Raw genomic sequence first — 275,838 nt, 5'->3', positions numbered from 1 at the left:
TGACATGGGAGATGCCCCTGGGTTACTTGTGGATCCCAAAGCAATCTCAGGGGTCCTTTTAAGAGGGAGGCGGGAAGGGAGAACAAGGGACCATGGTTCCCGAGGGACCATGCGGTGCCTCCGAAGCTGGAAAAGGCACAAAAACACATTCTCCCCTGGGGCTTCCAGAAGGATCGCAGCCTTCTGGAAGCCCCACGGGAGCTTCAAGGTTAACATCAGGTTAACTTCAATGTTAACCTGGCAAGATCCTTTTCAGACTTCTGACCCTCAAAACTCTTAAGAGAATAAATCTGTATTGTTTTAAGTCACAAAATTCAGCAGCCACAGGAAACCAATATAAGCATCCTAGATAGGTTTTGCCTGGAGTTGAACTTGACATAAATGGGATTGCACAGGCCTGCTTCTCTTCTTTTGGCTCCTTTCTTAAGGGTATTCAGCTCTTGGGGGCTCTGCCTCCACAATGTCCTCGGGAATGTCCGCCCACTTACCGCACCTGGACAGCCCACAGCGCCCCCTGCAGGCCTCCCCCATACTTCCTGCACGGCACCCCGTAACCCATGGCTTGCTGTCTCGTCCAAAATATAAGAGCCACAGAACCCCAGGCTCCACAGGCAGAAGTGTAAAATGGTGCGTCCCCCCAGAAAACAGTTTGACAGTCGCTCATAAAGTTAAGCACGAGACTGTCCCGCGACCCAGCAGTCCCATTCCTGGGACTGGCCCAGGAGGCCTGCAAGCTCCTAGTCACACAAGACCAGGATATGAGTGTTCAGAGCAGCTTTGCTCATGATTACCCCAAACGGGAACCATCTCAAATGCCCCCCAAGAAGTGAATAATAACCGATTGTGTTATATGCCTGTGGTACCTGCAGTTCCCTATTTAAAAGGAAAGCTGCTATAGTAGATGTGACAACATGGATGAGCCTCAAAAACATGGTGCAGAGGGAAAACAGCCAGACACAGACATGGAGAGTCTGTGGTTCCATTTATGTGAAATTCTGGAACAGGTAAAAGAGCTTCCTCGCAGGCCCTCTTCTCCATCTGACAGGCACTCCCACCCCAGTGCAGATGGGAAAAACAAATTGGCACATCCCTGGCCTGTGTGGCTCAGTGGGGTGGGTGTCATTCTGCAAACCCAAAAGTCGCCGGTTTGATTCCCGGTCAGGGCACATGCCTGGGTTGTGGGCCAGGTCCCTGACTGGGGGCACATGAGAGGCAACCGAAATTTCTCTTGCACATCAATATTTCTCTCCCTCTTTCATCCTCCCCCTCTCTCTCAAAGTGAATAAATAAAATAATTTTTAAAAAATTGGCACAGGGTGTCTTCTGGATGGCCGAGTGGGCAATCAGCTGGGAAAAGGTGTGGGAGAACTTGGTGGGAAAACAAGAATGTTTGTGGTGGGAGGTTGGGTTACACAGGTACGTGCATTTGCCAAAACTGAGCAACTGTACACTCAAGATCAATGCATTTTGCTCTAGTAAAATTTACCTTGAAAGAAAAAAAAAAAAAAAACCAGCCATGAGCAAATATTGAACCCTAGTTATGACTTGCATGCTGAAATACTCAGGGGTAATATGGCTTTGCTGCTGCTTTTGAAATGCACCCAGAAAAATCAGATTGGCGGCTGGGTTGAGGGATGGGTGGAAGCACAGGCAGGTGTGTGATGGAGCATTTGGGGCAAAGTGTCAGTGGCAGAACGAGCAGGACGTTCCCTGTGAACTCAGCTTTCCCGTTGGGACCATCCCCTACTTCGTGCCCACAGGCCCTGCCCAGCGCCCTCCCCGCCCCCCCCCCGCCCCCTCGCCTGCTCTGCTTCCGCCACACAGGCTTTCCTCCGGATCCCCAGCACGTCGAGCGGAGTCCTGCCCCAGGGCCTTTGCCCAGGCTGCTTAGGTCTCTGGGAAGCCCCTCTGTACCGCCGCCGCCCTCCCCCACGTAAAGTCAGGCCTCCGCACCCCTAGGTCTCCGCTCAGATGGTCTCCTCAGAGAGGCCTTCCTTATGCCCCTTTTAAAGTCAATGCCACCCTGATTTTTTCCCACTAGACCACATCACACTGTGTTATTTCATTTATTACAAATCTATTTATTTGCATATCGGTTGCCCCTCCTGCTCAGCTGGGAGCTCTGTGGAGGCAGGGATGTGTCTGCTTTGTTCCTGGCTGTGTCCTCAGCACCCAGCCCAGGCTGGCATGTAGAAGTCACTCAGAGAACATCTTATGGAGGGAAGTGGGGGGTGGAGGGGCAGATGAGCAAAGGAGTGAACAGACTTCCCAAGCGGGGGCTGGTGTGAGGATTGGGTGCTTGTCTTAAGACCCTGAGGAAGGGAGGGTCTGCGTGGGCTGCCGGGGCAGCTGGGCTCGCGACAGGCTGGTCCCCCGCAGCTCTTGGTGGAAAGCTCAGCGTCCCTTAGTTACTGCGCCATTGTCCCGAGAGCTCCGTCTTGCCATTGGTTCTCCTGCGCAGCTGCTGCCCGTGGTCTGGGGTAGCAAAGGAGACAGCGGACACTCACACCTCCTGGGGAGCCCCCCTGGGGAAGGGTGGCTGGGGAGGGAAAAGCAGATTTCCTTAGATTCTCCATCTTGGGGCTGCGTCCAAGGCACCTTCCCACAATGGCAGGAAATCTTCCTGGACATTGGAGAACTCAAGGCTGTGACCCTGCCCAGCCACCCCGTTCACTCTGGGCCATCATTTTCTTGTCTGTAAAGTGCAGAGTAGTAACTACTGCCGTGGGCGGTGTTGGCAGGAGTCAGCGGGCCTCAGGCTAGGCACTTTGTGAGCCTGGCCAGGCTTGAGCTGAGAGGTAGACACATCCTGCCCTGGGCGTGTAGGTGAACTTCAGGTTCAGAGAGGTCAAGTCATTTGCCTGAAGACACCCAGGCCAAGTTTATCCTTAACCCCTGCTGTAATGAACTCCAGGTTGCCAGGCATCGGGGGAGCGAGGGCCAGGTGATGGGCCCCCCAGTGTCACCCAGCCTGCAGGCTGGGCCCTCCCTTAACGGGGCCATCTGTCCGCAGGATGTGGTCCAGTCTGAACGAGTGGCTGTGGCAGGACAGGTTCTGGCTACCACCCAACAGCTCGTGGGCTGACCTGGAGGACCGGGACGGCCTGGTCTATGCCCACCCCCGGGACTTGCTGGCGGCCCTGCCCCTGGCGCTGGCCTTGGTGGCCGTGCGCTTCACCTTCGAGAGGTGAGTGTCCCTCGTGGCTGGTGTTGCAGTGTCGGCCTGTGCTGCGGCCTTCGCGTGGTTTTGTCCTAATGTGTCCCTGGCTTTGAACCAAATTCCTCCTCCTCCATCCCGCCCCCAGCTCCACCACTCAAACTGCTCTGGCCTCTGAGCGCGGCTTCTGGGAACACTGGCCATACACCGAGGGGTGCGGCCTGGAGGGCATGCGCCCCCTCGATGGCCAAGGACAGGCCTGCGAGGCAGGTCAGGCAGCAAGCAGAGAACCTCCTGCCCACTCGTTTCCTGCCTTCCTCAGCCGGCAAGGCAGCCCCTCACCCTTACCGCCCCTTCATGCCCCGCTCTGCCCAGCCCCCATTGTTCCTGTCTCCCTCCCTCCTCCTCGGGGCCCTCTCCGCTCAGCCCCAGCCTCCTGCAGCCTGGCACCAGCGGAGTCTATGCCCCCTGCCCTCCCAGCAACCTCTGGTTGCCAAACCCGGTGGATTCCCAGTCCTTTCTCCAGTGACCCAGATGCTGATCCATCGGAACGGGTTTTCTCCCTCTTCCCCTGGGCATCCTTCTCCAGGGCGTAGGCATCCCTCTCGGGGTCCCTCCCCTCTGTCCCAGGTAGTCCCACCCTTTCCCCTGTGCCCAGGGCTGTGATCACAGCTCCTCACTGTCCGCCCCCTCCCAAGGTTCCTTTGAGGCTGAGGGCCCTCCCCTTTCTCCACGCACACTTCCTCCTCCGCTCCTCACACCTGGTCCTGGTTCGCCATCTTGGCTGCCACCTGGCCTTTGCACAGGCTCCCTGCAGCTCCTTGGAGGCTGAGCTCCCGGGAGGCCTGCCCTGCCCCCTCCCCCCACGGAGCCCTTAACCCCTCCCACCACGGGGGTCTCCCCCTGACCACGGGGGCAGGGAAGCAGTCCACTTACTGCTTTGTGTCACCCACTCGGAAGGAGCTCCGGCGGCGGGGTGGGGGGGTTCCCCGGACACGGGGACTCGGGGACGCCCACTGACGAGTTTACTTACCAGGCGCCCTTCGAGCACCTCCCTGTTCCAGCCACTGCTCTGAGCAGCTGGTGTGTCCTAATCCACTCTGCGCTGCTGTTACCGTCTCCACCTCACAGAAGAAATGGAGGCACAGAGAGGTCGCATGACCTGCTTGATGTCACACGGGGGATAGGCCAGAGGGGACTGAGGCTTTGCCCGAGGGATCCTGGGAGGCCCGGCGGGCCAGGCCTTGAGGGGTGTGGGGTGGGGAGTGGCGGGGGGCCCGCCCCGGTTCGCTGCTGGAGCCCAGAGCAGGGTTTGCAAGTCTAACTGGTGGCCCCAGCAGAGGTGGGGCGTCATTCCAAGGGCATCGGGTGGAGTGATGGGGATGAAATGCAGTCTTGACCCCTGGTCTGGGAACCCCCCTGGTGGGCAATGTGGTGATTGACCAGAGTCCAGCTCCTCCAAGTGTCGTCCCCACCCCCCCCCGAGTGGATGAGGCTGGGAGACCGGAGACATGAGCAGGAGCCGTAGCCCAGGCGGGGCCAGACCAGGACCTAGGCCCGCAGGACACAGGCAGTGAGGGGACTCTGACCCCTAGTCTGGGATTAGCTTGAATGACGGTGATGGGGCCAGCCCAGCTCCGTTTCCTACACTCCGTCGACGCAGCAGCCAGGCCGTCCCCCAGGGTCCCAGGACACGGCCTGGCCCTGCCCAGTCTGGTTCACCGCCCGTAGCGTGCGTGTCCCTCCCCCCGCCCCCCCCCCCCCGGCCTGATGAGCCCTGTGTCCTGCCCTCAGACTTGTCGGCCTGCCCCTGAGCCGGTGGCTGGGTGTGCGGGACAAGGCCCGGAGGCCGGCGCAGCCCAACGCCACCCTGGAGAAGCACTTCCTCGCGGGAGGACACAGGCTGCCTGAGGTGAGGCCCCGCCGCCCGCCGCCCTCCTCGTCCCCGCCTGCCTGCGTGGCCCCTGTGTGGATGGGGCCTGGGGGTGGCAGGCGGCCCACTTGATGGGGACAGAGAGAGACCGGGGCAGCCTACCCCCCGCCCACCAGACCCCAGTCAGTGAGCCCCCCCGGCAACGCGCAGCCCCTGGGAATGGAGAGGGTCAGGGGGACGGGCGCCCCTCCTGTCCCGGGGGAGAGCGGAAGGCCTGCGCGTTCCGGGGGCTCTGCAGTCTTGTGACCCCCTCAGTTCCGTGTGCGGGTAGCTGCCTGCTGGGCAGGTCCAGGCTGGTCCTTGGGGAAGAGGGAAGGCAGAGGTCTTTCAACCCTGGGCGCGGGGCTGCAGCTCCTGCAGGACGGAGAGCCTTATGATCCCTGTCCCTCATCAGTGCCCCTGCAGGCAGGGGTGGGGGACAAGGTCTCGGCTGCCTGCCCGGAGCAGGGGTGAGACCACACTGTTCTGGGGGGTGCAGGAAAACCTCTGTGGGGAGCTGCTCCTGGCCCCCATCGGGCCTGTGAGCAGGGCTGGGTTCTCATTCAGGCCCGACTCTTCCGGGGGCTCCACCCCGTACTCCCCTACTTCCCGGTCTTCACAGGTAGGCAGCTCCACAGGTCGGGACGGGGCAGCAGAGCTGGGCCCCACCTGTCCCCGGACGGGAGTGGGAAGCCACCTCTGTGACCCTGGCCCTTATCCCCCCTCCCCAGCCTCAGATGGCTGTCCTGGCCACCCAGTGTGGCCTCACACTGAGGCAGACCCAATGCTGGTTCCGAAGACGCCGCAACCAAGACCGGCCTTGCCTGACCAAGAAGTTCTGTGAGGCCAGGTCAGGCAAGGCCGGTTCTGTGAGGGTGGGGCTGTGGGGGGGAGGGTCTGCTCTGTCAGCAGCTGCCTCATGGGCTCCCTCCCTGTCTGCAGCTGGAGATTTGTCTTCTATCTGTGCTCCTTCTTTGGTGGCCTCTCGGTCCTCTGGCACGTGAGTGTTCCTGACGGCTCCCCGGCTTTCCGCCTGCCCCCAAGCACCCTCTGTGGGCCGGGCGGCGTGGGGCCAGGGGCGTGCAGGCGAGTGGGCAGAAGGAAAGGAAGCGTGTGCACAGAGGAGAGAATTCAGGGAAGCCAGGCAGATGTTCCCTTTGCAGGAGCCTGTGGGGCCCTCCCATGGGTGGGGCTGGGGTCAGGCAGCGAGTGAGCGCCTGGTCTGGAGTGAGAACAGAGATGTAACCGGGAGGGACACAGCAGAACCAAGGGCCAGGGGAGCCCCAAGGAGGCCCTGGGCCCTGGGGGAGGGGCTGGGGCCTGACCTTCGGGCAGCCTCACATGCCTGTGTCCTCACAGGAGTCATGGCTGTGGAGGCCAGTGACGTGCTGGGACAGTTACCCGAATCAGGTGAGTGACAGGGGTTGCCTGGAGCTGGAGGGAGGATCGGGGTGGTCAGAGTTCGTGCGGCCAAGGGTAGCAGAGCCGGACCCGGACGAGACACTATAGTCCCCTCCACGTCCTGCTGTCTGTTCCGGCCTCCCCCACATGACGGAGAGGGGCTGGGCATCAGGAAACTTGGAGGAGGAGTGGACACGAAACCCCTGCCCTTGATTACCTCCAAGGATAGGGAGCTCACACCTTCTCTCACTGGGATTCCAGTGTCCTGGTTTGGGGCACACTCGGGAAGGCCCTGAGGGAGTTCCCACCCCCTCAGCTAACCCTGCCCCACCGCCCTGTACAGCCCCTGAAGCCGGCCCTTTACTACTGGTACCTCCTGGAGCTGAGTTTCTACATCTCCCTGCTGATCACTCTGCCCTTCGACATCAGGCGCAAGGTGAGGCCCTGCCAAGGGTCCCACGGGGGAAGGGATGCCCTGCAGAGTGAGGGTCCGGTTTCAGTTGGGGAAGGAAGGCCTCACCAACCCCTGGAGATCCCCAGGCAGGAAGTGTGGTGCCAACCAAGCCCCTAAGAGGGCCCCGCCCACCCTGGCTACCAGCCTCGGCCTGGCAGTGACCCGCCGTCTCTTGCAGGATTTCAGGGAGCAGGTGGTGCACCACGCCGTGACCATCACCCTCGTCACCTTCTCCTACAGCTCGAACCTGCTGCGCATCGGCTCTCTGGTGCTGCTGCTGCATGACGCCGCGGACTACCTGCTGGAGGTGGGCCCAGCCCCCCTCTCAGAGGCCCTGTGCGGCCTCCCCGGCCAGTAGATAAGGCGCCACCCCTCTCAGCTGTCCAGTGAGGTGAGGCCCGCCCACTCAGCTTCCAGGGAGAGGAGACTTCACCCCAGGCAGCCTTGCTGGTGGATGAGTCCCAGCCCCTCTGTCTCGCTGAGAGGTGAGGCCCCGCCCTCTCAGGGAAATGAAGCTTCTCCGAGACCACTTAGCCCCTTTCTTGGCAGTTCCTGGAGCTAAGCCTCACCCCATGGTGCCTTTTCCCCTTTTCCCGGGAAATGCCCCTTCCCACCTGGTTCCCCGCCACCCCCACCCACCACCTGAGTCCTTCCCTTTCTGCTGTCTTCCCCAGGCCTGTAAGATGTTAAACTATGCGCATCACTGGCGCTTGTGCAACTGGCTCTTCATGGTCTTCTCCTTGGTCTTCTTCTACACCCGTCTGGTGCTTTTCCCCACCCAGTGAGTCAGCCCTTTGGGGGGCGCGGGGCAGGTGGGGGGCGCAGCCGGACCCAGGCCTACCTCGCCCTCAGTTCCGGCCCCGGGAGCAGGGGGTGTTAGTTGTGAGGCTTCCAGGAGTCGGCACAGGAGGGCTCCGTGTCCCCAGCCCGCAGCACAGCGAGGGCCCGGAGGTGAAAGGGACAGAAGCTGGCTCAGCCCTTGTCCCCTGGGTGCCTGGGACATGGGATGGGTGGCAGGGCCGGCCGCCAGCTCCCTGAAGTCTTTGCCCAGGGTATTTATTCACTGAGCCGCTCCCAGCAGGAGGAGCGATGTGAAGATCTCTGCTCACTTGGAGCTGACACGGGGAGGATTAAATAAATAAAGCAAATAAGTGGAACATAGAGCGCACAGGGAGTGGTGATCGTGTTAACGAGAAGGTACAGACAGGCACACGAAGTGCGTGGGTAAACTGGAATTGCAGGGATGGCCGGGAACGGCGTCTCTGGCAGTGTTCATGCAGAAAGGCCGCGGTGAGGCGAGGGAGCCATGCTGAAGAGAGCGGAAGAGGCTTCCGGGCAGTGGGAACAGCACAAGCAAAAGCCTCGAGGCTGGGCTGTTCTGGTTTGTGGGGGAACAGCAAGCCCATATGGCAGGAGCAGAGCAAGCTAGGGGAAGGGAAGGGACAAGACTGGCTGTGCAAGGCCTCATGGGCCGCGGGAAGGACTTGGGTTTTCATCCCAAGCTAAGTGGAGGAGGATCCTGAGTACAGGAGGGAGGAGACCTGACTTGGGTGCTCACGTGCGCCCTCTGGTGGCCACAGAGAGACAAGCTGGTGCGAGTGCCTCCCCCCAGCCAAGAGCTGGGGGGGCCCAGACAGACGCTGCTGTGCTGAGCGATGATGGGACTGAGCCAGTGCAGGTGAGAGAAGTGGGGGGACCTGGGGAACCACTCAAGGGTCATGATGTGGTTTTGAGCTCAGAGTTGTTCCTTGAGGATCAGGGGCTCAGCTCTGTTCAGAAAAGTCGGAGAGGAAACAGTGGGCACACCAGCTTGGAGAGATGTGAATGTCCGGTGTTTGCGGCCATGAGACTGGAGGGGTCATGCAGGGACCAGGTGTGGACAGAGATGTTTACCGGTCATGGGAGCCTGCAGAGGAAGCAGCCGTGACCCGGGCAGGCGGGAGCGCGGGCCCCGAAGGCACCCCAGGGAAGGGCCTCAGGGAGCAGGGAGGGCCAGCGGGGAGCCAGGCCGGTCCCTGGTGGCCTTGCAGCTGACCTTGGTGAGGGTGGCTAGCGGGGAAAGCCTGCTGAGTCGGGGAGGAAAAGAGCCTGAGAAGAGAAGGAAAGGAGCGAAAGGACCACCGAGGAGAGCAGCTGGAATACTGAGTGCCCCCTTGGGGCTCATGGCTGTGCCCAGTTGTAGGTATCTGCTGTAAGCTTGTGCGATCTCATTTAACGTGTAACCAAGCGAGGGGGGCACTTAAATGCCCAGCTGAAGAGCATAGGTATTATTCTGGGGGCAGTAGGGAGCCGTCGGGAGTTCTGGAGCAGGGGAGGCCCCAGAAGTTCGAGCTCCCTAGGACCAGGGGCTGGAGCTGCTGGTGAAGCCCACAGCCCCCTCCTGTCTGCCCGCCCGCCTCAGGATCCTCTACACCACGTACTATGAGTCCATCGCCAACTCGGGCCCCTTCTTCGCCTATTACTTCTTCAACTTACTCCTGGTGATGCTGCAACTGCTGCAAGTGTTCTGGTTTTGCCTCATCCTTCGTATGATCCACAGCTTCATGAAGAAAGGCCAGGTAGGGCCAGGTGCAGGTGGGCTCCCGCGTGCTGTCCTGGAGCCCAGCCGAGCCCCGCCCCAGCCTCATGCCCCTTGTCTGTTTCCCAGATGGAGAAGGACATTCGCAGTGATGAGGAGGAGTTGGACTCGAGCGATGGGGAGAAAGCCCAGGAGCATCCGCAGCTCAAGAACGGGGCAGCTCAGGGGCCCAGGACGGCCCCTACTGATGGCCCTCGGAGCCGGGCAGCGGGGCGGCTGGCCAATGGGCACACTTTGGCCACGTAGCTGGCCAAGGACTGACTGTGGGGTGGCTGCATTGGTGGCTCTTGGGCCAGCTCTGTGGAGACAGGAGGGCCCCGGCCCCAGGGCTGGGGACGCGCCGATGATCTGTCTGCAGCCCCTTCCTTGGGCATACGCGGCGGTGGGCGGCGGCAGGGTGCTGCGGCCGCCGGAGCTGCCACTGGGCTGCAGTCCAGGGACTATGAAGAGCTCCGGGGTGAAAGGAGTCCAATAAAACTTGAACAGAGCCAAATCCTCTGCCTGAGTTTGTGTCCCTGTCACAGCTCCTCAGACGCCCCAAGGGAGCCAGGACTCCGTTTACATACTCCCTGACAGGGAGCACTCACTGCCACCCAAGACACATGCTTGGTCCCAGGGGACCCAGACAGCAAACAGCCCTTGGAGACTCCCCCAGGCAAGTTCCTGAGTTCCAGCCAAAGCCTTAGCCAAACCACCCCCTTCCACCCCAGGGCAGCCTTCAGCCAGCTTGTCACAGACCCAGCTCACAGATGACTCTGCCTGAGGTCACAGAGGTCAGAGGCCAAGCAGGAGGGCAAAGGGGAGGTCCATGCCTAGCCTTGCAGCCCTTGCTCCGTGCTCTCTGGGCCTCCCTGGGGGGAGAGAGAGGGCCCATGAGTAGGGACTCCCGTGGGCTTCCCAAGGGTCAGCCTGGGTGAGGTCACTCTCGTCCAGAGCCCTGCAGGAAGGCATTCCCCTCTTCCCCAGCTGAGACAGGCTGAGGCACGGTGTCCCATACACCAGAAATCCCAGCCACAAGGCCCCATGCAGGGCCGGAATATCCTGTCTTCAGGGGGACAGCAGAAAGGTGAGTTACAGAAAAGAAGTAGTAGGAGTTAGCAGAGGAAGGACACTGTGGGGACAAGGGGGAGGGCAAATGTGTTACAGACAAAGGGCAGGCTGCAGAGAGAACAGGATCAAAGAGGAGCAGATCTGAGAAGAAATGGCGAAGAGAGGTGGCGGTGGAAGAGGGAAAGGAGGTCAGAGGGACAGGAGAGGCGAACAAAGACTGCCCTGGACAGACTCGGCTGCGGGGCCTGAGAGGGAAGGTGGAAGGCGAGAGAAAGGGTGCGGGTCTGGTCCTCTGCAAACGGGAGAATGGACATGGAGTCACATGGCAGAGGGGAGAAAGGCCTCTGCTTCGGAGAGAGAGAGAGAGAGAGAGAAAAGAGAGGTGGTCAAGCCCTGATCCGTGGGGCTGTTGGTTGGGCATCATCGTGCAAAGCGAAAGGTCACTAGTTTGATTCCCAGTCGGGGCACATGCCTGGGTTGCAGGTTCGGTGTGACTGATCAGTGTTTCTCTCTCTCTCTTCCTCCCTACCCCTCTCTCTAAGATAAATAAAAGCTCTTAAAGAGAAAGGTGTTGGAAAGAGGAACTACAGAGGGGAGAGGGAACAGATAGCAGAGTGTCAGACTCCACTGGAACAAGAAGCAAACAGGACAAGAGGAAGAAGGGAGGGAAAGAACCCCTGGGGAGAAAACAGCAAAGAGCAGACTTGGAGCTTGGAGAGAAAATGGGTGAGAGAGAAGGACTTGTGAGAAGGTGGACAGACCTGGAGGAAGAAAGTGTGAGAAGATTGAGAAATGGCAAAAGAGACAGAAGAGAAAAAAGGTATAACAGGGTTGTCAAATAGAAATGTGAGAGTAAATAGTGAGAGAGAAAAGTAGATCCTGAGAGGAGGGAGACATGGGATGAACAGGTTGCTCAGAGGGGAAAGATGCAATTGGCCTTGAAGCAAACCAGAAAGACGCTCCACAGCTCCCTGGGCAGTGTGGCTCAGCTGGTTGGAGCATCCCTCCATAACAGAACGGTTGCTGGCTCGATCCCCCGTCTGGGTGCAGGTGCAGGTGCAGACAACCCTCCTCTGCCCTTCCCAGCCCATCTCCACCCCCACCCCCACCCCCATCCAGACCTTGTAGTTGTCTGGGCAGGTATGGGAAGCAACAAATAGATGCTTCTCTCTCCCATCCATCAACGTTTCCCTCTGGTCCTTCCTTGCTATCTAGAAGCAACTGAAAAGTGTCCTCTGGTGGGGATTTAAAAAAAAAACCAAAAACAGTTTAAAGATGCTTAACATTAAAAAAGTGCAAATTAAAATGTTGCGTTTCGCCCTGGCTGGTGTGGCTCAGTGGATTGAAAGCCGACCTGCCTGCCAGCCAAGAGGTCGCCTGTTCCATTCCCAGTCAGGGCACATGCCTGGGTTGCAGGCCAGGTCCCCAGTAGGGGGCGTGCAAGAGGCAACCACACATTGATATTTCCCTCCTCCCTCCCTTCCCCTCTAAAAATAAATGAATAAAATCTTAAATTTTTTTTTTAAAAAATGTTCCTTTCTCGCCAGCTATCTCGCAAAAGCGACGGTGACAGCGCCCTCTGGTGGTGAGACGTGCAGGGCCCGTGGAGCCGCTCGGGGGCGCCCCAGGGAGGAGTGCTGGGCGGCGCGTGGGGAGGACGAACGCCTTTCCTCTTTATCCCTGAAGGCGCATCTAGATCTCCCTGGTAGGCCTACAAATCGGTAGGAAAAGGGTAACCAACCTAAAAAGAAAATGAGAAAAAAGACACAACGCACATTTTTAGAAGAGAAGTCGCAGCCAATAAACACACAAAGACATGATCACTCAATTTCATAATCAGGAAAATGCCAAGCAAGACTGACATACCATTTTAGACCCCATTCAGTTCGCAAAAATAAAGACATTGGACAAAGTCAGTGTTGGAGAATAAGAATCCCCGGTGTTATTGGGGAGAGTGTAAACTAAAACAATCACTTGGAAAGCCATTCAGCATCATGTAAAATTGTTGGCCATTTTATACAGTTCAAGGGCAACAAACAAAATGATGTATTGTTTAGGCATAAATATCGGGTAGACTATTAGTAGTCCTTCCTTATCCAAAATCCTCAGCGAATGCCTAAAACCACAGATCGTAGCAAATCATATATACGTACTATTTTTTATAAAGATTTTATTTATTTTTAGAGAGGAGAGAAGGAGGGGGAAAGAAAGGGAGAGAAACATCGGTCAGCTGCCTCTCTCACGCCCCCAACCAGGGTCCTAGCCCACAACGCAGGCCTGTGCCTTGACCGGGAATTGAACCGGTGACCTTTCATTCTGCAGGGTGATGCCCAACCTACTGAACCACACCGGGGCTGTACTACATTGTGTTTACTTTCGGAATTTTCCACTTAATATTTTTGTGCTACAGTTGACCACAGGTAACTGAGACCACAGAGAGCAAAACTTCAGGTAAGGGGTACTGCTGTCCTTCTTTAATAAAATATAAACAAAATTCAAAAGACGGTTACATCACCTCTGATCTGGGGAAGCAGGGGAGTGGGATTCGGGCAGGTATAAATTACTGTCACTGTTCTGGCTTTTGAAGTCATGAGGTGTGGTGGCAGATGCATTATTAAATACAATTTAAAAGGGATATGCAGTCAAGAACCATATGACTTCACTCATGGGGTATAAAACAGCTCCATTAGCTGGAGCATCGTCCTGTGAACTGAGAGGTCACGGATTCAGTTCACAGTTAGGGCACAGGCCTGGGTTGCAAGTTCAGTCCCTGGTTGGGGTGCATCTGAGACTCAGCCAATCAATGTTTTTCTCTCACATAGATGTTTCTCTCCCTCTCCCTCCCTCCCTCCCTTCCCCTCAAAGTTCAGTGAGCATGTTCTCAGATGAGGAACACACACACACACACACACCTGTATATATATACAAATATATAGATATAAAACTGAAAGCAACAAATGACCAAAGAAGACAAACAAAACTCCCAGACACAACAGTATGGTGGTTACCAGAGGGAAAGGAGGTGGGGAATAGTGAAGGGCAGAGGGGGTCGCGTGTCTGGTGACAGGAGACTCGACTTTGGGTGCTGGGCACACGATGCCACATACAGATGATGTATCATAGAATTGTACACTTGACACCTATATAATTTTACTAACCAATGTTGCCCCAATAAATATGATTTTAAAAAAGTTAGGGAATATGTGAAAAAACAAAGTATTTGCAAGTCATATATCTGAAAAGGGCCTAAAATCTAGAATATATAAAGAACTCTTACAAATCAACAACCAAAAAACAAAACAAAACCCAATTAAAGGATGGGCAAAGAACTTGAATTGTGTCTCCAAAGAAGATGTACAAATAGCTAACCACATTAAAAGATATTCAACAAGTCAAATGATGTTCCATTAAATCAAAACCACAAGAAACCTCTTCACATCCATAAGGATAGATATAGCAAAAAATAAAATAACTAGTGTCGGTGAAGATGTGGAAAAATTGGCACAACCATCATACATTGTTGGGAATATAAACTGGTTAATCATTGTGGAACACAATTTGGCAGCTCCTCAAAAAGTTGAGCAGAATTACCATATGACCCAGTTGAAAACAGGGACTCAGACAAAGTCTTGTATGTGACTGTTCACAGCGGCGCTACTCACAGTAGCCGAAAGCTGGAAACCACGCAAACGTCTATCAGCAGGTGAATGGGTAAATTGTGGTCCAGCCATACAATGGAATGTTACTCAGCCCTAAGAAAGAAATAGACATGCTGCAACACGATGAACCACAAAAACACTATTCTAAGTGAAAGAAGCCAGACAAAAAAGGCCGCACCCTTTATGATTCTTTTTAAGTGGAATATCCAGAATAGCCACACCTATAAAAATAGAATGCAGAGTGATAGCTGCCAGGGGCAGGGCGGAGGGGTGGGGAGAAGCGGAGTGACTGAATGACGGGTAGGCCTTCTTTGGCGTGGGCCTTAATGAAGAAGCCCCGTGCCCCCTTCGGCAGCACACACACCAAAATTGGGATACAGAGAAGATTAGCATGGTCCCTGCACAGAGATGACACGCAAATTTGTAAAGCATTCCATTAAAAAAAATTTTCCAAATATCTGTAAGGAAAAGAGCCACCCAAAAGTAAAGGGGCACACAGAGTACGAACAGGCAAGTCGCAGGCGAGTATGGCCCTAAGGAAGAAGATGCCTATTAAAAAGGGCTCAAACTAAAAACAAACAAAAAACCCAGAGCCTAGCAGCCATTTCTGCTTATCCACAGGGGCCTCTCACGCAAACCGCCCTCAGGGAGAAGCCCGCACGGCACTGCCCGCCCGCCCCGTGTTTCCGCCACCTGAGCCAGCCCTTATAACAGAGCTGCGGGAACCCTCTTTCAGCCACTGGAACTGAGGCTTTCCCCATCCGACCCGGGCTGTGCAGCTATGTGCCCTCATCAGCTTCTTCACCAGCCAATCAGGGTCGCTCTGCTTTGACCAATCAAGGCAGTGCCTTTTGACTAAACTTCAGTGATTTGAAGTCTTCATTTGGAGTCTCCAGTCAGGGACCGCGGGCAAGGACTTCCTCTGGCTTGGGGAGAGCAGTTTCCCTTTTTACCGAAGACTGAGTATCTCTGGCTGAGCCGAAACACTGAAAATGTCTCACCAGAGCAGACTGGTGCCGGCCAGAGCAGACTGGCACAGAACGGAGTGGGCATTAGAAGAGCTGTTTAGTAAGAGCTGTCTAATAAAATTAAAAGAGCTGTTTAGCTGGCGAGGGGCCAGGCCACCGGGCTACCTGACTCCAGGGCTGCCTCCCAGCTGTGCTGTCTCATAATTGAGCTGTTTTACACGAAATAAAGTTTCCTTCTTCACTGGACCCCAAATTGGGGATTCCTGTTGGCATTGAATTGGCCAACAGGTTGACAATGGAATTTTTAAAACATGGTCAAATGCAATGGAATTATTCAGTCTTAAAAAGGAAGGAAATTCTGACGCATGCTATGACGTAGATAAATTTTGAGGACATTATGCTAAATGAAATAAACCGGACACAAAAAGACAAACACTGTGTGATTCCACTTATGTGAGGTCCCTGGAGGAGTCAACTTTGTAGAGAAGGAAACTAGAATGGGGGGTGCCAGGGGCTAGAGGAAGGAGAAACGGAGAGTTATTTAATGGGCGCAGAGCTTCAGTTTTGCAAGATGAAAAGAGTTCTGGAGATTGATCACCCAACAACGTGAACACATTTCATGCTCTTGAAATGTTCACTTAAAAATAGTTAGGATGGTAATTTTTATGTTTGTGTATTTTTACTGCCATTTTTAAATATACAGGAAAAGTCAGTAAACTAGGAATAGAGGAACATTTACTCAACTTGATAAAGAACATCTACCCAAAACACTCTACAACTAGCACCCTACTCAACGGAGAGAAACTGAAAGCTCCCCTGCTAAGGCCAGGGCCAAGCAAGGAGCCCCTCCCACTGCTCCTCTTGAATTCCCACTGCGAGGTCTAGCCAGCGCAGTGAGGCAAGAAAAGCGGAGGGCTACAGGTTGAGAAGGAAGAGAGAAAGCTTTGTTCTTTATGACATGATCTCCCGTGTGATATCTCCATTTTGAAAATTGAAAAAAATCTCTTAAAAAATCCTCCTGGAACTAAGCCATCATAGCGTTGTTGAAGACACAAGGTTAATATACAAAAGTCAATCGCTGTCCTACATACCAGCCATGAAAAAGCGGAATTTGAAATGAAAAACACAATACTATTTACATTAGCCGCCGCCCCCCGCAAATTAAATACTTTGGTATAAATCTAACAAAACATGCATAAGTTCTATATGAGGAAAGCTACAAACTCTGACAAAAGAAATCTAAGAAGTAAAATGGAGACATATTCTATGTTCATGGAAAGGAAGACTCAATACTGACAAGATGTTAGTTCTTCCCAACTTGATCTAGAGATTTAATGCAATTCCAATCAAAATCCCAGAAACTGGGATTTTGTGGATATTAACAAACTGGGATTTTGTGGATATTTTGTGGATATTAACAAACTGGTCCTCAAGTTTATAAGGAGAGGCAAAGCCCCAAAATATATAACACAGTATTACAGGACAAGAACAAAGTTGGACTAACACTACACAATCTCAAGACTCACTGTAAAGCTATAGTAATCAAGACAGTGTGGTACTGGCACAAGTACAGACAAGGAGGTCAGCGGAGCAGAGCACCAAGAAAGAGGCCCACGTAACCACAGTCAACTCATCTTTGACAAAGGATCAAAGGCAACACAAGTAAATCAATCAATCAATCAATCAGTTAATCTAGATACAGGCCTTAAACCCTTCACAAATTAACTCAAAATGGACCACAGACCTAAACGTAAAATGCAGCCCTTTAAACTTCAAGAAGTTAACAGAGGAAGAATCTAGATGGACTTGGGTGTGGCAATGACTTTTTAGATATAACTTTAAAGGCATGATCCAAGAAAGAAAGAATTGATAAGTTGGACTTAATTAAAATTAAAAATTTCTCCTCTGTGAAAGACATGATACAAAGAGAGAGGAAGAAGACAGGTTCAGACTGGGAGAAAAATTTGGAAAAGACACCTGGTAAAGGACTGTTATCTAAGATACACAAATAACTCTTAAAACTCAACAATAAGAAAGTAAACAACCCAGAGAGAAAAAATGGGCCAGCCCTGGCTGGTGCGGCTCAGTGGGCTGAGCACCGGCCTGCAAACCAAGAGGTCACTGTTTGATTACCAGTCAGGGCCCGTGCCTGGGTTGCGGGCCAGGTCCTTGGTTGGGGGCATGCTAGAGGCAACTGATTGAACACGGATCAATGTATCCCTTGCACAACAATGTTTCTCTCCTTCTCTTTCTCCCTCCCTTCCTCTCTAAAAATAAATAAATAAAACCTTTAAAAAAAGAAAGAAAGAAAATGGGCCAAAGATCATTAAAGAACGTGTACAGACTTCAAATAAGCATGTGAAAACACATGTCATCACACATTATATGCCATCAAGGAAATAAATATAAATTGAAACTGCAATGATTCCTGGCCAGGTAGCTTGGTTGGTTGGAGTATCCCCACAATGTGCCAAGGTTACAGGTTCAACCCCTGGTCCGGGCACATGTAGAAGGCAGCCTGTGAATGCATGGATGGGTAGAGCAGCAAACGAATGTTTCTCTCTCTCCCTCTCTCAAATGAATAAATAAAATGTTTAAAAACTCAGTGAGATACCACTGCACAGCTGTCAGAATGACTCAAAATCTAGAATACTGACAACACCAAATGCCGGCAAGGATTGTGGAGCAGCAGGAACTGTCACTCAAAACACAAAAGGCACAGCCACTTTGGGAGATAGTTTGGTGATTTCTTACAAAACTAAACATTCTCATACCATACGATCCAGCAATTGTGCTCCTTAGTATTCACCCAATGGAGTAGAGAACTTATGTCTACAAAAAAACCGGCATGAGCCCTGGCTGGTGTGGCTCAGTGGGATGAGCGCTGGCCTGTGAACCAAAGAGTTGCTGGTTCGATTCCCAGTCAGGGCACATGCCTGGGTTGTGGGCCACGTCCCTGGTTAGTGGCATGCGAGAGGCAACCACACATTGCTGTTTCTCTTCTTCTCTTTCTCCCTCCTTTCTCCTCTCTCTAAAAAAAATAAATAAATAAAATCTAAGAAGAAAACCTGCATGAGAACATTTATGACAATTTTACTCATAGTTTTCAAAACTTGGAGACCACCAAGATGGCCAGTGGATGAACGGGTATCTAAGAGGTCAATCAGGTAAGAGTTGCAGTCCTGTTGTGATTTTCCTAGTACATCTTTATCTGTCAATCAACAAGTCTTATCTGCACCCCCCTCCGGGAACACAACGGCCCACATTCCGTCTCCACCCCTGGCAGACCCGCAGGGCGCGAAGGCTGGGTTGCTGCGGACATCCCGGGGTCGCATGGTTGTGCATTCCAGTCCCTGGAGTACATTTTCCACACACATTAATCACTTAGGCCTACTAACTATAGTTAAGGCTAACATGTCTTAATTCCTGATTTCCCTATCAATGTTATATTTGCAAACCCACAGATGCATAACACCAAGAGTGAGCCCAATGTAATCTATGGACTTTGGGTGCCTATGATGTGTCTGTGTAGGTTCATCCGTTGCTGGGGGGCTGTGCATGTTGTTGGGGCTGGAGAAACACCAGAACTCTCTATACCTTCTACTAAATTTGCTGTAACCAAAAACTGCTCTAGAAAATAAAATCTATTTAACATTTTTAAAAAGAGAGCTTCCCTAGTAATCAAGAAAATGCCCACTGAAATAGTCACAAGATTTATATTCTAACCATGAGGTTGGGAAAAAAAAAATTAAGTTTGATAATATCAAATGTTAATAAGATTGTGGGGAAATTGGTATTCTCCTGGGGCCGTTGATACAAGTTATTTTGGAAGACAGTAGGCACTAACAAAAAAAAAAAAAAAAGGGAAAACACACTGATGCTGACCTTGCACACCAGCACAGGCTGAGGATGCAGAGGCATGGCTTAGTGGCAAAAAAGGGTAAAGTACCTGAAAAGCTAATAATATGGAAATGTAGTAATAAAATGCACGTTCCAATATTACATATCACTATGCATGACAATCATATTGTCAACATGAATAGATAACAAAAACATTGTTGAGTAAAAGACATTTTAATAAGATGGAATGAACGGGGGAGTATACCATTCCTTAAAGGACAAAACTTAGAGGATTTAACAATCAAGTTTTATCAGCATCTCAAGTAGCAGATAATTCCCATCTTATCCAGGCTGACTCCAAAGATAGGAAAAAAGAGAACGAGATGGGGAGAATACCCAAGTTCTTTGAAGAGGATAGTACGTAACCTACAAACCAAAACCAGACAGGGCTACAACATGGATGAGCCTGGAAGGAAGCCAGACACAGAAGTCCACACAGCACAGGATTCTGTTTATAGGGAAAGTCCGGAACAGGCAACTCCACAGGCAGGAAGCAGGTGAAGGGTGAACAGAGCTGGCGGAGGTGGAGGGGGCCGGTAACGGGAACAATGCTCGAGGGGCTGGGGGTTTCCTTCAGGGAAGAGGAACCGCTTTGGAATGAGAGGGGGGTGGAGGTTGCCCAGCGCTGTGGATGTACTAAATGGCACCGAATTGTTCACTTTCAAATGGTTCACTTCGGTATGTCAATTTCACCTCAATAAAAACAGAACCAGTTAATGAACATGGAGCTAAATAGGAAAATTCAGGCCAATTTGCAAAAATGTCCATAGAAGCAAGAGTCCTAAATAAAGTGCTGCTACCCACGTCTTCCAGCACGGGGGATTCCGTCACGACCAAGTGTGACTTGGCCAGGGAAGCACAGGTGAGTCAACCTCCGAAAATCAGGGCGGTTCACATCTGTGTGCTGATGGCTTGCTCCTGACACAGGCACTTGTCTGCACTGCGACAGCACGTGTGTGTTTGACACAGTCAGACCTGGGAAGGGCTCATGCAGACACGGCCGTGCAGCCACTCAAGAGCCCTGTCGGCCTGCGAGCAGAGCGCTGACCAAGCAGGAAGGAGCTTTGGAACATAACAGCCCCTTTCTCACACGTGTAAAGGAAGAAAGACAGGAATAGGAATTCACCTTTACTGAGATTCAGCCCACAACAATACACATACCAAAGTCACCCACTTAAAATGTCCAAGTCAATGGCTTTCAGTCCGTTCACAGAGAAGCACAGCCATCACTGTGATCAGCTTTGGAGCGTTTTCATCATTGCAAAGAGAAGCCCACCCGTACCCTTTAGCTACTACCGCGTATCCTGCTATTTCCCCCAGGACCTAAGCAACCACTACTCTTTCTTTCTCTCTGTGACTGTACCTATTCCAGACATTTCAGACACAGGAAATCATGTAGTATCTGGCCTCTGCTTCTTTCATTTTGCATAATGTTTTCCAGTCTCACCCGCGTCGTCACGAGTGTCAGACCATCTCTTCTTTTTTGCAGCTGAATTATAGTGCATGGACGGACCATATTTTGTGTATCCATTCATCCATTGAGGGACCTTCGGGTTGGTTCTACCTTTTGGCCATTACAATTGTGCTGCCCTCAACATTCGTGCGCAACAAATATATATTTTTAAGACTTTATTTTTAGAGAGAGGGGAAGGGAAGGAGAAAGAGAAGGAGGAAGGGAAGGGAGAGAAACATCGATGTGCAAGAGAAGCCTCAATCAGTTGCCTCTCGCACACCTTTAACTGAGAACCTAGCCTGCAACCCAGGCCTGTGCCCTGGCTGGCAGTCAAAGCAGGGACCTTTCAATTTGCAGGACGACGCTCAACCCACTGAGGCATACCGCTCAGGGCACAACAAATGTATTTTGAAGAAATAAAGAATCTTTCATAACCCAAGGAACTGCATGAAAGTGGAAATTCCCGACTGTGACAAGACAGTAGGATAAAGTATCAGAAAGTCCCTTTTTTCCAAGTTTTTAAAAATGTATATGCTGCTTTATTTCTGTAGATACCCTGAAACATTAGATGATACTAATAATGACAAAATGTAGAGATGAGGCATCAGCTTCTCTAACTACGGCCACGAGACTGTTTATATGGATTGTCATTACACGTTTACTTTTAAGATGGTCTCATTCTACCATGTAAATAACAAAGGGGCTAGAACGCAGTGAGCAGGTGACCCTGCCTCTCAGGTAAGCACTACCTGGACATCGGCCCGTGAGCTGGCCTCCCCACTCCCCCAGGTGCAGCTAAGCTCTTGAGGACCAGACCGAGCAACTCCAAGAGAAGGGGCCCTGGTGGGCCAGCCTCTTTAACAGGGACAAAGGGCAGACAACTATGATAGGGTGTCCAACCCACGGCCCGCAGGCCACATGTGGCCCAAGACAGCTTTGAATGCAGTCCAATGCAAATCATAAATTTACTTAAAACACTATGAGATTTTTAAAGAATATGTTGCAGTGTCACATAAAATAAACATACATATGCTCCTGCTATTTGTATGTATGCGTGGCTTCAATTCTACGGCGGTGTGCGGCTTCCAGTGTGTTATCTTCCAGGTTCAGACAGTAGAATTGACACCATCAGATGTTACATGTGCTCATGGTGACTTAGCAAGGCAGAGATTATCAATAGTATTTTCACCTATCATTGCAATGTTAGGCATTTAATTTCATTAGTCAGATAAGCATTCTTATTTGATTATGAAAGGTACTTCCACACCTTGGCAGTGCCTCACACATCACCTGCCACGCTTTACAATCGGCCGTCCGCCTTGCCCTGCCTCGGCAGCCGAGAGTGCTGCGGAAGGGCCCAAACCTTGCTTTCTCATTTCCTGTCAATTAATTTTCATAATAAAAGTAAATAAAGTCCCTTACCTATTATTATTTTTTAAAATCCCAGCATGGTTTCTAGAATGTCTCAAAAGAAAGAAGAACCCCCCAAAAAAATTATGGATGAAGGGACATTGTTCAATGAAAAGTAGACAGATGACTACTTTTTTTGTTGAGGCAAATAGTAAGGCACTCTGTTTTATTTGTAGGGAATTTGTGCAAGTTTTCAAAGACTATAATTTGAAAAGGCATTATATGCAAACCATCCCACCAAATTCAATGTGTATGAAGGATTGTGTCATAAGAACCAAATAGCAGAACTGAAAAAAAGTCTGTCTTCTCAACAAAAATTTTTTCAGAAAATTACAACTTGGGCAGAGTCCATTGTAAAAGCTAGTTCTGTGGTAGCGTATCTAATAGCAAAAAGAAAAATCAAAACCACTTACTGATGGTGAGTTTATTAAGCAACGTATAGAAAGCATGGCAGATATAATTTGCCATGAAAACAAGGGGGCCATTTCTAAAATCAGTGTGTCTCACCAGACTACAGCCAGGAGAAGTGAAGAAACGGGAAAATCTATCAAAAGAGGCTTGGGGAGTAAAGCTGCTGATTTTGAATTTTATGCTTTGGCGATGGATGGAGGCACTGATGCTACAGATACGGCTCAACTTGCCGTTTTTATCAGAGGTATTGATGACGAATATGTCACTGAAGAAATGCCTTCTTTAGTGCCATTAAAAGACAACTAAATCAAGAGATTTATACAAAGCAGTAAAAAAAATATGTTAAAGTGATTTTCTTTGTGCATTGCCAACACATTTGGTTTAGTGACTGACTGCCCTGGCGATGTAGGTAAAAGAGGGGACTTGCAAAAATAATAGAAGATGATGGAGTTGCCGCCCAAAACTCAAGTCTGATGAAGTGTCAGGGCATCGTACATCAAGGAAATTTATGCACAACGGCTTTAAAAATGGGTAACGTCATGCAAATCATCACCAAGACTGAGAATTTCACAAGAGCCATGGGACTGAGTCATCGCCCATCCCAGGAAACCCTTAGAGACCAGGGCAACAGCGTTTACTTTTTGAAAGTAAGGCGGCCAAGTCGGGTCCAAATGTTGAAAAGATTTTATGATTTGCGACATGTTATCAAGTCATTTATGGTATCAGAAAACAAATTTGTGCCAGAACTTGATGAAAATTGGCTTACAGATTTAGCATTTTTAGTGGATTTAACCACTCATGTCTAAATGAGTTAAACATGGGTCTTCAAGGTGAAAACCAACTTATCAATACCACGTTTCAAACCATAACAGCATTTCAAATGAAACTGAAATTATGGCAAGCTTAAATTAAGGCAAACAATTTTATGCATTTTGACACACTGGCTAAACACAGTCCCAATGAACAGCGAAAAATACGCAGCCTTGCTTTTTGATTGATATAAGAATTTGAAAATGGATTTCAAGATTTCTGGGGAGATAATATTTTGCTGTATTTGTGACTCCATTTTCAGTCAACATAAATACGTTACCTGCCAATTTTCAAATGGAATGCATAGAGCTGCAACCTGACATTCAACTTTAAAGAAAAATTGGATTGTGTCTCTTCACTAGACTCCTATAGGTCCTACCTTCTCAGAGACAAACACCCTTCACTTCACAATCACATCTTATTCATGTCATCGCTATTTGGCAGCATCTACTTTTGTGAGCAACTATTTTCAAGAATGAAACACATTAAGAGTAAAATGAGAACCAAAATATCTGTTGAGCACTTTGAGAACTCACTGAGAATTGCAACTACTTCTATCAAACCAGATACTGATGCACTAGTTTCTCAAATACAATGCCAAACATCCCACTCGTTTTATGTTGCCTTCTTTTCTTTTACTTTTATAATAAAAAAAATTTTTAAATCAATTTAAAAATCAGTTTTATTACTTACATAGGTACATTTTCTATATTCATGATCACAAATGGGAGCTGCTCAACAATTTTAAAAGATTATCGAAAGGGCCACTGCATAAATAGGGTTATTATGTGAGGACTTTTTTGTTTATCTGTGGTGGCAGACATGACAAAAATTATGCGCGGACCTTTTTTTGGCTCATCGGTTTTCATTACTGTTTAGGTATTCAACATGTGGCCCAAGACAACTGTTCTTCTTCCAGTGTGGCCCAGAGACGCCAAAAGGTTGGACACCTCTGAACTACAATGTTTGTTACAGGGATTCAACTGGCCACATCCGCGCCGGTGACAGCCCTGGCACCTGCTCAGGGACCCCTCCAGAGTTTTATGGTTACTTCTGTGGGATGAAGTCAGAACCCGAGGAACCTGTGAGGGGGCTAAAAAATTTCCATGCAAGTCTCCACCCATAAACTATGTTGCTATTCATTAAAACAAAATATTATTAATTAAAGAAAGAAACAACAGCTGGGTTAGTTTTGTTAAACTTCCAGAAGTATTCATGGTGACGATGTTCATCTGAAACAAGCTCATTCTCTCAGATCTGCCCGCACTTTCCAAGCCACTGGCGTGTTCTGTGCATGAAAGTAGGAAGGTTCAGAAAACTTAGGGCACACGGGGGCTCAGACATCAGTGTGGGGAAAAGGCCAGTTCAGAACCACAGCGAAGTTCAAATGTTAATTTCTGGACATTTGTATTAGTTGATCGAGAGCACAGAGGAACAGAAGGCAGGTTTTGATGAGGGAAGTTAGCCCGTGCATTCTGATAAGTTCCCTTTCTGCCCACAGAGGGGGGGGGGGTGCCTGTGGGGGGGGGCCCGAGGGAAAGGGGACTTTGTCTCTCAGGCTTCTTGCTTACATCGCTTTGGTTAGCGCTTTTCTGCTCTATGATAAACATGCAAAGGGGTCAATCGATCCAGAGGTTCATCTTTTAACTGCGGCCATCACAAAATTTACTTTGCTGTGGAGTTGCTTTTTGCTAAATCCTAGTATGATCACTGTGTGCCCTTATTTGAGTGACACTGTAAAATGGCAGGAAAGACAGGAGGGCTGTGGCTGCATAGCTCAGTTGGTTAGAGCATTGTCCTGATATGCCAAGGTTGGGGGTTCGGTTCCTGGTTGGGGCGCACACAGGAGGCAACTGATCGATGTTTCTCTCTCACATTAATGTCTCTCTCTCTTTCTCGTCCGTGCTCTCTAAAATCAATAAACAAATCCTCAGGTGAGGATAAAAAAAAAAAAGAAAGAAGGACAGAAAGAACAACTTTGAAAAGGTGAAAGGCTGCTCCTTCCCTAAGGATGGTGCCGGGCGGAGGGTGGGACACACACAACAAGACTCAGTTCCATCTTCCAGCACTAGAGCCCCGTTGACCTTACAGCTTTCCGGGCAGTCAGGGCAATGGCTTTGCCCCTGATGGAAGACAAAGGCTTGCTGGCAGATGCGCAGAGCACTTTTTGCAGCGGAAGCAGGAGTCGTGCCAGGATTGTCCTTCACGGGCCACCACCCTGGAGCCTTCACCAGTCAGTGACGGGGGCTCTTGCACCCAGCACACTGCGTGGCCACAAAGCCTCGTAGCCATCCATACAGTCACACTGGTCCTCCACAGCGGCGACCCCTGCCCGGCAGCTTCTTAGAGCAGGTGACACACGCAAAGCACTCGGCGTGCCAGGGCTGACCGTGGGACATGATTCCTCCAGATGTGATGGCCTTGTCACCTTTCACCCAATGCTCGGCAAATCTGGCCTCGTGGCAAGTCACACGGAGGAAGTCCTCCCCTTTAGGGAAGAAGCTTCCAGTCCGGGTGACTTGCCTGAGGTCGCTGCAGGTGAAGCGGTCTTCATGCCAGACGGTCCCCCTGTACTGCACGTCTGATCTGCCACAATGGGCTTGAAGCAGCCCTTGCACGCTGGGGAGTCCTCCCGCGTGGCACGCTTGTTGCACAGGATCTCGTTGTCCTGGGACACAAAGGTCCCATTGGGCAAGAGGTGCAGGCACTTGGCGCAGCGGAAGCAGGTGTCGTGCCAGTACAGTTCCTGTAACGCACCTCCTGGGAGTCCGCACTGGTGGGCTTGCGCATCCACACAGGTGTGGGCGCAGAACTTGTCAAAGCACTTGAGGCAGCTGTGGTGGCCATACTTCTCCACGTACATCCTGCCCTGCAGGGTGTCCCTGCAGTGGTGGGAGTCACACTTCTCAGCCACGTGCCCGCCTTACACCCGGAGGGACCTCACATTGGACGTGTGCACAATGGGTTGCGTTGGCAGTGGCTGGATAGAGCTGCCAGCAATTTCAACAAGCCGCCCAGGGATGCGGGCCACGCAGCGGCTCAGGCAGCAGCCGGCACCAGCGCGCACACCAAGGTGCGGCGGCGGCGGCGGCGGCGGCAGCAGCAGCGACGGTGGCAGAGGCGGCAGACTGCCCAAGTGTATTTTTTTTCCACAGAAGAAGAACGAACCCACTCTGTAAGAATACAAATTAGCATACTGTTTCAGAACAAACTGCACCTACACGCTGCTGCTGTTAAACCAAGTTAGCATCAAATAAAGTCTTATTTAAGCCAGAAGTTTTCAGTTCAATAAATCACATCTTTTTTTTTTTCCTCCCCAGGCATGTCTGCGACCTGACCGGAATCCGACTGGCGACCTTTAGGTTTGCTGGAGGGTGCCCACCCAACTGAGCCACACCAGCCAGGGCTCAATGAACTGCTTCTTTAAACAGGGATCTTCTTTAAAAAAAAAAAAAAAAAAAAAAGCAGGAGGATTTTCTTATTGCAGAAAGACATGTCCAACCTAAGACAGAGCATGCCGTCTCTGCTCAAAAGCTGAAGGTGCAGCTTCCGACGTACCCTGTGTCCACCGTGTCCTCGCAGCCACCCCCACCCCAGGCCCTCCAGACTTCCTGTTTCTGGATCACATGTCTACCTTGGGCCCTTCGTACTTGCTGTTCCTTCTTCACCTGCATACCTGTACAGCTCACCCACCTGCTTTCCTTCAGGTCTCTACCCAAATGTCTCCCTCCGGCGAGGCCTCACTTGCCTACCTGATAGAGAAAGAGCGACCCGTCTTTGCCCCAACCCAGCATGCTCTACCCGCCTACCCTGCGTTTAGGCCCCAGAATCTAGTGCCTGCTGACTGGCTGTTAGCTGGGGGTTAAGGGGCGGAGGGTGGGGGCCGGGCGGGGAGGAAGCCTTTGTTCTCTTCAAGGTGCCGTCCACGCGCACACAGCTTAATGTGTGTGCGCCTCCGCAGATGAACCTACAGACGCACTGCCATCCCCGTCCAAGTCCCAACCTGATCTTTTGTGAAATGCAACAAACTCACGGAAAGATTCCTGTACTCCTAGAGGTGGGGATTGCACAACATTTTGAATATGCTAAATACCACCAAACTGTCATTTTAAAATAGTTGATTTTCTGTTATGTGAATTTCATTTAAAAAAGAATACAGTGTAATACTATTGCATACTTATTAGAAAAACTCTAATTACCGAGGCTGCCCTGACCAGTGTGGCGGGGTGGCTGGGCTCTGCCCCACAAACTGAGAGGTCGCCGGTTTGACCCCTGGTCAGGGCACCTGCGTGGGCTGCAGGTTCAGTCCTTAGTCAGGGCACACATGGGAGGCCACATCGATGTTTCTCTCCCTTTCTCCCTCCCTTCCCCCCTCTCTAAAAATAAATTAATAATCTTAAAATAAAAACAGAGTTACAAGGTCAGACCCCAGGTGTGAGAGAATGAGAACACACACAACGCTGGGACAGGGCAAGAGTGCGGCCGCTTCAGAAAGCATTTTGAAAGTTCTTTAAAATTAAACATAATCCTCCCACGTGAGGCCACCATCCCACTGCTGGGAATTTACTCAAAAGAAATAAAAGCATATGAACAGACTTACATATCAATGTTCATAGCAGCTCTATCTGTGATAATCAAAAACTGGGAACAACCCAAATATCTATCAACAAATTAATAGGGCAAATGAATTGTGGGCTAGCTGTACAATGGATTACAGCTCAGAAATAAAAGCGAGTTAAGTTTTAAGGCAGGCAACAATATGGATACGTCTTAAAATAATAGTGCTGGGTAAAAATCGCCAGACAAAAAAGGCATATGATTCTAGAAATGCAACTAGTCCAGAGTGTCAGATACCAGTCAGTGGTTACCTGGGGACGGCGGGGGGCAGGGGCTATTAAATGGGGAACGAGGGAACTCTGGGGGAACCTTGGAAACACGAGCTCAGTGACAGAAGCCAGACATGAGGCCCCGTAGTATGCGATTCCACTTCCGTGAACTGCCCGGAATGGGCAACTGCACAGAGACGGGGCGTGGATTCGCGGTTGTCGGGCGGGCGAGGGAGAAGGGGAGAGGCTGCTGACGGCGACAGGGTTTCCTTTAGGGGAGATGAAGATGTCTTGGAGTTCGATGGGGGTTGTAAAACACTGCACATGTACGAAGTGTCAGTGAATGGCAGTTTAAAATGGTTAATTTTATGTTATGTGGATTTTCCTTGATAAAGGGTGAACGCACAGTGAGAGTTGGGCAGGACCCACACATACGCACCCCCCATCTTTAACACTGCAGCCCCGGCCTAACCCCACCCCAGCCCCTCCGGGCCAGCCTCTCTGACCGCCAGCATTTCACCAGGTACTGGGACCTGCGCCGCCCTGTCTGCCTACATCCTCCTCCTAGCAGGTCCCCAAACATGTCTCCCTTTTACACCTGGACCCTCCCTGGAGGGTCCTGGAGGGGACTCACTGGGCTCGCTGCACAGGACAGACAGGTCGCCGGCAGAACGGGCTCTGCTTGAGGGAACAGAGAGCTGACACCCAGCGCCCACACCGGGACGGGGACTCTGTGGCTGCCCTGGTATGCCGATGCCAAAGCTGTAACTGAGAGAGCAAGGCTGCCTGCCAAGGGCTCAGCAGCTGGCTCAGTGGCCAGGGAGTCCCCACCCCGGGTCAGCCCGTTTGTGGCGGCTGGTCTGCAAGGATGGCCCCACGCACTGGGCCCCTGCCGTGTTCTCTCCCCTCCTCCCCTGCACACGTGTCCAGGCTAACCTGGGACTGCACCGAACCCCCAGAACACAGCAGAAAGATGCCGGCCCGGCTCCTGGAGAGCCGGGCCTTCAGAAGGGCTGGCGGCTGCAGCTCTGCCCTCACGGGAGCCCTGAGTCGCAGCGGAGGGAGGTGGCCGTCCTGTTCAGGCGGCCACATAGGAAGGCCCTCCGGAGAGGCCACATGGAGAGGGGGAAGGCCCATCACCCCAGCTGTCCCCTGAAGGCACCAGACGTGACAGAGACAGTCTGGATGGTGATGTCCAGCTAGCCTGGCCCCCAGAGGGCAGCAGCCACAATCAGGCAGAACAAAAGAGCCGGTAGCCATGCTGGCATAAGGGCCGACACAGACCAATGGAACGGAGTAGCGAGCCCAGCAATAAACCCACGCCTCTGTGGCCAACTGACTGAGGATACCAATAAATGGTGTTGGAAAAGCGACAGGTTAACATGCAAAAAAATGTAAACTAGACCACTCTCTTACACCATATACAAGAATAAACTCAAAATAAATTAAAGACTTAAATGTAAGACCTGAAATCATAAAACTCCTAAAAGATAGTGCACTCTCTGGCCCCACCCTTAGTAATATCTTTTTCTGGATATGTCTCCTCGGGCAAAGAAAACACAAGAAAAAAAGAAACAAATGGGACGACACCAAACTAACACACTTTGCATAGCAAGGAAACCATCAACAAAATGAAAGGCAATGCACTGAATGGGAAAAGTGTTCACCAATGAGACATCCAGAAGAGGGTTACTGTCCAAAAATGTATAAAAAACTCGTACAACTTAACACCAAAAAATCAAGCAGTCTGATTTAAAAATGGGCAGAGGACCCGAACAGTATTTCTCCAGGGAAGACAGATGGCCAATAGACATACGAAAAGATGCTTAAGATCACTAATCATCAGAGAGATGCAAGTTAGACCGGCAAAGAGATATCACCTCACACCTGTCAGAATGGCTGTTATCCATAAATCAACAAACAGCAGGTGTTGTGAGGCTGTGGAGAAAAGGGAACCCCTGGGCACTGTGGGTGGGAATGCAGATGGTGCGGCCCCTGTGGAAAGCAGTGTGGAGGGTCCTCAAAATGTAAAAAATAGAATTACCATATGATCCAGTGATTCCACTTCTGGATATTTATCTGAAGAAAACAAAAACACTGATTTAAAAAGATATATGCACTACGGTCGCTGCAGCATTGTATACAATCGCCAAGATACGGAAGCAGCCTAGGTGCCCATCGATGGATGAGCGGATGAAAAAATGGTGGTGCGTTCACAGGATGGAGGATTACCTGACCGTAAAAAGGAATGAAGCTTTGCCATTTGTGAGAACATGGCAAATGCTCAGTGAAATAAGTGAGGCAGAAAAAGTCAAATACCATCGGATTTCACTTATATGTGGAATCTCAAAAAAAAAAAAAAGAAAGAAACCAAAACAAAATAAACAAACAAAAGCAAACTCATAGAACAAACTGAAGGCTGCCAGATGGGACGGGGTGAAAAAGGGGCAAGAGATTAAGAAGTAAAAATTGCAGTTACAAAAGGTCTCAGGGATGTAAGCACAGCACAGGGAATACAAAGCAGGGAATAGCATTGTAGTGACTGTGTGTGGGGTCAGATGGGTACCAGACGCGTAGGGGGAGCACTTCGTCAGTTGCATGCACGTCTGACCGCTATTCTGCACACCTGAAACTAATATGACACTGAATACCAACTGTAACTGAGAAAAAATATTTGATTGAAAAAATAAAATATGATAATAACATTTTTAAAAAAGCAGGGAGCCACCAGCCAGCCCGGTGAACTATGACAGTATATTGATGACTGCTGGGAGCTTTCGGGCGGGCAGTGATGGGCGCCCCTGATAGATGAGGGCCCAAGTGACACCCCAGAAAGACCCAAACTCTAGGCCTCTGATGAGGGGCGTGTGACACCTGTGGGGCCTCCTGGCCCCCGGCCCCCTGCAGCTGAGCATGCCTGAGCAAAGGAGAAAACCCAAAACACCTAAAAACAAGACATCCCTGCTGAGATAACTCCTTCCTGTCAGCTGTTAGAAGCCCACCACGGTTCTGTCTCTTTGGCAGGACATCTCGGCCAGCTCAGGGTGCACCCAGAGGGTGCAGAGGGGAGGCCTTGTACCCAGAAGGTGGGCAGCCCCTGTTCCACTGTCAGCAAGCCCCCACCCTGGCTGCAGCCCGCCGTCCAAGCCTCATCCCCTCTGCCCCACAGATCGCTCAGCCCCCAGCACGCGGCCCCAGGCCCAGACCCCGAAGCCCGCCTTAGCCACCTTCCCCAATGGGGAGCGGAGTCCCGAAATCAAACTTTCCCACCTCTAGGAAGCCCTCCCGGTGCGCCCACCTGCTGGATCCCCTCCCAGCATCGTGTGTCAGGGGCCGGCCCCCTGCCAGCCAGACCTAGGAGCCCCAAGACCCTGCGTGGGACCCTGGGTGTCCCCCTGCACGGGGCTGCGTGGGGCCAGCTGACGGATATCCAGTCCACCTCCGAGGAGGTCAGGGAGGTCACTGCCCCGCGGGGCGGCTCCCTGGGCCCTGGCCACCCCCTTCAGGGAGGACGGGACAGGGAGGGCTGGAGCAGAGCCTCGCCTTCCTGCCCAGCGGGCAGGGTATTTACAAGTGTATTAATTGTGTTTTCTGTATTCTTGGTGCTCCGGCAGTGGACATCCCCCTAACCAGGGAGGGACAGGGCATAGGGGTTAGATTGTTCTTAAAGATACCAAACAAACCACCTTTCCTGTGCAAACCAACCAATCCAGAGCCACTATCCTCCTGCCCTGACAACGAGGGACAGTCAGTGTAAGCGCCTGACAATAAGCTTTTTGCTTGCTGAGGCATCCATTTCAAAAGACATCTCTCTTGAATAAACACTTTGCTGTCCAATGGCATAGCTACTGGCAGGACGACCAGATAAGGAATTGGGCTGCTCCCACACCTGAAAGACCCTCTTTCAGAAAGCACTGGGAGACCCACAACTTGCGTGGCCTTGCTTCTCCCTTCCTGCACCCTGATTCCTGCTCTTATGTTTCAAGTTCACCAACAGATATCGCAGGCAACCCTAGGTGACTCACCCTCAGCCCCTAATAAAGAGAGAGTCCCAGGCCTGTGCGCCCCACAAATCTAACCCCCCGTGTGGCCCAGAGCCTGCATGTCAGCTCCGGGCCCCTGAGTCATAAGAAAGTCTTGTTCCTCCAAGTCCCCGATGGTTGCTGCTGAGGCGCATCCTGGGATCACACTGAGAACCACCAGGGCCGGCGCAGCCCTAACCCTGGCTCTGGTTGGGGAACGTTGTGGGGCAGCAGGAGCAGTAAGGACCCAGGCGAGTGTCTCTGGCCTCCTGAGGGCGTCCCTGTCAACAGGCTGACACAAAACAATGCCCACACCGAGCCCACTGAAGCCACTCACACTAGCGACCCAGGCCTGCTCACCCTGCCCTGTCCCCTCCTTCTGGTGGAAGCCACAGTCAACACTCAGCCCATGTTGTCCCCCGCCTCTGCCTCCTGACTGCCCACGAGCTTCCTTGTGTGGCCTGCCCACAGCGGCTCGCATCCGCTCCTTGTGAGGTGCAATGTGCTTTTTAATTTTTTAAATATTTTATTTATTTTTAGACAGAGGGGAAGGAGAGGAGAAAGAGAGAAACGTCAGTGTATGGTTGCTTCTTACATGCTCACTACTGGGGACCTGGCCCACAACCCAGGCATGTGCCCAGACTGGGAGTCGAACCGGCGACCCTTTGGGTCACAGGCCTGAGCTCAATCCAGTGAGCCACACCAGCCAGGGCTGCCTTTTCGATGGCAGTCCTCCCTGATCTGTCGGCCTCATCATACGCCTGACGGCCACGCTGGACAGGGAGCCCCCCGGACTCCAGGAGGCAGCGCCCAAGTTCTGCTCTCCTTGAAGAAGCCCGTGGGTAACGCGACTGCCCCGCGCCCCTGCTCTGGTCCCAGGAAGCAGGATGGCCAATGGGGCGCCTCGGGCTGGGTGCTGCGCGCAGAGGGGGGCTGCCGCCCAGAGCCCAGGCTGCTCCGGCAGAGACAGAGGCCCAGAGGCAGGCAGAGTTCTGTGAAATCACTTTAATCACCACCCTCACATAGGGTGGGGCAGTGGCAGTGTCCAAGCAAGGGCCACCCCCACCCCAGAGCGGCCTGGGAACAACCCCTTGGTTCCGGCTGGGGCCTGTTCTCCATCCAGGCTCCCCACGTTCAGGGGGAGGGCTAGGCGCCTCCACTCTCCTGGGTCACCTCTGCAGGAGCTCACGCCTGCAGTGCTGTGTGGCCAGAAGAATGCACGTCTGAGGGCCGGTGCGCCACCAGCCTCATGCGTGTTCCCTGAGCTGCCATGCTCAGGGCCTCAGCAACATGATGGCAAGAGCTCCTCCTCAGAACGGCGAGGCCTTCCTCTCTGACAGCAGCTTCAGCGGGCCGAGGAGCCCCTTCGCACAGAGCCGGGACAGCACAAACAGGGCGGCGGCGACCAGGCCTGCACTGAGCACCCCTGCGGGGAACAGGCGGGCGGGAGCGGGTGACGGAGTGGAAGGAGCCCCACGGGGCTGCAGCCTGTCCCCTCCCCAAGCCCCGCTCCTCGGAGCAGCTGCCCCAGGCCCGGAGGCCCGGGGAGCGGGAGTGGGAGTGCGGGGGCACGTTCCTCATACCGGCAGCTGCGAGAGCTCCGTAGGCACTTCGACTTCCGGACTGGACTGAGTCCTGGTCTGTGCCAAAGGTGGCTGTGGTATTCCTGAGATGGGGGATGCTCTCTGGAGTCACAGGGGTCCCCACAGACGTGCCTTCCTGGAAGGTCTCAGTTCCTGCAGGAAGTCCAGGCATTCATTAGCTGCGGAGGGGGCACCCAGGGCACGGGGCGGGGGATGAACAGGGCTTCCAGGTGCCTGAGGGGGGGCCTTGAGGCTCATCTTCCACCCCACACGGGGTGAGGTTGGTGAGCACAGATGCCGGGAGTGACTCTCACTGCCCCCACGGGGATGCAGACAAGAGCAGACACACGTCCACGGTTCCCAGCCACATCACGTACCAGAAGGTGTCCGACGTCCTTATCTAAAGACCAGCCCTCCCCACCACGACTGCCATGATGAGGCCCCATGGCACACACCACAGCCAAGCTCGTCGCTGGAGTGAAGACAGTCTGAGTGGCCGTCACAGAACCACGTGTGTGGGATGCAGGTGCTCTCCTGCGGGCAGTGGCGCTCCCCCGCCGGGCAGGGCTGGCGGCTGCAGTTGGGAAGGTTCTTGCAGCCATCGACGCTGTCACAAGAGCAGGGGCTGTCCACGGGCGGCGGGCACTGCCCGTCTTGGGTGCACGGCTCCCTGTCTGGAGTACAGGGTCAGTCGGGTCCCAAAAGCCCCCACAACAGCTGCTCCCCACACCTCGCTCCCTGGCAAGCCTCCCTGTTCAAGACCACACTAACTCCACCTCCCTGTTAACCCACCTCTGGTGAATCCCGGGACCCAGACTTCCCGCCTTAAAAGCCCCACCCACTCAGTCCCCGCCTCCCATGGTCCCACCCCTGAAAGTCCCGCCCCAGGGAGTGGCCACTCACTGCACTCCTCCTCATCGCTGCTGTCGCCGTCGGGGCAGTCCGGGTCACCGTCGCAAAGCCAGGTCTGAGGCACGCAGAAGCCGCTGACGCGGCACTGGAATTGGGTGGGAGGGCACGAGCCGGGGCTGGGACCTGTGAGAGACACACACAAGTGATTCCTGGGAGGCCAGAGCCTGGTCCCTCTCCAGAGGTCCGGCGGTCACAGGCCAGGTCCCAGTGCGCTGGAACTACACTGGTGGCCACCCTTTGCTGAGAACCTGCTTTGTGTGGGGCTTGGAGTCAGAGTTCACAGCCTCACCCTGCAGCCTTCTGGGCAGGTTCTGTGGCCTCCCCCAGTCTACGCAAAACACGGCAGGGCAGTAAGGCCAGAGGCAGCGGACCGCTGGGAGCGTCAGGGCGGACCCACGCCTCCCCGACCCTGGAGTCACTACCAGCTCCAGGTGGCCAGACAGCTTCTCCAGGAGTCTCTCCTGGCTTCACGGTTAAACAGACTTGGGGAGGGGCCTTCTCTGGACCGAGGTGGGCCGGGTCAGCAGGCCCCATTACATGCCACCTACTTAACAAAGGGGAAACCGAGGCCCTGGGTAAAGGACCTGCTTTGTCACTAAGCTTTGTCGACTGAGCTCCTAAATTCCTCCCAGACCTGACCACTTACCCTGAATGTGCCATCTCCTCACCAGGCCCACCCCCCATCTCCACGCGAACACCGGGACCTCTCGGAGTCGCATCATTGATCACCCACCCTCACCTGCCCTCTGCTCGAAGCCATCCCCTGGTCCCCTCTAACAACCAAATCCTACCTCCTCCATGAGACCCGCGCGGCCTAGCCCAGCCCTGAACCCTTCCTGGAACCCCGTCTCCTCCCACAGCCTCTCTGCCAAGCCTCCTCCGTCCTGGCCTCCTAGCGATCGCTCCACGCCAGGGCCTGTGTCTGTGCCCTCCCCCGGCCCAGGGCACTCTTCCCCTCTCAGTACCTGGTCATTTCCTGCTCAGCCTTCAGATCTCAATCTCTTTCCTGGGAGGGGCCTCACGCCCTTCTCAGAGACCCCTGAGGCTCTGCTTTCCACTTATATATAACAATGGTCCCACTTATGTATAACAATGGTCCTTAAACTGACCGGAATAGACTGGATACTCAGTGTGTGAGGACCATGACCTTGTGACTGAAAGCCCAGGGTGGTGCCTGACAACAAATGGACACAGGTCACACTTGGATGAGGTCTGAGCCTTCCTGGACGCCCCACGGTGAGGCTCCGGCTGCACGTTCATCTGGAGCAGCACAGGAGCTGGAACCTGAGCCAGCAGGCAGGCGTTTGAGGGACAGAGCAAGGGAGTGATTTTTAGGCTTCCTCTTGGGTGCAGCGAGACAGGTGGCAAACACCTGGCGTGGCCCCTGCCTAGTCTACTCCATGTGGTGCCGGCCCGCTTGCCCCTCCACTTTAACTCACGGGGGCCTGAGCCTCCAAACACCCCGCTCTCCGTAGCTGGCCCCTCTGCAGACCCCCAGGCCCAACTGCAGCTGCAGGCCACACAGTCCCCGAGCTCAGTGGGGCCCAGAGGAGCTGGAGACAACCTGGAGACGGCTTCCTTCCCTGCCCGTGAGGGCCCGGTGGCCTTGAGGCTTGGCTTACTTCCCAGGCCTAGCCAGTCTTGGCCTGGATGAGCGGTGACCTCTCTCTATGGCCTGCTGCAGTGCGTGTCCCAGTGTAAAGCGGGCAACCGAGCGGAGCTGACCCAGCCGAAGTCTGGGGGGCGCCAGACTGCTGAAGCGCCTCCTGATTTCCCCTTCCAGCCCGTTTTCTTACCTGTAAACAGGGCAGTTAGGAGTCCCTACCTCAGCGTCCTGAGGAGACTGCTTTTGTGTAAAGAGTTTGGTACTTAGTTAACGTGAGCCCTGCCACTCTCCCTGGCAGGAGTACACCTGCTCCTTTCCCTTCCACCTCTTCTTCCCACAGGCCCCTTACCTTTGCCTTTCTTTCTCTCAAGTTCCCAGGGCCCCTCCTGTGTTTCTGTAATGTGTTTGCTGAGCCTACACAGCCCAGCTGGCTCCCTTGCACTACCTCTTTAATTTTCTAAATAAGCTTTCTCTTATAATTAAGAAGAAAGAAAGAGAAAGAAAAAGAAAGAAAAAAAGAGATAAAGAGAAGAAAAAAAGAAGAAAGGAAAGGAAGGGACTTTGGGGTGAGGTGGAGGACCAGATAAGGGGGAGCCCATGGAGGAGTGAGTTAAGCGTGTGAACCTGAGCTCACAGCTGAAAGTCAGGGGCACTTGAGCACACGCGGGGCCCACTCTAACCCTCCTAGCTGCCTCTGGGAACCTCCGAGACAGCCACCGACATCACATAGGCCAGGGGCCACAGGGAGACCTTTCTAAGGGCCAGGAAGGAGTGGGTAGGGGGATGGTGGCACAAGAAACAGCCACATGACCTCATCTCAGGCGCGAGGGTTTGGAAGGCACAGCTGCTGCGGGAGGTACCAGGTACCAGGTGACCGGTCCTGCCGTGTTAGAGGTCGCCTGCAGCGATCCTTCCAGCCCACGCGGGGCTGAAGGGCGGCGTGGAGGAGACAATGGTTCACAGCAAAGCAACAAAGCAGAGCTGGTGCGGAATGCCAACAGGGCCAAGCAGGGTAATTAAAAGCCTTCACCTCCATTGGTGAAGGCTGGCAGAGCCACCGAACTGTGTCAACAGCCACAGGCAGGAGTGTCCGGGACGGATTAGCAGCGCGGTGAATGGGGAGGCGGTGCCGACGCCCGGGCAGCGTGGAGCTCACTCACCTAGGATCTGGGCCGGGGACCGGGTCGGGGCGGCCTCCAGGTCCAGCCACAAGCTGAGCAGCAGCCGCAGCAACAGGCCCAGAACAGCGGTCTGCCGCGCTTCTCGCGGCGCCATCCAGCCTCCCCGGGAGCGGGCCGAACGCCGTCTGGCCGCTCGGTAATCCCAGCGCGCGCGCGCGCGCACGGGCCGGGGGCGGGGCCCGGTGGGCTGCGGCTAAGCCTGCCGTAAATGTCCGAGTACGAGGGAACCACGATTTGAGGCTCTTCCTCACTTTTCCCAGGGGCACGGTCAACGAAAGATAAGGGGGAGGGGAGATGGAAACGAACTTGCCGGTGTCTGTTTACATTTAACGTTCTGTGTGCATCCTGCAGCAAATACACTGCCTAATTATTTAATACGGTAGCCACTCCCCTCAGGCACGCCCCATCCCGGTCTTCCCACTGCTTCTTTCCTGCACCCTACCCAGTATATATTTTATTTACTTGTTTTGATTTAGTGTCTGATTCTCCACTGGAATGAGAAGCCCAGGAGGGCAAGAAAGCTGTTTTTGTGTCCGCAGTGCCTAGGACAGTAGTAGGCTCTTAACGTAGACGTCCAGTTGTTGGCTTTCATCCTCCGTCGTGTCCCTGGCACCTGGATGCGCTCACCCAACGTCGCTGCTTCATTTAGGCCGCATGTGCCCCTCCAGTAGGGCACTATCAGTCTTCACTTTAGGAACGAGCTTTGTGAAGACAACCCTTGGGTTTTCACTTCTCACACTCACTCAGGAGGTACAGAAAATAACAAACCTGCAGGCTTTCTAGCCAATTTGGCTGCTGAGTTTTCTTGAAAATATTTTTATCTACAGTTCTGCCTTCAGAAGCAGCACGTGCAACTGCTGGCAAGACCCACGGAGACAAGTCTCTGTCCCTCGGCGTTAGGACAGATGTGGAAGTATTCATCCTCCCCCACCCCGCCCCCATTTCCTGGGAAGTGACGCTACCCTGTAAGGGTTTTCACAGAAAGGGCTCTATTTGCAGGTTGATGGCACACCTCAGTACCTGAAAATGTTGGAGGTTATAGCTGCTTTTGGAGGACACTGTCTTAAAATTAATCTCCCAGTTCCCCAAGGGGAGTGGAGTAAGAAGGAAAGGTGCAGAGGCAGGTGGGAAGGGTACAAATAGGACTGTGGCGTGGGTCAGGGTAGGGGACACTCGGCCTTAGAGGCTCAGCATCTTGGTCAGGGAGACAGCTGGGATCCAGAGAGAAAAGCTGAAACCGTCCTTGGACACTCCACGCCTCAGTTCTACTGTGGAGGCCTAACAGCACTGACCTCATAGGATTGAAGGAGCTGAAGTCACAGATAGGTGAGCACAGCACCTGTCACACAGAAGGAGCTCAGGTGTCAGACCTCGTTCCTCTTCCACTCCCTGGCCAAACTTCAAGCCTGGGCCATAAAACTATTCTGAAACCTTCCAGTGTACGTCTCGCCTGTGGTCTTCTGAAGCCCTCCAGGGTTGTCCTCCTGGTGGCTTCCACACACTCTGCTCAACCTTCCTCACCCTCCAGCTCTTCCTCAGTTTGATTCATCATTTGCCTGTCATAACCCCATCTCCTCCAGGAAGTCTCCCAGGCGTGTGAGCCTATCCCTAGCCCTCTGATGAGCTGTGAGCAGCTGGCATTTGCAATGCCTACTCCGGGGCACTTGCCCCTCTGGCCGTGCTCTCCACTTCTGTCACCGGGCACACAGCTGAGCTCAACCTACTGCAGGCTGCGGGGTTCCTTCACGGCAGCCACAACACAGACACACAACCCCTCTGGAGGTCACTGTGTGGCCCCCCATCACACCTGCAGCCAGACCGGGGCCACTTCCTTTTGGCTTTCGCTCTCCAGCTCATTCCCCCAAAGGCACAGGCCCTTCCCTTTCCTTGGCTGACACTGCCTCACCGCCCCTACGCCCCAGCCCCCCCAGGTCCCCCAGGCCTGAGCATAAACGTTTCTGACTCGGGGAGGCCTTTCCTCCCCTGCCGTAGGGGAGCCTTACTGGTGAGCTGCCTTGCTGTCCTCTGCCTTTGCTGCTGAGCTGCAGGGAGGTCACAGTCAGGCAGGAGCCACAGTGGGAGGGTGCTGGCCAACGTCCACCTAAGCAATGGCTCGAAAAGCTCCTGAGAGAGCTAAGTGAGCAGTGCATTCGGCTCTGCTGCCCTTCAGTCCAAGCCTCCCAACCCCCAGGCCATCACTCTTGGGACAGACCCAGGCCCTTGGGCACGGGACGGAGACATCTCTGGGCCCCCTGCACATGCCGTGCATCTCTGACTCCTGTCACCCAGGAGCCCGAGAACCACTATCCCTCCCTGACCCTGGAGCGCTTAGCACGAACTTCATCTCAAAATGCAAGTAAACTCAGTGTTGCTTTAGAAGTAAAAATACCAGTGATACTGGAGAGCACGATATATTTGTCATAAGTTAGGTCACATTCTTCCGGGAGGGAAGACAAGGAGGGGAAGCACTCAGGTGGCCCTGAGGGCACAGCCAGGTGGCCCAGAGCAGGGTCACAGGTAAGGCTGGTCTTGGGACAGCTCCCACCTCTGCATGGGAGGAGCTGGTGTCACTGCCTTCTTCTCAGTGGTCGCCACAGCTGAGCTGAAAAAGGAACAAAATCTTACCATTTGCAACAACATGGATGGACCCAGAGGGTATCATGTCCAGCGCGGTTAAGTCAGACAAAGACAAACACTGTATGATCTCGCTTATATGTGGAATCTAAAACAAGCACACACAAAACCCAACAAGTTTACAGATACAGAGAAGAGACTAGTGGTTACCCAGGGTGGAGGGTGGTAGGTGGACATAGGGGGTTAAAAGGTACCAACTTATATTTGTAAAGTCAGTCCTGAGGGTGGAATGTGCAGCACGGTGACCATAGTTAATAACACTGAATCATATATTTGAAAGTTGCTAAGAGAGTAGATATTAAAAGTTCTCATCACAAAAAAGTATTTTAACTATGTGAAGTAATAAGCAGTAAATAGACTTCTTGTGGTGATCACTTTGCAACAGAGATATTGAATCATTATGTTGTGCGCCTGAAACTAATGTAGTATGTCAGTTATACCTCAATTTTTTAAAGAAAGACTACAAAATTACAAAACAGCAATGCCTGGGATTCTCCCACAGCTCTTGAAGGGACCTTGGAGCTTCCCAGGACTTGCAGGAAGCCCGCCCTGGGCGGAGGTCCTAACCTTCCTCTGAGCTCGGTGGGGATTAAACGAGTCTGCAGGTGAAAGCCTCCAGCTGCACAGTTCCCAGCGCAGCTGATGCTCAATAAATGGGACCCTGAAAAGCAGGAGCGAGAGAGGGCTGGCAGCAGGAGGCGCATGCGGCGTCCTCACCTCTCTGCTGGCTTGCCTGACGCCAGCGCCTTCGATGAGGACATGACAACCGAGGGTGGCGCGGATTCCCGCCGGCCGTCACGAGTGCAGTAGTAATTGCTGGAGAGCTTGTGGCTGGGGCCCACAGGGAGTGTGGGAGGAGGCTGAGTCCTGAGGAAAAGGACATGGGCATTAAAGCAAAAGCCGTAAGCGTTCTCACTGCCTGGCTGAGCAGGGCCGCTCACCTCAGTCATCAGGACAGGCCGCAGGCCAGGAGTATCCCTTGGTACGTGCCCTGTCATGGAGGGACATGCACAGAGAGGGGCCAGAGCCTAGGAGCAGGTGGCAGCCCAGGCTTCGGACGTGAAGGTACTAAAAGGTGGGGTCTGGCCCTGCCCCACTGCAGGTCCCTACCTGCCGCAAATGTGGTGGGTAGGGAAGGACAACTTTTTTGACACCCACAGAGGGGGCAGGCCCAGATTGAACCCCTGGGCCTCTTCCCGCCCCACCATGACCCAGAGCTTGGCGGACGGCCTCACTTCCACCTGCAGGTGCTCGGGAAATGAAGAGGACATAGCTACGGTGAGGGACTCCTCCCCAAAGGCCAGGCTACAGAACTCCCGGGTTTCTTGCTATCTCAGCAGCTCTCTGGAGAACCCCACTGGGCTCAAGGCTTGTTACTCAAAGAGCACCACCTCGTACCCCAAGCCTCGCAGGCCCCTGTACTCCCTGCCACGTCATGGTGGCTGCAGCCAAAAGAAGGGGGTGAACAGAGCTCTGTCCTGACTTAGGCTAAACCCTGGGTGAATACAGGAAGAAACTGGAAGCCTGTAAAGAAACCCTAACATCAAGACAAGATGAGCTTTCCTGGAAAACACAATAGAGAGGGAGGGCTGAAAGGAAGAAAAATCTTACAAAGATTGGGTTTTTGCTCAACCATGTTTTTAAATCAACTTTCTGTCTGATAATAATTTTGTCAGAATTTAAGTTTTTCTTACACAAGTGAAAATCACTGTATACTTTTTAAAAAGAACCCTGGCTAGTGTGGCTCAGTGGATTGAGTGCCAGCCTGTGAACCAGAGGGTTGCCAGTTCATTTCCCAGTCAGGGCACATGCCTGGGTTGCCATCCAAGTGCCCAGTAGGGGGCGCTCAAGAGGCAGCTACACATTGATCTTTCCCTGTTTCTCCCTTCCTTCCCCTCTGTAAAACTGAATAAATAAAATCTTTAAAAAAAATAAAGCAAAATCAAAAACAAACAGATAAAAATAAACTTAAAAAATTTTACAACTGGCCCTGGCTGGTGTGGCTCAGTGGACTGAGTGCCAGTCTGCGAACCAAAGGGTCACCAGTTCGATTCCCAGTGCAGGGCACATGCCTGGATTGCAGGCCAGGTCCCTGGTGGGGGACACGTGAGGTGCAACCACACATTTATGTTTCTCTCCCTCTCTTCCCTCCCTTCCTCTCTCTAAAAATAAATAAAATCTTAAAAAAAAAAAATTCTACAACTTGCTTAACCCCTGAAGTGCAGAGATGATGACTCTAGGAACAGCCACAGCCTTTGGCAAGAAGCACAAAAAAGGTACAAAGAACCAGGGCTGAGCTTCGTACAGTCCGGTATGGTAACCAATGAGGTTTGTCAGAGGAGAATTTGTTCCTAATTTGGAAAACAACAACAACAAAGAAACAAAACCCAGAGGCCAACAGAAAGGCCCAAATAATCACTAGGGGGCGCCATTATCCTAAAGAAGCTGAAAATTCTACAATACTGTTTCCTCAATGGGCTCAAAACCTGGATAGAAAAGCAATTCATAACTTTTGATACTGGGAATTAGTTACATCACGTAGGCATTCACATAAATTTGGTTACTTTAATGCTATTTTTCTTCCTTTCCTGTCAACCCTCCAAGGGGCCTTACCTTTGCCTGCCACTGACTTCACATGTACTATCCCCGTTTCCTCCAAGCATGGGCCTCCTTCCTACTTCTGGCTGTGCCTGGCCTCACAGCTTTGTGTCTCCTGCTTCCTCTGCCCAGAATGCCTTTTCAATAATTATCCTTTGGCTCCTTTTCATCATCCAGGTGAATCAAAATGTCGATCCCTTAAGAGACTTTTTCTGACCACAAGACCCGAGGTAACCACCCTCCACATTACTGTCATTCACTTTGTCTTTGGAGCATTCCAGAACAATGTCTTTTGCCTGTTGCGTTTAATTCCTTACTATGTTTCTCTCTCCAAAGATATGAAGGAATGCGGTCAAGAACTTTTCTTGCCTGCACTGGTATTCCCAAGGCTGAGGACTGACAAGGGCTTGTAAATATCAAGCACTTTGGGACATAAATGAGTTTGAAATCAAGACACTCCAGGATTCAAGTCCCAGCTGTCACTTTCTAGCTTGAGTGGCTTTAAGCAAATAATTTAGTCTCCACGCCTCAATTTTTTTTTCCATCTATAGCTTGGAAATGATACACTAACTGGCAAAGCCGCACTGAGGACTGTAAATCACAATGAGGTTTCCCAAACAGAACTCACACCCAGTCTGTCTGTTTCCAAGAGCCGTCTACATCAGAGTCCAAAAAGATTAAAGGCAAACCTGCCTGCACAGCCTGCCAGGAAGCTGGAGGCAGGATTTTGGCCCAGGTTTCAGGGGTCTAAAGGAACACGGGTTTTGTTTTTGGTGGAGGTAGGGCAGGACGGGGCGAGGGTTTGAGCAGCGAGCGGGGCCTGCTCACCGCTTGGCGATCTCCTGGTAACGCAGCTGCAGCTTCGCCTGCAAGTCTCGCTGTGGGAGGAGGAGGAGAGGAAGGTCAGCCAGCAGGGAACCCCAGGAGAGGAGAGGGACGGCCCAGGTACAGATGAACGAAGGGAAGGAGACGGACGGGCAGTTAAAGACATGGATATGTTCCCTGGCCAGGCTAAGACCCCAGGCTATTAAGGTCCGGAACTAGGGAGATGCCAGCTCTAATGCCAGGTTTCCGGCCAAGGGCTGGGGATGGAGGTGGGTGGGACCCTCGCTGAAGAGGTCAAGAGTTGGGGGTTCCAGGCTGAGCGAGGGGGACTGGCCAAGAGGGATCTCGGTGTTAAGGCCCTCAGACCCCGGGTGCAGGAGGTAGTAAAGGAGCGGGCCCCTGGTGCACGGAGTTCCCAGCCCCACAACGCGGCCCTTCCCGCCCCGCGCACCCCAGAGGCCCAGTTCCGCAGTCCCTGGATGAACCGAGTAGCGGACGCCATCTTCCGCCTGTGCTGAAGGGCGCCGATAACGTCACTACCGCGAGGGCTTGCTGGGAAGTGCCTGCACGGTCTCGCGAGAACAGGAAGGGCGGGGCTAGGGCGTCGTATAAAGGGGCTCCTCAAAACACGTGACTCCTCTCCGCCGAACCGCCGCCGCCATCATGGACACGAGTCGTGTGCAACCTATCAAGCTAGCTAGGGTGAGGCGGGATCTCGGTTTTGAGGGCCAGAGTGACGGGGCAGGGGGAACCGGGCAGGCCAGGTCTGACTCCAGCTTCTTTCCTCCAGGTCACCAAGGTGCTGGGCAGGACCGGCTCCCAGGGACAGTGCACGCAGGTGAGCTGGTGGGGGGCCCCGGGTCTGAACCCGGCCAGTTGGAATCTTAGAACGGATGTCCCGTTTATCCCAGGGTTCCTGGGGATTCCGAACCCTCACCCAAGGCCCTGCCAGCCGGGTCTGAGTTTGGATGACCCTCCTTTTCTTGGTTCACACGGTTCCAACGACCACTGTGTACCTCCATGCCTGGCCGAGTCTGCTCCCGTCCCCACCGGGCCCAGAGCTGCAGTTTTTCCCCCTGATGACTGTCTCCGGCGCTCGAGAGCTTTGTCTGCCGTGTCTCCGCCGTTTTCATCTTTTTTTTCTCGGCCCAGTCCTACCTGCCAGCCAGCCTCAGGCTCCTTTTTAAGTATCCCTGGGCAGGCCCCTGTACGCCCTCTAAATCCACATCTCCTGCCCACCCCGTGGTTGTTCGTGGCCGCCTCACACTGCCTTCCGCCCCCCCTTAATGGGCCTCGCAGGTGCGCGTGGAATTCATGGACGACACGAGCCGCTCCATCATCCGCAACGTGAAAGGCCCCGTGCGCGAGGGCGACGTGCTCACCCTGTTGGAGTCCGAGCGAGAGGCTCGGAGACTGCGCTGAGTTGGTGTCCGGTGAGTCAGTACTGGAATGTGGGAACCGAGAGCCGGCCTCTTACCTGGCGGTAGGGAGGCTTTGCCAAGCCCACGGTTAAGGGGGCTCTTGGGAGTGGGGTCGGGAGGTAGAAGCCGGCTGCTGAAATTGGCAAAGCGGGAGAGGGAGTTTGCCTGTTGCTGGGAGGCCTGTCAGCATGTCCTGCTTGGGTCTGTTTACAGGGTCCTGGATGTCTAGGTGGACCACATGGCCCCTGGGGATGACGTTCGACTGTTAATAAAGCGTTTGTATTGTATGTAAAGCAGGGTTTTGTCTGGGTTGTGTCTAAACCTATGAAACTCTCCAGTGCAGCACCCAGGGGTCACTGGTCCTTTTGCATTCTGGAAAACTTGGCGGGGGGGGGGGGGGGGGGCTTGCCCAACAAGGCATTTTCTTTATGAGGAGAGGGAACCGTGTGTGTATGTGTTCCTAAAACAAGATACAGGTTTAGTTAACATTTTATTAGGGAAGAAGGGTGGGCCAGGTCTGCATGGGTGGGCAGCAGACCCTGGCCCCTTCTTCACCCCTCCCTATCCAGGTCCACTGTGCCGGGCCACTCACTGAGTCGGGGGGTCTTCTCCACCGTCCGTGCTTCCTCTTACACCAGGCATGGCCGTGGGGGAGTCGGGGGGTGACTGGTGAGAAGAGGTGGGAGAGTCTCGTCACAGCCCTTGTGGGCAGAATGTTGTGGGTTTCTGCTCCCTCAGACTCAAGGATGCTTGATGTAGTGGAGGACTTGTTTCTCTCTCCGCTGTGGTCGTTTCTAAAGAACTCTACCCTTCGCACTGGAGCCAGGCTGCCTGGGTTTAATTATGTGGATGTGAAGAACAGCCTGGCACTTGCCTTTTGAGTGCAAGTCTCTATCTCTTGGGGACAAACGTGAGTGTTCCCTTCCCTGCCTGCTGCCAGCAGACTCATTCAGTCTTCAGTTCTGGAGCTACCTGTGCAGGAGGCCCGCGTCCCCTCCCAACAACAGGCCTAGCGCCCAAGAGTTGCTAATTCCTTGGCTATGAGTCTCCTTGGGGGCAGTAACAGGAGTTCACTGACGGAGAAGCTCCGACATCTCTCCTCTGATCATGGGACTTTCCCTCTGCAGGCCTTAGGCTCATGGTCTATAAAGTGGAGGAGTGTCCCAGCCATGTAGAGGAGATTCAGACCTGGTTCCCACCCCATTGCTGCCCTGGGGGTGCAGAGAGGGAGACCTCCCTAGAGCACACGTGGTGGCCCCCTCCGACGTGCAGCTGTCGTTCCATGGCTTGGAGCAGGAACTGCACTTACCGGGGGACCAGGCTGGCCCGGGCTCAGATGAGCGTGCAGCAGAGCAGCCACCTCATCCTGTTCAGCCTCCAGAGCCATGGCCAGGGCACTGGTGCCCTCCTGAAGGATCATAGGGACAGTTAGGTCCCTGAACTGAGGCGTGGGTATCCTGCCGCCCCCACCGGCCCTACAGTGGCTCACGTTATCCAGGAGAGCGGGGTCGCAGCCTGGCTGTGCCAGCAGCAACCGGACGGTTTCCAGGTGTCCGTACTCACTGGCACACATCAGCGCCGTGGCCCCGTCCACATCTTGCATGTTGACGTCTGCCCCACATGCCAGCAGGGCTGCCACCATGTCCTGTTGGCCGTGGCTGATGGCCAGCATGAGGGCTGTCTGCCCTGTCTGAGGGGTGAAGAAAAGGACAGGGCTGGGTGGGCTCTAGGGGGAGGGAGGTCAAAGATGGTTGGCTCCTGAAGTGGAAGTGACCTCTGGGCTTGGAGCCAGGGAGAGTGTCCACGCACCTGGCTGGCCTTGGCATTGACATCGCCCATGCGGAAGAGTCTCTGGACCACAGCCATCTCCTCTTGCCCCACGGAGGTGAGTGCGGCCAACATGAGGGCCGAGTAGCCTGCTCGATTCTGGCAGTCAACCTTGCAGACCCCTGGGAGAAAGGGGGATCAGTCAACTGAGAAGAGCCCACACTCCTTGCCCAACCTGGTCCACTCACCTCTCCCCCAGTGTCAGGCTCATGTAATGGGTGGTCACCAAGGGTCATGAATTGACTGTCCCCTTTGTCTACGCCGTGCTCCTACGAAGAGCACCGTAGCTCCTCCCTTCCCTCACCTACAGGGTTCTGCCCAAATTTCACCTTAGTGGAGCCGTCTCTCCACTCCCTACTTCAAACTGGTTTGGGAACTTTGTTGTGTTTGTTGTATCCCCCAGTAACTAGAACAATACCTGGCACATAGTAGTTGCCCAGTAAGGAATATTTTCATGGCAACTACCTACCAAGGCACCACCATCGTCCTCCCAGAGAGCTGTGCCAACTGATCCACCTTGGTTTAAAACCCTTCTGTGATCCTGTTGCTCCTGGGTTCCTGGCCATTGACCCCCCCCCGCCCCATGACCTCTGGGCCTGTTACTTAACTGTCCCTCAGCGACCCTCCCCTGCCTCCAGCCTGTTACAGATTAAATGTTCCCCAAAATATGTTGCAGTCCTACCCCCCACCCATATGGTAGATGCAACCTTATTTGGGAGTAGTGTGCAGTTAAAATGAGACTGTTACCGTAGACCCTAACCCCCTGTGGTGTCCAAGGAGCTAGGAGGGTCTTGTAAAGTCAGAGGGGGGTGGGGGATGGGAGACAGCAAGTTGATACCTTGCAGAGGTAGGAGTTCAGAAGTGGGGTTCTGGGAAGAGGTTAGGGAAGCGGCATAGTTACTGGTGGCATCAAGAGTTTTTAGGTGACCCTCAGGTATAAGGCTGATGTAGATGTCAAGGGAGAGGAGCCAGGAGGTTGGAGGGGTGAGAGAAAACAGCCCCTATGTGAGCGGTGCATTGAGGGTTTGGGTCCTCGGGAGGGAGGACCAGGTTGACAACAAGCGAGTAGGGGCATAGGGGATACTGGTGGTGACTCAACCAAAAGGCCCAGAGCAGGGTCTGGGGAGGTGGCCGAATGGGGTTCAGTATAGGAAGTAAGAGTCCAATGAGCCCTGGGCCTCTCTGAATGACTGACTGCCATGCCTGCCTTGCCATCTGCCATGGCCACCATCCACTTAAGGCAAGGGATGCCCAGGAAAGACCTCAAATTCAGGCATCGTCTCCTCCCAAGCCTCAGCTCCCTCATGAGTCAAGACTTGCGGGGACGGGAAGAATCTGTGTTTAGGGATGGGGGAGAGAACAGGGGAGTTGTCTCAGCTGCAGTGAGACGGCCTCCCAAGGGTGGGCCCAGAGTTTACTGGACCTGAGAGAGGGCACTCAGAAGGGCTCTTGGTGGGCAGTCGGCTTGTCCTCTGTCCATTGTCCCCTCTGCTGAGTCCCATTGGGAAAGCAGCTGTATGTGGATGGCCCACTCCAGTACTGTAGCTGGTACCCAGCAGGCGGTCAGTACTTGCCTGTGGGCTCAGCAACACCTGGAGCCGTCTAGCTCTACTCCAGAGGCTGAGGACAGGAATGTGTGAGCTGGAACGGGTGGAGGGCGAGGCACAGTGCCAGCCCAGGAAGCCAGCCCAGGCCAGGGAGTACTTCCCTCAAGGCCAGGGAGGTAGGTGGGTGGGCGGGTATTGGGGCTGAGGTTGAGGGACAGGAGTGACCACTGCGTGGCCACCTGCATGCCTGACACTGCTCTACCCGTGTTGCGCAGCTCCCGGGGGAGGAAGGTGCTGCTCCCCATTTCACAGCTGAGGAAGCCGAAGACTGGTGAGATTAAATAATTACCCTAAGTATCAGTCCACATAATTGGAAAGCCTGGAATTCCCTCCCCCAGGAAAGTGTGAAGGGTCAAGAGCCCAGAGCTTGGAGAAGAGACTCCATGCTGGATCCTGAAGCCTCCAGTGAAGGGCCGATGCCGCCATCTGCTTGGCCAGCCCCGCTCTGCAGGCTTCTCCAGGTTTTCCCGGCTGACCTGGCCCGGCCCTCCTTTCCGTGCCCCCCCCCCCCGCCATCGCCTGGTACCCTGCCCACCCCTCCTGCCTGCTGACCAGTATCCAGCAGCAAGCTGGAAATGGCCAGGTTCCCATGGGAAACGCTGTAGTGCAGGGCTGTGTTCCCGTTCCCGTCAGCCAGGTTCACCACGTGCGCCAGCAGCTCTGGTCCCAGGCGCGCCAGGGCGCCCAGCACCTGGGCTACGGACTCCGCCTGCGAACGTCGCTGGCTGGACACTCGAAACCACTCCATGGCCACCAGGCGTGCCGCGCCCTGCCGGGACAGGGAGAGGCATCAGCGATGGTCCCCGCGGGGGGCGGGGGGGTCACTGCTTGTCATGGGGCCGCACCCCTTTGGAGGAGGGAGGACAGTGTGGGTCCCAGGCCCACAGGAACAGGACTCTGGGAAGTGCATGTGGGAAAACCTGGAGGAAGGCGGGGAGGCGCTTGTCTTTGAGGAGTCTGGGAGCGAGCTTGGGACTTCAATCAGTGCTTGGGGGCGACCCTTTTAGGGAACCAGGATCAGAGCTGCCCTTTTCTCACCATCCCAAACAACAATTTATCTAATATGTAATAAAGTTTCTGCTTCTCTTACCCACCCCCCACCCCCCAAAAAATGAGCGCTCCCCTGGGGGGAGATCCCGCTGGAGAGCCTGGGATTGGTGGAGGTCCCTGGCGGCAGGGGACGGAACTCGGGACCCTTCCCCAACTCGAGGCAACGGAGGCGCTTCCCTGAGGACGTCAGGGGAAGTCCCTGGCGGGCCCACGACTTCGTCTGTGAAGGGCTGTCCTCGCACTCACGCCATCGCGGGCGACTCCACGGGCCTGGCTCAGCTGTCGCTGCAGCGCAAGGCATGCCTCCTTCAACCGCGGGCTCAGTTCACACCTACCCAGGAAGTGGGGAGAGACTCAGGAGTGGTGGGGGCGGGGGCTCGCGGAAATTGGAAAGAGAACAACCGCTCCTACTCTGGTGTCCCTGGTGCTGCTCACCTCCCCTGCGCACCCGGCTGAGACTCTGCCTCCGAGTCCAGCTCAGGGTCCCGAGCGACCGCACTGCTGGGAGGGCCGGGGATGCCGGAGTCGGATCCCTGGCTGCTGTCATCCCCGGAGCCAAAGGAGTTTCTCTTCGGGGGCTCATCAGCGCCATCCTCGCTGTCACTGTCTTCCTCGCTGGATGAGCTCTCATACCTGGGGGCGGGGCAGGTTGGGAGGGGTCTGCTGAGCCTCCCCTATGGGCTCGTTCTGGAGCCCTGTGAGGCGGAGTGGCTGTCCCTATTTCCCAGATGAGGAAACTGAGGCTTGCCGAGACCGTGCTGCGAGCGAGGGCCAGAGCTGGGATTCAAACCCCAGTCCATGTTCCCTCGGATGCTGCCATGGGAGGGGGAAATGCTCACTCTCCGTTGGGGACCCCAACAAACTGCAGGCTTTTGGGTCCAGGGCTGGGTTGGGCGCCAGGGGTACCGTCTCTCTTCTTCATGATGGATTTGAGGGTGCCTGCCAGGGATCAGATTAAGACGCTGAGTTCGAGTCCGATGGCCAGAAAGCCAGGCCTCCGAGAGCGGTCTGTACTCACCGGTGGGCGCCATGGTCCTGTCCCCGTCCGTGAGTACGGGCGGGTTCTGCATCAGAGAAGGAGCCTCTATGGGAGGCTCGGTCTGCGTGGCCGTCTCAACACAACCCCATGGGGTCTGGGTGGCAGCTTCCCGCGGCTGAGACCCGGCCGCTGCTGCCTCCTCCGCAGCCTCGCGGGCCTCCTGCAGCTCTCGCAGCCGGCTCCGCAGAAGCTCGCTCACCCCGCACTGGTGCTCCAGGCTGGTGCGCAGCAGCTCCAGCTCGCGCTCGGCGGCCTCGGGCAGCCCCAGCAACGCCTCGGTCACCCACGAGTCCGCCTCAAGGGTCTCAGGGGCTGCCTCCACGCTGGCCTCCCGGGTCTCCGGCACTGCCTGGGCTCCCGCGTCTTGGGTCCCCAGCACGGCCTGGGTTCCAGGATCTTGCGTCTGGGGCGCCCTATCGGGGCTCCCCGCCGCCCCGTCGAGGGCCTGGAGTGCGTCCTCGCTGCACCTCGGAGCTTTCCCGTCGGGGCCGTCCACCCGGGGGCTCGCCCTGGCGCGAAAGCCGCGCTCGGAGGTGGCCAGGCGTTCGGTGAGGCGGCGCAGCTGTGCGAGCTTGTCCGGGCGCGCCTCGACCTCTACATCGGGCTCCTGCTGCCGGCGCAAAGCCAGCAGCCGCGCCTTCTCCGCTCGCAGCACACGCACCTGCTCCTGCAGCTCGGGCAGCGCGCGTGCCTGGTCCTCGAGCTCGCGCAGACGCCGCAGCGCCACGGCCATCTGCTCACGCACGAGCTGCAGTTGCGCGGGGCCCGGTGAGGCAGGGGCGGGATGGGGGGCGGAGCCCGGGACCGGGCTGCTGCGGCCCGAGCTGCTCGGGCTGCGCTCGCGCGCCTGCGCCTGAGCCTGCGCCAGCTCCAGCCGCCGCCTAGTCTCCAGGAGTGTGTCCTGGACGTGCGGGTTGCGCACAGGTGCGCGAGGCGACAGCGGAGGCGGCAGGAGCCACGAGGGCGCAGCTGGGGAAAGTGAGCCCGACGCTCCCCCGTCATCACTGACCAGGGACTCGGTAGATGTCCAGGCGCCAGGGCTACGCGCGCCCGCAAGGCCGACACGGGGCGCGCGGGGATAGCGTGCCGGCTGGGCTCCCTGCGCGCGACGGGCGACGGGGCCTCGCTCCAGCTCCTCCACGTATTTAAGGAAGTCCAGGTCCAAGTGGAAGCCATAGGGCGTCTCCACCGTGTAGGGTGAGCTCGGGCTGCGGGCGCCCCCAATCGGGCCGGGGCACAGGCGAGGGCCACCCGGGTCTGCGGGTATGACAGGGGCGTGAAGGATGTCAGGCCGGGGGCCCCGGAAGGACTGGACAAACGGAGCGCGTCCCCCACCCCATCACGACACTCCAGCAGGGCTGCACTGCACCAAACTCTGCACACCTGCCATTGTATACCTGAAGCTCAAATGCCTGTGTGCACCCAAATAGTCATGCAAACACGCACTTATTGAGCTCCTACTATATGCTAAGCACTTTTGTAGGCACTGAGGACACAGCAGCGGACAAGACAAACACCCCTGCCCTCTTGTAGGAGACAGATACAATCATTACAAATGGTGCTTAGGGCAGTAATGAGGCAGAGAATAACTGGAGGGCAGGTTTCCTGCAGAAGGGACTTACAAGTTGATCCCTAAGTGATGAGAGGGAATCACTTGGGGACAGAAGGTTCCTAAAAGAAAACAGCCCATGCAAAGACCCTGGGGTGGAGTGAGCAGAGTGGGCTGGGGTCACGGGTGGAGGGGAGAGTGTCTGGAGCAGAGTGATGGAAGACAGGGAAGAAGAATAGGAGAGGTGAGCTGGGGCCAGACAGAGGGGGCTCCTGGGCCTCCTGAAGAGCGGGGCTATATTCCACATGTGATAGGGCAGCACAGGAGGGTTTTAAACAGGGCCCAGGCGTTACCCAAAGGACAGTTGGAAAGGACTCTCTGGCCACTACGCAAAGGAGGGAACTGCGGGGCAGTGTCCACAGCCCAGCACCAAGTGAGGATCTGTGCACACACACATATTCCATTTTGTACACTCACCAGACATGTTCTGATTCAGGGCAAACTTGGCCATGTTTCCTGGAGTAGTCACCAGACACACCCTGAAAAAGGCCCCAGAGGAGGTGAGGGTGCAGTCAGGCCCTGACCCTCTCACTGTGCCCCTGGGGTCAGCCTGGATTCTGAGTGAACAGACTCAAGAGCTCCCCTCCAACCATCCACCACCGCACAGCACCCTGTCCTCCCTCCTCCCTCTAAAGACCGTGAAACTTCGGAATGGATGGATATGGGGACACCCAGGTGCCAGGTCTCAGCCTGTTGGGCAGGAGGAGACAGGAAGGACATCAAAAGAAGAGAGAAAAGTGACCAAGAAGACAAGAGGAGCTGGGGGTGGGGTGGGGATGGGTGTCACTCCAGACCTGCTGAGATTTCTGTCAATCCCTGGAGAAAATCAGAAATTAATGGTCAAAGGAGTAGATTTTGAACCTTCAGAGGAGGAAGGCGAGAATTAGAAACCCTTCAGGGGCTCATTAAGGACACATCCAGTTAGATTCTTCAGATTAAAGATCAAACAGCCGTGGCTGGGTAGCTCAGTTGTTAGAACATCATCCTGATAACCCAAGGCTGAGGGTTCGATCCCCTACATACAGGGGCACATACAAGAATCAACCAATGAATGTGTAAATAAGTGGAACAACAAATCTATGTTTCTCTCTCTCAAATCAATAAATTAAAAAAAAAACAACAAAAAATACAGAATCACTTGAATTTTTTCCTTAGACAAATGCAAACAAGATGCATATGAATTTTTACCAAGGTCATTTGTGAGAACCTTGTAGGGAAGATGGAGAGTTGTGGGCCAGAGACACTAAGGATGCAAATCAGTGGATACCTGATTTGCGGAATATCTAGTGGAGTGGCACAAAGCTCTGCCCTTGGCCTGTAAGAAGAGCTCACAGTGGACCTACGGCACCCAAGTTATCAGAGATGAAAGCTATACCTGGGGCTGGAGAGAGAGTAACTTTCTGGGTGATGTGATGGAGGCTCTAAGAAACTGAGGGAGATTGGGACACATCTAATAATGTGATATTTAACAAGGACAAGTATTGAGTCCAGAACTTTGACTCAGCACAGGATGAGAAAGATGGGGCTTTGAAGCACCCACAGTAAAAACCTTCAGGGAAGGGCAGGCTGCCTGTATCAAGTGCCTACTGTATGCCCTGCTTGATTAAATGTAACCCCATGCAATCCTGCAAGGTAGATATTATTCACATTTTCCAGATGGGGATACTGAGGCACAGAGCAATTAAGTCAACTGCCTGCGGGAAACACCCTCAGATTGGGCTCAGCTCATCTTCCAGGGGCCCTTGCCTACCAGACCCAGTGTGTACGCTCCCTAACCCACTGCTCCTCTGGGCTAAACTAACCAGCTAGCAGCCTTCCCGGTCACCCCTTCTGGCCTCTTGTCCTCCCGATGACCACCTGTGTGCCCGATACCCACCCGCCCGTCTGCCCACCTGATTCACCACTGTTGGGGGGATGCTTCCACTTCCCACTTTTGTCCAGCCTGGATCCCTGACCTCCCCCACCCACTCCAGGCCAAGCAGAGCCCCTTCCAGGCCCGAGGCAGCTGTTTCCTGTCCCTTTACACCGGCTGCCAGGGGCGGGCCAGCAGGGCAGCTGGTCATCGCAGAGAACACCCAGTGCCTCTCAGGACTTGTTTTTAGGAAACTGACAGAGAAGAGCTGGGCCGTGGGAAAGGCCTGCGTGGAGGGTTGGAAGGTCTGGGCCTGCCTCAGTTGGGGTCAGTCCCCCTGCCCCCCGGTGTGCTGGGGACACCAAAATCCAAGGTGTGCAGGAACTCAAAGAACAGCTGTGGGCCATTCTTAGGACCCAAACCAGCTGCAGCAAATGGACTCACTGGCTGGGCTGAGAAATGAATGGGTGCTCCAAGAACAGTGAATAATAATAAAAACACTTTTTCTATTTTCTTTGGAGCAGCATTAATTCTAGGCAATCTGTGGGTATTATTATTATCATATTATTTTTAATCCCAGTTGAATCCTCCACCCAGGTGTTCTTACTGTCATTCTCTTTTCCTCCATTATACAGATGGAGAAAGAGATGAAGACAGATTAAATAATCTGCCCAAGGTCCTATGCAGGCAAAGGCAGGATTTGAACCCAGGCAGCTTTGCCACTGTTTCTGCATTGGCCAAGCCACTTTACAGCCTTCTGGAAGGAGCCCTCCTCCTCCCGGACCTGTCCTCCGGCCTGCACTCCGGCCTGTCCCCGCGTGTGTCCCCGGTGGCGAGGAGCGGGCTCACGCCCCGGTGGCTCCAGGGCTGCGGTCTCACCCGAGGTGGGGCGTGGGGGCGCGCAGTTGCCCTCGTCTCTCCTCCGCTCCCTGCCTGAGCTATCACAGCTGGATCCGGATCTTCTGCCTGAGGCCCCCTCATTAGGCCGTCAGAGCCGACGCCAGACGCCCGCACTCCAGCCCCAGGAACTATTTCGGGATTTGGAGCTGTGATCACGAAATACGAGGAGCGCGGGCTCCAGGTCCCGAGGGCGGGGAGGGAGTAGGGGAGGGGACGGGGGCGGGACGTGTTCCCTGCGCGGTGGCACCCCCTGACATTGGGGCAGAACTCTCACACCCCTGAGGTGGGGGTGGAGGCTGAAGATGGTGTGCGGGGCAGGATTCAGGCCAGCACCCACCACCCCTCACCGTCCCCCCAGGACGGCCTGGCAGAGACAGAGCCGTTTCCTACAGGAAACGCCGCCGGGCGGTTCCATCCGCTGTCCATTGTCTGCCGGCCGGGTGGCCGTCCGTCCCTCCCCCAACACCGTTTCCGTATCACCCCACACACCCAGGTCCAGCGCAAGGGGCACGACCCGGGTCCCCAAGCTATCCGGGAGGGACACGCAGGGAGAGGGTCTCGGAGTCGGCTGGGGAACTAGGGGACGAAATAGCCCCCATTTGGCTCCTGAAGGGCAGGAGGGGGGCAATCTCACGAATCCAGAGGCCCCCACTCTGCTCGCTGCCCACCTGGGGCTCTCTGCGTGGGAGGGGTCCCAGCCAGAGGACGTGGCGCCCGCCCCGTCGCAGCGCGCTGAGCCCGCAGAGGGGCTGAAGGCCCAGCGCCCCTCCCGGGGCGTCCCCTGAGCCCCCCATGATCCGTATCGGTGCCCCGCAAGCAGGGGATTTACCTGATACCGGAGCCCCAGCCGCGCCCGCACCCGAGCCCGCCCCTTCGAAGCTCGAGAACGGGTTATCAATGCCTTGACTCTAACTGACGGTCAGTCCAGCCAACCAACGCCCGACGCTCTCTGAACTGTCCAATAATGAGGCGGGATGGGCTGGGCCCGCGTGTGTAAGGCGTGGTTGGGGGCGGGGCCTGGAGTGACGGTTCCTAAGGGCGGATGCGGCCGAGAGCCGCTGCCAAGCGCGGCTCTGCTTAGGGCTCTAAGGACCCTAGATTTTATCCATTGGCGGTTAGAGGGCCATGGGAAGGCTCTGAGCAGCAGAGTCACTGGGGGGGGGGGGGGGATTTGTGTGTTTGGAAGATCGTTTGGGTAGACGCGGGAAGGACTGATGTTCAGGTCCCAGTGTCTGGGTGAGGTCCCAGGACCCTGGGTCTTTCCCACCGCAGGGTCTTTGCATATGCTGTTCCACCTTCCTGAACTGTCTTCCCTGCACATGCTCTCCCACTGGGTCAGTGCCATAAGGACAGGAAACTGATTTATTTTGGTCACTCCTTTATCCAGTACCCCGGCACACATTAGGAGCTCAATACATGTTTCTTGAACTTATTTACAGTTACATTTAACACTGTAACCCATTTGGGATATATTATGATCTAAAATGACTGTACAGGTTGTTTTCTCCCGATTTTTAAAGCATTATTGAGCACCTGGCACTGTGTAGGTCCCTAAGTGGTCACAATCCCTGCCACGCTGGATTTCAAAGCTAAGAAGCAGAGGCAGATTTTCAAGTTAAAGTTTATGGTAATGGGATGACAGATGGAAGCTAGAGTCCATGGTAAGAGAAAAGAGCGATAAATTCCTGCCCTGGAGGATCTGGAGAGTCAGCTGCAGGGGTACTGCTTAAGGAAGGGTGCTCCAAATAGGAGAAAGGGAATGTTCAAAGGAAGAGAAGAAGGAAGCTCCCTATATGGCGGACTTTGACTTGGTCAGCGTGTTGGTGGGAGGGGAGCTGAAGGGACAGGCAGAAAGGCACATCTGAAGTTCTTAGAGTTTGTCTGATCAAATGCAGTCTGTCCAGAGGCAAGTGATTTATTCCAGATTCCTCTATGTTTGTCCCAGTGCTAGTCCACTTTAACTACTGTAGCTTTAGAATGTATTTCAATATATGATACTCCTCTTTTTGTAAAATTTGTCAGCTATTTCTATTGTCTTTTCTTCTTGCAGACAAACTGTATGTAGAAATCTGTCAAGCTTCCCCATGAAAACTCCACTGGAATTTTTTAAATATTCATTCATTCATTCATTTTTAGAGGGAGAGGGAGAAAGAGAGAGAGAGAGAGAAACAGTGATGTGTGAGAGGAATGTGAACAGGTTGCTCTCATTCACACCCCATCCGGGGACCGACCCCAGGCATGTGCCGTGATCAGGAATCGAACTGGCGACCTTTTGCTTTGCAGTATGTTGCCCAACAAACTGAGCCACACCGGTCAGGGTTAAATATTTTTATTGAATAATAGAATGCACACGCAAAGCCAAACTCAAGAAACCACACAAAATAAATGTATAGTTTAAGGAGTACTGAAAGGAGATTCTCAACCAGGGTGATTTTGTCCTTTGGAGGACACATGGCTAAATCTGGAGACGTTTTTGATGGTCCTGATGGAGAAGGGAAAGGGATCTAGCAGGTGAAGGCTAGGGATGCCGCACAGAGCAGCCTCGCATAACAAAGGATTTTCTGGCCTGAATGTCAGTAGTACTGAGTTTGAGAAACCCAGCTAGGAAGTGAACATAATTGCAATATAACACCTGCCCAGGTTAACATGTCACCAGCTACCTTAGAAGGCCCTCCATGAGCCACGTCTGCATCACAGCTGCCTTCTTACTTCACAAAGTAACCACCGTTGTGACTTCTGCAGTAATCATTCCCTTGCATTCCTGAATAGTTTGCCACTTGAATATGAATCTCTAGACCCCGTAGTTTAGTCTTGCCCATTCCAAAAAAAGAATGACATGTCTCTTCTGTCTCTGTTAATTCATAGCCCCTCTATTGCCTTCCTCCGCTTACAATCAATCACTTAAATCACTTGCACAGCTCAGGCTTTTTGTCCTGAAGTGTTTCCCACGGTCGAGGTGTCGCTGATCGCACACCCATGACGCAGTCCAGTACGTTGCTCTGTCTTCTCTGCGTCCTGAACATTGGCATTTTGTGGTAGAGCTGGGGTCAGACTTGGGTGTGGTTCCTTTGGTACAATCATGGGCATCATTGTGTCTTTTCACCAGGAGGCTTATGCTCTGTCCCTCCTTGCATGAGGCCAGCAGCCACTGAGGGCTGCAAAATAGTGACCTTCCCCCAGCATTTGTTCCCTGTTTATTAGCTAGAATTCCTAATTTTCCAGATGCTTCCTCCCTCTTACTTCCTATGTGGTTACCCAGGGAATGTTCCTGTAGGAAAGGCAAGATAAGGGCTGGCTTCTTCCACTTCATATACCACTGTTCAAAATAATGCATGATTCCCCACAATGCTCTAAGGTGATGCCTAGGCTTTGTTGCTGTTAAGTCGTTAGGAGCTCATGAAGCCCTGGCTGGGTAGCTCAGTAGGTTAGAGCATCGTCCTGATAACCCAAGGTTGCGGCTTCTATCCCCTGCAGGGCACGTCAAAGAATCAACCAGTGAATGAATAAGTAAGTGGAACAATAAAACGACGTCCCTCTCCTCCTCTCTCTCTAAAATCAATTTTTTTAAAGTAATTATGAGCTTATGGATTGAAACAATTATCCTCACAGCAGGGTCCACCTGGCAGAGGGAGCCTTTGTAGGATGAAACTTTTAGAAGTGACTCTGGTAGTTTTCGATAATGTTCTTGCTCTCTTGTAAGACCAGATGTTCCAGGTTCATCTTGGACATATTGTCCCAGACCTGGCATCAGACAGAAACTCTGGATTTTGTTAGTGAGGAATACAGTAGTTTGTGTGCTAGGAAAGCTCATTTGTTATTGTGTCTAGATTTTCTTAGTGAGCAGAGCTAAGTAGGGCAATATATATGTATATTGATATACATATATAGATAGACACACACACATATACACATATGTGTGTATGTATTGGCTTGGTCAAAAAGTTCATGTGATTTTTTTTCTTTAAAATAAAAGACATTTTTTCATTTTCACCAATAACTTTAATTATTTGGATATTTTGAGTATGTCGGCTATTTCCTGTGTGGGAACATCGATTGTGCTCAATTAGTGTCTCGATTTGATTGTTATCAACTTCAACTAGTCTATCCAACCGTGGAGCATCGTCCAGCAAGAAGTCTCTGGCACGAAACTTCACAAACCACTTTTGATACACTTGGTCGGTCACAGCACCTTCCTCATATACTGCACAAACCTTTTTCGTGTGTGTGTTTCAGCTGCATTCTTATCTTTCTTGAAATAATAAAACATAATATGCCAAAAATGTTGCTTATTTTCTTCTATCTTCATTATTAAAATGACTACACAAAAATTCACCAGTTTTGATAAGCTTTTTAAAAATGCACAATGATATAACAGCTGTCACAGTACACTCTAACAAAACTGTTTCAAATGCAGTTAAAGACAACTAAGCACTTCTAGAACTAACATGGAAAAAAACCAAATGAACTTTTTGGCCAAACCAATATATATATTATGTATTTTTTTTAAATTCCTCATTCGTTTACTGATTTGAGAGAGAGAGAGCAATGTGAGAGAGAAACATCAACAAGTTGCTTCCCATATGCACCCTGACTGGGGATCAAACCTACATCTTAGGTATGTGTCCTGACCAGGAGTCAAACTTGGAAACTTTTGGTGTGTCAGATGACGCTCCAACCAATTAAGCCACCAGCCACGGCAGTTATATTACATCATTTATGGTTATGAGATATATGATGATGGCATAATATAATGAATAATAGTATTATAATAAATATAATACATAGTATATATGATATAATGCATTTATATATTTATTATTAATAATTATATACATATATGTATTTTATGTTATATAAATGCTTTATGAGTTCGTTTTTATATTTCCAATTCAAGTTCAGGACTACATGATTTTTATTCAACTTCTTGGTGGTAGGTAGAATAACATGCATGGTCATCTCTGCATGATCATCTCTGGAATCTAGGAACATGTTACCTCACATGGCAAAAGGGACTTGCAGATGTGATTATATTAGGGATCTTGCGATGGGGAGGTGATCCTGGATTATCTGGGCGGGCCCAGTGTCATCGTAAATAAAGGTCCCTCTAAGAGCTGGCAGGAGGGACAGGGTCAGGGAAGGCGCTGTGATGGACGACTGAGACAGGTGCGAGAGCAGGGATTGCTGGGAGGGTGCCACCAGCCCAGGGGCGCCTTTGCCTCCAGAAGCCCGAAAAGGCGAGAAAATGGATCCTTTCCCTGGAGCATCGGGAGGAATTGCAGCCCTGAAGACATCTTGGTTTCAGTCCAGTGAGACCCACGTTGTACTTCTGACCTCAGAACTGGAGGAAAATAAATTTGTCGTTTTAAGCCACTAAGATTGTGGTAATTTGTTACAGCAGCCATGGGAAACCAATATCAGTGCTTCTGCTACCTGTTGCTCCTTTCTCCCATAAAAATCCTCATTCTCAAGGACATGGAGGGAGACAAAATTAGAATAGTGCATAATTACTTACTTGCTTTAATCAAAATTGCTCACGTAACAGTCTCAAAATAATATGCTAGTATTACCACCAATATTTGACAAAAAATACTTTAAAAGTATGTTTTGCATATGTTCTCCCAATTCTCCACCCTTTCTCTGATTGTTGTACTGCATCCACTGTGAGCACATTTTGCCATTCGGTACAAGAATCTTTCCTTTTATCCCCATTCGGTCTTAGTTTTATAAAAAACTGTATGTTTCATACTCTCTACCAGTCCTATATTCACATATTTCTAATCATCTGTTTGTCTAAGGTAGAATCTTCATGATCTCATGGAAACTATATTCCCTTAGTTATTACATGTTGATAACATTCTGTATTCTTCTTATTTAAAAATCAGTTTTCCTGGATATGAAATCCTTGGCTTACATTTTCTTTCCTAGAATATCTCTAAACATGTTTCTCCATTTTCTTCTTGCATAAAGCACTCTCTCAAAAGTCTGAGAATCTAATTTTCTTTTCATTATAAGCCATTTTCTCTTTTTTTCTAGATGTCCAAAGAATTACTCTTTTTTTTTTTTACAGTTCAGTACTTTTATTAAAATATCTCTTGGTGAAGATGGTTTTGAGTCAAAGCTTTCAGGTTCCATTGAAATTTTTATTGTGGTAAGTATATATAACATAAAGTTGATCATTTTGACCACTTTTATTATATTTAACTTTATAATTTTATTATAAATAAAATGCCAACCTGGTTCCCAGGGTGGCCGTGTCATTTTGCACTCCCAACAGCAGCGCACAGGATTCTGGTGTGACTGTATCTTTGTCAACACCTACTTTCCACTTGTAAAAATTTTTAGAGTTTATTTAAACCAAACTGACCATTTAAGAAAAATAATAGCTCTCCTAGTGGATGTGAAATGATATCTTATTGTGGTTTTGATTTGCATTTCCCTGATGACTAGTGATGTTGAGTATCTTTTCATGTGCTTGTTGGTCATTTGTATATCTTCTTTGGAGAGATGTCTGTTCAAGTCCTTTGCCCATTTTTTATTTAGATTGGATTTTTGGTTGAGTTGTAGTTCTTCATATTCTGAATATTAATCTCTTTTCAGATATACGATTTGTGAAAAATTTCTCCCATTTTGTGTTTGTCTTTTTTGTAATGGGGTACAGGGCAAGGGGTGTGCCAGCATATAGAGAAAACCCCCACAAACTTTGGTTGTGGGGTGGGGGAGAGGATGATATGGCTTAAGACACTTTTCATAACAAAAGCAAGATAATAGCTATGCTACCCTCTAGGGACAAAGTGGGTATGACTTGAAGGGCATATCCCGACTCATGATGTACCCAGGGGAGACGGTCCCCCCGGATCGCTGAGCCATCTTGCCCTGATCGGGGATGGCAGACGAATGAATGTAAACTATACAGGAGAACTGGCAAATGTCACTCATTGTGGGAGGAGCTGGAGATGAGGTCACACAGGAGGCTCTGGGTCAGGATTTGAAGGAAGGGTGGGCAGCCATGAGGGGCTGGGCCATGTGGCTTGGAAGGGAGTAGAAGCCATGAGGGAGGAACGCTGTAGCAGCCATGGGAGAGGGAGAAGCAAGCACGCGGCTATGCAGTTTGTAGTCAGGATGCGACCCTGCGGCCTGGTGTAGTGAGGATGGAGACGGGTTGCTGCTCTGATTGTGCCCACTCTAGCTGACTCTGGAGCCACCGCGGACTTCCTTGCAAGACGCTGAACTGCTGCCTTGCAAACCCAGACTCTATTTGGACTCTCAGGACTTATGTCTTTCCTGAACTTCACTACAATCCAGTGCATCACGGCACATGTTTTCCTGGATTATTCCATGGAGACTGATGACAACGTACCCCAGATCTTGAAGGAGAGAGCACTGTGTGACGATGGTGATTTTGGTGCCTTCCAGAGAGACTGGAGGACAGTTTGCGCAGGCAGCTTAAGATCAGACTTGGGGGGTTTTGGCTAATAGTTTGGCGGGGAGCAAGGGAAGTGCTGCATCTCATGGGAAACGAGGGCTCTGAACATAAGTGCTCTCAGCTCCCCCAAGGTTGGAATGTTGTAAATAAAAACAAGTTCTTTCCAGCATTCACTGCTGGGTCATTCACCGAGTCACCGCATGGACAGGCCTCAGTTTGCTCGGTTACATTTTCACTGTTGATAGCGTTCTGTGATACATGAAAGATTTTACTCTTGATGAAGTCCAATTTATCCATTTTTTCTGTTGTAGTCTGTTTTGGTGTCAAATCCAAGAAATCATTGCCAAATGCAATGTCACAAAGGTTTCTCTTATGTTTCTTCTAAGATTTTTATAGTCCTGGCTCTTAAGTTTAGTTCTTTGATCTATTTTGAGTCCATTGAACTTTTAAAATAGAAATTGCAATAAATATACATTAATTTGACAAGAATTGGCATTAAAAAATAATGTCATTTCATCCATAAACGTGACATATCTGTTAATTAATCCGTCTTATGTTAACCTCTTAATAGTTTTCTTCAAACGGGTCACGTCCTTCTTCTTACAAGTTATTCTGTTCTCGGGGAGAGATGGCTGCTTTGGTAGACAGAGCTCTACTTCCTGTCTTTTCCTAACGGACCGTTTTGCCATATTGGAATGCTATTGGTATTATTGTGACTTCATGTTCATCTGCTGTGTACTATCTGTGACCCTGAGGGAAGAAGACGTCTACAAAGAAGGGCTCCGGGTGGCTAACTGCACTCAAATTAGAAAAAAAGTGTAGAGCCTAGCAGCCATTTCTGCCCAGGGGCCTTTCACACAAACTGCGCTGCGTGGAGAAGCCAGCGCTGCACTGCCTGCCTGCACTGTGTTCCCGCCCTCTGAGCCAGCTCTTACAAAGTTGTTCCTGGAATCCTACTTCACCCAGTAAGACTTTCCCCATCCAATCGGCGTGCAGCTCTGACCAATCAGAGCAGCTCCATTGTGATCAGTCAGGACAGTGCCTTTCGTACCAGTCGAACTGCCAGGATTTGGAGTCCTCATTTGCATGAGGACAGACTAATCAGGGGCCATAGAAGCCAGCGCCCTGCTGGCGCTGAGAGTGCACTTTGCCTCTCCTCTGAAGGCTGTCTCCGTCTTAGCCGAAACACTGAAGGCCTCTCGCCAGGTGGAGCAGACCAGACCAGAGCATGCTGTCCAACCAGAAAGGGCCCTGGCTCCAGGGATTCCTCACAGATACGCTGTTTTCACAGCCAGTCCGGTGTCACAACTGAGCTGTTTTGCACTGACTAAAGCTTTCCTCTTCATCGCACCCCACATTGGGGGTGCCTGTTGGTATTGAATGGGCACCAGCAACCATAGGCTGACATATTTTTTTCTAGAAAACTGAATGGGGTGAAAATAGGAATGAGAGAGAGAGAGAGATGGAGGTGGAAGAGGAACAAAATGAAGGTGAGAAAGACAGGGCTTCAGCCTGGGTAGGGGTGTAACCAGTCTGAGAAATGAAGGAGGGACCGGTTTTGGGGCAAAGTCATCATCCTTTCTCAGTTCAAAGCCATTCATGTGTTCCACCTGATTAGTGTAAGAACCAAAATATGTTCTTGCAAGACCCTTCATGACATTCACCTCCTCTCCTCACCCGTTCTGTTCCACCAGGTAGTCCTGCCTCAGGGCCTTTGCACCTGCCGCTTCAGCTGCCTGAATATTCTTCCCGAACTTCCTCTTCACCTGTTCTCATCTTTGCTCAGTTGTCATGAAGAGACTGCCCTGGCCCCCTTTCTCCACTCAAAGGCCCTTTAACCTGCACAATCTTCCTCAGTGAAACAGGGTACAGGGTGGGAGTTCCCCAAGGTCGCTGTAGCCCCTGGGGGATGACACATTGCGTATCTATGGCAAGCTATTAGCTACATAATAGCTGGTTCATAGCTGTGCTACCACCTCGGGGCAAAACGTGTGTACGTGACTTACAGAATGCGTGGTGGCTCTTGACAAAGCTGGGGTTCCACAGTGCCTGCCGAGAGGCAGGGAGGCGGTTCCCCCTGCATCGCTGACTCACTCTCGCCCCAAGGACCGCAGCTGAGAAGGTAGAAACGTCGCTCATTGGGGGAGGATTTGGAGATGAGGTCCTGTAGGAAGCCCTGGGTCAGCATTTAACATTAGGGCCCGGGTTAATGAGAGACACCTGGAATGCTGAGCGGATACTGGGAGCACTGAGCTGCGGGCTTCCGTTCTTGTCAAAGAGGGTACCTCTGACTGACGTATTCTAAGGCTGCCCGGTTTGGGCAAAGGGAGGCAGGACTGTGTGTGTGGGGGTGGTTTAAAGGAAGTGGGACGTAAGGGCAGAATCCTGCTATTATTCTAAATCGGTATAACTTTTAAATAAAGAATCCCTTTCCCTTTCACCACTCGCATTGGGAGGCACGCGTCTCAGCGGCGGGCAGGCGGACTCCACGCTGTCCCAGAGCAGCGCAGGCAGGGGTGCCGCAGCATTAGCACTTACAATCGTCGTACACACGTCTGTCTTTTCCTCCCTAGAACGTCGGCCTTACGTGGGCGAAACTTTTGTCTTTCTTCTTCACTGCTTGGTCCCCGGAGCCTTGAACAGTGTTTAGAGCCTGAGAGTACTCAGTAAACATTTGCTCACTGAATTAAAGGAAGGAAAGATGAATTGGAGCTCCACGCAGACCAAGCATCTCCAAGGGGCCCGGTAAGAGCGGCCCAGCTTAGCCAGCCAGCGTGGCCCGGGACATGCGGGCCGGGAGCAGGACCTGCACTGGGTGGGCAAGGGCACGAGATGCAACTCAGACCACTTAAATAGCTTTGTATTCTCCCCATTCTTACACTATTCGTGAGAGGAAATGTTGCCCTTTTCTGTCTCACTCTCTCCCAGGCTGAGGCCTGAGCCTGAGGAGAAGAGACACAGGCCCCTGGCCCCTCCGCAGCTCCATCCCAGGCCCTTCCAGGCCCTTCGCCAGTTCGAGGGCCTCCTGGGAGCTCTGGAGCTGCCCCGCCCTGTCTGAAATGCCCCGCGGCCCCCCAGGGGTTGTGCCTACCCCTCAACGCTCACACCCTGGACCCTGCCACACCCTGGACCCTGCCGGCTCACTGCCGGGGGGGGGGGGGGCTTTGAAGGGCAGCCTCTCTTTCCGTCCCAGTCCCCAGCCACACCCTCCACCCTCCTCCCCAGGCTCCCAGTCTGGCAGATCTACATCCCCTCAGTTTCAGCACCTGAAGTAGCTCTGGCATTCAGCCCTGTCCCCACATTTGGTTAGTCCACAACCCCGTCATCCCAGGCTCTCGGCGGCCCTCCTGCCACCCGCTTGCCCCAGGTCTGAGCAATGTGTATCTATCTCCAAGCAGGAGGCTGGCTGACCTTTGCACATCCTCAGGTGACTCCTTCCCAGCCTGGCTGAAATGTACACGCATGTGTGTTTTATTGTTACACCTCACGCTTATATTTAAAGCAGTCTATTGTCTTAACAAGAGAAAAATTCTGAGATGTCCTAAATTACAGCAGCCAGAGAGAGAGAGAGAGAGACAAGAACAGTCAACCAGTTAATAGCTGGTGATAAAAAGAGTTCACATTCCTGAATGTGTATGTTGGAGCTCTGACTCAACCACGAGGCATCTCTTAGCCAAAAGCCGCCACCGCATCCTCCTGTGTGTGAATTTTCAGAAGTAGTAAAATTTCACCATGGACAGTGTGTCTCAGTGGATTGAGCGCCGGCCTGCAAACCAAAGCATCTTTGGTTTGATTCCCAGCCAGGGTACATGCCTGGGTTATAGGCCAGGTCCCCAGTAGAGGGCGCGAGAGGCAACCACACATTGCTGTTTCTCTCCCTCTCCCCCTTCCTTCTCTCTAAAAATAAATAAAATCTTTTTTTAAAAAGTAGTAAAATTTCAAAAGAGGTACATTTCTTCTCCTTAGAAATCCCTGTGGTCCCCTCAGAACTGCCCCCATTTCACCTTCTCCTGCGCCTCATCTGTAAGCAATATACATTCTTTCAGAACAACTTACATCTTTCTTCCTCAAACATGTGTAGAAGTGCCCCAGGATGCCAGGATGGTGGGCCAGCTTGTCTTCCCCACCCAGCCCTGCAGCTGGTGGTCCAAACCGAACGCCCCGAGTCCTTTTTCTGGCTAACCTGTGGTTACAGATACAGCTCCCCTCCCCCACAGGGTCTTTTGTTCCATGGTTCGTCTTTGCCTGCCGCTGATATGAACGGTGGCTCTCAATGCCAGAGTTTGGTAAAAAGGAAAGGAATTATTTATTCAAAAGTTATACAGGTTTAGAGTAATGGCAGAATGTTGCCGTTAAATCTAAGATTCCCCCTTTAAAACACCCACAAACACACACAGAGACCTGCCTTCCCTTGCCAAACCAGGTTGCCAAGGTACCATGTATCAGGAAAAGAAATAAAAGTCTGTAGTTCGTCTAGGCTCCCATTCTTAATCCAAAACTGCATCTCCCTGGTGAGTCGCTGCATCCTTTCAAAGCGCTAAGAGAGAGCTCCGCGTGGCTGCTACATCCTGCTTTCCTGCTTCCTAAGCTAATGGTCAAGGGAACCCTCTCCTCTGCTCCCAAACCGCGTGGTTAAGCTCTGCAGGGCTGCCGCGCCTGAATTTAAATCCCAGCGTGGATCTTCCTCTGTAACCTTATTTCCGACTCCTCCCACATCGGCTACACCTGCCAGCCCTCCCGTACTCCCTGCCTTTCTGGGCTGCCATAGTTGGGCAAGCCTGGCCCCAGGGCGTGGAGCGAACCAGCGCCAGGCTCTCGCGCAGGCGCTGTAAAGGGGACCTGCCTCCCAGCTACACCAAGGGCCAAAGTGCCGCGTAGCTCCTTGGCTCCATGCAGGCTATGAAGCTAGGCTGCTGTTATTGATACACAAATAACTCTCAATCCCTGTGCTTCTGCTTTTCCCAGCCCCCAAACTAGGCTTGTGGGGGTTCCTGGGGCCTCTCAGCTTACACCCCATTAAGCTTATACCCTGTTATACTGTGGTTCAATAAACCCTTTCTTTTAGAAAAGCTTTTGGCTGTGAGTCCTTATCCAGTTTTTATTTAAAACAACTACTAACAACAACCAATCAGGACAATTGATTGAGGCAAGACTCCGTCAATGGATGCTGAAACTAGTGGGTGGAAGTTTCATGAGAAACAGGATATCTGGGAAGCTTCAATATATCTGCCACATGTTAATCACAAAGGGGAAAAAAAATAACTTCCTAGAGGGGAAACAGACAGGGCTTTAACCAAGTGGCCATGGTGAGAGTTACCAGGAGTGGTGCAAAGGACTGTCGCGCCCCCGCTGACAAAAGGCACAGAGGAAAACACCGTCACAGTGTGGTGTCCTCCCGAAGACGCACAACCTGAAGCTAACCGTGAGGATACGCCAGACAAAGCCAGACAAAGGCCATCCTACAGAAGGACTAGCCTGTAACCTTCAAAAATGTCAGTGTCATGAAAGACAAAAAAAAGAGAAAGACTGTTCCAGGGGAAAGCAAGCCTGATGTCTAAGTGGGATGTGTGATCCTGGATTGGACCAGGGATCAGAAAATAAAAATCGCTCTAAAAGACATCATTGCACGACTGATAACACTTCAGTGAGATGTGTTGTGTAGATAGCAATGTTCCATCAGTATCAGATTTTCTGGCTGTAACCCTTGCACTGTGGTTATATAAGCAATGGTCTTCAACTGGGGACAGTTCTGTCATCCCGGGGACATTTGGCAACGTGTGAAGACATTTTTGATTGTCACTTCCGGGTGTGTGTGTGCTGCTGACATCTAGTGAGTACACACCGGAGATCCACAACCCAGGCACGTTCCTCAACTGGGAATCCAAGGGGCGACCTTTCTCTTTGCAGAATGTTGCCCAGCGAACTGAGCCACACCAGCCAGGACAAACTCCCTCTTCTTAACAACCCTGCTTCTAAACCACTCTACTTAAAGTTGCAAGCATCCCCCCTTCCGTATCTGCCTTCTTGGATTTGTTTTGCTCCCTAGTACTTATCACCACATAACATGCTATCCTTACTTGCTTATTTTGTCTCCCTCACACAATAATTGTATCAGTTCCATTGGGGCAAGGACTTCCGCCCTCAGTGCTTGGAACAGGGCCTGGCACACAGTAGGTGCTCAATAAATGTTTGATGGAGGAATGAATGAATTGCTATGAAATGAGATGGACTTAAAAAAAGGAGGGAGGTGAGGGGTAGGAGGGAAGGACAGGGAAGAGAAGGAACGTTGCTACTCATCATCTCTGCATTTCCCCTTTCGTTTCTCCTCGGAGTCTCTCCTCTTCTAGGACAAGGCCTCCAGGCCGCTCCGGGTGCCCCTCTGTGCTCAGGAGGCGCGCAAGAGGGCGCACAGCCAACAGGATCACCTTTCTTCCCTTCCAGGAGCCCAGGACTGCGGGGCGGGCGCGGGGGTCGGGGAGCGGGGGTCGGGGGCGGGGGGGCGGGGAGGGAAGCGCTCCAGGGCGGTTCTCAGGCAGGCCGCGAGAGGGCGCTTCTCCCCTGGCCAAATCCAGGAGCTGCGCTTGCCGCGGGATACCTGTGGAGCCGTCCTGAAAAACAGTGACATCTTTAACTTTTTCTTGTTATCTTAAAAATCTCTAAACATAGCATATTAATCATAGAAATTTAAGAAACGAAAAAGAGAAATAAAAATCACGGCATTAGCCATCCTGGGAACTCAGTATTAATTTACCTATATATTTTATTTTGATCACCATTTGCTTATTCACAATTTTTAAACTTAAAAAAAGTTATTGATTTATTTGAGAGAGGGGGCGGGGGGGGGGAAGAGGGAGAGATGGAAACATCCGCTCGTTGTTCCACACATTTATGCATTTACTGGTTGGTTCTTGCATGTACCCTGACAGGGGATCCAACCTGCAACCTGGTCTTTCTGGGAAGATGCTCTAAACAACTGAGCCACTCAGCCAGAGCACTATTTTTATTTCAACCTTTTATTTTCGAGGATTTTAAGCAACAAAAGATACAGAAATGTACTTAATGCCACTTGAAAATTGTTTAAAAAAAAGAAAATGGTTGAAACAGTAAATTTTATATGCTGTGTGTTTTTCCACAATGAAAAAAAGTAGATTGTAAAACATGAACAATTGTCAACTCAGTCCTGCGTCATCTCCTCCTTTGTTCCCACTTCCTAGCCAACTGGATTGCTTTAAAGCCTTTACTTCAAAGCAGCCTGTTCATCATTTGCAAATACTTGAATATGTATGAATTATAGGAGATAAGGATTATTTAACTTTAAAATACCCATGATAGCATTACTAGCCTTTAAAAACTTAAAATCACCAAATGTCCAGGAAGTGTTCAAATCTGTAACTGTCTCATAAATGTTATAATTTGTTTTGTTGTATTATTTAAGCGACGTGTTGAATCAGAATCTCAAAATGTCCACACATTTCCTTTAGTTGCAATGTTTTTAAAATCTCTCTTGATCTAAATATTTTCTAACTATTTTTTTCAATTTACTTATTAAAGAAGACAGGTTTGTCCTGCTCCGTCTCCCATAGTTTGGATTTTGCTGCCCCCCCGCCCCCCCGCCCCCGTGGTGTCATTTGTAATGGTCCCGGGGTATTTCCTAAAGATTGACAGATAGCTCTAGGCCCGTGCTGAAACTAAGAACATCGTGCGCCAGAAATACGGGCCCTCGTGCAAGCTTGTTTTCTAGTAAGCACTTTAAAAAGATATTTTTTAAAAAAGACGAACTTGGCCCTGGCTGGTATGGCTCGGTGGCTTGAGCACCGGCCTGCAAACCAAGGGGTCGCGGTTTGATTCCCGGTCAGGGCACACGCCTGGGTGGAGGGCCAGGTCCCCAGCAGGGGGCGTGCCAGAGGCAACCACGCACGGATGTTTCCCTCTCTCCTTCCCTTCCCCTCTGTCAAAAAATAAATGAATGAATAACACCCTTTAAAAAAGATGAAATTGATTTTAGTAATTTAATTTTAACCCAACACATCCAAAATTTGATTATTTCAACATGTAATCAATATTTTAAAAAGTAGGTAGTTTGCATTTTTTTTCAAGTCTTCCAAATGTGGTGTATGGTTTACATTTAGAGTACATCTGAATTTGGACTGGACCCATTTCAAGTGTTCAACAGTTACGTATGACTCATAGCTACTATTTTGCACATTTTTTGGAAATTGGACCTTCCAGACATTTAATCTGATTCAGGTTGGATTTTTTTTCAGCAAGGGCAACTTCATCAGTGGTGACGTGCACTTCCATTCAGAGATGCATAGCTGCCACTCTTTTGTGAGAGAAGCATCAAAAAATATCTTAATGAACGAACAAATGTGCTCACAGAAACTCTGCCTGAGCTTATTCACCCATCTGTGGTCTTCTCACCAGCCTCTTTTCTCATAAACACATTTAGAAAGAAAAATTGGAATGCCACTGGATACATAGCTTGAATTTCTGTACTTCCCAGTTAACGCACCCTAAATACTTTCCCGGGTCACTAAGTACTTTCTTAAAATAACTTGCAGTTTGAAAGTGTGTTGCACTCTATGGCTATTCCCTAAAGTTGAACCACTTGGGCTATTTCTAGAACGTCACTATTAGAAGTCATTGGTTTGGAAGGTGGCATACCTGGTTCATTAAGGCATTGTGATTGGAATCAAATAATTGAACGTGCAAATAAAACCATAAATGGCCCCAGCGGGTATGGCTCAGTGGATTGAGTTTTGGCCTGCGAACCAAAGGGTCATCAGTTCTATTCCCAGTATGGGGCACATGCATGGGTTGCAGGCCAGGTCCCCAGCAGGGGGTGTGCAAAATGCAACCACACATCAATGTTTCTCTCCCTCTCTTTCTCCCTCCCTTTCCCTCTCTAAAAATAAAGAAATAAAATATTTTTAAAAACCCATAAATGGTCTGCAAGAAAAAAATGGGAGAATTCCTTTATCAGCTTGCAATAAAGAATGACTTTTTGTGACTTAAAACCCAGAAGCCATTTTAAAAAAAAGGATACATTTGCTCTTTCTCACACACATAAAATTTCTGTTTGGCAAAAACATTAACAGCAAAGTCAGGGACAAATGACAAATTGGAAAAAAAAAAGATTGTGATTCATATCACAGGAATTTAATTTGCCTATAGAAAAGAAAGCTTCTGAGGTAGTGAGGGGATTGAGCAAAAATAAAACAGGAGAGAGAAAAAAATTCATGCATGTGGACGAACTGCGGTGACGGGGGGGGAGGCAAGGGAAGGTGGAAAGGGAGTCGGGGGATGAATGGCGATGGGTGGAGACTTGACTCATGGTGAACACACAACACAGCACACAGGTGATGTGTGGTGGAATTGTGCGCCTGAGACCTGTGTGATTTTGTTAGCCAGTGTCGCCCCAATAAATAAAAGAAAAAAAAGAGCTTCTTGAAGACAGAAAAAGAACTATATACTGATTTTTAAATTTTCATTAATTGATTCATTTTAGAGAGAGGGGGGTGGAGGGCAGAGAGAGAGAAACATCGATTTGTTGTTCCACTTATTTATGCATTCTGTGGTTGCTTCCTGTACATGCCCTGACTGGGGATTGAACCTGCAACCAGGGCCATACCAATTTTTTTAATTGTGTTTCAAAGGAAAAACAAATGGCTATTCAACGTTTGAAAAAAACTCTTGTATTAAGATGAAAATTATAACTGTGAAATGCCATTTTTCACCTATCAGATTGACAAAAAATCCAGAAGTTTGTTGCTGTTTTTTATTTTTAACTTGAACAGAATTTATTGGTTTTCCTTGATCGCCTCTGCTTCAGGTTTAGAAGTGCTCTCTGGGTTCCTCTGGCCTTGCTTCCGGGCTGCTGTGGGGCTTTTAAGGCCCTGTTTTGCTTCTTCAGCTTTTGAGCCTCCTGGACTGTCCAAGTGCAGAGCCTCCTTGGTCACGTGGCGGCAGCGGGCCTCCCGGAGGCACAGGAGGGGAAGGGTGTACTCAATCCCTAGCTCCTTGTGCATCTTCTCAATGACGTTACAGCTGGTCTTAGAGAGGATTCTGAGCATCCATTGCTCTGGTTAGTGCTCATTGGCAGAAGCCTGTGGGCTTTGTCCTCTCAATCATTCTGCATGTTCTTCCTCATCACAAAACTGTCAGTCAAGGCACCAGTTTGAGCCTGGAAGGAGCTGGTGTCCCCAGAGACACCTTGTTCACCAGCAGCTGTTGCTTGATTTTTAGCTTCTCCTTCTTGTTGGCCACTTCCAAAGACAAGAGTCTTTCACAGCATCATCAGCCTTCTCAGTTCCAGGGATGTTCTGGTAACCTTTGAGCGGCATGGGACAGGGTGGGACATCGTGGCTGGGCCCGCTGGTGTTTGGATGCCATATCCGTGCACAGTGGAGGGTGAGACAGCACGGAGGTTGTAACAGTGGAAAATTGCAATGGTGGGAAATTGTAACCACACCCTTGTTGGGAAACACCCTGCCTGGTTTCAGAAGCTGTAGCCCTGCTGACAGGCTGGAGGGCCCCAAGGCTGGAAATAATCAGGAGGCCTTGGAGAAACAGGCTCCTGAGGAGCCTTGACCTGTCCGCGGCCCCCCCAGCCCCCCCCACCCCTGCAAGGGCCTAGCCCCTGCCTTTCTGCTTTGCCATGGAGGACTGGTGATCAATGACGGGTAAGTTACCTCAAGCTGAGGTAAACAACCTAAGACATATCCCAGTCGCAGTAATAGCAGCAGACCAGAAACATGGAGAAGGGACAAAGAGGTCCCCACACCCCTCGGCTTGGCTTGGACGCAGCCCGAGTCCTCATTATAGCCAAGAAGCAGTCTCCTTTTCCCTTGGTGGCTTCCTCCCCCCGCCTGGCTCAGGCTTGAAACAATGCGAGAAAAACAGACCTAAATCAGATCTGGCAGGTCCTGGGGAAATCAGGCCTAAAAGTAAATTTTTTAGAGTGTGCTTTGTTCTTCCCTCAAATCTCTGGTCAGCTCATGCTGCGAAGGACCTTTACTTTATTTACACCTCTTACCCTATATCGTTAGGAGATTTGCTGACTTTCAACTGTGGAACCAGGATCACGTGGCGCCAGGATGATGTAAAACTAAGACGACGCATCCTGACCACCATGGCCCCGCTGGCTGAGCGCTGTCCTGCAAAGCCAAAGGTCACTGGCTCAATTTCTAGTCAAGGCACATGCCTAGGTCGCCATTCAGTCCCCAGTTGGGGTGCACGCAAGAGGCAGCCAATCAACGTTCCTCTCCCCCTTTCTCCCTCCATACCCCTGTGTCTGAAAATAAATAAATAAATAATATTTTTTTTTTTTTTAAACAGTATGATGTGAATCCAGGATGACCAAACTGGGATGAGGCACATCAAACCGACACCTGCCTTATCGGAATGGATGGTGCTCGTCTGCACGTGGAGAACTTTTTAACCCCCTCCCTTGATCTTTTTGTTCTGTTCCCCTCTCCCTCCTTATAAAAACCCTCTGCCTCCACTGAGAGGTGGGGATGGGCTTTGAGATGTGAGTCCCCATCTTCCAGGTTGCAGGCACCTGAAAATAAACCACTTTCCTTTACATCAGCACCTGCCTCTCAAGTAATGGCTTTCCTAGTGGCAGGAAGCCAGGTCTGATTTTGGTTACAGTTTTTGGCATCTCCAGAGGGGGCCATGTGGACCCACGAAGGCCCAGAGAGCTCAGGCTGTGGGGTCCCTGCTGCTCGTGGCAGGCTGACCCCATGGCAAGGATTTCCCAGCTCTTTATCTCGCGGCCTCTGCCTGCTCTCCCTCTGAAGCCATCGGCTGCCTTTAAATGCTTTTCTGGTGAAAAGAAAGAGATCTTTTCGGAGTCAACGGGCTTCAATCTGAGAAGCTGAGGATTCCAGACTGATTAATTCCCTGGTGTGCACAACCAAGACCCCCTACCCCACCACTTGGGTTCTTGGAACCATTTGGGATTCTGCAGGAATCAATAGGCACTGCTCCTCAGCAGGCACAGCTCACTGACAAAAACAAACAAACAAATAAATAAAATTCCCAGTTCCCCAGGGAAGATTTGGTTTTGGTTTGGGTATTGTTTTTCTTGTTGCAAGCTTTCTCTGTTAGTTTTGTTTCTTTGTTCCTCCCTTGGAGGAAGTCTGTTTCCCTTATCTGTCTGAAATGAAACTTTGGTTACAGGTTTGGTTCCCCCCCCCCCCTTGCCTTCTTATCTTTTGAGGACTTGGTTTGATCTTTGTGGTTTAGTACACATCAGGGAACCCTCTGTGTCTGCCATTTGGGCTTTGTGCCAATTGAACCTCATCAGGGTCATCTGTGGTACCAGTTGGTGTGATGTAAGATTCTAAGGCTAGTGCCCCAGTCTCTCCTTTGAGAGGATTTAGTTTAAGAATACTCATTTGTTTGAACTATGTCTTTGAGATTTTGTTTTTGTTTCTGTTTTGAAAAGGAGCAGGTTGGCCTCAGTTCCATCAGAGAGTCCATTAGGTTGCTTTTTAGACTAATTAGAATTGGTTTTGCCAAAGGTCTGGTAAGTAGGACAAGATCTCTTACAAGCAACCTTCCACGGTGTTAAAGCATGCGGAGTCTACTGAGAGTATTTAGATTGGTGCTTCAAAGAGGGGGAAAAGGTCTCACTCCCCTCTTAGACAGTAAAATTCAGAAAGGAAAGGAAAAGGAAAAAAATCGGGCATTTTTACTATCTTGCTCTTTACTGTGCCCCTCATTAAGAGAGGGGAAAAATTAAAAAGAAAAGAAAAAATGGAAAGGGCAGGCAGAGTAACCTACCTTGGCATCAGCGTGACGTTCTGAAAGTGAGTCAGCTTCCCTCTAACTGTCCTCAAACAAAGCTGCTTGCTATACAACTCAGAGTTCAAAGGATAAAAAATATTATTGACAATAATGTAAAACACACGTACAAAACTGTCCAAAACCATAAGGGATGGTTTAAATACAAATAGTATATCCAGCCCTAGCTGGTGTAGCTCAGTGGATTGAGTGCCAGGCTGCGAACCAAAGGGTCACCAGTTCAATTTCCAGTCAAGGCACAGGCCTGGGCTGTGGGCCAGGTTCCCAGTTGGGGGTGTGTGAGAGGCAACCACACATGGATATGTCTCTCCCTCTCTTTCTCTCTCCCTTGCCTCTGTCCAAAAATATACAATAAATAACAATACTATATCCACATATGAAATACTGGTCAGATATTCAAAAGGATTTTCAGAAGGCTATTAAATGACATGGAGCCCTGGCTGGTGTGGCTCAGTGGGTTGGGTATCATCCTGCAAACCAAAGGGTTGCCAGTTCAATTCCCAGGTCAGGGCACAGGCCTGGGTTGCAAGCTGAGTCCCCTGTTGGGGGTGTGTGTGAGAGGCAGCCAATCGATGTTTTTTGCTCTCTCTTTCTCCCTCTCTTCCCCTTTCTCTAAAGAAATAAATAAACAAATAAATACTTTTAAAAAATTGACATGGAAAGGTATTTACAGTCTATTCATTTTAAAAGGAGAAAAAAATGTACAACATCACATACAGTTTGCCTCTTTGGTTAAAATTACATAGGCAAAAAATAAAAACTCTCTCTCTCTCTACACACACACACACACACACACACACACACACATACACACATAATATGCACAGGAAAAGACTAGAAAAATACAACTGATAAGTGATGTTTATTTAAAATTGTGTATATTTTTGACTTACTCATATTGAACATACATTACTTTTGTAATAAGAATAAGCAATAAGAGGTAAAAATTTTCTAAAATATGATTTTAAGAGAGATAAACAAAGGTACATAGATGGTAAAACAGGATGATAATTTTAATGACAAATGAAAAAGTCAAAGACTCTCTTTAGTTATTCAAAACTAATTGTTATTTCCCAAGAGAAACCCAAGGTAAAATTAACAATGGGGAACAAATTAATTGATTTCTTAGTCTGATGTCCTTTTATTTGTAATTTTGAGTGTTATCTTAAAATGTTATTACAAAAAAGCAAATTTCTTTGTCAATTGCATTGTAATCAGATTTACAACTATGTCATTTTAAGGTGTATGTGGTTTTTTTGTCATTTATAGACAGTCATTGTTTTATTCTGATACATTTGCAAAAATGTTACATCTTAGGCCCCAGCTCATGTGCCTCAGTGGACTGGGCACTGGGCTGCTAACTGAAAGGTCGCTGGTTTAATTCCTGGTCGGGGCACATGCTTGGGGTGCGGGCCAGGTCCTAAGCTGGGGCCTGTAAGAGGCAACTGATGGATGTTTCTCTCCCTCCCTTCCCCTCTCTGTGAAAATAAATACATAAAATCTTTTTAAAATGTTACACCTTCAAAAAGATGCAGGGAAAGAACTTGGACTTATTCTAAAATATAAATTTCTGAGAATAAAATTTCAGATCATACCTTTGAAATGAATGGGGATTTGTGGGACTCTGGGGAATGACTGAGTTTGTAAAGATACTGGTGGATAATCAGAGTAAAGAATAGTTGATTGTGGGGCTGAATGAACTAAGGATAATTATTGTTCCTATGACTTGTTAAAAATATTGCTGATTAAAAAAACTGTATTTGTTTTCACAGAGCAATTTGGTGAATTGTAGCAATATTGAAGCATTTATATTTTTCTCCCTATCTGATGCCTCCAGAACTTGAAAACTCTTAATGAATATTATTATTTTTATGGCAATATGGGGGTTTTTTTGTGTGTGAATCCAATAGAAATCTGATTTCTTCCAGTTTCCAATTGTAGATTTATTAGCCAAGACTTTGGCTGGAATGTCATGTCTGAAAGAAACATGCCTAGACTTTGGATGTCAACAAAAAACTTCAAGGAATAAAGATTGACTTTGAAAACAGCATATATATGAGTTGGGGTTTTTTTTATCCATATATATGCTGTCTTCAGAATGAAATATACACACAGACTAAATGTAAAGGGATGGAAAAAGATATTTCATGCAAATGGGAAGAGAAAAAAGCTTGGATAGCAATACATATATCTGACCAAATTGACTTTAAAAACAAAGCTATAGTAACAGACAAAGAAGGATACCACATAATGATAAAGGGAAAAATCCAACAAGAAGATATAACCCTACTAGGTACTTATGCACCCAATATAGGAGCACCTAAATTTAAAAAAAAAGATTGACTTTGAGCCCTGGCTGGTGTGGCTTAGCGGATTGAGTGCCAACCTGTGAACCAAGCAGTTGCCAGTTTGATTCCCAGTCGAGGCACATGCCTGGGTTGCAGGCCAGGTTTCCAGTAGAGGGTACGTGAGAGGCAACCACACATTGATGTTTCTCTCCTTCTCTTTTTCCCTCCTTTCCTTTCTCCAAAAAATAAATAAATAAAATAAAATAAAAATTAACTTTGAAGCCAATAAAAGCCCCTTGGAGAAATGGCCTGGTATCTTGTTTATTCATATGGTTTATGGCAGTCTTTCCATGTAAGGAGAAAAGGTTGCCATACTGGGAGATGACAAGGAAGAACTTCAAGACATTTTAGGGACCTCGAGAACTTGAAGAATTTACCCAAGCCTATAGGTATTGCAGGCAAAGCATAACAGCAACCATGCAGTTTGGCTTCTTTGCCCTGAGAGGAAAAGTAGCTCAATCTAGAAATTCCTAGTAACATTCGAGCAAAGTAGATTTAAGTGAGCCTATATGATCAATTGCTATTCCTATTGTGTTCATTGAAATAATCAGGATGAGTTGAAATTGGACTTAATAGAGTAAGTGATTTGGTCTTGATCTGGCTCTTTGATAAAAATGAGGATGGTTTGGGGGGGGAATTGTGTTTCAATAGACTCTATTATACACAGTTATAGAAATGAGACTGTAATTTAGTTAATTATCTGTAAAATTTTGTTTTCCACTTAGGAACTAGACTGGATCCTGAATTTTTCTAGTTTTCTGAAATGTTTTCATTACAACCATCTAAATCCCATAGAAATGGTAGAAAAATTGACAGTGGGAATTTGCAACAGGAAAATTGTAATGGTGGGAAATCTTTTGACATTGTTTCTGTAAGGTCAGACTCTGACTAATACGTAGCTTGTAGATAAACAGCATGTTTGTATAGGAATCCTAGGAACTAACTCCAGAAGATACATACTCCAATCTTCAGATATTCCATTTCTGGGAGATTTACTGACCTTCAACTGTGGAACCAGGATGATGTAAAATCAGGATAATATGAATTCAGGATGACTAAACAGGGTGACGCACACGGGACCATCATTTGCCTTATCAGAATGGACTGTGCTCATCTGCACGTAAAGAACTTTTCAATCCCCCTCCCCTGATCTCTTTGTTTTGTTTCCCTCTCCTTCCTTTTATAAAAACCTCTGCCTCCACTAAGAGGTGGAGAAGGGCTTTGAGATGTGAGTCCCCATCTTCTAAGTTGCTGGCACCTGAAAATAAACACTTTCCTTTCAGCGGTGCCTAACCTGGGGCCTGCGGGCTACATGCAGCCCAGGATGGCTGTAAATGTGACCCAACACAAAATCGTAAATTTACTTAAAACATTATAAGATTCTTTTTTTGTGTGATTATGTGTCACAATGTATTTAATGTGTAGCCCAAGACAACTCTTCTTCTTCCAGTGTGGTGCAGAGACACCAAAAGTTTGGACACCTCTGCACATCATCGCCTGCCTCTTAAGTACTGGCTTTTGTAGTGTTAGACAACTGGACCTGCTTTCAGTTACAAGGTGAGGAAAGCCCCAGTGGTCAGAGGGAAGCCAAGAACACTATCCACTGATGGAGGGTTACCGCATCCCGCGCAGAGTCCCCCTGCATCACCACGGCTGGAGGAAAATAAGATAAGTCGTTCCAGACACTTCTCGGTCTGCCAGGAAAAGGGGCTGGTGATTCCGTCTAGTGGAGAACGCCCTGAGCTCTTCCCTTGAAGTGGCTTTTATTGAGAACAACACGTGCAGGGGTAGACAGCATGCATGTAAAGCTCATCAATCAATGTCAAAAGACTATGATTGAAGAAACACAGAGATTTGCCTCAGGTCAGGGTCTGGTAGACAGAGTGGCACCCATTTGGCCCTGAAACCTGGGAAACTGATCATATTCTATGCTCAACCCCAAACATCAGTACTAATTAACTTGAGGGTCTTCTTAGCAAAGTAAGTTTCATAGGATTTAATGCATTTCTTTTCCATGCCTTACTGTCCCAGGGAATCACCTGATCCAGTTTAGGGCTGTACCTGCCTTCAATATTGTTTCACTGATCTGGTCAGGAGGGTGGAGCAGAGCAGCCAAGAGATGAGGAGACTTCTTCCAGATAAAATGAGGGCTCCAGCCATGATAAAGCCGAGGGGTGAGGGTCTTTTGCCCCTTCTCCGTGTCCCCCCAAGTCCTTCCCTGATGGCCCCTATGTGACTGTGCCTGTCTTAGGTTGCCCCTGCCATCGAGGAGTCTTACCCATCATTGACTAACCAGCCATCCTCCAGGGTCAAGCAGGGTGATGTGAGGGAAGAAGGGGCGCCCCTGCCAGGGGGACAGGTTTTGTCTCCTCAGTGGCCTGTTTTCCCAAGGCCTCCTTGCTCAGCTCCAGTTTTGGGGCCCTCTCACCTGTCTGCAAGACTACAGTCCCTGAAACCAGGAGAGGCAGTTCCCAACACTCCACCATTGGCCCAAGGACTGGGGCCTGGGTCACTGTCTGGGTCTGACTGGAACTCACCCTCCACATCACCTTCAGCATGGTGATGTCTGACTCCAGCAGGCAGTGCTACCACGCTGGCTCCAAAAATCCAGAAGTTTAATAAGATAATTGATTGGCAATGTTGAGGGGAAATAAACACTGTCATACGTTGCTGGTACCAGTGCTTATTGCCTCACTCCACGGGGGCAATTTGGTAACATTTATCAAAATTAACAAATATACATCGCTTTTGATATAATTCTACTTTGGGAAATTCTTCCTACAGGTATAATTGCACAGGTATAAAATGACAACCTGAAAGATTATTCATCACTGTATGGTTTATAGTAGCAAAAGCTCAGGACCAATGCAGGTCCCTAATAGGTACCTGGTTAAGTAAATTATAGTACAAATATAAAATGGAATACTTTACAGCTATAAAAATGAGGGAGCGTCCTGTCTGGTGTGGCTCAGTTGGTTGGAGCATTGTCCCACAGACCAATAGGTTGCAAGTTTGATTCCTGGTTAGAGCACTTACCCAGGTTGAAAGTTCGATCCCCAGTTGGGGAGTGCACTAGAAGGCAACCAATCAATGCTTCTCTCTCATGTATCTTTTTCTCTCTCTTTTCCTCCCTTCCTCCCTCTCTAAAGCAATGGAAAAAAATGTCCTCAAATGAGAATGAAAAAAATGAGGGAGCTTCTACCGCTTGGGAGGGGTTCCTAATATAAGATTGTTAGAGAGAACTCATCTGTTTCTCTCTACATAATAAGGCTGAAAATTTGAATATGTAGTTCCAGCCCTTCTGTACAGGGGAAGTCTCCTGCTCTCCCTTTTCTATAAGTTAGGGTGAGGGTCAGGGCTTCTATTTCCTTGACCCCAGATCCATTTTCTCCCTCTTCACATTCAGCCAGCCCAGTCCTCATTTGACTAAGCCAGAGGTGCAGAGTAGGGCAATGACTTTGGGGGTCTCCTCAGTGATCCCTTTACCTCGTGAACTTCTGGGTAGATTAATTCTGCTTTCCTTTCAGGAAAACTTGTGCTGGAGTTGCTGATGGAACCAATCAAATATTTGCTATAACTTTTTTTTTTTTTAATGAGGGAGCTTCTATGGGCTGATAATAGCTCTGAAATTTATATCAAGTGAAGAAAGCTGCAAAACACTTCATGTAATATGGTATCTTCTGTGTAAAAAAATAGATATATTGCTTATATCTGTATAAATAAAGAGCAGAAGCACAGAGAAGGAACAATTGGCAATGATTGTTGGGGTGCGGGAAGGCAGGGCTGGGCAGTTGGGGAACAGGAGTGCAAAGGGTATTGAAATTAAATTTAAAGAAAATCATCCCCAAGAGAAATGAAAGCATTATTCAATCAAAAATTTTTACATGATTGTTCATAACTTTATTGTTAATAACCAAATACTGGAAGCAACCCAAACTTCCTTCAATAGGTGAATAAATAAAGAAACTGCACCATGGGAGAGGGGGGTGGGCTGGGTGGAGGAGGGCAAAGGGGGGAAAATTGGGACAACTGTAATAGAATAACAATAAAAATGAAAAGAACAAAATGTAAAAAAAAAAAAGGGAACTGTGGTTTATCCATATCAGTATTAAGAATAAACACAGAGGCCTGGCGCCTTGCCTCTGGTGTGGCTCAGTGGATTGACTGCTAACAAGCGAACCGAACGATCACCAATCTGATTCCCAGTCAGGACATAGGCCTGGGTTTCGGGCCAGGCCCCCAGTAGGGGGCGTGCGAGAGGCAACCACACATTGATGTTTCCCTCTCTTCCTCCCTTCCCCTCTCTAAAAATAAATAAATAAAATGTTAATATAATAAAAATAAATATAGAAAATCCAACAGGGATTATCTCAATTGTGCTGAGTGAAAGAAGCTAGAAAGAAAGAGTACCTTTTATGTGATTCCATTTACATAAAATTCTAGAAAACACAACCTAATCTGTAGTAAGAGAAAGCGGGTGATGATTAATTACATGGGCAAGGGGGGTGCAGTGGAAGGGGTTCCTGAGAGGCACAAAAAAGCTCTTGGCTGTGATACATACGTTCATCAGCTGTCTGTGGCAAGAGATTCACAGGCATATACATATGTCAGTTTATTAAATTGTGCACTTGAGATATGTGCAGATTACGGTATGTCATTTAGACTTTAACGTGCTGCTAAAACGTTGTCCTGGCCATTTTTATGTTAGTCAGCTGGGGCTGCTGTAACAGAATATCACAGGCTGGGCGGTTTACACAAAAGACATTTATTTCTCACCGTCCTGGAGGCTGAGTCCAAGGTCAAGGTGCCGGCAGTTTCTGTTGAGAGCTCTCTTCCTGGCTTGTATACAGCCACCTTTTCTCTGTGTCTTCACGTGGTGGAGAAAGAGGGAGAGAGTCTCTTTCCATAAGGGCGCCAGTGGCCTCACGGGGGCCCCACGCTCACAACCCGATCACTCCCAAAGGCCCCGCCTCCACACGCCGTCGCACTGCAGGGTTAGGGCGCCAGCCTCGGAGCGGGATACAAACGTTCAGTCCCACCATGTTTTGTTGATTCTGCAACACTTTTTTAAAAACCCCCATATTATTCCTCCACAGGCCTCTAGTCTTTTTGAAGTACCCGTTATGTCTCCCAATGCAAGAGTCTTAATGCTTTTGGCTCCTTTCTCTCCTGAGTTGCGCTTCCTTCTCTGCTTTTCCATGTCCCAACAACATTGTACTGGTACCTATTCTTTTATACTAAACCCCTGGTCTTTACGTAGTGAGTTTTATTTGCACATTGAGGTCCACATCTTTTCTCTTATGAGAGGCACCTCTATTGGGATTGTGGGCAGGAGTATGAAACTTAATGAGAAAGAAACAGGGTTCGGTTTGGTTTTGTTTTTAAAGTCATTTGTAAGGATAACATGTCCCTCACCATTCTAAAACAAAATTTGCCATTTTAAGATACACAATTTACCTGATAGAAAAGTTCTCAGTGGCTGCTTTCTCCCTTCTCCCAAATTTCCCAGCACATCATGAACTGATCAGTAAACTGAAAAGTAAGACTGTATCCTAATTTTATTTTATTTTTTTTATTTTTAGAGAGAGGGGAAGGGAGGGAGAAGGAGAGGGAGAGAAACATCAATATGTGGTTGCCTCTTGCTTACCCCCTACTGGGGACCTGGCCCGCAACCCAGGCCTGTGTCCTGACTGGGAATCAAACCAGCGACCTTTTGATTCATAGGCCGCTCAATGTATTGAGCCACACCAGCCAGGGCTCAGTCCATAACCATTTTTAAAATGACAATGTTTAAACATACAAAAAACCTCAAGAGCGATTATGAATAAACCTGGATAAACATTTTTGAACAAAGTTTGTGTGGACATGTGGCCAGTGAAGGGAGACTTCTCCAGCTATGCTATTTGGGCTTTTTGGGTTTGGGGCGATGGAAAAGCACTATTCATTCAACACTAGAGATTCAGCGGTTTGAAACTAGAGGGAACTAGGTTCAAATCTTGGCCCTCGAAAGCTGTGTGACTTTGGCCAAGTGTCTGAACGTCTTGGAACGTTAGTTTCCTCATTTCAAAGGGAAAGGAGTGTTCTCCTGCCCAAGGCCAGTTTGGGGATGGTGTGAGATGGAGCCTGTGCGCGCCTGATGGTATAAAGGTGAGCGCTAACTAAACGTGCACACGGCCTCATTATTCTTTCCCCAGTGAGTGCACGCGCACACAGGCTCCCAGGCTGGGAGGGCAGGAGGACTGTGTGCAGGTGGGAAGGGCATCTCAGCAGCACTGGCTGCTCCGTTCCCTTCTGAATCCTCAGCCCATTGTCTGAGTCATTGCTGCCCTTACCCTCTGAGGCTGCTGCCCTAGGGCTGACCTGTTCCGGCGACTTCCATGTGACCAGAGATCAGCAGAAAAGGTCATGATGTGTTAGCTGCTGGGGTCATGGGGCCATGCCCTGGAGAGGACAAGCAGCCTCTGCTGGGGTGTCCACACACATAGCCCCAGTGACCCTCTGGGCTCATACAGGAGGAATGAGGCACATGTCCCAGGCTATAGTGCATTTTTCAGGCCCCTCCCCCAAGCGGGTCACTCATTCCTTGCCCTCTTTGGATAATTTTGGCCTCAGCCTCAGGGCTCCTGCCCCCAGAAGCCTTTCCTGATGGCTTTGGTCCCTTGTCTGGGCTCTTCCAGCTCCTGTGCTTCCCTGTGATAGCACTCATCACCCAGTATTCATGCCGAGTGGATAAAAGAATCACAATTAGGTCAAAAGGTGGCAATTTCCAGTTACAAAATAAATAAGTCATGAGGATGTAACGTAAAGGTGATTATATACATATGTTTATATAATTATACTTCAATGCTTATTTGAAGTATTTACTAAAAGAATAGATCTTAAAAGTTCTCATCACAAGAAAAAACATTGTGATTATGTGAGGTGATGGATGTTAACTCAACTTATTGTGGTGACCGTTTTATAATATATACAAGCATTGCCCCAGCTGGTGTGGCTCAGTAGGTTGGGGTATCGTTCTGTAAACCGAAAGGTCTCAGGTTTGATTCCTGGTCAGAGCACATGCCTAGGTTGGGGGTCTGGTCCCGGTCAGGGCACACAGGGCAGGCAACCGATGGCTGTCTCTCTCTCACATTGATGTTTCTCCTCCTTGCTTTCTCCCTCCCTTCTCCTCTCTCTAAAACCAATGAGCATGTCTTCGAAGATAAAAAATACGCACATACACACACACACACACACACACACAAGTATTGAGCATTATGTTGTACATCTGCCACTAATATAATGTTATATATCAGTTATACTACAATAAAAAATAAAATTTAAACATCACAGTTAATGGTGTTAGTGAGGGGCAGGCTGATGTCACGTGCCTCCTGATGTCATGGCCGGAGAAGGACTCAGCAGCACTGCCAAACATGCACAATTGGAAGAAAACATCAGGCAATGCCAAGGGAGACGCGTTCTACAGATATCTGGTGTGTACCCTTCAAAGATGCTGAGGCTGTGAAGAACAGAGGAGGAGCATGGAACAGTTCCAGGTTATGGGAGATACAACAGTGCAAGGCAACACGAGGCGCAGGTGGGAAGGGCCTGAGGGGCACAGCTGAAGGAACTGGAATATGGACTGCAGATTAGAGAACTGTGTGACGTCAGGGTTGAGTTTCCTGTTGCCCAGCCCTGTGCTGTGGTTATGTAAGGGAATGTCCTTGTTCTTAGGAAAAGGCAAAGTCATACATCATGCCTGCAGCATATGGTTCATAAAAAATAATACGTGTGTATTACCTTTCTCTCTCTCTTATATATGTGTGTATCACACATAGGTGCAGAAGTATTATATATGTGCATATATATTATGTATGTGTGCAAGAGAAGGGATGCCAGAGGGGGTGTAGTTTCTCTGCAAATTTGACCGGGTGACAGGATTGTGACTCACGGGAGCAGCATTAGCTGCATTCATTGTGAGCCCCTGGCAGAACTCAAAGTGGACCATGACTGGGGCAGGCCAACAGGAGTCCTGGTCTTCCCGGGGAGCTAATGCCCTCACACCTCCGCTCTGAAACCATGGGATCTCTCTAGGCCTCAGTTTCCTCTCTTCTTTAAAATGGAGCTTAAAACAACACTCTCCCAACATTATAGGGTATGGTAAGTGAATGCATGTAAATAAAAATACTCAAAATAGTGCCAGGTACACGGTGAGACTACTGAAGTGTTGGCTATTATATTAGCTATCTATTGTGTTAGCTGCATTGCAAGTGGCTTAGAATAACAACACACATTTATTGTTTCATAGTTTTAATGGTTCCAGACTTTGGGAGTGGCTTAGCTGGGTGGTTGTGGCATGGGGTCTCACAAGGCTAATAACACGCCAGCTGAGGCTGTGCACCTGAAAGCTGGGAGTGGAGGACGTGCTTTCAAGAGAGCTCTCTTGCACGGCTGACATGCTGATGCTGGCTGTTGAGTGTGGACCTCAGTTCCTCACCATGCGGATCTCTGCAAAGGGCTGCTTGAGTGTCCTCACAGCATGGCAGCTGGCTTCTCCGGGACCATGTGAGCCAATCAGGAACGAGGCAAGAGCCACAAGTGTTTTATGACCTAACCTCAGAAGTCACACACTCTATCATTTTAACAGTATGCTCTTGATTATATGATAGAGGGGAAATACACAAGGGCATGAATATCAGAAAGCAAGACTTACTAGGCTACTTTGAATAAAAGTAGCATATTATGGCTGCTAAGAACAGAACTCTGAGTTAGCCAGCCTGGTTTCAAATCCTAGCTCTGTCCAGGTAACTGTGAGAACTTGGATAAGTATGTATAACCTCTCTTATGCTGTGTTGTCATCTATAAAAAGGAATAATTACCTTCTTAATCTGGAATTCTTATTAGAATTAAGTGAATACAGAATCACTTTAGAACAATACCTGGGATATATTTAGTACACAATTGGTGTTTGCTGCTACTTTTTAAAATTTATTTATTTTTTAGAGAGAGGGGAAAGGAGGAAGAAAGAGAGAGAGGTAGAAACATCGATGTGAGAGAGAAACACTGATTGGTTGCCTCTTGTATACGCACCCCGACTGAAGGGGCGAAACCAGCAACCCAGTCATGTGCCCTGACCTGGAATTGAGCTGGTGAGCTTTTGCTTTGCGGGACACCCTGTCAGGGCACCACTATTTTTATTATAAGCAGTCCCTCCACTTACAGATCAGCTCTTCCTGTACCATCCACCAGAAGCCCCAAGGATTAGAGATTAGTAAAGAGGGACTGAGGGGTCCCCAGTAACCTAAGTCTGGGAGATACAGATGGAAAGACACTGCTCATGAGTCCGTGTCCTGCGCCAGACGGAACATTCCCAAAGGCAGGGACTTCATTCTGCTGCCCACAGACAAGCAAAAAAAAAAAAAAAAAAAAAAAGTCAATTTCACTACTTCCCTTTCTGATGAGAAATTCCAGCCCACATGTCATTTTTCTATGACATTTACCTTGACCAGAGAAGCCTATGCAGGGGCTGAGGGGTCTCATCCACCATTATGGCCCCAGGACAGTAACTAGTGTGCTAAAAAAACAATTGATCAGGGCAACCAGTGGTGGGGCATAGGACACATCCCACAGAGCACATTTTAGGATGCAATCAAGAGCCAGGCCCCTGGGGAATTTTTTTGTAAGATCTTATTTATTTTTAGAGAGAGGGGAAGGGAGGGAGAGCGTGAGATATATCGATGTGTGGCTGCTCCTCACGCGCCCCCTACTGGAGACCTGGTGCAACCCAGGCATGTGCCAGGACTGGGAATCCAGCAACCTGTTGGTCCGCAGGCAGGCGCCCAATCCACTGAGCCACACCAGACAGAGCAAAGAGAAATTCTTGTGTAGTTTGTCCGTGGCCCATGCCTCTAAGAGAGAGCCTTTCATATTTTGTGACCTCTGAAACATGGTACCAAGGAAGAAGCCCCTGAGAAATGGGTCATAAGGAGGTCGTCCGGTTTGGAAAGCAAATGATCAATTATCTCAGCGCAGGAAGCCAGGGAGGGAAGAAGACACTCTGGGATAGCAATGTTGCCCGCTAGATGGAGGCCATGGGCTTCGGGGTGGACAGGCTGGCTCTCGGACGGATGGCTACGGTCCGGGTCTCCTCCTCACGGGGGTTTCCTGCCTGTCCTTCCCATCTGCCTGTCACTGCTGCCAGGATCTGCAGTCCTGGCAGCTGGCCCGGCCACATGTATGAGTGGTGACCTGCATGCCGACCCGGGGCACTTAGTTTCATTCCAGACGCTGAGCTGGCTCTGAGCCCTGCTGAGTCAACTCTGTTCTTTTTGCCAGAGCTTGGAACCAACCTGCTCCGAGTTCTTCCTGGCAGGCAGATTTTTCTGTGCCAGCCTTTCTCTCCTGAGAGGGCATAGGGGGAGGACTTCGGTGAAAGTTTGTTGAATAAATGCCTACCTTTGTGGAATAGACCTGGTCCAGCCCCGCAGCTGCACTCAGTTCTTTCTTTGTCTCAACTTTGCCCATACCCCAGCCTCAGCATGTTGGGGTTTCTCCACCAACCTGGGAACTCCATATAGGAGAGCAGACGACTGCCCAATGGATGGATGGATGGATGGATGGATGGGTTGGCCTTCCTTCCGGGTATCCCGTTTCTGTTAGGAGGTTCCTGCTTTGATACAGGCAAGACTCAGGCACTGCAGACCTTGAGGTAGAGCGTGTCAGTGGGAAGTGAGGCCCTGAGCTGGAGACTTAACAGGGCAGACACAGACCCTGCCACCAGAGCACTAGGTTGTGAGGAAGAGGGATGAGGGACATTGAAGAATCCACAGACATTGCCCTGGCTTGGTAGCTCAGTTGGTTAGAGCGTCGTCCCAATGTGCCAAGGTTGCTGGCTCTATCCCTGGTCAGGGCACATACAAAAAGCAACCAATGAATGCATAAATAAGTAGAACAACAAGTTGATGCCGCCCCCCCCGTCCCCCGAAATAAAATAATAAAATAAAATAAATCCACAGACACATGTGCCATGACGAATTTTTGAGGAAGATGCGAGGGAACCCGGAGAGGTCTCCCGGTGGAGTAGGGGCGGTGGGGGGCAGCCTGGTCTTGCGAGGCTGTCCCGGAAACATCCTGGGCTCCCCGCCCGGCCCTGTGGGACTCAGCGCACCAGGCCCCTGCTTCCCACGCCTCTTTCTCGACCTCTCCCCAGCCTTGGACCTGAGGAGGGCACGCGGAATGCCGCTGCCCGCTCAGCCTTCGCGGAAGCCAGTGCCCTTTCCCCATTTGTGTGCGGCGGGGTGGGCGGCTCGGAATTACGACGCTGGAAAGAGGATCACGGAATGCGGACAGTCACGTCGGCTGTGGTCAGCAGAGAAGCCACGTCAGGGCCAGGTGGGGAGGAGTCAGAGTTCTGCATTTCTAGGGCGCCCCGCACCCATCAGATTAACTGCAAGGCAGTGGAGCACAGAACCCCACCCCATGCCCCGCCCCCGGCACGCCCCGCGGTCCGCCCTCGAAGTTGCCCCGCTCCTTCTGGCAACTGCCTTATAAAAAGGGCGTCGCAGGGACACGCCAAACAGAGAACTAGAGGCGTGTATCCGACCCTTGTTCCCTGTGGCTTCTGCACCGGCGAGAGCCCCTGCCAGGGTCCCCGCGTCTCTAGATCCCGCGCCTGCCTTGCGCCCCCCTGCCGCTGCGTCTGAGTCCTCGCGTCGCCGCGCCTAGCCCACCGGAAGGATGCGCTGTGCGCCGACGGCCGGAGCAGCCCTGGTGCTGTGCGCTGCCACCGCCGGGCTGCTGAGCGCGCAGGGCAGCCCGGAGCCAGCGGAGCCGCCGCCGCGCTTCGCGTCCTGGGACGAGGTGAACGTGCTGGCGCACGGGCTCCTCCAGCTCGGCAACGGGCTGCGCGAACACGTGGAGCGCACCCGGGGGCAGTTGGGCGCACTGGAGCGGCGTCTGGGGGCGTGCGGGGCCGCCTGTGAAGAGCGGGCGGCATCCGCCGCGCCCCCACACGGCCCCTTGAGTCCAGTCTCCCGTGGCGAGGCCGCCCCCGAGACCCTCCGCAACCTGCAGGTACGTGCGATCCGGAGTGGCTGTCCGCGCCCCTACTGCTCTCTCACGAGCCTGGGAGGGTGTGGGCGGAAGCGGGGGCGCATCCAGGGCCCCAGGAGCTCTCTCGCCCAGGCGTCAAAGGACGGAAAGTTGGAAGGACAGCCCGACGGGTGAACGGAGAAGCTGGCAGCAGAAGGCCAGGTCCTTATCAGGGTTTTCACATTCTCTCCAGTCTCAGCTCAAGGCTCAGAACAGCAGGATCGAGCTCCTCTTCCAGAAGGTGGCCCAGCAGCAGCGGCACCTGGAGAAGCAGCATCTGAGGATCCAGAATCTGCAGAGCCAGGTGCCAGATGCTTGCCCCAGGTGGGGAGGGAGGTGAAAGCTGGGCCTGTGGGCCTGGATGTGAGGCAGTCCTATCTGACACTCCCCGCCCCCTCCTTTCCCAGGTGGGTCTCCTGGCCCCCATGCAGGTGGGCCACAGGATGGCCAAGCCTGCCAGGAGGAAGAGGCTACCCAAGATGTCCCAGCTTGTTGGCCCTGTTCACAATACAAGCCACCTGAAGAGTGAGTACCCAGCCTTTTGCTGTCCTCTGACAGCTCTGCCCTACACACACACACACACACACACACACCCCACACGCCATTCCTGTTCCCCTCCTTGTCATGTCCACCTGCTGAGAAGGAAAGAGGCCCTGGCCCTGGGTCCCTGTGCACTTTGGTGAAGGGCTAATGGGGCCACCACCCTCAGCTCTACCACGGCGACCCTGCCCTTCTTCCCTGACGGGCTGGTGGGTTTTGGCCAGCGGGTTTTCCCCAAAACCTTGCTGGCCACTAATAGAGCCGGGGTTGGGAAAGAGGGTCCACGAGGGACTTGAGCTTCAGGAGTGTGGGGAGGGGGTGGCACAGCTCAGAGACACCTCCATGTAGGTGGGAACTTTCCAGGAGGGCATGATGGTGGACGAGGGTGCCAGCTAGGGGGTCTGGAGTCCTTACTGGGTGAACAGCAAACGCCTGTCTGGGAGGGGGGTTCTGAGGCTTGGAGAGTGAGCCTAGGAGGTGGAACAAGTGCAGGGGACCCCTGTGTCCCTGGTCACTCTTGCATCTCTGACAAAGCTAGGGCTGCTCACCCAAACACCTGGTTCCTCTCCTGGCCCCCAGGTGCCTGATTGCCCCTTTCCCGCCCCCCACTTCCACAGAGTACTAATGTTGCCGTGAGTTCTGGGTCTCTTTTGGGTATATGCCTGAAACTGCCCGAAATTTTCAACCACATGTCTGTGTATGGCTCCCAGCTTCCCATGTCTCTGCCCCATCCTAAGTTCATGGCCCCAGACCCAGCTGACTTCCTCCTGGTCTTCCTGCTCTGTCACCTGGCCTGGCAAGTGTGGCTGTCTGCAGCCAACTGGGTGAAAGTTCAGGCTCCCCACCCTTCTCACCCTTGGGCAGATTGCTGGCTTCCAGCCCTCTAGTTTTGAGGGCTCCCCCACCCCACCCTTCCCCTGCCATTCCTACCAGGAAAGGTCCAGGACACCCTCCCAAACTGCTGTCCTGAGAAGAGGGCTTCTGGGATGGGCCAGCAGGTATAGATCCAGGCTAAGGGATGTGGAGGGGATTGGAGAAGGAAACTCAAGGGTTTGGGGACTCCCAGACCAGACTCCAGCTCAGTCCTGCCAACTAGGGGAAAGTTCAAGCTGGAGAGAGAAACAGCTGGTGCTAATGGAAGCCACATTTGTGGCTTGGCTCGGTGCCTGTCCTGATTGGAAGAGGAAAGTAGGGGAAAGGGGAGCCGCCCCAGGGGCCGGAAAGTGTCTCCAGCCTCTTTGGGCTGGCCCCCACCCCTGCAGTGGTTAGGACACACTCACCCCTTGTCCTGGACCTCCCCTCCAACCCCCAACAGGCGACCTTTTCCCTACTTTCTTTGCTGGGCTGGGGGTGGGACTTCCCACTAGCTGTAGCCATCCCTCCTTCTTCACCTTCTCCCTCCCTCCTCCTTTTCTCTCTCCCTCTCTCCTTTACTCCTCAATCATTCGACTCCCCCTCTGATACCTGGGACGCCAGGCAGGACCTCTGTTCTCTCAAGTCCCATCCAGGCCTGATCCAAATCCCCCACTAGACAAAGGAGAGCCTGTCCAGCTCTTGCCTCCTCTCTCCCTCCCCCTCCCCCAATCCAGCTCCTGCAATCATTCATTCATTGTGTCTTTATTAAACACCTGCTGTGGACGAGGATCAGCCCGGGCCAAGAACACTCGCTGTCCCTGGCCTCACAGAGACCTCATTCAGTGGAGGGAGTGGGGGCGAGATTACCAGATGGCCCCAGTGTTGGGAGCGGGAAGTGCTCGATTGCCCTTTCAGGGGTCTGGCCTGGCCTGGGGGTCAGGGGTTCCTTCCATAACCTGGGACCTTTAGAATGAAGCAGAAAAAGGCATGAGGGAAGAGTGTCCTAGGCAGAGGGACCAGCATGTCCAAAGACCCCGTGGCAGCAGGGTGTGGGGGACAAGGAAGGCGGTGTGGCCGGCGGGGACATGCAGTGGAGGAGGAGAGCGGATGGGTGCAGGGGCCTGTTCTGGAGCACCTCGTGGGCGGTGTTGAGGGAGGTCAGAGGGAGCCATGGAAGACTTTAGGTAAGTGTCCGGGAGGCGTCATGAATTGCCTCCTGGACACCCCCGTTGCCCACTGCCAAGACTCTGGATGCACGCGCTGCCTGGGCCCCCCCAGGAATGCTCTCTGCTTCAGTCTCCCCTCCCTTCTGTTTACCCTGTAGGGCTGCCCAGGGACTGCCAAGAGCTGTTTGAAGAGGGAGAACGGCAAAGTGGACTCTTCCAGATCCAGCCTCAGGGGTCCCTGCCTTTCCTGGTTAACTGCAAGATGACCCCAGGTAGGATGTGCTGGCCGACCCGCGCTGTTCCCTTTCTGTCACATGCAGCCCTCCTCCCTCGCTCCCACTCCCTCCTTCCCGGTTGGGTCCTAGGCTGCATGAGACAGAGATCTGGGGTCAGACAGAGATGTAGGCTGAGCCTCTGGCTTACTGGCCAGCGCACAGCACCCCTTCCTTGACAGCCTTCCTCCGGTGCTGCTGGGATGGGCGAGGGAAGCATTGCCCCTCCGTGGGTTTGGAGATGGCTTGGGGTTTGGGAGCCAGATCGAGGAGTTGGAGGCCCCTGTGAGAAGGGTCCTCCTGGTGACCTTGTACCTGTCTGGGCAGATGGAGGATGGACCATAATTCAGAGGCGCCAGGATGGCTCCGTGGACTTCAATCAGCCCTGGGAAGCCTACAAGGATGGCTTCGGAGATCCCCAAGGTGGGTGTTTCCAGTGGCTGCAAGCACAGGAGGTGGAGGGGGCTGTGGAGGTGGGTCCCCACCTCACCGATGGCTTTTCTCACCGTAGGAGAGTTCTGGCTGGGACTGGAGAAGGTGCACCTGATCTTGGGGGACCGTGACAGCCACTTGGCTGTGCAGCTACAGGACTGGGAGGGCAATGCCGAGTCACTGCAGTTCCCTGTCCGCCTTGGTGGCGAGGACACTGCCTACAGCCTGCAGCTAACAGCACCCGTGGCCAACAAGCTGGGTGCCACCACTGTGACACCCAGTGGGCTCTCCCTGCCCTTCTCTACTTGGGACCAGGACCATGACCTCCGCAGGGACAAGAACTGCGCCAAGAGCCTCTCTGGTAAGTAAGCTCTGTCCCTCCTTCTCTTGCCTGTGGAGCCTCCCCTCCTGCCTTGCTGCGTCTCTGCCCTGCCTTCCACCCCAGTTCCGTCCAGTTCCCTCTTTCCCTTACTTGCTGTGTGCCCTTGGGTGGCTCACCTAACCTCTCCCACCTTCAGTTGCCCCATCTTGAAAATCGGTGTAACCACAGTGCCCACTCCATATGATTATTGTGAAAATTCAATGACACCTGTGGGAGGGTGGCTGGTGTGTGGCAAAGTCACGAAGACAAACTCTGTCGTGTTCTAATGAAAACTAAGGCAAAGCCCAGGCCCTGTGAAGCGAAACATACCAAACTGCCTTTTGGTGGGTCAAAAAATGATGGAATAATGGTTAATTTCATTCAGTTCAATCTACTATAAATTGATGAGACAGATAACAATCACAGAAAATCTTTAATGAATGTTCGCCATGTGTCAGGCACAGAGAAATGACTTGCCACTGTCACAGAAGTGAAAGCTGTGGTTATTGAGTTGGGGAGCCCAGAGTCCCCGAGGCTTCTGCCTCACAACCTGGGGCTCTTCGGAACACAGTTTCACAACCACTGCCAGGGTCTTCCCATCTAAAGCATATGAAGTCCAGCGCCTAGCCTCAGCTCCATCCCGGCCCCAGGGGAGGCCCGAGGACCCCGCCTAAACGTGCTCCCTTTTTTCTGACCCCCGCAGGTGGCTGGTGGTTTGGGTCCTGCAGCCACTCCAACCTTAACGGCCAGTACTTCCGCTCCATCCCTCGGCAGCGGCAGCAGCGTAAGAAGGGCATCTTCTGGAAGACGTGGCGGGGCCGCTACTACCCGCTGCAGGCCACCACCATGCTGATCCAGCCCACAGTGGCGGAAGCAGCCTCCTAGCCTCCTTGCTGGGGCCTGGTCCCAGGCTCCGAGAGGACAGTGACTCTGACGCTGGTCCAGCGTGTGGCCATGCCCTGCCTGGGCAGGGGCTCTGGGCGGGGCCATCTGGAGCCTTGTGGACAGAGGAGAAGCCTACACCCGGAGAGGCCCCCTTTCCCAGTGCGGGGCCGCGGGCGATACCCTCTGAGGAAGGCGGAAGTGGAGGGCTGCAGGGCGCAGGCCACGGAAGCGTGGGACCAATGGGTACAGAGGCCTGCTGCTTGCCTACCCGAGGAGTAGCGGACGCAGAAGGACCACTTAGGGGCAACCAGAACAGCCCTGAAATGCGGATTCAGTCATGTTGACTGGCCAGGGGACCAGGGCGCCCTCACCGTGCTGCGGTGTGCAGGTGCTGGGGGACGAGCCCGTGCCAGCGGCGTCTGGGCGGGGCTCGCCGAATTCTTGGAATAAAAGCAACCTCAGAACATTTTGTTCTTTGTCCTTAGGTTTGTTTTAAAAATGGACAGTTTCAAAATCCACATAAACATGTTCTCAGGGTGGAGGTGAACACTCCCTGGTCTGTCAACAATGCCGATCGTTCCTACCACCTCTGACAACTGATTTCAGTTTCCTTCACATACTATTTCATGATGTGTACATCATTCTTATTTTCAAAATTATAAAACAAAGCCCTCATTCATTGCTCTTGGAAGCAGGGAAGAGAGAAAATTGGAGTGCCCTCCGGACTGCACTCATGCACAGGAGTCCCCAGCAACCTGCCGGTGTCCCACCACCTGATAAACGTATGTGAGTTGCGTGTTTAAGTTCATTTTTCCTAGCAGTCTCATTTTTTAAAAAGTAGAAAGAGAGAGAAAACAAAATATTTTTAAAGGAAACAAAAAAGTACCAAGAAAAACAAACAGGTAAAGTGAATTTTTAAAAAATATTTTATTAAGTCCAATATATCAAAAGTATTACCATTTCAACATGTGATCAACATAAAAGTTATTATTTTTTTAGAGAGAGGGGAAGGGAGGGAAAAAACACCGATGTGAGAGACCAGCATCTATCCGTTGCCTCCCACAGGCACCCCAACGGGGGATGAAACCTGCAACCCTTCAGGGTACAGGGCAATGCCCAATCCACTGAGCTACGTAAGGGTCAGGACAACATAGAAGTCACTGATGAGCTATTTGACTTTTTCTTTACTGAATCTTTGGCATCCAGTGTGTATTTTATACTTACGACACCTCTAAGTTGGGATCAACCAAATGTCAAGGACTCAACAGTCACAGAGGCCAAGGGCCACCCTATAACGTGCACATTAATGCAGTGTTTGGGGAAAATTCACATTCTATGCCACATCTGCTTGTTTCCTTTAAATTGGCTTTTAAAAATATGAATATATGTTCAACGAATATTTATCAAACAGCGGCTACATGCTAAGCCCTGTGATACAGGAGTGAAAAGAAGAGTCCCCCTGGCACGGAGCCTTCCCATGATGGGGGGGCGGGGGCAACCTATGTTGACAGGCCACGCTGAGCTGCTTTTTAAGAGTGAAAATGGGTTGTGATGTTAATAATTAAGCCAGATTCTCAGGCGTATTGGGACTGACTCAGTTTTTAAAAATGTAGACACATATCTCCACCACATGCGGAAAAACCAGATTCACCTGCCATAAATCAGTGAAGATTAAACAATGCCTGTGCTTTAAAGTTCTAGCTAGAAAACTGATGTGTGATGGAAAACACCCACACAAACACACAGAGTGGTCGCCCTTGTAAGGGTGGAATGAGGCCCGCCGGGAAAGGGCGTGAGGGCGGCGTCCTGAGCCTTGAGGGGGGGGGGGGGCTACTGCAGTGCGTGCCTTTGTTTCAGCGAATGCATGCTCAAGACTTACGCATTTAGTGGTATGTGTCCTTTTCCTCAAAAGAAACTACTAAAAGAGCCATAAACAAATATTCAAGTGTAGTTAATGCTATTCAGGCTGACGTATTTAGGGGTAAAGAAAACTAAAGTCTTCATTTTCTGTTTTAATTTTTTCCAGCTGTACTGAAATATGATTGATGTATAACATTGTATAACTGTTAAGTAGTACAATGTGTTGATTTGATACTTTTATATTGCCAACGCAGCATTACCTAACTCCCCATCACATCCCATAACTACCGTTTCTTTTCTGTGGTGAGAACATTTAAGATCTACTCTCTTAGCAACGTTCAAGTATGTGGTATGCTATTGATAACTATAATCACCACACTATACACTAGATTCCCCCAAATCTTCAACTTTCTTTGCGATACATCAAAAAATAAGATAATGGGTGGGTGGATAGAGAGATGGATATGTGATAAAAACAAAATGCTGTATTAATAGTGGAATTCAGGTGGTGGGGGATATGAGTACAGAGATATTCTCTGCACAATTCTTTCCATTTTTTAAATTTAAAAAAATTTCACAGTAAAGTGTGAAGAAAATCCTAGCCAAATCCTGTTGCCTTCTGAAAACTCAGTTTGCATCCCAGCTCTCTTTAAAATAAGAGAGCTGAGTCCTCGCCGTGTTGCTCAGTTGTTTGAAGCGGTGTGCCATACACCAAAAGGTTGCAAGTTTGATTCCTGGTCAGAGCACATACCTAGGTTGCGGGTTCAGTCCCTAGTTGGGGCACGTAAAGGAGGCAACCAATCGATACTTCTCTCTCACATCCATGTTCCTCTCTCCTCTTTCTCTCTCTCCGTCTTCCCCTCTCTCTAAAATCAATAAGCATGTCCTTGGGTGAGTATTTTTTAAAAAAGACAAAGAAATGATGGTTAGAAAATTGTTCAAGAGAGATGAGCCAGAGAGAGTAAGCTCTCTCCTTGATAGGTTAAAAGGGTTTTAAGAATTGAAAAAAGGTAGGACTTTCAGTATGTGGTTCAATGTTATTTAATGCAATGTCTAAAATTATCACACAGGTCACATGGCCTAAAATAATGTGATCTCTTGTCTCCAGGACACCTACTTGAGAAAAACACCTTCTGCCTGTGCCCTGAGTCCCAGCTGCCTCTTCCTGGAACATGCTGGGGGACACAGCAGCTTCCCTGGGGCCCTGGTTGAGTATGGGCCATGAGGTCCTCAGCTCTGGAGGCCAGACCCTTCTCCGGGCTCCTTGTTTGGGGGTGCGCTGTACCAGGCAGGCCTGGAGGGTCTCCCTTGAGACCACTGTGGCTGGAACTAGTAGGAAGTCCCACCTGTGGAGGTGGAGGGAGGGTCTGCCCAGCTCCGTCCTCTTAATTCCCAAGCTCTTCCAAGAGGGCTCACTTCCCCAACCCCATCCCTTCTTCTGCAATCACGACCTCCTCCAACACAGCATTTTCTGGCCCTTTGCCCCCAGGAAAAACACAAAGAATAATCACCATGGTTGGGATGCAAACAAGGGCCAGGATGTCAGTCCAGATCTGTTCAATTCCAGAGCTGGAGTGCTTAACCACATCCATTTCCCGGGTGACTGGGGACACGCCCTAAAGCCTTGTAGCCTCAGTTCCAACATCTGGAAAATGGGATGGTTCTGGTGCCATACCCTCTCACCTCTCCCACCCCTCCCACCCCTTGCTCTTCTCCTGATGCTGTGAGGATTTCAGGATTCCATGTAGCATTACATGAAAAGCACTGGGAAAATTGAGCGTCTGGCTCACAGTGAGGACCCAATATGAATATTAGCCTTCCTTACTAATACTATTATTACTGAGTCATGCTGGGTGGGGTAGGAAGGGGAGCATGAACCGGACAGGAGAAAAGCCTTCATGAGGTGAACATGGCTTTTGAATCATCTTTTAAGGGATAAAAATTGTACAGAGATGGTGGGGGATGGCACTCCAGCGAGAAGGCACAGTGACAGCCAAGGCCTAGTGGCCTGGGTGGGAAGTGTGCAGCCCCACCTGGCTGCAGCATCGAGCGGGAAGCTGGTGGTGAACTGGGGGAGGGTAGGAGATACATGGGTTTGGCCTGGATGTGCAGGGTTTCAAGCCAGCCACCCAGGAGCTAGCTGACAAAGCCAGGAGAGTCCACGCTGGTCTGGCCTCCAGCCTCACCTTTCCACCTAATCTCATCTCTGGCCCCTGGAACCCACTTGCCAGCCACCATGGCCTCCTGGCTGTTCAGACTCACCAGGCTCTCTCTCACTTGCTGTTGCATCTGCCTGAAACATCGTTCCCACCATCTCCTCTGCGACCTGAGGACCCAGTGCAAATGCCACCTTCCTCATAATGCCTTCTCTGCCTCCCTAGCTAAGGAGCTCCACCCTCTCAAAACTCAGGCTATTCCCCTCATTGTATGCCTCCCTTTCTAAAACTACCTTGTGCATGTTGTTTACTTGCTTCTTGTCTGTCGGCCCCCACTAAACTGTCAGCTTCATGAGGACTGGGACTTTGGCTTATTCAGTGGCGCACCCGCCAGCAGCTACAGCGCTGCATGGCACTTAGTAGGTGCTTGTTAACAGAAGGACTAAAATATTTTTAAACAGAGGAGTGAGAAGATCTGATTCATGTTTTAAAAGACTCCCTCTGACTGCTTTGGGAAGAACCGCATGTGCATGTGTGGGCAGAACAGGGAGATCAGGGAGGTCCAGGGAGTGATGATGGGGCAGGAGTCAGGGTGCTGGCAGTGGAGAAGTGGAAAAGTGGTCAGCATTTAGGAGGAGGGAAGGACATAAAACGGCAAGTGAGTGGAAGGGAGGCTGGGGCAGGGGGGGTAAAGGATGAGAAGGAGAGAAGAGTACATGACCTATGCCTTTGATGATGAGGTGGGGGTGGGAGGAAGGAAGATGCAGGAAGAGGGGGAAAGTGTCAAAACAGTGTCTAAGATGCCTGATGAACATCGCAGGGATGAGACCCAGGAAGCAATAATAATTATTATAGTTATATAAAAATAATTATAGCTATACTAGCACATGAGCTCTGTGTTTACACTATCCATCACATATCAATATTTATCTAGCACTGGGAATGCAACAGTGATTGCCACAGACTCAGTCTCTGCCTTCATGGGACTGATAATTCTGTTGACTTGGGACAGAAACTAAACAGATTAACGGATCACGAAAGAAATACATACTTTAAAGTTAGGTCGTGATAAATCCTGGAGTCGGGGGTTGGGGGATGTGGAATAAAACAGGGCAAGGGAAAGAGAGGAGAGATTGTGTTGGAGTCTGTCGCCCAGAAAGAATTTATAAGTATTTGTTAAAGACTTAATGACAGGAAGTAGACAGTTGATTTAGTACGTGTTTAGGGAAATGATCTAGATACCTCCAAACGTTTCTATGAGGTGGGTTTCTTTTCTGTTATACAGAGAAGGAAACTGAGGCAGAGGGTTAATGTGATGAGTCGCCAATGTAAGAATGAAAACTGCAATCAAGGGAAAAGGGACCTCTAGGTGTAAAAGGCCTCGCGCAAAGGTCCGGGAAAACAGTCATTAATTGGGACAGAACAGGTGAGCCCAACAGGCACGCATTGACCTATGACGTCATCGGGACGTTACATAGCGTAACATCACCTGGACGTAGCTCCATTTTCCTTCCCGGACAGATCCTCTGTTAGTCAGGCAAGGTCTGAATGTAGCCTCTCATTGGCTACTCGCTCCGTCAATCCGTCTAATTCTTCCAGTCTTCCGCCCCGCCTTCCTGCGCTGATCTCTGATAGGCTAACGTGGCCGTCACTTCAGAGAGGTCCGCATTCCTTCCGCCTTTCTCTAGGAGTCCGAGGGCGAGGAAGGTGGATTCCAGACGGCGCCCACCCCAGGGGGTCTTCTTCCGTCTCTTACTGGCTGCTCTGGGTGTCAGTCTCTACGCTACTCGGCGCTGATTGGCTATCCGGCCGCCGCTCTGCGCGGCGCCGGCCCCGCCCCCGTCGGGTGTTTGTGGTGGGGCTGCGGAGTCGCGGATCCCGCCGGAAGCGCCAGGACAATGGGGACCCGGGACGACGAATACGACTACCTATTCAAAGGTACGGCCAGTGGGGCACAAATGGGCGAGGAGATAACGGCGAGACGGCGGACAGGCGGGCCGAAGTTGCGTCCAGGCCCCTGGGCCCAGGCCGGAGCCCGGGGCTAGCGGCCCTACTGGGCAGGCAGTCAAGAAGGCCTAGGCAGGCTGGTTTCTGTCAGCTTTGGGCCTGAGTGTGCGACCGTGCGGACCTGGCGGGCCAGAGGGACCTGAGGTTCCCTGGATGCGCCCAGGCAGGGCCGGAATCTAGAGGGGGTGGGGCCCGGAGTGGCAGAAGAGGCCGTTGGGGCGGGGCCTCCGGAGGGGGCGGGACCGCCCCAGCTTTTGCCTGGCCGGTTGGAAAGCTCCCTTGGGGATGGGGACTGTCGTTCGGAAGCGAGGATGGTCCTTTGGGGGCGTGGCTAGGGCGCGGCGGGCGTGTCCAAGAAGAGGCCTGGGCGGGTGGGGGCGGTGTTCCTCACGGGGTGGGCGTGGCCATGTTTGGTCGGAGGTAACACGTTTGGGGGCGGGGCCCGGGAAAGGAGGGGTGAACAATGTGGGTTGAGGTGTGTGTTGGACGACACCGGATTTCTTGGAGGGGCGCCTGGGGTGGGTGGGTTAGGGAGGCGGGGGCGGGGGTGGGGGCGGGAGGGGTGGGGGAGGTGTGTGTGTTGGACCTAGGCCTGGTGGGTAATAGCAACAGTTACCGCTCTTAACTCTTAGAATTCTCTTTATTTCAAGAAGATATTACTGGTAAATCGTTTATTGATTACACATGATAATGGATGAGACACAAGCTTCAGTCTCGTCTATAATTTTATCTGGTACCATAAAAATATGGAACGCTTCACGAATTTGCACAGGGGTCTTGCTAATCTTATTGTCGTTCCAATTTTAGTATAGGTACTGCCAAAGCGAGCACACACTTAGAACTCTTAAGAACACTGCCCAAGTATTTGCACTTTTCCAAGCTCATTACACACGTGAATTCATTGAAATCGTCACCACAGCCCTGTGAGGTCGATATTCAGCCTCTCCTTTTATGGCCCTGGAAACTGGGGTAGAGGGAAACCAGGGCAGAGTGATAAGTGTTAGAGCAGGATTTTGAACCCAGGTCAGCTGTGGGCTTTACCACTTAGGGATTGTGTCTGGAGGAATTTGTAGCCAGGATCTGGGATTGAGATGTCAGACTGCCTCCTTCAACACATGAGCTCTGATGGCTCAGGTCTGGGCCAATTTTCCCAGCCAGGGGGACAGAGGGCTTTATGAGCCTCAAGTGTGGCCTAGGCAGGTCAGCCAGCCATGGCTGGTCTGGAGCCAGTTGGGGAGCTCCTTCACGTAGGCCCAAGCTGGGGAGACTCGCCACATGTCACTAGAGTCCTTTGTCTCTCAGCTTAGCTTGTTTAGGGGCCACAGGCTTCACAGCACCTTCTGTGTGCCAAGCTGGACTCTGGCCAGGTTCTCTGCTGTCCGTGCTGGGATCCCTGGCTAATAGTGGCTGCCCTTGAGACCTAACTCCTGGGCCCACGCGGGGCGCGTTTGCTCTGCTGCCTGCTGTGTGAGAGTCTGCCTCCCATGCCAGCTTTTGGAATCTTCCCCTTGTTGGGGGGAGTCTGGCCATCCCTGGGAGTGTAGTCTGTGTCTGGAGGTAGCCTTGGATGACCATCCAGCATCTTGGGCCTGGGGCCTGGGGACTCTGGGGATGTGGAGAGCGGGTGGAGCACTCCGTACCTGGGTTTTCCATGTGGTGAAAGGCTACTGGGCAGAGAGAGTACCCAGATAGAGGCCCAGAGTCCATCCTCACAGCACCATGGGCTCTGGGAGCTGCCTGCAGGCTGATGTGTTACTGGCAAGTGAAGCTGTTTGGTCAGCAGGCATGAGGCCATGGCCCTGGTGCTGACTAAGCCTTGTGGTTGGTCTCACCTTAGAGGCGGGGGAAGCTCTCTCAGGCCTTTGGGGACTGGTGACAGGTGGTCTGGACTCCAGTTCTGCTAGAACTGGTGCTTGTCTCTGCTCAGCATGCCTTTAGGCAGCTGCTCCTGGATCAGGGCTGGGCACCCGGCTGGATGTGGCAGTGCAGGAGCAGGGGGCGTTCCCCCAATCACCCCCTCCAGGTTTCTGTGATCATTTGCTTGTTATTTTCAAATATGTGCTGCTAAAAGTAACGCAGGTCCCAGCAGGTCCCAGTGTTTGCACGAGTCATCTTTTGCCCTTTGGGCTATTTCTTTGAAGTATCTTCCCAGAAGCATGGTTACTGGGTCAGGGGCAGTGGAACGGCTGTGCACTCTAGTCCACTTCCTGGAAACGCACCGATCTGGCTTCTGCAGCAGCTGGCATGGGGGAGAGGGTTGCCCGCCTGCCCTGCTGCCCTCCTCCACTGGCCTCCTTTTCTGAGTCCGGCAGGTGCTCCGATGGCCTTCTCAGGCTGGGTTGGAAGTGAAAATCTAACCCACAAGGTCAGGGTTCCCCAAACTGTGGTTACCTGAGACCTCTCCTTTACACTTACACCTTGTCGGAGGACCTTCTTCCCTGTTATCCTTTAATGTTTATTTTTAAATTCACTCAGGTTTTCATTCCCTTAAATGGGAAAAGGAAACTCTATTTGGCTCTGGTAAATAAAGAAGGAGGCCACAACCCCCACGTAAGTTACCAGAAATGGGGCTGGTAGACAGAAAGATAAATATGCTGCACCAGCACCCTCCTCAGTCCCTCCTGAGACTCCGTGGCCTGCAGAGAGTTAGGCATGGGCATGAGAGAGGAGTCCAAGACACTACTGCCCCAGAAGGGCTGACCAGGGTCAGCTTTCTTCCTAGCCCTGCCTCCTGGTGCAGGACACTGTTTTATCAGGAAAAGGGGCAGCCATCTCCTCACGCCCGACTGTGTACCCAACCTCCCCCAGGCTTTGGTCATCTTCCCCTGGCCCTGTCCTGGGCATGGAGGGGCCACACAAAATGAGAGCACTTTGGGATGTTGGCTGCCGCCTGTCCAGCCCTCTTTCCAGTCCTGTTTGTTTTGGCAGCCATATCACAAGTTGGCTCCCCTGACCTCTACCACCAAGGCCAACAGATCCTCCTGGGTGTTTTTCCCACGTGGTATTTATTTTCTTCTCTGCACATTCACCCTTCCCCAGAAGTGAGGTTGTTTATTTGTACCCAATTATAGATTCTCACATTTATCCTGCTAACATTTTATCCTGTCAGCTGTGGGCCGTTTGCCCAGCATGCCGATCCATCCCTGGGGGCTGCCTGGCCTCTCCTCTGATAGGCCAGGCTGTGGGGTCTACAGTGGGAGTGGTGGCATCCCTACGGTCCACCAAAGTCTTTCCAGAGCCCCTGGCTATTCACCTGGTCCATAAGGTTGTGGTTTGCATGGGAAGCTTCCACAGTGGCCCAGGGCCCTCTCTGCTGGGCTGTGACTACCCCACCCCATCTATGAGTCCTTCTGGGAAAGAGGGCGAGGAGAGAGTGGCAGCCAGCCCGAGTGCTCGCCTCTGTCTGCCAAGTGCTCCGGAGGCAGCCTCCCGGCCGTGCAGCCTGGGCAGGACCCCGCCAGGCGCACGGGTCCGGCATCCGAGCACAGCGTCCTTTCCCATTGCGAATGGTGGCCCTGCCTGTACTCCAGCTTTGGACACCTCGTCTCTGCACCCTGATTTCCCAGGGAATAACTCTAACGAGATTGCCCCCAGGTGCCAGTCCCTGGAGCCTGAGATGATCCGAGTCTGCTTCCTGGAGGAGAGGGGGGGCCCGGCTCTGCCTGAAGTAGGGGAGCGTATCCCCCCTACCTGAATGGCCACTCAGTCTGCCTGAACATGTGAATGTGCGCCCAGTGTAGTGCCCACCACCCACCTGTGATGGGTGCCACACTGTCACGGGGCAGGCCAGGGGACCCATGCCTTCAAGAGGTACCAGCTCTTTGTCTTTGCCACCTAGGCTTACCTGCCCTGCCAGCCAAGTGGCGTGTCTAGAGAGGCCATTTCCTGGCCAGCATTGCCATCAGCTTCTGTGGAAATGCTGGGGGTCATGTCCTCAAGGGCCCTTTATTTCCCCAAAACAATAGCTTGCTTGTGCCTTTGACAGTGCCATTCTCATTCCCACATTGTACCCCGAGCCAGCCCGGTCACTGCCCTGCTGGCCGTCTCTGCATTGGGCACATGTGCCAGGGAGTGCCTGGGCATTCTGGCTTCTCCGCCGTTTATCTGGGCAGTGGCTGGCGGCCCTTGGACTGCCACTTGGTCACTGTGTTGAGTGTCCCCAACTGTACAAGAGGAATGATAATGACATTTGCCTCTGGGGTGGCCCCAAGAACTTGATAATAAAGCCTTTCAGGCTGGGCCAGGGCAGAATTGATTGGGCTAAGAGAACCCTAACATGGGGAGAAGGTTGGCTAGGGAGTGGGGCGGGGCGGGGGGGACTCTGCGCCGGGCTCAAAAGGGATGACTCTTCATTTTTCCTTCCATCCCTGATGATGTGAGCACAGTGAGCAAACCTGCCCTGCCTTGGCCAGGTTCCTTTGGTTGCCATGGGAAGGAGGTGAGGGTTGGGGTTTTGGACAGAAATCAAAAGTCAGCCCAGCCTGGCCTGCACGGCCTCGGAGCCCATTCGGGACCCCACCAGCGTGGCTGGGAGCCCTCGGCCCTGGGCTGCAGGCCCATGTCTATCTCCACCTGCTTTCAACCTTTCTCTGAAGCCAACGTGGCAGTCTCGTGTTGGGTACCCACGGTGTCAGGACAGGACACTGGCTCTGTCATCCCAGGTCTTGTGGGCCAGGCCATGTAGTGGTTTGGCGGGGGAGGTGGGGGTGGACAGGAAGACGCCTGACGAGGCGTTTTGAGTGACGAGCAGGAGTTTGCTGGCTCCTCCACTGGATCAGGATGCCCCAGGTGGTGCGAGAGGAGGAGGCTGAATCAGATCCCTGCGCTCAACCCTAGACACAGAAAACCTGGGTTCAAATCCTGCCAGATCACTTTCCAGTGGGTGGTCCAGGTGAGCATGGTTGGGAAGTGGGCGTGGGCCTGCTCAGACCTTTGCCCTGTGTCCTTTTGTTCGGCTCATCGTGTACCGTGGGCCGTCATTCTCCTGTCCGCGCCTGTTTCCTCATTGGTAACATGGGTTACAGGAGGCTTCTGTGAGGCTTTCTCAGCACAGATTCATTAGGTTTTCTCTTTTTGCCCTGGCTGTGTAGCTTGCTTGTAGTGTTGTCCCCATCAGCCAAATTGAGGGTTCAATCCCCAGTCAGGCAGATACAAGAATTAACCAGTGAGGGTGGGAGTGAGGTGGGTGGAGGTGGAAGAGGGCATAGAGGGGATAAATGGTAATGGGAAAAAAAAATTAAAAAATAATGTAAAAACATTAAATTAAATTACAAAAAAAGAGTCAACCAGTGAATACATAAATAAGTGAAACAACAAATTGAAATTTCTCTCTTCCTTCTTTCTCTAAAATCAAATTTAAAATTATTTTATGTTTAAACTTAAAAAGATTTTATTTATTTATTTTTAGATGTAAGGGAAGGGAGAGGGAGAGAAACATCAATGTGCGGTTGCTGTCACGTGTTCCCCACTGGGGGACCTGGCCCACAACCCGGGCATGTGCCCTGACTGGGAACTGAACTGGCGACCCTTTGGTTCGCAGGCCGGCACTCAGTCCACTGAGCTGCACCGGCTAGGGCTAAATTTTATTTATTGATTTTTATTTTATTCATTGGTTGAGTCTTGTACACGCCCTGACCAGAGACTGAACCTGAAGCCTTGGTGTATCAGGAGGACAGTCTAACCAACTGAGCCAGGGCTAAATTGTCTTCTGGTTCTTATTATTCTTGGCTCTGAAGCAGCCAACGCAGAGAGGACGTTAGGTCCTAAAGGCTGGGTTATCGGCCCCCTTCTTCCCTATTGCCTGAGGATGGTGAGTTGGAGGCTCTGCAGCCACTTTATTGTTTTTTTTTTTGTTCACTCTGTCCTGTGTGAGGGGCCCTGTGCCAGGTCCTGGGGAGACAGCAGGGAAACGATACTGTCTGAGATCCTGCCCTTGAGGAAGGCTGGCAAAAAAAACAAATTAGTGAAACCAGGCGAGTGTTGGAGGGTGGTGAGAGCTATGGAGGAAAGGCAGGGGAGGGGAGTGGGGAGTGTCGGTGGGGGGGGGGGAGCGAGGTTTTACGAGGAGTGCTGGGGGGGCCTCCTCCTTGATCAGGTGCCATCCGAGGCATCACCTAGAGGAGAGGAGTGTGGGAACCAGGCCAGTACCTGGAGAAGAACATTCCAGGCAAAAGACAGTGTGCACTTGCACATCTGTGAGTCCCCGCGAGAAGGCCCGCGTGGCAGGAGCGGAGTAAGCAAGCAGGGGAGAGAGAGGAGATGAGGGCAGGGAAGGAGCAAGGGCAGGTCCTGGCAGGGCCTCCTTTGGTGTCCTGAAGAGGACTTGGGCTCTCACAGCAAGGGAGGCAGGGTCCCTGGAGGGCTGTGGAAAAAGGGGCAAGACCGACTCGGGAGCTCACAGATACCGCCTGGTGGCTGTGGCTGGGAGAACAGCCTGTTGGGTGCGGGTGAGAGAAGACTGAGGGACACCGGGGAGGGGGGCTGGTACAGCAACCCAGGAAGAGGAGGAAGCTGCCTGGACTAGCCAGGGTCAGGGCCGTGATGGTGGTAGGAAGTGGGGGGAATCCTGACAGGCACACGTAACATTTTTCATCGAGGAGAAACTTCACTGGGGCTGAGGGTGATCAAGCCTATGGCTCCCACAGTTCTCCACTGGGCAGATCCACCCTCAGGTGCCAGAACCCAAGGCTCACACTTGGGGATCCTTCGGTTTCCCGCTGGGGCGCCTGGTCAGACTGCTGTGGGTCGTTCCTTTTGTGCTGCACATAAACCCACGCATGTGCGCGCATGCACAGACACAGTCCCCCTCCAGTGTGCCCTGGGACTGAGGACAGCCCTCCTGAGCCCAGGAGCTTCCTAGACTGTCTCGAGTGGCCCCACTCCTAATGGGAGAGACCCACTGGGGCTGCTCTGCCCGGCTTTGTCCTGCTCAGAAGGGCTCTTGTCCTGGATGTCCCTGCAGAGCAGTCCCACTCTGGGGGCTGTTCCCTCTCAGCTACACCCTCAGCTACGTTCCTGTTGTAAATGGGCGAGTTGGCTATGTTGAGCAGAATGTTGGTTTGCTTGCAGCTGCCTTCCATGAGGACGTAGCAGGGTGGGCATGGGGCAGGAGGCTTCTCATTTCCTGTTACCTAGAACTCCAGAGCCAGGTCTCTGTTGGTAGGAACCTGGTGGAACAGTAGTAACAATTGCTTCCCCACCTGTCTTAGCAGGTGGTGTGCTGCCTGAATTCTGATCCTGCAAGCTCTTGTGTTTCCTTTCCTGAAGTGGCTCTCATTCCTGTCTTTCTTTTCATACCTTTGGAAAAAGCAGCCTAGAGAGGTTAAATGACATGCCTGCGGTCGCCCAGCCACAGAGCTTAATTGGGCCTCAGGGCTGCAGGGGGAGTTTGGGGTTGATAGATCCCAAGCCTCCTGCCTGCAGAGGTACCTGGGTCCCTGAGCCTTAGCTGGGCCAGGACTGCTCTGAAGAACCAGACGGAGGCAGGGGTGTAGTGCTGTTTACAGTGGCTGTGTTTCCAGAAGCCTGGAGCCACTGTTCGCTTCTGTACCAAGAAATCTGGTGCATCAGGTGAGGGGCTCTAGGACAGCTCTGGTTCCACCCCGTGGTGGCTGTTATGTTTCCGAAGAGCCCAGGGCACCTCTGCGACGGCTCTGCGGGTGGCCATGGGCAACGCGTGGGCCTTGGTTTGGTGGGCCGCCCTGCTCTGACCCATGGAGCCTCGCCTGTGTTTCCCCCTGCCTGTCCAGTGGTGCTCATCGGGGACTCGGGTGTGGGGAAGAGCAACCTGCTGTCCCGCTTCACCCGCAACGAGTTCAACCTAGAGAGCAAGAGCACCATTGGCGTGGAGTTTGCCACCCGCAGCATCCAGGTGGATGGCAAGACCATCAAGGCCCAGATCTGGGACACCGCTGGCCAGGAGCGCTACCGCGCCATCACCTCCGCGTGAGTGGCAGGGATGGGGAGGGTCAGGAGGCCGTGGACACAGGGCCAGTAGGTGCCGAAGGAAGGGTAGGAGTTGGGCAGGAGGAGAGAGGAAAGCATAGCCCTGATGTTGGCCCAGCGTGGAGGGATGAGGCCCCCAGGAGCTCTGGGACCCTTGGGAAGACCAGTGCCCACCCTTGACCACTGTGACCTCATGTGGGCATGTCCCGTGGCCCTGTGGGCCACTGCCGTTTTGCTGGGTGCTGGCTGCTCAGGGAGGGCTATTATCTGGGCCTGGATAGGGCCATTCCACTCTGCCCACCCCTAGCCCTGCCTGCTTGGCCTGCCCTGCCTGGCTGTGTTGCCCGTCTTCCTCTTCCCTCAGCTCCCCGTGGCCACCCAGCCATCAGGATCTACTCACACTGCCTCCTCCCAGACTTCTCCAACCCCCCTGGCCGTTTCCTCATTAGTCACTCACTGTTCCCTGAGTGCCCCCCACTGAAGCCTGGTCACCTCCCCATCTCCCAGTCCTTCAGGGTGGTTGCGTGTCCATAGTCTCCTTGGTAGGTGGGCCACGGCAGACGTCGGAGCTTTTGCCCAGCAGCAACCCTTTCCCTGCACAGGTGCTCTTTCTTTCTCCCTTTTTGGTGGGTGTCTTCTGAGCTCAGGCCCTAAACCCCCTCCTCAGGCCCCCACAGTCCTGAGCTGAATTGGGACTGCAGAGCCCTCCCTCGAGGCCATGGTGGCCGCTCCTCAGCTGGGAGCTGCTGCCCACAGAGCCCTGGGAGCCCCCGGGAGGTGCCGGTGGGCAGCTCATCGCTGCGCCCTGCTGTCTGTCCTCACAGGTACTACCGCGGTGCCGTGGGTGCGCTGCTGGTATATGACATTGCCAAGCACCTGACATACGAGAACGTGGAGCGCTGGCTGAAGGAGCTGCGGGACCACGCTGACAGCAACATTGTCATCATGCTGGTGGGCAACAAGAGCGACCTGCGCCACCTGCGGGCCGTACCCACTGACGAGGCCCGTGCCTTCGCAGGTGAGTGCCTACGGGTCGGAGCAGTTTCACTTAGGGTCAGGGCCTCCTGCAGGGGCGAGCTCCTGACAGCAAGGCAGTGGCTAAGGCCTCAGAAAAGTTTCTGAAAAGCAGGCAGCCCCCTAGGTCCTTCTCATTTTCCCTGGCTGTGGGTAAGGCCACAGTGCCATCATCCCCTCCCCGAGGAGTGGGCATTGCAGTCCTACCCGCTGGACCCCAGCCTTTCATTTCCCCGGCCAGGTGAGCGGGCAGCATGTAGAGGCTCCTAGAAGGGGCAGGGGAGGACCCCCCGCTCACCTGCACAATATTCTGTCTGTTCCAGAGAAGAACAACTTGTCCTTCATCGAGACCTCAGCCTTGGACTCCACCAACGTAGAGGAAGCTTTCAAGAACATTCTCACAGGTGGTCCCAGGCCTGGTGGGGGCCGCAGGAACCCCAGCAGGCCCACCAAGGGTGGCATGGGAAGGGCACCAGCCACGCTGGTTGCACGCTCCATAATGTAGCCCCTGAACCTTCATTTCTTAAACCTGCCACTCAGTCCAGGCAGGAGGATGGACAATGCACGCTCTCTGAGGTCTGGCCAGATCCCGTCACACTGGCACTCGGGACCCAGAGAGCCCCTGGACCCAGCATCCTGGGGTGCGCCCAGTCATGGCTCCACCAGAGAACAGCTAGGTGGGGGGCAGTCAACCTTGGGCCCAGAGCTCCTGGTCTTCGCAGAGTTTATTCTGAGGAAGAGGGGTTCTCTGATCTTTAATAACAACCCTGAGCTTGGGAGGGTATCTTTGGGACCAGATGTGGGTTCCACTCTCGCTGAGTGCACTGGGGGAACCCTTATGTCAGGGGGTGTGAGTAAACTGCAGTGGGGGCCTTTGGGAGGGGCACAGTCTTGGGGCTGCTCCCTGGAGGAGATGACATCCAGGCGAGTCCTGCAGGGGACAGTCACTGCAGGCAGGGGCACACAGGGCACTCACCTCGCATCCCCCCATTGCAGAGATCTACCGCATCGTGTCACAGAAGCAGATTGCAGACCGCGCGGCCCATGACGAGTCCCCTGGCAACAACGTGGTGGACATCAGCGTGCCGCCCACTACCGACGGACAGAAGCCAAGCAAGCTGCAGTGCTGCCAGAACCTGTGACCGCCCCGTGCCTCGTCCAAGCGTGCGTGCACATCCTCGCCCTTCCCCTGCCCCTCGCCGTGACGTTTTCCCTGACCTGACACTCTCTGTCCCTCTGTGACTGACCCCCACACTCCCACTGAGCTCCGCACGTCAGCTGGGGCTTCGGGAGAACGGGAGTCAAGCAGCAGCTCTGTCCCTCCCCCACCCCCAGGAAAACTTGAAGCCCGGCTGCTGCATCTGTTTTTCTTGGGCCCCAGTGGGTCTCTGGGCGGGGCGGGGCGGGAAGGGTGATAGGGTGGACAGGGCCGGAGGCAAGAGATGGGTGCACCGAGCAGGCTTCTTCAGCATCCCACAGCAGGATCCAAGGAGTGATCACCTCCCTCCCTCTCCTGCCAGTTGTCCTAGCTGGCCCTGGTCCCCTCCTAGAACCCCGCTTTGGGCTGAAGCCTGAAGAGCAAGCGACCAGGGCGGGAGGCTGGGGCAGGCAGAAACAGACTCCTGTCACCCCACTTCCCACGCACAGCCAGCACCGGCATACGCCTTTGACCTTGGCCTCTCCCGTGTGTGCGTGAATTCAGCTCAACTCCTGCCTGTAGATTTATGCTGGGAGAAGACCCGCCCCCTTCCTTTCTGCACGCGGCGCACTCCCCACCCCCCCCATGCCCTTCTCTCTGTCTTGTCTGCCCGTCTGGTCAGGAACCTGTTTGCAAGTGAAGCAATATCTCAGTGTTTTGTATATACAACCGCTCTTGTAGCCTCTGGTTTTTTTGTTATTATAGAGAAACACAGATTCTTTATACACTTTGTAAGATTGACGCCAAACCCTAGCTCTCCGATCTCTTATTATCCCTGTGGCCCCTGCACTGTTGCCCCAATGCCTCATTTCTCTGGCCCGTTACTAAAATGTGTAACCTGACTTCCTGGACAGCAACCTGCCGCCGCGCCTTTGTCTTCTTTCTCTCCGCCAGGTGGTCACCCCTGAGCCACGGCCCTTGCTGCACACGTCCTGCCGTGGGCTGCACTGCCGGGCTCGGCCTGACAGGGAGCGAGAAGACCAGGCCTGAGCCCCCGCCCAGGGCCATGCAGAGGCCTCCTGAGCTGACCATGGGGGTCCCAGTGTGGGGTGGACCCTCTCCAGGCTACACCTGTGACAGGGAGGGAGGGAAGGCCAGGGGTTTGACATTAAACTCCCTGGTCCTAGGACTCCCAGCTCTAGGGCCTGAGGGTGGCCCTCTGGAGGGGATGGGCTGTGCCCACTCCTTTTACCTCCCAGCCCTGGGAGTCGGACTGCTCGTTGCTTCCACCTGCCCCGCACTTGGCCACCGCCTGGGATCCCAGCAAGGACTGGCGAGAGGGGCTTGCCCGGACGTTGGTGTTTCTAGTCCCAGCCCAGCTCTCTCCATCCCAGGCTGACCCCTGAGGAGAGCTGAATGGGATGCTGGTGACAGGGGAGATGGACGGCCTGGGGTTCTTCCTCTTTTCCGATTCTCCCCTTGTCCAGGTGGGCAGGACTGGCCTGAGGGTGAGTTCCCAAAGTGGAGGAGGAGGAGGTGTGGCCAGCCCTGTCCCTGCGCTGACCACATGATCCAGTGTCTGGTCCGTCTCACCTGAGTGCCTGGCAGCTGTTCTAAAAGCTCCAGCCTCTGGCTGAAACCCTCTGTGCCCTTGACCCCTAGGGGAGTTACCAGAAGGGGATTCCAGGCTCCAGCTTCCCTGCCTGGAGGGACGGGTAGCCCGCATATCCCTCCAAAAGAGCTCTGAGTTATAGGGGCTGTTCTGACAGGAGTTGGGGTGAGCCAGGGTTCACACTCCAGGCTATGGAGCACCCACAACCCAGGCATGTGCCCTGACAGGGAACTGAACTACACTTGGGACCCCACGTCTCCTGGGTTTGGTGGGGTGGGCTGTGAAGAGGGCAGAAGGTGAATGGGGGCTGCAGGAGAGCTAGGTAAAGCGCTGAAGCACCCGGAAAGGTTTCAGGTGGTCAAAGATCCAATCTCTCTGGAGCCTCAGATTGGCCAGGCCCTGGGCACATACCAGGGGATGAGACCGATGTGACCCCGTCCCCTTGGTGTGACAGCACAGTGATGCTATTTCAGTTTCTCTGATTTCAGTGATTTGATAAGCACCACATGTTGGCTTTGTGCCAGGCACTGTTCAGGGTTTTTTGTTTTGTTATTATGGTAAAATACACATTACAAAATTTGCCATCTCAACCATTTTTTTAAAAAAAGTTTTATTTACTTTTAGAGAGGTGGGAAGGAAGGGAGAAAGGGAGAGAAACATCGATATGTGAGGGCCACCCCAGTAAGTTGGATTTTAAAAAAGCTAAGGGTGGGAGTGTTCTGCCCCAATAAATTTTTTAAAAAATTTAAAGGGAGTGGCTCTGGCTGGTGTGGCGCAGTGGATTGAGTGCCAGCCTGTGAACTGAAAGGTCACGGGTTCGATTCCCTGTCAGGGCACATGCCTGGGTTGTGGGCTAGTTCCCCGGTTGGGGGCGTGCGAGAGGTAACTGATTGATGTATCTCTCACACATCGATGTTTCTCTCCCTCTCTCTCTCCCTTCCCCTCTATCTAAAAGTAAATAAAATCTTTTTAAAAGAAAGGTAAAGGGGGGACCATGTAAAAAGAACACGCAACATGGGAGAAAGAATTTGCAATCCATAGTCCTAATAGGAATATTTCACTATGCATCTGTAAAATACAAAGACTTTTTTTGGTAACATTACTTCAATACTATTTTACCCCTAAGGAAATGAGCAGTAATTCCTTAATATTGTCAAATATCCAGTCAGTGTTCACATCTCCCTTATTGGTTTAAACCTTTGTTATGATTTGTTTGAATCAGTATCCAAACATGTCCACTGGCCCAAGTGGTTAATGTATCTCTTCAGTCTTTTAACCTACTGATCCTCCTACTTTGATCTCTCTCTCTCTCTTTTTTTTTTTCCATTTTATTTAAGAAGTGGGCCATTTGAATGATAGTTTCTCAGTCTGAATTTTGGTGATGGCTTCCCTATGGTGTCTTTGCTTTTTTTTAAAAAAGGTTTTATTTATTTATTTTTACACAGGGGAGGGAAGGGAGAAGAGGGAGAGAAGCATCGATGTGCTAGAGAAAAATCAATCGGTTATCTGTTGCACACCCCTCTTTTTGCTTTTTTTTTTTTAAAGATTTTATTTTTAGAGGGGAAGGGAGGGAGAAAGATAGTGAGAGAAGCATCTATGTGTGATAGATACATTGATTAGTTGCCTCTTGCACGCCCCTAGCTGGGAACCTGGCCCACAATCCAGGCATGTGCCCTGACTGGGAATTGAACTGGTGACCTTTCTCTTTGCAGGCCGGCACTGAATCCACTGAGCCACAGCAGTCAGGGTTCTTTTTGCTTTTTAAAAATTTGATATAAAGTTCACCATTTTAACCATTTTAAAATGTACATTCAGTGGTAGTATACTCAGAATATTGTGCAACCTTCACTATCTAATCGTGACCCTTTTCACCACTTGGAAAAGAAACCCAGTACCCATTAAGCAGAGTAACTCCCGTTTCCTTTCCCCCCGCCCTTGGCAATCACTTTTTCTCTCTATAGACCTATGGTGCCATTTGACACATCCCTTTGTCCTCATCATTTCCTGTAAATTAATAGATCTAGTGGTTGCTCAGATTAGGATTGAGCACCTCATAGGTGATGTTGTGCACATACACAGGAAATAGATGTCAACATTTTTCTCATTTGTGTTAGCAGCTGCTACAAAGTATCACCCAGATTCATAATCCGCTAGGGACTACAAAAGGGTGATACTCACATTCTGTTCCCCTTTATTTATTTGTGGAATATATCAATAAAAAAAAAATTTTCCCCTCATCTTATGTGTTTACCCCAGGGTACAGATTGTATAGATCAGCATAAACAATTACTTTCTTTGCTTGTCCATTTTCAAATTCATAATGTTCAAGATTATGGGTTGGCTTCCAAAGCCTTCAGAGGTAACTATTACTAATTTTCATTTAAAATGCATGGACTTTGCCCCTTTCTTGGGGCCAAGCTTTCAGCCAATGTGCCCAATGGGAATGGAATTGGGTAGGGGCAGTACATCAGGGGCTGACTCTTGCCCAGTGTATCTAGGAGTTTGGTTACACACAGGGTGGGTTGGAGGGTGGAAACATGAGAAAATAAACTGGGGATCATGGGAGCCAGGTTTCTCACTTCAGAGAAGGAAGTTAGAAACAGGTAAAGGAACTGGAATAATTCTTGATGTTGGATTAGAACTAGAGGTATTGTGCATTATGGTTTTAATGATAGGGAAGTAAATTATATATGTACGAATGTACATATGAATTAACAATGAGAGAACCAAGAATTAATGATACTGTGGTAGCAATGAGCACACTGAGCATTCAGATCTTGGCTTTAAATATCATTTGTATTAAAAGGAACCAGGACTTCTTGGAGAAATGGTTGATTCTAGAGCTGAGGCAGGAAAATTTTAAAGAAAATTCCACCATAAAACATCTTGCTGAGCCAGTAAGGAAGTGCTGAAAGTTGGAATTAGAAAAATTATTTAGCAACCATTATATAATAAAAGATGTGGATGGGTAACATCCCTTTCTGCCATGATTGAGGATGTGATGGCTAGAGCTACAGCAGCTGTTTTGCTACCATGAGGGAAAGGCCAAGAGATTCTCAGAATCATCGACCCTACCATCATTTGACCAAACCAATGCCAGCAGCCATCCTCCTCCAGAATTTTTCTAAAATTTAAAATGTTTAATTTTTATTGATTTGAGAGGGGGAGAGAGAGATTTGTTCCATTTACTTACGCGTTCAATGGTTGATTTTTGCATATGACCTGACCAAGATTTGAACCCACAACCGTGGCATATCAGGAGGATGTTCTAACCAACTGAGCTACCCAGTCAGGGCGTTCGTCCAGAATTCTAGTGAGTAAAAATGAAAAACCATTGTTGTTGAAGCTAACAACAACAGAAATTGGCTCATCAATGGATATTGAATCTGGTGGGTAAAGGTTTGTTGAGGAAGAGGATACTTAATTAGTTTCAAAGTATTTCCTATAAACCAGTTATTAACAAGTACAACATACTAAGTCATGCTGGAGAAACCTGGTAGACAATTTTAATCACGTTAGCATAATCAGTGATGGGAGGAATCAGCATTCTCTGCCCCGACACATGTATGCACTGAACACCATCGCTACTGTGGTTCCTTTCCCAAATGCATAAAGTGTGAGGAAATGTTAGACAAACACCAGTTGAGAGATTTGACAACACAACTAGCCTGTAATCTCCCAAAGTATCGAGGTTGTGAAAGACAGATTGAGGAACTGTTTACAGAGACTGACTTAGATATAATATGATTCTGGGATGGATTCTGGAGATTTCAAGGACTTTATTGAAACTATGAATAATATTTGGGAATTATATGGTAATATTGGATCAATATTAATTTCCTGATTTTTAAGATTCTACTGAGATTATTGGGTAGAGTGTGCTTGTACTTAAGAAAAATACGCTTAAGTATTAAGGATTAATGAGATACTACATGTGTACTGGATACTCAAAGGATTCTGAAATGTTAACAATTAGGTGGAAGGTTTTCAGGAGCTCTGTGCATCATTTCTGCCACTTTTATGTAAATTTGACATTATTTTAAGATAAATTAAAAACCCAGTGCATAGATTTAAACATTTGATGTGTTTTGATATGCAGTCATTACCCCTATTGGAGGCCACATCGTCCAATTTGTGGCCAGTGGAAGCTTCTGATTGGCCCTCACTGAAACTACATTAGTGGGTAATGTCATTGATTCTTTGATAACTCTTGTGCTTTCTGGTACATCATGATGTGTCAAGTTTATCTTATTTATTGTAGAGAGAGAGAGAGGAAGGGAAAGAGAAACATCGACTTCTTTTCCACTCACCCATGCATCCATTGGTTGACTCCTGTGTTTGCCCTGACCGGGGATGGAACCTGCAGCCTTGGCGTATCGGGATGATGCTCTAACCAGCTGAGCTACCTGGCCAGGATCCCTGGTTCTTTGGATTGGAAATGGTATTTAAAGACCACATGCTTAAGGAAGTACTCATTGCAATGAGATCTTTGTTTTTTACCATTTCAGTGGACAAAACTAAGAAATGTTTGCTTTTATAAAAATAAAATACTTCATAATACTCCAAATTCAAATTCAAGACTACAGGGGTTTTATTTAACATGATCAATCTTACATATATACCCACTTCACTCCCTCTGAAAATCCCAGTGTTTAACACCAATATAATTACTCCTTTGCTTTATCCCATTACACATGCAGCACGCTTAGAACAACAGTTTTAATGCCACTTCTACCAATATAGTAGTGGTATGTACAGTCAAAATGTTGTGTTTTAAAGTCACTAGGAGTTTAACTCTTTTTATCGCTAACTGCATACACAAAGTCATTAGTTTTAGTTTTTAGGGATATTTTTAAATTTTGTTTTATAACTATATAAAACATTTGTATGGTTGTAAAATCAAATATATAAAAATGATTTATATTTCCATTAAAAATAATGAAATAAGCTAGTATAACAGCAGCACTGAAGCAGTTGAGCTAAATCTATGCACTAACTAAAGGAGGGGCAGGACAAGAAAATAATATTGAGGCTTTTTGCATGTACCTGAATTCTTTGCCTAGGATTCCCCCTCTTCTAGTTAACCTCCACTCACACCTTACTTGTCAATTTAATTGCTTCTTTTTCAAAGACATTTTAGGATTTTCCAAATTATTTCATGATATGCCCTCCCTCACTTGCCGCAGTTTATCGCCATTGTAATTAATAATAACATAATTGGTGGTTTTATGTCTGTATCACTCCCTAGATTGAGGTCCGTAGGGGCAGCAATATTTCCCTTACTTAATATTGTGTTCCCAGCGTCTAGCACAGTGCCCGCTCATAATAGGCTCTTACTGATGTTTATATTACACCTGGTGAATGAATTTATTGCATGAGTGAATGAATGATGTTGGCTTTCGGCTCTTCCACGGTCTCCTAACCTCTCTAAGCATCTACATTCTCTCTGTAAAATGTGACCATACGTTGTCTTTCTCCCTCAGGATTGATGGGAAGCGTAAGGAAGGTGATGAACACAAATCTGCCCGGTGTCAAATTCTGTAACGGTTTTATTTCTCAACAAGAACTGGCCTTCGGCAGGTGGCGCTAGTAGCCCCACTCAGGCTTGGTGTCGTGTTGGGGGCGGGGCCAGGATTGGGGCGGGGCCGGTAAGGGCGGGGCTAGAACGCGGCAGGGGCGGGGCCAGGAGCTGCGGCGCTGCGTGGCCTGTGCGGCCCAGAATAGTCTTGTCGCCTCCGGCCCCGCCTCCAAGGGCGGGATGTGCACGGCTATTGGCCAATGCAGTAGAGAGTCTGTCACCATTGGCCCGTGGCGCTGTCGGGTTGGCGGGCGGTGTCCAGACGCAGGTGCCGGCCGTAGCTGAGCTAGCGGCGCTGACCGGACTGGCCGGGCCGGGACCTGAGCGGGGGCGAGCAGAGGGTCCTGCGCGGCCTCCCGGCCCGGCCGCGAATCAGGTGGGCACGGGTGGCCGGGCGGGGCCGGAGGACGTCGGTCCGTGGGTCGTCTCCGGGTTCGAGGCCCCAGCCTCACCTCCGGTGGGGCGGCCGGATTCCGACCCTCGGCCTCTGCCTTCCCCTGAACGAGGGGGATTGCAGTCCTCGTCTCGAGGGCGGCGGTAGGTGTCCGAACCTCGGTTTCCGCATCTGTGAAAATGGGTCATCGCAGCGCCAACCTAATGGGGCTGATTCAGGAGATGGCTGATGAAGAGTTTCTGGCACACAGTAGGCGGTCAGTAAGTGGCCAGTGTCTTTCCTCAACCTCCTCCTCAAAGAGGTTCTGCTTGGAAAATAGTAAATACTGTAGTGAACCAGACACTGTATACAAAGGACTTGCTCAGCAGAGTATCTAGCTGTTAGTGGGGGCTCAAAACAGAGTTTATGTGATTGGTTCATTTAATCCTGTAGGGTTCATAATAGGTGCAAGTACTAGATATGATCCTTGTACAGATGAGGAAATCGAGGCTCAGAGAGGTCAAGTTTTTGCCTAGGGCTACACAGCAAGTAAGAACAGAGCTGGTATTCAAACCTGGCCTCCAATGCAGGGCCAGGAAATTACCTGCTTAAGGGCACATAGGAGCCTCTTCTGTGCTGAATGAAGAGGAATGAATGCATTTCACAGGCTCTACATTTATCAAAACAAAACAAGGCAAAAAAAATAGTGAGCATTTACTGAGCACTTACTGTGTGCCAGGCTCTGACTGTGCTTTGTGTTATCGAACCTGACAGTTCTGTAAGCGGATGATGACAATTATAATAAGAGGTAATATTTATTGACTTCTTAATATTAATAGCACTTTGAGCTGGGTATATTTTGACTACCATTTTACAGAAGAGAAAACCGAAGCCAGAGACTGAAGCAGCTGGCCTCAAATCACACTGTGGGGAATGAGTGCCCTCTGACTTCTCTTCCCTGTTTCCTGCCTTCAGTAAAACGAGACTGGAGCAGGTGTGGAAAGGTTATGGTGCCATAGCGTCACCCAGGCAGTTCTAACCAAGGGTGAGCTTCACTTCACTGGAGGAATTGATTCTGGGGGCTCCTTCCCAGGAAGCCCCTCAGCAGACACAGTTCACCAATTCCATCAACTTGATAGAGAAGGATGAGGCCCAGGACATGCAGCATAAGTGACAGAGTCAGGACTTATTAAAAAAAAACCAGGTCGTCCCGGCTCAGTGGGTTGGGAGTCATCCAACAAACTGAAAGGTTGCTGGTTCGATTCCTGGTTAGGGCATATGCCTGGGTTGCAGGCCGCATTCCTGGTTGGGAACTGATGGATGTTTTGCTCATATATTCATGTTTCTCTCCCTCTCTTTCTCCCTCCCTTACCCTCTCTCTAAAAATGAATAAATAAAATCTTAAAAAACAACAACAAAAACAGGTCTTTTGATTCCCAAACCCACTCACTGGACTAACTTTAAATTCTGGCACTGTCCCTTCTTAGCTGTGTGACCTTAAGCAAGTAACTGTCCCTCTCTGAGCCTTTGTCTCAAATGGGAATAATTGTTGGACTTACTTCATAGGTTTGTTGTGAAGACTCAGTGAAATCCATCTCCAAGGCACTGGGCCAAGTTTGCCCAGCAGCCCCAAAGCTGAGTTCAGACTGTCATTCTAACCTTGTGTCCAGCCTTGAGTTTAGTCTCTTCTGAGCCCAGGCCTCTGTGGTTTGCAGTGACCTCTAACCTCTAAACATTTGATTCCCTCCTGGGTGTTGGCAGACCAAGCAACTTTATTCTTCTTCTTCTTTTTTTTTTTTTAAGATTTTATTTATCCTTGGAGGGAGGGGAAGACAGAGAGAAAGAGAAGGAGAGAAACATTGATGTGTGAGAGAAACATTGATTGGTTGCCTCTTGCATGCGTCCCATCTGGGGAACCCATGTGCCCTTGGGGACCAGGCTGCAACCCAGGCATGTGTCCTGACTGGTAATCCAACTGACAACCTTTCACCCTGTGGAACAATGCCCAACCAACTGAGACACGCTGGTCAGGGTGGGACCTTGTTCTTAATAACATAGGTCTGCTCTTACCACAGTAGTGGCTGAAAAATTAACGCAGCCACTCTGCGCCAGACATAGGGCCAGGTGCTGGGGACAGTGGAGAGCAAGTCCAAATCTGTCCCTCCTACACGGAGCTCACTGAAGCATGGAAAACAGACATGGTTATACTAGTAGAAGAAGAAATAAGAGCATCTTGGGGCGGGGCCCATTCTGTGAAGGTGGTAATGTGGACATCAATGGCACTTTGGCTGGGATGGTCAGGGAAGACCTCACTGGGGGGTGACCTTTGAAGGGAACACGTAACTGTTTAGAGTTCGGTGAGCTTCATACAGTACCGGTATTCAGTAAACCCTTAAGAGTGATTGCTGTTATTTTTTCAAAGACTTAATTTATTTTTTATAGAGCGGAGGAAGGAGGGAAACACTCATGTGTGAGAGAAACATTGATCCACCGATCATGTTGGGGCTTCTCGCACCCCCTCAACCCGGGACCTGGCCCTCAACCCAGGCGTGTGCCCTGACTGGAATTGAATCAGTGACCTTTGGGTTCTCAGGCCAGGCTCAGTCCACTGAGCCACACCAGCCAGGGCATTTGCTGATATTATTTTGGCCATTTGCATGCCTTGCATTTGCAGATCTACCAGTGAGTTTTTTCCTTCCTCATAGTAAAAGAAGTGGTAGAGCTAATATATAGGAGCTGTGATGATTCTTGTAATGCCCAATTCCTCGCAAGAATCTTAAGGCTGATCCCTGGAGGGGCAGGAGCATTCCCTTGGATAGGCCATTGGCTCCTCTATGGACCTCTGGGCCGGAAGTTCTGGTTGCGGGCACATGGGAGGGACAGCAGTGTATACAACATGGCAGGCCAGCTGCTGTCCCTCGGAGTTATCTCCATCAGACACTCTTCCTCCTAGTTCCTCCTGCCTCTGGCTGATACTTGTTTATCTGGCCTTGATGTGGAGGCTCAGAAGGGCACATTGGGCCACTCTACTGCTGGCTGAGCTGTTCAGAGGACACCGATCCATTGGCAGACTGTCCTGGTGCAAAAAGTTAGTCAATAACTTATGCTGCTTTCCCCCAACTCTGTCCCTATGGGTCTCAGATTTTAACTGGCAGGGGTTGTCAAAACATACCAAGCTGACTGCGGACTATGCAGCATTTCTGAGGTCTTGGCTCAAAGCTCCTGAGATAAAGGGTGAGGCAACTTGGGGACAGGCATTTAGCTTCAGGGCACCTGCACTGATCTCCACAGGTGTGGAGAGGGGCACCTAATACTTTCATGAAATTTACAGAGGGAAACATGTCAGCTTCTGGCTGGTTCTGGGAGGGACGAAGGGGTTGCCAAGGGTTCTATCTGGCAGGTAAGAGCCCGGAGTGGGGGTCCAAATCCTGCTCAAGTCACCCACCAAGAGCTGACTTTGGATTGCGGCCTGAGGCTCCAGCTGTTTCCCATGGCTTCACCTCCAGGCTTAGAGCAGCCACTCTGTGAGGACAGAGGCTACCAGGGTCCTCCCCAGCCTGGGCCACTTCCTTGATGGCCTGAAGTGTCACATTCAGAGCTGTGCAAGATGCCATGAACCAGATGGGTCGTGATCACTCACCATCCTTGTCTGTGCAGCCAGATGCTAGGTGTGCTCTGCCCCACACAGAGGCAGCTGACCTGTTCTGAGTCCAGCTCTGGGAATTCAGTCCACAGAGAACCAGTGTCCACATGGTTGGTGGGCATGGTTCTGGCATTGGGAGGCACCAAGCAGAGGGCCTGCCACGTACCAGGTGCTCAGTAACTGTTAGGTGCTGTTACTCTATCTGGAAAGGTGAATTTGGGGGTAGCCTGCAAGCTTTGAAGGCTGGACAGGGCTGGCTTTTCTTAGGAGACTTAGCCATTATAACAAGTCCCTATTGTGTGCTAAGCCTGGACTGAGCTCTGTGTGTGATCTCTTTGAATGGTCACAGCCCCTACTGAGCCCCATCTTGCAGAGTGGGCAACCAAGGCTGAGACTGCTGAATCCAAACCCTGCTCTGTGTCCCGCCCACTAACCTGGCCCCTCACCTCCCTATTGGCTTCTCCCCAGGCTCCTGGGACCATGGGTCTAGGGCTCTGAGGTCCCTGTGCTCCCTGTGGCCATGACGACGGGTGACTGCTGCCACCTCCCTGGCTCCCTGTGTGACTGCTCCAACAGCCCCTCCTTCTCCAAGGTCGTGGAGGCCACAGGCCTCGGGCCACCCCAATATGTGGCTCAGGTGACTTCAAGGGAAGGCCGGCTCCTCTCAACTGTCATCCGGGCCTTGGACACGCCAAGGTGAGTAGTGACTGAGCGGCTGTATTTACCTCCACTCACTTCACCCTGTGGGCCCAGTGATTTCTTCCCAGTCTGGGGTCAGAAATCCAGCTGTCTGGATGGGTCAGGGAAAGGAGCCGGGCTGGGCAGGTCTGATTCTTCAGAAAAAGCCAAAACTCCAGGTTGTGACGTGGAATCAGAAGGTGAAATGTGGCAAGCAGCTCATGTTCTGGAGAGGCAGTGTGAGGAAGTGGTTAGAAGTGCAGAGGGTGGCTCCCCGTGCCTGGGCTCACGTGCTGAGGGGAGCCTTCCCTCCCTGTGTGACCTGGGGCAAGTTGCCTCACCCCCACTTCTCTAAGTTGGAGACACAGAGTGACCACAAGTGGGTTTGCCACCTTGTTGGCATTTGAGAAATGTGTTTAGACCTCAGTGTTGGCCTTCCAAGCCCATCTGTGAGCTAAATCTGCGTGGTTCACCAGTTTGTCCTCAGTTCCAAGGAAAAGAGTTTTAAAGCAAACCCCACACCAATTTAAATCCATCTGAAGTCATTAAAATGGTCACCAGTTTTTCAACTTTAATGTATTATTTATTTGCTAGGGCTTAATTCATAAGCTTTTCTCCCAATTTTTTTGTGTTAAAATACACATAATGTTTACCATCATAACCATTTAAAAATTTTTTTTATTGTTCAAATACATTTGTCTCCATTTCCTCGCCACCACTTTCCCCTGCCCCACCCACCCCCACCTCCCACCCTCAGTCCTCCCCCACTTTGGCTTTGTCCGTGGGTTCTTTATACTTGTTACTTGATTTGACCCTTCCCCTTCTTTTCCGTTACCCCCCTCCCTCCTTCCCTCTCCTTACTGTCGGTTTCTTTTCTCTTTCAATGTTGCTGGTTATATTTTCCTTGCTTATTTATTTTGTTGATTAGGTTCCACTTATAGGTGAAAACATATAGTATTTGTCTTTCACCCCCTGGCTTATTTCGCTCAGCATAGTGCTCTCCAGTTCCATCCATGCTGTCGCGAAGGGTAGGAGCTCATTCTTTCTTCTGCTCCGTAGTGTTCCATTGTGTGAATGTACCAGAGTTTTTTGATCCCCTCATTTACTGATGGGCACTTAAGTTGTTTCCAGCACTTGGCTATTGGAAATTGTGCTGCTATGAACATTGGGGTGCATAGGTTCTTTTGAATAGGTGTTTTGGGATTCTTAGAGTATAATCCCAGCAGTGGAATCACTGGGTCAAAAGGCAGTTCCATCTTTAGCTTGTTGAGGAAACTCCACGCTGTTTTCCACAGTGGCTGCACCGGTCTGCATTCCCTCCAACAGTGCACTAGGGTTCCCTTTCCTCCACACCCTCGCCAGCACTTGTTGTTTGTTGATTTGTTTATGGTGGCCATTCTGACTGGTGTGAAGAGGTATCTCATTGTGGTTTTAATTCGCATCTCTCTGATGGCTAGTGATGCTGAGCATCCTTTCATAAGTCTCTGGGTCCTGCTTATATCCTCCTTACAATAGTGTCTGTTCAAGTCCTTTGCCCAGTTTTTTAATTGGGTTGTTTGTCTTCCTGGAGTGGACTTGTGTGAGTTCTTTATATATTTTGGAGATCAAACCCCTGTCTGAGGTATCATTGGCAAATATATTTTCCTATTCTTTTTTTAAGTTTTAAGTTTCGTAATCCATGATAAAATATTTAAAAAATTAAATCCATTATAAAGTCTCAGCAAATAAAATGTGGAACAAATACTCAAGTAAATCAATGAAATAAATGAACATTCTAGAAACAAATGTATATATCTGTCTAATAGTGTAATATATGATTAAATTGCTATTTCTAATCAATGGGGAAAATAAGGCTTATTCAAATAAAGTGTATGGACCACTATTACTTGGAATAAAACAAATATAGAGCCCTATTTCACACATTATACAAAAAATATTCAGGTGAGTTAAAAATCAATATGTAAAATCTAAGGAGTTTTAGGAGAAAATTCAAAATATTTTTCTTACCCTGAAGTAAAATATTTAAACCCAGAAGCTATAAAGTAAAATATTGACAATATGTCAATATATATTGACAATATACAGTAGTATATATATATAAAAAAGATAAAGGACAAGTAATAGAACAGGAAAATATTGGCAACACATTTAAAAAAGGGTTAATAGTTTTTTTAGGGAAAAAATTCTACATTTAATCAAAATGGATAAAGAATACCAAAAAGTCATTTAAAGCTTTTTAAAAATAATAGAAATAGGCAAGAAATATACAGAAACATGCTTAATTTCAACAAATAATAAAGTAACAACTAAAATAACACATCATTGTTACAATCAGATTAATAAGTATTAAAAATATTGGTAATATCAAGTATTGGTGACTGTGAAAGGAACTGGGTATTCTTAGACTCTTTTTCTTCATCTTAAAGCAGTCCCTTTAGCATACCTAGCAATGCTGGTTTGGTGGAGGTGTATTCTTTTAGCCTTCTTTTTCCTGGGAAACTCCTTATTTCACCTTCCATTTTAATTGAGAGCCTTGCTGGGTAGAGCAGTCTTGGTTGGAGGCCTTTGCTTTTCATTCCTTGGAATATTTCTTGGTATTCCCTTCTGGCTTGTAGTGTTTCTGTTGAGAAGTCAGCTGTTAGACGTACTGGGTACTGGGGCTCCCTTGTATTTACTACTTGTTTCTCCCTTGCTTCCTTTAGGATTCTCTGTTTGTCTTTGATATTTGCCATTTTAATTATGATGTGTCTTGGAATGGGCCTCATTGGGTTCCTCTTGAATGGGATCTTTTGTGCTTCCTGGACGTGTCTGACTTTTTCTCTCATCAGATGAGGGAAGTTTTCCATCATTACTTTTTCAAACAGGTTCTCTGTCCCTTCTTCCTCTTCTCCTTCTCGTATCCCTGTTTTACAGATATTACATTTCAGGTTGTCCTGCATTTCCCTAAATGCCTCTTCATTCTTTTTGAGTCTTTTTTCATTTACTTCCTGTTTCTGGGAGCTTTTTTCTACCTTATCCTCCAGGTTGCTGATTCGATCCTCTGCTTCATCTGGCCTGCTTTGATTCATTCTGTTTTGTTCTTCAATTCAGAAATTGTCTTCTTTATTTCCTCTTGCCTCTTATTGATAGTTTCTATATCCTATTTCATGCTGATGTAGTTCGCAGTAAGTTCCTCATAGTTTCCCTGTAGTTTTTGGTAATTCTCTCTGACCTCACTGAGCTCATTGAGTTTCCTTAGAACCATTGTTTTGAACTCAATATCTGACAGTCTACCTGCCTCTATTTCATTTAGTTCTCTTTCTGGGGATTCCTCCTTTCCATTCAAGTGGGGGGTCTTTCTTTGTCTTCCCATCATTTGTGAGATTCTTCTTTTTTTGCTTCTGCTTTTCAATTGATCTGTTTTGACTTTCTGACTTTGTGGTATGAACTTCTATGGAAGGAGACCGCTGTTTTTTCTTTCTGGATCTGCCTCTGATGATGTCAGGTGTAGACCCTGTCTGACCTTAGGCAGTCTGTTCAAGACTTCCAGGAATCTACTGTCTGTGGCTGTCTCCTTCAGTTGTTAATCTAGTTATTCTGCACTCAGCTGTCAGGCTTAGACACCACAGGGTGGGGCAGAATCCCTTTTGGGGGCAGGGTTATTGGGTCCTCTCATGCTGCTACTCAGGGGAGTGGTCTGCCCTGAGCAAGTCAGCGGCTGCCTGTGGGAGAGGAGTCAGCACCGGGATCCCCCTGGCTACTACTCTCTCAGTTCTCTCCCACAAGCCTCCGTCTCCAGTCTTTCCTCAAGTGTGTCTAGACCACTCTGAGGACCCTTTAGCCAGGGATCTACTATCTATGGCTTCCAATCTGCACTCAGCAGTCAGGCCCAAGCACCACCTGGCCAGCGCAGAGTCCTTCCTGGGGGTTTGGCTGTTGTGTCCTCTCACATGGATGCCACTCAGGGGAAGGGTCTGCCTGAGCAAGATACCATCGAAACCATTTTAAGTGCACAGTTCAGTGGTACTAAGTACATTCACATTGTTGGGTAGCCATCACTGTCAACCCATCATCTGTCCCTATATCCCTTTTCATCTTATAAATCTGAATCTCTGTCCTTGTTCCCCCCTACCACCAGCTCTTAGCATCACATCTACTTTCTTTTTTTTTTTATTCTTTAAGATTTTATTTATTTATTTTTAGAGAGAGGGGAGGGAAGGAGAAAGAGTGAGAGTAACATAAATGTGACATCAGTTGCCTCTTGTACACACTCTGACTGTTCCCTGACCAGGAACCGAACCTGCAACCCAGCCATGTGCCCTGACTGTGAATAGAACTGGCGCCCTTTCACTTTGCAGTACAATACCCAAGCTACTGAGCCACACCAGTCTGGGCCCCACATCTACTTTCTATCTCTGTGGATCTGACCCCTCTATGACTTCCAATGAGTAGAATCACACAGTATTTGTCCTTTTCTGTCTGGCTTATTTCACTGAGCATAATGTACCTGAAGTTCATTCACATTGTAGCAGGTGTCAGAATTAATTCCTAAGTTTTTCATTCAAACATAAAAAGAAGCAGATGGAAGCTTTGCAGGGCTTTGGAGGGAGCTCATTGCCACTCTTTGCCTGGTGTCACTTCCCCCAGGAAGTCTTGGCCCAGGTGAGATTGGGAGTTTTCCTTCCAGCTTTCTCCAAGGCAGGTTTGTATTTTTCCCATTTATTTATTTATGTACTTATTTATTTATTTATTTTACTTTTTAATGTATTTTTTTTAATCCTCACCCAAGGATATGTTTATTGATCTTAAAGAGAGAGGTGGGAAGAGAGAGAGAGGGAGAGAGAGAGAAATATTGAAGTGAGAGAGAAACATCAATTGGCTGCCTCCCATATGCACCCCTACCAGGGATCAAACCTGCAACGTAGGTATGTGCCCTGCCCAGGGATCTTACCTACAACCTTTTGGTGTGTGGGACAGCATTCCAACCAGCTGAGCCACTCAGCCAGGGTTATGTTGTCTTTCTTAAAATGTACTTTTAATTATAATTTACATACAGTATTATATTAGTTTCAGGTATACAACCTTGTGATTTAACATTTATGTACCTTACACAAAGCGATCGCCACAATAAGTCTAGTGACATGGTCATTATAATATTATTGACTGTTTTCCCTATGCTGTACACTATGTCCCCATGACTTATTTTATAACTGGAAGTTTGTACTTTTTTTTTTTAAGATTTTATTTATTTATTTTTAGAGGGGGAGGGAAGGAGAAAGAGGGAAAGAAACATCAATGTGTGGTTGCCTCTTGTGTGCCCCTTACTGGGGACCTGACCCGCAACCCAGGCATGTGCCCTTGACTGGGAATCGAACCAGCGACCCTTTGGTTTGCAGGCCAGCACTCAGTCCACTGAGCCACACCAGCCAGGGCAGAAGTTTGTACTTCCTAATCACCTTACCCTTTTTCACCCATCACTTCACCCTAGTCCCCTGTGGCAATGATCAGTGTGTTCTCTACGAGTTTGTTTCTGTTTTGTTTTTTCCTTTATTTTGTTCTTAGATGCCACATATAAGTGAAATCGTATGGCATTTGTCTTTCTCTGACTTCACTTAGCTTACCCTCTAGGTCTATTCATGTTGTCACACATGGTAAGATTTCATTTTTTTAATGGCTGAATAATATTCTATCACATATATGAATCACATCTTCTTTATCCATTTGTTTATTGATGGACATCTAGGTTGTTTCCATATCTTGGCTATTGTAAATAATGCTGCAATGAACGTAGGGGTGCACATGCCTTTTTCAGTTGGTTTTCTTTGTTCCCATCAGATAAATGCTCAGAAGTGGAATTGCTGGGTCATATGGCAACTTTATTTTTAACTTTTTGAGGAATTTCCATGTTGTTTTCCTTACTGGCTACACAGGCTTACAGGGTGTTAGCTTTTAAGTCTGTATTTCCATCAGATCCCTTGGAGGCAAGACTGTGTTTTGGTTGGGAGTAAGGGGACACTTGGCAAGCCCAGGGGCCCCCTAGCCAGAGCTGCCTGGGAAGGGGGATGGGGAGGAGGGTGACCAAAGCTGGGGTCTCCCTATATGGGGCTTGTCAGGGGCACTCAGTGAGTTGGCCCCACCTTGCCCCACCCTCCCTCGTGATATACGGGGAAACTAAGGCCCAGAGGGAGGCAGACATTTACCTGCCAGTGTCACTAAGTAGAACTGAGGTTTGAAACCAGGGCTCCTGGTAGAGTGAGGGAGAAGCAGGGGAGAAGCTCATGGGTCCGACCAGCCTCCCCCACTTCCCTCAGAGACCCAGGCACGTGGTGGGGAACAGAGCACCCTCTCTGCTCTCAAGCTGGTAGCCAGGATAGCCACGCCCTCTGAGACCACCAAGCCCTCCAGATCAGCCCCTGAGCCACTCTGCCGCAGCTTCTCCTCCCCTCTGCCGCTGATACAACCCAACCCCAGCCTGTCCAGGATGAAGGCCGGGGTAGATGAGTCCTTTCCAGAGAGAAAGCCACTGCTTTTCCAAAGAGCGGTCATCATCCAGAGATGCGGTTTCCCTCCAGCCTCCCCAGGAGTAAATGAGGATCTTCCCGCTGCTGCCAGCAGCTACTGGGGCCTGGTAGAGGCCTCGCAAGCAGTTCATCATTCACTTGCTCACCCCTTCCCCCCATAACTCCTTCTCCTGGCCAGCCTCTGCCATCTGAGAGCATCAGGGTCGGGGCTCAAAGATTTAACACTCAGCGCCTTCATAATAATCAAGCCTTCCATTTTGTTTCAAAGGAGACCCTGATTCCTGAGGCCCACGACAAAGACTAGCTTGGGTGGAAAGTTCTGGACACTTAAGCCTGCAGAAGCCAAAGAGGAAGGCCCAGGTGTTGTCACCAGGGCCCAGGATAACCCACCAGCACTCAGGCTTGGGGCAAGCGTCCAGGGCCCCGCTGGCCCCCGAGCCTTCGGTGCTCCTGCCCACCAGTCCATGAGTGGGCGCAGGCCCTGCTGGAAGCTCCGCAGAGCATTTCTGCATCCCCAGCCCTTCTGCCTGGCCTTCCCCCACTGCCTCTCCCCTGGCTCTCATCTCTTCCCTGGGTCACATTCTCCCTTCCCCTCTTGTGCTTGCCGCATTCCTGGGGCAGCACGCCGGGAGCTGTGCGTGTCGCTCCCGCTCCTCGCTCTGTTTCCTTCCTGTCTGTTCATGGGCGTTATTTTCCTGCCAGAATTTCCAGAGTGAAGCCCATTTCTATTTTCCCACCATCTGTGGCAGGCAGCATACATACTGGTAGCACAGCGGCCATGGGTCCACAGGCCCTAGAGCAAGACTTCCCAGCTTTGCAGATCACTAGGTGTGAGAGTTTGCATAACTGAGTTTACTCCTTGAAGTCCCAGTTTCCCCATCTCTGGAATGGGGCTCCTTCCTCGTAGGCTCCCTGTGAGAATGAGACAAATGAATCCAAGACATTAAACTTGAAAGAGCGCTCAGTACGTAAGTACTCAATCAAAAATCTGTTTTTGTTTTGTTTTTCTCTCTGAACTTGCTCCCCCAAAATAGGATTTCCCAAGACAGACCCGAAGCTGATGTGGCTCTTCCTCAAGGTTCTTGTCACTTCCACTTCCCAAGACTGGGTTCTGGAGCTGGATTTTTTTTTTCTTGTGAACTTTGTGTGGGGGAGGGGCTAGAATCAGGGTTTGGGTGAGAATGTAGCCAGGAGTGTGAGAAAGCAACACCCCGTGCAGGGCTGGTGACTGAAGGCAGATACAAGGGGTCAGCTCAGCTTTTTGGTTTCAAAGCAGCCAGGCCTCTAGCAGGAACTGCTGAGAAAAGAACAGAAAACGGTTTCCAAGGGAAAACTGGTGTTTTCTGGAAAACTGCTCTCTTGCTCCTCCTCCTTCACATGTTCCACAATCCTTAATGTGCAGAAATGTCTGAAAAACAATGACTCATGTGCTAGACAGCCTCTAGGCCCCCCCCAAGGCCACGCCCACAGCCTTCGGCGCTGCCCCAGGAAGGACCAGCGTCCCCAGAGACAGGCGAGGATTGAGACTGTCCTGAAGGGGCTCTGCGATGCTGCCTGAGTCTGTCTTCTGAGCTCACAGGGCAGAGGAGCAGGGGAGCTCTTCTGCCTGGACACACAGGTTTTGTAGGTGGCATGGTCTTCAGGTGTGGCTAGGTCCATCACCTCTGATCAGTCTCCTAAAGAATCCAACCTTCCCTGTCTCTTGCCTCTGCTTTCTTCTGTTTGTCTATGTTTGGCATCATTCACAGACTCCACGTGGAGACCATGCTGCCGCCAGAAGCTCTAGACTTACATCATTCATGCTGCCTGTAGTTAAGGCGGGGGGAGGGTAGAATTTCAGGAATCAATTCCCTGTGGCTCGGATTGCATCACGCATGACCTGAGTTGGTCTTGTGCCCAACTGCATGTGGTGTTTTGATTGGTCGGGCCTGAGGTCATCGGGGTGTCATCAGCTCTGCCCCAGTCCTTGAGGACCAAGAGTTAAGCATGGAGCCGTTGTCCAGGACAACCAGGGTAGTACTGCAGGAAAAGGAGTGGATGCCGGGCAGACAGGTGTAAAAAGGCGCTGCAGGATTCCTGGCGAGAGAGCATGTCGCTCCACCTGTGGGAGTCTGAGAAGGCTTCCCAAAGGAAAGGACATTTGGAGCTGGGTATTGAAGGATGGATAGGAGTTTGCTAAGTGGCTTGCAGTCCAATGAGTAGTGAAGCAGACATAGGCAGGAAGCCTGATTGTGGCTCATGTGTCCCATCTTTTTGTCCAGCGATGGTCCCTTCTGCCGGATCTGCCATGAGGGAGCGAATGGGGAGAGCTTGCTGTCTCCATGTGGCTGCACCGGCACACTGGGCACCGTGCACAAGAGCTGTCTGGAGAGGTGGCTTTCCTCATCCAACACCAGCTACTGCGAGCTGTGCCACACGGAGTTTGCAGTGGAGAAGCGGCCCCGGCCCCTCACAGAGGTACGCTTAGTAGCCGGTGGTTGGAGCGGGCAAAGGGGAGGAAGGCAGGCATGGGTCCAGATGAGAAAACTGCCCTGGAGGGTCCTGGTGGGCGGCGGGAGCAACTTCTCTGTACGGGTGGACCTCTTTCTTTCCTCCTCCCACCCCAGGGGAGAGCCCACTGATGGGGGTGTGGAACTCAGCCTGAGGTCCCAGACCTGACAAACCATGTGCCCCTTCCCTGATTTGGTCACTTCAGGTGACCTCTGAGAACTGAGGAACCCGGGGAAGGGCATTCTTGGCAGAGGGCACAGCAAGTGCCAAGGCCCTGCAACCAGAAAGAGCTTACTCTTTCTGACAAAGCCCAGGGGCTAGTGTGGAGCAAGTTAAAGCAGCGGGAGAGTAGCCTGGAAGGAGGCAGTAGTGGCCACACGGGGCTCGCAGACCGTGCCTGGGGAGTTAGACTTTAGCCTGACAGGGATGTGTCAGGGCAGAGACAGGGCATTCCCAGGCGTGGCCGGTGTCTCCCTGCTCCCTAGAGCCCTGCTGCCTACCTGGGTGCCCTTCAGGCTCTTCCCTGCCCAGCTTGGCGGGGGGTGGCCGAGAGCTGCAGGGTGACGACCCCGGGCCAAGGTGTGGGCTCCCGGGCAGGGCCCTGGCCCACCTGGGAGCGTGGCTCCCAGGAGAACAGTGGGAGGGAGAGCTCGCCCTGCCGGCAGCCCCCTTCTCCCTCACGCTCCAGCCACACGGGCTTCTCCCCGCCGTACTCTGTCCAGGTCGCACACTCCCAACTCAGGGCCTTTGCACCTGCTGTTCCTGCCGCCTGGAGTGCCGTCTTCCCCATTCTTCTCATGGCTCCTTCTGCTCATCTGGTCCTCACTGTCATCTCCTCGGCAAGGCCTTCCCCTCTTTGAGCTCCTGCTCCATTTTGTACCTCACCCCACTGGCAGGGCGCTCCGGGAGGGCGGGGCCCCTTTCTGTCCGGTTTACCGGAGCTTCATGAGTGAAGCGCCTTTCTCTCGCTCAGTCACCTGTGGCAGGCAGTGTGTAGCACAGCGGGCAAGGGCACACAGGCCCTGGGGCGAGACTTCCTGGCTTCCGGTCCCCGCCTCGTGGGCGATTAGCTGTGCGAGTTGGCACAGGTGAGTTAGCCCCTCTGTGCCTCAGTGCCCTCATCTGTAAAATGGGGCACAGGTGCCAGCGGGACCTGGCTCAGCATAGGCTCACTAAGTATGTGTTAGAAGGGAAGGAGGGAGGGCGGCGCCAGGCAGGAGCCTGGGCCCACAGGGCCCAATGGCCAGGTGGGGCAGGGTCTGGAGGTCTCGCACCCCATCCCTAGGTGGGGCTAGCGGGAGGGTGGTCCGTAGTCCCTCTCAGCAGTTCCCCCTTTCCTTACCCCCTGCAGTGGCTGAAGGACCCGGGGCCTCGGACAGAGAAGCGGACACTGTGTTGTGACATGGTGTGTTTCCTGTTCATCACACCTCTGGCCACCATCTCGGGCTGGCTGTGCCTGCGCGGGGCCCAGGACCACCTCCGGCTCCACAGCCGACTTGAGGCCGTGGGGCTCATCGCCCTCACCATCGCCCTCTTCACCATCTACGTCCTCTGGACGCTGGTGAGTGGCTGTCAGCCAGAGGGCAGGTGTCTAGGGGTCTCCAGCTTGGAGCAGCCAGGCCAGGGGTTTGGTCGGTGGCTTGTGGGGAATCCCTGCCTGTCTCTCCGTGTGGCCCTGGGTGGAACTCCAGATTCTGAGCCCAACCAAGGTTTAGGGAAGCCTGAACTGGGGGTGAGCCTTCTGCCCCAAGGAGACCAGGCGCTGGATCATCAATGCTGAGCGCAGGCCCCGCCACCCACTAGCCCACCCAGACTGGGCTGCGCAGAGGGGAGAGGGGAGTGGGGAGGTAAGGAGGTGGGAGAGGGGAGGAGGGGACGGAAGGACAAAGACCAAAAGACAGAGAGAAGGAGCAGGAGATGGAGAAACCAAGAGAGGGGGAGATCAAGAGAAGAGAGAAAAAGCAACTGAAAGAGAGAGGAGGGGACTGAGGGGAGGAGTTGTTCCAGGCCTCTGGAAGGCCTTAGAACCCTCGCTCAGAGAGAAAAGGGGCCCCCAAAGCCTCACTCCTCTGATATAGCCACTGTTGTCTGCCTGTAGGGGCATTCCCTCCTCAAAAATTATTTTTCATTGCATTCACAAGCACGTGTGTGTGTGTGTGTGTGTGTGTGTGTGTGTATTTTAATACAAATAGGATGCCATAGATACTGCTTTGCAGTCTGCTTGTTTCCTCTTTGCTAATGCCCTTTCAAAAGAAAAAGGCAGCCACCCAGCGATCGTTCATTCTATGGACGTATAACGTTGATTTAACTAATCCTTCTTGATTCGGTCAGGGGTGCTGTCGAGTGTTTGTTTTTCTTCCCTTTTTTTATGCCGTTATGGACAGTGCTTTGGGCACCACCCATGCAACTGTTTCTTGGAACTTGCTTGGTCAAAGTATGTGACCACTGACATTTATTTAAACATGATTTTTATAGACTTTATTTATTAGAGTTCTAATATATTCTCTCTCTTACACAGACAGCCCTCCCCCCCGCCATTCCTCTATCAACACGTCACCAAAGGATACATTTTTTACAGTTAATGAATCTCCATTAATAAATCATTATCCCCCAAAATCCACAGATCACATGAGGGCTCATCCTGGTGTTCTTCATTGTATGGGTTTGGGCAAATGTATCGTGGCATGTGTTCACCATTGCACTATCATACCGCGTAGCTTCACTGCCCTAAGAGTCCTCCGAGTCCTGCCTATTCACTCCTCCTTCCCCACCCTTAGCTCCAGACAATGGCTGATTCCTTTACTGTCTCCATAGTTTCCCATTTTCTAGGATGTCGTAGTAGAGTTGGGATTATGCAGCTTGTAGCCTTTTCAGATTGGCTCTCCTTTTACTTAGTAACATACCTTTAAGGTTCCTCCATGTCTTTTCACAGCTGGATAGCTCCTTTCTTTTTAGCGCTGAATAATATTTCATCATCTGCTGTCCCAAAGTTTATCTATTCACCTACCGAAGGACATCTTTGTGGCTTCCAAGTTTTGGCAGTTACATTACCCCATTGACATTTAGTCCCTTCCAAGAGGCTGTACCACTTCACTCTCACCCTCTGAGAGCGCCCTCACCCACTTTGCAGGGCCCTGACCGCTGGTGGGGACTCTCTCCAGGAGAGTGAATGGGGTTGTGTGCATAGTGTGCATGAAGAAGACCTGGCGGCTGTCTCTGCTTCTGGAAGCATGAGCCCGGCCCTGGCGTGGGCCAAGGCCAGTGCCTCAGGGGCCCAGTTTCCCCGCTTGGGGTGCAGGCCCCCCAGCCGGCCTTCCCACTCATCCCTGTACTGCCCCGCAGGTCTCCTTCCGCTATCATTGCCAGCTGTACTCTGAGTGGAGAAGGACCAACCAGAAAGTTCACCTGAAGATCCGGGACACGGACGGCTCTGAGGCTGCCCAGCACTCCCTGCTGGCAACTGGATTCTTGAAGAAGGTGGCGGAGGAGACACCTGTGTGAAGGCTGGGCTGGCTGGGCTGGCAGGGCTGGAGGCAGCTGACGATGCCCTGGCGTTTGGTAGGATGGAAACCGCCCGACCCTTCCTGCATGGCCAGAATGCTTCTTAGGCCAGGAGACGCCAAGTGGAGCTGATTCTGTGATCCTGTGTGAAGATACTTTCAGATTGTCTTGCACACTGTTGTATATGAGGAGGACAGGTGGAAGCGGTCCTGAGCTTCACACTGAGCAGGCACCTTGATCTCGTTCTGAGGTCCACTGGGCCCCTTGAGGGCCAGCAGCCGTGGCCGTAGGCTAGCTGAGGGCGCCCATGGGGCGGGAGGTTCCGCAAGCTTCTTGCACTTCTCTGCGCCTGGCAGGCTCACTTTCCTGGCACCCTCAACTTTATAAAGTTGCACCAAGTTTCAAAACCCCACCCCGAATGAATAAAAGGAGCCCTTACTGGTTAAAATGGATTTGTCAATTATATTTCAGAACTGAAGCCTCAAAGTGAGGGACGTGGGACCGAGGGGAGTCAGGGACCACACAGAGGTTAGAAACATGCACTGGGCTGGTTGGAGGCATCTATTGCAAAACACAGCAGAAGACACCAAGTCTGAGTTTTCTAGTGAGGAGCAGGTAGCAGGGTTATATAATAATGATTTAAAAGAAATATATATGCTCTAGCTGGTGTGGCTCAGTGGATTGAGTGCCGGCCTGCAAACCAAAGGGTTGCCGGTTCGATTCCCAGTCAGGGCGCACGCCTGGGTTGCAGGCCAGGTCCCCAGCAGGGGCATGCGAAATGCAACCACACACTGATGTTTCTCTCCCTCTCTTTCTCCCTCTCTAAAAAATAAATTTAAAAAAAGTCTTTAAAATAAATATGCATAAGAACAGTTCCCACTTTACATCTACTGTGGGCCAGATACCATGCTGAGCCCTTTACACTCATTTATAACTGATGTTCACACTTAACCGAGAGTCACTCTGGATAAGGCTCAGTTCAGAACCTTGACAGGCTTCCTCCGGCTCTCAGTAGCATTCTTGGCAGAGGAATGGGTGTTACCTCCCCTTTACAGATGCAAAGACTGAGGCCCAGAGCAGGGAAGCCTCTGTCTAAGGTCCCACAGTTCTGGGAAGCAGAGTTGGGACTGATCACGGGTCTGCATGGCCCCAGTGCTGAGCTTTGTGCTTCCTCTTCCAGGAGGACTCGGGAAAGAAGCAGGAGAGGGTCATGCTAATAATAGCAGCCACTTCCTGAGCACTTTCTGAGCCTTTGACATTTGAGGGTCCTCTGCACCAGGCCACGTTGAAGACTCAGAGCAGCCCTGAAGGGTAGGGGTTGTCTGATTAATTCCATCGACAGATGAGCAAAATGGGGCTCAGAGCAGTGGGTCACTTGCCCACAGTCATTCATTCCTGATGGGCCTACCACAGTTCTGTTGTTTTTCCCATGAATCCCTGTCTGGTCTGTGACTCACCCACAGAGGAAGAAAAACCCTTTCTACCCAGACTAGATGGGCAAGGGGAGGCCAGCCTGGCTGTGGAGTGGAGGAAACAGCAAAGAGCGAAGGCCTGGGGACTGGAACCTGTGTGGCCTGTAGGAGGAGCAGCATGGCCGACGATGTTGCTGGGGCAATGTGACTGAGGGGCAGAGGGGTAAGAGGGGCAGTTAGATAGACATGCAGGTCTTTGAACGTACCTGCTGGTGTGTGGAAACTTGGGGTTAGACTCTTCTCAGCTCTGCAGCTGCTCACTCTCTGCTGAGGCCTAGCACCCACCTCTCCAGACTGCTTTTGGAGTGTGGTGCTCCTGGGTGTAAAGAGGCCCCAGGATATGCCATCATGAAAAGAGAAAGCTGTTTCCTTTGCAAATCTTGTCTAATACTCTCAATTGTGTCCAGGAGAAAGTTGTAGGTTGGTGCTAGGCTGTCTTTAATGATCCGTAACCCCAGCAAAGAGAGAGCAAGCCTTAGGCTCAGAGCCTTTGGCAGCATGCACGACTAAATTTATACTTTAATAGCATCATCCTCTTATTTATCCTTTACAATAAGCTCATTATAGAAAGTTTACAATATGGGCTGTGACATAAAGCACAACTTCTTTATTGAATTTATTGGGGTGACAGTTAATAAAACTATATAGGTTTCAGGTACACAATTCTACAATACATCATCTGTATATGGTATTGCATGTTCACCACCCAAAGTCAATTTGCCTTCCATCACCATTTATTCCCCCCCTTATACTGTCTTCCACCTCCCCCAACACCCGTCTCCCTCTGGTAATCACTATACTGTTCTCTGGGCTGTGGTTTTGTTTTTTGTTTTTTTTCCCCTTAATTCCTTCACCTTTTCCACCCAGTCCCCCAGCCCCCATAAAGCACAATTTTAAAACATATGCTTTGGAAAAGAAAGTGTGTCAATGAAAGGGAAGTGTGAAAGAAGATGGCAAAATCCAGGAATCTAGGCAGTGTTAGGTCAAGTCATCAGCCCGTAGGAGCCCCCAGCCTGGACGAGAGTTTGTCTCCTTAGCCAGTGCCTGGTTTGCCAATAATCTCCAGTCGCAGCCACTGCAGGAGAAAGGGTTCGAGAGGTGAGGGGTGGCTTACCATCTCTGACGCTTTGCATTTGGATTATTCTCCCTGATTCTTCTGGCAGACTGCTGTGGTCTTTTCCACCACCTCTGAGGACTGACTGCTGGGCAAGGAAATTGAGAGGTTTGTGAGGCTACTGCTCCAGGGCCCCCTCCAGTGTAGGAGAAGTCTACGGGGGAAGAAGGTAAATGGAGGTAGATCCCAGCAGAGCCATGGGAGAAGAGGTGGTGTGCATAGTGGTTTTTAGTAGAGATTTCAGGAAGGGGCATGGGAGGAGAAGGTACTGGAAGATGGGTGGGAGAAAGGAACCCTGTGAAACAGGGAAGTTTGGGAAGTATGTAGGAATGGGACTGGAAAGGGAGGGCGGGGCTACCAGACGAGCTTATTCTCTGGGACCGGAGTTCTCAACCTGGGTCAGAATCACCAGGCATAATTAAGCAGCTGGGAGGATGTGGTAGGTGAGAGATTCTCCCACAGCCTAATGGAGTGCAGTCACCCTTTGAGAGCGGCGAGAAAAAAAGAAAACCCCTCAAATCTCTTTCCCTTTGTGAACCTAGAGAGAGTTTAATGGTTCGATGCAAGATTCAGTGAAGCATTTCAGAGTTCCAGAGACACCAGAGAGATTGGGAGCTGCTGAGGAAGGAGGCCTGAACCTCTAAACGCTATCCTACGTTCTTGCCTCTTCCCTGGGCTCTGCCCCAAGACAGCCTGGAACAGCCCTGAAAACCTATTTGGGGACAGGGACAAGCCCTCAGGGCAGAGGAACCCAGGGTCCAACAGAACAAGTCCCAGTTAAAGTTAGTGGGATCCCTTGGCCTGCAGCTCATTTTTCCCATCATGACTGGCTTCTTGCTTATTCATTCACTCGAGAAACATCCATGAACACATACTGAGTCCCCAGCTAGGCGTATTAGCTGTTGGGTAATGGGTTCAGTGAAAAAGACTTAAACTACGAGCTCTGCACCCAGGAGCTCCGAGCGTGGTGAGCAGAGAACTGGACAGAGCCTGGTTATTCTTGGTGCAGGATGGTACTTGGAGACGGCATTTTGCGCACTAGTCCTACAGCCTAGATAACTCCTTTTTATTCTGGTAGACAAAACTTTCTCTGCCCCTCTGCTCCAGCTGATTACAGAAAGCTGGAAGTGACTAGGCCTGGGTGGGCTGTAGGGTGTTGCCTCCCCTTATTAGATCTCAAGAGCGGGTTGGTGATCCAGTAGGTGCGTAAGTCGAATTTAGTGCAGGAATGAATAACAGCTGTCGGTCTGCGCCTGTGCGGGGGAGGGCGTGGCCTGGAGTAGGGGCGTGGCGCGGGACGGGCGGGGACCCGGCGGGAGCCGGCCGGGGCCTGCGCAGGCGTTACTGGTCGCGCCGGGTCACGTGACCGCGCAGGCGCAGCGTCGTGCAGCCGGCTCCCTCACACAAAGCCTGGACGCGAAGAAAATGGCGGCAGGGGTCGAAGCAGCAGCCGAGGTGGCGGCGACGGAGCCCAAAATGGAGGGAGAGAGCGGTGCGCCCGGCGCGCCGAGCGGCAACGGGGCCCCGGGCCCTAAAGGGTGAGTATTTCACGGCTCCTTGTTCCGGACCGGGCATTTTGCAGCGCCAGTGGCGGCTCCGTTAGGTCTGTTGGCTGCCTTTCCCTGGCGCGGCCTCAGTCCAGGCCTTCCCCGCGGGGCCAGCCGAGGGTGGGGGCGGCCTAGACCGTGAGGAGTGCAGCCGGGCGGCCCCGGGAGCGCCTCAAAGACTGCTCTTTTGTTCCAGGCCTCGGAGCCTCCACTCTCCCGGTCGCTCCAGGCCGGGTCCGAGCCCGAGGCCTCAGGCCCGGCCTCTGCGCGAGGGGATGATGGCGCGGGCCTTAGAGCCGGGTAGTCCCCCAGTTCACGGCCCACTCGCCTGTCGAGTGACCTTGGGCGCGGGGTTTTACATCTTCACGCAACCTTCCCCTCCCCTTGCCTGGGGTCTCAGTAACCCGATCGGTAAAGTGCGGGGGGAGGGGGAAGGAGTTAGCGCGCAGGACTTGGCACGCGGTCGGCCCGGATAAACGGTAGCGGAGGCGGGTAGGTACAGTCGGGGGACTGAGAGGACGGCTCCAGCCGCCCCCTCTACCCCTCCACCCCTCCCCTCTCCGGCGCGCGCCGCCACCCCTCCCGCCCCGCGCCCCACGCACTGGCTCAAGTTCCTCGCCCGGTCTCACTTCCTCCCCAGGTGTGCAGTAGGTATTAACGGAGCGATCGGGCCTCCTGCTCCGGGTTCACCCTTCGAAACAAACAGTCAGGAAAAAGAGAGGAAACATCCTCTTCCGTGTTCTAGGGGAAGATTTTTCCGTCATTCGGCTGGCCACCCACTTCCAAACTCCGTCACCTTTTAGAGTCCTGCTTGGGGCTCTGTCTCGTGTCCTTGGTTTTAAAAATTTCCTTAAAGCATGATCATCTGTCCCCGTGAAACCCACTCGTTCTGACGACAGTCACGGGAAAGAAGACGTTTTGGCTCCGGCCATCACCTGTGGGGGGAGGGGGGGCGCAGGCTGGGCACACAATTGACTTCCCGTAAGTTTTTTAAAAATTGTGGTAACACATACGTAATATAAAATTTACCATTCTAACCATTTTAAGTGTACGATTCAGTTTCATTAAGTGCGTTCAGTGTTGTGCATCCTTCACCGCCATGTCTGTCCAGAATTCTCGTTTCGTCCCGAGCTTTAGCGTGAACCGGTAGCCTCCCCTTCTCCCGTCTCCGTGTGATCTCAGGTACGCGTTCTGTTAGGCGTTTGCTTTCCCCCCAGATTTCTAATGTGCATAACTACAGCTTGCGGGGATTAAAAGTGAATGTAGTTAAAGCACTTAATGAGCATTCACTAAATAGTAGCTGTGTTAAACTTCCGTTAGGAAATCAAGAGTAAGGCATTCTGGAAAAGTACCGGCACTTTCCTGTTGAAAACTCGGGGCAGGGATGTGTTCATTATAGTCTCTGCCTCGTCTGTCCAGGGGAGCCTCGTCGGATCTCTGCGGGCCGCCTTTGGAGGCCTTCAGGACGGTTGTGTTGTGCCGCGTTTTCATTCAAAGCGCCTGATCACAGGATGGGGGGCTGCTAGAACCGGGCTAGGTGAGAAACTGAATTAGGCACAGAATATTTCGCATCTGAGGTACTTTAAAGATTACCATTTTCTACTGTTCGTTTTCAAATATCCACTTATGACTGATTTATTTGACAAGCATAATGTGTATATTAAAAATAAAACTATATTTAGTATAGATTACTCGGGAGGTAATGTTTATGTCAACTCTGTTGCAACTAGGAGAATTATTTTTTTAACAGTTGAGAAAACTCAGGTTAAGGTTACTGACCCAAAGAACGTAGGGGAGGCCATCTTGACTTTAGGGCCCTTGCTGCCTTGCAATGATGTGAGTGCTTTTGTTGTTGTTTTGCACTGTACTTCTAAAACTGTTTCTATACTTACAAGATTTGAGGCACATAAGATTCTGAGCTCAGGATTAGAATAGGGGGCTCTGGATTGTTTGAATGCGTGCAGCCAGTTCTTTGTTTTCACTTTGCTCTATGATTTTATTCATGGTTATGCCAGAGATAACAGCCTGCAAACATTAGATTGCTTGTTTCTTTTCAGGGTTCTCAGGTGGGTTCTCTCGTTACAGTGTTTTGCATCCATAGAACTGAAAGCTGAATTGCTCCTTCAGTCCAAGGCCTAGGTTTCCTCAGCCACTGCCCTGGTGAGCTTGTTTTCAAAGCCTAATCGGTAGGTGCCACGGTAGAAGGCTAGCAGGGAATCAGTTCCCCTCCCTACTGCCCTCAAGAAGATTATTGGTAGGAAAATACATCATTGCCATGGTCACTATGTGCTAAGTGTGTCCTTTAAATCTGTAGGTGTAGAGCGTAATCTTTTACAGATGAAGGAACTGAAGGTTAACAAAGGTGACTTGTGGGTTTAGGCCTTCACGAGGGACCCTACTTCTTAGTTGCTTGTATTACTACTCCCTTAAATGTTGCATTTAACATTTACCAAGCTGCTTTTTGTGAGGCTTTTTGTTGATTCACGGCATCCCTGTGAGCTACAGTGGATACAGGTTATGCTGGTTTTGCTGGTAAATAACCAGAGAGAAAAAGAACTTGAATCCTGTGGGTGGTTAAGTGGTGGGCTTGGAGCTAGAATAGTGGTGTGAACCGTGCTCTCCACATCTTAAATGCATTAGAGGAGCTTGCGTTTGAGAGGGTTTCTATGAAGAATCATTGTACGTAAGGGATGGTTCTCAAGGGGTTAAGGGGAATAGCGAGTCTTTTTCCCTAAGCACATCAGGAGACGTGTTCAGGATTTCACAGTATTGGGGTTGCCATTTCCAACTACATTCTTGATTGAAGAACTCTGCAAGTAAAAATATTATACATGGGAATGCCATGGAGGCATGAGATAGTACGGATTCACTGTTTTAAACAGGGACTGTAGCAGTCCTTTGTGGAGTAGGCACTGTACTTTTTTTTAGTTGTGATGTTTATAGTATATATATCATTCCAATGTTGTGGAACAGTGACTTGATAAATTACTGATTTTCAAAGAATATAGTCAGTGAAACCAATGTAAAGCCATATTAAACGTAATGATTTGGAAGGTACTTTCAGATACTTTAGTCTTGTCTTTATTGATGTATTATGAAATAGGTTTATAGAATTTCAGAAAAGGTTTTGGTTCTATTTAGAATTTATGTGGATGTGTGGGTGCCAGAATCAAATGGAGTCAAGAGTCACTGGCAGTTGGAAACTGAAAGCCAGTTATCAAGGAGAATATTGATTGGTAAGACATTTTAGCTGGCCTAGGTAGATAACTCGCTGGGACTTCACAGTAAGTTTCTTTGAAAGATTACAAATTTGTTACTTTCTGTTGTAGTTACAAGTCAAGTTACTAGGATTAGGTTAGAAATTTAATAAATATGAGAAGAAACTTTAAAAAACAGTGTTGTGTAATTGGTCCAATAAACTGCACATAGTTTGGTGAAGTGTCAGTATATAAAACCCTTGTTCTTCTGTATGCTCCTGTTAACCAGTGTCACTCCAATTATTTAATTAAAAAGTAAAACTCTCCCTGAATCAAGATAATAAATATATCAGTAACTCCCAGGAGCTTTTTCTCACCCCTTTGTAATCCTCTGCGGCCCTCCTCCCGCCACTCCTAGCAACTGTGTGTCTGCTTCAGCTGGGTGATTTCTTCCCTCCAGGGGGCACTTGGCAGTCTCTCAGAGGCATTTTTGATCTTCTCTTTCAAGACAGGGATGGGGTTGCTACTGGCATCCTTAACAGAGGTCAGGGAATGCTCTTAAACACCCTCTAGTGCACAGGGCAGGGCCCCCCACCCCAACACAGGATCATCTCTCTGGCCTGAGGTGTCCAGTAGTGCTGAGGCTGAGAAACCCTGCTGTAGATTAGTTTGCCAGAATGGATTTTCTCAAATATAGAGTTGTGGTGTTTTTTTTTTTTTTTTTTTTTTGCGATGGAATCACACTGTATGTATTCTTTTTTTGGTCTGTATTTTTTTTGAGGGGGGTATAAATATTTTGAGATCCATCCCTGTATGTGTAATGTATTATTTTTTTGTTGAGTAGTATTTCCATCTGTCGATATACTACAATTTGTTTATTCATTTACCTGTTAGTACACATTTAGATTTCCAGTTTTGGAATACTACAAATAATATTGCTGTGAATATTCAGGGACAAGATTTTGTATGGGTATGTGCTTTATTTTCTCTTGGGTAGGTATCTGGCTGTGGATGATTGGATCATATGGTAGGTGTGTGTTTCAGGTAACATGTTTAATGTCTGTAATATTCTAAATTTGTGGTATTTATCATTGTTGTCTATTGTATTCTGTATATAAAAATGTACTTCAAAGGCTTTCAGAGTTGAGTTGCATATATCTTAGGGCCAGAGAAGACTGCCAATTTTATCCTAAAGATGGGGGAGCATTGGATTGGGCGTTTTAAAAACGGGCTTTTCAAGACACCACTCTTAAACTCTCACATCATCTGTACTTGAATATGTGTCTTTAAGATTTTACGTATTTTTATTTATTTGTTTTTCAAAGATTTTATTTATTTTTAGAGAGAGGAGAAGGGAGGGAGAGAGGCATTAATGTGTGGTTGCCTGTGTGTGCCCACAACTGGGGAACTGGACTGCAACCCAGGCGTGCGCCCTGACTGGGAATTGAACTGGCGACCCTTTTTTTGGTTTGCACTCAATCCACTGTGCCAGGCAAGTTTTATGAATTTTTAGAGAGTGGAGGGGAGGGAGACAGAGACGGAAAGAAACATGGGTTGATTGATCCTCACCCACAACTCAGGGATGTGCCCTGACTGGGAATCAAACCATTGGACCTTTTGGTTCTCAGGCGGGCACCCAATCCACACCAGCCAGGGCTAAAGTACGTGTCTTGGGTGAGATTTCTGTAAGGGTAGTTCTCTCCCAATTTTGTCAAGAATAGAATCCATGATCATTGGATTTAAGAAAAGGTCAATTTAGATGTGTTTGTTTATTGATTTTAGAGAGAGAGAGACACATCAATGTGAGAGAAACATCAGTTGGCTTCCTCATATGTGCCCTCTCCCTGCAAACCCTTTGGTGCACCTGGCCAGGGCCAGAAAAGGTCAATTTTTGTAGAAGCTGGAAGTGACAGATAATTCCAATGCCTTTTACTTATGAGGAAACTTCAGAGAGAGGAAATGATTGGCCAACAAAGGATTTGGGTACAGTGGTGCTGTGCTCACACTTTAAGTATAATCCATATGATCTGCTTTCTCTGTGGTGAGCCATGTGATGTGGATTAACTGCAAACCGAATACCCAGCAGGTTCTGGCCTCGACACTTTGTTACCTGCTTTGGTTGTAATTAGTTATTTATACGTTTGTAATTAATAGGTGAGCTGAGCAGTTTGTGAAAACACAGTCTGCACCTATTACTGCCATAAACCCTGTTATCACAATGTGTGTTTTTTTTTTTTTGATATAAATCAGAATGCTGGGTTTCAAAAGAAACTAGTTATATTAAATACATTTCTAAACACGGACCTTTTGTTGGTCCATGAAATGTAGGTTAGATGTGCATTTTCTGCAGTTATACGAAGATTTTCCTCCTCATTTGCCAAGGGTAAGCAACTGACAGAGATGCTGTTGGGCAGATTTTGTTGCAGGATTTTCACGTAGAGTAGACAGGTTTCTTTTGAGATGTGTTGGTGGTGTGCAGCTGGCATGAGGTGGGTCTGTTGTGAACCTGGGTGGGCAGAGTAAAGAGCTCCAGGAATCCGAGGACGCAAGTGTCCATGCTTCTCACATCTGCTGACTGGAGGTCAGATTGCGGAGGAAGCTGCTTTGCTTAGTTTTGTCTAGGATGATACCTTCATTGGGTTACCACTTCACACCCTTGTGTTTGGATATGAGGGATCAGTAAAAAGAGGGAAAAAAACAACTTTGGGGACTGCAAAGAGCTGCTCATTTTCTAATTTTTCCAAGAAAGTATGTTTTAGTCCTCCAGCCATCACCCAGTAGTTGAACACTATTCCTCCCCCACACGAGGAAGAGTCCTAGAATATAAACCAGTCTCTCAAATAAGGGCGATTTTTTAAATCATCAGTTCCATAGTCTTTGTTGTGTTTTTTTTTTTTTTGTCGTGTTCCCCGCCCCCCCCCCCCCCATTTGTGTCATGGATCACAAAGGCTCTGCTGGAATCTGTGGTTTGGGAATCTCTCAGGATCCTCACAGGTGGAAAGAACAGGGCTAGTGAAGCACAAAGTGCAGGACTCAGTGCCCTGAGAGGAACTTCCAGTGGCTGTCGGTTCCCCAGTTCTTGGTCGGCACTTACAGGGGTCTGCCTGTGGTCAGGGGGGACTGAACTGAGCAGGCAGCTCAGGGAACAGGCCCGCTTGGCCAGAGCGTGGGCTCTGTGCTTTGGAAGGCTGCGCGTTTTTGTTTTTGTTTTTCATTCTCAGTCTAAGCCGAACTGGTATATGTAAAGCTTAGAAATGAAATACTGCACCGAGGCACCCGAGGCACTAAGGTGAAAAGTATTACAGGAAAGGCCATGCCAAAAAACCATCTCCCCTTCTTTGCTGAAGTTGGGATTGTTTGTGTGCTGTCTTTTACCTATCAGAGTTGCTCAGACTTTGTTTTCTTAGCCTCAAAGTAGGGTTGTGTGGAGAATGGTTTCTTTCCCTTAAAATTTTTTTTTTATATTGTGGTGCAGTATTTGTAAGAGTTGCTATTTTAACTGTTTAAAGTGCACAATTTAGTGGCTGTTGTACAATGCTGTACCTTATATCAAGATCCACTTTCCATTTCCAGAGCTTTTATTTTCCCAAACAGAGACTCTGGCTTGTTTCACTTAGTATGTTTTTTCAAAGTCCATCTGTGTTACAACATGTATCAGTACTTCATTCCTTTTTATGGTTGAATATTCTGTTGTATGCATATATCACATATTGTTCATTCCATTCACCTGTTGGTGGACACTTAGGTGGTTTCTACCATTTGGCTATTGTGAATAATGCTGCTATTGGTGTTTAAGTATCTGCGTCTTTGGTTTAATTTCTTTGGGGTCTGTGTCTAGGAGTAGAATTGCTGGGTCATATAGTGAGTAACTGCCAGACTTTTATGTAGCAGCTGCACCATTTTACATTCCCACTGAAAAATAAATTTTTTTTTTTTAAATAACAAAAGGCATTTTATTTGTGAAGCTGCAATTGGATGGGCCTGTGTGTGTTACCTCATTTTTGTTCCATGAAATCTTGTAAATCTCTCCCTCTCTTTCCTGTTTCTGTCTTGGAATTAAAGCACCTGAGGGGGAGTGGGCATCCCCCTCCCCCTCTGGTGTGCCCCGCAGGAGTGTGCGAAGGACTAGGAGAGCACACTGCTCCTGGGGACAGGCTCTTGGTAGGTGGGTGTAAGGAGTGCACCACTGCAGCTTCTGCTCAGTGGGGCACTTTAGTTTGAACGTCTCATGAAAATCAATATTGGTCTTGTATTATATGTAACTGTGTGAAATTGTAAACCTGGCAAGTGAAATACTGTTCCATATTGTGCTAACAAATGGACCTTTTTTTTTTCCTCTTTTAAATTCAGTGAAGGAGAACGACCTACTCAGAATGAGAAGAGGAAGGAGAAAAATATAAAGAGAGGAGGCAATCGCTTTGAGCCATATGCCAATCCAACCAAAAGATACAGAGCCTTCATTACAAACATACCTTTTGACGTGAAATGGCAGTCACTTAAAGACCTGGTTAAAGAAAAAGGTAATGGTACTGGTGGTTGAGTAGGGTAAGAAGGTCGGTGTGTCATCTTTTATGTGGCTAATTCCTTGGTTATTTTTTGTCAGTGGAAGCTGTTCTGGGTAGAGCATGTGTTCTGTCCAGGCCTGAGAGTTACGTTCCCCTACCCACCCTACTTTTTTTTTGTGGTCATGCACCTGTGTGTCAAACAGGGTGGTTTGATGGTCCCTTGGCCTATAAATGATTTTACTGGCTTAATATGGTTAATAGGGCTTCATTTAAGCTTGAGAGGAGCCTCTTTGTGTTAAGGGAATATTTTGAATTTTTCCTGTTAGCTGGGAGAGGTTTTACCTTTTCTCTCGTGCTCTCGCTCTCTCTCTGTTTCACTTTTTTACTTTTTTATTTTTTAGCTTTAAAATTCCTCTGGGAAGGTAGTTTGTTTAAATTTTGTGGATGTCTTCCTGGGATCAAAATCTGGTAGCTGGAACTTGTGCTGTTCAGATTCTAAATTATACAACATTAGCTTGTGTTTAAATTGTTAGGCTGTTTTCCCCTGGGGAAAAACACTTAGATTGGCAATTGGAGAGCTCAGAATAAGGCATGTGCTGTGTAATGCAGTGTCTTCAGGTGCACATCAGTCACAGCCCGGGGGTCCAAATTCCTGCCTAGGGCCAGGGAGCAATGGAAGCTCTGCTGCCACCAGGAGGTCTGAGGAGGTTGGTTGCCTCTGTGGTCCTCTGCCTTACCCCCTGCACACACCAGGTGTGTCCTCTGTTTTCCAGACTCTTGTTCTGTTTCTTCTGTCTTCCTTTCTTTCCTGATTCTTGGCCCTGCTGGTGGCATTCAGGGCTAAAGAGATTGCTCAGCCCTGGTTTACAAAACTGTTGCTAGAGAACAGTTTGTCTAATGACGCCAGGTCTCCCCTTACCCCCACTCCCAAAGGAAACTTAGATTCAAATTATTCTTAAATAGGCTCTTTTTGAAGGACTAAAAGGTATTGGTTTTTTTTGGAGCATTCACAATGAAAAGAGATTTGAGATTGATTTGTCAAATGATTAACATTTCAGTGACAGAGATGCCACTTGGATAGGCCATTTTGGTATGTGTACTGGTGCTCCCAGCATTGGGTTTTGAAAATATGAATGGTCCACTGCCATCATTGTCCCATCTCTTGATTCGACCATGACATGCCAGAAGCACTAGGCACCGTGAACCTCTCTGTACAGTTATGTATGCTGCTCCCATGTAGTATTTCTCCAGATAACATGGATGGAAAATGTTTTGGTGTGAGTTTTGTTTTCCTGCCTTGATCAGCCAAATCATTCCTGCCAATGCTCCTAGGGCAAGAGTGAAGTTTCTTCTTTTTGTCTGAAGGGCGTGTCATGTGGCATCCCAGATTCAGTGTTCTTGGTTTTTGGGACTGCTGCTTCAATACAAGCTTAGAATATCTGTACAGTAAAGTTGGGTCTCATTCGAATTAGCTTTTGGAATAACCCCCAAATTTGTGTTCTTGTGATTTGGTTGAATCACTGAATCGATACTTCCATTGATAATAAGGTATAGTAGTTCCAAGAACCAGGAATGTGGCTTTGAAAATGCAGCATTTTGTAAGAGATTGCAGGCCAAATTATTTTTTCATTTTTAGGAGTGTGTGAACCAGTTTTGGGACATGATGGATAAAGTAGGTGACATTTTTACTGCTTTACCATTCAGTAATTCAGTTTTGGAAGCCTTAAAGCTGGTAGCAGCAGCCGCCGCCGCCATGACGTTTCTGGATGTAGAAGCAGTTCACCTCAATTTCCTATTTTGAACTGTATTAAGTGTGGAGCCAGCCTGGTGGTTTATTCGGATACTTCCAAACTGGTTCTCATATTCCCATGGCATACTGCTACGAATGCCCTGGCTCAGCCCTTTCAGTGTATTTTTGGTGGTGTAATTTAGAATTACAGGTGTGCAGTAAATCAGTTATTTTAAACAGACTTTAAAATGTTCTTGCTTAGAGTTCCCCTGTACAGGTTAAATTACTTTTCTGTTTCATTAAATTATCAACTGTTGGATTGTGGGTAAAGGGATTCATAAGAGAAAGATAATACTTTTTTATGGCAATGCTTATATTCATTCAGTATGTGAAGTCAAAAAAAATGTACTGTTTACCTACATATGACTCCTTAAGGAATGTTTGTATCCTTTTTATTATGAGGTTTTCAAAATAAATCTTTATTCATGTCAAGTTTAAATGGGTATTTGAAATCTGAAATACTTGAAATCTGTTGTAAATAAGTTAGTTTTTGAAGACTTGTTATTGCACAGGGGGGAAAATTGCTGATAGAGGCGCTTATACTCTAAAAGCATTAGTCTCAAGATAATATCTAGAGTGGAGAAAGAGATTTGGACTATCGTAATCCAGCCACTCTTTATCAGCCTGCATTTTAAGAGTCTATCCCTGATGAAACTGTCTTGTTTCAGAAAATTAGTGGAGTGAGAAATAGAATTGTTTGTCCTCGACTTATTTTTTAATTAATTGATAGGAATGAGAAAAACATCCATTTGTTATTCTACTCATTTATGCATTCATTGGCTGATTCTTTTTAAAATTATTATTTTTTTTTAAGAGCTAGGAGAAGGGATGGGACAGAGGGAGAGAAGACATCTATCCTTTTGTATGTGCCCTGACGGGGATGAAACACATGGCCGGGAACCGGCAACCTTTCGTAGGACACCCAGCCAGTTGAGCCACTCAGGGCTCATTGGTTTCTTCTTTGTGCCCTGGTTGGAGAACAAGCCCGCAGCTCTGGCATATCCGGACGATGCTAATCAACTGAACTGCCTGGTCAGGACTCTCTATTTGTCCTGACCAGGACAAATAAGATTTCAACTTAGAAATCTGAGTAATGCAATGTCATTGCAGCACTGTCGAGTTGCCATTTCTCAGAATTAAGGTGGCACCTCTGAGATGGTAGGACAAGAACTTTTCTAAGGCTAATAATTAACCTTTTTTTTTTTTAATTTTTTTCATTCTCAAGGGTGCATTTTTCCCCTCCCCCTGCCGAAAAATATGTTTTGATTCCCCCCCCCCCCTGGAGCAGAAGGGTGCGGGGGTGTGGGGGGGACACTGAATGGTTGCCTCCTGTGCGACCAGACCTAGAATTAAACTGGCAACCTTTTGGTGCACAGGACCATGCTCCGGGGAGCTGAGCCACCCAGTCAGAGCCTGATCATTAATCATGCCCTCAGGCACCACTCCCTAATTTCCCTGTCTTCTCCTAGAACATCAAGTGTATTTTATAGTCTTTGCCTTTAATTTTATTATTTAACAGCATTCACATATGTGAACTGGTCGCTTATTCTCTGGCTTTTTCAAAACGCTGAATGGGATCACAAAGCTTGTTTGGTGCCCAGCCTTTTTTGGTGGCACTATCATGAAATGAACATTGCTAGGTGTTTTTTTTTTAAATCCTTACCCAAGAATGTTGTTTTCTTTGCTTTTTGAGAGAAGGAGAGAAGAGGAGAGAGAAAGAAATGAAAAAAGAGAGAGAGAGAGAGAAACATTGATTGGTTGCCTCCCATGTGCTCTGACGGGGAATCCAACCCACGGTCTTTCGGTTATGGGATTATGCTCCAACCAACTGAGCCATGCTCGCCAGGACTCAACATTTTTAAAAAGAAAATTATGTTGTGTTTTCCGTCAGCCTACTTTTTAGCTCAACCCCATACTACCAGTTAGGTACATGAATTAGTGTTCACAGCCTTTAAAATTGAATGCCCTCTTTTCTGGAGCTTTCCCCTTGCTGTTCTCAGTGTCCCGATGGGACAAGGGAAAGGTTTCTATTGTCCTTCCCCTTGACTTTATTTTTTAATGGAGCTACTGCATGGAAAAAAGTGGCATCTTTGAAGACCGAATTGTTATTGGGTTGAAAAAAACTTAAGAGCCAGTGTAATATGAAATTTGGAGATTACCAAACCAAGTTTGAGTGACTTAACAGTCTTATAGCCACCTAATTTTTATCACTTAACAGCTATTGCGGTACACATCTTAAAGTTTTTGTCCATAAGGATTGGGCAAAAAGTAAGATTTCTGTGAGCAGAAAGTGATCTTTGGTATTTTAAACTTAAATTGTGTTGTGCTACCTTCCTGGAAAGTCCTGTGTGGACAAAGAAAGCTTGGTGCGGTGGGACTGCATGTTCTCTTGGCCTGATCCGGGAGCCCGCAGCACCGAGACAGGACTGAGCTGCCGCAGCAGCTAATAAGCACGGAGCACGTTGTGGGGAAGAAAGGGGCATCAGTGGTGTGTTTTATTCTCGGTCCAACCCAACTTTAGTAGCAGTCAGTTTTTCTTGTGTAAGGAGAGATTTCTTCAAGCATGTAAGCCTTCTGTTGTTATTTAATGCATCACTTTAGGACAGGTAAATTTCAAATTCCAGCTGACAGAAAACCAAGGCCCAGAGGGCATGTGTGTAGTGCAGTAGAAGGTCTCCAGTGGCTCTTGGATATAATCTTCATGATGGGTCTCTGGAGCAGAATTTATTTTCAATTTCAAGAAAATCCCTGCCCTGTCTGTTTGGCTTCTTCAGATTTTCCTTTGTCGGAAATCCAGCCTGCATTTTGGAAAGGCCTATTAACGCCAAAACATCCCTCTGTGGGTACTTGGGTGAACCCCCCCGCAGTGCAGCCTCCCTGGCATCCTTGGTAGACTTTGGTCTAGTTAAGAGAGGCAGTGCTCTCTTGCTGTCACCACAGAGTCATGCCACAGATTAAGTAATCAATGTGTAGAGTAATTATTTTGTGATATATGTATTGAAGAAACAAGCCATGTATATAAACAACTTATATATAAAAACAAGCTATATGCTTGTATATATTAAGCAAGCTTTCCTAATTTAAATATGCATTTATACTATGCACCTCTCCTTTAGAGTGGTTATCTTATTATGAGGTGAAAAAGCGTGATAACTTGCCCTGCTTTTGTTCTAGCCCCTCCCCTGCCCCTTGAAATGATAGACCTTTTCACATGTGAATTCTCTTCAGTGACTTGGGCCTCTCTACTCCCTCTCTTTTTTTCTTTTTCTTTTCTTTTTTTTTTTTTTTGGTCAATTTCAGACTTGAGAAGTAAATGAGAACACAGACACAAATATTCTTTGTGGTAAAAATACATGCAGAAGTGTTAGAGTAGCTCCAAGGATTGCCTGGATTTTTTGGAGGGGGAGGGGTGGCAGAGGGGTTGCTCATCTATTTAACCTCCTGGTGCCTTTTATTTTTGGCGCTATATATAGCCATATGTATTTGTTATGTATTTTTTGTTTTGTCACTTTAGAATTTTTTTCTTTTCTTGAGGCAGTATTTTTAATAATCCACCTAAATGTTGGTTAAAAATGATTTCTTGGAGCATTTTAAAATAAAGGTAGGTGATAGCATTTGTCATTATTAGGCTTTTTAAAGTCTTAGTTTTTTTTCTTGTAGACAGTTCACTGTTTAAGCTGCAGCAGAATGAATTTGTCTCAGCCACCTTTGGGATTCCATCCATGTTCAAAGGGGAGAGAGGAGCAACACTAGTTTCCATTAACACCTGTGAATGCCATTTCGGTGATATTGTTGCTACTGCCAGTTTGTCAACTCTGCCTCTCAGTGCTCTGCTCTGGTTGGTTGGCTCATTTAAACTTTATTTAATTGACTGTGACCAGGTTGATAGTTGGCAGATTTTGTCTTCAAAGTTTTGTTGATCGTTGTACGGATTATTAAGTAGGTTTTGCTTTATTTAATATTTAGAACTAAAAGAGAAGTAGTCTTTTACGGGCTTTCTCACTGTCTTCCTACAGGGAAGTACGAATCAGCAGCTGTTGCAGATCCTGTGGCACGGATTTGCTCCTGTCTCTGAATGGATGAGGCCTCCCAGGGTGGAGGTCAGGAGTAAGGAGGAGCATGGTTTAGTTAACTGCTGATGATCCTTGGGGACAGCACTACCTGGGCCAGAGCCACAGTGACTGCCTCACTCAGGGCCAGCCTGAGACGAGGGAGAGTTAGTTTAATGTAAATTTTGTTTTTACTAAACTATCATTTGGGGAGAAAGGAGAGGGAACATTCTAAGCAAATTATTGGTGCAGAGGATTGAAGGTTGGTTGTGTGCCACTACTAGAATGTTAAGTGTGAATAGTCCTGATTTCTAAACCTGGTATTTGTTAAAATGGTTATGACCGTGGAAAAAAGTTTGTTTGGGACTTGCTTGGTTTTTAGGTTGCAGTGCTGTCTTTTTGATAAAGTATCTTTATGGGCACAGTCTAGAAACTGTCCAGGTGCAACAGTATTTGAATTTTGACAACGTAGTTACAGCTGTCCTCAAGTTAAATACTGTGATTATTTTATTTATTAAGGACATAAGGCAGTAGTCACAGTCACAGATCATAGGAAATAAACTTGGGTTCTCTCTTCACTGTCTTAGTACTACTTGGCGTTTTCATTTAAGTGGAGACGTGCTGTTGGTCCTCAAATGGCTGCTGCTATTGAAGTAAATGGCTCTTAACATGGCTCCAGGAAAGGACACAACTTTCTGGAATTGTTTTATTTCTGTGTGGGTAAATAAAGCCAGTTTGTACAACTGTCCCTTGTGTGTGATTATTTTTCAGTTTGCCCCTCAGGAGTGTGTACTCCATGTTAAATTTCCCAGTTGTTCCTGTTTCCTTTCTTCACCTCCCTACTGATTCTCCTTCCTGTTTTGTGTAAAGTGCTGGTTTGGTTCACATTTCAGGAAAGGGCAAGGAAGGCAAGGCTGTAGACTTAAACTTTGAACACTTGGCCTTCAACAGCCATGCAAATATATTACTAATATGCCTTTCAAATTGTTAATTTTATTTTAAAATAATTTTCCATTTAAATATCTTCTTGGAATATTAATTTTTAAATCCTATAATTTTAATATCCTTAGAACAACAGAGTTAAAATAGGCAGGACTTGTTGAGGCCATCCATTAAGGAGGGTTATTTTTACCCTTGTACTGCTAAATCAAACTGCGTTGGAGAAGACTTTACCATCATAAATAACTCTAAAAAAGAAGGATATATCTGAGAACAAAAGCTCTTTCTTGGCTTAGGGGATGCTGCATAGAGATTGTTTTCTCCAAGTTAAGGCTTTAAATTTCTGTTTTCTGTGTGCCATCTTCAAGTTCAGCAGCCATTTTAATGGTTGACTTGATGGGTTTTAACATCTGGTCATGGTGGTCATGAATTGGCAATCCAAACCTTGAGGAAAATCTGCAGACTCTTTTGAAATGCTTTGTTTTTTCCCCTTTGTGTAGATTAGAGTCAAGTGAGTCTGTTTAATTGTCTAGATGCAAACTGAGCTCTAAATTTGCATTTATCTGTGTCTTTTAATGGGTACTTTGGGAAAGCAACAGGAATAAGCCTGGTTTAATTCACTGAAGAGAATCCAGATGCCGCTCTGGTTTTGCGATTGGATATTCAAACACCACTACCTCTGACAGTTGTTGGGCCCCGTGCTGTATGCAGGACCAGCTACAGAATTTGTGGGGTGTAGTGCAAAGTGAAAACGTGGGCCCTTGTTTAAAAATTAGGAATTTCAAGACCACAACAACAGCATTAAACCAAGCACATTGCCCTTCTGAGTGCAGGGCCCTGTGCTATTAGACAGATTGCCCACCCGTGTATCCCGGAACACAGTGTGTACGTACGCCTTTGAGCATATATACATCCCTTGATTTAGCATTTGAGCTAAGCTTAGCAGCACTGCAATTTGTGCTGTTTACCAGCTTTCACCAGTAAGAGTATATGTGTAGAACTTTTCCTCCTTTCCCCCAAAAAGTGAATCACGCAGATTTCTTTCCTATAGATTTGGATTGCCTCTCGTCATGAATGAGAGTCCAGACAGGGAAATTGATATGGAAATCTGTGGAAATAGCTTGTTTGTGGTGGGAGGAACATCAAGGACATATTGTTAATGAGTTTCACCTACCTTTACTGCACACCTGTAATGCCTAGTTCTGTGGTTTAGAGAATATGGAGTGTTTCTGGGCTTTCTTATAAGGCAGAGGCTCCATACAAGGTTGCTGATGATTGTTCTAAATTCCCATTGTTTTCTTGGCTTTTCTCCCTTGGTTTATGTGTCGTCTGGAAACTGATTTGTAGTTGGTGAGGTAACATACGTGGAGCTCTTAATGGACGCTGAAGGAAAGTCAAGGGTAAGTGTCTGAGAGAATTTCTTCTGTGGATTTACTACATGAAAAATGTAACTGTATGGTGGCGTGGAATCGAATGAAATCAGGAAGGCAGTGAGTGCTCATGTTACAGTAGCCATGTTTGATTTTGCCAAACATTTGAGTGGGGTGGGAAGGGATTTGCAAACGGGAGTCCCGCTTTTCCAAATGGCTGGCCAAAGAGCTTTTTGGTATTCTGTTTGGATGCCCAATTTTGATAACTGGGGACCAATCGTAGCATTGTCTCTTTGTTAACAGAGGAATTGGCTGTGTGTGAATTATGCATGGAATTTTAGTGGTGGTATATTAATGTAAAACGTGTGTTCTTGTCTAGAAAATGTTACTCTCGGTTGTTTGCTGAATTTGAAAGTTGTGTGAACCAAAGATTACGAAAAGTTGCCTTTGTGCCAGTAAATTGTAAAACAAAAATTTAAACCTGAACGTTTAAAATTGGCCTAGTTTAAAGAGAAAAATAAACTATTTTCTGTCGTGCAATAGAATGGCCTAGAATAATCAAAAGGATGAGCTCAGGTTATGGAAGGGATGGATTTAGGAGGAGTATGATAAGGAATTGATTGAGTACAGAGGGAAGCAGATCTAAAGTTTGTGTGATTTTTTTTTTATTTACTTTTTTTTGGAGAATCTGAATTTAGGTCTGCTTATTATAACTTCAGCAACTGTAGTGCAATGCTGGTAATGTGCAGGAAAAGGAGATGATGAGGAGCCCAGCTTTTAATGAGGAAGGCTAGGCAAGACACTTCTTCAGCATCCTCTTAGAAGGGTTGATTAAAAAAAAACAAAAACCTAACTTTGTTACATAAACATTTTTATGACTGTCATTGTTATTTACTATTTTTTCTTTTCTTTTTTCCCCCCCTTTCTTTGCTCTTCTGATTGGTCTGTGGCCTCTTCCAAAGGGATGTGCGTAAGTATTGTCTAGTTACTTATTAGCAATTGAGCCTTCTCAGTTGCAGAACTGGTTTCACTCATTTCCTTTTCACTCTTCATAGTGTTGTTGAATTCAAGATGGAAGAGAGCATGAAAAAAGCTGCCGAAGTTCTAAACAAGCATAGTCTGAGTGGACGACCACTGAAAGTCAAAGAAGTAAGCTCTTGAAACACTGGATATTGTTCATATTTGGATTTAGGAAAAGACAAAAATAGTCCTGGGCTATGTTTTATGGTGCAGACCAACCTGTTTTAAATGAAGACGGTCAGTCGCAGGCTTCAGTAGTCACTCAGATAAGAAGTTTGAATTAGTGGCTGAGTACATCCTGAGCGACTGTTGTATTTTCTCAGAGGCACTCAGGCTGACCCTGTTGTTTTCTATTGTTTTTAAGAGGTTCTGTACCTACAGTTTTACCCAGTTCGACCCATATTCTTGGCCCATCTTCTTTATTTTTTTAAAAAATCTTGTTGTTACCCTATTTTTTAAAGAAGATTTTGTTTATTTTTAGAGAGGTGGGGGAGGGAAGAAGAAAGATACAGGGAAACATCCATCATCTGCCTTTTGCATGCCCTGAACTAGGGGTCTGGCTGGGAACTTAAGCATGTGCCCTGACCTGCACTGGTAATTGAACCGGCGGCCTTTCAGTTTGTGGGACAACGCCTAGCCCACTGAGCCACACCAGTCAGGGCTCATCTTTTTCTTTTTCTTTTCTTTCTTTCTTTTTTTAATCTCTTTAAAATGGAGTTTGTCATGGCTCAAGTCATCTTTCATATCTAACCCAAATCATATACCTCTCTCCTTCAAAGAAGAGAGAGGTTTTTTGTGATTCAGTCCCTTAACTTATTTTTACCTGGTTTTCTTGGAGGAAGATCAGTATATTCAGAGGTCGGAGAGGAAAGTATTGTAGAGTTTGTTCTCTTGTGTGTTGAAGGTGTGACACAGGAAAGGGCAGAGAGTTCAAGAATAGTGTCAATACCAGAGCTTCACAAACCTGTCCAGACTTTATGCAGGAGTCAGATGCCTGAATAACGTGAAGGACGGAGTGCCTTGGTGATCTGGAACTGTGTTTTCAGACTTTTGGAAAAATCACTGATGGGGTTTGCAGGAATTACAAAACCCCGTGGAATTAGTAAGATTCAACTATATCAAGCCTGCGAAGATCTTATTTAAATCTGGACGTTCTATATTACGTCAACTAATTATGTCAAAACTCCCACCACGCCCTCTTTTATTTTTTACTTAATTCATTGGAGAGCTAAATTTTACACCCTTCCTTTCTTCCTTGTTCCTCTAGCTGAGATTCTTTCTGGCCTGGTGGTTTTAGTCAGTTTGAGTTTCTCGTTTTAGATTTTGAGAAATGCTTTCCAAACAACCTCTCAATTTCTAAAATTTTGGGAATATCACTTACTGTACAAGCATGGTTTTAGTTGTCACTGGGTCAGTAACACTTTTTTGCTCGTTTTAGGATCCTGATGGTGAACATGCCAGGAGAGCAATGCAAAAGGTGATGGCTACGACTGGTGGGATGGGTATGGGACCAGGTGGCCCAGGAATGATTAATATCCCACCCAGTATCCTAAATAATCCTAACATCCCAAATGAGATTATCCATGCATTACAGGCTGGAAGACTTGGAAGCACAGTATTTGTAGCAAACGTAAGTAAATGAAACTGTCTGGAGTAGAAAAAATAATCAGAACTTTATTAAACAACCTTGGCAGTGTGTTATAAAAGTAGATTTGATATTTGAGAAGAAAAACTTGAGAGGGTTATATTATTTTCTTGATCTGTTTTTAAAAATCAACATCGGGGTTGGGCTTATTCCCTAATGACCACTGCAGTCATAAGTCACAGGTTTGACTGTGGTCTCCTGGGTCTGTGTTTACCAAGCTTTACTAGTATTTACAAAAGTGGCGGCTGAAGTCTGCTGCATTCTTGTGGGTGGGTGCAGGGTAAAAAAGCTTCTGAGCAGAGACACCATACTGATATTTCCCTCTTCTTGTGTCTGGGATAAATGCTAATGCCTTTCATTGCAAAGGGAAATATTTTTGAAAGAAAGTGCAGAGGGGAGGATGGTGATAAACTCTGGGGAACAAATTTTTTTTTAACTATTCAAATGCAAGCATTATAAATGTATGTGGTGACTTAAGTTGTTCTTTCAGAGAAAAGAGACTGTAAATGGCAGTTAAGGCCAGCTTTCTAATCCTACTTGAAAGATTCCACTGCAGTCCATATAAGTTTTTGTGACATATTTTTTCTCATGCTTGTTCCAACCAAGGCATGTTGCATGCATGTAATAAAAATGTTGTTTTTCTTAAGATGTTTACATTGAGATTTTCTTTCCCCTTCTCTTGATTAGCTGGATTATAAAGTTGGCTGGAAGAAACTGAAGGAAGTTTTTAGTATGGCTGGTGTGGTGGTCCGGGCAGACATTCTTGAGGATAAAGACGGAAAAAGCCGTGGAATAGGCACTGTTACTTTTGAACAGTCCATTGAAGCTGTGCAAGCTATATGTATCCTTTTACTGAAATTTAACTCTTGGCGAATGTTTGTCTAACTGTTGTATTAGTAATACAGGTTTGTGTGCAGAAGTGGTAACTTTGTGTGCCAGTATTTCCTGAATGGCTAGAGGAATGCATTTATTTCTGTGGAATTTGAGAGTTCTCTGGAATGGAATTGATTTAGTCTTGTGTAGATAGAATGGCTGGTTAGAAAGTAGACCACATGCCCATGAGTGGTCTTTTTCTGTGACTTCTTTTTAGAGGAGTCTGGTTGGGGTGGGGGGGCTCGAAATAATGTGCCGCTAGAAAGAAATTTAATCATTTTATATGTACGCCTTTGCAGGGCCCTATCTCTCTAGTTGATATACATCATTGTAGAAGCAGCACTTATCTGTTATACTAGGCTTCTTACACTGGAGTTACATTTTTGTCGCCATCGTGGAGAAGACCACACAGGAACAAAGTCAGTAAATTTAGGCAAGACTTGCTGAGTGTTTTGCCCAGAAAACATGGTACCTCAAAAAATAGTTAGGATACCTGGCCCGTTGGACACATACAGAAAACTGATGCTAGTGCTTAAGAGGATGGTTTGGCAAGAAGTATAGGCTGTAAGAATGAAGTTCTATATCTAAGGTGTAAGCTGAGGTTTAACTTCTTTTTTTTCCCACCTGAATTTTGTTTATTGTTCCTTTTATGCTGACTTGAGAACCAAATACAGACACTTGAAATGTAATGAGGAATCAAAACTGATAAATTCATGGTTTAGAGGGACTGGTAGCAGTTGAATTATTTTTCTCTCCTCTCTTGCTATGCGTGTTTTTAGAATTGTAGGAAATATCCTTAATTGTAATACCAGCTATGTTTAACGGCCAACTGCTATTTGATAGACCAATGCATGTGAAAATGGTAAGTTAATGGGATCTTTCTCCATAATAGATTCAGATAAGTCTGGCAGAAACACGGGATTATTGGGAGTGCACACATAGCCATTATTTATCGATTAGTCTAAGACAGTGATATTCAACCAGTAGGCCACAAGACTATTTAAAACAAGTAATACCTGACTATAATTGAGTTTATTGGGGTGACATTGGTTAATAAAGTAATAGGTTTCAGATGTATAATTCTGTACTAAATCCTCTAATACCTAACTGTTTAGTCAGGGCACTTACCTCTTTTCCCATAGTTTGCCAAATTAAAAAGTGACAACATTGCTCTGACCGGTGTGGGTCAGTTGGTTGGGTCCTGTCCTGCAGAGAGAAAGGTCGCTGGTTTGATTCCTGGTCAGGGCATATGCCTGGGTTCTGGGTTGAGTCCCCGGTAGGGGCATGTACAAGAAGAGGCAACTGTTTGATTGATCTTTCTCTCTCACATGGGTGTTTCTCTCCGTCTCTTCCTCCCTCCCTCCCCCTTTCTCTAAAAATAGTCCTTTTTTTGTGTGTTTTTGTTTTTTTTAAATCACAACAGCCAAAACAGTAATAGCCAACTGGTGTGAGTGGCTCAAAATTATAATTTTTTTTTTGTCATATTGACAAAAAATACATTTTTTGGTGTGCCATGGAATTGCAGTAATTAGTTTATATATGCCATGGGATGGAAAAGGTTGAAAATCGCTGGTCTAAGTTAAATAGGGTCTGGCTGTGGTGAGCACATTTATGACATTTCAGGCAGCTCTCTTCAGGTAGTTTTCTTTGCACAGTTGGCTGATTGGCATGGTCAGGAGGTCAGTTGAGTATCCTGCTTGAGAAATGATCAATTAAAAAAATGGTTATATACCTGGGCTTCCAGTTAATTCAGTATGTTTAGTTAGCATCTTACCTGTTGTGAACCTAATTAATTAAGTCTGTGGTGCAGCCAGCCTTTACAGTTCCGTTGAAGTGCTTCAGTATAAACATTAGTCCTGCTCTGGCTGTGCCAAAGATAGCAGGTACTGCAAACATGACTGGAGCATGGTGAGGGCCATGTAGTTAGAACTCACATTCAGAAAGAAACTAAAAGGGAGTATAAAGGGACATTCAGTTTTTTAAAAATAGGTAATTGCTTCATGTCATTTAAAAGTCAAAAAGCATCCCTGGCTGGTGTGGCTCAGTGGCTTGAGCGCCAGACTGCGAAACAAAGGATCGCTGGTTTGATTCCCAGTCAGGGCATAGGCCTGGGTTGTGGGCCAGGCCCCCAGTGTGGGGCGTGTGAGAGGCAACCACACATTGATGTTTCTCTCTTTCCCTTCCCTTCTGTCTAAAAATAAATAAATAAAACCTTTTATAAAAAAAAGTCAAAAAGCATGAAAAAGATAGCATGAGAAAGTCTTGCTCTTGCTTCATGCCCAGGGACTGTTCATCCCCCACAGGAACCGCATGATTATATATCTTAATCCTTCCCGCTTTACGCAGAAGCTGCCAAGAAGTTTCTCACACTCTTTTTGATATTTGGATGGTATTCCATGATGAGGGGGTATCAATAATTTATCAGCCTAGTCGTCTGTTGATAGTTGTTCCATCTTTTGCTATTGCAAAGTCTTTCCTTTCTCTTTCAGGATGAGAGGGCATTACCAAAGGGAGATTTTTTCCCTCCTGAGCGCCCACAACAACTTCCCCGTAAGTGTCTCAATTATTATGGCTGAGATTTTGGATTTGATTTATACTAACCAGAAAACTACAATTACTCTTAAACTTACCTTGTGCCATGTTATTCTGTAGTATGCTTGACCATTCTTGAGGGAGAAGTTCAAAAGGGGTTTTCTTCTATACATTTTTTCCAGGGTGAAAAATGAGGAGAGATTTATAATTTAGCAAGGATTGTTAGAATTACATTGTCGTGAGGGAGGCTGGCCTCTCAGGATGTAGAGGACTTAGTCGGGCATTTTGAAAAGGATCCTGGTGGGAATAAAGAACCCGAAGCTGCAAAGGGAATTAAAGCTAGGCTGCACTTGGGTCCGGAAAGATTGGTTATCACCATGTGGCCTAGCAGTTCCACTCCTAGGTACATTCTAGGAGAACTTACATCCACACAGAAACTCACACAGGGATGTTGATGGCAGCATGATTTCAGCTGGTGAGTGGATAAGTACACTGTGGTAAATCTACACAATGAAACATTACGCAACCATGAAAAGGAATGAAGTACTGATACATGTTACAGCATGGACGAGACTTGATTCCCTCTGTAGGAAACATCTAGAACAGGTGAATCCGTAGGCAGAAAGTATATTAATGGTTACCAAGGGCTGGGGAAAGGAGTAAATGGAGAGTGACTGCTAATGGGGATGGGTTTTCTTTTTGGAGTGATGAAAGTGTTCTGGAATTAGGTGGTGGTGGTGATTGCATAACTCGGAATATACTAAAAATCACCAAGCTGTACACTTTAAAGGGGTGAATCTTAAAAGTACGTGAAGTGCAACAATCACTTTTTATATAGGGTTATTTGCAACGTCCAGGTGAAACCTGTGCTGCAATGGGGGAGGCTAGTTGATAGGTCTCCACAGGGGTGGACATGACACACATTAGTGAAGCCCGAGGCACTCCGCTTGGCAAGCCCACAGGGTGAGCTGAGCCTGCCCACAGACAGCGGTGCGGGGGAGAGCGCCTGCTTAGCATGAGGGTTGGGGAATTAACTGGTGCAGGCCAGGCCAGCATGTGGGAGAAGGACTGCAGGGCAGATGGGGTGGGGGGAGTTGGGGGTGGGACCTGCCTGTGCTGTGTTAGGGTAGACTTCCCACCAGGTAAGGCGGTTGGGGCGTGGCCTCCTGTCTGGGAGCAGTGCCTTAAGTTTGAGACTGTCAGAGACTAGAGCACCAGCTCTTGAGCACCTTTGCCGTTTAGGATTATAGAAGCATAATAGAGGCAGATGGTGAAGGGAGTTCGATGGCTTCCAGAGTAGGAGATGGCTTATCTTTGGAAAGTTAACAGTTATTTATGGAAGGACCACATTTCTTTGTCATAATCAGTGTGCTCACTTGCAGTGATCACCCAGGTTCAGGGTCACGGCTCTGGTGGACAGTAGGGGGCTGGGTACTGCATGGCAACTGTGGCGGGCGCGCACTGGGCCCCGGGGAGCCCGCTGTCTGTGGCTTTTGGTTTCTGAGCGCATTTCAGAGGGGTGACTTGAAAGTCTTCAGCGCTTTGGGGAGTAAGTAACTTTGGTGGCTTCTTGCTGCTGTTTCTATGCAATTTAAAAGTGGGTGTTAATCAGATTAAATACTCGGGAACTTGGGGTTTTTTAAAAATTGAATTTATAGGGGTGACGGTTAATAAAATTATACAGGTCTCAGGTGCACAATTCTAATACATCAGCTGTGTATTGACTGTTCACCACTGCAAGTCAAGTCTCCTTCCATCACCATTTATGCCCCCCATACCCTTTTCTATCTCCCCCCCACCTCTACCTTTTTCTGTCTCCCCCCACCTCCCTTTCTAAAGGAACTTTTTTTCCCCCACTTAAAAACCACTTGCCTTGTCTTGGTTTAAGCCTCAGACTAGACTGTTGCAAGTGTCTGACACTGTCTCAGGCCTTGGTGGCTATTTTGAGACCAGTCTATATTCTTGGGTCCCTGTTTGTGGAGCATGGAGTCAAGGGTGGACTGAGTATCTATCTGTCCTTGGGTTAAGAAGCTCTGGGTAGAGGATGGGTTCTGTAAATCCACTAACTCCATTGTTACTAAAACCGCCTGCAGCAGTCAGAGAATAGAGTATGCCCAGTGGCTCATTGGCTGGTTTATAACATTGATTTTTTTATGAGAGAAGTACTTTGGGCTGCCAGGCTGGGAGGTGGAGGTGGGCAAATTTGTGTGAGTTGTTCATAGTTCTCTGTAAGTTTCCAGTGAACTGATATTTAGTTGCCCTTTTATACATATCATAAAATCCAATCAATAATTGCATATTAAAGGTTATGCCTTAGAAAGGAGACCTTCCCATTGTACCAGTGTTGAGTTACAAATTAGACCCTGGGTTTGCTGGTGGTGCTGGTGGGTGGGAATGGAGTGTGACAGCTGTGACTCTCTTTGCCGTTGAGGGTCATGGTTTATTCTGAGTTAGTGGAATCTACACTTGACTTTCTCTTTTTCTTTCAGATGGACTTGGTGGTATTGGCATGGGGTTAGGACCAGGAGGGCAGCCTATTGATGCCAATCACCTGAATAAGGGCATTGGCATGGGAAACATAGGACCTGCAGGTAAGAATTACAGCGTTGCCTTGATTGAGGGTTTATGGGGAAGTTAAAAGTTATTGCATAATTATAATTATTGGGATAATTGGACATTGAGTAATTAAAAAGGAATAAAGATTTAACTGGGACAGAATTCCCTCCTCATCTTTGATTCATTTTGGAAAAGGCAGTATTTTGTACTTTTTCTGAACTTCTTTTTCTAAAGTTGAAGTTCTTTTCTAAAGCTATCATACCTTAGCATTTTATCCTTGCCTGACATTCTGAGCAGAGATAGTTAAGCCATTTGATGAAAGGAGGCAAGCCAGAGAGTTGGTCTTGCTCAAGGTCACACTATCAGTCAGTGACAGAGACTGTACGTCTCCTGACCATGGGACCACAGCACTGCCATAGTCTGTTACCCAAACCCCCCTGGGCTCAGGCCTTGGTGTTGACATGGCTTCTAGAGGTAGGAGCATTGATGGATGCAAAAAGTTACGGGCGGGGGGGGGGGCGGTGCTTATTGCATGACAATATAGCTGATAGCTGTTGTAGGCCACTGGACATGTGATGCACAGTGTCGTTTTTGTTCAAGAAGGTAAAAAATAGCTAATGAATGAAAGCTTGGAAGTGCAGAATAAACTTTAAACTTTGCTGTTTAGCATTTGCATTTCTCTGCAATGAGGCATTTATATACTATTAAGAAATATTTTGTTTTTATGACTTCAGACGTAGGTCTTTCTTGAAACCCTTTTAATTGCAAGATGGGGGCCCTTTACTCTTGTACTATCAGTGCAGTATATCCTTTGTCTTCCTCTCAGCTTAAACTCTGGAGCCAACCCCAGTGGCCTGGGTAGTCACCTCAGATGGCTCTGCTACTCTCCCCGGCCCACCCTGCTGCCTGGCATCTAAGAGGAAGCCTGTAGTTGGGGGATAGAAGCCTTGGTGCTTTTAGAACTGCTTTTTCTTAGAGAACTTCACCTTTCAAAGGGATTTTAAATTGACTTTTGCTTAACTAAAATAATCTTCTAGTGAATGTTCCCTAGTTTGTACCTGATAATTAGATTTCATGTTAAAAACTTCCTGCTTTGGTCATTTAAGTAAACTCTGTGGACCCTGCAGAATTTTGAGTCATATGGTGATCATTTTGTTAAAGGTTTAAATAGTTTTCCTGGAATGGGATTGTTTGACAGTTGATATGGTAGAGCCCTACCCCTTTTTTCTTGGCAAATTATATTAGTAATCAGGGATATTTTATACATCTGCTGGTTTAGAATTTCCTGTGTTTTTTAACTTCAAAATGTTACTGCTTTGATATAATTTTAGTTTGCATTGACTTTTTCTTTTTAAGGAATGGGAATGGAAGGCATAGGATTTGGAATAAATAAAATGGGAGGTAAGAAATTTAAAATAAAGTGCAAATGTAAATGCTTTTAGGTATGGTTTTCTGTCCCCATCCCCTTTCTCTTAAGCCCTGCATGAAATTCTCACTTTGGTTTCCAAAAAGTTTCAGTCTTGCAGTTATTTTCACCTGTCAGTCCTTCCTGTGGGTGTCTTGGCTTTTGGTTCTGGCTTTCTCACTTACTGGCTCTGTGACCTTGGGCAAATCACTTCATCTCCCTGGGCCTCTCTTGCTTGTCTGTTCCTGAAGGGGGTGGATCAGAGTAGATGAGCTTTTTGAGGGCAGTAGTTTGTTGTTATTGTTGATGTTGTTGTTTCTCAAAAGTCCATAAACTTTGGTTAAGTAAGTTTCTGGCGGAAAATAGAAAATGCCCAAGATGAAACTCTTGAAAACAGTTTTCCTGATCAGTGTAAGCAATCTCTGAGGGATGGTGTTGAAATGCGAATTCTCTTTCAGGCATGGAGGGGCCCTTTGGTGGTGGTATGGAAAACATGGGTCGATTTGGATCTGGGATGAACATGGGCAGAATAAACGGTAAGACAAGTGCTGCCTCCCTGCTTGCTCTTACCCTTTGCTGGCTGTTGGCTCTTGGGTGACCTTTAGGCAGTAGGCCCATTTTAAATAAATGATTCCACCTTCCACTTTTCTACTGAATCAGATGTCTTCAAACATCATGTCTTCAAAAAATTGTCTTAAATATCAGTAAAATCATAAGTTTGTATTTCAGAAGCTACACTTAATGGAAGTGTTTATTTAGCCACTAAACTCCAGAAATGTCCTCTGTTCTAAATCTTCCCTAGTAGTTGTCCAATAAAATTTTAAAGCTTTCTTACTGCCTGCAACAATGGGAAGCACCATGTAGACATATGTATTTATATTTTGCACACTTTAAATGGTCTCCAAGTGTAAGGGATTGGTTTCTTTGGCGGTTTTGATACTGATGTCTACCCTGGAGTGCTGGACTGATGAGTTGGTGATCATCTGCTCTGATGACTTGTGAGCAGAGGCATTAATTGAGTTTTTACGTAATGCAAATTTTTGTGTACTATTATTTAGATCTTACAGCCTTTCCAACCTCAACAGAAATATGGTATTAATTATAATAATAATGTGTTATTTCATTTAGTCCTTGCAAGAACCACATGATTGTAGGTACTGTTACCCCATTTCATCAGAAACTGAGGCCCAGAGTGACTTGCCTAAGGTCACATGGCTATTAATGGTGGGATATAGACCCAGGCTGTCTGGCTCCAGAGTCCGGCTGTTAATGTCCTTCAGTCCTGCCTTTTAGAATTGTCCCTAGCACTGGGGTCAGCCTGCCTCACCAGCAGGGCTGTTGAGTGGGACCTGAGAAACCTGCAGTCTGTCTTTCTAAAATCCTCTGGTTGTGGTTACTGCTGAGCCCACCCGTGGGAATACTGCTTCCTTTATACACATAACTTCCTTGGAATGGAAAGTCATTAAAGATTTGGTGTTAAACCTGTCTTTGCTGGTCTGTAATGGATAATGTGGAGATAGTGTATAGCAAATATACCGTACTAGGATGGACATTAACTGTCAGCTGGAAAAAGATACTCTTAATGAATAAACTGTCATCCTTCATGGGGCACCTTGTTCTAGGTGATGAGAAAAAGAGGTAGGAAGCTCCTTATCACAAGGTAGGAATGAAGGGACAGAGATCTGTGTTGCCAGTGTGCTCTCAGGCTTGTCTGGTTTGTGTGCTCTTTGGGTTTTTAATAAAAATGAGAGTTGGAGAAATCTGGCTTGATAAAGTGTTTACTCAGAACAGATGAGTCATTAGAAAGGGGATTTGGTTTGTTACTTTGAGTGGACTGATGTGATTTAGAAGTAGATGGTGCTGTGCTGAGCCATGGGGACAAAATCCTGGTGACTTGGCAGCTGGAGTGCAGAAGTTACAGTTCTGAACCTGGTGATGGAAGATTTAAAGTGCTGATTCTCTTGGGGAGTCATAGTGGAGGATGTGTCTTAGGTTGTGTCCTTGGATGTTCAGAGATACTGATTGGGTGGGATCAATTCTAGAGTCCTTGTGCTGGGTCCCAGGAAAGTTCTTTTTTTTTTTTTTTTAATTTTATCTTAGGATGGGGCCAGGGGGAAATCTGTTTGTTCTTCCACTTACTGGTGCATTTATTGGTTGATTCTTGTATGTGCCCTGACTGGGGATAGAACCCACAACCTTGGTGCATCAGGATGATGCGCTAACCAACTGAGCTACCCAGCCAGGGTGAGAAAAGTTTTAATCACTGGAAAAGGTTGAAGATGTTTCAGATTTAATTCAGTGTTTAGTTGATGATCATAATGCATATATTATAGTCACAGATGCTGACAACATTAGACTAATTAGAACTTAATCAGATTCTTGGAGTCAGTCACTCAGTAGATGTCAAATCTTGATAGAATGGATATAAAAAGAATTAATGAAAATATTATCACATATCAAATAATGACTGATTTGATGCAGTGTTTTGCAGTGAAATAAGAACTCTTTGGAACACTTTGGAGTTCACACAGGGTTTCCTGTACCCTTACGGTCAGCGGACAGTTGGCAAGATGAGTTCTGAGGCCTTTGGCAATGCCTTAATGCTTGCAGGGGACTTACTTTCTGAAGAGGGGTGGGTTCCTTGTTCACGTGCTTGTGGTAAGGGTTAAATGAGTGCCGCAGAGCTCCATCTGTTACAATACCACTCCGGGATTCTTTTCCACCCACCAGACATAGGCTTGCACAAGTTACCTAGTAGGGTTGATTCAGACTATGAGTATAGAGTCCACCATTGTCCGAATCTGCTGCATCTCCTTATTAATGTTAGTGTCCTTTCTTATTAAGGCTAGCTAACCTCCTGCTGCATCTCTAATAGACTTTTTTACTTCATTAAAAACATAGGGATATAAGCTTTTTGTTGTTGTTGTAATGTAATAAAAGGTGTTTATTATATAGCAGTTGTTTACCTGATCGTTCTGGGAAGCAGGATTAGTGAACTAGATTTTTTCAACCCTCGCTGGGTTGCTCAGTTGTTTGGAGTGTTGTCCCATATACCAAAAAGGTTGCAGGTTCAGTCCCTGGTCAGAGCACATGCAACAGGCCAGTGATTGATGCTTCTCTCACATGGATGTTTCTCTACCTCCCCCCTCTAAAAATGAATAAAACATATTCTCTGGTGAAGAGTAAAAAAATAAGTTTTTCAGGGGCCTCTTAACTATGGGAAGGAGAAAGGTTGTGATATGCATTTTAAGTCTTGCTTTAGCTGAATGTGAGAAGAGAAGTGGCCAGCGATAGGAGTCATGAAAGGCTTTCTCAAGTGGCAACATCTGTGGCAGGGCTTTTCCCCACAGAAACTAAGGCCTTTGTTTTTATTTTTGTGTTTTTATTGCCTGAAGTTTATGAATACAGGTCAGAAGTTCTGTGTTGTTGTCTTTTTAAAACACAAGTGAAGCCCTGACTGGTGTGGCTTAATGGGTTGGTTGGGCGTTGCCCCTCAGACCAGGAGGTTGCTGGTTTGGTTCCTGGTCAGGGCACAGGCCTGGGTTGTGGGCCAGGTCCCCAGTTGGGGGTGTTTGAGAGGCAACTGATCAGTGTTTCTCTTCCTCTCTTGTGTCCTTCTCCTCTCTCTAAAAACAAATAAAATCTTTAGAACACAAGTGAAGACATCTACAAGCAAGGCCACTCACTGTTCCTCCTGCAGAGACAGCGACCCTGTGTCAGAGATCTGTCCTTCTACTCCTTTAGAATATACAACTAGCTCAGTGTGTCCCCCCGACAGCAGTTCACAGGATCATTGGTTTCTGGTCCCAGAGGGTGGAGTTTGAGGCAGTAAGACCTTTGTTCTTCAAAGGCATTGTAAAAAATAGCCCTGGCTGGTGCGGCTCAGTGGATTGAGTCCTGGCCTGTGAACCAAAAGGTCGCTGTTTTGATTGTCAGTCAGGGCACGTGCCTGGGTTGCAGACCAGGTCCCCAGTAGGGGGCGTGCAAGAGGTAGCCACACGATGTTTCTCTCCCTCTCTTTCTTCCTCCCCCCCCTAAAAATAAATAAATAAATAAAATCTTTTTTCAAAGGCATTGTAAAAAATAATTGTTAATGCTGTCAGTGTAGGAAAAAACCAGTGAAGTTATCCAGACTCCATTATGTAGATGGAACCACTCCAGTTGTCGGTAAAGAAGTTCTGTTATATTAGGGATGTGTGTGTCTATGTATATGTGTGTGTGTTTTCAAATGGCTGTACTTATGTATTTCAGCATGGGCTCTTACATTAGGTTTAGGTTTTAGCCTTCGCCTTGCCTCTTACTGAGCATGTGGCCTTGGTCAAGTTACGAAGTCATTTGAGCCTCAGTTTCCTTGGAAACAAGGAAACAAGGAAGGGCAGTGGTGGTGGAGGGTAATAGAGGTGTATGAGCTGGTTGTAAGGATTCCATGGAGTGGTGAGGCATGTGGCAAGAGCCCCAGAAGTGTTACCTGCTGCTGATGCTGCCGGAACATAAGCAGGCTCGCCTGCAGCCTACCTCTGACCCAGCGTGCTCTGCAGCCCCTGACAGTTGCTGCAGTGGCGGGTGCTCGGTGTGCCCAGTGTGGAAGTTGTGAATTAGTCCTCTTTCGTGGGCTAAGGTAGGTTTTTAAGGGATTGACTCAAGGTGACTTTTTTTTTTTTTTGTCTTTTTTGTTTTTTAAGGAATAAAGGATGAATATTGGTTTCCTGTAGAAAAAACTAAATATGCTGATTTGGTGGTGGCTGCTGTGTGTGTCTCTAAGAGTTTTTTTTTTTTGTTTTGCTTTGTTAATGTGTTAAATATAATGGTATTCCTGGAAAGGCCTAGGGTAATATTTTTTTCCACAGAGATGGAGCGTGGCATGGGTGGAGGATTTGAGAGAGACTTTGCCAGGAACGAGATGGGAATGTCTCGAAGCTTTGGAGAGCCCCTTGGCAGAGGAATGGGTAAGAAAGGCCCCATGGGCCCTGTGCTGGCAGGGTCCGCCCCGGGGGTGCGGGTGCACCCTGCTGTTGGAGGTTTTTCTAAGGCAAAGTCTGCTGGTTTTCCTTGGTCCTTTTTTTTTTTTTTTTTTTTTTAATTGTGTGTTTTCTACACCTAGATAAAAACTTTTGGTCCTTGGATTATTTTTTATTGCTATCCATAGCACTACTTTAGTCTCGGCAGGTGGCTTCTTGGTCCACACTGTTATGTGGTGTGTGCTGGCCGTGGGAGTTGAAACTGCTGCACTTACATAACTTTGGCTCTCTAGTTCTGGTAGAGATTGTCAAGGCCCTGCCAAGTAGTGGTGTTGGTCTCCTTAGTCCATGATGCTGTTCCAGTCAACAAGGGCAGCATGGTGTGCGTTTGAAAGAGCTTTGTGACTAGAGAAGTTTTCTAACTTGAGTATTGGGCCTGTTTACATTGCAGAGAAACTCTTTTTTTGTTTTTTGTTTTTTGTCTTTTGTTTTAGTTAGATTGCAAAGCAGTTTTCTTCTTTACATGGCTATCTTCCCCTGTTTTGAATTGGGGTTTTCCTGAGACTGTCAACTTAATTCTTCTTCATTAGTGTGTTGCAAGGAGTTTCCTGGGCTCAGAAGTTTGTTTCTCTCAAAGGTAATACTAATATAGAGCATGGATTTCCCCCGCCCCTCACCCTATCCCCCATCTTCACCTGTTTCTCAGCCTTTACAGACCAGATAAGAAGCTGCTAGGTTGCAGCCCCAGATAGCGCTCAGCCTCTCTGTCTGTATGGGACACCACGGGCCAGGTGTGAAGACTTTAAAGCTTTTCAGGTCTTGTTGGTATGAGCTGAGCTATACTAGAATGTATGGAAGCCATAGAAAGACTTGTCACTCAACTCATTGGTGAGACAGGATTCTTAATTCTGTACATTATCTCTAGGACCCCCATTTTGAGTTCTTCATGAAGATCAGAAACTACTCCCTCAGAGTGGACACTGTTGTTTTTTAAATTTTTATTTCTTGATGTGAGGGGGGGATATCTCAATACATGGATAATGTTGTTTCACTTACTGATACAGTCACTGGTTGGTTCTTGTATGTGCCCTGACTGGGAATTGAACCTGCTACCTAGGTGTATTGGGCCGCTGCTCCAACCAGCTGAGCTACCTTGCCAGGGCAGACACTGTTTTTGATGGAGACTTCTGTTTCACCTTTTTCCTGACTATGGTTAGGTAACTTGAATGACTTCCTCATGTTTTACTAGGCTGGTAGTGAAGATTTCACTTTTTCCCCCTGCCCTGTACTTGCTTGATATGACCTTTATTCTCAATTATTCAGTTATTCCAAAGCTTTAGAATGTGAGAGTGAATTCATAATCTCTGTGTGACTATGTCAATTAAAAGTTTCTTATTGCGATGACTGGCTTTGTTTTTGTGTTTGGAATGGTAGAGCATTTTTTAAATGTTTTAAAATTATTGTCATTTGGCTGCAAATACCAATTTGTGACCAGCTGTGGTGAGAACAAGGTGGCACATGACTCTGTTCCCATGGGGACTTTCTTCACCTCTAAGCCCTTAATCTCTTGCTGCTCTGTGGTGCCTCACTGCCGTGACATTGTCGCTCTCAGCCTGGTTCCCACAGTGGCACAGTGAATTTGGCAAGGTTACTTCAGGTGGCGACAGGAAACTCATTCTGTCCTGACCCGGATAAAATGTCATCTGTCCTAAAGCCTCCCATAATGATCATGGGCAAGAAACAAGGGGCGGCTTCATTCTGGAATTCCCTGCTGCTACTTGTCATCAGACCCAGCCAAGTTAGTAAAGAGGTCTTTGTACTAAATAAAATATTTGTCAGGTTTTTAGAGTAGTTATCTGGGTTGGTTTTCCAGATTCAGTTTTCTATTTTATTTTCTGTGTTGTTTATTTGACAGTTGAGTCATTTTGGTGCTGCTTTCTGTGGAGCCTCCCTACTCAGTGTCCCTTGTCTCCTGGCAAGTCAGTAGATCTGTATTTGCTGCTGCTGGAGCGTACATAGATATGTGGTCCTTCACCTTGAAGGACATGGTGCAACTAAGGAGACAGTGCTAATAGTAGCTCAGGTTAGCACTGGAGGTCACTATATCCAAGTGGCCTGGTAAGGGAGCTGGTAGAGGTGTTGATTCCCAGGCCTTTGGCAGTTATGTGATAATGGTTTTCTCTCTGTTCAGATTTGAAAAAGCACTGCCCTGGATGGCTAATAGATGCATGCCGCCCAGAAAGCACTGGATATGAGCAGGAGATGTTGTTTAAGCTGGAGGTTCAGCATAGGTAGAGGGTGTGCTTAGGAGACAGTGTCAGGTGCAGAGACTTAGAGGTGAGGGTCTGCCTGGGACAGGAAGAACAGATTCAAATAGGGGATCAGAGCAGGAAGGATTGTGAATGAATGCCCATAAAAAGAATTTGGCCTTTCTCTTAGAGTCAGTGGTGGAGCTTGTGCAGAGTGGTTTGATCTAAGTACTGTTTTAGGAAAGTGAGACTAGGCCTGGGCCTGCTCAGCAGGATCATAGACTCACAGGAGAATAAGCCATGTACTGGCTTGCAGGCTGGATGGAGGTCTATTATTTCTTCGTATATTTTCTTACCGCCTGCCTTTAGCAGGTAGTTGTTACTAGAAACACCTCTGGGGTAGGGCTTACTCTCTTTGTGGTCATGCTCATATACTTGGTGTGATCTGTGGCTATTGTCTATGTTAGTGAGTACCCTTCAAGACCTCTTTGGGGGTGGCACAATACAAGTTTCTTCTACTGTGAAGAAACTTTTAAAAGTTACCACTAATGATAGCATTTGACAAATAGTAAAGAGGTTTGGGTGGCAAGCGGGCAGCAGCGTTTTCTGTCTTGGACGGCTGAGTGTATTGGGGTTTTTTATTTTCCTGAGGCTTTGTCTGTCACTTAGTCACCATCACACCCAGCTCCGGGGCCGGCAGGCTCAGCTTGCTGAACTCTTCCTGTGCACAGCCTAGTTTGTTAAAACTAGGTCACATTTCCAGCACTGCACGCACTTGCTGCCGGTGTGCAGGGTTTGGGGCTGTAAGTGTAGCTACAGCTTTAGTTTGCTAAGAGATAACGGTGAGGTGCTGGTTGGATCTGGGTGGGTGAGTGAGTGCAGACTTTTTAGTCCATGGGTACTGAGGGTCTGGACCAGCTTTTAGAAGAAATGCCACTGGCCCCATTCTTGCTCTGACTTTTCCAAATTCAGTTCATGGTGTACACTGGCTCCCAGCTCTGCTGGGCGCTCTCCCAGATGCCCCTACCAACTGGGCCTCAGACTCTGGAGCTACAAGGGCTCCTCGCATCGTGACCCGTCATCAAGGATTCTCCAGTTTTCCAGTAAAATGATCTTGTCTGTGTGTGTATTTCTCAACCCCCACCCCTTTCCTTTTAAAATTTCTTAGTTAGTAGTATTCCTCTGAAATCTGTAATGAACAAATTTTTATTACCATAGAGAAATTTGGCTAATTATTTTTTCTTCCTGATTTCCTTAGAAATCCTAAGTAATGCACTGAAGAGAGGAGAGATCATTGCAAAGCAGGGAGGAGGTAGGAAACGCTTAGTTTTGCTGTTTTGATTTTTAGAATAGGCGGTTACCAGGGATAGTAGAGTGTAGTGGTGAAAAGCATGGGCTCTACAATAGACCGCCTGGGGTGGGAACCAGTTAATGCCTGGCTGTGTGACAGTGGGCAAGTTACTGAACCTCTGATTTTTATACTGTAAAATGTGGCTATAATAGTACTTACTGCCTCATAGGGTTGTTGTAAAGAGTAAATGAGTTAATACATAGCAAAGTGTATTTACCTATGTGCTCTGTGAGCTCTGTTAGCCATTGTCATTATTATAATGTGTTCACATAATGTGGGGGCTTTGTTTTCAACACTATAAAATTGTAAATGCCCAAAAGTAAACATTTTACCTGATTATAAAAATATGCCACCTAATACATAAAAATGCTTACTAAAATATATACATGTACTCATAAAAAAACCTCAAATTAGATATCTGAAATTGCACTGCCCAGCGATAAATGTGTAAACATTTTGGAATATATCCTTCCATTAATACACTTTTTAAAATGGGTTGTTAAAATGAAATGTACTTTTTTCAGCCCGACTTACCCTCATGGCTCTGAGCGTCTTGGCATTTCCTTGGCGGCTCCACTTGCTAGCACTTTCTGTGGTGGGCCGATTGCTCTGTGTGGGCACCATTTCTTCCTAGTTCTCTGCCGCTGTTGATGCCTTTGGGGGGAGGGGAGTCAGCCTTATTTCTGATGCTCTTGGGCACGCAACTTCCCCTAAGTCTCTTACCTTTTTTACAGTTTCTAAGAAATCTCTGCTCTGAAAGTCTAATATTCTTAAAATTGTGCATATACTTCTCCACTTGGTGTTCTGTTCCTCACCTAAGGAAGTAGGTACGGAAAAGGGGAAGGACTTATGCCAGGTCACAATATTGGTCAGTTGGAGAATCAGTTATCGAAACTGCTGAGTTTCCTCTTCTTAATTTGCATCTTGGATTGGGCTGTGGGCTCAGCTGCCCATTTTCAGAGGCAGGTGGTGGTGGTGAAGCTTGAGTGAGAGGACCTCACGGGCTCTGCATGTGGAAAAACAGTGGCTGGTGGCCCTGGTGGTGGAGCCAGATCCTCCTTGTCCAGAGTTGAAAGTGTCACAGAGTCACTGTGCACTGCTGATTTGCTAGCATGTGTCCAGTTGAACTGTGGCTGTGAGGCAGGGAGCCTAGGCCTCTTCCAGAGTCCATGGCGCCATAGGCCTCTTTTCCTCCAGAGCCAGAAAAATCACACACAGGTCTGTTGGCGGTTTCCCTGACAGAGAAGGTTCCCTGCAAGTGGCTGGCTGTGTCCATTTATGCACAGAGGATTTATGTTGGTGGTTGTTTTCTTACCTCCTCTTGCTTACATGGCTGTGTAATAGCTTTTCTATGCCTTGGAGATGCTAAGGAAATGCAGCCAGATTGGCCACCAGCAGGGCATCTTAGAGGGACAAGTTGGGAGAGAATAAAGATGATGAGTGATTTTGAATTATCACCAGTTAACCCATGACACCAGCTGACCATCTGAGGGTGGCGTTTCTGAGCCTTCTCCTTGAGATGATTTCTTGGTGTCTGGTGGTAGGGAAACTGTAGAGTTCTTAGGAATTGACAGCTGTGTCTCACAAAGTTTGTCACAAGTACTAGCACTTCTGAATTAACATGGACAACATTGTCAACACAAGTCCTCCAGGGTGGGATTTTTCCTATTAAAATTTCATTGTGGAAATTTCAACTATGGCACAGAAGTAGGAAGAATGATGTACTTAACTCGTTGCCCAGCTTTAACAGTTGTCAACATTTGAGGGGTGTCTAAATGATAAATTACTGTGGGACTTAGCTTCTGAATTGTGGGTGAGCTTGTGAAGTGCCCAGGCCTCTGCACTCAGGTCACAATCCTGACACAAGTCCCTGACATCTGCTTGGTTTGTGTCCCTCTTTCAGGTGGAGGTGGAGGCAGTGTCCCTGGGATCGAGAGGATGGGTCCTGGCATTGACCGCATTGGGGGTGCCGGCATGGAGCGCATGGGCGCAGGCCTGGGCCATGGCATGGATCGCGTGGGCTCTGAAATCGAGCGCATGGGCCTGGTCATGGACCGCATGGGCTCCGTCGAGCGCATGGGCTCCGGCATCGAGCGCATGGGCCCACTGGGCCTCGACCACATGGCCTCCAGCATTGAGCGCATGGGCCAGACCATGGAACGCATCGGGTCTGGCGTGGAGCGCATGGGTGCCGGCATGGGCTTTGGCCTCGAGCGCATGGCCGCACCCATCGACCGTGTGGGCCAGACCATTGAGCGCATGGGCTCTGGTGTGGAGCGAATGGGCCCTGCCATTGAGCGCATGGGCCTGAGCATGGAGCGCATGGTGCCCGCAGGCATGGGGGCTGGCCTGGAGCGCATGGGCCCTGTGATGGATCGCATGGCCACCGGCCTGGAGCGCATGGGCGCCAACAACCTGGAGCGCATGGGCCTGGAGCGCATGGGCGCCAACAGTCTCGAGCGCATGGGCCTGGAGCGCATGGGCGCCAACAGCCTGGAGCGCATGGGTCCTGCCATGGGCCCTGCCCTGGGCGCTGGCATTGAGCGCATGGGCCTGGCCATGGGCGGCGGCGGCAGTGCCAGCTTTGACCGCGCTATTGAGATGGAACGTGGCAACTTTGGAGGAAGCTTCGCAGGTTCCTTTGGTGGCGCTGGAGGCCATGCTCCAGGGGTAGCCAGGAAGGCCTGCCAGATATTTGTGAGAAACGTAAGTGGATTCTGGAACCTGTCAGTGGTACGCGCAAAGGGAGGTGGGGAGACCGGAAGTCTGCAGGACTGTATGGTGGCAGGTCGAGGTCAGAGGTCATGTCCTCAGAAAGGGAGCTGAGTAGCATGCAAGGCTACCTTGTAACTCCCCGAAGTTTAGTTCTGGTCGGATGGGGGAATGAGAGAGCTTACAACACTGTGCAGCAGGATCGTGGGCTCTGTAAACCCACTGGGCTTCCCTGACTGCTAGATGGAACAGTGAGCTGAAGAACTAGTCTGTCTGTCTGTCTGTCTGTCTCTCTCTCTCTCTCTCTCTCTCTCTGGTTTTTAGAGAGAGAGGAGGGGGGAGAGGGGAAATCATGGAAACATCGAGTTGTTGTTCCACTAATTTATGCATCATTGGTTGGTTCTTGTATGTGCCCTGACCAGGGATTGAATCTGCAGCCTTGGTATATCAGTACAACGCTCTAACCAAGGAGCCACCCAGCCAGGGTTGAGAACTCTGTTTCTTGATCCCTTGGCTTGAAGAGCCACTAAACCTTAGCATGACAATGCAGAAGAAAAATGGCTCTCTCAGAATTATCTGTACCAAACTGACTGCCCTTGGCTACTATTCAGTGGTTCTGTGGCCTGAACCACAGGTGGCTGTGCATTCTGCTCTCTGTATGATGCTCCCATGGACAGAGAAAGCCACAAAGGAGTGAGCTTAGTGTGCTAGTTTAGAATCTCATTCCAGACCAACTTGTTTAGTTCTTTTGATCATCTCAGTTTGAAGGTCAGCCAGTTACAGGAAGTCCTTTAAGTCACCTTCAGAGTAAGTGATGATTGTGTGTTACGATTTGGTTGACTCGCTCACTAGTCTTTTCTTTTTTCCCCCCAGCTCCCATTTGATTTTACATGGAAGATGCTAAAGGACAAATTCAACGAATGTGGTAAGTGTTTGAGAAAGGCTTTCTAGGTGCTTCCATATATTGTGGCTTCAGAAATCTTAGCTTGTTGATAATGCATTAGAGTCATGCAGTGAACCTTCCATCCTAGTCCTAAGCCACTTTCCGTTACTCTAGAGGGCTGATGGGACTTGCCATTTTTCTGCCTATGCAAGTATTCAAGCAGGCTGTTGAGTTTCCTGTTATGTGTCAGACACTTTTCCCCTGTGTTTTCTTGTCATCCTTAACCCTTTTTCTCCTTTTCCAGTCTTTGAAAGGAGGTAGAGTTGTCCCTGTTTTACAGATGAGTCAGGCAAAGTCACATTCCCAAGGTCACATGGCTTCTAAGTAACAAATCTAAATAAAATGAATACATCTGAGACAATGAGACAAGGTGGCCTTCCACCACAGTGCCTACCTGGGTTGTGCCCCAAAGAGTACTCGCCCAGCAGGTCCCACGGTCTGGCTTTGCAGGCTCTGGGTACTCAGTAGCTGGTGTGTGTGTGAGGCTGAGGGTCTGTGATTGTGGTTTTCTGGCACACCAGGTAACCTTCTGAAAGGCTCACTTTGTGGCCGAAAGGCAGTTGTCTGGGGGTGAACCCCTGTCCCTCACCCCGACTCCTTCTCTTCTTTTAACCATGTCAGGTGGAGGCCCAGCCCTAAGCTGGAATGTAGGTGGCTTGCTGTGTGGAAGCTTCCTCAGTGTTCTCCCTTCCTATTTCAGTGGTGACTCAGATTTCACCACAGGTGCTTCTTGTCCTGGTTCTTCTCTCAGGCCAGCTATTGAGACATAGCTTGCCTTCTCGCCCTCTCTCCCTGCTCCTTAGTTTCCACATTGTAGTGGATACTCTGAAAAGTCAGAATGGATCATGCAACTCCCCATGGCCTCAGATGCCCGGAAGTGACCATTGGGCAAGAGAAAAGTCCACATTCACCAGCCTGTGTACAACTCTGTCCCTTCTTCTTTCATCTCCCTCCCTCCTGTCTCTGAAGCCTGAGTTGCAAGTGCTGTTCTCCAGAAATGCTCTCTTGAGAACTGTTATCAGTAAGTTTTCCTCTGAACTTAACTCTTACTTCAGAACTTTCCCATGAGAAGCCCTCCAGGATGTTGGTCCTTTCTCAGAGTTAACAGCTCTAGAGTTGTAGTCCTCTAGCACTGGCTACACTGTCATGTCTTTGCAGCCACTGAAGTAAAGGCCGGTGTTTCTGTGGCTCTTTTCCTGTGTACTTGTTTCCATGGTGCTTGACACATACCTGGATACTTAATCAGTGCCTGAATATGTGAAACTGCTTGCTTGTTATTACACAGCTTATAGTGGGGTAGGGCAGGAGTGCCCATCATACTGGTGATGGCCTTGTAAACGTGTTGGTGTGCTATATTGAAAGTGAAGCCTCTGTGAAATTTGCCTATAAAGTTGGATTCACACAGCTGCGGGCCCCCACCCCCTGCCCCGGTCAGTTCTTCAGAGTGTAAAATCCTGCATCTGTAGCTGCCAGGAAGGCTTATCACGGGGCTTCTCAGATTGTTGTCCTGCTGGCAGAAGAATGGCAGTTGGGTTGAGGGCTGTTGGAGCTGGGTCCCAGCCACTGTGTTCTGGGCGTTCGTGCCAGGCATGGGGGCTGCTCTGCCTGTTAACTCAGCCAAAATTCACAGGTGATGTGGGCTGAATGGAACCCAGACGGAGGCTGAGCTCTGGTTTGTCTGATGAGTTGTGGTCTCTTCTTCCCTCCCTGTGCCTAGGCCACGTGCTGTATGCTGACATCAAGATGGAGAATGGGAAGTCCAAGGGGTGCGGTGTGGTTAAGTTTGAGTCGCCAGAGGTGGCTGAGAGAGCCTGCCGGATGATGAATGGGATGAAGCTGAGTGGCCGAGAGATTGACGTTCGAATCGATAGAAATGCTTAAGCGGTTGCCTTTTTTAAACATCGAAACCAGACCTCTGAATTTGTATTTTTTCTTGTTAACCATTTTAATTTGTTGGCTGGATGTATAAAGATGTTTAAAAAATTCAGTTGCTTTTTGGGGTAATTTGAATTACTTTTTTAATGACTGGGGTTCCATTTGACTGTTTGCATTGAGATTGCAATGTGCGCAATTTTTTTTGTAGTTGTGGCATCTTGTTGACATCAAATATGACTTTGATAATAAATACCAGTTCCTGAAAGCTGCTTGCTTTTTTGTGTGTGTTGTGGGGCCACCACCTGAGGGTTGGGGGCAAGGAACCACTCATATCCTTTCTGCCCTCTGAGCTGCGAGCAGGTGCCTTATCCCTATTCATGCCTGGCTGTGTGCCCTGCTGCGTTAGGAACGAACTTGAAGGAATCTGAATCCTGAGTGGACTTGAATCCCATGTGCTGGTGATGGAGCACTAGACTGTTAGCTCTCTGAAAGCCGTCCCGTCTCTGTTCTGTGCAGTGTCTGTGAGGGTCCGTTTCCCTTTGGGCTTTTGTCTTAGTCTACTCTGGCTGCTATAACAAAAATACTGTAAGCTGGGTGGTTTATAAACTATAGAAACTGATTTCTTACAGCCTGGAAGCTGGGAAGGCCAAGGTCAAGATGGGCTGCTTTTATAAGGTCTTTAGAAGACCTAACTGACTGAAATTGGGCATTGGGAATTTGGGGGGTGTGGGAGAACAAATACTCCATCCATAGCAGCTTTTCTTTGGTAAAACCATGCAGAGTGTGAGTTTCTGAGCACGTTTAGTTCTGTAGGGGTTCGGGCTGAACTTGGTACCTGGGCTCTGTCAGAACTGGGTGCCCCCCTGCCCCTGACCGCCACCACCACTAAAATGTGACCTCATACGTAGGTCCACCTGGGGTAGGCAGTTGTTTGCAGCCAGTCACAGTGTTGGATGTGTCCTGCCTGTCTCCCTCTCCACCGTGGCTGGCAGCTGATGGGGATCTGATCACAGGGACTCAAACCCTGAAGTCTTGCAGGGTACTAGTTTTTCTTGCCGCCTCTTCCCTGCCACACTTCTTTCGTTCCTGGTCCTTATCCCTGAGGGCTGAGAACATGAAGGAGAGAGTTGACCCCAAAGACCCCCAAGTGATTGATCATGCTCTACTGTGTGCCAGTTGGGAGAGAAAGAAAAGCAGCAGTGACCACTTTAAAGGGGCTCTGTGGTTCACGTACATCGTCAGGCGTGAGCCTTGGCATTTCTTTTTATTTATTGGAGAGAGAAGAACATCGATTTTGTTGTTCCATTTATTTATGCATGCATTCGTGTTTCTTGGATGTGCCCTGACTGGGGGGTTGAACCTGCAACTTTGGTGTACCAGGACGATGCTCTAACCAGCTGAGCTACCCAGCCAAGGCAGCTTGGGGAGTTCTGTGGCCTTCGAGCTGGGATCCAGGATTCCTGGGTTGGTGGGTGGTTGGGCCGGTGAGTTGTCCTGGATCCACGCACCTGCCGAGCTTACCGTCCTCGAGGGAATGGCTGGCCTTCTAGAGGGTCTGCAGAGGAGGAAAGGCAACCTTCCAGTGGCTCTTCTCATAAGCAGATAGCAAGCAGCTCCCAGGGAAGTGGGGTTTTCTCCAACCTGCCCAGAACATCTACATACCCAGGAAGGCAACGTCATCGTACACCTCTGTTTCCCTGGTGGAGAGCACAGTTGGGTCAGCAAAAGTCACTCCTGGGCGGCCCATTAGCCCGCCCCGCACCCCCCAAGATCATAGCAGCACTCACAGGGGCAGCAGCGCTATTCTGGGCACGTAGCCGTCTGCAAAAAGAGCAGGGATAGGTGAGCTCTTGATCTGTCAGTGCAGGGCCTGCCTCCCCAGGGCTGCTGGCCCAGCTCACTCACACTTGCCCTTGGTGTCCCGGCAGAGCATCTCCTCCTCGTTGGTGAACTCGATCACCTCCAGGATCTCCCCGCGTCGGATGCCCAGGTGCTTGCCACCCCCACGGCGTGTCTTGGCATTGGGGTCGATCATCATCCTTGTCTGAATCACGATCTCCCCCTCAAACTGGGGAGAGACATGTTAGAGCTGTGGCTGTGCAGCCTCCCCCCACCCATCGCCGCGTCCCCGGGGCCTTGGTCAGTGGGACAGAGCCCAGCCCTCCCAGGGCTCTTGCTCAGCTTGGTGTCCGCACCTTGAACTTCTTCCGGAACTCCCTCTCAGCTTTCTCCGCCTTCCGCATCTGCTTCAGGACCTTAGGGTCCACAGGTAGCAACTCCTGTGGCTGGAGAGCCGTCTGCTTCCTGAGCCTCCCAAGGAGTTGGATACTTATGAGCAAGACATATTCCTTAGGGGTCCCCTTCCACTGCTGTCCCAGAGTTTACCCCCTCCCTGCTTTACCCTGTGGTACCTGAGCTCAGGGTCATGTGGTGGCCTCTTAGGGGGTTGCTGGATGGGTCGCACATCATCTGGGGGGCAGGCAGAGCACTGATGAGGGCAGGGGCCGTCAGCCTGGCCTATCTTGACCCTGGCGGCTTGATCTTAGGGAGCCTTCCGTCCGTTCTCTGGGCATCCCCGCATTCTGGCCACGTCCCCTCCCAACCCCGGGCCTACCTCTCCCCAGGCCCTTGTCCTGGATTGTGAGTTCTAGTGGGTGCCGTTTTTCCTAACTCCGGCCACAGGCTAGGCATGGCAGACGCTGTTCACCACTTTAAGTCATTTCCACCCTCACAGCTACCTTATTCATGACAGTAGGCAATCCTGTCATTCCTAACTTGCTCAGGAGGAAATAAAGGCTCAGAGGCAAAGGAGCCTGCCCAAGTTCACCCAGGTGGTAAGTCTGGAGAGGCAGGGTTTATGTGAGTGCTTCAGAGGCCGCTTCATGCCTAGTGCCTCGAGCAGGCTGGGTAATGAGATTTGGGTCAAAAATGAAGCAGAAGCATTTTCTGGAGGTAAATGAAGTCAGCCTGTGAGGAAGTGACTGATGGGGTGGGATTCTTGGACTGGCCAGGCTGGTGATGAGACTGGACTGGTGAGGCAGGCTTCCTGGCAAGTGACCAGCCTTCCAGGCAGGAGGCTGCTGGTCATGGGGTTGGCTTACGGTGAGAGCCTCATGAACAGGTGAGTAAAAGCCCCCAGCTTTTCACTGCCATCTCTGAATGACTCCAAGCATTTTGACATTTTGCGCCAGCTGTCCCTTCCATCAAATAGCCCAGTGAGGGGTATATGCCTGTTGCTCTCAGCCCTTCAGGCACTGAGGCTGCCTCCAGCCTCAGCCTGATGCTCAAATGATGGTGCCGTCCATGGTCTCACCCAGAATACTCCCTTCAGCTGCTGCTCCCTCTCCTAGAGGCTGCCCAGGCCAGGATGGTCACCCAGCTGGGAATGGTCTTCGTGTCGGCTCCAGGGTCCCTACATACGCATTGCAGCACGGAGCACACCGCTGGGCACTCTGGTGTGGGGTGTGCCTGGTGCACCTGTGACCCAAGCTTCCTGGCAATGCGACCCTGAGCAGGCTCCGGTGTGCGGCCTGCTTGGATCCTGGGAAAAACCTGGCCCTGGCCCCCTGCTGTGCGAGCACCCTCTGGAGTGGAGCAGCTCCTCTGAGTGAGACGGAGAGGGGGAGGGCAGACTTGAAAAGGACATGCCAACAGTGAGCCCGCACTGCCGCGAGAAGGGAAAGACCAGGGAATTGCTGTCTTTGATTGGAATCTTGAGGAATGACTTGAATGCAAGGGACAGGGAGCAGAGGTGGGGATGTGCCTGGTCTGGCTGGGCCTGGGGAAGGGGGAAGTGCAGGCCATGCCTGCAAGGCTGCTGGAAGTGGAGTGTCCACGTGTCCCCAGGGATTCCCAAGAGCAGAGCCGCAGAGCGCCGGCCACAGGAGGGCCCTGCCAGGAGACTCCGTGCCGACTGCTAAAGGAGGGCTGCTGCAAGCAGCCTCTGGGGAAAGCGCGGGAGCAGCAGCCACAGTGGCAGCCACAGCGGCAGCAGACCTGGGTGGGGGGTGCTAATGGGGAGGAAGAGAGAGTACCCTGAAGACACACCTGGTGGAAGGTTCTCCCACATGAGGCCTTTCCAAAGCCAGGGAAGTACGGAAGCAGCACCCGGGCCCCTGCATGCTGGCTCTGAGCTGGGGAAAGTCACTCCTGTGGTCCTCAAGCTTCCACATCTTTAGAGTGGGCATGACGTTGCTTTGGGTAGGGGGCTTTGTAGATTCGGTGACGTGTAAAGTGCTTGTATGGAAGCCATTTCTGTTTACACTCAAGTTTGGCGAAGTCATTAACCCTGCAGCTGGGCTGGAGGTACAGGCCCGCCAGGCCAGCACCCTGCTCTCCAGACAGGAGAAAGGAGAAGGGCCCTTTGGAACCCCAGAGCCTGAGCGGGGTAGGGGGGGTCAGGACCACACCCTGCGCCCTGCCCGTGTCTTTTGTGTTCCAGGCCCAAGTCCACAGGCACCTCCAACACAACAGATCTATGAGGGGACCTGGCACCTTCCTTGTCCCAAACGCAGGGATGGCCTCACTCAGTACCCAGGAGCAAGGTTCCAAACTTGGGCCTCACCCACGCCAAGCTCACTCGCTCCCTCTCACCTCTGCATAGTGCGCTGCCAAGTCCTCTTGCCGCCTTTTACCTCAGTCTTGCCCGGTGCTCATCCTGAGCCACACCTCTGCCCTGGCTGCATCGTGCTCCCTGGCTCTTGGGTTCCGTGCTGCCCTTCAGCACACTGTCCCGCCCACCAGGAACTGGTGTGACCCCACAGAAAGGCCCTTCCTCCCTGCTTCCCCTCCTCCCGTCAGGGAGCTGGGTTGGTGACTGGCCTTATGCCAACCGTGTGGCAGAAAATGCCCTTGCAACAGATGTGGCCCGGGTGCCCAGGCCGCCTGGGTCAGACCCCCCACCAACAAACCTTTGCTCTTGGAGCTGGGACTGGAGTCTGCCCCTTCCACGTCATCGCACAGCTCGTAGATCTCCTCTGGGTCCCTGCAGGGATACCTGAAATGAGGGCCTCACTCGGCCCGTGACCCGCGCCTGTGTCCCCTCACTCCCCACACTCACCCCTGGCTATCCTTAGGCTGTGGGGCCCGGACGTGGATTCCAGCACAAGAGCGGGCCCTCCTCAGGGCTGTGGAAAGACGAGAGCGGGAGGGAGGCAGGCACAGCCAGGGAGCCTCTGCAGCCTCCTCTCAGCCCGGGGCGCCCTGACCCACCTGTGGCTGCTGCTGAGGGTCTTGGGAAGCCCTGGACATCCTTGAGGCCTGGCGGCAGTGGGGGTTTGACTGGCGGGGGTCCCAGGCTGCTGACCGGAGGCAGAGGCCGCCGCCGGGGTGGGCGGCCGGGTTTCAGGCCCAGCTTGGATGCGCCGCTGTGAGGGAGAACTGACCTCTGCTGCCTGGCGCCAAACCCGGGGCTGAGTGGGAATCGGGGGCCGGAGGCCGCGACAGCCAAGGGCAGTGAACTCTCCGAAATGGAGCCAGGCAGTGGAGGCTTTCTAGAAGGATCTCCAAAGAACTCCGCCTGCAGGGATTTCTTGAGCAGAACATTGGGCTCGGGCTGCGAGAACTTGCGGGGGGTTCCCTGACCCGCAGGTTGCGGAAACTTCCTGGGAAGTAGGCGAACCTCGGGCTCTGAGGTGGTCCTGGGGAGGCTGTCCGCCTTGGCCTGCGGGGACCTAGAGAATGCTCTGAATTCGGACTGCCGTGGTCTCTTGGGAATCACACAGACCTCGGGCTCCGAGGATGTCCTGGTGAGGTCACCGAACTCAGGCTGCAGGGGCTTCTTGGGGAGGTCACTCAGCTGAGGCAGTGGGGTCTTTTTTGGAGAGGCACTGAGGTCAGACTGTGAAAAGCTCGGGTGCGGCTCACTGGGCTCGGGCTTCCTGGGGGGCACCTGAGGCTGCTGGGGCCTTCTGGGGAGCACGCTGAACTCAGGCTGTGGGGGCTGTGGGGCGGCCTCACTGAGCTCAGGCTGCCAGACCTTCCTAGGGGATGTACTGAATTTGGGTTCTGCGGAGGGCTTGGTGGGGTTGCTGGGGTCAGGCTGTGGGGGCTTCTGGGTAAGTGCACTAGGCTCCAGCTGCAAGGCATTCTGAGGAGCCTCGCTCACCTCAGGCTGCAGGGGGTTCCTGGGGAACGCAGGGGCCTCTGGCTGTGGGAACTTCTTGCAGGCTTCACTGGACTCAGATTTGGAGGGCTTTTTGGGAAAATCAGTGAACTTGGGCTGCGGGGGCTTCTTTGGGAGATGAGTGAACTCAGGCGGTGTGGGCTTCTTGGGGAGATGAGTGGACTCGGGCTGGGGGTGCTTCTTGGGGAGATCAGTGGGCTCGGGCTGGGGGGGCTTCTTGGGGAGATCAGTGGGCTCGGGCTGAGGGGGCTTCTTGGGGAGATGAGTGAACTCGGGCTGGGGGGGCTTTTTGGAGTTCTCACTGGGCTCAGGCTGAGGAAACTTCTTGAGGAGTTTCTTGAACTCAGGCTTCGGGGATAGTTCGCCGGTCCCAGGCTGAGAGGCCTGGAACTTCGCTTGAAGGCTCCGGAAGTCCTGATGGCTCCCCTAGGGGACACAGGTAGGCAGGAACTGACCCACACAGGAGTTGGAGAGAGACCGACGTGGAGACTCAGGGACACAGTCCCAGGCGCACACCACCCCCTCTTGTTCTTTCACCCCCAGGTCTCCAGTCCCTTCTGTTCTAATTGCAAAATACATCCGGAATCCAGCTACTTCTGCCTGCCAGAGGCACCTTCTTGTTGCCTCCTCCCTGGACTCGGGCCCAGCCTCTGTCTCTGTAACATTAGCACCTTCATCACAGCCAGCGGAGGCCCGTTTACCATAAATCTCCAACTTCTTACATTGTTTTTTAAATGTGTGAGGAGTGACTTGGCTCTTTCATCACTGTCCTCCCAGGCCCTGGCACACAGTAGGTGCTTAGTAAATATTTGTTGAAATAAAGAACAGAGGGCACACAGGCAGGCGTATCCTTGGCCACATCCAGCCTGACAGTCACAGACTCGCGTCAGATGGATGCAGAGACGCTCGGACCTAGAGGCAGACGGTGCAGGGTCTCTCAGGTCGCACAGTCCCAGATGCCTGTGCGGATGGCCAGGGACACCCACCCTCAACAAAGAACTGGTGGGCAGGCCCCAGAGCACAGTCTCCGTTGGGCTCTGTGCCGTCTGCGGCATGTGGCACGCGCAGTCGGTCCCTGGTACAGTGCCAGGCATCCCGCACCATTGCTCAGACATAGGCATGTGCACAAACGAGGCCAGGCCTGCTCTGATGACAAGTTGACCAGAGGTGGCCCTGCCACAGGCCCCGCAGCCCTGGCTTCACCTGGGGTCAAGGAGGTGGAGGGAGGGAGGGGGGACGGACGGAGGGAAGGGAATGTCAGAAAGAAACGCATGGTCTTCTTTCCCATCCAGAGATAGTGAAAAAAGATTGTAACTCTGCTTTCACACTTCTGTAAAAGGCACCCTACCTCCAGTGGGTTGGAGCAAGGGCTCCCAGGTGACCCACAGGGCCAGAAGGTGGTGCCTGGGGTGACTGGCTGGGGTGGGGACAGGCAACGGGTGCCTGACCCAGTTTGTTACAGGAAACCCCTGTGCTCACCCTGGCTGTTACCAGCTTGCTGTTCATGCTCACCTGCGGGGGAAGGGGGTTGGTGTGAGCAGCCCCACCAGTCCCCCTTAGAGTCTCAGGTTCAACCTGGGCCACAGGCCCCTTGGAGCTCAGCTGTCCCAGAGGAGTGACCTGGCCACTTCCCACCTCTGGGCCTTTGTGTGGGTCATTCCTGCTTCCCAGCTGGTTTTTCTCTGCCGCTCTACTCTTGGAATATGCCCCCCATTTCCACCCGTGGCACCCCTTGCTTCCAGCCAACAGGGGCTCCCCAAGGGCTTGGGGACTCACCATAGCGACAGGCAGGGGATGGGTCACGGTGAGAGTGGGACAGCTGGGGCTTCTGCTTTCAGGAAGTGACTGGCTTCTGCTCCACAAGCCCCAGGGTAGAGAGGGCAGAGAAGGAAGGAAAGGAGGCAGAGACAACCTGAGCTTGTCCCCAGATCCTGTCCAGCACTTCTTGAGTCGCTGGTCTGCCTGCTACTTGTGTCTGCTCTTCATGCACTGGAGGTCAGCACGATCACAACAGTCGCTGGTGTCTTGGCTCTCTGCTGTCCCCTCCCCCGCCGTCCCACCACCTGCCCTGTAAACCTCTGGGCTCCAGGGAGGGCCGGGTGCCAACCCCGGAGGACCTCCTGCCAGCAGAGGCAGGTGGAGGCCCCTGCAGCCTGGGCCTCCGCGGGAGGGGCCTGCTCACTGGAGAAGAGGCCCAGCGCCTGCTCCGGGCAGGAGGCCCGGCGTCCGAGTGCGGTGGGCGCGGCCCTGTTGCTCCTTATTAACTCATCTGCCTTCCTCCTTTCGACACTTCCTTGAGGTCCACTTCTCTGCTCTGAACAGGACCTCCCTATTGCAGGGGCAGATGTCACAAGGGGCTGTGGATGGCCCACTGGGATGGCCGATTTGGGGGCGGTAGGTAGATAGCCAAGGCCTTGGCCCAGAGAGGGAGTCTGAGGAGACCCCAGGTCCCCAGGGGACAGAAGGTGGGTAGAAAACTGAAACAGCTGGGAGGCCGGCAGAGGGGGGTGACGGTAGTGAGAGGGAGACAAGCGCAGTGAGGGTGGGAGGCCCCGCCAGAGGAGGTCCCCCGGCCCGCCCCCTGGGACCGTGCAGCGCCCGGCTTCTCGGCCGGCCGGGCGCTGGGATTGCTCAAGGAAGTTAGAGAAATGAGCTCCTGGAGAGTCTTCCTGAATTGGTCGGGGTGTGGCCACCGCTAGGCACTTGCTGGGAGATTGTGACGTGCAGCTGGCTAACTGAGCAGCTCCAGTGCCTGTCAAGTCACCCCCAGTCCCCGTTGCTCAGATGCAGGTTTGCCTCCGTCCAGTGACATTCTGCGACATCCCCGTGATGCCCTTGCTGCTGGTCCAGGGGCACACCTGGAGTAGCAAGGGCACAGAAAGACCCAGCTGGGGACAGGGAAGGAGGCTCTCCTTGCCTTGAGAACTCGCATTCCCAGCAGGGGCCCTCCTCTTGTGCCCGCCCCGCCATGAAGGCCACAGCAGCGGTCGGAAATGCCTGCCTGCTCGTACGTCTGTTTTAAGAGCACAGCCTGAAGACCCTGGAACCTCAGCCCGTGCATCCCTGTCCCTGCACACAGACATGCACCCTCAGCCACAATCCCAGATGTGGGTACCCCTCTGAACTGGGGTCCTGGGAGGCCAGGGATGGTAAGGCCTGGGTCCTCGCAGGGTCTCCAGGACCAGCCACCATGGGCTGGCTGTAAACCGACTGACCCTCCCAGGGTTTTGTGAGTGAGGGAAAGAATGAAGGAAAGAACAAGGGGTGACTGGCCGAGGGCAAAACGGTCAGCTACAGGACTGAAGGAGGGACCAGTGACTCCCCCGGCTCTGGGAAGGCCGCTGGGAGTGGGCACCGCCAGTGCGGAACTCCAGAGTTTGGAGGGCCCCTCCCTGGCTGAGCCCTTGCAGGGCGTGCTCCCCAGGGGGCACATGGCCCCCCACTCCTCTTTGGGTTTCGCCCCTTTCTGGAGGCTCAAAGCTATGGACAGGGACCTGGAGCTGTGGAACTGGAAGCCTGGGGAAATGAGCTGGGTCCAGGGTCTGCCTCGGGGAGCGGAGGGTGCTGGGAGGGGTTTGTCGGGGGGAACATGTGGAACTCTGTGGTCTAGGGAGGCGAGTGCACGTGGGGAGCTGAAGCTGGTGCTCCCTGTCCCTGCGTGAGAGCGAGGCGCAGTGCACTGGCTGTCCCAACGCAGGGGGTGGGTCGCGGCTGCTGGTGCAGCCACGTGTGGTCCGAGAGCAGGAGGACTGAGCCCGGGGTGGGAGTGCCAGGGCCCGGCTCAGGAGCCTTCGCTGCCCCTCTCCCAGTCCCGGCGAGGCAGCCGAGCAAGGCACTCGCCAGCAACGGAGCGGGCGCCGGCACTGCCTGGCAGCGGACGGGCACCTGGCAGGCCTCAGCATGAAACTGCAGTCGCTGGCCCCACCTGCCCATGTGGCAGCAGTTCCACAGGGCAGGTGCTGGCCTGGATTGCGGGGGGCCTCCTCCCCTCCCTCACACTGCCACGCCTGGGCATCCTGTGCTGGGCCCCAAGGGGACTCAGCTTGTAGGCACCCTGGAGTTGGGGTGGGGCAGGGGGACCTTCCGAGGGGTCACAGGTTGGCCAGAGGGAGGGCCGGGCTGCAGGAGCCCAGAAGGCACACGGGGAGCGGGAATGCTGAGCAGGCGTTCAGACAAGGGAGGGTAGGAGCTGGCGGCGGGGGGGGGGGGGGGGGTGGTTTCAGGAGCAGGCTGTGCACCGTGGCCAGGTGGTGGTGACCCAGCTCCCTAGGCCACGGCAGCTCCCACGGGCTCCACAGGGCGGCAGGAGCTGTGGACCTTTTGCCCTCAGGGGAAGGGTGGCTGTACCCATGTAGGTGACAGGGTGGGGGTGTGTCTGTACCAGGATACTGGCTCTGGGTCTCTCTGGAAAGGTCCCGACAGTCTGGGAAGCGGCCTCACCTGGATCTGCGGGGACTGAATGCGGAACTTGAAGGGGAAGAAAAACTGGGGGGGCCGGCAAGCCCCTGGTACCCTGGAGATGGACTGGGGACCTTGGGAAGCCAGACCTCTAAATCTTGTCCCCGATATGCAGGAAAGCCTGGGGCGAGAGCCAGGTCTCCCAGGGTGTCTAGGGGCCTTGGGAATGTGGGGAAAGGGGAGAATGCCTTTGGGGCCCCACTACCTGGGTTTTCTCATCGGCAGAAACCATGCCCAGCTTCCAGGGTGGTGTGGAATCAGCAAATGACTGGGAACTGGGTCTGGCTAGAGTCAGGGTTCAGTCAGTTTACCCTCCTGGCCTCACCTCTTCTACCTGTAAGATGGGCCCCTTGCCCTGGCTGCGGTGGTTCAGTGGATTGAGTGCCGGCCTGCGAACCAAAGGGTCACTCACTGGTTGGGTTCCCAGTCAGGGCACATGCCTGGGTTGCAGGCCAGGTCCCCAGTTGGGGGTGTGCGAGGCAACCGATCACTGTGTCTCGTACACATTAATGTTTCTCTCCCTCCCCCCTCTCTAGAAGTAAATAAAATCTTAAACGGCCCCTTGACCCTGCCCCACCTTCTCTCCAGGTACTTGAACGGGTCCAGGCCGCCATGGGGCTTGGTGGCTGGAGGGATGTGAAAACCCCTCCCTCTCCCCCCAGTCCCTCTCGGGACCCGCAGGACTCCGGGGCTGAGCCTCACGACGCCCCTTTTCAATGAAGAGGCAAGGTGAGACGCAGGCAGGCCAAGCCTCCTCCCCAGGCTGCGCAGCCAGCGTTCCGAGCCTAGCTGAGAAGCGGGGAGCGCGGGGGCCCCGGGGCCCTGTCCCTTGACGGCCCATCTAGCTCCACAGCTGGTGCTGAGTAGCAGCCACCTCAGCAGGAGCCTGCACGTGCTTGCTCACAGGACGTGTGTTCCCAAGGAGGAAGAGGAGGAGACGGGAGGGGGTGGTTTGTGGGGCCCAGGGAGAGGACAGGGAGGTTCAAGATGGGGCCTCGTCGGGCGACTGGACAGGATCTTCCTTTGGAATGCTGTGGGGAGCCACCGAAGGTTATAGGAAGGGGAGGGGCACAAGCAGAGGAGAGTCGTTTACAGGGGTGTTCAGACTGGGGGGGAAGGGCAGTTGTTGCTTCAGGTGCTCCAGGAAGGGCAGAGGGCGAGGCCTGGGCCGGCCCACCACGGGGCTGGAAGCCAGCAACACTCGGGGCTCCCATACCCGGCAGGCTTGGCCCGCAAAGCTCTGGTGACGGCAGGGCTCCGCGGCAGCCTGGCCCGAGTTTGAACCCTGGCCTGAGTCTGAACCCCTGGCCCAGGCCCGACTTCCCTCCAAGAAAGGGAAGAACGGGACCAGGAAGGGGGCGGGGGAGGGCAGGGACCCACCCTCCTCCTCAGAGCTGGGGAGGGGGGCGCACGGGGGCGGGGCGGAGCAGGGCAGCCCCTCCATCCCCTCGCCCGCCTCCCTCGTGGCTTTGGGCCCTGGTGCTGCAGCTGGGCCCCTGCACTTTCTCAGGATTCCTTGCCCGTCTTCCCCGCTGACTCTCCGTTTAAACAAACTTCCTGATAGGCAGTGGGCAGTGACAGTGCTGAGCTGGAGACTGGGTCCCAGTGTTGAGAAGACAGGGAAGGTGGGATACAGGTGGACAGGGACGGGAGGCCTGCCCTCTCCCAAGCTGGGGGGGCATCCAAGACTGCTAGATCGGCCACTGTGCATCAGAGGGCAAGGGACACAGCACAGGCCAGTTCATCGCGCCTCTTTTATTGTCTCCCCACCCCATCCATTTCAGGCCCCCCTAAAATTACAAAACTACCCACACCTCATGACCTCTATGACCTCATGACCTCTGTGCGGCAGGGTTCAGAGCGGCGAGAAAACTGGACACTCCCCTTCAGAGAGCAGCAACGACATCTTGGGTGCAAGTGGGGCCGGGTCTGGGTAGGGCAGAGGAGGAGGCGCCTGAGCCTCAGTCTGTCCCTGGCCTTGGGGACCCTCTTCCTCCCCATCCCAGCGCTCCCAGGCCTTACCCGCTGGGGCCTCGGGGCGCAGCTGCCTCAGGGCGCGGCTGCCGGGGCGCCGGGGCCGCGGGGGCGATGGGGCGGTGGTCCTCCAGGTGTAGGGTCATGGCGGGCCGCGAGGCCGTGGAGAAGGTGCACTGCATGCACGAATAGCGGCCACGCGTGTGCTCCCACAAGATGCGGCTTGGGGCCGCATGCCCTGCGGGCAGGTGGGCCCCTGTCAGTCCCGGCCCCAGCCCAGAGGGCCCGTCCACCCCGAGGACGGTGGTCATGGGCAAGAGCATTTCGGACCTTTCCCCACCTCCCCATCAGCTCGCGGTGTGGAGGGTCTGGCCTGGCTGATCTGTTTCCCCCAGGTGTGTTCCCCCTGGGATTGGGGGTATTCGACTTGACATCTGTGCCCCCCATTCTCATCCCCAGAACCCCTGCAGAGCGCGAGCTTTACACTGATGAAGGCGCGGGGATGGCAATTTTTAAGGAAAAAGTCCTGTATTTCAGGGCTGGCACTGCTACCTCCTAGTATTGGGTTGGCCAAAAAGTTCGTTTTCACCAATAACTTTATTGAGCAACGTATCCACCGCTTTGTTCCACTACCTTCTGCCAGCTTTCAGGCAACTTCATAATTCCATCTTCCCAAAACATTTTATCTTTTTGAACAAAGAACTGTTCCAGGAGCCTTTTGCAGTCTTCTGGGGAACTGACATTTTTTCCACTAAGAGAATTTTGTAAAAACTGAAATAAGTGGAAACCCGAAGTTGCAACGCAGTGGATGAATTAGAGCTTCCCAGCCAACCTGTAACAATTTGTGCTTAGTCATCAAAGAAACATGCGGACTTCTGGTATCCTGATGGAAAATTGTGTATTTTCTGTTAACTAATTCTGGACGCTTTTCATCCAGTGCTGCTTTCCCTTGGTCTAGTTGAGAGCAGTATTCACTGGAATTAATCATTTGGTTTTCTGGAAGGAGCTTACAATAGAGGACTCCCTTCCGATCCCATGATATATACAATATGACCATCTTTGGATGAAGACTGGCCTTTAGTGTGGTTAGTAATGGTTCATTTCGCTTGTCCCATGATCTCATCCATTCCACATTATTAAGTATCCACTTTTCACCACCCGTCACAGTTTGTTTTAAAAACGAAACCTTTTTGTTCCGTTTAAGTAGGGAATTTTGTGTGGAGATACGGTCAAGAAGATTTTTTTCACTTATGTGGAACCCAAATATTAAACTGACTTAACATAACCACGCTGGTGCAAGTGGTTTTCAACACTTGATTTGGATAGTTTGAGTATGTCGGCTATCTCCTGCGTGGTATGACGTTAACTGTTCTCAATTACTGTCTTGATTTGATCTCTATCAACTTCAGCTGGTCTACATGACCATGGAACATCATCCAGCAAGAAATCTCCAGCACGAAACTTCAGAAGCCATTTTTGACGTGTTCAATCTGTCACAGCACCTCCATACACTGCACAAATCTGTTTTTGTGTTTCAGTCGCGTTTTTACCTTTCTTGAAATAATAAAGCATATTATGCTGAAAATGTTGCTTATTTTCTTCTATCTTCAATGTTAAAATGGCTACACAAAAATTCACCAATTTTGATAAGTTTTTTTTAAAACGCACGCTGCTATGACAGCTGTCACAATACAATCTAACAGAATTGTTTTGAATGATGTTAAAGACAACTAAGTGCTACTAGAGCCATCTTATAGGAAAAAAAGAACGAGCTTTTTGGCCAACCCAATCTCCTGAGCCCAGCAGAGTGCAGGACAGAAACCCTCAACATCCCGCCCTGGTGGTCACCTGCACGCACCTGAGGGCGCATCGGAGCCGCCCTGGGGTCTGCGAGGACTGCCACCTGCACCTGCGGTGAATGGGTGGGGTCAAGGTCAGAAATAGGCAAGGGCAGGGCCCAGCCCACCCTCCTAACAACCACTACACTCACCTTGACTCTTCTTCCACACAGCGGCACTGGAGGCTGGCAGCCCAGGTGCGGCGGCCAGGAAGGGGCGCAGGCGTGGGGGACTTAGGTCAAAGGGTGAGGGATTCAAGTAGGGCAGGAAGGGCCCAGTAGCGGCAGGGGCGGGGGTTGTGAAGGGCTCAAGAAGCGGAAACTGCAGGCTGGGCGCCGGTGCAGGGTCGGACTCGGGGGGGCGTTCGGGCGCTGCTGGCTCCTTGTCCAGGGCTGGGGGTGGCGGTGGGGCTGGGCTCTGCCCTTGCTCGGCACAAACATGCAGATGCTTGAAGAGCGAGCGATGCGTACGGAAGCGCAGGAGGCAATTCTCACACCTGGGGCAGGCAGAGAGCTAGGCTGGATCTCCTGAGAGACCAGGGAGGGACCTGTCGGGTCTCGCTACCCGGGGACCCGCCCCGAGAACGTTGTAGGGGAGCCCAAGTCCAAATCAGATTCCCCCACCTGCGGGGTAGGAGCTTGCCCCAAGCGCCCCCTTACTGCGGTCAAGACCCTTCTTGACCCCTCTGCGTGGGAGCCCTGGGAAAACGAGGATGAGGTCTCAATTTTCACTTAGGTGATCCACTTTCCCTTTAGGAAGTGGTGAGACTGGGCGGAGCCATATCCACGTGAGCCCTGCCCCTTCCGGTCCAAGGGACTTGCAGTAGTACCCTCTCCAGAGATCAGGTAAGGGCCGGGCTTGCCCAAGGTGACACCCACTTCCAGACCCAACTCCCACCGCCGCCCCCTGACTACTAAATGGAAAGGCCTGGACCCGAGGTCCTGGCTACCAAACCAAGAGCAGGAGGAGCTGCCTGGGGCCTGGTGACCAAGGACCAAAGGAGGTTGGGTGGTCAGGGTCTCACTTGAAGTAGCGATTGGGTTTGTAGTGCAGCTTGCCGTGGGCCACCAGCTCCTGCATGCTGGGGAAAGTCTCCGTGCAGCTCAGGGCCGAACAGCGGAACAGCTTGCCTGGCAGGGCGGGGGTGGAGGACAGAGGAGTGGGGTGGGGCGGCCAACGGTCGGCCTGGGAACTCTGCCTGCCTTCCACCCTAACCTGCCTCCCATCACCTACCCTGGTCCTACCTTCCAGGGACTGTGTGGGTGGGCAGTGGGTACGCAGATGCTGTGCCAAGTCACGAATGCTGGGGAAACTGAGGCAGCAGCCAGGGCTAGAGCAGGGTATCTGCTTTCCTGTAGGATGTACACAGCGGGGTCACCCATCCTTCTAGCCTCCCGCCCCGCCCCTACGCTTGCCAGGGCTCTGCCCCAGGGAGGCACATGTCAGGCTAGAATTACCCTGTGGTTTCCTACTGGGGCCTTTACCATCTGCCTCCTCCATCAGACTGCGCTGCCAGGGGGCAGGGGCTGAGTTGGCCTGGCTCAGTAAGTGGTGATTCTCTCTAGATAAACCCCACCTATGCAGATACTCTGCACTCCTCACTCCAGGCCTGTGACCCCACAGAAGGCCCCATCACAGGTCACCTGGTGGTGGGCGTCGCCTTGGAGGCCGAAGGTCCTCACTGGTCCCGGAGACTGTGCTGGCTGAGCCAAGGCTGGGTCCAGGGCCAGGCTGGTCACTGTCTGGGGCTGAGGAGGTACCTTGCTGGGCCCCTTCAAGCCCTCCACGGTCCCACACTGAGGGTGTCGCTGTCTGTTTCGGACCTGACTCCTCCCCCATGGAGAAGGAGGTGGCTGCAGCAGCCACACCCGGGGACAACACTTCCTTGCCGGCCTCACTGGAGCTGGGCTCTGCAGTGACCAGCATGTCTGGGCTAGGCCCAGAGAGTTCCTCCTCCTGGTGGAAGAAAGAGGTGGGGAGAACCCCTCTCGGGCCTGCTGGGGCCAGCCAGGAAACCCTCCATCCCCAAGGCCGTTGTGTATTCCTGGAAGAGCGAATGCCCCCCGGAGACATTAGGCAGCCCCCACCCTAAGAAGTTACCATCAAGGGAGGGCAGGGGATGAGGATGGATTGAGCTCCTGCTTCTTGTCTGCAGCCCCTGGCAAGGAGCTTGCTGGGAAGTGTTCCAAACGCACAAGGGGACATCTGTCAGGAACTGCCTATTTCAAAGCAGCATCCTCTCCTCCCCCAACTTGGGAAGATGGGAAGCCCCCTACGCGGCAGGGGCGTCGCCTTAGAGAGAGGGGGAGGGACAAAGGCCATGAAGGCGGAGCTCTGGACAGGGTAGGGCTAGGAAAATGCCAGTGGGGACGGAAGTGCCCAAGTGGACTAAGTACATACATATACTCTCTCAGGGCTAGAACTGTGCAGGCGAACTTTGAAGGCGCTGGCGGCTCGGTTGCAATAGGTCGGGGCGGAGCCCGAGCCCTGTGGGCGTGGCCCAGTCGGAGCCCGGCCCGGAAGTAGGGGGAAGGGCGCTCGCCGAGTGACTACTGGCGGCGGGGCGAGTGCCCGGATGTGGGGGCGGGGTCAGCCGGAGGGTGTGTGCGCGACAGGACCGCTCCCCGCCAGTCCCCGCTGGCTCGCCGCTCCCGTGCCCCCGGCGCCGCGCTCACCATCCTCGGCCCGGCTAGGCCTTTTGTTCCCGCAGCTCCTGCAGCTCCAGCTGAGGCTGTGGTGACTCCCTGGGCGGCCGCGGGCTCGCGCTCACGTCAGCGCCATTTTCCGCCTCCAAGCTCTCGCGAGAGCGTGGGCGGTTCTGCGCACGGCGCTCCCCGAGGGGGCGGGGCCCGAGGTCTAGGGTCTTCTTGAATCGTACAACTGCTCCCAGGTGAACGTGCAATACGCGGGCCTTGGCCATTTTAAGAGTTTGTGCCCTGAGCCCAGGCTGGTGTGGCTCAGTGTGTTGGACGTCCTCCCGCGAACCGAAAGGTCACCTGTTTTTTTCCCCCAGGTCAGGGGACATGCGTGAGTAGGGGGCCAGGCTCCCCAGTAGGGGGCGTGCGGTGGCAACCGATCTTGCATATTGATGTTTCCCTCTTTTTTTCCCTCAAAGTAATAAAATCTAAAAAAAACAAAAAAAAAAATCCTTGCGCTGAGATCTGGGATTAAAATCTATCCTGGCCTGTGCATTCGCCTGCAAAATGGGCATCTTCGTCCCCTTCGGTTCCGTCACCAGCCCTGGAAAGGCGATTCTTCTTTATAGAAGAGGTGATGTTCACTGGGCAGCCTCTTTGGAAGGAAATTGGCAATGGTCATCAAAATTTTCAGCGCGCTTAGTTCTGAAATTGGGAGTGGGTCTTTTGTAATAGCTAAGGGTGGGAAGCAAGCTCTCAGGAGAGGTGTGTTTCCAGGAGGATGTTACTGGGTGTCCCAGTGTGGAATGAGTCACCTATCCAACCTGCTGTGTGCTAGGTTCTGCGAGCTCAAGAGATGAACAGTACCGACAAACATCCCTGCCCCCAAAGGCCACTTGCATTTTAAAATGGGGAAACAAGACAACAACAAATGCAGAAAATGGTTTTAGTTTTTATTAAGTGCTACAAAGGGGAAAAAAAAAACCAACCCAGAAGGACCTGATAGTGCTGGGTCAGGGAAACCTCTCTGTGAGGTGACTTCTGAGCTGTTGCCTGATAGGAAGGCATGAGCCAATGCACGATGAGGGGAGCAGAGCGCTCTGGAAAGAGTGGGTAGGTAGCTGGTGTGAATGTCCTGAGGTGGGAAGGGACAGGTTTGTCTTTTTCAAGGAACGGCGAGATCAGGATGCCAGAGCAGAGGCAGGGTGTGGAGGTCAGAAAGTGAAGATGGTGCAGGGAGGGTCTTGCAGGGCCTTGTGAACTATGGAGAGAGGACTGTGGTTTCATATTCTAGACACAGATGAATTTTCAGCAGAGGGAGGTACGCCATCTGATCCCTGGCAGTCCTTTGGAAAATGGGCTATTGGGGGACAATGAAGTGGATCTTTGATATCAGAGCTCTATAATACATTATTTAACCATTCAAGAGGTGTCTGTTGAGTTCTAGGCAAGGGTAGACTATGTGCAATGTACACTTACGTATACAGCTGTAATTCCACTTGTGTACATGTGATGTATGTATGGGCTTTTATATTCGGAGAGTACCATTAGAAGGAGACATTTAAAAATTGAGGAGGGGAAAAAGGACTTTTTATAACAGGGTACAGCCAGGGCCCCCCAAAGGGGGGATTTGTAATGGGGTCCAGAACTTGGGGTGTCCAAGAAAAATACAATATATCCTTCCACCCACCCCACAAGGTGGGCCGCCATGAAGGAGGGGAGACAAGGAGCAGGGCCATTGAGTTACTTGGCAGATCAATAACAGGCCAGCTTCATACCTGATGGAGCAGGGCCATTGGGAGTCATTTTGCACATCAATAACAGCTGGATAGCTTCATTCCTCATATGCAAAGATGGTCACTTCGCATATCAGCAAGGTTAACCAGGAGGGTTGGCATACTTTTAACCCAGGATGCAATGGGCAGGCAGCTCCCACAGTTACAGCGCTGTGCATGAGAGCTTGCAGGTGGTTCGCTCCACGCCGCGGGGGAACAATGCGAAGACCATGGGGGAAGGAAAGGGGAGAAAGGACTCTTCCTGCTGGGCCATGAGAAGGTGCCACATAGGATTGGATTAAGAACTGGAAATCACGGCGACACAGATGATGCTGCTGGGAACTGCGAGAGGCCTGCCTGTCCCGAGCTCCAGACTTTTCTTCTGAGGGATGATTTGCTGATATGTAATTCTTTACATGCTCCAGCAAGAAGAACCAGGTCTTTCCCGTCAACATTTTGAGGGAGGGAGAGGCAGATTTTTCAAACTTTTGTGCAATTTGAATTTTAAAGCTTTTGTTTATCTTTAATGCAGTTAAAAACTTCAAAAACAGATCATTTTGATGCCGGGTGGAGGGGCGTGTGTGCAGGGGAGATTGGTGCAATCTGGGGAAGGGTTGGGTGAGGACTCAGAAAGGACAGGGACCCAAAGAAGGGAAAGGCGGGGCTGGACTTAAGAAATTTTGTAAAAGAGTAAACAGGATGTGGGCTGTGTGGGTGGGGCCAAGCTGACAGGTTTACAGATGGTGTAACTTAGATGTGAGAAGCTATTAGAATATGTTAAACCCACTCCCTTCTTTATACTCCCTGTGCCACCCAATCCTCATCCATCCATCCCATCCAGAAGGTGCTACTTCCTACATGAGTGGTGCCTGCCATAGTGGAAGTGGGGCCAAAAGGCTGTACCCCAAAGTACTGGGAGTGGAAGCAGCCTGCAGGGTGAGTTTGGGGCAGAAAAGGGAGACGAAGCCCTGATTTCCTCTCAGCATCAGGAAATGCCCAGCTGATGAAGTCAATGGCTCGTGTGGGTTGTCCTTCACTTGGTCTGTCCTCACAGGTCAAGTCTCGCAGCAAGAGATGTGCACAATGGTGGTTGGAAAGAGGGAGATCAGAGATGGAAGGAACTAGAGACATTCAAACAACTGGCTAAATGCTTTTGTAGAACGGCTGGCTAGTAAAAGGGCTGTTGAGACCCAGTTGCAATCTTGGGCTTTTTTTTTTTTCCCCCCAGCCACACTCAGCTTCCCCAGGTAGGTGCAGAAGAATGTGTGGATCCTGCAAAAGGCTCATCTGGCCAGTCAGCCCCCGTCCCTTCTCTGGCTCAGTTCTGACCCCACCAGTCTCCCAGACTGGCTGCTCTTTGAGGAGCTGAGCACAGAGGAGGTGTCCATCTGGAGAGCCAGGATCCTTAGGCTCAGTCCACGGCAGGACTCCCAGCTGGTTCCAGCTACACATGCATGGAGTTCTCAAAGACTCAAAGACTCAGACTTCAGCATGGGTCTGAAGACAGCTGGGGAGCCCAGTAACCAGATTGCTTCCTTCACCTGTGACCATAAGTGCAGAAGGCCATGGCCTTGGAATGTCATACAAGTCCTGACCCCAGGTGAGTGAGGGCTAAGAAGGCACAGACATGGGATAGGGGGCCATATGGGATCTTCCTCCTTCTTCAGGGTCCATTCAGGCCCCAGATAGGTTTGGAGGCTGTAGATTCAGATCTGACAGGACCACCCGACCATTTTCTGTAGGAAAGCTGGGAAGCAGCTCTGGAAGCTGGTAAGTGGACAGACTGAAGATTTTTAAGGCTTGGCTCTGGGGAATTTGGGCAAATGACTCAACCCCTGAGCCTTCATTTTTTTTTTTTTTCCACCTGTAAATCAGTGCATTTACTGTTCCTATGTCACAGGGTTCTGAGAAGTCTGGCACTCAGTTCGTATTTATACCAAACAAACATTTATTGCCTCAGCAAAGAGAACAGGAGAGAGGTCACGCTTGTCAAGGCCTCCCCACTTTGCCCTGTGCTGAGAGGACACGACTCATTTCATAAAAAGCAGCTGGGAGGTAGGCTCTGCTATTAGCCCTGTGTGACACAGGAGGAAACAGGTGTGATATGGGAGGCCAGGGCCCAGGCGTGGCTGCACTGGTGACCCTTAGACCCATCAGGGCCTGGGGTGGGCTGGCGGCCGCAGGACTGGACCTGCTGGCTAATGCAGCAAGGGAAACGAGACCCCTGCCAGCAGGGTCTGTCTCCCTGGCCGGCAGAAGGACAGTGTCCTGGGCCGCCAGCTCAGATCTTCTCCACATAGTTTCCAGGGAAGAGGCCCTCCTGGCCATGCAGCCGGCCTTTCCACCAGCCCGAGGAATCTGGGAGAGAAGAGAGTATGAGGCCCTGCCCAGCCTGCCCCAGTGGAAACCTTCAGGCTGGCTAGCTCACTGTCTGCCTTACTCATGTCCACGGGCCTGGCATAAGGCGGAGGCTGAAAACAGAGTGACAGAGGAAGGAGGGAGGGGGACAGGGATGACCACACGGTCTTGTCACTGGCTCACACTCCATCATTTTCTGGACTTTGCGTTTACTGTTCCCTCATCATCTCCTCCCATAGGCTTCTCCCCTCAATCCCTATGGTGGACCCAGGAATGACCTCCGTGAGGCTTCCCCACCTACATGCAAAGGGTTCTGTAGGGTCCCAGTCCCCTTCTAACCAGGGGACTTAGGAAGGAAGGGGCCTGGGCCATCCAGACACGGGCCATTTCCTACTCACAAGGGGTCTCTGAGGTTCTACTGTTAGCCCTGTATTTGCCAGGTAACACAAATGGGGTACCAGGTGTGATGCACTGAGGCCAAGGCTCCCAGGTGGCCTCCACCCAAGGCCTCGAGCTTATGCTGCCACTGGCTTGGCAGAGGGTATCTCTGGCTGGGCCTGAAAGCTTGCTGGCAACCTCTGTTCTCCCACTGGATGGGCATGTGGTAATGGGGGCTGTCTGGTTGTCTCGGGGTTCTGACTTCCCCCACCTCTGTCCCAGCACACATACCTTCCATGAGGATCTCAATGACTTCATTCACGTTGAAGCTCAGCTCATCCACATCTTGGCCCACATACTGGTACAGTGCCCGGCACCGCGGGCCATGCACCCGAGGCTGGGGCTTGGGCCGGCCCACACCGGGCACAGGCCGCTGCCCGACGCTGCGCTTCCTCTGCATGCTGTGGGCACAGGGGTTGTTCCTTGTAGCCCTAGGGACTGCCCCACTGCCCGCTCGCCTCCTGGGGCTGCCCTCCCACCCCACCTACCCGGCCACTCCCTGATCAGGCACGTTGAGGAATTCTGTGTTGTGCTCCGAGGGGGGTCGCGCCCTGGGTCGTCGGCTGGCCCGCAGGGCTGAAGATGGAGGTCCTTGGGGAGGCCGATGAGAGCCCCCTCCAGATGTGATCTCCAGGGGCAGGGGGCCCCCTCTGGCAGAGGGGGGCACCCCATTGTGGTGCAGACCTGCGGTGGGAGCAAGAATGGAGACATTCATTAGGGTGCTGCTAGGAGTACTGGGGGAGGATTTGACTCCCAAGTTCCCAGTCTGAGGGAGGAAGCAGCCACACTCCATCCAGTATGGCGACTGGCTGGAGGGAGGGAACCAGGGCCAGGAGGGACCAGAGAAAGGCTCTGCAGGGGTAAGATTCCTCCCACCCCCTTCTATAGAAGGGCTTTTTTGGGTGAGTCTTGTGAATAGGAGCTCAAGTGCAGTGGGAATATGGGAGACAGGCAGAGTGAACAGCCCCATCAAAGGCCTGGAGGTAGGAACAAATTTGATAACTGGGCAACATAAGATGTAGCTTGCATGACAAGAGTGTAAGATGAGAGGAGAGGTCAGAGGCTATAGCGTGGGTCGGATTCTGAAGGGCTTTGAATACCAAACCCAGCTTAGCCTTTGCTCTGTGGGAGATGGGGAGCTGTGGAGGGCTCTGGACAGAGAAGAGAAGGGTCAACTCTGCTTGTTAGATCTGCTGACAGGAACTCTGGCTTAGGTCGTGGAGCCCACAAGAAGCAAGGGAAGACCCTTAGGGGGAGCGTCTCCTCACCCCGGGGGGGTCCGGAGGCTGCCCGGAAAGGGGCCTGAGCCGACCTTCGAGGTTTTCCTTGGGCCACTCCTTTCCGTGTAGGCTCTGGAAAGGAAAGGGGAAAGGATGTAGGGATTTCAGTGGTGGCCAGACCATACCAGGCTCTTGGCCCCTCCTCAAGTGCAGTCCATTTTGGCTTAGTCCCCCACCCCAGTCTCGCTAGCTCCGCCCAGTGACTGACCTCTCTCCTCCAGGACTCACCTCTCAGGGGCTCCCTGGGCCCACCCCCTCGTTTGACCGACTCAATGGCTGCCTCTTTTGGCCACGCCCCCTTTGTGTTTCTCGACCAGTCATTGGTCCCCTCTGAATCCCTCTAGACCCGCCCCTCCATGGCTCTCACCCACTCTTGGCCAGCCTCCCTGGCTCCACCCTTTAAGCATTGATTGGTCCCTCGCTGGCCCCGCCACTTTGGCTGCGCCCCCACACCGCTTCTGCACAGACTCACTGGAGCTTTTGGGCAGTCCGTCACCCACGCTGACAGTGAGGGCCCGGCCGCTAGCCTTGAGCACCGCCACGTCGCCGGAGCCACGCGAGAAAGTGACGCTGCGGGTGCCACCTCCGCCCCAGCCCTCCTTTTTCACCCGGAACTGTAGTCTGTGGAGAGAGGAGGGAGCTGAGTGGGCGCCGCCTCCCAAGCGGGAGTTCACCTCCCCACCCCATCCTTGCTCAGCCCGTGGGTTGGGAGGGGCGTGCTGTGCCTAGACTAGCTCGAGGAGGATGGTGGAGGGAGGGCCGTACGTGTCGCTGAAGGTGAGGGGCAGGGGTCTCCGCGCTGCCTCCTCGAAGCGCTTGCACAGGAGGCTGACGAACTCGGTCTTGAACATGCTTTCCAGGAAGCTGTCGGCCGTGTCTTCTTGGAGGATGAAGAAGTCGTCCTGCCGCGTGCTGGGGGAGGGGCAGAAGGAAAGGCAGGTGATAGTGACAGGTGAGGGCGACAGAAGGACTGACATATGAGATATAACCGGAGAGGGGCAAGTGAGGAGTTACACAGGTGGGGGAAAAGGGGAGAAGTGGCAAGGAGCGGGACAAGGTGGTAATAATAGAACAGGGCCAGGTGAGGGGACAGGTGCTGTTGGCAGATAAGGATCATGAGTGTGGGGGCAGGCGAAGGTGACAGGTAGGACCAAGAGAGAGTTATATGCATGACAACAGGTAAGATGGTCAGGGTAACAGATGAGGTAACATGTATGAGGACAGCTGATGATGACAAGGGGGCAGGTGAGAGTGACCGTGGGGCAGGCGAGCATCTGGCCTCACCTGAGGGAAACTCCCCTCAGGGCCTGGATCTCCAGCTTCTTCTTCAGGACCTCACGCACCTGGCCCTTCTCAGGTCCCTTCTTCACCTTCTCCCGCCCAATCACATATACACATCTGGGCGTCAGGATCAAGTCCCTCTTGATAGGCTGTGAGGATGCAGTACCAGAGAGGCTGATGGCAGGAGCCCTGGGCATGGGGATCAGCTTCAGGCTGGGGGTGGCCCTGGCAGGTCAGGTGGATGAGGGTGTCCCTTGTGAAGGTGTATGAGTGATTGTCTTCTATAGTAAATAGGAAGTTAATTAAGGGTAAATGGGCTAGAAGGGGATGTCTGGGTCAGTGAACAGGTACAGGATTGGTGAAATTATACCCGCTGGTCATGGGTGGCCACGCCAGGTGAGAGTACCTATGCACAGGTCTATCTGGGCTGGGTGAAGGTGTGTGCACTTAATGGATAGATGTGTTCGGGATAAGTGGGGGTGGCCCCATGGTTAAGGCTTCTGGGTGGACAGAGGTGTCTGGCTAGATGAAGAGGCATCTGATGGACAGGTGTGTTGAGGCTTCATAAGGGCATATTTGATGGACAGATGTATCTACGTTAGTTGAGCATATGCGTATGGGCAGGTGTGTCCCAGTCAGGTGAGGGCATACCTGTGATGGGACAGGTATACTGGGCTAGATGACTATATACCCGTGGACAGGTGTATCTGAGCCAGGTGAGGGTGTGCCTCTGGTGGGGGGTGCCAGGCTGGAGCCAGGGTTCTGGACACACCCACTCGCTGGTGCCTCACCTTGAAGCGGCGGTCGTACTTGGTGACTGAGTCCGCGAAGTCGACGCGCTCCCTCTTGCCTAAGAACTGACGCAGCTCTGGCCGCTCCTCCAGTCCCAGGTAGTCCCCGACAAAGTTCCGATTGATGCTATTTCGTCTCCGCTCCTTCTTGTTCAGCAGGATATTGGAAGCTGTGGGGACACAGGATAGGGGGCAGAGGTTGTGGCCTGGCTCTTCCAGGTCCATCTGTCTTCACCCTGAGCCTCCCGCCTGCAGCCTCTCACCTTCCTCTCGCATCTCTTCATACTTCCGGATTGCCACGTGGCGCCGCCAGGCCTTCTGGATGGTGCGGGCAAAGCCGTCAAACTTGCGCTCTCGCATCTCCTCGAGAAGGAAGAGCTAGGCGAGAGGGAGGCGTGGTGGGTCCCGGTGTCTCCCCAGGGCCCCAGTCTCCAGTTTCCCCTGAGCCTACCCCACCCACATGCTCTTGCTCGGGGGCATCTGCACACATGCCATCACGTTATGGTCGAAAAATTCTTCATCCAAATGACGTGACCCAGGATCCCCTCCCAATATGTGGCACAAGCCCCTGCATCAAACTATAAACAGCTCGTCTGGTCGGGTTCCGGTTCCAGCCCTGCCTTTCACCACAGCGGTGTGGTCTTGCAGGAGAAACAGCACACGGCCACCGTTTCCAACACCGCCAGCTACGCTGGGCCGCGCCTTTCATGTGAGGTGCACCTCAACCTCAGAGCTGTTAGAGCATGGGAATCAACATGCGTTTTAGGAAAATGAAACACTGTAAGTGCGAGCACGTGATGTATAGAGCTTTGATGGGCCTGGTGGCCCTGTGGGTGTGTAGTGAACAACCTGCACGGCCGTCCGTGGCGGTCTGGGAAAGGAAGCTTTTGCACAAGGCAGGCTTTTGAGTTTTGAGGGTCTTGGACCAGAGTGGGCTTGGGGAATAAATTATATTTGACCAAGTCAGAGTGGAAATGCCATGAAAGATGTCTGTTATTTGGAATAATCAAAGGAATAATATCAAGGAGAGGAAGCCACCAGATATGAAAAGCTATAAATCTACAGTAATAAAAACAACGGGGTCCTGGTCAAGGACTAGAACAATCAAATGGAATAGGACAGACGGTTTGCAAACATCCTAATTCAAATATACATTTAGTGATGAGAAGGACAGCATTGTCAGTGAAGATGGGAAATACGAAAATAAAATTGAACTTTATTTAGGAACATAATTAACCTTTCACTCAGAGGGATTTCTTAAACACACAAGCATCCATCGCTTGGTTCACATGCACTTTAAACTACCTTGGAGGATTTTTAAAGCTGTGGGCATTTATAACTGTTCATAAGAGGTGGGGAGTCTTCTCACCAGGAAAAAACCCCAACAGTGCAGTTTCATATGTTGCAGGGAATCGAGTGGTTTACATATGTATTCTTTTGTTTCTCTAATATTCTATGGTTGGTGGGTCTGTGTGCAAAGTGTGTCCAAGTAATGCCTCACATGGGCTGTCTGGAGGGCACGTAAGTGCATCCTATGGTTTGCTGAAGGGGGAGGTATGAATAAGGGGAGACCAGCCTTCAGAACTGGGAGTGACTCAGTCAACTAGGAACCTTTTCCCCTTAGCCTTTCAGGGAAGACAGGACAACTGTCACAAACCCCATGGTTTCTGCCCAGTAAAGAGGATTTGTTTTCAGTTTGGGAAATAGGCCTTCCTGTCTACAGAGTTCAAAATGCATCTCCATGCAGTTCAAGATGGCAACGGTACGTGTTGCCTAAGGGCGCTGAGGCAGGGCCCAAATCAGAGCTTATCCTGGTGGATTGGGTTCGCGTCCACCCAGAACCTGTGAATGTGCCCTCCTCTGGAAAGAGGGTCTTTGCAGATGTAATCATGTTAAAGTGAGATCATTCTGGAGCAGGGTGGGCCCGAAATCCAATACGACTGGTTTCCTTATAAGAAGAGGGAAATTTGGGCCCAGACACACAGAGAAGAGAAGGCCATGTGAAAACAGGCAGAGATTGCAGTGATGGGTCCTAATGCAATGAATACTAACCTAGGAGTGCCAAGGACCCCTGCCAACCACCAAAGGCAGGGAAAGACAAGGGAGAGTCCTTCCCCAGAGTCCTCAGAGGAAGCATGGCCCTGTGACACCTTGATTTTGGATTTCTAGTCTCCAGAAGTGTGAGAAAATAAGTTTCTGTTGGGGTAAGCCATCCAGTCTGTGCAACCTGGTTACAGTAGCCACAGGAAATGACTACAGCTGGGATGATGGGCAGTGAAGGCCAATGGGTGTATAACACGTCCAGGGATGTATTTTGTGTTCATATTTATAAGAAACGAGCCGATTCAGAATCGTCTCAACATAAGTGCATTTGTGGTTGAGAGAGGCTCCAACTCCATTAGGTTCATTTACTTCCTTGACCAGTTTTTGATATAGCACCGTAAAGCTATTTTCATTTTACTGAGAATTTTCTCATCAGGATCACTTGTATTTCCTGTACATATTTTTCAGTCTTTCTTTTCTGTTATAAATATTTCTGAGCAAATTTTTACCTTTGTGAATTTCATTATTTAAATTGTAGTCTCGAAATATGCAGACTGCAATTTTTGTCAAAATTTGCCCTTCTATAGTTTTAGCCAGTGCTAGCTTTATTTTGTCTGTTTTCCCCAGTGTCAATAGTATCTCTTCCTTTCAGAGTCAGATTTTATAGTCTGCAAGTAACCAACGAGATGGATACTCTTTTCTCCTGTGGATCCTTCTATTTTTTTCCCCCTCCTTCTTTCTATTTTTTTTTTCTTTAAAGATTTTCTTCCTTTCTTTTTTAGAGAGAGGGGAAGGGAGGAAGAGAGGGAGAGAAACATCAATGTGAGAGAGAAATATCAATTGGTTGCCTCTCATACACACCCTGACTGGGGACTGAACCTGCAACCCAGGCATGTGCCCCAACTGGGAATTGAACCGGTGATCCTTCGCTTTGTGGGATGATGCCCAACTGGCTCCATTTTTGCTTATCTTACAAAACGAGTGGTTTCAGGCGTGGTTTTAGCCATGGACAATTTTGGTTTGTGGTAAGTTTCTATTAGTAACAATATCTACTTTGAATGTAATTCCAGACTTTTTGTTTTTTTGGAGCAGAGTGCATCCATAGGGAAAAGTTTTAGGAGGTAGATGCAGAAAAATGTCGGGACAAAGATTTCCAACCTCCCCCCCTGGCTGGTGTGCCTCTGTGGGTTGGGTGTTGTCCTGCAAATCAAAAGGCCATGGGTTCAACTCCCAGTCAGGGCACATGCTGGGCTTTGGGCCGGGTCCCTCAATGGGGGCGTGAGAGAGGCAGCCAGTCAATGCTTCTCTCACACATCGATGTTTCTCTCCCTCTCTTTCTCTCTCCCTTCTCCTCTCTCTAAAAATAAATTTAAAAAAATGATTTCCAACCTCCCAAGACAGACTATTTTTGCAGTTGTGAAATCTTAAGAGTGTCTACCCCTCTGTGCCGTTTTTGGTTTGGGAGAGAATGGTTCCTTGTAAGTACACTAATGTCAAGGGAGTCATGGCAACAACCTCCTGGTTGTCTTCCTCCATTCCCCAAGGTACCAGCAGAGCGAGTGCCATGATCATGCAGGTGCTGAGGCACCGGCTGGCCCCGCCATGGCCCTTCCCCAGCACACCTTTCCCTGCTCTTCCAGCCTGTGCCGCGCTGGGGGAGCAGGATCCACCTGAGAGTCTAGAGAATTAAACCTGTGGAGGTGGTCACCTCCCTATTTGCTTTTCAGCCCCAAGTAGAAGCAGGGGCCCAAGCAAGCCCTTAGGTGATTCTGAGCCCTGGTTTTTGTTAGATGTCATTGTTTTTTTTTAAAAAAACTTTCCTCTGCTAGGGGGAGGGGGATGTAAGGGGACTAAATGGTAATGAAAAAAAAAATACAATAAAGATGGAATTAAAAAAAACCTTCCTTCAGCTTTACTGAGGCATAATTGGTACATAATCCTGTGGAAATTTAAAGTGTACATGAGTTGATTTGATACATATATATGTATTGCAAAACAATGGCCACCACAGGTCAGCTAACACTCCCAAGTTGTTACTGTTTCTTCTGTGTGGTGAGAACATTGAAGATCTACTCTCTTAGCAACTGTCTGTCGCATATATGATAGAGCATTGTTCACTATCGCCACTGGGGCCCACAAGAGGTCCCCAGGACATGGTGCTCATCATGGCTGTGTTTGTTTTTCCCTGAAATCAGAGGCAGCAGAAAGTGGGTGGCGTGCCAGCCTCTTGCTAAAAGGTCCCTGGAGGGGTTGTTCCCACAGCCAGGCTTGTCTTTGATGAAGCAGAGCCCGAGGCTGGCCTTGCGCAGTAAAATGGCTGCTTTGACACAGCTCAGGCCCAGCGACACAACGTGTTCGTGGATGAAGGAGTGAAGAAAGACAAGAGGAAAGGGAACAAGACAGGGGAAAGGAGAGAAAGGAGGAGCTGAAGAAGGAAGGAAAGAAAGAAAGAAAGGAAACAAGGGACAGAAGGACATTCTGGGTAAGCCGCGGGTCCTTATTCTTTCCAAGGGGCCTGTCACCACAGGCGGCCACGTGCATCTCCCCCTGCTGCCCGGCCACCAAAGACTGCCCAGCTAACGCAGGATTTTCTGCTCGCCTGCGACGTGCCGGACACGGAGCAGTGGACTTCCTGCTCTGTCTAGCCCTAACCCCAGGCCTGCATGGCGGCCGTCACCCTCCCTGCTTTCCAAATGGAGAAACAGACTCGGAAGGGTGAGGAGACATGTCCGAGGTCCCGCAGTGGCCTGGAGAGCAGGACTCGAGCCCATGCAAGTGACCCGGAGTCTTGTCCGCCTGCCTGTCTCACACACACACTTACTGACTCGGGGTTCTTGACGAAGACCTTGGTGCTCCCCATCTGGTACTGGTCCTGATCCATGTTGACTGCCCGCAGCAGGTGCTGGACCCCCTGACGCTCGTCCCCGCGCCAGTGTGGCCACGTCTCAGGGGTCAGAATGGCGTACCTGGTGGCAGGCAGTGTAGGAGGGTTTGAGCAGACGGCTCAGCTGGCCAGCGCTCCACAGGTGGCAGCAGGGCCAGGGGCGGCAGGGAGCCTCACCTCTGCAGAAACTTGGCGAACTGGCGGCGGTAGGCGAAGCCTGCCCGGCGTACCCGGATGTTCTCCTTCAGGCCCAGGTACTCCACCTGGTGCTTGACCCTGGAGGGAAGGCAGCCTGAGTCCCATGCTGGGGGCCTCATCAGTCCTAGGAGCGGGAGGGGGTCTGCTGGAGGCAGCCTGGGGCCTGGGGTCTGGGGCAGGGGGTTCAGCAAGTTGGTTCTGTGAGGTGGGGACCTGGGGTTCGGGAAGGGTCCATGTTGATCCCGGGGCCCGTCCCAGACTGCAGGACCGGCCACTGTGCTAGTCCCTCGGCCATGAGGCCCTGAGGGGCTTTGCATTGGTCCTAGGGGGTCAGCCTGCGGTGTCACGTGACCCCAGAGGGTTCTGGAGGGAGGGTGAGTCAGGGGACAGGCAGTGTGGATTGGTCAAGCCGCTGCCAGGCCAGGCTGGGGATCACCTGCTCTCCTCCCAGTCACGGGGCCTCTTGGTCTCGTTGGGTTTGATGCAGCGGATGTAGTGGGGTGTACACTTCTTCAGTGTGGCCACCAGGTCATTGGCTTGTTTCTGAGGAGGGGAGAAGGCAGGGGGTTGGTGAACAGATGGGACCCTCTGGCCCATTCCCCCTCCTACCCCGGATACAGACCCAAGAGATGGAGCCGCACTGTGGGTGGTGAGGGGGCTGGGGGGCGGGCAAACGTCCGTGTATGGAGTAACTGCGGCCTCGGGAAAACACGTCCCCTGGAACATTCCTGCCTTCCCTTTGAGGATCAGTACTTTGGAAGTAGAGAATCTCGTGTGTGTGTGCGCCTGAGAGGCCAGCCTTGGTTTGTGCGTTTTAGTCCCTAGAGGAGCTGGATTCATAGAGACCGAAAGTAGATGGTGGGTGGCAGGGGCTGGGGGAGCGGGCAGTGGCTGGGCCGGGGGGGGGGGGCGGTTAGTGTTTATCAGGGACAGAGTTTCAGTTTAACAAGATGAAAAGAGTTCTGGGGCTAGACGGTGGGGTGGTGGTACAGCAGCGGGGATGTACTTAATGCCACTGAGCAGTACACTGGCCAAGGTGGTCAGTTTTATGTTATGTATATTTTATCACAATTTTAAAAAAGTAGCATGTGACCAAAGATAAAAAAAATATTAAGATGATGATTCACTACTGGATTTAGGGAATTAGGGGGTCATCAAGGAAGCTGGTCCCAGCCTCCTAACTCCAGAGCCGGAGGAAGCCCCTGCTGGACAGAGGGCGCCAGAGAGCGCAGAGGGCCCGGAGCGGGGAGACGCCGACCCGGGGCCTCCGCTGCCCAGCTCCTCCTCGGCCGCCCTGAGGCTCACCTTGATCTTGGAGCCGGCCGTGCTGGGGCGGCCCTTCTTGTCCACGTCCAGCTTCTCGGGGAACAGCATCCGGAGGAAGGCTCTGGCAAGGGGAGAGAGGGGGCTGGAGGTGCAGCTGGCCCTGGGGCGCCCTCTCCCAGAAGCGGGGCTGTCTAGGTGCCCGAGGCCCAGCGGGCACTCTGGAAAGTGTAGTTCTTTCTGAATGGGGAGGGTGAGAAGTTGAGGATTGGAGGGCTGGCTTCATCCTCTTGGGTCTTTGGCTATTGGCTCTGTTACTTCTTCCATGACCACCCCTGACTTGGGGAGCAAGTGAAGCAGGACAGAATTAAACGAAGCAGAAAAATGTTTCCTGAGCGGTAGCAGTGTGGGCAGCAGGGGCAGGTCCCCTCGCAGGGACGGCCCCCCACAGGCTTGCAGGGAGCGCATGGACGCTTGCCACTGTCGCCCCGTGTCTGATGGCCAGACACGGACACAGCCTGCTTGCCCATCAACAGGGGATCAGCTGAATACACGCTGGTCCAGCGTGGCTCCCTCTCCTGGCACCTCAGGGAGACCTTCCCTGACCACAGAGTGAGGGGGCTGCTCCGCAGATGCAGAGTGTCCATTCGGGGGGGTGAGGAGGTTGTGGAACTAGACAATGCGATGGCTGCACAACACCTAATGCTACTGAACTGCACGCTTTAAAATGGTGAAGCAATAAATTTTGTGTGTGTTTTATCACAATTAAAAGAGTAAAGTAAAAAAAGAATAGTGCCCTCTCTCCCCTCTTTCCCTTGATCGCCCTAGTTTTTCTTTGCGGCCCTTGGGCGGCCCCAGGCTTGGCGGGAGGGTGACTGAACGCAGGCTGCCCCGCCCCGCCCCTCGGGCTCTCACTCACAGCTGGGCTGGCGCCCAGCAACCTCTCCCGCACTCCCCGGGAAGGCCGATGCTGCCGGTCCAGGGGCCCCACTTAGAGAACCACAGCTTTGTGCCTTCCAATATGGTGGTTATCGAGAACCCTGATTTTTTAAAAAGATATAATTTATTTACTTTTTAGAGAGGGAGGCATACTGGGGGAGAGGGAGCAAGAGAGAGATCGATGTGAGAGAGGAACACCGATTGGTTGCCTGTCGCATGTGTCCTGACCAGGGACCGAACCCACAACCCGGGCATGTGCCCTGACCAGGAATCAAACCGGCGACCTTTCGCTTTGTAGGGTAACACCCAAGCAACTGAGCCACGCCGGTCAGGGCATTCCTGAGGCGTGTCTCCGTTGAGATATACTGTTAAGTGTTAAAATACACTCTAGATGTTGAAGAATGTACAGCGTGGAAAAAGTGTAAGATGGTTCATGAATAACTTTAAAATACTGATTGCATGTTGAGGTGATTATATTTTGTGTACAGTGAGTTAAAGAAAACATTGAAAAATTTTACTTGTTTGCCTTTTTACTTTTTAAGTGTGCTTACTGGACAATTTAGAATGACTCAGGCAGTGGGGATGGGGATTGACTGCGATTTGTCACAACGCATTCTTTTGGGGGTGATGCAAACGATGGCTGTCCAAGTTTGTGGTAAAAATCACTTCTTAAATTGGGTGCGTTTCATGGTATGCCAATTATACCTAAATAAGGCTTTAAAAAACAATCACATGGCCCTGGCCGGGTGGCTCAGTTGGTTGGAGCATTGTCCCATACACCGAAAGGCTGCAGGTTTGATTCCTGGTTGGGGCATATACCAAGGTCGCAGGTTTGATCCCTGGTCATGTGCATACAAGAAGCAGCTGATTCATGTTTCTCTCTCTCCTCCTCCCTTCCCCTCTCTCTAAAAATCAATATACATATCCTTGGGTGAGGATTAAAAAAATGACGTATGTAGCTCAAATTCTGTTGGATGTGGGAAGTATTGGGCAGCACTGTCTGGAACAGCGATTTTCAACAGGTGCGCCGCAATAATTTTTAACACATGCGGGACGTTACTACTTCATCATGGGCACTGACCTCTTTTCCCCTAGATTGTCAAATAAGAAAATGACAATAGCCAATACACTAGCCAACTGGTGTGAATGAATAAAAATTATAGCCATTTTTTTGGTCATATTAGCAAAAGTTTCTGTGCCACATAATTTTAGTAATGAGTTTATGTGTGCCACGAGACAAAAAAGGCTGAAAATCACTGCTCTAGACCAATGAATGTCAAACTCTGACTGGCGCATGGGGCCCGGGGTGCGGGGCGGGGTGAGAGTCTTGTTAAAATCCTGATTTTGATTGCGTCTGCCCGGGGTGGGGCTGGGGGCCGCCTCTGGAACCGACTCGGAGACGCCCGCGCGGATGGTCCGGGACCCCTGAGCCCCTTCGGGGCCGCGGCCTGGGCTCGCTCCCGTCTGCCTTGCGCTGAGTTCGCCGTCTGCCCCCTGAGCAGCTGGGCTCTCGGGCTCGTTGTGCCATCTGGCCCCACAAGTGCACATGGCACCCCGCCCAGAGCAGATCTTGCACAAAATTTTGAGGTTTAAAAAGCCAAAAGATGGCACCTGGCACGGGCTGTGGGCAGGGAGGTAGAGCCATGCGTGTGAGTGCAGGCAAGTGCAGGGAGCCGTGTGTCCTCGCTGTGTGGCGAGGGGAGCTGTCTGCACTGAAGGCTTGGGTTTGTAGGCGGGGCACTGGACGTGTGACCTTTGAATCAGAACCAGTCACTAGAAATACCGTCCTGGGCACACAGCCGCCCCGACAAAGTCCGTGCCTGGGGGCTCTGGGGAAGAGGGGGTGGCCCCCGGGGGCGGGTTCTGCCTGGATGCCCCCACGCCCAGGACCACTCACTGCTCACTGGTCTGCATCAGCTCTATGAGGTCGGTGAAGAGAACGTCTCGGTTCCTCTCACAAAAGCCGCTGACATCGTAGGAGACCTGCAGGGCAGTGGCGGGGACGGGTAGTGAGAGGCTGTGGCCAGGGTGGGCAGGGGGCTTAGAGCCCAGGCGGGCGGGGAGCCTGTTCCAGAGTAAGAAAACAGGGGTAGTATCTATGGTTCCGAAGAGGGGCCGGGGCAGCAGCAAGGGCCTGGAGTCCCCAGGGGTCCGATGCTCAAGGTGAAACTGGAGGGTGGGAGCTGCAGTCTGGGGCAGAGAGGAGGGGAGCTGGTGTTCTGTCCGGGCAGCGGGGACCAGAGGCAGGGGCAGGGGACGGCTATAGCCCAGATTTGGGGGGTGGGCAGCAGCCTGGGCGGGAGGTCCCTGGGGTAGGGGTCCTGCTACTTAATTTGGAGTTAAAAGGTCAGAGCATGTGTGTTGTGCCCAGCTGAGGGACTGGGAGGCTGTGTCAGGGGAAAGTTATGGCAGTGGCTGGAGATCGTGGAGGACTTCGGCCAGGCTGGTGGGCTGGGCCTGCCAGCCAAGGTGGGGGCTCTCTGCAGTGCTAGCTGTGGGCACCCCCTGGCTCCGGGCGCACAGGAGCTCCAGCCCACTTTGGGGACTGGCCGGCTGCAGCGAGCCCGAGGACCCTGGGGCTGTCTGCCGCCCATGCCGAAGCCAGCGGGAGAGCCTGCAGTCCGGTCAGCTGGAGAGGGGCCCACGGCCAGGGTGGGAGGCCAGCGATTTTTGTAGTTTTGGGGAGGGGTCTGCAGGGGACTCCAGCCCATTTTGGAGGGTGGTGGCTTGCAGCGTGGGCCTGGGGTCTCCAGGTTGGGGTCTGCAGGTGGTGGGCTGTGTCCTGGATCAGAAGGTTAGCGGGGCTTACAGCTCAAATTGGGGTTTGGGGTCTGCTGTCCAGTTTGGGGTCATTTGAAGGGAGTTTCTGCCCTGTGAGAGGACGCTGTCCTGTTAGCAGGGGGAGCCTGGCCTTGATCGGGGGCCAATGGGTTTCTGCAGCCCTGGCTGAAGGTGCTGCGGAGGGCCAGGGCAGCATCGGGGGGTCAGTGAGCGGGGGCCCGTGTTCCTGGTCCGCTGGGGTAGGATAGGAGAAGGGGGTGGGTAGAGTTCTGCAGTCCTGGCTGGGGGTCCCTGGGGACCCCATTGTTGAGAGGTTGGGAGGCTGCAGCCTGGAGACCCTGGGGTCTGCAAGGAGCTGCTGGGGACGCCTTGGGGCGGGGGTAGGCGGGCGCGTCGCACCTTGCCTGCGTAGTGGTGGATGACGAAGCCAGCGCTCCAGCTGTTGAAGTGCTCGTGGGTGCCCACAGCCGCCTGCAGCTTCTGCAGCAGCGTCTGGTCTGCGCCCCCGCCTGTGGCGTGCATGGTGGCGCACACGTCGTCCAGGACACTCATGATGCCTGGGGGGCTCTGTGGTCATGGGAGGCGGCAGTCGCTCAGCCTGGCCCGTGCCCATCCGAATCCCATCGCGGGGAACTTCACTAGAACAGGGGCGGGGTGGTGGCTTCCAAATATGAGAGCAAAATGGGGGGTGGGGCCTGAATGTGTGTGCGGGGCCTGCTGTGGGAGCTCCCTGAGCGAGGCGAGGGACCCCATACCATGCCTGCTCTCCCTTCTCAGACTGGGTTGTCTGGGAGGGGGGGACCTCTCCCTGAGCAGGCTGCTTGGGGGTGGTGTTTGTTGAGTGACTAAGTGAAGGGTAAGCAGGTGGGCAGAGTGAATGGGGGAGGTGGCTGATGGGATGTGTCAGCTCTAGTCCTGGACAGAGAGGGGCCTATGGGGACCATTACCCACCCTTGGCTCTCCCAAGCCTCCCAGGCTCAGCTCTGGGGCTCACTGAGCCCCACTAAAGATGGCCTGGCCCTTACCACTTTGTTTTCAATAAGGTCGCAGACAATTTTGTTGTTGAAGTACTGGATGGGGGTCCAGCGGATGCCCTCCTGGACATACTCCTCCTGGGGGCGGTGAAAGGGAAAGGGGGGGTGGATGTCTGGGCAAAGGCGTGTGCATTTCTAGGGGAGCTGGTGCAGCGGACGCAGCGACACGGACCTTTGTGAGGCCCTGACTGGCAGGACCGGCCCCCTAGAGGTTGAGCCCTGTGACCTGACTGAGAAGGTCCGAGCTACAGCCCATGACAAGGAGGGCATCCCGCCTGCCCAGCAGCATCCGAATTTTGTGGACAAACAGCTGGAGGATGGCCGCGCTCTGTCAGGGGACAACACCCACACAGAGCCCACCCTGCACTGGGTGCTTCGTCTGCGGGACGGCGCCGTCCGGCCCCTCTTCCCCGACGCGCCCAGGAGCACAGCTGCCACAGGCCATGTGCAAGTACTGCCCCCACCGCACCCTGTGCTGCCAGCGGCTGCGAGAAGTGCAGCCACACCCACAGCCTGCGCCCCAAGAAGAGGGTCAAATAAGACCCCTCTGTCACTGCCTCAGCTCACAGGGCGCCTTCTGCCTGAACCCTGGCCCTGGGGTCCCAATAAAGTCTCCCTTTTGTTGAAAAAAAGAAAATGGAGCCATGCTCCCCCTAAACTCCCTCCACAGTCTCATCAGTTAGGACCGTGTCCTGTAGCAAAGCCTTGCCCGCGTGGGGCAGGCTGCAGGTGCCCGCCCGCCCGCCAGCAGCCCTCCACCGCTCCCTCGCCCCTGGGGCGCCCACCCTGAGGCTGCTCTGCAAGTTGCCTGGGCCCAGCAGGACTGAGCCCTGGAGGCCCGAGGGCAACCTGCTCATCCCCGCACCCCACTGGGGCTTTCAAAAATCCCTCTTGCCACCTCTCTCCCCTCCTGGCCTTCGCCCTGCAGCCTTGTCTGAGGCTCTGCTTCTGCGGATGGGCAGAATGAAACCATCAGGGCTTTCTGTCCGTCCTGTTCATGGTGGCCTCCCTGGCACTGTACACAGTGCCTGGCACACAGTAGGTGCTCAATAAGGAATTGTCGAAGAAACGGACAAAGAGATTATTCCCCAGCCCTTGTCAAAGCTTTAAAGGTGGAAAACATCTTCCAGTGGAAATCTCACGGGGGGAGCCTGGGTGGGTCAGGACAGAGAGATGGAAGTAGGGGCTGGGGTGTCTCCTGGTTGCTTAGCAACCAGTGTGGTCCTGCCCCCAACCCAATGTCCTGTGTCCCTGGCCACATGGCTGCCCGAGCCCACCTGCTCAGCCTTCAGGGTGAGTTCGATAAAGATCTGCTGGAGCTTCTCATTGACAAAGTTGATGCAGAATTGCTCAAAGCCGTTTTTCTGCGGGGAGAGGGCGAGTGCTCGTCAGCGGGCTCCTGGGGCCTCTGTGGCAGGGCACGCGCCTGCGAGCGGAGGCCACACCTGGAAGATCTCGAAGCCGTAGATGTCCAGCACGCCGATGCTGTACTCTTCCTGCGGCTTCTGCATGGCACGGTTGATGGCCTGTGATGCGGGCAGGGACAGGAGGTCAGCGCCAGCCTGTTGGGCTCGTAGGTGCTCTGCAGGCTCTGTCCCCTCACACTGGCTGGGTGCCTACCCCCACCAGGTACTCGTGTGAGGAACCCAGGCGTTGGAGCACCGGGTTCCTGCCTTGGGAGCTGGCTCTGCCCCTCACCACCCCTGCCCCATCTATTTTCTCATCTTTAAAATGAGTGAATGATAGCAAGTATTTTATAGGGCTTTTTCTAAGAATTAAGTAAGCTGACGCATGTCAAACAGTCACCACAGTAAAGGACATGCACTAGGTGTCAGGCAGTGTTAGCTGACGCTCCGTCCTCATCCGTTTCCTTGACATGTCCCGGCCACCACCTGGCCCGCCAGACAGCTCTCCTCTTGGCTGTCATGCGCACCCACCCTCTCTGTCACCATAGCCCCTGTCCCGTGGAGTCCAAGCCTGCGCTCCACGCCACAGCCAGAGGGAGCCCCCTGTCTGCCACATGACCGCCCTGCGCCTGCTCGGTGCGCGCCACTTCGCTGCGGTGGTGAGGCTGTGACTGTGACGGCCCCGCCCCCGGCTGCTCCCAGGGCGCGCCTCCGCCAACCCCTGCCCCGCTGCACTGGCCTCCACGAGAAAGTCGAAGAGGCGGGCGTAGAGCCCCTTGGCCAGGGCGTCACGAGTGTAAGTCGCCTGCTCCACATTCAGGGTCACGTTGATGGACTCGCTGCGCCCGCCCCAGCGGCTGTCCATCTTGCGGCTGGTCAGCTTCTCCTGCAGCCGCCCGCTGTCGATGCCCAGCAGGTAGGCGGGAAAGGCCAGGACTGCGGGGCAGGTAAGGGGGCATCCGTTGGGCTCTTGTCTCTTCTGGCACCCGGTCTCTCTCTATTTTGCCCAGTGACACTGAAATTGCCCTGGTGGGTCCTCACCCTCTGGCAGCTGAATTAGGAGGAAGTGTCTGCACACGCGCCTGCTTCCCGCCCTCCCCAGCGCGCGTACTCACGGTCCACACTCTCCACCCGGGCGTAGTTCCCCTCTTCACAGAAGCTGATGTTCCCCAAGTGCAGGATCCCAGCCACGAGCTGCAGGACCAGCTGCTGGGCGCTGGGTGGGATCCCGATGACCTGCATGGCGCTCTGTGGGCAGGGCAGACAGGGCCTGTGCCACCATCCCGACCGCCTCCCCCAAGCCCCTGGGGTCAGGCCGGGGCTCTGAAGTCCCGACCTCTTTCCCAACCTCACTGTGTGACCTTGGGCAAGTCCCTGCTTTGCCTCTGGGACGCAGTTCCTGATTTGTAATGCGCGAGGTTGCCAGGGTTGCAGTGGCAGGTGGTGCTCACCAGAGTCTCGCTGAAGTCGCTCCTGTCGTCAGTGCCGTCCACCTTGTAGGTGTCTGACTGGTTGAGGTAGTAATAATAGTCGGGGGTCATGAGCCCCAGGTTCTGCCGCTGCTCCTGGGAGGCTCCTTCCAGCAGCTGGAGGGGGAGCAACGCTTGGGCCCTGGACTGGCTCAGGCTCTGGGGTCCCCCAGTCCCCACAGACCCTCCCCCTGCCACCCCCAGGCTCCAGGTGGGGCTCCCCGTTCCTTGCACCTGGTAGTAGATGTGGAAGTTCCTCTCATTTTCATTCTGCATGACCACGCGGGATTTCTCCAGCAGGAAGTTGGAGATCTTGCCCCCGTCAGGCTCCCCGCCACGGCTGAACTGGATCTCAAAATACTTGCCCTGAATGTGAGAGAACCACGTCAGCCCCTGCTGGGGCCCTGGGGTACAGGGGTGGGGGAAGGGGGTGGGATGGGCCTTGTGAACCCGGCCTCTTTCCTCCTCTTGTCCGTGTGACCTGACCCCACGTGACTCCAGCTTGCTTTCCCTCCCCACCCCATCTTACGCCCTGCGTGCGTTTCCCACCAGCTCCTCGCCAGCCTTTGCCTAAGCTGGCCTCCTGGGCCGGGGGGCCCTTTCCTCTTGCTTTGATGACTCAAGCCCTCATTTGGGGCACCCTCCCTGTGCCTGGCACAGAGAAGTATCTCATTTTTTTTTTAAAGATTTTTAAATTTATTTCCTTTTAGAGAGAGGAAGGGAGAAATATCAATGTGAGAAAGAAACATCGATTGGTTGCCTCTCACGTATTTCCCAACTGGAGACCAAACCTGCAACCTGGGCGTGTGCCCTAACTGGGGATTGAACTTGCAAACTTTTGCTTTACGGAATGACACCCACTGAGACACACCGGTCAGGGCAGTATCCCATTTTATTGACCAGGTCCCCGGTCCCTCTACTACAACACAGAGGCCTCCATGTCTCTGTGGGATACTGCTGGTTCCAGTGATGCTGAGTGTCACCCACATGTTGTCCCTGAGCCCAGAGCAAGGCCCCCACAGGCCTTCTTTTTGCCTCTGACACCATCTGGGTTCTTCTCTGGCCAGAGGCTGGAGGACAGGCAAGCCACATTACGGCTCCTTCCTGCCACCTCCATCCGAGAGCAACACAAAGTACATCATCGTACTATGCAAACACCTACAGGGTATGACATATACTTATTCTACTGTACAATAAGACCATATAAAGTAAAACATAATTATACATTTTGAGATTCATCCATGTTTTTGGGTGATCAGTAATTTGAAAACACATACTGTGTGACTTCACTTATGTGAATGAAGTTCTAGGACAGCCGAAACTAACCTATAGTGAAAAAAGTTCAGAGGACTGGTTGCTTCGGGAGCAGGGTGGGAGCAGAAATTGACTTGAAAAGGATGGGGAGGGGGGACTCCCTGGAGCCATGGTGACATTCTGTGTATTGACGGGGGCTTGGGTTGCACAGTGTACGCGGTTTTCACTGAATGGTTGGTCCACTTTAGAGATATGTATCTTGCTATATGCAAATTTTACTTTAAAAGAAATGAAAGAACTGCACATTTATATTGGACTATAATTAATGATCTGCATGCTGAAGTGTTGTAGGGGAAAGGTACGGTGTCAGCTGCTTGCTTTGTAGCGTGTCCAAAATTAATAAATAAATAAATAAAACCAACCAACAAGATGGATGGAGATACAATAAAACAAGTATAGTAAAATGCTAACGATAGAATCTGGGAGAGGAGCATACAGGTGTTCACTTTATTTTTCTGCCTCCTTTTCTTTGTATTTGAAATTTTAATAATAAAACATTGGGGAAAGTACTTAAAATATGATTATATCATAAACATTAGGAAATAAAAATATAACTAATAACGTCTTGGGAAATAAAATTCTTATTAGCTTATGGGATTTACTAAGTCACTCCCACGTGCGGGCATCGTACTGAGCGTGTCGAGGTCTATGAGGTGGATTTTAATACCATCCCACGGTACAGAGGCGAGACCAGGAGCCGCAGGAGGTTATGCTGTGCTTCGTCCAAGCCACTGTGTAAACAGCGACAGGCCCAGGCCTACGCCCGGATCTGGTTACCTAGTCTGTCTCCGTTAGACTCAGCCTAGCGCCCAGCAAAAAGGAGGAGCCCAGCAACCATTCCTCGAGGGAAGGGAGGAAAGAGGGACTACGGAGGACTGGAACGTGACTAGGGCAGATGCGCCATGGTTGCAGCCAGGCGAGTGCTTAAGAAGGTGACATAGACATGTCACGTCTGCGACGGGGACTCTATTTAATTGGACAATGAACAGAAAGTGAGGGTCCTGTCCAGGAGCAGGTATGTCCTGTGATCTGGGGCACGCAGGTAGCGGCGGGTGGCGTGTGCGTGTGCGTGCGTGCGTGTGCATGTGCGTGCGCGTAGGGCGTGGTCATGCCTAAAGCAGGGCTGCAGACTCACAAAACGACTGGAATTGTTGTTGCGCACGGTCTTGGCGTTGCCGAAGGCCTCGAGCAGCGGGTTTGATTGCAGGATGATGTCCTTCACGTGCTGGGGGCGGTGGGGTGGGGGCGGGGAGAGGTCAGGCTGAGGCAGGTGCGGAGGGAGAAAGTACCGCGAAGTGGGGGGAAACGCGGCCCTTCTTCCCGCGTTTGCCTCACCTGGACCTTCTCGCCCCCGCCAGACACTTTGGAGATGTAGCCCATGATGTATTTGGCTGCCACTGTCTTCCCAGCTCCACTTTCTCCACTGGGGACAGGGAGGCAAGGAGGGATCAGTGGCCAGGGGTGGGGGAAGTAGGTGGGGGAAGTGCCCTTTTTAGTCCCTGATCATTCGTTCCTCCCTTCCTTCAGTTCCTGCTGCGAGCGAGGGGCTAGTCCGGGCACTGGGGGTGCAAGAGTGAACAAGGCAGATTCAAGTCCCTGCCCTGCTGGAGCTGACAGAGAGGACGGGTGGGCAATAACAGAATGAAGAAATAAAATACAGCATGGGTCAGAGGGTGACAAGGAAGGGAAAGCAGGGCCGGGACAGAGAGGGACTGCAGGCCGCTGTTTGGATCAGGGCTCCAAGTCAGTCTCCCTGGGGCGGTGGGGCTGTTCGGGCGGGGCTGGGGCGCAGGGTCTGGGGCCCGGTCCTACCTGATGATGACGCACTGGTTCTCACAGTCGATGAGCATGTTCCGGTACATGTTGTCAGTGAGGGCATAGATGTGCGGGGGATTCTCGTACTGGGCCTGCCGGGGAGGGCAGGTCTCAGCCTGGGGCCAGGGGCCAGGGGTCCTGGGGACTGTGCCTCCCGCCCAGCCCCATGCTCACCGCGCCCTGGTAGAGGTCGATCTCACGGTCTGTGAAGTAGGGCATCTGCTTGAAGGGATTTACAGAGATGAGCACGGAGCCAATGTAGGTCTGTGGGCTGGTTAAGGGCCATGCAGTGTCCTGGCGCGCTCGGCCCCTCATGGGTCCCGTCCCCTCACCCTGCCCCCCACCCCGGGGTCTCCTGGAGTCCCACTGCTCATAGAGAAAGATGGAGATAGTCAGATGTGTCCTGGGTCTCGTAGGCAAAAACAGAGCTGGGTCCAGAACGGGAAATGGGGTATGTGCTGTGGCTGAGCGGCCCCAGGGGAGAGGAAGGGGGGCGGCCACACCCCATCAGAGTCCTGCCATCACTCCGCCTGTCCCCCGTGCTACCACCCAACGCTCTCACCGCCCTAGCCCCTCCATTCCTTTGCCCAGGCGTCGGAATGGCCCTTTGGTGCTGAAGTCCCTCTGCCGCGCTCCCCTGCACTCATCCGCCCACCGCGCCTGCGTCCCGCGGCCTTCATTTGCCTGCCCTGCCCATGGCCCAGGGTACAAAGATGTAGTCATCCATGAAGCGCTTTCGGAGGTTGCCCACAATGGCGTCCTCGGTGATCTGAGGCAGCAGCACCATGTCGTCCACGCCGCTCTGCTTCACGTTGTGGCTCTGCCAGTGGAAGCGCTCCTTGCTGCCCTGGGGGTGGAGCAGGGTGGCGGGTGTGAGCCCCAGGAAGGGGCGCTTGGGAAGGGGGCTGGTGCCTCAGCATCCCTGCCTGGCTCACCTCCACCCCCAGCTCTGACTGTGCCTCACCTCCTTTTCCACAGCGGCAGAGAGGGATGGCCAAGGCCCAGTCCGGGCTGCCTGACCCCAGGGGGAGGCTCGAGGGCATGGCGGCGCCCCCTGCCCCCTTCCCTTCCCGCCCCCAGCCCCTTCTTCCTGCTCCGGCCCAGGCCCACTCCTTGACTTTTCTCGGGCATGTGACCTGCTGCCTGTCCACCCAGAGATCACCGCCTTCCTCCCACTCCGGCCTCCTCTCGTGGGCAGGCCTGCCAGCTGGGACCTCTGAGATCCTCTCCGAGCCAAGTACTCAGCTGTGACCTCTGCTCCCTGGGCTGCACGGCGACCCTTCTCAGCTCCCACAGCTGGCCCGCTGCCCCTGCTGGGCCTTCTCCGTCCAACAGTTGACACCTTCCTTAGGGCCCAAGGAGGAGCCTCAGACACAGGCTCCTCCCCAAAATTCCTCCTCCAGGAAGCCTTCCTGGAATATTCTGCTTTTAGCCCAACTGAACTCATCCAGAGCCTTGAACACTTAAACGCACTGGCTCTCGCAGCCCTCTCTGCCTCTGTTCAGAACACCCTGCCGTGGAGAAGCCTGTGAGGCAGAAGGGCGGCATCGGCCGCTCATGCTCAGTGGACATGTCCCCCTGCAGGGAGCCCCTCCCCCCAGACCAGGAGCCCCTAGAGGGACTGAGTCCTTTCTCGGCCCCAGTAAAGAGGACCTATTGAATGAACAAGGGGACAGGGTGAAGAAAGAAACCCAACTTCAGCGGAAGGCCCCCAAGGGCAAGGGATGCTGAGAACCAATGTCAAGTCTTCAAAGATGACCAGCATTTGCTGGACCGATTCCAGGGAATGGAAGCAGGCGTGCTGGGCAGGGGACATCCTGGCAGGCGACAAACAGGAGGGCCAGTGTGGGCAGCTGCAGGGCAGAGGGGTTGAGGGGCCAGCCTCTCCTGTGGCACCGGGGGGCCACAGAAAGTTCCTGAGCAGGAGAGGTGCATGGTCTGCATGCGGACACACTGATGGCCAGAGGCGGGTTGTCAAGGATTGCCCACAGACGCTACGCACATGCAGCTTCCGGTGTGGGCAGGTCTAGGCTGCAGTCCCGGCTGCGCGGCCTAACACCCCACCTATAATGTGGGAGAAACGGCTCACTTCCCAGGGCTGATGGGAGGGGGAGTTGCTCTGGGGAGCAAAGTGGGGCAGGCAGCGGGTGCTCTTCCAAGTGACTGTGAGGGTGGAGGAGGCAGAGGAGCACGCGACAGAAGTAACATTCGCTAGGCACCTAGGGTGTGCCTGACACTGAACGGGGGTGTCATGATGTTAGCAGCGATCTTTGTAGCAACACAGTGCGGTGTAGACAGGGAGGGAACCGAGGCTTGCGAAGAGAGTGGCTTGGCACTTGACTCAAGACACAGCTAAATTGTTTCCAAGGGTATGGGGTTTGAGTCTGGGTCCATCTTGCGTCCATGCTCACAAGTGGCTGGGACCCACTTTGGGCTGGGACTGAAAGGCGAGAGGGGCTTTGATGCTGAGCAGGAAGAGTGCACCACAGAATGAACCACCCCTGCGATGTTGCAGAAGTGCGACTGAGGCAGGGATGGGCCTCGGGGCTGGGCTGTGGGGGTCAGGGCTCGAACTCCCCGAACATGTCCCGGCCTGGGCAGGCAAGTGGGTCCCTCGTCCGTGGGTCTGAGCCCCTCCCCTGGGGCTTGCAGCTGCTCGGAGTTCCTCCAGCCTGCAGCTCTGCCATGCCCCGTTCCCCCACCCTGCAGGGCATTCATGAGCACCTCCCACATGCCAGTAATTTAGGTCTTTGGAAAGAACTCTTTTTTTTAAAAAAAATTGTCTTTTCTCTTCACCCAAGGATTGCTTTTAGAGAGAGAGAAAAACATCGATTGGTTGTTACCTGTCACACACACCCAGACCAGGGATCGAACTCATGACCTTTCAGTTACAGGACAACACTCCCACCAACTGTGCCATATCAGCTAGGACTTTGGGAAGAACCCTTTCAGTTCTTTGCTAAACGGCCTCTAGGCCTTGGCAGATGCTGAGCCCTCTGCTCACAACACTCTTCCTGCCTGGTGAATGGCCATCTGCCCTTTAAGTCTTGACTCAGGGGCGCCTCCTCCAAGAAGACCTCCGTGAACCCAAGCCAGTCAGGTGCGCCCTGTGGACCTCCACAGCCCACTGGGCTTCCCTCCCCATTGCCCCGTCCATGCTTTGGACACTCCCCACATTAGCCTCATCTTCTGGTGTGCAAGCTCCTGAGGGGAGAGGCTCCTACCCTGCCTGGCTCAACAGGTGCCAGGGCGCACGTGAGTGAATGCGTGGCGGGGCGGTGGGGCATGAATGAATGGAGGAGGCATCCAGAGTGAGGTCCTGAAGAGCCTTTCGGGCCAAGCAAGGGAGCTTGCTCCTGATCGTCTGTGGCTTGGAGAGCTCTCAGCAGGGCCAGGTTGCCTCTGGGGACACTTGAGGAATGGCGGGAGCACTTTTCATTGTCACAGGGATGGAGACATGCCTGGCATTTTAAGGGAGCCGCAGGTGCCAGGTTTATGTTCAGATCATCATCCTGTCTGCAGCTCCTCACCCACCCGGCAGGCGGGCCTGTAGGTGACACACCTGTTTATAATCAGCCCTTGGACCCTAGAACCAAATTCAATTTTATCTATAAACAGAAAATCTTTTGCTTAGATTTTGTTTTGTCCTGATGAATTTTTTTTTTTCCCCGGAACTTGTTCAGCGTCTACTAAGACTTGTTCGGCATTCGGAAGCTCCCGCTGCCCGCAGCGGGGCGGCGGGGTGTGGAGACGCCTGTGGCCGGCGCGAGCTCCGGTGGCTCCGTGGGCCGTGCCGGTCCGCAGGCCTGGGCTGCTCGTCTCCGTACACGGCTCGGGGACGTGACATTCTCCAGCGCGCTCCTGGGGTCGCAGCAATGACTCTGAAACAATGGCGCTCAGTGTGTCTCCCTGTGAATTTCAGATCGGGGCTGGGGTGGCCTGGACGGGGTGGCCTGCGGGCGACAAGCGCTGGTCGGGAGGACGGCACCCCAAGCTCCTGAAGAGCATCCTTGCTCCCTGGAGACCAAGAGGGACCCTATGGAGAGCGTCGGCGACCTCAGGGTCATCAGTCAGGTGGGGAGGTCGGAATGGGTAGAGGGTGCTTTGGGGCAGCCTGGCTGAGAAGGGGAAGGGGCCACGGGGAGAGGCGGGGTCAGGGGGCACATTTCCTGTTTACAAGGTGGGCAGACCAGAGTGTGTTGGTCCTGGTGGGGCAGGAGTGGCAGTAGGCGGGGAAGCAGGTAGGTGGGGACTACTGGGGGGACAGGAAGTGGATTCTCTCGCTGAAGACCTCAAGAGGGGGCCTTGGGCGGTAACTGTGGTAACCGACAACAACGACAGCAATGAAAGTTAACACAGAGTGGGGCACTTACTCTGCGCCACACTCTGGTTAAGGTTTTTCCCTGAATTACTTCATTTAATTCTCTCAATATATATTGAGGTCAGTACTATGATTAGGCTCACTTTGCAGAAGAGAAAACTATGGCCCAGAGAGGTCAGCTGCCCCCTTTCAGGTCACACAGCAGGAAGGGAGGACCTGGGTGAGGACCAGCAAGGCCTTCATCCCCCAGCCTGGTCTGGGCCGGGGGTGGCAGGGCGGGGCCTTTGCGGGAGATGAGGACGGGGCAGGGCAAGGCTGGTCCAGCCCAGCGTTTCTCCTTCGGGGCAGCCTGGTTGCCAGGCCCCTGGACTCCCCGGCCAGAGCTGACCCTCGAGGCCACTTCCTTTCTCGGAGGTCAGAGTCCGCAGGGCTGGCTGTGTCTGGTTGCCTCCTGGCTCTGAGGACTTGGTTCCTCTTCCTGTCCCTCCCCACTTCCCCCACTGGGTTGAGTGGCCCTGGGCCCCTCAGCCCCTGCCGTGTCTCCCTGTGTCCTGCCCAGGCACCGGGACCCCCAGATCCGCTCCAAGCTCCCTGTTGTCACAAGACACACGGGTTGTGAACGGGGAGGGAGGGGGCCTTTTGCTCAAGTGGGCACAGTGTATGGGAGGATGCGCAAGGCTTTTGTCATGGGGCCAACTGGGTGTGAGGCCTGGCCTGACAGTTGATCCCAGGAGGCCACTTGACTTCTCCAAGCCTCAGTTTCCCCACATGTAAAATGAATTCCATGATAAACTTCCGGCATGGATCCACTGAAAGAAGCCAAGGAGCTACCACAGAGAACAGATGCACCGGGCGCCTCGGGAGGGGCAGCGGGTGGCCCTGAGCATGGAGCGGACATGTCCGTCTTTGACAACAGATGTTTGTTGAATGACTGACTGAATGAATGGGGTGCTGCAGGAATGAGACTGCCCCCTGCCCTCTCTTATGGGTAATCCTGTTCTCTGTGGCCCTCAAGTCTCCATGGGTCAAGCTGAAACTGTTTGTTCCCAAGTCCCTTTCTTGGGATGTGGGGGTGCAAAGAAGAGGTTGTGGTCACAGTCGACCACAAGCCAAGTATGACTCAACCTGCTGGGGCTCTTGTGAAAGACGGTCAGGGCTGGAGGTGGGAAGGGGAAGGTAGCTTCTTACTTCAGCTCTTCCGAGAGGTGCCCTCAACTGAACAGAGGGCGTGGGGGTGGGGCTTCCCTGGTGCCAGAGGAGGGTAGGGCTGTTGGTGGGGGGCGTGGGGGAGATTAGGGGGCTCCTGCAGGGCTGGGCTCGGGGCCCTGAAGGGGGCACACTGCCTGAGCCCTGGTTGCACATGCCTGGGGTAGGAGGGACCAGGCCGAGGGGACCTCCGAGTGTCCTGACAGGTGAAGTGAGTTGCCCAAGGGAGACTGTGGGTCCCCACCGTTGGTGGTACGGAGAGATGGGGCGATGAGTAAGGGCGTCCTGGGGGAGGCAGGTCTTGCAGCATGAAGTTCCCAGGTGGTGGTCGCTGCAGGAGCCATGGGCCAGGAAGGCCTCGGGTGTGTGTGGGACACCAAGACGCTAGTTTCACCGGAACAGAGTCCATGTCCAAATAAGGCCGGGACGGGCAGCCCAGGGCATGTGGGGGTCTGCACACCCCGCTGGGTGGCCTCTCCTTTGTAAGAGGAGGCTGTGGGTCAAAGTGGCTGTTACAAGTGTGACCTTGGGGGGAGTCACTGAGTTGAAATCCTATGCACTTTTGGGCTGTACAACAGCTCACCGAACACCCCTGCCTCAGATTCAACAAGATGGAGCATGTGAAGAGGAAGTACGAGCTCTCCCGACGGCTGCCAGCCACACGGCAGCCGGGCTGGTCCTTAGGCACAGGGCGTGGGGCCAGGAGGAAGGGCTGGATGAGAGACATTTTGCAACTTGCCCCAGCTGCTCTGGCCTCTCTGGGCCGTGATGAGTAGAGCCCCAGACTGGAGGGAGCAACACAACAGCCACTTCCTTCCTTGCTAGGGTCCTGCAAGCTGTGGTTGCCACTAAGGAGGAGCTGCAAAGCTGCTGTGGCTGCTTGGGGCAGCCCCCGGCCCCTGGCCTGGCCTCGGCCCCGGGGTGCCCTGCGGACTTGGCCCTGCCCAGCCCCGACTCGGCGGGGCTCTGTGGCCACACCCTGCCGTCCCGCGCTGTGCAGGCAGCAGTTGCACCTCCACGCTCTCCCAGGGTCTCCCCTCCCTTTGGGGGGAGGCCTCAGCTTCCTTCTGTCCTAGCCAGAGGCCATTCCCCAACCTGTGGGGGGCCCTTGTCCCTCCGGAGTACTCCCTCCTAACTCTCGGCCCCCAGCCTTCCCGTGGCCGGTGCCTGGTCTCCGACTTCACGTCTGTGCTTTAGAAACAGCCAGCATTACCCCCGCATTGCCACCATCACCACCCAAGGACCACAAATTACATTCTTTGTCCCCATCCCCTGCCACCAAAGTCAAGCACACTGCTGATAACTGCAATGACAGCACCATCAGCCAACATCAGACAGAAACAGCGACTGGTTCACCACCCCCTCCACCAGCACCACCTGTCCTCAGCAGCACCAGGGACCCAGTGTAACCGACTGCCGTCAACAGCCACCACCAGGACCATGGCACTCGCCTTCAGCCGCCACGCACAGCCGGCACCGCTGAAGCGGCGATCGACGCTGCCCCGTTCAAGGGCCAGCCACGTATCCCCGCTGCTCCCAGGATCACCGCCACCAACAGAGAATGTACGGCCAACAGCAGACGGATACACCCCATGTCACTCAACTCTGGACAACGGTGACCAGCAACTGCCATCACTCCATGGGCCTGGCCTCCAGCCAAAAGCAACCGGCCACCATCCACCAGTGCTCTCAGCGGGCTGGTACCCAAACAACCGTCTGCGCTGCCCGCGCCCGCAGAACCATGTGACCACCAGCCTGCGGCAACCTGCAGCAGCCGCGTTGCCACCACAGGCCCCGAGACCCAGCGGCTGTCTTTCCACAGCAACTGCTCTCCAACAGCGAGAATGCGGCCTCCGCCCCCTGCCTTGCTCCGCGGACTCCAGCCCTGAGCGGTCATCACGTCTGTGGCGGAGACAGCGCCTGTGCCGTCTCTGTGAAGTGCTTTATGAACTCTGTTCCCCGGAACCGCTCAGCTCTTCCCCTGGCACTGGCACCCCTCCAGGCAGGTAGGTGTCAGAGGTGCTGGCCTCGTGGGTGGCTTCCAGTCTTTTCGGTGTGGCCCTCGGGTGCGTTTCTCCCTCCCCAGTCCCCATCAGCCAAGCACACGCTGACGAAGCATTCTTCACGCGGCTTCCTTGGGAGGGGCTGCTTTTCTCTCAAGTACCAAATCATTTCCTGTGCTCTTTTGATCAAAGCCTGCCCACCGAAGCTCCTGAGTCTTCCTCGCTTGGCTTCTTCTCGGAAGAATTTCTGCCCCAAGCCCAGAGCTCTAGCTGACGGCTTAGTTATGATTTACACGGACGACGCTTGGCCAGTGATGCCCAATCAGTCACCAGCTTTCTGAAGCAAGGTGTTCCAAGACGAACACAACCCTGTCTCTCGGTCTGCCTTCCCCGCTCTGCCTTGGGGAGCTGTTTGCTGCAACAGCAAGAAGCCCCCGGTTGTCACCGCAAACTCTGCGGCTGTTCCGACCACACGCCCTCAGTGATAGAATGACAAAAAATGAAAGCCGAAGTGGTTGCAGATGCATGGAGCTGTGGGGGTGACTTTTGTCACCAGCCCAGGCTCTCTCTTACTGTCTGTTATGATGCTATTGGGTTTAAGTCCATGACCGTGACAGGCCCGCACTCTGTCACCACAGTCACCGTGAGACCTCGGCCTCTCCAGGCAGCAGCGCCCGGGCTGCAGGGTCTCCTCGCCCTCCTGGCCGGAGAGGGCGCCCGTGCTGGTGTGACCCCCGCGCCTCGCCATCTGCTTCTGCGGTCACCACGGCCAGACCTCCCGTCACTGCAGGGGCACACAGTCACGGCACTGTCACTGCGCCCCTCCACCCGCTTGACACAGCTTCTTCCTCTCCTGGGCTTGGACTGGCTGAACCCACAGACCCTCTGAAGTTCCAACCGAGGGGTCCCCAAAACACCTTCCACATCTCGACTGACTTCCAGATATGACCTATGTGGGGAATGAGGCCGAGGGGGAAGCAACCTGCCCAAGACCGCGCGGGAGATAAGGGACCAGGCTGATCTGGAAACTAGGTTTCCTTTGCCCTCGGAAAGGGGCGCGTCCCTGCCCTTGCAGACACTGTGCAGTCCCTCAGGGCCACCTTCTGTCCTCCAGTTACTGCTCCAGTTTATAAAAGTCCTCACTGGAGGACATGTGTATTGATTTTGGAGAGAGAAACATCGATGTGAGAGAGAAACATCGATCGGTTGCCTCCCGTGCGCACCCTGACCAGGGATGGGACCCGTATGTGCCCTGACCAGGGGTCCTCCGGGCAACTTTGCGGTGGTGTGGGGTGGCGCTTCAACCAACCGAGCCCCCCGGCTGGGGCTGCTGCCCCCTTCCTGGCCCATCAGCACCCTGGCATCCTGTCTGCCGTTGGGTGGGACTTTGGTCCTGGTGAGGGATGCTGGGGCACCGGAGCTGCAGGGAGGGACCCCTAAGAGGCCTGCCGTGCCCCTCCCTGTGTCTCTGCTGTCCGATGGTGGCCTCCAGGGCACCTCCACTTGGCTGGTACCCCCACCCCTGCACTTCAGGGCCCACGCCCTTGAAGGACTTACCATGGTGGGGGTGCTGTCTGGGTCTCCGGGGGGGGCCTGAATGGGCAGTGGCAGGGGTGCAGGCTCAGAGGGCTCCGGGGGGCGGTTCAGGCATGGCCCTGCTCCTTCTCCTCCACCAGACTCCCAGCCCTAGTTCCTCTTACAGCAGACCCCTCTCACTTCCTTTGGCGGGAGGGGCCACCGCTACAGGGGAGGGAAGCTGGGCCCAGGGGGCGGGGAGAGAACTCCAGCAGCTGGCAGAGCTGAGGGAGCCAGCTATTTGGGGCTCTGAGCCTGAAGGGAGAGGTCCAAGATTGATGGCAGCTGCTGCCAGACCCTGGAAGTCCCCTTCTCCAACTCCGTGGGGACAGGGGCTGCAGCACAGAGCACGCAGGTCAGTTGGCTGCAGGACTGACCGCTCTGTTCAGGGTGACCCCAGGAAGCACCTGGGCTGCCCAGGTCTCTACAACCACCAGTCAGGCATGTGTCTTCCCTGGGCATCCCTGAACGATCGCCTGCTTCCGGAGCTGCCTCAGACGGTCCTTCCTTCGGGACAGTCTTCGCAAGCGGGCATGTGTGTGTCAGCGGTGGGAGGGCAGCGGGCGTGGGGGCGCCAAGAGCCAGGTGCGCCTGCAAGGCCCCAGGCTTTGCAGCTCAGCTCTGGATTTAACGACCCCCAGCTCTGTTACTTCCAGGGCTCCCCTATTTTCTCATCAAAAAACAGAGGTGCAGGCCCTCCCAGCAGCATCTGACACACACCAGATCGATCAAGTGTGGACCCATGACCTGACCTTTGGGAGGTCGGCACGCCACACACGGGTCTCCTCTGGATATCTGAAGAAATGGCAGTTCTGAGAGGTTGTCACCTCCCCGAGCCACACAGTGAGGAGGTGGCAGAGGCGGAAGCCTAGACCCTGGGAAAGCCTGGCAGGGAGGTAGGAGGACCAAGGCACCCCTGAGGCCCAGGCCACAAAGCATCCTTCCCGGGGGGTGGCAGGCCCCATTGCCTCTCCGCGGCCAAAGGCGGGGAGGTCCCTTCTCCCTGAGACCCTTGAGCATATGGGCCGCGGGATTGGCCTGGCACCTGCAAAGCTCAGCAAATGCCTCCGGGCACTAAGAGTGAATATGCAGGCAGGAGAGCCCCCACCTTTTGGGGGGCATACGGGAAGGCTTCGGGGAGAAGGAAATCTTGCGCTGAGTCTGCACGGTAAGTCGGAGTTAACCAGGTGAAGAGGGAAGGGAAGGGCATACCCGGCTGAGGAAGGAACTCAAGCCAAGGCAGGTGCGGCTGGAGCTTGCAGAGGGACCAGGAGTGTGGTGGCTAGGATGGCAGGTACCAGATCCTGAGGCTTCCAGAGCCTCCCTGAGGAGCTGCATATTTGTCCTAAGATCACTGGGCTCTAGTCTGTGTGGGTCAAAGCCTCCTTCCAGGTCCCTGGGGCCGCTTCCAGTCCAGGGTAGGGACACACACACGCCACGTGCGGAAATCTACACAAGACAGAGCTTTATTGATGTAGCACTTCCTGGCAAGGGGTGTGTGGGCCCAGGGCAGGGCCTGCAGCACCACGACGGGGGTGGCCTGGATGTTGGGGTCCCCCTGAGGCAGGTGGGGCAGAGGTTGGAGTGGCCTTCCCACCTCTAACCCACCCTGTAGCTGGCATGGTCAGGGAAGGGGCGTCAGGGAGGTGGTGCTAATCTCCGTTCCCCCACGGGACACAGACCCCCTCCAGCCCAGAGTGGAGGGATAGGGCAGTGCTGGCGGTCAGGGCACTGGCTGACCCCTTTCCCCGCCCCCACTCTTCACAGTATATATTCCGATCAAAGATGGGGGAGTTTGGGGGACTCCCTAGGGGTGGGTGTAAAGGGCGCTAAGTCAAACAGTTGTTCCCTCCTCCAACCCACCCTGGAGGGGGTCTCACTGTGAAGTGGGACAGGGGCTGAGGGGGGGCCCTGGGCGGGGGTATGGCCAGCCCCGCTCCATTTTCCAGCCTGGGGCCCTGCAGGGGCTCCCAATAAATAACGTCCGGCTCCATCTCACCCTTCACTCCCAGCTCCTGCCCTCACACTCCTTCAGGCTGGCCAGCTGTGACCGGTCCCCGTCCCCGCCCCGCAAGCCGGCGCTCAGTTGTGCCTCAGGGGGCTGCGCGCCCCTAGCGGCCATGGCAGGTTTTGCAGCACATCTGGCGGAAGTAGGCTCGGCTGCAGAACTGAAATTTGAGCACTAGGGGGCAGTAGGCGACCTTGTTCACATCTTTGCACTCTGCAGAGGGTAGGAGCGGAGTGGGAGTCAGGCCTTGGAGCCCCTGGGCTTCATGTGGATTATTTTATTCCATCTCTCTAATGCGGCACACTCTCAAGTGAATATATTTTTTACCCCCTGACAGAGGAGAAAACGAAGGCAAGAGGTGGAAGATGAACCCAGGCAGTTTGGCTCTTGTGCCTCCGTAAGTAATCTATTGCTAAGAAAAAGTTTACTTAAATGGAAAAAAAGGGTACATTTAAAGTAGTGGTTCTCAAGGGGATGCGACTCCCCCCCCCCAGGGGATGTTTGGCGATGTCTGTCACACCCGCTCGTGGGGAGGGTACCCTACTGGCATCCACAGGGGCAGGTCAAGGATGCTGCGAAACATCCCGCAATGCCCAGGACAGCCCCACGACAAAGGGTCACGTGGCCCAAGATGTCAATCGTACTAGAGGTTAAGAAACCGATTTGAGGAAAGGATATTAGGCAAATAATGCTACTGGTGGAGGTGAATAAGTCGAAGGTCATGGAGGTGGCTGGAGGCGTGACCCACGTCTGGGCCCCCAAAAGGATCAGGTGCCTAAAATGCTTGGCACACAGTGGCACTTAACAAATGTCTGCAGGGAGGGGATAGTGAGACTGGCCCGCAGGAGACAAAAAGGCGTTCTAGTGGCTGGGAGGGGTGTGTGCGCCCCCTGCCCCCCCTGCCCCGCGGTCAGCACGCCCACCTCTCTGGTGGCTTCCTCTGCCCAGGCCCCTCCTGTGCCCCTTGGTCTCCTGCCCCACATACCTTCGGGACTGTCCCCGGGGGGTGTGCTGTCACACTTGGCCTCGCACTGCTGCGTGGTGGGTGGCCGCAGGGCCTCGGTGCACTCGTGCGACGGCTGGCCGGTGTGGCTGGAGCAGCGCACAGCGCGCTGTTGCTGCCCGAGGCCGCACTGCGCGGAGCACTGCGGGGCGCCTCGGATGAGCTCCCGCACAGCTGCTCCTGTCCTGGCCTCCACCCCCCAGGGGCACCCACCTACCTCGCCCCACTCTCCTGCCACCCAGCGGGCAGGGGGGCAGCGGCGCAAGTTGCAGCGCATGGTGGTTGGCGGCTTGGCTGTGGGTGAGCAATGTGCGGGGGGCAGTGTGGTGTGGTGGTCTGCGCTCTTGCAAAGGACGACGCGATGGCGGAGGCCCGGCCCGCAGCTGGGGGTGCACTGCAGTCGGGGTGGGGGGCGTTCATGCTCAGCGGGCCGTGCCCCCTCCTGTGCCCACGTGCACAGGGAGTGGGAAGGATGCTGCTGGCCCAGTGGGTGGCCAGGAGGGGCTGGCTAGCCCTGGACCGGGCCGGAGGGTCCGTCATGGCTATTGAAAGGGGCCTGTGACTACAGGGGTGGGCGGTGCCTCTGCGGCCGCCGGGACCCAGGTCCTGCCCTGCGCTGCCCAGGGAGGGGGTTGGGCAAAGGTGGGAAGGGTGTCTGACCTCCGACCATTCCAGGGCGGTCCATTCTGGCGGGCAGGCGGGGCCGTGGCAGGCTTCCAGGACAGGTGGGCGCGGCTGTGGGCACGCGTTATCGTCCAGCGTCTTCTCCTCGGCAGCCGACACGCGGCGCAGACACACAACAGAGCGGCTGCGCACGCCGGCATCACAGCTGCGGCTGCAGCGTGACCAGTTCCCCACAACCCAGCTGTGGGGGACACGGGGGTCTGAGCGTGTACAGCAGGGCGCCCTGGCCCTGGGGCACTAGCATCTCCTTCTCCTGCCTAGCACCCAGCAACGCTACGGAGACTGGCACCGAGCTGGAAGCCCGGGCTCGGAACATTATGTCCGTGCTGGGGTGGGAAGGTACATCACCCCAAGGGGAGGTGACTACCTGCGCTTGAGGAGGAACACCCACTCTGATTCCAGGAGAGCCCAGACCCGGCCCTGGGGGACACCGTCACTCCAGTCCTGAGGCCACTTGCTCCTCTGATCCCAGCAGCGAGGCCCCTGTTGCCGCGACCCCGCACACTGGCCAGTACTCACTCAGGGGGGCAGGGCTCTGTGTTGCAGGCCCGCTGCCTCTTGGGGAGCTTGCTGTGGGCACTGCAATGGTGGGGGGCCACGGCCGAGCTGTCCAGCTGGTTGCGGCATTCCACGGCTTGCACCTGGCTGCCTGGGGGTGGGTGAGAGGCCCGCTCAGCCCTGCCCAGTCCAGGAGGCCAGGCGACTGGAGCCCCCCACCCCACCCTGGGCTCACCACCGGCACACTGGGCAGAGCACTTGGTCCAAGGCGCGTAGTGCCAGGAGTAGGGGGGCAACGCATCGCGGGTGATGGGCGCGTTGAATCGGTAGCGGAGGGCAGGCAGCTCTGTGCGGGCCAGCACCTGGGGTGGGGAGGGAGTGCATCAGAGCCAAGTCGAGCTTGGAGTCCCCACAAGGGTGACACCCTCTGCACTTTGTGTCCACCATTACCATGACGATGAGAGATGCATTAATGGGTCCCAGGGCTTCCAGGCTCTGCGTCTGATTTGGCCCTGGTCGCAGCTGAAAGGTGGTCCCAGCCAGGGGCAGGCGGTGCGGCTGGGGGGTCCCGGGCACCCCCTCCAGCAGCAGGGACTCCTGGTCCCCCTTCAGGGCTGAGGGATAGTGCAGGGTCAGAATCCCGGCCAAGCTGAACCCCAGCCCTCCAGCCCTGCTCGCCAGCTCACCTAGGTGACTAAGGGACAGGTTCAGGTCCTGGATGAAAATGTGGATGGAGCCTTTGGGGATCCAGACGACTTCCTCGTACCCTGGACAGTGAAGTTAGGTGTCGCCTACTTGGCCTGTCTCCTACACCTGCCTGCCTCCTTCGGCCCCAGATGATAGCAGCTAACCATTCCTGCACTAAACGCTTACAGGGACATCATACTGTGTCCCCAGCTCCAGCCCTGGGAAGTAGATAAGTCATTATACCCATTTTGCAGATGACAAAACTGAGGCTCAGAGGAGCAAAGCTACTTGCCCAGGTTTGACAGCAAGGTTGTAGCCGAGCTGGGATGGCAAACAACCTTTCCTGCCTCTCTAACCACCGGAATGTCCCCGCCCCCACCCCGCCCTCTCCCCAGCAAGCAGCAGGCCTGGGTCTGGGCGGAGAGGAGGGGCGCTGTGGAGGTCCCGCCCAACACAGGGTGACACAGTGGCTCTTGCAGTCTGAGTTGGGATGAAGGAGGCTTCACAACTCGCAACCTGGACGCCCATGGGCCCCGGGGAACTCTCCGTCCCCAGCTCTGGTTAGCCTGCCTGCACGCCCGCCTTCTCCTGAGTCACACTTAAGCAGGAGGCCCCTGGGCGGGGGAGGGAAGAGGTCTGGGTTCCTGCCATGTTGGACGTTCTGATCACAAGATTTAGGCTCCAGAGCCTAAGGCCAGTCCTTACTCCTGGTCTGGGCATCGCTGGGGCCCCCAGGACTTTTTGGGGTCTCAGCACTCCACGGGGCCCTGGGCTCGAGAGTTCGCTCATGTTGAGCACTGCGGTGTGTGACCGCGCAGGGGGTGTCCCACCTGCCCCTGGCGAGGCCGGGCTGAAGACCCCCTCGATGGTTTCGCAGGCACTGCCGTCACCCCCACACACTCGGCACTTGTCCTCCCGCAGGTCGGAGCCCAGGACCCGGTCACAGCCCACGTGCTGGGGAGGGCAGTGCAGGGGGCTGTCAGTGGGGCGTCCGCCTCCCATTCCCCCACCGCCTTCCCTCTCTCTGGGAGTTCCCTCCACCTTGCACTCGCCGCTGACACAAATGTCCACCGTGTCTGGGCGGCAGGGTGTCCCGTCTACCACGGCCGCCGCCCTCTCCGTGTAGAAGTTGAAACCTTCTGCGAGGCAGGTGAGTGAGCAGGCCTTCACGCCCCCTGGGGGGCACGGCCCAGTTAGACCAAGAGCCAGGAGGCCCTGGGGCTCCCTGCTGGCTCTCTGGGGGAGGGGAGGCCCAGAGGGACAGGCCCCGATCCAAGAACGCTGGGCAGGCTAGGCAGGAGGAGTGGGGCTTCCCAGAGCCCCGTCCGGCGCTCTGGCTCCTTGTGTGAGGGGAGGGCGCAGGGCCGACCCCGCGATGCTGAGCCCACCTGCCGTCGGAGGCTCCCGTAGCCTCCTGTGCTCCCACTCACCTCCTCGGTACGTTTTCCATGTGTAGAATTTTCCACGGAAGGGGATGCTGTCAAATTCGGAGCACTGCAGTTCCCTGAAGTCCTGTGAGCCAGGGGGACAGTCCTGGGGGCAAGGCAAGAGATGGGAGAGGGCGGGAGGCCAGGTGTCCAGGGACAGGGGTGGGGCAGAGGCCGGGGCGAAGAACTGCTGCTGGGGCAGAGATGGGGTGGAGTGCGGCTGGAGGCAGGGAGGCGGCTGTGAGGACTGGGTGGTGGCTTGGGCTAAGTCCAGCCAGTGGGGCCGGAGGGGCAGGGGCATCGGAGATGAGACTGGGTGACACCAGACGTCCGGGGGGCAAGCTGGGGATGCCGCCTGGGTTTCCGGTGTCAGGCCCGGGGGCCTTCCCTGAGGGAGGGGGCCTGGAGAGCAGCGGCTGACTCGGGGAGGCGCGGGCTCTCTGCGAGTGAGGGGCATGCGCACTCCTCAGAAACAGCGACCCGCTTGCTCCAAAGCTCTCCCCCTGAGCGCCCCGGCTGCAGTAAGCCTCGTGTCTACTGGGTGTGTGTGCCCAAGAGGGGTTTACACCAGGGCGCAGCACGGAGAACCCCAGCGTTCAAAAAGGGGCAACGGCAACGCTGAGAAAAGGAGACAGGAAGCTGCAGCCTAGGAGGGGCCGGGAGGGCAGGAGGCGGGGATGCAGGCGCGGCGGGAGCTTTGGACAGGAGGCCTGTGGTCCCTGGTCAGAAGAGGGCACAAGCAGAGACCGCCAACGTGGCTACTGGGTTCGGTGACCGGATGCTCAGTGACAGCTTTGGGGCAGGCAGGGCTCTTTGGGGAAACTGGGCTATGAAAAGGGAGAGGGTGGGGGGGGTCAAACTATTATTCTAGGTGGGAGAGTCATCTACTGCAAGAGCTGAAAGGAGCCAGATCCCCGCGAGGTGGGGGGAGGGAACTGGGTGGGAGGCACATGGAGAAGGGCAGGGGGGTGGGGGGGGTGGCGTGCGATGGCCCGCAGGTGGCAGCAGCGGCTCCTCGGAAGTTGATTTGTGCCTTTATCCCCAGGGACCCGGCTTGGGGGAACTCACATCCGTGTTGCAAGAGCGATGCCGCCGTCTCTCGCCCAGGCAGTACTTGCCCCCGATGGTTGGCCTGGAAAGGGTGGGGAGAAGTGAGAAAAATGGGGGAGTAGGAGCGGCCCCCCATCTCCTTGCGGGGTGTCCTGAGGACTGACCTGGGGCTGTCGCAGTGACGGCTGGAGGAGGACACGCCGCCCCCGCAAGTCCGGCTGCAGTCGCCCCACGGGGTCCATGGGCCCCAGGCCCCATCCACGCCCTCGGGTCGTGACCCGAAGGGGACGCACACCCGCTTGTAGCACCACTGTGGGTGGAATGGGGACAGGTGAGCCCAGCTCGCCCGGCTAGTGGGGCTTGGTGCTCATTCCTACATCCCTCCTCCCACCTAGCCCGGGAGGACAGGGGGGAGGTCCGAGCACTGGGTTACGGTCAGGTGGCATAGGGGCGTGGCCAGGGAGCCAGACGCTGCTCAGGGAAGGGTCCTGAAGCTAGTACTGGGACAGGCATGCCTGCGGCCGTGGTTTGAAGTGTGGACTCAGGCCAGGGACAGGGGACCTGCAGCGAACCGGAGCCAGGGGGCGGGGCCTTGGCCTGCGCTGGCTCACCCCCTTGTCGATGGTGTGCGTCTGGCACAGCGTGCCCTCGGCGGCCGGGATGCTGTTGGTGATGCACCGGTTGCTCTTGCTCAGACACCATAGCTCACTGCAGACCTCCTGCGGGCCAAGAGTCTGCTCAAGCTCGCCCCCTCCCTCCTCCTTCAGGGTGGGGCAGAGGGGGGACCCAGGCCGCGCGCTGGGCAGTGGGCCCCCAACGCGCCTCTCCTGGGTCTCAAATCTTGGATCCTCGAGCAGGGCACGGCCTGGGACCTCCTCTCTGCCTACATATGCACTGCACTTACTGAACACCCGTGTATCGTAAATCCCTTCCGGCATCATTATCCCAAATCTGCTGCAAGAAAACCAAGGCTCAGACAGGCGAGGTCACTTGCTGAAGACTGCACAGCCACTAAAGGGCCTCTTGATTGCTAACCCAGACCTTTGACTGAAGGGTCTATGATGCAACCCCTTTTCAGTTCAGCCCCTGGCACCTCCTGAGTTTCCAGGAGGAAATGTGGGATTTGCTGAGGAGTGAAGGAGGATCTGGATTCCCCTTGGGATGGCAAAGCAGCCCTCCCGCAGGCTGTGGTTCTGGAAAATCAGGCCTGAAAGACGGCGCAGGCCAACGGGTGCATCTCTAGCTTTTTCCCGGTGGGCGATTCTCCTTTTTTCCCTCACCTAAACTGGGGAAGTTCCCAAAGGTTTATTCTGTGGAGATTGGGAGGAGACAGGCCCGGCTGGGCCTGCGTGGGGCGCCCCCTGCTCCATCCACCAGGGGCGCAGCAACCCCCTTCCTACTTCCTGAACTGTTGGCGGGGCCGGGCCCAGCAGCAAGTCCCGTTCCAGTCCCAGGAAGTCGCTCTGAGCCTTCAGGTCCAGGTTAATATCCTCAGACCACACCCGCTGGATGCAGGTGCGGCCAAATCTTAGACCCTCCAGCTTCCGCCCTGCCCCACCCCCAGGGTCTTCCCCTGTGACGTGGAAATCCTTCAGTCTCCTTTTTATAATCACACGTAATCTCTTTGAACATAATCCTTCCAAGCTTTGTAGAAATGGGACTGGACCACTCAGTGGCTATAGGGAGGGACCTTTTCTGGGTCAACCTCTGAAAGACACCTACACACATGGGAAAAATTTGGAGGGTTTTTCTGAGACCTGGCCCCTCAAATATCCTCGAGGGTCCCTGCCTTCTGCTCCTTCAGAGGATACTTTTCAGCTAAAAACAGCCCCGTCTTCTGGCTTCACCTGGCTTGTGTCCTCCTGGCCGTTTGCAAAAATATCATGTGCTCTAATCGCACTTCTGATGCCTCTTAAAGAGAACGCCTGTCCCAGCCCCGCTGCCCCCCCGACCCCCCCTCCCCGCGGGACACACTGTACAACGTGTGGGCGCTGCAGCCCCGCCGCTCCCTTGCCTTCTCTGGACTCGATTCCTCACCTACAAGACAGGCCTTGCCTACACCAAAGGCTGAGAGGCATGAGGCAGAGTAGATACGAAAGCGCTTGCACAAATGCCCTGTTATTGAGCAACAATGACCTCAGCTATCTCTGGACCAGACACTAAGTAAGCCCAGCTCCTTACACATATTAACCAATTTACATGTAGCCAACAACTCCCCTTTGCCAGGAGGGCCAGGAACACGTTCCTCGGAAAAATAAAAGGGAGAGTCAATTCAACATACAGCTAGCACTGGTCTGTGCTTGATATTCTGGCACTTCCTCCCCTCCCCCACCCCTTAATAAAATTTGGAGTCATAGAGAGACCTGGATTCAAATCCCAGCTCTGCCATGTTCTCTAACTGTGACTCTGGGAAAGGCACCCTCCCTATGTCTCAGCCTCTTTGTCTGTAGTGTGGGGGGAACAGGGTCATCAAGAGCTTAAATGAGATGACACATGTCACATACTTGACATATCGTGAATGCTCAGCAATGCCAACCAGTGTTGTCACTGTTAGGACGCCCGGGGCTCGGCAGATGCTCAAGGTCGTCTCAGAATTCGTTCGGAATTCATGAGAGGGTGCTGGAGTTACCAGGCATGTTAGGGTGTGGGGGTGACAGAGTAACATCAATTACATGTGAACTGAGGCAGGGTTGAGCTCCTTGGGTTGCGCTGAAATGAAGCGAGGCATTTTAACAGGTGCCGACCCCCCAGTTTGAGTTAACGTGGCTTTAGCTTGGACAGGGCCTTGCAAACTCCAATCTTTTGAGTCTGGACAGCGTAAAGTATTGGGGTATCAGGGTTGGGTCAGGCTACTAGGTTTGCGCTGTGAGGAGGCGGGAGTGTTTTTTGGGAATGGGGGAGGTGGGCAGGAGAGGGCAGACCCCAGCCGAGCTGGTGGCCCCATGGCTGGGGCAGGAAGCCGGCAGCCGTCCCGCTGCCTGCGGGGAGCTGCGAGCAGGACCGGGCTCACTTCCCTGTGCACAGAGGGGGCTCTGGGAGCTAAGTCTAAATCTCGGGAAAGACTGGGGAGCGGTCAGGAGGCTCTGAGCTTGTTGAGCCAAGGACTGGGGCCAGAAGCTCTATGCCAAGGGGGTAGGGGTGTGGGGAGTGCAGACAGGGGGTCCCTGGGAGGCTGTGTCCAGCTCTTGGCCAAGTGGGGAAAATGGTTCTTCCCCAGGGAAGCTGTTTCCACCACGTCTACATATTTGGTTAAAAATGGCCCTGGTTAGGGCTCTTGGGACTTCAGTCCCTGCAGCCCGCTGCGCTGCCCACACGGTGGCTGCCAGGCTCTCCCCCGCCCGGCCCCCAGATCAGGGGGCCCGAGAGCCAGGAGATCCCATTCTTGCCCCCAGTTTTGTCTGACTGCGACATCTGTACAACCCCAGATGCCTCCACGCCCCAGCCCCACGGGGCTCACTCCCCTTCCCGGCCGTCCCGACCCCGCCACCCGGGGAGGGGGTGCCCCTGTAGAGTCGCCCCCCTGCGGCCCCTCCCCTCCCAGGAAGGAAAGCAGGAAGGCTCTCTCTACCCCGTATTTACACTGACGCGATTTGACTCCATGCTGGAAGCGGCACTGCTCGTCCGCGTCGTAGGCCTGGCCAGGTGCCACGGTTGGGTACACGAAGTCCTGTCTGGGGGGCCGGTTGTTCAGGCAGAGCCCCAGGCCTGAGCTGTGGCGAGAGGAAAGCAGCTGTCATGTTGGGGGGCTGCAGGCCAAGAACTCAGGGGGTCCGGCTGGGTGGGGTCCCGGGGAGCAGCCCTGCAGGCGACACGGCCCTTCTCAGAGGCAGCCCCGGCTGGCAGAGGACCCCGCCCGTGGCCTGAGGGGGAGCCTCTGGGCGGGGCAGGCGCGCCGTCCTCACTCCAGAAAGCTGGCGATGTAGTCGCGGCTGCAGGACGACCACACGAACGGGTTGGTCTTCATGGTGATATGGGCGGCCATGAGCTTCGCGGGGTCCTGGCCCCGGGCCCCGCAGCTGTTCCCCACGCCGTCGTGGTTCATGCCAAACCTGCGGAGACGCGCGTCGGCTCTGCCGGGGGCTGGGGCACCTGCCCGGCCCCTCCCGCCCTCCCCTTCCTGTGGCCCTGGGGCCTCACGTGTGTCCGATCTCGTGGGCGATGGTGAACGCTGTGGCCAGGCCGATGTCCTCGTTGATGCTGCAGCTTCTCTCTCGCTCACACATCCCTCCCACAGGGGCCAGGCCTGGGAAGTGGGCACGCGGGGCGGGGCTGGGGGCTCAGGGCTGTGCTGGCCAGTCCATCCACCCTGTCGGGTCCCCACCCCCACCAGGGCCAGGGCCACCCAGCCCAGTGCCTTCACAGACGTGTGAAACCTAGGGGGCGTGGGTACCTAGTGTGCCACAGGGTTTGTTCTTGTAGATGCAGATGTCATAGCTGTGGAAGGAGAGGGGCCAATGAGGAGGCTGGGTGGCCTCCCTAAACCCTGATGAGGCCACCATGCCTGTTGCTGGGGGTTAGGTTCTGTCTGGGAGGCACTGCCTGCCTCTCGCCCAGAGCCCCACGCTCGGCCTCCAGCTGGCCCTGGGGACGCTGGGGTGCACGAGTGACTGACCGGCGGACTGACTGAGTGAAGGAGCATCAGCGCTCAAGTGGCCCGATACCCGCCTCCCACGTTCTCAGGCTCCCAGCTGCCCCTCCCGTCTCTGGCTCCCCGCGTGGGCAGCAGCTGAAGAGCCCCAGCCTCTCCATCTAGCGGGCGATCCCCTGCTTGGACCGGGATGGTCCCCGGGGCCACTGGCTCCCCTGGCCCAAGCCGTGGAGCCCTCCCCACCCCTCACCGCGTGATGAGCACCGCTGTGTCATGGTTGGCCACACCGTGCTCCGGAATGGCGTTGCCATGGCCGCTGCGGTTCACGATGGATTTCTGCCACTTACAGAAGCTGTCCAGTGACTTCCCGGCGTGGTGGGTGATCTCCAAAGTGGGCTGAGGATGGACAGAGCGAGGTGCATGGGCGCCAGCCGCCCCGGAGAGGGCAGGAGGCACCGGGGTGCTGGGGAAGGGGTGGGGCTCCCGCACCTGGTCCTCTGTGAGCAGGATGAGCCGTGTTACCAGGATATTAACGATGTTTCCCAGACTCGAGTCTTGGAAAAGTTTGGCAACCTGACCTCCAAGAAACAAGAGAAACGGAGTCTTAAGAGGGGCCCAGAGTGGCAAACAGAAATACAATGACAATATCTCACTTTAATCAAGCACCTACTGTGTGCCCAGCCTCAGGCTAAGCCTGTGCATTTATCTTCGCATGAGTAGGTACTACGATCACTCCCATTTTGCAGATGGGCAAACTGATGCACAGAGAGGTTCGGAAGCACAGCGGGTAGGTGTCCTAAGTGGGACTCAAGTCCGGTAAGCCTGCCTGCAAGGACTGGTTTCTTGCCCAGGACATTTGTTTCTGACTCACCCTCGCTCAGCTAGTCAGCTTTTTTGTCCTTCATCCCTCCCCTGCCAATGCCTGGCTGCCTCCCTTGTGTCTGCCCAGAGGGGGCCTGAGGGCCGTGCCTCATTCCATGGCTCTCTGAAGGTGCCAATTCGAGCATCACCACAGAAAGGGGGGAGTGTCGGGGTAGGGAGCTCTGGAGACAGCGGTCCGAGGGACAGAGGAAGCGGCCCGGGGTACTGGGGACAGATGATGCGGCGACCTCGGAGCCCTAGGACATCACTGCCCTGCGTGGAAGCCTACAGAGACCCTGGCAGGTTTTAGGAAACTGAGGACCCAAGGGAGGGAAGCAGGGCCGAGGCAGGAAGTAGTGGAATCAGATATGGTGGCGGGTCAACATATCAGGCCATCTGTCTGCTAGGCTTTCTCTTCCCCTCTTTGCTTCAGTGAGACGGGAGCACCGGCCATCAAGCGCCTGCTGTGTGCCAAGCGCCCTACCTGGCTTCCCTCCCGCCAACTCTTCTGCCCTGCTGTCGATACTATTTCAACTCCATTTTACTGAGGGGAAACTGAGGCTCAGAGAGATCTGGAGTCTTGAGATCTAGTAGGGGCACTGAGTATATCTCAGTGGGGGCCAGCGAGTCGGCTGTGTGAATTCATGGCAGGTGTTTGGGCGGGAGCTCTGCACGCACACAGACATGTGTCCACATGTGTACTGGTCACCTCAGCAAGCACCTGCAAGCTGCGTGCTGATTTTTACATAGCAAACAATTATGCAACCCCTACTGTGTAGCAAGCACTGTTCCAAGTGCTTTATCAGTTCACTGCATCCACCTTAGTCTTATGAAGTGGGTGCTATCACTATTCTCACTTTACATAGGGGTGAACCAAGGCAGGGGCGAGGTTCATTTGTCCGAGGGAACACAACTACGCAGCGGCAGAGCTGGATTTCGGCCCAGGCTGGCTGGCTCGAGTCCTGCTCCTAAGCGCTGTGCCGCGCAGGCCTCCTTTCTCGCCCTGCCCCCTCCCATCGGTTTCTCTAGCCTCAGGCCAGAAATCGGGGGTGCGGTAGTGACACCCCCTTTCCCGACGTCCGCAGGCTCCAGGCCCTCGGGGCTTCGTTCCCAGGGAGGGGGAGGCACTTACAATGTTCATGATGGCCAGCACGTACTGCTCCACATCTCGGCGCCCGTGGTACGCCACCATCATCTTGTCGGCCACCACCAGGGTCTCCACGTAGCGCTCTCGGCTGACCGAACGCTTCAGGCCCAGCTGGCCGCGCTCCGTCTCGTTGCCCAGCGGCCGCGCAGGAGGCGGCTTCAGGGTGCGCAGCCACCACGGCCGCCCCTTCCATGGTTTCTCGTCTGGGTGGAGAATTTCTGGTCAGTATGCGGGTTGCCCCTTTGGTCCAGTTCCCTGTCTGCTGGTTCGCCTGCCTGATGGGTTACCAGGTATCTTGTTCTTTTGCTCCTGGGTAGTCTGGTTGCACCATGCCAGGTTCTCGAGGTGTGCCCTTACCTGGATGCCAGGTTCTACAATGATGTGGCTGCCCCCCTGCCACACTGGCTGGTTGGACAGCTGCCCAGTACCCCACGACAGCCAGTATGACTATACCACTTCCCTGAAATCCCACTACCTGTATGTATGTGTGTAGCAGCTGGACTCGCTGCTGGAACTGTGACTGTACGTCTCCTCAGCCTCCCAGACACGGAGCTTTCTAATCAGCACGCTGCACGACTGTGCGGCTGCAGGACCAGGTGCCTTCGATGGCCCCACGGCCCGCCCGCACCCCAGCCTGGCTGCCCACCGCCCGCCTGCCTCGCTGTGACACCGTCCTTTTCTGTTTGTACAACTGACTGTGGCTGTGCATCTGCCGTAGGTTCCTACTCCCAGGGTTTCTGGTTACACGGCTCACTGAATGCCCCAGGGCCCCGCACTGCCCCTGGACAGCGCAGCTTTCTAGCTGTGTGATTGTCCAGGTACCTGTTTCGCTGTTGTTTAACTTTCTGACTCTCCCCCTCCTCAATGTCTGGTAACACCGCTGTTCTGCTGCCAGTCTCACTGCGAACTGGACCTTCTGAATGGCGGCTGAGCCCTTCTTAGCCAAGCCTGGCGTTTTAATTGTGCAACTGCTCGAGCACCGGCTACAGCCGCCCTGCGGCTCAACTGTCTGCCCAGGCCCCAGCCCCGGAGCCGGATGCTTTTGCACCTGAACGCCTGTCCGGCTGTCTCACTGCTGGGCCCCTGGACCGTGGCGGTGATGGATGGGCTGTTCCGCTGCCCCACTGCCCAATGCCAACCCTCCCCTCGTGTAGTTTGCCCACTTCTGCCTCAAGGCGAAAGTGTGCCGACCCCCAGAGACCGAGGTACCTCTCACTCCGCAGGCTGTGTCCAGATGGGGGTGGCGCAGGGAGGACCGCTTGTACACCACGTGGGGGCCACTCTCCTCCGGGCCCCGGCCCCTCTTGGGTCCACCTTGCAGGGGCTCAATCAAGTACTCTTCCTCATCTGCCACAATCAGGCCGTGCTAGGGTGGGGGAGGGGGACAGAGGCCTTGGATCAGGTCCTGGTCCCCAGGACCCCTGGGCTCTATCTCGTTATTTTGTTCCTTCTACCTTCCTGGGTTTAGGTGGTTATTCCCTTCCTAACCTTTTGAAGGTGAGGCTCAGCTCATCACATTTCAGCCTGACCTAAGGCTATACATTTTTCTTCGAGGACTGCTTTAGCTGCATCCTAAATGAGCTAATTCTTTTGATTAGCTCAGAATATTTAAATATTTCCATTCAGATTCCTCTGACTTACATTTGGAGGTGTTTGCCTTAACTCCCGAACTCGTGGGCATTCCCCCCGCCTCCCAGAGCCCCCTGCTCACCAGGCCCCCACAGGTGCTGACAGCCACGTGAGAGCTGGCGGCCCGGCCCTGCAGGTGGCCAGCGTAGAGGCAGTGGGGCCGGGCCGCCCTCTGCCAGGCCAGGCCCTCCCGCGTCCAGTACTCCACAGACACGTGCCCTGCCAGAAGGCGGGAGCTGCGGGTCAGGTTCAGCAGGAAGTGGGTGCTGGGTGCGGCCACCTTGTAGAAGAGGCGGGACTCGGCTGCAGACCCCGTGGCCCGACGCCGCCTCCGGGGGCCGGGGGCTGCGAAGGCCAGCAGTGCCCCATTGTCATCCACTCGGGTGGGGAAGGCGATCTCATAGTTCTCCAGACTGGACAGGAACTCATCTGTGGGTGAGGGTCAGAGGCCTGGGGCGGGCCCTGGGGAGGACCCCCACGTCCTGGCTGCTTGGCTGCAGGGCGCGTGACGCTAGCCTCACTGGCCCCTCGGTCGAGGTTATCAGCTGCAAGAGCCTGGACTGACTGACCCCAGGGCCCGCCCCGCCCCCCAAACTGCAGCCCCAGCCCCGCTGATCCCACCTTAGCTCCTCGCTCCCTCCCCACCGCCGCCCCTGGACCACCCCTACCTTGAGACCGGAAGGCATGTGTCACCTCGAATGTGAGGCCCAGCCCCAGGGCGAGGGCCCAGCGGAGGATCTGGCAGGCGGGAGCCATAGAGGCCACGTGTCCACATGTCTCTTCCCAACCCCGGCTGCCGGCAGCCCCCACAGCGCCACCTTTCCCGTTCACAGCCTGGGCAGCATCGCCGGGCTCCTGGGAGGGAGGAGCCGGGTCAGGAGCCTGACCCTGCGTCAGGCACCCAGCGGACGAGGGCCTGCAGCTCCCCACCCCCAGCCTGGAGGATGCCCAGGGCATTGCCCCAGTGGGAAGATCCCAAATGCACTTTCTTACCCAGTACCTCCTCATCCCCCATCTCCCTATGCTCTAGGACACGCAGGGACCTTGGTTCTGTGGGCACCTACTATGTGTCCGCTACAGGCCTGATCAGCCTCAGACCCTTTCACTTCATTTTTGCAATAACACTGAGAGGATCCATTCACTGGGTAAGGGCTGCAGGATAGGACACAATCCTTGTCTTCCCTTGTTGGGCTTAGTTTCCAGGGAGTGACAGGTGACAAATAAAGAGACAAACAAGAGTAGTTCAGATGTGACGCTTTCTCTAGAAGAAATAACGGGGAGGCTTGAAAGCAGAGGCGCGAAGGACCAGAGGAACCCAGTCACGGGACGGAAGACACAGGAGATGGTCCACTGGGCAGAGAAGAGCAGGATCAAAGGCCCAGAGGCAGGAAGGGGCGCTCTGTGGACCCAGGCCCACAGGGCACGCAGGCCCCGCGCGGGGAGGCTGGCGCGGGATGCACGTGAAGCCGGGTCAGTGTGAGGTTTTACCCCAGATGGAAGCTGAGGCCCGTTTCGGGGTGGGGGGCTCTGCCTTTGGATGCTGTGCCACAGGCCACGCTGCCCACCCCACCTGCGGGGCTGGAGTCCCGGCAGTGCGCTGGCCCCCGGGCCTCCCTCCCGCCCTGCCCTTCCCGCTCCGCCCTCCGTTCTGCTTCCGCTCCCTTCAGATTCCTTCTGGGAGCTGCAGGCTTCCTCTGGTATCTGCCCCTGGCCAGCCTGACACAGACACCACTTTGGGCCACCACTCCGTGCCAAGTCTTCCTGCCCCTCCTGTCTCCACCCTCCTTCCCCTTCATCACACACTGTCTTGTTTGCTTTGCCGCCCGGCCAAGTCTGGAAGCCGATCCCCAAACAGGGCAGTTCAGCTTCAGAGGGCTGGAGCCAGGCTTTCTCTAAGATACCGACTTAGAAGCCAACATTTCCCGCTTCTGCTTGGACCCCCCCAGTGACGGGGAGCTCACTCTCTGGCACCCAGCGGCCCAGCTGCTCCTTTCGGCTGGGCTGTTTACCCTTTGGTGTTGGGTTTTTTTTTTCATTGTTTTTACCTTACGGGGGCTTCAGTTAGCACCACGGTATGGGGTCCCTGTGCGTGGGCCTCTGTTTCTTCTCCAGAGCCTGGACAGGGAGAGGCCGTGAGGAGGAGCTGGGCCGGACCTCTGGAGTTCAGAGGTCATTGAGAAAACGCTGCCCTTCCCTCTGGCCCTGGTGACCCTCCTTCTTGGGTTTCATCCTTCCTCTCTCCCAGCACACCGCCCCCCAAGCTCCCTCCTCTCTTCTTCCGCCTCCCCCTTTCCTATTGCCTCCTCAACCCCACCAGCCTGAGAGGCCCTGACCAGCTCTGGGATCAAAGCCCTGCCTGGGTGGGCTCCCCTGGACCCCCTCCTGCCTTGAGGGCCCTACCCCACGGCCAAGGTGGCAGCATTTGCATTGCAAGGGAGGCTGGACACCCCCCCCCACCCCCGCCCCTCTCCTCCTTCCCCCAGTGGGGCCGCATCGCACCTAAGCGGCTCTGTGTCTCGGCTGCCCTGCCTTTCCGCCTTTCTGCCCACCTCCTCCAGATCCTCATCACTGTTCCTAGGCTGAGCGCCTCCTCCCAGCAACCTCACACCCCCTCTGTCCTTCCGGGTCAGGTTCAGGTGGGTTGTGGGGACAGTCCTGAAGGACAGGCATAAGTGGGTGGAGGCAGAGGCGGGGGAGGGGGAAGCAAAGGATAGAGGCCTGCAGGGCAAGGCCGGGGGGGTGGGGGGGGGAATGAGATCTCCGGGGGCGAGGGCCCAGCCCCCGGGGTGACTGGGAAGTGTGACCTGCCCCCGCACTGGTGGGGCCACTCGAGGGTCACAGGTCTGGACAGGGGACGTGAGGGTGGGTGGGGAGAGGGGATTCCAGGCCCTGAGCCTGGCCCGGGACAACAGATGTCGGCAGGGGATCTGCTGTGGCGTGTGTTTGTGGCGCGGGAGCGTGACTGCACGGGTGTAACTGCAATGTGACTGTGTGCGTGGTGTGTGCGCCCACGCGACCCTGTGAGGCCGTGTGCACACCCAGGCCAAACCCCCGGCCCCTCCTCCCAGAAGGCTGGAGGGAGGCAGCCCGCGGGCTGGTGGTGGGGGGGCCCCCCCTGCCAGCGGCTGGAGGAGGAAATGCCGGCGGAAAAGGCCCGGAAACAGAGGCTCCATGCCCTCCCCGGGATCCTGGAGGGACCCGTGGCTCCACACCCAGACCTCCTGGGCCAGCGAGGAGGACTGGGCTGCTGGGCCTCCCTGCGAGGCCAAGACCTGGGCGGCCGGGCTGCCAGCTGCCTCCGGGCGCTGCACATCTGGCCGGGCGACCCGGTGAGGCCAGCAGACAAAGGCTGGCCGCCCACCCCACCCTCCCCGCAGCCCAGTGGGTCCCCCGAACCAGCCGCTAATTAAAGGCCTGGAGCCGGACGGGCTGGAGACACCCTGAGACAGAAGGCTGTGGCCTGGCGGACCGACTCCGGGGAAGTGGGCGGCGCCACTCACACCCGGACACACAAATGCACCCTGGCAGAGACACACACACTTGTGGGCGACCACACCTGCACAGCTGGGGACCGATGATCAGATCCCGCTGACCCACAAAGGATCCCCCCCACACTCAGTACACACTTACACACTCAGGGACACAACCACACACCCCAGCCCTATGTGCACACACAGACAACCCAGAGACAGACACACAAAGACACCCGGCTTACACACACAGACATGCACACACTCATTCACACACACCAGACCAGGGACAAAGTCACCAAGTCCCACAAGCCTTGACACACACTGCAGACGCACTTACATACAGGCATTTACACACTGTTACACTCGGCTGCACCCGGGGACAAACACAGATGTTTGGAGACACGCTCATCTCAGCGCTGACACACACAGCAGACCCCATGCCCACAGGCTGGCTTACACTCACACTTAGGCAGACACACAACGCTCCACAGAATCACACACACATTTCCGTGGAGACTCACACATGCAGAGACACACGCATTTACATATACGTGGATGTACACACACACACACACACACACACACACACACACACCCCACGACAAGGCGCTCGCTGGAACTTAGTGTCGCGCACGCTTAGGAACATCGCGCACCAACACAGCCCCCACCGCGGCAGGGTGGCCACGACCGCCCCACCCGACGCAGGCACACCGTTTCCCGAAGCCATGCACCCCGCCCGGCCCGCGAGCCCCGCGCCTTTACCCGCGGCCGCCCGCCCGCCCGCCGGGGCCTCCGTCGCGACTCCGCCGCCGTCTCGCCGGCCGGGCGCGGGGAGGAGGAGGGAGCGCGCGCGGCGGCGTGGCCGGGGGAGGGGGCGCGGGGACGGCACTTCCTGAGCCGCCGGCCAGGGTTATAAAAAACCCCCAAACCGCGCGTCGCCAGAGCCCCGCCCGCCGCCGCCGCCGCCCGCCCTGGGCCGCGGGATGGGCCCGAGCCAGGGACCCGGGAGCTCCGGCGCCCCGCCTGGCCTGGCGCCCCGTGGTGGAGGCGGGGAGGCTGGGGGGCGAGGATGGGGGAGGGAGGAGGTGGGCCGGGAAGGGTGAAGTGGGCGGGGATGGTGGGCGGGGGTGGGAGGAGGGGAGGAAGACAGGAGGGGGAATGGGGAGGGAGGGAGAACTGGGTGGGGGTAAGGGGACCCGTAGGAAAAGGGGAACCGAGTGATTGGGGGAGGGGGAAGATTGACTGGGAAGGGCCGAGGAGCTGGGGCCTGGAGGAGGGAGCAAATCGGGTCGGGGTCCTGAGAAGGAATGGGGTGCGAAAGAAATGGGAGGAGGGGAGGGGGAGGGGAGAGCCCGCGCCTGGCCAGCATCAACAGCATCGACAACAGCTGTTATTTATTGAGAGCTAGTCCTCCCTCAAACAGGCACTTATTGGGCGCCTCCCGTGTGCCAGGCACGGTGCCCGGGCGGCTGCGTCCATCTCAACTTGCCCTGCCCTCCCAGAGCTCCCCTCTGGGGGCTGGACCTGCTCTGGGCCTGGCCGTTCCCATTTGCAGGAGAGGAAACTGAGGACAGAGAAGGGGGAGGGGCAGGGGGGCGAACCCTGGGTCAGTGCTAGAAAGAAGGGGAGCTAATGCGTGAAGGTGGGTGACCTGGGCAGTGGAAAGGGGTGAGATTGGAACTCCTGCTGCCTGGCCAGGGGCTGGTTCTTCAGTGGGGGGCAGGGGGGTGACTCCCAGACTTTACAATTCCAGGCATTTTCCAGGCCAGGCCCCCAGGGAGCTGGGCAGAGCCTGGCCTTGCCCTTGGCCTTCTCTGAGTCTCCATTGCCTCATCCCTGGTGGTGGGGGCTTTTATGGGACCGCTGGGGGTGGGGTTCAGTCAGCGGCAAACATTCGTTTTGTTTGTCTCGAACTTGGAGTGACAGGTCAGGGCTCATGCATACAGCAGGCACAGGGTAAATACCAATCTCCTGGAGCTCCCTGTGGTGTGCGGCCTCACCTCCACCCCATCCCCATCCTAGGCTGGACTGGAGGCGTGGGGTGTTCTCTACCCACTGCTCCCAGGGCCTCTTGAGTCCCTAAGAGCAGGTTCGGGAGGCCAGCTCCGGCCTCTGCCGGCGCGCCATCGCCGCGGGCCTGCTGGGAGCGGGCCCCACGCTGCCCTCCGTGGTCCCCTTTCTCCGCCCGAGAGGTGGCCGCCTTGGCTTTCTATTTGCCCTATGCGAGAAACTGCCACCTTCAGCCCAGTGGCTGCTCTGGCTGCTGGTCTTTCGTCTGGCGAGCGGTGGGGAGGGGGGGCCACTGCACGGCCCTGGGACCTCAGGCTGCTTTGAGCCAGGAGCTGCAGGCTCTGCCACTTACCGGTTGTAAACCTCTTCTAAACTGGCCCCATCCCCAGCCGCAGCCCGTGGGGTCCCTGGGCCGCCCTCCCCCTGCTGGGCGTGGTGTGGTTGGGGCCTGAGACAGGCCCTAAGCCGCTGCTACCCTCCCGGCCCTGCGTGCCCCATTGATTGGAGATGGGCGTGGCAGGGCTTTTGGACCTCGAGTAGCATTTGGAGCTGAGTCCGCATCCTAGACAATGTCTTGTAAGAACGAAGCCACCAGGTGGAGGAGGCTAATGGTCCCAAGGTCATCATTTCAGCCCTGAGCAAGCTGCCCCTGAAGGCCATCGCTGGGCTTCATTTATGCAGTCTTTACTGGACACTTTGGGGTCAGGTGTTGGTTTAGGACCTGGGGACGGATCCAGGAACATCAATACTCTCCACTCCCGTAGGTCACGGCCCTGCCTTGGGGCCTTTGTACGGTGTCCCCTCTGTCTGGAATCCCCACGGCCCACTTGGTTTCACTCTTCAAGTCTCGGCTCAGACATCGCCCCTCCAGCGAGGCCTTCCCACCCTTCAAATCCCACCCCACAAGCCTTCTCTTTCATTCCCTAGTTTACTTTAATCTTAGCATGAGCCTGACATGCTCAGTGGAACACTTATGTTTGTAGGTCCTCTGTCCCCCTCTCCAGATGTTAGCCGTGAGGGAGGCAGCCTTCAGTTGTGTGGTGCACAACAGTCTTCCCCTGCCCCCCCGCCCCCCCCCCCCCCCCCCCCCGCCCCGTGCTTAGGACAGGGCCTGGCCCTCAGCTGGGCTGTGTTGAAGAAACAGAACCAGAGAAAGGCTCCCTGTGGAGGTGGCATTGACGTTGGAGTTTGAATGTCAAGAAGGAGACAGCACAGGTGAAGGCACAGCAAGTTCAAGGCTACTGGGACCAGTAGGTTCTCTTTTGACTTTGAACCCATTTAGACTGACTTAAAAAATTTTTTTGGTAACTTGCAACCCTTCCATCTGGAGTGATGTAGTGAGTTGCGCCGGGAGGGATGCAGTACTCAGGCGCTGCCACAGGAGGGCGCAACCACTGTTGTCCTTGGACTGTGGGAACTGGGAAAATAAGGAACAATATAATAACCACTGTGAGAAGGATGAGGGAACGCTTGCTTTGAGTCCTGCGTTAAACTGACATCAGCCCTATGAAGGAGGCACCGCACTCACTTCTCCAGTGAGAAAACTGAGGCTCAGGCTGAGTCACTTGCTCAGGGTTGTTCAGCCAGGAGTGTCAGAATCAGAAAAGAGCCACCAAGGTCGAAGTCACGTGTTACCTGATTCCCAAGGGGAAGGCAGGTGAGCTTGGAGGCTGAAGACCCTGCAGGGTGGGCCCTGGCTGGTGTGGCTCAGTGGACTGAGCGCTGGCCTGCGAACCAAAGGGTCATCGGTTCGATTCCTAGTCAAGGCACATGCATGCCTGGGTTCCAGGCCAAGTCTCCAGTGGGCGGTGCACGAGAGGCAACCACACATTGATGTTTCTCTCCCTCTCTCCATTCTTCTCTCTCTCTCTCTCTGAAAATAAACAAATAAAATCTTTAAAAAAATAAAGTTAAAAAAAAAGTCCCTGCAAGGTGGGAAGGAATCCTCTGGGGACCCCGGGATCCTTGAATGGAGGGTGGGGGCTTCCTCAGAGCTGCAGCCCCGCCTCTGGCACCCTGTTGGATGCTTTGGTGCCTCTAAATGTCGAGATGAATCGCACCTGCTCAAGGGCAAGTGAAACCGACACAAAGCCCCACTTCTCCCGGGTTGGCAGTCAGGGAAGGCTTCCTAGAGGAAGCTACATGCAATAAGGCATCAGAAAGATGAATACGATTGAAGAGGCGAGGAAGACAGTTTCAGGCCCAGGGCATGGCACCGGCAGAGCCGGGAGGTGAGAGAGTGAAGAGCCTGCGCTCAGTTTCCCTTGGGATTCCTCCTCTGTCTGGAGTGAGTATTTACTCACACTCCTCCCTTCGGCAAGTCAGACAGAGTAAGACAAATACTGTATGACCTCACTTACATGTGGAGTCTAAGCAGATTGGTGGTTGCCAGGGCCTAGGGGAGGGAGAAATGGAGAGACGGTGGTCAAAGGGTACAAACTTCCAGTTATGAGATGAATAAATCCTGGGGACCTAATGCACAGCGCAGTGGTTATAGCTAACAATAACACTTCATTGTGTACTTGACACTTACTAAGAGAATAGATCTTCAATGTTCTCACCACAAAAAAGAACTGGTAATTATGGGAGCTGACGGAGGTGTTAGCCGATGCCACAGAGACGACCATTTCCCAATATATACATGTATCAAATCACTGCATTGTACACCTTGAACTTACACCATGTTAGATGCCAAACATATCCCAGTAAAGCTGGGGCAAAAGAGAGCACAACAAAAAAAACAAACTCTGCCTGGCAAATGCAACACAACTCTCCCAGCTGCCCCCTCAGTTTCCCATGAGCTCTGAATTCCCCATCCTAACCCTGCCCCACCCCCTATCCTGGCACCCACAGGTTCCCGCTCTCACCCTTCCCAGCTCTGGGGCCTGCTGTTGGGAACATCACTTTTTTCAAAAAAAGATTTTATTTATTTATTCATAGAGAGAGGGGAAGGGAGAGAGAGAAGGAGGAAAACATCGATGTATGAAAGATACATTGATTGGTTGCCTCTCGCATGGCCCCCTACTGGGGACCTGGCCCACAACCCAGGCATGTGCCCTGACTGGGAATCGAACTGATGACCATTCGGTTCGCAGGCTGGTGCTCAGTCCATGGAGCCACACCAGCCACGGAAAAAGCCTCTCTGGGTACTCCCACTGCAGCCCCAAGTCGCTGTCCGGTTTTTCACACACACCACCTCTCCAAAAAGCCAAAAGTCTCTTGTGGTCACGGCTGGCCTCCACCTGCTGCCGCCCGACCCAGGCGCAGATAGAGTCCCTCTGTGTCTGGCGCTCTCCCGGGGGGGGGGGGGGGGGGGGCTTCGGCACTGCCGCTATGGGGGCGCCACTCGCTGTGTGTGTGTAGCCTGGATCTGCTGGACTTCATACGTCCTCTAAAGTTACTCCCGGCGCAGGTCTGGGGCTTCCTTTCCCTGGGAGGGGAGGAGGCCACACAGCTGCGCCTTCTGACTGGTCTCTCTGTGGCTGCAGCCGCCAGGCTTGGGGTATCTCCCCTTCAACCGACAATGTTTCCTCACGACCGTTGTGGTCTACTCCTTGGCTTCCAAACTTCCTACCAGCTGAGATTCTGTTGGTTGTTCAGGTTATTCGTTGGAAGATAAGCCAGGAATCCGAGTTGCAGGCAAGAGCAAGTGGACTCAGCTTCCACCTACTGGGAGAGTAAAGGAGAATATAATCAGGATGAGAAGGATGCGGGAGCGCTTGCTTTGAGTCCTGCGTTAAATTGACATCAGCCCTATGAAGGAGGCACCGCACTCACTTCTCCAGTGAGAAAACTGAGGCTCAGGCTGAGTCACTTGCTCAGGTTGTTCAGCCAGGAGTGTCAGAATCAGAAAAGAGCCACCAAGGTTGAAGTCACGGGTTACCTGACTCCCAAGGGGAAGGCAGGTGAGCTTGGAGGCTGAGGACCCTGCACACTGACCAGGGCCAGGAACGTCACTCCTGGCCTCACAGCGAAGATCTGAGGGCTGGCCTCAGTCTCCCCTCCACGACTGCTGGGGCAGACATGGCTCAGCCGGCCCCCTGCGCCCGCAGTGTGCGTGGCCGGTGGTTATGCCGGAGCTCAACAGGCTCTGACCTCAGTTAAACTTCGCCCTCGGCCGCCTTCCTCACCCTGCATCCCCCGGGCCTTCTCGGCGCCCCAGGCGAGGGGCGGTCCTCAGCTTCCTGCTGCTGTCCTGCCCCAGGCCACCCCAGAGGTGTCTGGGCGCTTGGCAGAGTGTGAACAAACACCCGCTCAGGCGTGAGTGAGAGACCCCAGTGTGCTGGGACTGCCTTTGGCCTGTGTATATAGGTGGGGGGCAGCGGGGGTGGGGGGCGTGAGTGAGCCACTGGGGGCCTGGCTTCGGCAAGGCCAAGTTGGCTTCTTGGCTTCTGATTCTTCATTCTTAACCGGCTCTCTGTTGGCTTTGGGGACCAGAGACCCCCAGGTGGCCTGTGTGCCCGGACAGCCATCTGGCTGGGGGTGCCCAGGCAGCTGCACCCACATGGAGCAGTCATCCAGATGTGCTGCCTTCTCCGGGGTGGGGGCACTGGGCCCGCTGAGGGCCAGGGTCTGCTGGGGAGACCAGGGGGGACCAGGGACCGGGGGGGTCCAGCTTGAGAAGGAAGCAGGCGTGGTGAACACCCCGAGGGGGTGGCGTCCCCCCCAGAGGACCAGCTGAGGGGCAGTATCCGGGGCAAACCAAGACTCCAGTGGGTGCCCAGGCCCTGGCCTCCTGCTGCACCCCCTCAGGGCTGTGTCTGCGGCCACAGGGAGAGGAGAAACCTTGCGAGAGAGCAAATGTGTGTCCTGGCCCTTTGACCCTGTGCGTGCGGGGTGGCTCAGCGGATCCGGGAACCCAGCGAATCAAATGTGGCAGGGGCCCTGGGTGTGGGGGGCTCCCGAGGTTAAAGGGGGACTGGAGAGGAGGAGGGGGAACCTCCTGACTCCGGCCTAACTGCTGTGTCCCCCTGGAAAGTTGCTTGGCCTCTCTGAGCCTCATTCTGTGCATCTGTGAAATGCAAATGCCAATATTGACATTTACTAGGTGCTCAGCTGCCCCTGCTGGATGAGAGGCTGGGAACAGGTCTCAGGTAGGCTTGGCAGGAAGGCAGACAGCCCAAGCCCAGCCTCATTACTCTCTTCTCAGCAAAGACATCGAGCACACAGTAGGTGCTTAATAAAACCTGGCCGAGCCACCATGAGGGTCCGAGACTCCTGGGATGGAGGGTCCTTATGTGCTGCGTGCGAAGGCTCTTCTGCAAACTCTGAGGGCCTTTCTCCATTTCTCACCTGGTTGACAGCCCCAACTGAGCAGCCCTGGCAGGGCCACTGGCTGGGAAGGCACCCATGGTAGCTAAATGGAGGCTCTCAGGTCAGGTTCAAATCTCAGGTCAGGTCCGGGTTCAAATCCTGGCTCTGCCACTTACCAGATGCCTGACTGCGGGCATGTCTCCATCTCTCTGTGCTTCCAGTTCTGCATTTGCAAATAGGTTTAATCACCCCACGCATCACGGCAGGGGTTCCCTGTGAGGATGAAATGCAGAAATAGACCTGGGGTGCCGGGCACATAGTAGGTGCCATACTGCATACTGCGGGTTATTATCACTGGCTCCCGTTTTCGGCTGCAGGCTGTTTGGGGGCTGCAGCTACCGGACCTCTCCTTGCTGGTCACTTCCTGTTCATCCCAAAGGGTGGCATTAAGGCAGTGGTCCTCAACCAGGGCAGTTCTCCCCTCCAGGGCACATCCGCCAATGTCCAGAGACGTCGGGGGCTGTCGCAGTGGGGGGAGGGCGCTATTGGCCCTGGCGGACAGAGGCCAGGGACGCCGCTCATCATTGACCGTGGGCAGGAACTTCCCATCGCCAACAGCATTCTGGCCCCAAATACGAACCATGCGAGGTGGACAAACCCTGGGGCGAGTAAGGGTGGGGGTTCGGAATCACACCCCCTCCTCTCAGGCCTCGCTGAGCCTCAGTTTCCGCATCTGCGAGACGGGTATGACAGGTAGTACCAATGACAAAGGGCTCTTGGGAGGACTGAGTTAGGAATGTAGGGGGTTTAAGGAAAGGATCTGGCTCACAGTAAGTGCTTGGTTAGTGTCCACCGTTGTCCTTGTTATTAGTGACAAGGGTGGCGGTGGCGGTGTGTGTCTCCCGCAGCATGGTCCCCTGATTTCAGAGCCCTCCTGGGGCAACCAGCCACAGCCCCAGCCGGCCCGCAGTCAAACAGGACCACTTCCGACACCGACACTGGAGCGGGTGGCGCTCAGCTTACCCCCGGCTGGAGGGCACCCTGTAAGCGCTGGGCCGGCAGGGCACTCGGCAGGGAGGCCGTGGGTTGTGCAAGAAAGAGAATTTGATGTATTATAACCGGACTTACCCTCTATTCTGAGCCCTCATTTAACTGCAGGGTGAGGGGACAATAATCCCAGGGGACCAGGGTGTCCCCTCCCCCGAGAGAGGTGTTAAAAGAAGAGGGAAGTATCGGCACCCAGGCAGCCTGGGCTGGAATCTGGCTTTGCCATTTATGAGCTGTGTGGCCTTGGGCCAGTGACTCAACCTCTCTGAAAACGAGGACAGTAATAGTAACCTCTTTACAAACAGCTACTATGAGGATAAAATGGTCCGTGTGTATCAAGCCCTCAGAACAGGACCTGGTGCCCAGTAAGCGCACGGTTGGCGTGGCTGACGATGGTGGTTGGTGGCGGCAGCGGAGGCGCCCGAGTTGCCCGCAGGGTTCCCGGCGTGGGGCGCGCCGGCCCAGGGCTTCTCGCCCTCAGCGCCACTGGCAGTTTGGGTGGAATACTTCTCGGTTGTGGGGGGCTGCCCTGTGCATTCTAGGGTGTTGAGCAGCGTCTCTAGCCTCCACCCCCCAGATGCTGTTAGCACCCCCAGCTCTGTCAACCAAGGCCGTCGGCGCACACTGCCCGGTGTCCCTTGCGTGGAGGCAGAACCGGCTGGGTGAGAACCATCGGTCTGTCCCAGGTTGTCCCCTGTCCGTGCTGGCATTTGCTGGAAGGAGCAGTGTGCCGCCCAGCCGACTTTTCTTTTCTCTTCCTGAGACAGCCTCCCTTTAAGACAGGAGGGGCCTCAGCTCCCTCGTGCCCCTGTGGAGGAAGGGGCTCCATGGAAAGCCCCTGGCGAGACCAGCATCAGTGAACGTTTAGATCCTACCCACTGGCTCTCCTGGCAACAGCCCCTGACAGACAGGGACGCAGAGGCTCAGCTGGAAGGCCCTCAGACGCTGGAAGAGGATCAGCGTGCCGACCGAGAGCACCCACAGTGTGTGACAGTGTGTCTGAGCAGCTGGGCAGGCCTTCCTGCTCAAGCTGGACACACCCCAGGGCTGTGTGTGTGACCGTCCCTCAGCTGTGTGTCCCTGGGCTGGCCAGCCTGCAGCTCCCTGGGGTCTTTCCCACCTCAGAATTGGAGGCCATGAGCCTCGTGGCCTCTCTCACGCCTTTGGCTTCTGGACTAGGCAAGTCCCCTTGTTTTTTAATACACACGCAGTCGATTCATGTCATTCGAGGTCCTCACCTTTTAGACGGTCCCTGCGGACACTGAATTAGCGAATGCCATGTCCCTGCTCCTGGGAGGAACCCACGGTTAGGTTCCTGTGAGCCCCTGGTCATGGCCCTTTTATCACCCATCACCTGGCATTGTGTGTGTTTTCGTTGGAGGACTCCTCATTTAATATATGTTGTTGATTCATTAGCATGGAGCTGATGGCCAACAGCGGAACAGCTGAGGCCTGAACAAAGCTTGCCTGACACACGCGTTTCCTCCGGAAAGTGCTCCCAGCCGTCCCGGGCTCAGGACTGCCAGGCGGAGCGTCAGCACCCTGCGTGGGGCCATTGGCAACAGGGACATCCCCAACAAAGGCACAAAAATGGGAGCAGCGGGGTACTCCAGACAGGAGCTGGAGAAGGCAGAGCGTCGCGGGGTCAGCCTAGGCCGGGGACACGCGCCCAGTGCTCCGCGCACGTCTGCGAGTGACGCTGGAAGTCCCACAGAGTTGATTTTGGGGTTGCAGATATGTCAGCGAGAAAGCAAATTTGCAATTTTAGGGGACCCGCGGACAATGAGGGTCGCTCGTCTGTGTTTCAGGTGGTGACAAGCGCTGAGGCGAAGTGCGAAGGCTGGTCTGGGCTGTGTCAGTTTCCGGGGCTGTCCCGGCAGGGTGCCACGGGCTGGGGGCTTCAAGCCGCAGGCCAGCATTCTCGCGCAGCCCAGGAGGCCGGCGTCCACAGCCAAGGTGCCGGCAGGGCTGCGCTCCCTCGGCAGCTCGGGGCAGATCCTTCCCGGCCCCTCTCCAGCCTCTGGAGGTGGCTGGCAAGCAGCGCCTTCCTTGGTTCATGGATGCGCTACTCAAATCTCTGCCTCTGTCGTCACATGGCCTTCTTCCTGTCCCGTGGGTGTCCCTTACCCAATTTCCCTCTCCTTACGAGGACACCGGCCATATTGGATTTAGGGCCCACTTTAATGCAGTAGAACCTCACCTGAACATGATTGCGTCTGCAAAGGCCCTCTTTCCAACTAAGGTCTCGTTTACAGGTTCCAGGTAGACGAGAGTTTTGTGAGAGACCCTGTTTAACCCAGTCCAGGGAGGTATTTGAAAGAGGAAGGTCACGGAAGGCCTCCTGGAGGAACATTTGAACAGAGACCTGACGGAAGTGTGGGGGACCTGGGGGTGGGCAGTCCGGGCAGGGGGCCAGGGGGCCGCAAGCGCGAGGCCCTGAGGCCGGCCGTGCCTGATTCGGTCTAGAGTCATGAAGGGGCCCAAGTGGCTGGGAGGGAGAGAGTGAGGGAGGGGGAGGGGAGGGAGGACGGACAGTGGTGCAGGGCCTTGTGGGCAAGGGGAGGGCCTGGGGTTTTACCCTGAGTGAGGTGGGGGCTGCGGGCCGGGGAGGACAAGAGCCAGCGAGCCAGGCCCCGGTTCCGGATCTCACAGAACCCGCAGGGCCACGCGGCGGCGGGCGCCTCCCTGCCCCGGTTTCCAGGTGGGGTCTGGAGAGCTTGGCCGGCTGCCCCAGGGCCGCACCACTGCTGCCCGAGATCCGCGGTGCCCGTTCACACCTCTCTGCCCTGGGGAGTCAGGGACATGCGCGAAAGGTTAACTCATCTTCGTCTTCCTACAGTAACCGCGTGGCCTTTGGTGGGCCCGCGCTGCATCTGTGACAGACAGCTCTGGCGGTGAGTGCGGCCCAAGGAGGGGACAGGACTCCAGAGGAATTTGCGGGCTTAGCAGGGTGAGAGCCCAGGTGGTGGCTGTGGGGGCTGCGTCCCCCTCCAGGGCCTTGGGGACGTTCTGGTCTCTGAGTACGGGTGGCGCACAGGTCCCTCTGCAGCGTGGCTGCCCCTCCGCCCCCTGGGATCTGACAGTGGGCATTTCACTGGGGCCTTGGGTACTCAGAGTACGTGCCCTGGATTCGGGGCCAAGTGCGGGGGTGAAGTGAAGACGAATGGCGTGGCTCCTTCCCGCGGGTCTTCGCGGAGCCCTTCAGGCGCTCTGCGCGGCTCTTCGGCACTTAGCCGCCCCCCGACGTTCTCTTCCCTGAAGCGTCTATGGGGCACGAGGGGTTTCTGGAACAGATAGAGGAAACACTGCCTTAACCCAAAGGGGAAACTTGAGTGGTGGAATTTCAGGCACAGACTCCTGGCCGAGCATCAAAGCGCTCCTCCGCCCCCGCTTCCCAGGACCTGGGCCCTGAGAACAAGGCGGGTGTCTCACGGCTTGCTCTGGGGTGGCCCAGCGGGGCTGCAAACTCTGGGCCACCGCATTCGGCGCCCAGGGCGAGGCTGGTTGGGGTCAGCCCAGGCAGAGCTGCGGCTGCGCTAGTGGGGATGAAGGGGCTAAGGAGCTAAGGGGCGATGGCAGGCGTGACTCCTGAGCCCTTAGTGTCCCTTGATCGCTGAGGGTTCTGGCGGGGAGCGGCATGTCTTCTGGGAAGGCCGTGGAGTCCCCTGGGACAAGGCCCAGCGATTAGCTCAGGAGAGAAACATCTGACCCCCCCCCCAGAGCCCAGTCCAGGGTCACGGGGTGCGGGGGTGGGGGGGAGGCCGCAGATCGGCCCCGCTCTTTCAAAAGTAAACACGGAATGCTGGCCTGGCTTCCCCTGTCCCACTGCCAGGGCTCTGCCCGGCGCCCTTCTGTGGAGGCTCCAGGATGTCAGCCCCACCCCCTCCACGCCCCGGCTCCTTCTGTTCCCCCCTCTGGCCTCTCCAAGCACCTCTGACTGTGGGAACCTGGGCACTCGGTCACTCCGGGCCTTGTCCCAGTGTTCCCTGATGGCCCCCTCCCGAAAGGCACGGGGAAGGGGGACTCCTGGGGCGCTGGCTGCCCCAGCCCGCCTGGCCTGTAGCGCGGTTGTTATGGTGGCTGTTGTCATTGTTACGCCAGGCAGACAGGGACGCTGGGACAGAGCTGAGGGTGCGAGGAAGTGCGTGTCTCTGGGACACCTTGACCTTGCGCCTTTCCCAGGGCTTGGAGGGTCAGCCACCTACCCCTCTGGCCTCACCCATCTCTGGTCTCCGGCTGCTGGAGCTGCGCCCGTGGCCCCCGTGGGGTGCGGCTCCTGGGCCTACACTGAGGACGGTTTCCTGCCCGGACAGGCCCCCACCTCGCTGCGTGGCTGGTTCTCTGCGGGGGAGGGGTGTGGAGGTGGAGCGGCTCTGTGAGTCCGCAGGGCCGGGATGGTGGGTTTGGGAGGCCGGGGGGGAGTGGAGGCAGAGCCCTGTGCAGGGCCTTTTTTAGGTTCACTGAGGCAGGGGAGAGGGAGCCCTGGCAGGTTCTTGTTTGTTTTCTAATTGCGCTAAGGTTACGCAACACATCATTTTTAAGCGGTCCAGTTCAGTGGCATTGAGCACATTCAGTCCTGGCCGGGCAGCTCAGGCTCATTAGAGCGTGGCCCCCATTCGCAGAGCCTGCGGGTCCATCCCATCAGGGCACAGACAGGAACCAACCGGCGCGTGCACAGATAAGTGGAACAAGAATCGGCGCCTCTCTCTCCCTTCTTCTCTCGCTCTCAAAGCAGTAAATTAAAAAAGGCACATTAGCACTGCTGTGCAGCCACCCCACCGCCCGTCCCCAGAACTTCTCCTCCTCCTGAACCGCCACTCTGTCCCCATTAGACACCAGCTCCCCCTCCCTTCCCCTCCCGCCCCCTCCCCCAGCCCTGGCCCCCACCACCTGCTTTCTGTCTCTGCTGTCCGACTCCTGCAGGGACCTCCTGTGAGTGGAATCACGCAGGAATTGTCCTTTGTGTCTGGCTTATTTCTCTTTACATGTTGTTAAGGTTCACCCACGTGGGATCGTGTGTCAGAACTTCATTCCTTTAAAGGCTGAATCATGTTCTGTTGTCTGGATGGACCACATTGTGTTTAGTCATCCATCTGTCGATGGGCAGTGGGGTTGTTTGCACATTTTAGCTACTGTGGATCATGCTGCTATCAACGGCGTGTACAGATATCTGTGCAAGCCCCCACTTTCCACTCCACGGGGTGAACACCTAGGAGTAGAATTGCTGGGTCATATGGTAACTCTCAGCTCAATTTTTGAAAAACTGCTGGACTGTTTTCCGCAGTGACTACTCTGTTTTCATTCTCACCAGGATTGCGCAAGGATTTTAATTTCTCCATGTTCTCAGCAACACTTGTTAGTTTCTCGGGTTTTTTTTTAATAGCCATCCTGGTAGATGTGAAGTAGTGTCTCATTGTGGTTTTGATTTGCGTTCTCCTAATGAGTAATGATGTTACTCATCTTTTCATTTGTTTATTGGCCATTTGTATGTCTTCTTTGGAAAATGTCTGTTCCGTTTGAAACTTTTTTCTTTTTTTTGAGTTGCAGGCGTTCATGAAATGTTCTGGATATCAACTCCTTATATGAGAGGTGATTTGCAAATATTTTTCCCCATTCTGTAGGGGTTTTTTTGTTTTTTTTTAGTAAATGTCTTTTGTGCACAAAAGTTCTTAATTTGGATGAAGTCCCATTTACCTCTTTAGCCTTTTGTTGCCTGTGCTTTTGATATCACATACATGGAGTTATTGCCAAATTCACAGTCCTGAAGATTTTTCCCAATGTTTTCTTCTAAGAGCTTTATAATTTTAGCTCTTGAGTTCAGGTCTTTAGTACCATGGTAGGTTCTTGAACAAGGAGAGGTGAGGGAAGACCTGCCAAGCAGTGTCTTGAGACCCCAGAGCACAGCTCACGAGGGAAGCAGCCCGGGGTTCGGCCAGCCGCAGGCGTACAGTGAGCCAGGTCTGGGTTCCAGGCTGAGCCAAGAGAAATAGCTTGTGGAGGCCCAAGGAGGCGATGTCAGCACAAATCAGCCCCTAGAGAGACCTGGCCAGGTGGGTGAGGCAGGCAGAGAGTGCGGAGAGGCCCCGGGGGAGGAGGCAGAGCAGGTGTCCTGAGAGACAGAGGTGGCGGGAGAAGAGGGTGTGTGGCCTAAGGGTGGGGGAGAGAGAGAGAGAGAGAGAGCGCGAGCGAGCGCGTGCCAGCGAGCAAGCGCTGTGAGTCTCAGGCAGGAGAGAAGGCTCTCCAGTGTCCACTGCTCTTGGGGCCAAGTGACAAGGAGGGCAAGGGGAGTGAAGGGGTGAGCGGTCCTTCCTCGTCGTCCGCCCATCGCCTTGCCTCGGCCCGTCAGCGGAGGGCCTCAGCGAGGCCGGGGCTACACGAGAGGTGAGCGGTGAGGGGGTGGGCTGGGAGGTATAGACGGTCCTTCCTTTCCTGTTCAGCCATGAGTTTTACAGCAGAGTGTGTCTTTTCCTCCTGGCCCTTTCCCCTTTCTTTTAAGAAAAGTAAGGTATAATTTACACACAGTAACACTCATCCATTTTAGTGCATCATTCTATATTTGACAAACACAGCCATAGAACCACCATCTCAATCAACATACAGAAGAGTGCCCTTCCCTGGCCTCTGGCAGCCAGCGATCTGCTCTCTGTTACTCTGCGTGGTCTTTTCCAGAGCACGTGCATGTGAATGGCACCATGCAGCATGCGGCCTTTGCAGCGTGGCTTCTGTCACTCAGCAGAATGTGCTGCAGGTTCAGCCATGATGTTGTTGGTGCATCCATGTTTCATTCCTTTTTATTGCTGAGGAGTATTCTGTGGTATGAACCTGACACCTTTTACTCATTCATCTCTTGAGGAAAAATTGGAATTATTTCCAATTTTTGTTAATTATGACTAGAGCTACTATAAGCACACACCGGCTTTTGTATGAAGATAAGTTCACATTTCTCCTGAATGGATACTTAAGACTCCTGACTCTCTCTTCTTCTTTCTAAAACATAAAACACATACCATGCAGTTCATCCAAAGTATACAGTTTACAGAGTTGTTCAACCATCACCTGCCTGAACAGAGACGCGGTGCCCATTAGGCATCACTCCGTAGTTCTCCACCCCTTCCCTTTCTGTCTCTGTAGAGCTGCCTATTCTGGGTGTTTCACGTAAGTGGAATCATATAATACGTGGTCTTTTGTGACTGGCTTCTTTCACTTGGTATCACGTTTTTGATATTCATTCACATGTTGTAGTGCGAACCAGTATTTTATTTCTTTCTGTGGTTGAATGATACTCTATCACACGGATGGACCACATTTTCTCTCTCTGTGTTGATGGGCACTTTCCACCTTTGGCTATTATGATTTGTGCTGCTATGAACATTCCTGTACAGGTGTTTATCTCAATTTGTGTTTTCAGTTCTCTTTGGTATGTACCTCAGAGTGGAAACTCTGTGTTTAACATTTTGATGAACGGCCAAACTGTTTCCCACAGCGACTGCATTTCACGAGCTCACCAGCAGCGTGTGAGGATGCTAGTTTCTCCACGTCCTTGTCAACACCTACTGCGTCTGACTTTCTGATCTTAGCCATCCAGTGCGTGTGAAGTGATGTCTCATTGTGGTTTTGATTTTCATTTTCCTGATGACTAGTGATATTGAGCATCTTTTCATCTTGGTTGGTTGTATATCTTCCTTGAATAACGGTTTATTCAGAACCTTTGCCCATTTTTAAAAATTGGTGTGTCTGGTTAGAATGAAGATTCTGGCTCCCTCTTCAGCCCCCAACCCAGACCTCACCTCGCCCCACTCCTGTAGCTTCCCCTCGGCCCCAGCTCCACCCCCCAACGCTCCCCGTCACCCAGGTGACCAGCAGCCCATGTCAACCTGCAAACCCTCACACTCCCCTAGCACTTGCAGAGCTAAGAAGGGCCCGCCCCCAACACAGGTCTATGCCACGGTGTCCTTGCTTGTCCCACTTTAACAGAAAAATGACTGGTAGCTACTGGGGGTCAGCACTAAAAACCTTTCAGGCACACAGAACAATGGAAAGAATTGTACACTGGCCTGCGCACACTTAGATTCTACAGTTAACATGTTGTTACATTCATTTTACCACCTATCTGTCTACCCCTCCCTTCTTCCCTCCCTCCCTCCATGTTATTTTGGGGTGTGTCACCAGAACCTGTCACCCCCAAACACTTAAGCATGCACATTATGACCTACAGTTCAATATTTTATGTTCCTTGGTTATTGAGGAGAGGGTGAAATTTACATACAAGAAACGGGCATGTCTTGTGTCTACACTACCCGAATTTGGAGAGTGCAGGTACCCGTGTAACAACCTAGATCCAGACATAGAACATCACCATTCCCCCCAGGACCAGGAGGGCAGACAGTTTTAAGTTATCTGCCTTGCTAGATGTCTAATTAGAGATCCAAGGGCCTTTAACCACCTACCCTCCAATAGGATCATCCGAATGTCCTACTTTTCTTTTGCAAATAGCTGTGGACTTGTTTCCATTCCAACCCTCGGTCACACATCTCCTTCCCACCACCCATTGGTGGACATCCTGGTGAGCTTACACTGTCTAGAAACTTGTCCATGGTAGGGACCTTGCAGGGCAAGGAAGGGCTTTTCAGGATGATGGAGGAGAATTTCTAAGCCTGCGGTGGGGGGGGGGGGAAGTCTGTGGAGCAGAAGGAGGGAAAGGGGTGGAGAAGACCCTGGGGTGGGCACAGCTCTCTCCAGCCTCAGGGCCTTTGCACCTGCCCGGGCCCCTGCCTGGTGGGCTCTCTCCTGGCTTTTCAAATGGCTGCCTGCACCATCCTTCTGATCTGAGCGCAAGTGTACCCCTTTGGTGAAGGTGGCCTGCCATCGCAGCTAGAGGCCTGTCCCTCTCTTGCATTCCCTGCTGGGTCCTTTGCGGCACTTCCCTCGGTCTGTCCTTATTGTTTGGCTCCTCCTTGTCATCACACTCCCTTCTTCCCCCTGGGGTGTTAGCTTCAAGAGGGCGGGCACTATGACTGTCTCCACCCTGTATCCCCAACACTGGGGCTCAAATAGGATTCAACATAGGTCTCTGCAAGGAACGCACGGTTCTAGGTGCCTGGGACACCGCGACCACAGCGGGTGTGGAGGCGCTCTGTGCAATCTCGGAAAGGCCAGAGGTAGGTATGAGGGGTCTGGGATCTGAGCCCAACCGGCTGGGGCTGTATTCGAAATCAACTCTGCCTTTCCTATTCCTCTGACCTCGCTGTGTCCGTTGAAGCTTGGGGAGGTGGTGGGGACACAAGACCTGTCCCCTCCGTCCTCACCGGCATCTCGGGTGTGAGGTGCCTGAGGTGGCGGGGAAGACCCGCGCGCCCTTCCCTCTGCGCCGGGCCCCGCGCTCGGGGCGGGAGGTGCTCTTGAGTGGGCACGGCCTGCGCTCCCACCCTTGCCCAGCGAGCGCCATCGCAGCGGCACCAGCCGACTTCCACTCCCACCGCAGGCTGGGCGCACGTTGCGGAAGCAGTAGGTGCGAAGCGTGCTCCCTGGATGGAAGCTGCCGAGAGAGCGCGGGGCCTTGCCTGGGGCGGGGCCTGGGAGAGTCCCGGAGCAGCTAAGGGACAGAGGAGACTCGCGGGGGCTGAAGGGACCCTGACGGCTGGGGGATGTGAGCGTCTTCGCCAGCCCGAGCCTTGCAGAAGTGCGAGACCAGGTGTTTACACTTGGAAGCTGGGGCGTCAGGACTCTGGGCCGGGGTAGGAGGCGCTGTGGAGCGGAGGGTCGGGGCGGGTCCTTTTGGGGGCGTGGCCCTGGCTGGGGGCGTGGCCTGGAGGAGGCGTGGTGGTCCAGGAGTGGCTCTTGTCCCGCCCCCTGAGCAAATTCTTGATCCTGACTGTGCATCCACGCTAATGCAGTCAGGGTAAAGAGGGGGCCGGGAAGGGAGGCTGTGGGAAAAGTCTGAGGGGACCTGGGGCTCCAAAGGGGGGGATGTGAGGTAAGAGGAGGAGGGTGGAGGGGGAAACCTGTTCTTCTACAGCCTGCGCTGCGCCCAGGTGCATGGCTACTTGCATCAGACTTGGTGAAGCGCGGAGGGCCAGGCTGGGGTGCGGGCATGGGTCCGTGGAGAAGGGTCACGGAGAAGCAGGACTGTCCTCAACAGCCTGCCTCACACTCCCCAGGGGCGCCAGGTTGGGGGATTCCGCCCATTGACAGGGTCCAGGAGGGCCAAGAGGGAGTGTGTGGCTGCGTCCTCTGCCACACCAGCAGCTCTTCCCAGCTCTCCCTTCCCAGGCCAAAGTGCCGGACTGGCCGTCACCAGCCTGGCCCCCGGGTGGGTGGCCCGGGAGCAGATGCCCTGGTGCCACCGCTGCCGAACTGCCCCAGGAAGCTGAGTGTGAATCACCGCAGGTGCAGACGGACCGCTGGTTCCCGCCTCCGGCTTTGGGCCTGGGCGCCTGAGGAGGTGGGCTGGGCACCCGGAGCCCGGGAGCTAAGGGTGAGCCGGGCTGAGGGGGTGTGCCTGCCTGCCCGTCAGCCCTCCTGGCCGCTCCTGGCTGCGAAGGGGGTGTGCGTTTGTGAGTGCGCCCTGGCAGTAGCTGCCCTGGGCCCCTGGGAGTGTGCAGGAGGGCCTGCTGCGGAGAAGGCGCAGCGGCCAGGAAGCCCCTGCGGCTGTGCTACCTGGGTCCCGCCTGGCGTCCGCCCCGTAGGGGCTGCGGACCGTGGGCCTTTTGCTCAACTTCTCCCTGCCTCTTCTTTTATCCTGGATTCACTCTGCAGATATTTGCTGAGCACCTACTGTGTGCTAGGCACTGCCCCGGACACTGCGGCTCACAGCAATGCACCAACCAGACCAAACCCCTGCTCTGGCCGGGGGGGCCAGGCTCAATCAAGATGGACTGCTGGACGCAGCATGTCCGCGAGGGCGAGTGCTGTGTGTCTACGTGGGGAGAGGACGCCGCTTTCGATCGAGAGGCCTCCCTCAGAAGGTGACATGGACTGGAAGAAGGTGAGGATGGAGCAGTGCGGGGCTTCAGGGAGGCGGAGCCTCTCTGGCGGGGAAGAGCCTGCAGCACAGGCCCTGGGGCAGCGATTTATTTACCGGGTGTGCTCCCGTGTGGCTGGAGCAGTGAGTAAGGGGGGCGGCCCGGGCGGGCAGGGACGGAAGGGCAGCAGGTGAGCAGGGCCTGTGGGCCTGGGGAAGGCTTTGGGCTTTACCCTGGGAGGGTTGTGAAGCAAATCCCCGTGGCTCCCGTGTGGACGATAGTGGCATTTACCCCAGGGAGTTGTTAGAAGAATTAAGTGAATGACTATGTGTACGGAAGAATGGAAGAATGACTATGACCGACCCACACTAAGCATGGCATTGAATATTATGTTATGAGTAAGTACGGTGTCTTGCGGTGTGTCTGAGCCACAGCTGGGCCAGTGGCTTTTTGGAGTTTGTTGCTGTGAAACAATATCTCTAAAGCTATTAAAAAAAACAACAACCCACAAAAACAACCCTGCAGGGTGTTTGAAAGCTATGCTGAGGTTACTGGTTTCTTGCCTGGATGGGCCCTTTTGTGTAACAGATGTTATCCAGATGTCAGCTGGGGTCACTGAGGCCTCGGGTTTGGCGCCTGCCTCTCTCTCCCATGACCTGCGGGAAGCCCTGTGCCCTCTCTGAGATTCTCAGGGCTGGGTTCTCGGGTTGTTTCTTGGCCTGAGTTCCTGCCCGCTGAACTCTCACCCTTGCTCACCTTCCGGGGACCAACCCTTGATTTCCCCGGACCACCACATGCGACCTGGACACACTACCCGATGGCCCACATGTTCCCCGCAAGATGGGGGCGCTCTCCCGAATATCCTGCCATTCTGATGGTTTTAACATGGGCTGAGCTTCCGAAAGATGTTGCTTGACAAACATTCCGGCGCCCAAGAGAAAAGTTTGCACGCTCCTTGCACAACACAGCAAAGTTTATGACCCGCTTACAGCTGACAGGGCTGTGGTGTGAAGAAGGCTGTCACTCAAGATGCCCACAGCCAACCGCTATGAACAGCTGTCAGTGCCTGAGGTGAGGAGGCCGGCAGGGGGAGCAGAGCTGGCTGTGGGGCGTCAGGACCGGGGGAGATGGGAACTGGCAGGGATCTGAGGGCGAGGACAGCGGCCCATTCCGGGGAAACATCGAGAGACCAGAAATAGCTGCAAAGAGCCAGGCTCCTGGGAAATTAGGCAAGGGCTGCTTCAGACGGAATCTGCTGTCGATTCTGCCAGCAGTTCCTGTAATACCGCTAACTGCTTTCTCAGGATGTGGATAGTCAGGGCTCAGAGGTCGAAGCTGTAGCAGCAGAACCTTGTGCCAGAGCAGGGGTGAGAGGAACCTTCCTGGGGAGGTCAGGACATGGGGACCAGCCCAGGGCCATCTAGTTCCGGGACAAGAGTGCAGGGTGCGTAGGAACGACGCACCTCACTCAAGCCTGGCACTCACAGCAGAGCCACGCCTAGCCTTGGCCACAGGCCAGTGCTGCTGTCTGTCCCGGGGACCGAACTGCACCCAAGCGCGCCCTTCCCTGTGAGGCATTCTCGGTTTCTGCAGAGCTGCAATTATAGCACTTGGCGTCAACCTGACTAGAATCCTGACTCTTGGCATGGACCTTCAAGAGCATTTCTTCTTCCTTTTTTAATCTTTACCTGAGGATATGTTCACTGATTTGAGAGAGAGAGAGAGAGAGAGAGAAAAACATTGACCTGAGAGAGAAACATTGATTGATTGATTACTTTCCTGAGCAGGGATTGAACCCGCAACCTAGATATGTGCCCAGATCGGGAATCAAACCTACAACCTTTTGGTGTATGGGGTGCACTCCAACCAACTGAGCCACCTGGCTAGGGCTATTGTTTGGGATATCTTTTCTTTTTTTCCTCCCTTGAGGACATTTTGTCATTGCTTTTTAGAGAGAGGAGAAGGGAGAGGGAGAGAGAGAAACATTGATTGGTCGCCTCTCTATGTGCCTGGACTGGGGATCATACTTGTTCAGACTGGGTATCAAACCCGCAACCTTTTGGCTACTGGACAACACTCCAATGAACTGAGCTGCGCTGGTCAGGGCTGTTGGGCATTTCTTCACCTTTCCTGGATCACAAACTCACTGGGGATTCTAACCCAGTCTGAAGACCGCCTTTAACCCACTGCCTGCCCCTCTGACCCCAAGTATAGGGAATGTTTACCCCTAAGATTTTTTGGGGTTGCCCAGCCCAGGTTAAAAGCCTCTGCTTTTAGTTCAGTTCTCTCATTTTACATGAGGGGAAACTGAGTCCCAGAGCACAGCGCCTTGCTCAGGGTCACATGTGCAGTCCGTGACACAGCGGGTGCCAGCCCAACACTGCAGTGAACTATAGTCAGGAGGGGATGCGACCTCCCTGTGCCTCGGTTTTCTCATCTCCAGAATCAAGCTAGTAATGAGTTCATTCTGTAGCCTGTGCTTTGAACTTAAGGTGAAGTCTGAGCCCTATGAATTCCTGCCACCTAGTGGTTCTGTGGTGAATAGAGCGGATTTCATGGCACTGAAATGTGTGTTACTGTCAGGGAATTGGTGGCCACTTTCTTAGGAGTGTGGGTTTCTTCTTCCAAAGAGAGTATATTTGGAAATTGTGTCAGTTACCCTTTGCTGTGTAACAAAGTGTCCTAAAATGTTGGTGGCTTAAAATAATGGCCATTTATTAATAACTGATTCTGGGGGTTGGCCATTTGGGCTGAGTTCAGCTTGGCGGTCCTCCTGCAGGGCTGCAGGTAGCTGGGTGATTGGCTCGGGCTGGACGGTCTTGGAGAGCTTTGTGCACGCGTTAGGTAGCCACGGGCTACCGTCTGGGTGCCTTGGCCTCCTCCGCGCAGCCTCCCCAGCAGCGCAGGCCGATGGTGGTTGTGGAGTCGCCGGGGAGGCCACGCCCCAAGCTGCAAAGCCTTCACAGGCTTCCACTTGTGTCGGTTTTGCTCATATTTCATTGGTCAAAACAAGGCAACTGGTCAAACCCAGATCCAGAAGGAGGAGAAATAGAATCCATACCTTGACAGGGAAGCTGCCAAATATTGTGGGAATTTTTTTTTTCCTTTCAACCTCCCATGTGTTTGCTGGTGTCTGGGCATTGTCAATTTACCACTTAAAGGGTTTCAACCCTAAGAAGAGGTTCCACGTCTCAAAAGAGAACTTACAATGAGAGACTGTAACCTGCAGGCTAGCCCACCAGCCTGGCTGTGGAAGGCGACTTGCGCTCTCCGGGACACTTGCCTTTCTCCTCTGCGGGGCTCTCTCTCCCCCATCTGCCCGCCCCGGCTCCCGGCACTCCTTCGCCATTGTCTGCCTCGCGCCCTCGCCTGCCCTCTGGGTGACACCGACCACTGTGGGCAAGCCCGGGAACTCTCTAGCCTTTCCCTGCGTTGTTCTTAGTGCGGCCTGCTGGTCAAGAATGGGTGCGATGGTCACAGCCACCTGCTTGTCCCCTGCCCTGGAGACTTAGGGAATGTCTCTCTGTCCCTTGGCTTAAGAAAAGGCCCGCTGGTGAGCTGGGCTCCCATCCGTCTTGTGCACCGCTTGCCTGGCATGTGGCTGACACTCGACAAATATCTGTCCAGTGAATGAATGTGTGGGGGCCGGGCCCAAGGCCTGTCTGAGCGCCCACATCCCTGCTCGCTCGTGTAGCATCCCATGGCTACTTCCTGTTGCCCGCCGCCCTCCAGGCCTTCTGTAACTCTGAGCGGAACCCCTAGCGACTGTTGGTCAGCTGCCCACAGTGTCCACAGACTACCCCCTTCCCTGGGATAGGCTGTCCCCTCCTGGGGGGGGGGACTTCACTTGACCCCAGACTTGACCTTTGCACCAATGGCTCCGAACAGATTTGTTTCGTGGGTGATAGCTGCTTTTGCTGCGGAGTGTGAGTGTGCCAGCGTTCAACTCTCATATGGCCCCGTGTGTGTGTTTTAGGACGGGACACAGATTTTCTCTGCACGAGGCACCCTGTGTGGGGGCATCATTCACAACAGATACATGGTCGGTGTGTCTGTTATTTTGATGGCTTTCCAGTAGAGAACGGTCAAGGGTCCCATGCAATCAAGGCCAGTCTATCGTGATGACAAGTGACTTGTTTTAATTTGCCTGAAGGTGTCCTGTGAGCTGGTCACGAACCCGTTTTACCCGGGTGGGGTCTGTGTGTGTGTGGCAGCCAGAATAATGCCTGCTGCCCCCGAAGTAGTGCACGTCCCAATCCCCAGGACCCGAGCGTGTCCCCTTACGCGTTTACGGGGCCTGCGGATGTGATGAAGGTTACCGATTTTGAGATGGCAGATGATCCCGAGGATCTGGGTGGGCCCAGTTGAATCACGTGGGCCCTTAGAATCAGAGAACCCTTCCTGGCCGGGCCAGAAATGAAATGGGAGAAGAGGAGGGGGCATTTGAAGAGTGAGAGGGACTTGGCCAGCTGCCACAGGCTTTGGAGATGCGCCCGGCGGCCGTGAGCCAACAAATGTGGGCTCTTCCGGAAGCTGAGGGTGGCCCTCAGAGGAGAGCTGGCAAGCAAACGGGGACTCCAGTCCTACAACCGCAAGGAGGCGACATCTGCCACCCCTGAGTGAGCACGGGAATGTGTCCTCCCAGGTACCTCCAGGATGAATAGCCTGTGGACACCTTTTTAGCCCCTGAGCTCTAGGACTTTTAAGGCTGTGGGATTTTGACTTCTAGAAAGTAAGGCAATACATTTGGGCTGTTGAAGTTGCAGAGTTTGTAGTGATTTGTGGTGGCAGCGACAGAGAACTGATTCAGTGTAGAAATGGCTCCCTTGCCTCTGCCCTGCCCCTGCAGCCCCCCCCCCGACCCCCGCACCCAGCCACCTGCCTCCAGCAGAAGCGGTTCCAGCCCAGCGAGCGGAGGCCGTGTGCCGCTCCGTTAGTGGTTAGCGGCCGAGGGCCCACTGAGGGTGGCTGGGCGTCCGGCTGCGGGCCATGCGGCACCGCCACGGACAACTGAGTGCCTGCCGGTGAACACTGTGGCTCTCCTGCAGGCTGCCCTCCCACCCGTTAAATCACCCGGGGGTCTGGAGGTTGGGTGGGGTCGGCCCTGTCTGAGCCCGCCCGTGCTGCACTTCCATGAAGCTGGGCAGAGCCCACAGCTGTGTTTGGGGAACTGAGGCCCAGAACTTGGGGGCGCCACAGGAGGGGCCCAGGGTGCTGCCGTGGTGACATCTCCTCCCCCGACCCCCCACCGCCAGGCTGAGGTTTCAGAGAAGGGGAGACCCACGTGTGTTTTCCCGGAGCTCTCGTCCAGGACCAGGAGGGCCTTACCGCATCCTGAGGGGCAGAACCTGATGCTCCCCCGCGTCTGCCCGGTGCTGGGAGACGCCGCGGAGGGGCACACACTGTGTTGGGGAACACCGCGGTACGGCTGTGCTGCGCTGGTGGGACCGCGTGCTGGGGGGATGCGTGCGCGGTGGGAGGGTGCTGTGCCCACTCAGACTCTATGTCCTGTAGGAGAGGATTCCGGCCCTGACTTCCTGCCTTAAATGGTAGAACCTGTCAGTGCCTTGGCCACTTGGGGTCAACAGGGGTCAGGGGGCACGGGGAGACCCTGTGCCCCACACCGCTCACTGTCCCTTCCCCATTCTCCATGGCTGCTCCTCTCACACTCCCAGGTCACCTGTTCATGGTGGTCCCTGGGCATCGGCGGTCGTCTCAGAGGTGGGGGCTGGGGCGGGGCAGGCAGGCGACTGAGGCAGGAGTCGCGCTGCAGTCCTGAGGCAGAGTCTCTACTTCTCTGGGAAAGAGCCGCTTTTACTCTTAGGCCTTCAGCTGATTGGATGAGGCCCACCCACTTAATCCAGAGCGATCTGCTTTACCTAAAGGGTACAGATGGAAATCGTGACCCATGTTTACAAAACGCCTTCACAGCAACGCTTAGTGTTGCTAATCTAAGAATGGAGCGTGGTCCCCTGGCCTTTGCGCCCCCCGCCCCCCGCTGGGGGTGGGGGGTGCCGGCGCAGGAAGGCCAGGGTGATGGGTCTTCCCAGTCTCACACCTGCTGTGTCGCTTGGCCCACCCTGGCATCTTGGGGGCCCTCCAGAACTGGAGGGTTGTTGCTCATAATGATAAGCCCCCTTCCTCTGGCACTGAAGGAGGAGGACCCCGGGGCCCCCAAGCAGCGAGCCCTAAATTGCCAGCATCAGCTCAGCTTCTCTCCTGTTTGCTTTGCCTCGCCCGTCCTGGGAGCCGGAGGGTGAGGGTGGAGCCCGTGGGGGAGGCATCGGTGAGAATGAGGCTCAACAGTGGCCTCTGGGAAGGGGAGGCTGGTTTCTCCACTCTTCTACTCTGGAGTCAGCCTGATGTGGAGTGTGGGGCCGGGGGACTGAGGAGAAACGGGGGCAAGGGTTGGGGGGACTCTGCGCGACTCCAGCGTGGAGCACAGGAGGCAGGCAAAGCGGGGCTCAACCCCCCTCCCCCCCCCAATCGCGCTCCCCGTCCTCAGCTGTGATTGGCTCCAGCCCCAGCTCCCAGCCACCACCTCATCTTTTTGGGCCCCAGCGGTTGGCTCAGGAGTGGGTATGTAACCCACTCAGACTCCATGAGATGTCTTTTCCCCTTTGGGGCAACTGGAAGAGACCCCCCGGAATCTGGCCCTAGATGCTGTGATCTGAGGGTGGGAGAAATGGCAGCGGTCGCTTTGTGGAGCCCCGGGTTGGGCCTGGGGCTCGAGCTGCTGTACGAAGCCAGAATATAAGACTCAGGCCGGCTCTGATGGCAGCGGGAAGACACCAAAGCCATGGCAATAGCCTGTGAGCGCCTGGATCAAACGCCCCCCGCAGCCGTCACGTTATGTGAGCCCGTATTTATTGTAATAAGGAAGATAATGACATGGGGTATCGCGTAGCTCTTATCACCTGCCAGACCCTTATTCTAACCACTTGACAGGTACTAACTTATTTAAGTCTCCCAACAACCCTCTGAAGTGCATACTAGTATCCTCATTGCACAGAGGAGGAGGCGGAGGTAAAACAGAGAGGTAAGGCGGTCTGCCCAAGCGCACACGGCTGGGCTGGGCTGGGCAGTGCCAGGAAACCGGGACCCCTCCTCTGGTGTAGATTCTGCCTCCTGCTTCTGTCATTTGTGCCCAAAGGAGTCCAGACTGATTTGGGTGATGCCAGAGGCTGCACAACAGGAGAGAGAAAACCAGAATCATTCCTCTCCCGCCTGAAGCCCTCCGCGGCTCCCGAGGGCCTCGCGTTGGTGCCTCTGCCGCCGCCTCCCACCAGTGTCCTTAGCCCCTTGGGACTCCTCTCTGTTTCTCCAACTCGCCACACTCCTTCCTGCCACAGGACCTTTGCTCCTGCTGTCCCCTCTGCCGAACATGCTTTCTCTCTGCTCCTGGTTCATCTTGTCCTCACCCAGCCCATGCCAGAAGGGCCCAGACATCAGGAGCAGGCCCTGCAGGCTGCCGGCCTGGGCTTGAGTGCAGCTCCATCACTTCCTTGCTGGGTGGCCGGGGGCCATTACCTTGACTCCTCTGTGTCTCAGTTTCCTTATCTGTAGAAGGGGTAATAACAGTACCTGCCTGACGGATTTGGGTGAGAAATAAAGGAAGTTATTATGTGTAAAGTGATTAGAACAGAGTTGGACACTTAGAAGACATGTGTGCAGCTAATACTACTCCTACTACTACTAATTCTGTACTCCTCTGTGACCACCTGGAGGTTTTCTGTGTTTATTAAAACAGTGATGGATTGTAAACCATGAATGACAATAATCTCCATCGGCAAGTATAAATACTAGTTCATACATGGACTCTCGTGCCGAATTTGAATATTATCTTTAAAGTGGAGACTTATTGTTTTTATTTACTTTATTTTCCAGCTCTCTT

General features: G+C 52.5%; 13 protein-coding genes, 1 non-coding gene and 3 pseudogenes across 23 annotated transcripts in view; 7 read left to right on the top strand and 10 right to left on the bottom strand.

Annotated features, from left to right (window-relative positions):
* Positions 1–9,995, top strand: part of CERS4 (ceramide synthase 4) — a 25,214-nt gene extending 15,219 nt beyond the window's left edge. For all 3 annotated transcript variants that reach the window (XM_054583357.1, XM_054583359.1, XM_054583358.1), the window contains exons 2-11: positions 3,014–3,187; positions 4,952–5,069; positions 5,801–5,919; positions 6,012–6,069; positions 6,429–6,479; positions 6,814–6,906; positions 7,103–7,231; positions 7,599–7,705; positions 9,326–9,482; positions 9,572–9,995. In XM_054583357.1, coding sequence (XP_054439332.1) covers positions 3,015–3,187; positions 4,952–5,069; positions 5,801–5,919; positions 6,012–6,069; positions 6,429–6,479; positions 6,814–6,906; positions 7,103–7,231; positions 7,599–7,705; positions 9,326–9,482; positions 9,572–9,748 — 1,182 coding nt within the window. In that variant the 5' untranslated portion in view covers position 3,014 and the 3' untranslated portion in view covers positions 9,749–9,995. The remainder of the gene's footprint in view (positions 1–3,013; positions 3,188–4,951; positions 5,070–5,800; positions 5,920–6,011; positions 6,070–6,428; positions 6,480–6,813; positions 6,907–7,102; positions 7,232–7,598; positions 7,706–9,325; positions 9,483–9,571) is intronic.
* A 4,555-nt stretch (positions 9,996–14,550) lies between these two features.
* Positions 14,551–14,661, top strand: LOC129078586 (U6 spliceosomal RNA). Its single transcript, XR_008529989.1, has one exon. It is a non-coding gene; the product is annotated as a U6 spliceosomal RNA (small nuclear RNA).
* A 9,963-nt stretch (positions 14,662–24,624) lies between these two features.
* LOC129078563 (four and a half LIM domains protein 1-like) lies at positions 24,625–26,837 on the bottom strand (annotated as a pseudogene).
* A 5,793-nt stretch (positions 26,838–32,630) lies between these two features.
* On the bottom strand, positions 32,631–37,440 carry CD320 (CD320 molecule). The gene is made up of 5 exons (XM_054583356.1): positions 37,273–37,440; positions 34,498–34,629; positions 34,050–34,268; positions 33,595–33,747; positions 32,631–33,437 (listed from the first exon to the last, which is right to left on the bottom strand). Exons 1-5 carry the CDS (start codon positions 37,385–37,387, stop codon positions 33,322–33,324), a joined length of 735 nt encoding a protein of 244 aa, XP_054439331.1. The 5' UTR covers positions 37,388–37,440; the 3' UTR covers positions 32,631–33,321.
* Positions 37,441–39,669: 2,229 nt separating this feature from the next.
* NDUFA7 (NADH:ubiquinone oxidoreductase subunit A7) lies at positions 39,670–43,894 on the bottom strand. The gene is made up of 4 exons (XM_054583355.1): positions 43,802–43,894; positions 43,354–43,403; positions 40,645–40,794; positions 39,670–39,895 (listed from the first exon to the last, which is right to left on the bottom strand). Exons 1-4 carry the CDS (start codon positions 43,850–43,852, stop codon positions 39,805–39,807), a joined length of 342 nt encoding a protein of 113 aa, XP_054439330.1. The 5' UTR covers positions 43,853–43,894; the 3' UTR covers positions 39,670–39,804.
* A 58-nt stretch (positions 43,895–43,952) lies between these two features.
* Positions 43,953–45,064, top strand: RPS28 (ribosomal protein S28). Its single transcript, XM_054583329.1, has 4 exons — positions 43,953–44,052; positions 44,141–44,188; positions 44,650–44,783; positions 44,985–45,064. Exons 1-3 carry the CDS (start codon positions 44,014–44,016, stop codon positions 44,770–44,772), a joined length of 210 nt encoding a protein of 69 aa, XP_054439304.1. The 5' UTR covers positions 43,953–44,013; the 3' UTR covers positions 44,773–44,783; positions 44,985–45,064.
* Positions 45,065–45,289: 225 nt separating this feature from the next.
* On the bottom strand, positions 45,290–55,521 carry KANK3 (KN motif and ankyrin repeat domains 3). Its single transcript, XM_054583332.1, has 11 exons — positions 55,485–55,521; positions 52,321–52,382; positions 50,274–51,551; positions 50,095–50,194; positions 49,691–49,888; positions 49,502–49,586; positions 48,758–48,974; positions 46,581–46,720; positions 46,261–46,461; positions 46,081–46,179; positions 45,290–45,437 (listed from the first exon to the last, which is right to left on the bottom strand). The coding sequence occupies exons 2-11, from the start codon at positions 52,352–52,354 to the stop codon at positions 45,360–45,362; spliced, it is 2,430 nt and encodes an 809-aa protein (XP_054439307.1). The 5' UTR covers positions 52,355–52,382; positions 55,485–55,521; the 3' UTR covers positions 45,290–45,359.
* Positions 55,522–71,878: 16,357 nt separating this feature from the next.
* Positions 71,879–72,421, bottom strand: LOC129078562 (28S ribosomal protein S15, mitochondrial-like; annotated as a pseudogene).
* Positions 72,422–88,797: 16,376 nt separating this feature from the next.
* Positions 88,798–94,538, top strand: ANGPTL4 (angiopoietin like 4). Its single transcript, XM_054583323.1, has 7 exons — positions 88,798–89,290; positions 89,502–89,612; positions 89,716–89,833; positions 92,028–92,141; positions 92,469–92,564; positions 92,653–92,934; positions 93,638–94,538. The coding sequence occupies exons 1-7, from the start codon at positions 88,955–88,957 to the stop codon at positions 93,817–93,819; spliced, it is 1,239 nt and encodes a 412-aa protein (XP_054439298.1). The 5' UTR covers positions 88,798–88,954; the 3' UTR covers positions 93,820–94,538.
* Positions 94,539–99,604: 5,066 nt separating this feature from the next.
* RAB11B (RAB11B, member RAS oncogene family) lies at positions 99,605–116,145 on the top strand. Its single transcript, XM_054583328.1, has 6 exons — positions 99,605–99,773; positions 107,591–107,786; positions 108,611–108,804; positions 109,124–109,204; positions 109,797–109,964; positions 115,812–116,145. Exons 1-5 carry the CDS (start codon positions 99,734–99,736, stop codon positions 109,940–109,942), a joined length of 657 nt encoding a protein of 218 aa, XP_054439303.1. The 5' UTR covers positions 99,605–99,733; the 3' UTR covers positions 109,943–109,964; positions 115,812–116,145.
* LOC129078587 (uncharacterized) lies at positions 100,583–100,673 on the bottom strand (annotated as a pseudogene).
* A 1,238-nt stretch (positions 116,146–117,383) lies between the features above and the next one.
* Positions 117,384–134,761, top strand: MARCHF2 (membrane associated ring-CH-type finger 2). Of its 3 annotated transcripts, none has more exons than XM_054583325.1 (5): positions 117,384–117,504; positions 121,613–121,840; positions 130,584–130,779; positions 132,164–132,373; positions 134,155–134,761. In XM_054583325.1, exons 2-5 carry the CDS (start codon positions 121,665–121,667, stop codon positions 134,311–134,313), a joined length of 741 nt encoding a protein of 246 aa, XP_054439300.1. In that variant the 5' UTR covers positions 117,384–117,504; positions 121,613–121,664; the 3' UTR covers positions 134,314–134,761. The 3 variants fall into 3 exon arrangements, with proteins under 3 accessions (XP_054439300.1, XP_054439301.1, XP_054439302.1); XM_054583326.1 differs by lacking the exon at positions 117,384–117,504 and adding an exon at positions 117,516–117,665; XM_054583327.1 differs by lacking the exon at positions 117,384–117,504 and adding an exon at positions 117,679–117,778.
* A 3,514-nt stretch (positions 134,762–138,275) lies between these two features.
* Positions 138,276–178,673, top strand: HNRNPM (heterogeneous nuclear ribonucleoprotein M). Of its 6 annotated transcripts, XM_054583321.1 has the most exons (17): positions 138,276–138,437; positions 145,994–146,163; positions 154,273–154,325; positions 155,258–155,265; positions 155,351–155,444; positions 156,754–156,792; positions 156,910–156,945; positions 157,648–157,801; positions 158,646–158,695; positions 160,323–160,383; positions 162,855–162,956; positions 164,278–164,322; positions 164,785–164,862; positions 172,792–172,845; positions 174,788–175,590; positions 176,470–176,521; positions 178,257–178,673. In XM_054583321.1, the coding sequence occupies exons 1-17, from the start codon at positions 138,325–138,327 to the stop codon at positions 178,418–178,420; spliced, it is 2,076 nt and encodes a 691-aa protein (XP_054439296.1). In that variant the 5' UTR covers positions 138,276–138,324; the 3' UTR covers positions 178,421–178,673. The 6 variants fall into 6 exon arrangements, with proteins under 6 accessions (XP_054439296.1, XP_054439295.1, XP_054439292.1 ...); XM_054583320.1 differs by having other exon boundaries at positions 156,754–156,945; XM_054583316.1 differs by lacking the exons at positions 138,276–138,437; positions 145,994–146,163; positions 154,273–154,325 and adding an exon at positions 169,174–169,272 and having other exon boundaries at positions 155,209–155,265.
* Positions 178,674–179,763: 1,090 nt separating this feature from the next.
* PRAM1 (PML-RARA regulated adaptor molecule 1) lies at positions 179,764–189,228 on the bottom strand. Its single transcript, XM_054583347.1, is given in 13 exon segments — positions 179,764–179,969; positions 180,077–180,111; positions 180,202–180,235; positions 180,320–180,482; positions 180,610–180,718; positions 180,826–180,883; positions 183,325–183,398; positions 183,474–183,540; positions 183,626–184,966; positions 184,969–185,068; positions 186,018–186,050; positions 188,979–189,005; positions 189,202–189,228. Coding segments are annotated over 13 exon segments (2,106 nt in total). The 3' UTR covers positions 179,764–179,931.
* A 1,623-nt stretch (positions 189,229–190,851) lies between these two features.
* ZNF414 (zinc finger protein 414) lies at positions 190,852–195,602 on the bottom strand. The gene is made up of 8 exons (XM_054583324.1): positions 195,484–195,602; positions 194,452–194,764; positions 194,053–194,160; positions 193,833–193,938; positions 192,961–193,304; positions 192,829–192,879; positions 191,029–191,208; positions 190,852–190,925 (listed from the first exon to the last, which is right to left on the bottom strand). The coding sequence occupies exons 1-8, from the start codon at positions 195,484–195,486 to the stop codon at positions 190,852–190,854; spliced, it is 1,179 nt and encodes a 392-aa protein (XP_054439299.1). The 5' UTR covers positions 195,487–195,602.
* Positions 195,603–199,178: 3,576 nt separating this feature from the next.
* On the bottom strand, positions 199,179–229,725 carry MYO1F (myosin IF). Its single transcript, XM_054583331.1, has 28 exons — positions 229,601–229,725; positions 221,223–221,360; positions 220,688–220,777; positions 220,511–220,605; positions 220,034–220,121; positions 219,834–219,923; positions 217,619–217,750; positions 217,367–217,501; positions 217,031–217,163; positions 216,655–216,851; positions 215,955–216,035; positions 215,787–215,873; positions 214,501–214,587; positions 213,875–214,042; positions 212,592–212,677; positions 209,798–209,879; positions 208,929–209,035; positions 208,472–208,570; positions 208,232–208,376; positions 203,631–203,745; positions 203,368–203,537; positions 202,580–202,725; positions 202,061–202,207; positions 201,768–201,916; positions 201,284–201,367; positions 200,504–200,699; positions 200,247–200,416; positions 199,179–199,577 (listed from the first exon to the last, which is right to left on the bottom strand). Exons 1-28 carry the CDS (start codon positions 229,601–229,603, stop codon positions 199,501–199,503), a joined length of 3,297 nt encoding a protein of 1,098 aa, XP_054439306.1. The 5' UTR covers positions 229,604–229,725; the 3' UTR covers positions 199,179–199,500.
* A 1,390-nt stretch (positions 229,726–231,115) lies between these two features.
* On the bottom strand, positions 231,116–249,470 carry ADAMTS10 (ADAM metallopeptidase with thrombospondin type 1 motif 10). The gene is made up of 25 exons (XM_054583330.1): positions 249,436–249,470; positions 245,869–246,055; positions 245,283–245,629; positions 244,781–244,937; positions 243,557–243,774; positions 242,053–242,136; positions 241,814–241,959; positions 241,366–241,409; positions 241,113–241,218; positions 240,878–241,024; positions 240,544–240,685; positions 237,587–237,694; positions 237,140–237,285; positions 236,994–237,057; positions 235,929–236,031; positions 235,540–235,673; positions 235,329–235,452; positions 234,498–234,578; positions 234,262–234,425; positions 234,047–234,173; positions 233,833–233,962; positions 233,290–233,494; positions 232,847–233,023; positions 232,612–232,771; positions 231,116–231,839 (listed from the first exon to the last, which is right to left on the bottom strand). Exons 2-25 carry the CDS (start codon positions 245,954–245,956, stop codon positions 231,730–231,732), a joined length of 3,312 nt encoding a protein of 1,103 aa, XP_054439305.1. The 5' UTR covers positions 245,957–246,055; positions 249,436–249,470; the 3' UTR covers positions 231,116–231,729.
* Positions 249,471–275,838: the final 26,368 nt, after the last annotated feature.

The sequence above is a fragment of the Pteronotus mesoamericanus genome, unplaced genomic scaffold, assembly GCF_021234165.1.
Source record: "Pteronotus mesoamericanus isolate MK-2021 breed Mesoamerican mustached bat unplaced genomic scaffold, CSHL_Meso_final contig_730, whole genome shotgun sequence".
In the NCBI taxonomy this organism is placed as follows: domain Eukaryota; kingdom Metazoa; phylum Chordata; class Mammalia; order Chiroptera; family Mormoopidae; genus Pteronotus; species Pteronotus mesoamericanus.
The sequence above is the reverse complement of the archived record's forward strand: the minus strand, read 5'-3'. Positions and strand labels throughout refer to the sequence as shown.

Coding starts and splice junctions, on each gene's coding strand:
- CD320 (XM_054583356.1), bottom strand. CDS start 37,387: ATGGCGCCGCGAGAAGCGCGGCAGACCGCTGTTCTGGGCCTGTTGCTG. Junction 34,269..34,497: donor CAGCGATGAGGAGGAGTGCA/GTGAGTGGCCAC, acceptor CCTGTACTCCAG/ACAGGGAGCCGTGCACCCAA. Junction 33,748..34,049: donor CAGCGACGAGCTTGGCTGTG/GTGTGTGCCATG, acceptor GACTTCCTGCAG/GAACTGAGACCTTCCAGGAA.
- NDUFA7 (XM_054583355.1), bottom strand. CDS start 43,852: ATGGCGTCCGCTACTCGGTTCATCCAGGGACTGCGGAACTGGGCCTCT. Junction 43,404..43,801: donor TGCGGAACTGGGCCTCTGGG/GTGCGCGGGGCG, acceptor CTCCTCCCACAG/CGAGACTTGCAGGCGAAGCT. Junction 40,795..43,353: donor TACCAGGAGATCGCCAAGCG/GTGAGCAGGCCC, acceptor CCTTTTCCTCAG/GACTCAGCCTCCTCCCACAC.
- RPS28 (XM_054583329.1), top strand. CDS start 44,014: ATGGACACGAGTCGTGTGCAACCTATCAAGCTAGCTAGG. Junction 44,053..44,140: donor AACCTATCAAGCTAGCTAGG/GTGAGGCGGGAT, acceptor TCTTTCCTCCAG/GTCACCAAGGTGCTGGGCAG. Junction 44,189..44,649: donor CCCAGGGACAGTGCACGCAG/GTGAGCTGGTGG, acceptor TGGGCCTCGCAG/GTGCGCGTGGAATTCATGGA.
- KANK3 (XM_054583332.1), bottom strand. CDS start 52,354: ATGGCCAAGTTTGCCCTGAATCAGAACATGTCTG. Junction 49,889..50,094: donor GTTGGGGTCCCCAACGGAGA/GTGAGCATTTCC, acceptor CCCCGCCCCCAG/GTATGAGAGCTCATCCAGCG. Junction 46,180..46,260: donor ACCCCGCTCTCCTGGATAAC/GTGAGCCACTGT, acceptor ATGATCCTTCAG/GAGGGCACCAGTGCCCTGGC.
- ANGPTL4 (XM_054583323.1), top strand. CDS start 88,955: ATGCGCTGTGCGCCGACGGCCGGAGCAGCCCTGGTGCTGTGCGCTGCC. Junction 89,613..89,715: donor TCCAGAATCTGCAGAGCCAG/GTGCCAGATGCT, acceptor CTCCTTTCCCAG/GTGGGTCTCCTGGCCCCCAT. Junction 92,935..93,637: donor CTGCGCCAAGAGCCTCTCTG/GTAAGTAAGCTC, acceptor TGACCCCCGCAG/GTGGCTGGTGGTTTGGGTCC.
- RAB11B (XM_054583328.1), top strand. CDS start 99,734: ATGGGGACCCGGGACGACGAATACGACTACCTATTCAAAG. Junction 108,805..109,123: donor CGAGGCCCGTGCCTTCGCAG/GTGAGTGCCTAC, acceptor TGTCTGTTCCAG/AGAAGAACAACTTGTCCTTC. Junction 109,205..109,796: donor TTTCAAGAACATTCTCACAG/GTGGTCCCAGGC, acceptor CCCCCATTGCAG/AGATCTACCGCATCGTGTCA.
- MARCHF2 (XM_054583325.1), top strand. CDS start 121,665: ATGACGACGGGTGACTGCTGCCACCTCCCTGGCTCCCTGTGTGACTGC. Junction 130,780..132,163: donor GGCCCCGGCCCCTCACAGAG/GTACGCTTAGTA, acceptor TACCCCCTGCAG/TGGCTGAAGGACCCGGGGCC. Junction 132,374..134,154: donor TCTACGTCCTCTGGACGCTG/GTGAGTGGCTGT, acceptor ACTGCCCCGCAG/GTCTCCTTCCGCTATCATTG.
- HNRNPM (XM_054583320.1), top strand. CDS start 138,325: ATGGCGGCAGGGGTCGAAGCAGCAGCCGAGGTGGCGGCGACGGAGCCC. Junction 158,696..160,322: donor GACCAATGCATGTGAAAATG/GTAAGTTAATGG, acceptor TTTCTCTTTCAG/GATGAGAGGGCATTACCAAA. Junction 160,384..162,854: donor GCGCCCACAACAACTTCCCC/GTAAGTGTCTCA, acceptor TTTTTCTTTCAG/ATGGACTTGGTGGTATTGGC.
- ZNF414 (XM_054583324.1), bottom strand. Junction 194,161..194,451: donor AAGGCGACGCCCACCACCAG/GTGACCTGTGAT, acceptor TACATCCTACAG/GAAAGCAGATACCCTGCTCT. Junction 193,305..193,832: donor AAACCCAATCGCTACTTCAA/GTGAGACCCTGA, acceptor TGCCTGCCCCAG/GTGTGAGAATTGCCTCCTGC.
- MYO1F (XM_054583331.1), bottom strand. Junction 216,036..216,654: donor TCTTCGACTTTCTCGTGGAG/GCCAGTGCAGCG, acceptor CCCGCATCACAG/GCCATCAACCGTGCCATGCA. Junction 209,880..212,591: donor CTGATGCAGACCAGTGAGCA/GTGAGTGGTCCT, acceptor TCCCCTTGCCAG/AGCCTTCCTCCGGATGCTGT.
- ADAMTS10 (XM_054583330.1), bottom strand. CDS start 245,956: ATGGCTCCCGCCTGCCAGATCCTCCGCTGGGCCCTCGCCCTGGGGCTG. Junction 241,410..241,813: donor ACAGCGGTGCTCATCACGCG/GTGAGGGGTGGG, acceptor CTCCTTCCACAG/CTATGACATCTGCATCTACA. Junction 241,025..241,112: donor GCCCACGAGATCGGACACAC/GTGAGGCCCCAG, acceptor GCGTCTCCGCAG/GTTTGGCATGAACCACGACG.